The following is a 288,358-nucleotide window of genomic DNA, read 5'->3' on the forward strand; positions in this document are numbered from 1 at the left end:
GGAATAATACGCCTTAAAATACAAAATTCAGAAATGAATCATTAAAAACTACACACTCTACAACAAAGTAATGTTAAAGAAGTCACTGACCTGTTCTTTACGATCCAGTAATCCTGATCAGAATAGCCGTAACCCACCAGCAGGACGCCGTGGTTCAGCCGCTCAGAGCTGCAGTTCTCCTCATAGTAGACGCCTTAAACACGCAGAGAGTCAAATTACACAAACTAACAGCTAAAGGGTTCAGATTCAGAGGGAGCATCAGGCTCATGTAATGTCCATAAGAAATCATGCATTTGTTTTTCGTCTTCAGTCAGAGGCTTCTACGGATTCGCTGTAATACAGACTGCTACAAGAGATCTTCCCTGCCAACAGCCGTCAGGGTCTACAGTAACTCTATGAAAAACCTGAATTAATATGATTTACAACATTTAATTTCCCGTTGGATTCACTAAAGTATTTTTGAGTTTGAATTGTAGAAGTGATACATTGTAACTCTTACATTATTACACTAATTATTTTATGAAACAATGTAAAAGCACTATATTGTAAATTAATCAGCTAAATCAGAGTCGGTTCCCACCAACAGCCAACATTGTTGACGCCACTGGATCAGAGCTGTAGAGCCGAGTTACCTGACTGGTAGAACTGGAAGGAATCATGACTGGCATCTATCGCAACAGAAATGGGCCCCATGGTGGCCACGGCCTCCATCAGGTCTGCCTCACTGCCACTGGGAATGGAGGCGTAGCCGTCGACGATGATGGTGCTGTAGGACGCATTGTAGAAGCATTGCAGGTTGTCCTGAAGGTCAAAGAGGAGAATTTAGAGTCATAAAACTTTAATTAGGAGACAACAGGAAGTAGAACTTCCTCCATATGATTAAGTATTGATTGACGTACCTTTGCCTGGTATGGATACGATTCTTCAGAGTCCAGACCACCGTTTTCATGGACATACTGAAACGCCATCTTAGCCCAACCACCGTCACAGCCCCTGTTGCCCAGATATCTAGAACAATCCATCAGGTTCTGTTCGCTCAGCGAAACCAGTCTGCGAGTCGCTCTGAACAGCTGGCCCTCTAGACAGCCAGTGGCGCTGAAGGCCCAACAGGAAGCACAACGGGCCTGGAGACAGCATGAGAGACGAGCCTGTCAGGGTCCAAAGCAATACAAACCACCGGCTGCAGGATGAACCACCGGCTGCAGGATGAACCACCGGCTGCAGGATGAACCACCGGCTGCAGGATGAACCACCGGCTGCAGGATGAACCACCGGCTGCAGGATGAACCACCGGCTGCAGGATGAACCACCGGCTGCAGGATGAACCACCGGCTGCAGGATGAACCACCGGCTGCAGGATGAACCACCGGCTGCAGGATGAACCACCGGCTGCAGGATGAACCACCGGCTGCAGGATGAACCACCGGCTGCAGGATGAACCACCGGCTGCAGGATGAAGCCCTACCAACTGAGCCACGTTTACCTTTGGAGTATTGACTCATTTTGACAACAGCTGTGTTTCCATTGACCATAGAACTGAGCCAATTGAAACTACGAAAATAAATTTGCTCAATGGAGACACCAATTTAGAAAGAAAAATTTAAAAATCACCTTGTTTGGATAAAAACAATCAGTTCAAAGCATTTTAACTGCCTTGCTGCTGAAAAAGTGCCATAAGTAAAACTTCTTCTGAAAGGTTTTTGTTCTAAAATGAGTTGTTTTTCAGCCACATCGAATGCATTTCACTGAACTGCAATGGAAACACTTCTTCGTATCGCACAAGTTGTGATCAACTGCCGGAGGTTGCTTCTGGCAGAAACGACGAAGAAGATGACAGGAAGTAGAAGGAGATTGATGGTTTATTTTTATTTTTTATGGACAGTGTGCAGCTGGCTCCACTGTAGCTTATCATAGTTGTGTGTCATTCTAAAGTGTTGAATCTGTAGCACTTCTGTAAAATCATCAACTACAATTTCGCTGCATACATAGCCACTCACAAGTAGGCGGAGCCTGACCCTCCAGCGCCTGAATAAGACGCCAAGGTTTCCCTTCTGATGGCTGACAGATGAAGAGCGCCAGAACCACGTCAAGAAACTGTTGACATCCCTTGTTCCCATTATTTTTTACTGCGTGAGCAAACTTATTCACGCATGACTTTAATTTAATGTTGTATTATTACTGCCTCCATCTTGGGATTGCCATGACTGAAAAACTGGTAAAACTGGTAAAACTCTGACCTACAGTAAGCTGGTTGGTTTCAGCAAGTGTTGATATACATTGAGGAAGTGGAGTGGAAAACATGTACTCAGACAAGTCAGACGAAGTTAGACAAGTCACAGCTTGCCAAGAAAAATGTTTATTTTTGAGAAAGCAGATCGTGTTACCTGGTCCTTGACGGGCGTCACATATCCGTCTGTCCTCCAGTCCACAGCAGCCGGGACGTTCAGGAAGCTGGACTTCTTGAAAAGAGTCCCAACCTTCAGCTCTGCTTTCGGTTTGTAGCCGTGCATAATCTGCCCGAATTCCTCCTTAGTCTGTGGAAAATGTTTTAACCACTCAATTACTATTGGAGTTCCTCAGGGTTGAGTGCTTAGACCCATAGTTTTTACCAGCACCAGTACCAGTACCAGCACCAGTACCAGTACCAATACCAGTACCAGTACCAGTACCAATACCAGTACCAATACCAGTACCAGTACCAGTACCAATACCAGTGCCAGACCACATTGGGAGCAAACTGAAGGCTGAGTTATTGTTGTGTTTTTCAGGACGGTGTTGAGTGGCATCGAGCCACCGAGCGGTGAGGCTTTTTGTTCAGTTAGTGTGGTGTTCTCTGAAAATGAATCCTCACACAGGGATCCTATGGATGCAGATGAACCTGTTCTGCAGGAGCAACTTCCAAGTTGCTCATTTTGAGTCAAAGTTATGCAAGACCAACACAGAAGGATGAGGATTTCCACCTCACAACCAGTTTAACGTGTTAACTATAAACCTAAAGTCACTTACTCCCATTTAACTTCTATTGCTATTTTAATTATACAAAAATATTTAATTGTACTTGTCCTCACCAAGACCTTTTCATTATTTAGAAGTTTTGGTAATTTTGTGTCCACCGTTCATCTTTTCTTACCTTCAGATCATAATGTAATTTCACAAAATTGAACTGTAAATTGTATTAACGATTAGGTTAAATTGCACATAGATTACTAACTTTTCACTCAATCTTCTGTAGGAGGGTTGGAGTGAAGGAGGATAATATCCATTACATGTTCTGTTTGAGATGTAAATGAATGATTTGCTGCCTCACCATGTCTGCGAAGTGGTTCATGCCCAGGCGGTAGGAGTGTTTCCCCATGGAGTGCTCCAGGTTGTGCAGCTGGATCTTCTGCAGGTTCTTCTCCCACACCATCCGCCTCCAGCCCTCCTCCATCTGCATGAACACAAACATTCAATCAGCTGTTTCTGGTCAAAAATGGACTTAAATGGACTTAGAGCAATTCGTAGAATGGACTATTGTCAGAGGTTTTATAGAAATTAGATGCTGATGCTGTAAAATTAGATTTGTCTTTCTAGCAGGATGGTTCATGTTAACATCTGGATAAAATCTGATACTTCAGATCAAGCTTTAAGTGCATCTGTTGTATTTTACGTCTGTTTTGTTGTTCATCGGCTCTTTTTACCTGGTGGTAGGTTTTGTTGTACCGGTTCCTCCACAGCTCCCAGTGCTGATCCAGCTGTGGGTCTGGACTCGGGGCCGACAGCACTTCACTCATCCAGAACGTCATCAGAACTAACTGCAGCATTATTCCCACTTTCAGCTGGAAGAAACAAATAAAAACACATCAAAAGAGATGAATAAATATAGGATGTAGGAATTCTGGTGACATAAGTAAATTATTGAGCTGTAAAATTATGATTTCACTCATGAAGGTGAAATAAATGATCCAAACCTGCCTGGCTTGTTAAACAGTGAATTAACTGTTAATAAACACAAACTCCACCTGACAGACCTGTGGAATAAAGAACCTGTCTGGCATGAAGTTGGCAAAAATATCTATTTAAAACAGAGAAAATGTACAAATATTAACTTCTCTTTGTTTTTTATTTTTACCCAAACTTATAAAAATCCAATAAATTACTTTACAAGTAATACAAAAAATAATCAACAGATCAGTTGATCACTGTATTGATGTTAGGTAAATCAGAAAAGGATGAACTTTCCACACGTTGTTGATGTATTTATTTATCTGGAATCCAAATGATCAGCGCTCACTAAAGGAATAATATGTTGATGCATTTTAAGTATTAAAATGTTCAGAAATGTAATCATATTTTCTAACCTGAACACTTTGATGTTTTTAGTTAGTGGAAAGTTGGACAGGTTCCAGTTTGTGGATTTGTTCCCAGAGAGAAAAAAAGCCTCAAACTAAGTTATTTAATATAATATAGTATAATATCTATAATGATATAGAAGATCATTATTTCTTCAAGCTCTGACATGAAACTATATTCTTCTTTCAGTTCTAGATCACAGCAAACCACAATTTCATGTTAACAGCTCAAAAAGTAATGCATATAACAATTTACATTTAAAATGTAAAATAATTTTGCTTCTTTAGGAAAACTAAACCAGTTTTACTGGTTTTAACTTGTTATACCTGCAATCAAATCAAACATTTAAACCTGGCCTTTATCAGGTTTTAAAATTATTTACATTCAACACAAAATTACTCATTAAATAAAGACAAAGCCAAAAATGGGAACATTGATAAAAGATTATTTTTGTATAAATTTGATGGGAAGAAAAACCAAAAAGTTGTAACGTTATAAATCCACCAAATAGAAACGGCAACTTCCTCTTAATAAAGGCATTTTATTCAAAAAGAAATGAACAAAAACACAAGTAAAACGTCTTGTTGAACGTTGTTTTTGTGTTATAAAATATAATTAATGGTAGAAAGCATAGATAAAACTTTATGGAACAAGTTATGGAGTTATGGAGAAAAAAGGCAGTTGATCCTGCAGGAATGAAAAATGTCTCCATCCTTAGACCTGAAACATCTCTACAGTGAAAATGTTCAACAACACAATAAAAAAAGAAAAATAAAATTGATCATACAGGTTAAAGATGAAAGTTGAGGTAAAACCTTTGAAACTTACTGATTTTTTTCTGTTGATGGAGGAGAAGCAGAGGACCGATTCCTTTATGCACCGAGGAGCATAAAGTTTTATAGACCAGATTCGCTTCAGTGTGAACGCGTCGAGCTTTCTGATTGGTCCATTTGTCCAGGTGGTCAAGGTGTCTCCAGGTGATGTGACTCCTGCCTCTGAAGAGCTGCTGAAACAAGAAACACATGGCTGCAGTATGAAGATCAGCATCTGGGATATATAAATAAATGTAAAGAACAATAATAGAAATAATAATACTTAAATGAGTAGATAAATTAATAATTAAAAACAAAATTTTGGGAATAAAATTAAATTAATTAAATTGTCCAACATTTTAATTCAAAGAAAAAAGAAGAATATTAGAAAATTGTACTTGTTTTATTTGGCTGGAATAAACTTTGAAACGGACTAAGCTGCAACAGGAATATATACATTTATAACAAGATGTGACACATTTTCTGTATTATTTGTCACTTTTCCTGCGTGTAAGTGAGCATATCTAATTCTGCTATGGCTAATGTCAACGATCTGATCAAAAATAAAATGGTGGATTCCAAATAAAACAATGTATTAACAAACAAATGATAAGATTTTAACAAACTACTTCAAATTTTAATAAGCTAACAAGAAATTTGATTAGTGGTTTTAAAAATATGACTGACATTTCTTTAAAATAATGATCAATAGTGTCAAATGCCTTACAAAGATTATTACTACAAAATAAAATACGCTAGTTAGCACGTTACTGGCAGGCGTTTACAAAGCAACCAATCCCGGAGCAGCACTTACTTTCCTCTGCGCTGATTGGCTGAACTCCGGAAAGCGGAAATAAGGAAGACCTAGCTGCCTTCCACGGTAGCGCTAGCATGGTTTCCATTTTAAGGTATATTTGGTGTTTGAACTATTAAAATATTCAGTTTTCAACATTTAAGATTGAAGTATTTTAACTATTTTTACATATTTGTGAGTGACTATTTTCTAGTCTACGCTGATATCAGGATCTGCTACATTGTTTATAAAAAGCTAAAAATATTAACCCAACTCACCAGGTATGGGGCTGATTTGTTTTATTTTAATGTATGTCCTTTGCAAAATATGCATTCGTTAAAAAATAATTTAAAAAAGTTTACCTAAATTGAAACAAACCAATAATCCAAAAAGTATGCACTGTAATCTTATGGTTAAGATCCAAGATTTAAACATCACCTTTTCTGCTAAGGTTTGACCAAATAATGTTTAAAATTTTTATATGAAAAACATTGAGCCCTAAGTGAAAATGTTTGGCTACAGCAGTCATCAACACCCATCATAAGGACTGTAAACCACAGAAATGTCACCTCTAAAGAAGCTGGGCGTATCCAAACATATAGGAAAGTTAGGTGGAAGGAAAAAGTGTGGGAGAAAAGGTCAACAGAAATTTAATTTGGTAATCAAGACCCCAGAGTCTGAAGAGGCCCAGAGCCCACGCCGCTTGAAGTCTAAAGTGAAGTTTGTACAGTCAGTGATTATTTGGGAAGCCATGACATCTGCTGGCTCAGGAAAGCAAAACGAACCACAACCATGAGCTCATGTACTGCACGACTTCACATTTTCTGTACAAAAGAATTTGGGTTTCTACTAGCTGTAAGGTAGGGGTGTCCAAACTTTTAGCAACAAGGAAAAAAATAAATAAATTCTTGTGAACCAGAAAACATTTTGAAAAGACTAAAATTTTCAAAATTACATTTTAGAATAGAATAAGTTTAGTCTATTCCTACAAAAAAAAGTTAAAAAGTTGCTATTTGAAACAGTATTTAATGAAATTAGAAGATTTGGGTGAACAAAATGTCTGCTGAGGACATTTTATTAAAAAACAAAAACAATTTTAGTGTTTCAAATCTTTAATTGATCACAGTAAAAGTAGCAAAAAAAAAAGAAAAGAAAGAGAAAATCCATTTACAATGACCAAGACAAGTAATAACGAATCACTTCCAGAGTAGCATACACATATTTACAGAGAATAAAATTACAATTTAAGAGGAAATAAAATAAAGTGGCGTAGAACCAGGCCATAAAACGGCTCCTTTTCCCTAATAGAAGAGTTTCCTCCTCCTGAAACGCAGCAGAATCTCCTGCTGATGTTTCCGTCCGACCGAAGCTTCGTCGCTCGTCTTCAGCCAAACTGTTGCAATGAAAACATTAAGACCCTGATGCTGCAGCGTGCGGCCGTCACACCAGCGGGTAGCTGGCTGCCGTGGCGATGCCGCAGTGGTTCTTCTTGTCTTTGGCCATGTAGACGTAACCTTTGTCTCCCCAATTTGGGCTCCAGCTGAAAGAAAACAGAAATCAGTAAACGGGTCAAGTTTATCCAGTCGGGTTGAACGTTTAGCAAATGGAAAGCTATCAACGATTATTTTAGTTATTGATTAATTGGCACAGGCTACAGATTTTTCATAAAAAAATATATATATATAAAAAAAAAGACATTTAAATTTCTTCTAAAAGCTCAGCCATTTCTGCCCAACAGAGCTGATCAGTTGATTATTTGTTGAATAATTAAAAAGCAAAATGAACGACAGCATATTAAAGCCATTCAGATAGAAAAAAAAAAAAAGTACATTTCTGCCAAAACAATCAAATTTTTAGATTGATCTCAAATTTTCTACAAGAAAAACTGGAACATTTCTGCTACAGAAATGTTTAATATTTCCCAAGAAAAAAAAAAAAAAAACAAAAACTGTTTTTTTACTTTTGAAACTCCAAAATTCCAAGTTGTTTCTAAAAGGTTTCTGAGATTAAACTCAAGATTTGCAAATTTTTGAAGCTCAGAAACTTCCAAGTTTTTTTTCTACAAAACTACTGAGGTCAATATAAAAATGTGGGTTTTTTTCCTTCCAAACATTTTACTTATGGTGCACAGAAAGTTTTTTAGCACAAATTTATTCAATCTGAAGTGGCCTGATGTAAATAAATAAGATTTTTTTTATTTTCCAACATTATTTTTACAAAATACGACCCAGTTGAAGCTAAAACTGCCCTTTGAGTTCCAGGTAGAAAATATCTGATGGCCATTCTTTGAGTCAGTTTACTCCATTAGCGATTAAGCTGATCACTAAATTATCTGATTGCTTCAATAATCGACTAATCGAACCTGTTCTTGACGATCCAGTACTTCTTCCCATCCACGTCTTCTCCCTGGAAGCCGTATCCCACCACCAGGACGCCGTGGTCCAGATTCTCGCTGCTGCAATCCTTGTCATAGTAGATCCCTAAAACAAAATAAAAAACAAAATATCAACAGTCTGCGGTGAGATCCAGACCCGTTAGCGTAGCTTCTCATGCTGACCTGACTGGTAGAACTGGAAGGACGTCTGACTGGCGTCTATCGCCACGGAGACGGGTCCGACGGCTGCCACGGCCTTCATCAGAGCGTGCTCACTGCCGCTGAGGATGTCTACGAAGCCGGTGTCGTTGGCGGCGCTGAACTTGGGGTCGTAGTGGCACTTCTGGTCCTGAAACGCAGAGCAGCATGAGGACGTGGCGCAGGAAGGGACAAAAAACAGAGCTGTTGCAAGGCAACTAGTCTCAAAACAATAATATCGTTTATCGCGATAACTTCTGGGACAATACATCGTCCAGCAAAATGGGCTATTCTGAGAGTTAAAGTCCAACTTCACAAGATGCTCAAATTCTAATAATTAAAAATATATTTGGTTGTAGACTTTACCTGAATCATCATCAATTTTGCTGTTCGATAAATTATCCCAGGAATTATTGCAATAAATGATAATATTGGTCTTTTGAGAAGTTTTCATTTATTGCTGCAAGTTTGCAACACTTAACTCTGGAACTGGGAGACATTTTAAATATCCAAAACAAATGGACCAAAAACAATGCTCAGTTAAAACCATAAACAAAATATTAATAGAATAGAGATTATTGAGTCCAAATAAATAGAAGCTGTAAAACAAGATGGCTACCTGAGGAAACCACTGGCGGAAAAAAAAAAAAAAAAAAAAAAGACAACAACAACAAAAAACAGATTTCTCCATAAACCATCCAAACTTGACTAAATGCAGCCAGTTCTAGTGGTTTTAGGGGGAGCAGAGGCATACCGTTCCCACGTAGGGGTACGAGTCCTCCGAGTCCAGGCCTCCGTTGTCCTTGACGTACTGGAAGGCCTGGTCCATCAGGCCGCCGTTGCAGCCCTCGTTGCCCTCCGGTCCGGAGCAGTCCACCAGGTTCTGCTCGCTCAGCGACACCAGCTTACCCGTCTTCCTGAACTCCTGGCCCTCCAGGGCGCCGGTGGCGCTGAAGGCCCAGCAGGAGCCACACTGACCCTGAGGAGAGGAAGAGGAGCAGGACGAAGACGTCAGGACAGAAATCATCGAAAGAGAAACGATCCAGAGGCAACACGGCTTCAGTTATTACAGCTGAAACTAGAGATCAGGATGAACTCTGACCTGAACTTTCAGAGCCACATAAAGATGGTTAGAAAATCAGGCTTCCATCAGCTGAACAACATTTCCAGGATTAGAGGAATAATGTTGTCTCAGCAACATCTAGAGAAACTCATCCCTGTGTTTTTCTTTAGTCACATTGATTACAGCAGCAGCATCTTCACAGGTCAGAGGATTTACTACACATCTGGAATAAACCGTCCATCCATGTTCTGTACATCCTTGTCCTTTGAGGGGTCAGGAGGTTCCGTCACGTGCAACAGGCTGCGATAATCGGGCCAAGACAACGTTGAATATGGCCGATTCTAGATGAGAGCGGTTCGACGTTCCTCACAGACAGGATAATCATACGATTATCAAAAACAACCTTAGAACGTTCTAAGATTGTCTTTGGGGGCAAAAATGTTTCAATTGCGTCATGCGACCCCCTCCCCACCCGGGCCGCAGTAACATTGCCAAGCCTTGACGGGTCTGCGGTGATAAAAATGTTGGGGAGCACTGATGTAAACAGTGGGGGTTGGGAGAACCAGCTGTGCAGCATAAAGATAAACCAAACGCCACCCAAAAGGCCGCCTTATCTCCGCCTGAAGGCGAAACTTCAGAGGACGGAGACCCTTTACAGGCATGAAACAAAAATGGAGGCTGCAACGTTTACAGAAGAAAAAATTTTAAAAAAGCAGCCAACTGCAACTGGTTTATTGTTTCTACCAACTAAAAGTTTCCTACAGTACCCTGCAAACATTTTTATTTAAACAACACATTTTAGGGCATGCTGTGGTGGCGTAGTGGACAACACGACCCACATTTGGAGGCCTTGAATCCTCGATGCGGCTGTCGCGGGTTTGATTCCCGGACCTGGCGACATTTGCCGCACATCTTCCCCCCTCTCCCATCAGCCTACAGTCTTATAAGGGACACTAGAGCCCACAAAAAGACCCCCTGGAGGGGAGGAGAAAATAAATAAAAAAACATTTTAGAGAGTTTCAAACAACTTTAAATGACTCTGGTGAGTAGTAAAATATTTTCTTTTATTCTGTTTTTAAAAATCCAAACTTGTTTGTAGGATGAAATAAGCAGATTTTCTCAGAAGTGTTAGTCGGTACCTGGTCCTTTACGGGGGTGACGTAGCCGCTCTCCCTCCAGTCCAGCGAACGCGGCGCCGCCATGAAGCTGGGCTCCAGGAACAGCGACCCCGACACCTTCCTGTCCGCTTTGTGTTTGTAGCCGTTCATGATCTGCCTGAACTCCTCGTGAGTCTGAGAGGGGAAAGGTCAGAGTGCAACACGCAGCGTGAACCCGAAGCCTCCGATCACAAAAAGGCAAAGATTATACAAGTAAACAATAACTAAAATAATTACATAATAAATTAAAACAAACTATTTCGACAAGTGCTAAACATTTTTTAAAAATGCTGCTCTTTTGCCTGTTTTCCTTGTCCAACCTGAAGAATTTATAGTTTTTGAGATCTAAAATAATCGCTTTGATTATTTTAGATATTTAAAATGCATTTTTGCCAGACAATAAATTGTTCCAAGATATAATAAAATGTAAAAAGTTACATTTTATTTCCACAATCATAATAAGGTGGAAATAAAAAAAATTAAAAAAAACAAAACACATCCAAAACCATAAATAAAACAGATTGTGATGTCTCTAAACAAAATTGCCCTTAAAAAAAAAAAAATAAATAAAAAGAATATGGAGCTCATTTTATCATACAATTAATTGTTTGATTGCTTTTTTTGACACACTTTGTTCCAATGCTAAAATTATTATTAATTATTTCAGTTGAAAATGGTCTCAAAATATCATAATTTAATCACAACAGTTTAAATGCAGTAAAGTTTGATATGGCAGGTCATCATGGCTAATTTTTTAAGTCTGTGCTTTAGCAAAAATAATCAAAGACACTTTTTAGGCAGAGCACAAGTTCAGCATGTCGTAAAACCCCATATCTGTGCCTCACCATGTCTCCGAAGTGGTTCATGCCCAGGCGGTAGGAGTGTTTCCCCATGGAGTGCTCCAGGTTGTGCATCTCGATCTTCTTCAGGTTTTTCTCCCACACCATCCGCCTCCAGCCCTCCTCTCTCTTTGGAAAGCAAAAACACAAAAAGCCACATTTTTAGGATTCATTCTGGGGATAAACCACAAGAAACTCCCTGAAGACACCTTACCTCATGGTATTTTTTATTGTGCCAGCTCTTCCACAGGTTCCAGTGCTCGTCCAGCTGGCTGTCCACGGTGGGGGCCGACAGGACGGCGCTGAGGCTCAACGTCAACACGACCAGAGGCAGCATGGCTCCAGCTTCCTGCAGTAAACAACACAGCTGGGTCAGGTTTCAGAGCTGCAGAGGGGAGGTGGAGACCCCGGGCAGGCCACAAATAAAAAACAGCTACACATGCAGACAGTTAAATCTGGTTTGTCACGAACAGCTCAGAAATTCACAGGAAACTTCCCTCTGCAAAGTACTGGCATGCAGTCACACTGAAGCTGGTTTGCGATTTAGCCTAAAAGGATTATTTTCACGTTTGGTAAAAAAGTTTATAATCAGAGCAGCTTTCAGCCCAGATATCTCGACTTTTAGATGAAATGCTCTGTGAAACTACAAAAGACCTTTAACATCATTCTGTAGAACTGGAATACAGGAATTTAGTCATAGGAATCAGGTGTGTTGGACCGGAGTTTGTCACCCTGCATTAGGCAATCACCAGAACAGTTTGGCCAACTCTGTTAGCTTTAATTAAGATCTAAACAAAAACAAACAAACAAAAAAAAGGAAGAGAAAGTTTGTATATGGTGATTAAACTGGGGCTAAAGCGAGAGGGAAGAAAACCTTTAACAACATCGAATCGGAAGCGAACTTCAGCGCTATTCCCAACTACAGGAAAATACGCCAAGCTAGCAAGGCCAAAAATGCTAAATATTATAATCTCAAAATGCCTTCTTCACAAACTCAACGTGTATGAAATAATAGTAGTAAGAAAAACACCGGTAGTGACTCTTATTTGTCGGTTTTCCAGGTTTTTACGGATCAGGATTCCGGCTTTATCCCAACAACAAGCCGATCTTGCTGTTTTTTTGCACAGTCACGGGATGTGCTGCCCGGGAAGAGCGCTAGGAAACACCAAGCAGCTCCAAACCAGGAAAACGAAACAGAAAACCAAAACTGGAACCGGCGCATAGCGGCTCAGTTCAACCTGATCCCATTGATAATGTTCTGATGAATAAAACAAACTAAGACGAGAAGCAAACAATGGAGGATGTGGAAGAAAAGCAGCCGGGACGGCGACAAAACCAGCCGAACAATACAAAATACTGTAACAATACAACGACATTTAAAGATTTTTCCTCCATCTAAAGAACAAACGTCCCGACAAACATTTTAAAATAGACAATTTAAAAATGCAAACTGGTGCTCATAAAACCATCACATATATGCCCTATAACTATAAAACCCAGATTTTAACCGAAATGTTAAATTACAAATATTCAACATTCAAGACACATCAAATGTTTATACTTACTATATAATCTTTTCTGATGAAGTACCAGAAAACAATAGCTCTGTTAGCTGAGGAACACTTTATAAAGGCCAAACGGGAGAGCGATCACGTCCCACCGAGCTCTCCGATTGGCCCAAAACTTGTTTGTCCTCAACGCTGATTGGTTAGCTTATTGTCGTCCCAATGGAAGCCCCGCCTCCTTGTCTGATGCCACCGTGGAAGCACGTGATTCCCTCTCGTTGGAACACTGCTGAAAGGAAGCCAAACATGTTGCTGTTTTTATGTGATTATTTAATCAAAAACTTTATAAAGAGCCCATTCTAACCAGCTAATCATTAATTAGATTGATCCTCATTCAAAACATCACAATAATTTGATTGTTTAAACTATTAGATCTAAACTGCGTACGGCGAGAAAACTGAATAAGAAGTCATTTTAAAAAGACGCCAATAGAGAAAAATTGAGATAAAGATGAAACATAAAACCAGCGTCAAAAGCTTTTCTACTTTGTTTCATTTTTATCACTAGTAAAATGTCCAAGCTTGGTTTTTAAGGTAAAACAACAATAAAAGTGATGATAAAAAATATTTACAACTTGTTTTAACTCTTTTTTCTGCTGTTAAATACAAACAGTGCTCTTAAATAACATACCCATTTCGAAATAGGCTTTTAGGGACACCATTGACAGAAAACTGAGGTAGACATTTATATGCAGCTGTTATTAATGGCTAAATTAAATCAAGTGCAACACAGTGCCTTTAAAAGTTGCTTAAAAAGTAAAATAAAGTCCATCTGTGTGTAATTTCTTAGAATATAAAAACAATACAAAACAATAAAAACAAACCTCCCTGTGAGGCACGAAGTAACTCTGGAGGAGCTGTAGAAATTCACAGCTGAGGTAGAAAACAACATTTTTGGTCAGATGAGACAAAAAAAATGTAACATTTAGAGGAAAGTCTTAACCTGCACATTATTCTGAACTCTGAAACATGGTGGTGGTTGCATTATACTGTGGGGATGTGAGTTAAATAAAGGGGTATGAATACGTATGATACCATATTAAGAGTCTCCAGATTAGTATTTTGCATCGAGATCTCAGAAACAGATTTATTAACTCCATTTATTCTAAACTTTTGGGAAGGTTGCCATCAGAAAAAGTTGAAAATTAAATTTCAGTGAAAAGTTAAGACTCAAAATGTTGCAAAAGATGCTCAAAAATCAACTTTTTTGAGTCAATTTAGAACAATTTACACATGTCTGCCTGTTCAGGTCTTGTTTAGAGCGTCAGGCTTCAAAGTTTAAGATACGTTATCATATAGTTTACTATTCCAGAGGAGATAATGAAGAGTAAATTCCATGAGCAAGCAGTCATACAGTCCAGCACATGCATTGATAAATCAATCAAATCGTCACTATTGTTCATTTTCTCCCTCGTGTGTTTGACTTCAACAAATAGAAAACAACTTTTTAGGTCGTGTAAAACATTCCTCAGCCAGAGAACTGATGACAAATCAGATCCAGAGTTAATCAATGCTGATGCTCATGTGACTGATCTGGTTGAGAAACAGATGCTCAGGACTGAACATGTTTCTCATGTTTGGTTTGTTTCTCCTGACACGCAGACACGTGTTGAGCAAGAACGCTTACCCACGCTCAGCACATCTGGACTTCTGAAGTCTGACTGAACCAAATGATCAGTTTGATCAGGATCAAGTTTTTATCACAGAGAATTAGAAACATTACAGATGGAAAGAGAGTAAATTTCTGCCAACAAAGTAGACATTTTGATATTAATCTGAGAAATTTTATAGAAAAACATGTAAAATTTCTGAGTTTGGAAAGTTAAAAATATTCAGAAATTCTGAGATTAATTTCAGAAATTTTCTAGAAAAAAATTGGAAATTTCTGAGTTTGAAAATGTGGAAATTTGCAAGAAAATATTCATAAATTCTGAAGTTAATCTCAAAGACTGGAAAAAAGTTGGACCTTTCTAATTTTAAAAAGCCAAAAATTTTCAGAAAAAAACCCTCAGATTTTTTAAATTAATCTAAAAGATTTTCAGGAAAAAATTTGTACATTTTGACTAATAATAATTTAAGAGCAAAAGATTTTATAAACTTTTCAAACAGGAATAGTTTCAGAAGTTTGGTCTGGTTCTCCAGTTAAATGACTCAAACGGCTTGATGACCTCGTTGCATCACGCCTGCGTTGCCAGGCAACCAGGAGCAAACAGTCGGTTTATCGCTGCGACCCGAACTGTCAATAAAACCGTAACAGGTCAAAACTCAGCTGGTCAGCCCTGACCAGGCTGGAAAAGAAATTTATTTAATCCCAGTTCATGAAGAAGCTGCAGCCAAGACAGAAACATTAAAGTTATTAACAAACTTTAAAATACTGAAAAAATAAAATACTAAAACATTAACAAAGTTTTTAAAAAGCACCGATTTTTCTATCCAATGGTCCAAACAAGATCACTTCTGTTTTATTCTAATTACATCTGGGGAAGTTAAACGACATCCAGGTTTTACTCTGACTGTCACAAACAGATCAACTTTCTAATAAATACGTCTTTTTACGTCTTTTTAGATGAAAAATCTCAACGTTTCTCAGATTTTCTTATCAAATTTTCAACTGTTCAGATTCAGAAATTTTTTTCCCCAGAAAATTTCTGAATCTGCAGAATCTGAAAAAAAACTTCTTGATGAAGTCCAAAGATTTCATCATGAAGTGCCAAAAAAGAAAAAGCAAAAAAATCTGACATTTTTTAGCAAAAAAATTTAAAATTACTGAACTTGAAATGTCAAGAAATTACTTAAAAATACTCAGAAAATTTAAGATTAATCTCAGAAATCTTCTAGAAAAACCTGGATGTTTTTGAAAACTAAGAAATTTGACTTTTCAAGCTCAGAAATCTCCAGGTTTTTCCTAGAAATTTCTGAAATGAATCTCAAAATTTCTGAGTTTTTTTTTGTTAGCGAATTTTTCAAGTTTCAAACTCAGACATGTTCTAAAAAAAGATGCATTTCTGAAGGTATAGACTTTCAAACAGTGAAAATTTGTGCTTCAGGTGTTTAACAGAAAGTATATTGTAGGAGAACATAAATAGAGAACATTGTTGGTCTTGGAATAGAACCCTGTGGAACTCCAAAAGAAGAACAGACAGATTGAACCGACCGTTTGATACCAACAAACTGAACATTTAGTATTTTGTGGGATGCAGCTGATCTGAAGCCAGAATGACGCAGAATCTGAAAAAAGGTCGTCATTAAGAGCAGTAAGAAACTTGTTAAATGAAATCATCAGCAGGTCCAGATGTCTGTGTGAGTTTAACAAATTTCCTCTTTCATTTTCAGCCTTTACTCTCAGTCTGCTGAGGCTTCGAGTCCCAGCACAGATCTGAAACCACCGACCTTCTTATTTCTATGTTTCCATAAATTTGGTCTAAAAATAAAAACAAACCACACAGAAACTGATTAGTGTGAGCCTGAGGGTTTATTAGGGACGTGTTAGTTTAGTCACATGCTGCAGGATGTGTGATGTTCCTGAACCTCCTGTGACAGGATGCGCTGCTGAAAAACACGCTTTTCCTGCATTTCTCTGCTGACTGCAGCAGATGACTGGACGCCGTTGCTCAAGAACTGATGACTCAGCATTTTCTCAGCTTACCAGCTGCATCTTCACCCGAGTCTGAAAACCAGAGAACTTTAGTTTAAAAAGTTTAAAAGATTAAATCTTCATTATGTTCTTTTTCCAAACTGCTAAAGGGACAGTATTATAGAAAAGAAATTAGCAAACACCTGGAAATGCTGGCGTTGTGATGACTTCCTGAAGGTGGAGCTTCTTAAAGAGACAAAGACCAAATTTCAAGGTGTTAAATTACCAAGTCAAATTTTGTTTTGGCCATATTTTATACATATATTGTTGTTATAGAAACTGAAGGTCCATAGATGGTTGATTGTTCTATAAAATGTCTCTATTTGGCTGAGAAAACATAAAGTTTGCATCGTGGGTGCACAGAGGAGTGTTATCACAGATCCTTCCTTCCAACAGTTTTAAAAGTGTTGATATTCCTGATCATATTTGTGCATTTTTGTTATTTGCACAGTTTTATTGTCACTTAAACAATCTGGTTAAAAACAGAAACACATTTTAAAAATTTTCTACATTCGTTTGGTTTGCTATTTTTAATAACTGCACAGTATTTTATGATTCTTAATGCTGTTCTTCAGATCTATTTTAATTTTTTATTTCTGTGTAAATCTGCTTGCTTTGATAATTTGTCACTTTGCACCAGAATTTCCCCATTTTGCAGTAATAAAGAGGTTTTCTATTCCAGTCTATTAAAGTAAAAGCTAAATAAAAATCAGTTTTAATTTCAATGTTTGAAGAAACGACAATAAACATAAATTTAACTCTAATCTGGGACATTAAGATAAAAACATTTAGTTTAAGTCATTAAAGAGTGGAAACATGTGACTTCATGTGAGTCAGACGTTTATTTCTACCAGAATCAGGCAGAAAATGACATAATGATGATTATTGTGCCGTGTTTCCATCCTGTCTGCACATTTACAGCTGGTTTCATCTGAAAACTGTGAACTCAACCACAGAACAGCTCATTAAACTAAACATACATTTTTAGTTTGATAATTTATTACTGTAAATGTTTTCTTAAAACCAGAATTGCACAATATTTAGCAACAGATATGTAAATAAAAATATATTTTTATAAAAGTTACATCCTGCAGCTTTGAGGGTCTGGATGCTGAAATGCATCCCAGGTTCATTCCTGCCTGTAGACGCTATGCTGACGTTTTCTTTGGAAGAGAAAAATAATCAGCTGGGACAGAAAACGATTGTTTAGCAGAGAACCAGGAACAGAAAGCTGAGTGTTTGTTGTTCCTCTAAAGGTGTTTTTACTCACAACAAGCTTCCCTTCAGGCGAACGGCTGAGAATGAGACCCGACCCGTTTGTCTATAGAATGAGATCGTTCAGTACCGGCTGGTGATTCAGCTTTACATCAAACAGTCACAAGGACATTTGTGAAGCTATAGACTTTCAATCAAACAGTGAACATTTGTGCTTCAGGATGCTTAACAGAAAGTATATTGTAGGAGAACATGAACAGATAGCATGATTTCATGTGGACCTAAAAATAAAAGCATTAACTTCTCACTACTCCTCAAATATTGAGATAACGTTCATAAAACGCTGCCATGTGGAACCAAGTCTAAAGAACAGCAGAAACCTTTTCAGATCAGATCAATCCTGTTGCTCTGCCACAAACAGCTGCAGAGCGACGCTGATCTGAAAGCAGCAGTGGGGAGAGTCCAGACAGAACCGGGCCGGTGGCTCTCATGTGACTGAGTGGGTTGGGTCGTCTGCAGATGAAGCTGCACAAAGAGCCCAGAGGAGTAAAAATAATGACAACAACAACCTGGGAGGAGCAGCTGCTGTGGAGATTCAGTCACCAAAACCTGCAGTGAATATTTCACTGGACCAACAACCTGCTGCTGGGAGTTTAACACTAAAAACTGGACTTTTCTTTATCTCATTAATGATTCTTGTTCCTGCAGCGTCACTGGGAAAGTTCTGAGTTTCAAACCTTGAAAATTAACTTGGAAAAACTCAGATTCTTTTAAGACCTCAGAAAAATAAAACATGGACATTTATGGCTTTCAAAAGTAAAAAAAAAAAAAAACTGCAGAAAAAACTCAGATTTTTTTTTAGATTAGTCTAAGAAATATTTGAGAAAAAAAACTTGGAAAGTTTCAAAAGCTGGAAAGTTTTTTGTAAGAAATTTTCTTTATCTCAATTTCTGATTTTTTTGTAGCAAATTTCGTCTTTCTATACTCAAATTTTACAGAGATGCTACAGGAACAAAACCATTAATTAGTTAAACATTTCTTGCAATAAAGTTAGCATTTTATTAATTTAAGGACATATGTAATAAACTGTCCTAAACTATTTAAACATTTCATTAAACATTGATAAAACGTTCCAGTTCCACTGGCAGATTATTTTTTATTGAAATAAGCAGTGGAACTGGAACCTTTTCATCAATATTAATAAACTATTTCATCAAAGCAAGCGTCTATATTTTGCTGAAAAGTCAGTTGTCAGTCAGTTTTGTCGTATTTCAATGTTCCAAGATATTTGCACTAGAAATTAAACCAAAACTACTTGGTAACATTTTGTGTTTTGGAAGTTGAGATTTATCTAAAAGTGTGAAAAACAAGAGTTGGATGTGATCATCCAGGTAAGGGCGGCCATCTTGGGTTTGACCGAGTCGCCATAGCAACCAATGAGGTGAGTTTGGCTAGAAAAAAGAAATAGACAAAAAGTTGGAAAAGCATCATTAACCTAACAGCACAGTGGTGATCTGTGATGCTGTGGGCCTGTCTGAAGGCTCGGTAACCGTCGCTAGGACAATAAGAATCATCCGAGACGACCCAAAAGGTAATAAAGAATTTATTATAAAATGTATTACACTGTAAAGTGTCAGAAGTAATAAGAACATGGCATTCTCAGACATGCTAAAAGAACAAAACATAAATAGCGACAAAACGATTTGTGCAATGTGGCGATTGGACCAAAATCTCCCCGTCAAACAGAAACCGTCCATCGTTCCGGTCGAGTCTCAGTTCTCACAACAGAAACAAACATTTTCCTCTTTCCTTCCCCCAAAACTTCTCCTCCCGATCTGCACAAGGCAACGAGACGACGAGGCAGCAGCGCTGGCAACAACACAGAACCGGTCTGGGCCGCTTCGCCGAGCCGCCTTTTCTGCAAAGTCTTTCTTTTCTTTAAGTGAATCCTTTCTCTACATTCATGTTGCCTCTCTGCGTTTGGGTGAGGAATCAGAGCCGTTTGCAGAGTCGATTGGCAAGTTGGAGCTGAGAGAAAAGCGGCTTTAAGATGCTTATTTTGACTCTGAACACTGGAGGAAGTGAAACACAGGAAATACTGCAGCTCTTCTCATCAGAACGTTTCCAGAAACAAAAACCTCTCGGGAATAAAATACTCAACCTGAAAAATGTCACAATTCCTATTTTCTTCTGTAAAAACTTTACAAACATCTACTCACAAAAAAACAAAAAACATTTCCCCAACTTTACCCCATTTCTTCAGCCTCTCCACGCTGCAAAATCAAAACAATTCAAAGTATTTCTGGTCCAGTTTCTGCTGCAAACTTTCATAGACTTGAAATGTGACAGAACATTGGAACATTTTACTTTTAACTTTCAGCTTGTTTTAAGCAAGTAATTCCACAGATTTATGTGAGAAATTCTCCAGACATTTCTGGGCTTCAAAAGCAAAAAACAAATTGCAAGAAAAAAAACTCAGTAAATTTTAATCTCAGAATTATTTTGAAAAAAACAAAAAAAAAAAAAAAAACAAGAAAAAACTTGTAAAGTTTCAGAAACTTCAGGTTTTTTTCTAGAAGATTTCACCGTTTTGACTTTTCAAATTCAAAAATTTCTCAGAGATGCTGCAAGAACAAGATCTAATAATTAAATACAAATGCAATCATTTATTTGCAGCAATTATTTAACTTTTCAGTGATTGTTAGAAGTAAATAATTTCTTAATTTTGATGAAAAAGTATTAGATCTTCTGTCAGATAACTTCACTTATATTTTTCCTGCTATAAAGTAAAATAATCCAGAGGAAAAACAGATTTTAACTTATAACATGAGGAAATGTCTCAGATATTAGTGAAATAATCTGCCAGTGGAACTTGTACTTTTTCAATAATCAAAATGAATAAATTATTAACTCTGAACAAGCTCCTATATTTCACTGAAAAGTTTTATTTTTGTCTTATTTCAAGTGTACGAAGATACTGGCACTAGAAACTAGACAGAAAAACTTGGCAACATTTTGTGTTTTTGCAGTGCAGCTTCATGCTGTAAAAAGACAAAGTGAAAGAAGATGTGAGGCGACGCGTGGCCGACCAAAAACCCGCAGTGAAACCGACAGAAGCTCAAACGTAGCTTGGTGAAAGCTTGGTGGCGTCGACGCCACTGTGCAAAAGGGAAAACAGCCGACGACGCCGCGGACGGCAAGCTGCAGCGTCAGGACGGCCAACAGTTACTTTACAGCAAAAACAGAACAAAAAATCCATCTTATTAGGCTATTTTCTCTTTATTGTGTGGCACTTTCTGTTTAAAGTCAGTAGGATGTCGACCCTGAATCTCAGCTGTGATGATTTTTAATGTTTAGAAACTCAAAACTTTGTCCTTTTATTGGTAAAAATGACTAAAATTCCTTTTGTTGAAAAGGAAAAACATTTAACAGGTCCCAGAATTTCCTTACCAACTGACTTTACTATTTATGATCAACGATTGCAGTTCCAATCTGCTCTCTGTTCCTGCTGTAAACATTAAAGGTCCGATCTGTGGATTCTACCGCCATCTAGAGGCTGAAGTCGTAACAGCAAAAGCATGGAAAAAAAACACCAGAATCTTTGGTTTCTTCTTTCCCGGGATGATTTAGTGAAGAAATCAGAAAAATAATCTGCTGTTGGTTCAGATTTAAAATGTCTACAGAAGATAATTATATATTTTTTTACAAAATAATTTTTCCTCACAAAAGAGAGCGGACCTCCGGTTACTGTACTGAATCCAAACAGGTAACAATGAAAAGAATAAAAACCCAACCAGACTGTAACAGAACAACCAAATATTAAGCATTAAAGCAGCTTCAAAACAATCCGATCAAACAGTAACAGAAGAAAACGTCTCCAAAGCACAAAATTAAGAAAAATACATTTTTCAATTTCTCATTGTGGAAAATTATTAGAAGCCGTGCAAAAACATAATATAGAGCAATTAGACCATTATCTGAACTGTAACATTGATGTTGGCTCAGGTTAACACAACCAAAATGAAAAAACATTTTGTTCAGGGGAAAGTTTAATCAAAACCAAAGGAAGGAAATTATGGGACCTGTAAAACAGAATCACCCAGAATTATTAAAATATGGGATGTCCCGATCAGAGACGCAACTTTTCATTGGATAACTGATGTGCGACTTAATTTAATGTACCTTGTTTGAAAACCTCATCACAGTTTGCATTAAGAATTAAATTTATAGATAAAGAGAGAGATGGTATTGGCTGGTGCAACCAGAGAGCAGAAAGCAGCTGAAACAGTTGTCATTACATTTTATGACGTTCAACCAGAACTCAAATAAAATTGGGTATAAATCAAACAATCAATGAGTCATATCACAGCAGAAAGTCAACATTTTAGCATTAGCTTAGCGCTTTTGCTAACAGCCATTTTCAGCAGCAGAAATAAACAAGTTAAACTGCGCATTTCTGTTAGCATTCACCAAAACTCTGGGAAAGACTTTGGGGAGACGGTTGGTTAATTTAATACTAAGAAAAAGAAATACTACGATGGCCAACAGGTGCAAACATGCAGCAAACACATGAATGATGCGAACTCCAAAACACAAATGCAACAGAAGAACCGCTGCAACAAACCTTCCTCCACAAAACCAACAATTAGCAAAACAAATGCAAACGCAAAATGTTGCAAGTAGCAAAAACTGCAAATATGTAACACACCAAACTTTCTCCACAAAACAGAAGTCCTCCAGACCAGTAGGGGGAGTCTGGAGTAGGAAGTATTACCTACATAAATACCCAATTGTGCTCAGTGAAAAAACACCTAAAAGTCTAACAACTTTTCTTCCTTCTTTCTAGTGGAAAACCATAAATATCAACATCCCATCTTTACCTGGTGCCATAGGATTTGTTAGTCGACGCCCCCTAGTGGTCTGGAGGACGTCCATTTTGTGGAAAGAGTTTACTGCTTGCAATTGTTCCCATGTTTTTATTTATATTTGTTTAATGATTCTATTTGTTTATTTTTCTGTTTCTGTGTTTTGGAGTTTGCATCATTCATGAGGTTGCATCTGTGATCCACCATAAAATACTGATGCAAAATGTCTGATTTTACTGAATGTGCATGATATTGATTTCCATGAAGCATCCGCTGGAACTCAGGGTTTGTTTATCGAATCTGATGAGTATTGGAGACAAAAACCTGGATCGGGACATCCCTGCTAAAACTATCCTAAATCTGACTTAAAAACAGGTTTTTGTTTGACTTTTTTCCAAATAAGATTTTTCATAATTTGGGTTTTCTGCCTTAAATCTAAACAGGCGAGGTTTAAACTTTTGATTTCGCTGTTTTAGTGTGAACAAGGCACGGTTCTTCAGATGTTTGGAAAGAACAGCTGTCGCAACAACAAGACGGTTTGTGCTTTTAGGGAGGTAGAAGGCCCCGAAGGCACTCTGAAAAACACTCTTAATTTATTAATTATACACAAAGATTAACAAAAGGAAAAAAATAAACGACTGAGATAATAATAAATGTAAAAGAGATGGCGGCCTCCTACATAAACAGGGGCAGGCAGAGTTCTCTGGGTTAGTTTTTCCTATTTCAACTTGCAGCAGAACAGGAGGATTATTATTATTGTTAATATTATTATTATCTTTAAGCAGCACAATGAGATTAAAACCACAGGATTCCTCTTTGGAGCTTCAACGACATTCATACACTGCAAAAAACCAAAATCTCACCAAGTATTTTTGGTCTAGTTTCTGGTGTAAATATCTTAGAGACAAAACTAACAAGTCGCTTTTCAGCAGGAAAAGTGACTTATTATGAGCTGGTTCCAGATCAATAATCACTTAATGCTGATAGAAAAGTGATGCCTACAAGTTAAATGATCGGCCAGGATAACAAGATATTTTAGATCAGAAAAAAATCTCTTGTTCCACTGGCAGATTATTTTATTCACTAAATGGGAAAAATGTTTTGTTTCCAGTAAAATAATAAAATTAGTATTTATTCCTCAAAATTAATGAATTAAAATTAGATTTTATTTGCTGCTGAAAAGTTACTTTTGACTTATTTTGTCTTACTTTACTAAGATATTGGCACTAGAAATTAGAAAATATTTGATTTTGTGTTTTGCAGTGAAAATTTATCATGCTGCTGATTTCATGGATTTACAGCCTGAGTTATAAAATCATACAATTTAACAGACACTAATTTAATGCATTGTTGAGATAAAACTCTATTTTCTCTGTTTTCAACAACAACAAAAAGACTAATTGTGAAAATGTGTTGTTATATGTGAAATAATCTGCAAGTGGAACTGGAACAATTTCATCAACATCAAGGAGTTGTTGAGTGAAACCAGCTGCAGTATCTGGATGAAAAGTTTCTTTTCAGTTAGTTTTGTCTTATTTTAGTTTATAAAGATATCTGCAGTAGAAATTAGAAATATCTGGTCAGAGTTTGTGTTTCTTCAGGTTTTGTGTTTTTGCAGTGTAGAGGAGGGGAGGGGTCGGCTGTACAGGATGTTGGGAAACGGCGAGCAGCTCCTCATGATTGGCTCGTCAGCGCGAAATGACGGAGCTGATTGAGTTGTACGACGTGCCGCCGTTGCAGGTGGGCGGGTATCCGTTGGGCGCGCCGCTCAGCGCCTCCATGTTGACCCTGAACACCGGCGACGCTTTGAGCAGGAAGTCCGCCGCGTCCCGGCGCCCCAGCTCCCGCAGTTTGATCATCAGGACGCCGACCTTGCTGCCGGCCCTGCCGCTCCACTCCCGCAGCAGCGCCGCCGTGGGGCTGGGTGGCAGCGGCTGCGCGTCGGCGTCCGATGTGGCGCCGCCGCCGCTGTGCTTGGCCACCAGGTCGGTGAGGCCGAGGTTCATGGCCAGCAGACACCAGTCCTTGCCCAGCGCGTCGGGCGGGTCCAGCATGCGGCACAGCTTCCTGCGGGCCAGCAGCGGCACGTCGGCGATGTGCACGTCGGTCCCCAGAACGCCGCGCTGGTAGACCTCAGCGCAGCCGAACGCCAGGATGCTGCTGAAGCTCTCGCGATAGCCGCCCATGGTGTTGGTGAGAGAGGTTTCGCGCTGGATCTGGGCGCGGCAGAAGTCTTTGGGCTGGTACACCATGATGGGGGCGTGGTGCTCCCGCAGCTGCTGCGGGCTCAGGTAGTACCGGGCGGTGAGCAGGCCCGGCAGTGTGGAGGCCAGCAGGTTCTCCGTGATGCTGCACACGGTGTCCAGCAGGGCGTAGCACTTGGCCCGCTGAGACTCGTGGCCGCGCACCTGGATCTCCACGCCCTGGCCGTGGTTCACCAGCAGGATCATGGCCTCCGCCCCCACCTGGCTCACCTTGGCGCCGTTGGTCCACAGGTGAATGTCTCCGTCCGAGTCGTCGGCGCCGTCCTCCTCGGGTTTCTGCTGGTGGCTCCAGCGGCACAGGTTGACCTGCAGCTTGTGGAACAAGCCGCAGGGGAACGGCGTGAGGTGCTCGGCGGGGACGAGCCGCACGCCGCCGTAGATCAGCGCGTCCTCGTCCTCCTCCTCCGTCCACGAGCGGTGCAGGCCGTTGGTCTTGATGAGCGCCGGGACGTCCACCATGGACGGGTTGGTGATGTCTCGGGCGCAGACGTCCATGGCGTCCAGGATCTGCAGCAGCTCCTCCACGTCGCTCTCCGGCGCCAGCGCCTGCACCTCCTCCAGCCTGTAGCGCCCCCTGTAGTGGTGGATGGCCTTGGGTGTTTCCACGGACAGCAGCTTACCGAGGACGTTGGTGCAGAGCCAGCGAGGCTCGAGCACGACGACGTCCTGCACCGTCTCGCTCTGCATGATGTTGATCTGCAGGAAAAACAGAGGAACCTGTTGAGGCTTTTACTGATGAATTGAATCATTTAAGGAATAAACTGCTTGTTTTTTTTCTTTTTTCTTTCCCACTTCTACCCAAAACACCAAATTAAATAGCCGATTATTCCTCCTTGAACAGGTGAGAATTGCTCTATGGCCGATACAAAACATGTTCATTACATTTTTACACAAAATCAAAATTTTAGTCTGAGCTCCTTTCAGAATGAACTTACATTTTTGACTATTTTCTATGTTCCCATTAAAAGGAAAATGTAAACTATTCCAGTTTTCTCTCATTATTTTGACTTTCAGAAAATTTTTACTTCACTTGGAGAAAAAAAGAGAAATCTGAAAAAAGTAAAATTTCTAAGAAAAAAGTTAAAATTCTGATATTAAAGTCAGAAATCTTTTCTTTTTTTTCAGCAGTCCTAATCCTCTTCTGTACCAGAGGCCTGTTTGACTCAAAACCTTTCATGTTTTGAGTCAAACAGGCTGACTAAACGTTCCTGACTCAGCAGTGCGCCCTGGTGGCCAGTCGTGGTACTGACTGAACTGGTGACCAGAATGCTGAATAGGTTGGGTTCTGGTGCGGGACGCCTCACCTCCCCCATGCTGTGCAGCTGCATGGCCAGAGTCCGGAGGTGGTCCTGGCTGACCAGCGGGTTGATCTGCTCCTGGACGTCGCTGACAAACTGTTGCCATGACGTCAGCTGGTTCGGCCCGCTCAGCTTCCTCCAGGACGGCAGCGCGGCCAGCAGGCGCTCCGACAGCTGCGTCATCGGACCGCACCTCTGCAACGATGGAGAACGGGAAGGGAAGAGCCTTTCTGTTTCATCATGCTTCATGTCAACACAAATACGCCAATGGATTAGAAAATAATACTCTTTAAACCTTTAACACACCGGCATGAGTTTGTAGTACAGATGTTTACTACAAAATGCTTTTATTTTGAAGGCTGCTGTTGCTTTCTTAACCACGCTGTCGTGTCAAACAACTTTCAAGAAATTCAAGGGACTTGTGTTAACCTCAGTAATACTCTAACAAAGCCAAAGAAATACACTTTAAAACTGTACATATATTCTGTGAACTTAATTACTGCTAGATGTACAGATACTCTGTGCGTTCAGATAAAAAAAACAACTAAATATGTTTAGTTGTGATACATCCAGGAAATGCTGCAGTGGCCTTCAATCTCACTGCTTCTGTTGGCTCATTAAAACTCAAGGATGTTATATGCTTTTAAAGAAATGCTGAAAAATGTAGTTTTGAACTTATGCTTTAATTTACACTCAACTTTAATTTATCTCAACAGACTGATGCTGCTCTTTAATGAAAAACCTGTTTTGTCCATTTTTGTTCAATAAAAATAAAAAATACCCTAAAACCTTATGATGCTCTTTCATAAAGCACGTTTTGATAGTGCAGTAGCTTTGTGCTCTAAATGCTGAAGGCTCTGATGTTTGCAGACATCTTGAGGACGTTTGGACTCGTTTGGACTCACAGAGATGATGCTGGTGCGCAGCTCCTGCAGGTGACTCCTCAGCAGCTTCAGGTCTTTGGAGTTTGATGCTCCGGCGTCCATCACAAACAGTTTGTCGCTGATCTGCAGATCGTTCCCAAACCTGGAAACCAGAAGAACTTTTACCATTTCAGACCAATCCAAACGGGATTTTCTTCAGTTCCTCCCATTTGTTTCCATGTCTGCAGTTAAATCAGCCTGGCAGGCAACTAGGCTTTACTTCTCCCCGCCAGGCTGATTGTCTTTAATGTATTTTTATTTGTTTTTTTTTATTAATAAATCAGTAATGGAAGACTTTGGTTTCCTATTTCAGAGCAATCTGAATTAGATTTTCTTCAGTTTTATCACTAAAGCATGGTTGGCCGTATTAACGTTCTGAAGGTTTTCTGGGGGAAACCCAGAAACCTCTGTGCCGTTTTGTGCTGTAGTTTGATTCCTAACCTGTTCCTGACTTCCTTGAGCAGCGCTCGCTCTTTGTCGTAGCTGAACTCTCCAGAGAACGCCCTGGTGATGTCGGCCAGGTCGGCGTGCGTCGCCACCAGGACGACCGGCAGCGGCTGCTGGATCCGGCCTCCGAAAACTGGACAGACGGAAAATCAAAACATCACCAACATCAGTAACGTCACAGACAAACTTTGTGTTTACCTGCAGACCACATTTCAGCAACAAGGGAGTAAAAGTGCTTTACATCTTAAAAACATCAAAATTATGAAACAAGCAATAAATGTTACATTTTAATAAGGAAATGCAGATCAAATATGCTGATCAATGTTCATTACTATTAATCAATTTATTTTTAGCTTTGAGTCGAAGGAAATCTTTTGTAGTTTTCGGAAGTTTGTCTTCAGGTGATGAAAGGCTGAATTTGTAACCATTTTTATGTGACCTTGAATGCTCAGCCCAGATTTTTGGCCTGATCGCTACTATCTAGATGTATTAACTGGAGCTGCATGCTGCCTCTACATCAGGGGTGCCCAAAGTGTGGTTCGGGAGCCATCCGCGGCCCTTGGAACAACTCAGTGTGGCCCCTGACTGCAGTTCAAGAATGGTCGAAATTTGGTCTTCCTTTTTTTTAGAATGAGAAATTGATGAAAAAGCAGATTATTTCACATATAACATGAGAAATGTGTGTTTATAAGTGAGATAGTCTGGCAGTTAAACTGGTAATTTTCCAACAATATTTAGGAATAATTTACTTAAAACAAACTCCTGTGAGTGAATGCAGCGTGCGTTACCGATGTTGTCCTGCGGCGGGGTGAGGGCCTTCAGCAGGTTCAGCCAGTAGGTGATGTGGCCCAGCTGCGTCTCGTACGGCTCCTCCAGGCTGAACAGCACCAGGTGGATCGCCGTCACGTCGTTGGCTGCAAAGTAGTCGTAGGAGCAGTGGTAGACGGGGTTTCCTGAGAACTCCCAAACGCTGAAATCACCAACACCTTCAGAGGAAAGGAGGAGGTTACCTTACACCCTAACACATTGAAGAATAACTGTCCTATGGAAGCACATTCATGCCATAAAAGAAAAAAAAAACTTTAATACATTAAAGCAGTGTTTCCCAACCCTGGACCTCAAGCCTCACTGCCCTGCATGTTTTAGGTATTTCTTGCTTCAGTCCAGTTGATTTCAATTGATGACTGATTAACAGGCGTTTGTTGAACTGCAGTCAGTTGAATCAGGTACATTAAAGCAGAGAAACCTCTAAAACCTGTAGGACAATGTGCCTGGAGGACCCGGGATGGGAAACACTGCATTAAAGAATATCTGTCTATAGAAGTACATTCATGCCATGAAAGAAAAAAATTAAAGCCCAATAGGAAACCATAATTATGAGTTTTACAGTAATAATTTTGAGTTTTAAAAGTCAGAATTATGCAATAAGATCACATTGTTTCTATAAGGACGCTTACTCCAGTATCTGTTATAATTCTGAAAGTCATAATTCTGACTTTCATGGCAGAAATGGGCTTCCATACCATACAGATGTCTGTATTGAACGGTAAAGGTGAATTTCCGGGGTGTTTTTCGCAAGCCTCTCACCGTGGATGTTGGCGTGCTGGATGTCGATGGCCTTGGTGGCCTGGTCGTCCGCCGCCGACAGCGCGCTGTGGACGGGGGAGAAAACCTCCAGCACGCCTTTGGTCAGGCTGGGCTCAAACATCATGCTGCGACTGCGCACGCTCACATTCTCACAGCCGGGGTAAAGGTTGGAGATGCTCACAGAGACTGCAGAGGAAGAGAACCAAACCTGAATCTGCAGAATATTTACCAACCGGGTCCGGCTGGGTGAGACTCTGGCCAGAGGATTTCTCTGCAGTTTGTTTCACAAACATCGACTCCTGTTTACATACTTCACCGCATTTCTTCAGAGTAGCCAAAACATTTACTCAAGTAAGAGTCGATTTACCTCATAATGAAATTACAAAAGCAAAAAGGACAGTGCAGAAAAAATACTCCTAAAAGTAATTTTTTACCCCAAAAAGTTACTCAAATAAATGCAACTAGTTTCTACTAAACTCTGTCTCTCTTGTCTAGACTTTCTAAGTGAGAAATGTAGCAACTCGTCAACTCTACTTCATTCTAAAAATACCAAATTAAATAATAATTAATTTTTTTCCTCTTCTTGATTAAAAAAATGAGATTTAAATTTTAGGGGTAAATATTACAAACCATCAAGATGTAGCTCTCAAAACAAAATGAACAGGTGTGATAATGTAGATTGTTTGTTTAGCAGATCGTTAAACTTTTGGTATTCATCTGAAACATCATACTTTCACCACCTGGGGGCGCTGTTTTACCACAAATAAATCCACTTTTTACAGACGTGACATTTGAATTTCCTTTACGCTGCAGAGCCACACCTACACGCTGTTTTCCTGGTTGAAAACCTTTTATTCTGTTTGTTTACTTACATCCAGTCACACTTTACTAAAACTGGATAAATTTTATTAAAAGTTAAACACTCAGATGATGGGACAGAAGTTTAAATTAACTATTTAAAACCTTAAAAGTTGCCTACAGAGAGTTTAATTAGATTTTTTATTATCATAATAAAATCATTTGTCTCCTGCAGACAGAATCAATAATTTCCCTCATATCCTGTTCAGTTGTTTAAGGCCAATGTTTCTTTTTAATCATCTGAATTAGTGCTCGTCATTTTTGTAAAAGTATAAACCTTTTTTTCCCCCCAATATCGGTCTCTTTCATTCGAGAGAGAAAATGAGATGTTATTTTTTTCAGTTTTTCAATATTTCTTTTTAAATATTTGCTACCTGCAGGCTTGGAGTTGACGGGGGAGTTGGGGAGTCGCGCTGAGTTGGTCAAGCGCGTCGTCCTGCGCCTCCTGAAGAAGCTGCGCAGGATGCCGCATTTCAGCGACTCCAGCAGCGTGCTCTTCCCGGACCCGGAGTGTCCGAACAGCTTGAGTTTGATCCTGGGCTGGATGGTCTGGGTGGGGCGCAGCTGCTGGATGTAGCTCAGTTTGTGGTTGTCCTGGTAACGAGGAGGAAGAGGAGGAAGAAGAGGAGGAAGAGGAGGAAAAAATTAATGTTTGTCTGCTGCTTAAAATCTACGGAATATGACTGTATTAATGCAATAAAAAAAAAAAGAGAATAAATAACATGAGGACAAAAGCATATAATTATGAGAATAAAGTCGTAAAATTACAAGAATAAAGTCAAAGAATAATAAGAATAAAGACAAAATAATATGAGAATAAAGTTGTATTATTAGTCATAATATTATGATTTTATTCTGGTCATAAATTGTACAAGTGTATAAAATATACATTTTGTACAGTTTTGGCTTAATTACTGTTCCCTGATTTTAGTCCATATATCTAGTTAATGATTAATAGATTACTAATATCAGTTGATTATTTCAGTAATTTGATTAATCATAATTAATTTGATCAATCATTTTATCAATATTTAAATTTAATTTTCTAACTGACCTCAAGAAATATTTTATTGTCAGAAAAGTTGAAATTTGCATGAGCTGCCATAATAAACAGAAATGGATAAATGAATCATATAAAATCAAATAAATCAAACTGTGCCTGTAAAACTCAACCTGAAATCTGTTTTTGGACGGATCAGAAACCAAAGCGAACGCTGCGCCCAACATGGCTGCCAGTGAAACGCTGGTGAAGCAGTGAGGTCGTCCTGCAAGCATCGGCGATGAGTCAGGATCATCATGGCCTCCAACTCTGAGTGGGACGTGAAACGCTCCACCTGGCTGAGTGGGACGTGAAACGCTCCACCTGGCTGAGTGGGACGTGAAACGCTCCACCTGGCTGCGCTGCTGCATTCACCAAACGGACGTCCTGATTCCACTGACTGTGGCTCACAGAGTGCAGCATCTGCGCTCCGTTTAGTTAAAGCAACATGTTGTTTTTTTTCATATCCTGACCTTGAGAAGAAGTCAGTCTTTATCAAATCTGGTTTCCGTGTGTTAGAGTCTTATTTTAGCTCAGCATATGCAGAGGATGACTGTTTTCACAGTTGCTGCTTTCATGTTTTCACGCTCTGCTCTGAATCTCAGCAGGTTCTCAGCAGGATCGCACTTTTATAGGAACCTTTCTGATTTTAAACCTTTTTCTAAACAAAGTTAGAAGGTTTAAGGTAAATAAAAATCACCTCCGATGATTCACTTCACTTCATGTAGTGTGGATCTCCACTGCATAAATGATGAGACGGCTTTAAAAATCAGTATTTTTCATCAACACATAATTTTATTAGATGAATTTATGCTTTGAATCAACCAGATGACTCAAAGCGAAATTTTGTTAAAGGAAGTCGAGTTTGTAGCTGGCATGGACACCATCTTAGAAAAATGGAGTCAGAGTTTTTCTGTGCTTTAACTCTTTTAAGTCAAAGACAACCTCAAGAAATATTTAAAGAGGGGCATAAAAATAAACATCGATAGAAACACGTTTAATGAGAGGCTTGTGAATCTGTGCACAAACACAAACCGTTTTGACCGTCTTTCTGCGCGTTGGGAGCCATAAACCTGCATAAGGAACCAAACGCCTGACTTCTCCAGCTCTGTGAAAACCTCCATCCTTCCTTTGGCAGACTGTGAACGTCTAACGAGTTTCTATCTTCGTCTCGACACCTTCACACCAAAATAGTCGAGTGTTGAGACTGTGAAACCTGACTCTGCATCATCATCCTACATTTAGGCTCATATTGAAACTCGAACAGACATTTAAAGCAATATTTAAATAGTTTCTCTTTTTTATAAAGTGTTGAAGTTTTTTTTACCTTCTTAAGTTTTCCCAATAAATCCACGATGTGTTCATGATGATCAGCAGAAGCCAAATCCTCGGCTGTTTTTCCATCCTGGAGAGAATAAAGACGACGTGAGAAATCAGATTATTTCAACACAACAAGTGTTGCAAGAATAAAATCAGACATTATTAGCATGTGGCCAATAATGTTTCACGCTTCATAAACCAGACGATTAGATGATTTATTGGCTTCATGTTATTCATAAAAAGAAAATGACAATTCATAAAAAGTTTCATAAAAAGAAAAGTTCATTTTACATTTAAAACATTGTTGCATTTTTATTAATTTAATGTAGACCCAACTATTAATGTTGTGCAATATGCAGGCGTAAAAGATTTTCAATTTATTTATTTTTTTTGCTATGGGAGACCAAAGCTAACTTCAGCCCAGGGCCCTTATTTTTCTAGATCCAGCCCTGCTGGGGCTGGATTTCTCATCTGGTCCACATTTGGTGATAATTACTTATTCAGAACCTAAAATACTAGAAAATGTACTAGGAAATTATTATCAGAGTTTCTATAAGATGCATATTTAGACTTGGTGTTGGTCCAAGTATTAAAAAAACTGAAGTTTATGGATTCTGGCAGCAGGATTCAGTCAGAATAACATTTAATTATGAAAACAAAACAAACACAAAGGCGACATTCAATAATATTAAAGTCTCATCTCGTCTTGCTCTCGGAAACCCAATATTGTCTTTCAGTTTCCACATATTTAAATAGGGAAGCTCTTATTCTTTCTGCTTTATACGTGTTTCACTGTTTTTCAACGTTGTTGTTATCGGAGTCGAGCCGTCCGCCGCCGTCCGCCGCCGTCCGCCGCCGTCCGGCTGCTGCAAACGGAGGAACAACAAAATCCCATCCCTTCTATTTTTCTAGTGTAAATGGAGAACAGCACCACTGAGCTGTAAGTTAAAATGTAAATGAAGTGAAACCAAACTCTGACCGCTTTAACGTGTCAGAGATTTCCTCAGACGGCTGCAGATGGAAGGTGTCACAATTACTACGACTGATGCTTGGCAACCAGCACCGAACATTTGGCTTGTTAATCACACAAACCGGAGGCAGAATCAGGTCCACATGTTATTACATAACTGTTGCTAAAGTCTAAAAGGACGATGAACAATTATACTCAGATTCAGTCATAAAAAGTTTCTGAATTTAAGACATTTATTGGTTTGAAGGAGAAAATCCCAGAAATAAACGGAGACCCTTCAGCTCTTCGTTCCTCTGCAGCATCACGACACAAAACAGCCGGCTGGAAAATGAATTAAACATTCCTGGATTAAACATGCATTTCACATCAGCTGTCATACAATTTTAACCACAAGATAAAAGAAAGAAAACCAAACGAGGAAGAGCTATCAATGGAGACCGTCTTTTTTTAGATTAGTCAGAAATTTTATAGGAAAAAATCTCAGACATTTTCTACAAAGAAACGTCTGGATGGTGGAAACAAGTTCAGATTAATCTCAGAAAGTTTCTAGACAAAACTTGGACATTTCTGAGACTCAGAGAATTTACACAAAGAAACTCTGAAACTTTGAGATTAACTTCAGAAATTTCCAAGAAAAACTCAAAAATTTCTGAGCTCCAAAAGTTTGTGAGAAAAAACCCTCAAATGTTTTAGATTAATCTAAAAAATATTCACAAAAGAGCGTGGAAATTTTCTGAACTCAAAGTTGAAAATGAAACATGCATTTAACATAATTTATTGTATAATATTAACCACAAGAGAGTGGAAGGAGAGGAAGAAAGAAAACTAGACGAGGAAGACCTGTGAGTGGAGTTTGTCTTCTACATCCTGGTGAAAGTTTCAGATTCATCTCAGAAATTTTCTAGAAAAACTAGAAAATTTCTGAGTTTTGGTCAATAAATGCTGAATTTTCTTCAGCATTTACTGAAACTGGTGAACACCTGATCTGGTTCTGGAAAAATCCAACCTCAATATTCAAACTAACAAACTGCAGCTCAGTCAGAAAATTACTAATTAAACAATCAAACAATTAAACCATTTTAAATAGGGAGATATTTTACTAAATAAAAAGACCGTAGTTATTTGCTGACTTACGTTTGTGACGGCGTCGATGTTTGCTCCGGCCAGACAAAGATGGCGGACGACCTCCAGGCTCCCGTTTCCGGCAGCCAGGTGGAGAGGAGTCCGTCCATGCTGGACGACAAAAGACAGACTCAGTTAGTTTTTACAGTGTGTTTAATAGTTTTTATTAGTAATTATCAGTTAAATTTGCTATTATTAGTTATAGTAGCAGTTTCAGTTTTTCATAGCTGCAGAATCTAAAAAAGGTTGAACTATTTTGATTATGTACACATTGATTAAGTAATTAATACTCAACAGAAGATAGTTTTCAAAACGTATTTATTATTATTATTGTTATTTTTAAACAACCAACTGACTGGCATTTTCTTCTAACTTTCGTCGACTAGCATAAGCGCCACAATCTGCTGAAATAAACTACTTGTGATGTAAAAAAAATGAATTTCATATCAGATCGAAAGGCTAATAAATAAATTTATAAACATGAATGTTTTAAGTGCAATAAGACATTTGTACTGGAAATTAGACCAACGATTCTTGGTAAGATTTTGTGTTTTTTCAGTGTATTTGCCATTTATAGAAAAATTAACCGCCAACCCAAAATGAAGCCTAATTTTATCTCCAGCTAGCTTCCATGTTTCTGGCTGTGTAAACGGAGGACGGCATCATTTCCACTCCCTCCTGCTCACCGAGCCGCTCACATCGTTTCCAGCTGACAGAGAAAACGAACGCAGAGCGTGACGCAGTCTGCCAAACGCAGCTTTACAGCAGCAGCGTTAATAAGGGACAGTAAAGCATAAACCCCTCCATGTCTGGATGATACGCATCACCACCCTGTCAGAAACGTTCCTGACTGACAGCAGAATCCGTTAAAATGAGAGAAGTGAAATCAGCAACGTGTGTGGGAAGCCGAGTCCAATCGGATTTAAATCGTTTTTATTCCAACAGGACGGATGAGAAGTAAAGTTTTAATGACACAATGGTGAAAACAAAATGTAACAAGCCTGACGTTCAATTCAACAAAAATGCATCTAATTAAAAAACTGATTATTTTAGTTATTGATTAAAAAGTTAGCACATTCTGCAGCCTTTTTAAATATTACAAATACATTTAAAAGTCATTTTATGTTTTTAAACAAAAAAATATAGGGGAGTGCCGTGGTGGCGTAGGGGATAGCACGACCCACATTTGGAGGCCTTGAGTCCTTGATGCGGCCGTCGCGGGTTCGATTCTCTTTTCCCCTGTCCTGTCAGCCTACTGTCATATAAAGGACATTAGAGCCCATAAAAGACCCCCAGGTGGGGAAAAAAAAGAGGAAATATTAGCTTTCCACTTTTACTTTTTGTTTTGTCACTTGAAGGTTTGTGGTTATTATTATAATTATTTTCATATAATTACATACATTTCTCAGTAAGTCAAGGTGTTCATTGAGTGAAAAATAAATCATACTTAAAAGAAGATTAACAGTGACTCCAGGAAAAATGGATGGATGGATGAAAAATGGATGGATGGATGAAAAATGGATGGATGGATGAAAAATGGATGGATGGACTTTAGATGGACAGAATGAAATGAAGAACAGAAAGTACAGTAACACCTGGAAACAGATTTATATTTCCTGTTTTGCGTTTTTCCTGCCTGTCCCTTTAAAACTTCCCAGCATGCATCATTCCAGTAGTAGAAGCATTCCTGTTGATCGGAGCTCACCTTGTTGGGCAGGTCCAGGCTCGCCTTGGCGCTGCACATCGCCGTGACGACCGCCAGATTTCCGTCCTTGCAGGCGATGTGGAGCGGCGTGTTGCCATGGCGATCCTGCTGGTCCAGGGGGCAGCGCTGCCTGAGGAGGCAGCGGACGACTTCGACCTGACAGCGCCGAACCGCCAGGTGGAGCGCCGTGTGGCCGTCCTGCCGACAGAACCGGGTCAGTAACGGGTCAAAACCGGGCCAGAAATTTAAATAACAAAAATATAGATAAACATACAGAAATAAAAACTGATAAATCTAAAACTGAATTCAAAGTCCAAATAAGTAGAAGCTGTAAAACATGCTTGTCAAACAAGATGGACTCCCTGGTGTGATGACATCACCAGCGCATTGGTGAAAAAAAAAAGGTAAAACTGATTCCTAGTGGAACCAGGAAGTGTGTTCACCTTGTCCGTGGCCTCCAGGTCCGCCTTGTGCTCCACCAAGCACTCCACGATGTCCACGAAGCCGCGGGCCGACGCCGTCAGCAGCGGACTCTCCCCCTCACGGTTCTTGGCGTCCACATGGCAGCCGGCCTGGCAGAGCGCTCTGGCTACAGCGGAGTAGCCGTGCCACGCGGCGCAGTGCAGCGGCGTCTCCTGCTCCTGCAGACCATAAAATAAATAAAAAGCATGAAGATCTGGTTCCCTCGTGACCTTTCTATCCATCATGTTTGACCCGGGGGTGGACCCTCACCCGGTCCGTCAGGTCTGGATTGGCCCGGATGCTACACAGGTAGCTCACCACATCCACGTTGCCGTAGCGAGCCGCCACATGAAGAGCCGTTTCTCCAGACTGCAGGAGAAAAACAGCAAATATTCCCATGATTTAGAGAATAACAACCTTAAAGATGAAAGCTGTTCACCTCTGGAACATGTTTACTGCTGAAAATCCAACACGGATCCAAAGTGTTTACATACAGCAGCTAGCAAGAGACCAGTTAGCTTACAACACAGAACGGCTGACAGAGCAACAAAAACGAGAGTGAAGTCAGATTTTAGCGGCTGTAGGATTCCTCTTTATTCGTTGGTTATGACCATGAACCATTTCTCCCGCTAGCGCTAGGCTAGCATGTCTGCGTTGGTTATATTTACCCAGAATGCCCTGAGCTGTAGTCCACTTCCTGGTTTTGTATCTGATCGTGTGCTTTAGCAACATTCTTACAAAAGTACACTATATTTTGTTGCAACATTTTTAACAACTTTTTTGACTCGAATTTAAGCTTTTTTTCATCCTAATATTGTTAAATTCTCATGGGAATACTTAGACACTCATTATATCCACAGGATCTCATATGGACCAATTTTTATTTACTTAAGGTAAAAATGTTTGCTGAATTTTATGCATCAAATTTAGGAGTTTTTTTTAGAAATGCTTTTAAAGGCCTTGTCTGCCGGTAACAGGGGAGATCCTGTGTGAAGATACACTCTGCATGATGAGTTTGCTCGTTTGTGGGAGACGAAGCCACTTAGAATAAAATCTAATGGAAGCAAAATACTTTGTAAAAGTCTGGAGTCATCCCTCCTTTCTTTATATTTAGCAGTCAGACCTGCATGTCATCTTTAAAGTGGACTCGATCAATAGTTTCCCAGACTTTCTTTAAAAGTTGACTTTGAACCTTTGGAGCGTTTTCCACCAGGCTGTGACTTCACAAATAAAATTAGAGATGAATCCTTGTCTTAAGATTTTCACAATTTATTGTAATTCTTCCATTATAAAAACATAAAAGATTGGCTTCAATAACATGATTCCCAAATTTAAGGAAATCTTATTTTAAGCTTTCTGGCGTTTAGCAAATAGAAATAATCTTGGTGAATCTAACTGATCTAAAACAAGAAAGTTTAGTGTGATTTAACTTCAGACAGAGAAAATTTTTTTTTGTGTATGTAATTATTTGTAAATAATGTTTCCCAAACCTTCAAGGACTTTATACAGAAATCAAGCACTTTCCACACCTTGAAAGCACCGAGATGAAACTCAAGCATTTTAAAGGAAACTGCTTCTGGGATTCAGTGAGTCAGACTGAGCTCTGTATAATCAAACCCACACCAGCAGCATCAAAAACAAACACACACACTCACACACACAGTCCATCTTTCTCCGTCTCCATAGCAACAACAAATAAGCTGATAAAATGCCAGAGTAACCGCTTTTCCCTCGGCGTGAGTGTGTTTGTGTTGTTTTCAAAGCGGTCGGCCGGGTGGGAGGCGGAGAGCAGCTGAGCAGTAGTAGCGAGGCCGTGTGTGTTTTTAACGTGTGTGCGTGTGTGTGTGAGTGTGAGTGTGTGTGTGACTGGCCTTATCCTGGACGTCCAGAGGGCATTTCTTCTCGTGGAGGAACCTCAGGGTGTCGACGTGTCCGTGTCGGGCTGCGTAATACACGGCGTTGGCTCCGCTCTGACGGGACAACATCACAAATATTTAAAAAACAAACACCTCGTGTTTTCACCCGGGACTATTTCAGGGACATGCTAACATCCTGCACTCTGAGTCGCATTAGTCCAGCTGCTGCCATGGCAACGCTTAACAAGGGAGCTGGCAGCAAATGTCGTGTCATTGTGTGTTTAATTTGCACATCCATTATCGTGACGGCTCAGAATTGATCCTCGCTAAACGAGATGAAGTCGCCGTTTCTGGAAGTGAAACATGTTGTATTTCCTCCAACAGGTTACAATCGGTTCACTGGTGACACAAAACATCTTCATCACATTTCTTTGCACAAAATTTTAGTTTTTGCCTAATTTGAGCTCCTTTCAGGTTTGGGGTTCCTGTCTCTTTAAATTCAAATGAACTGCTGGAACTCAGCTTTGGTTGCTAGGCAACAGGCTGGGCTTGGCTGGGGTTGCTAGGTAACGGGTTGGGGTCACTATTTGAGGGGCAGTGCCTGCTGATTTGTGATGTTACGTTCTGGAGGTTTTTGAAATGGCTCATTTTCCAGACACCAAAAAACATTAATTTATTACCAAAAACCAGCTGGTTTGTTTTTAGAAACAGGAGAAACCCAAAACATGCACAAGTAGAAAAATGTGCAAAAAGTGATTTTCGTTTAATGCGCCCCCTTCAGGAAAGGATGCCATCTGACTCGGTACTTTATTACCAACAATCATTGACTCACTCTATTGTGACGTTGATCCATATAATGCCACTCGCGTCTTGGTTCATCTCTTTGGCTTTTAATTGTTTTATATTTCAACCCACTTATAAAAAACTTTTCACTGAATCTTTTTCCATTTTAAATAATTTAAAGACAAAACATGACACATCCATCAGGCAAAACATAAGAATGCCACACCTCTAAATATCTAATGAATACTAAAGTAAAAAACAAAAATCTCAAATAAATCCTTTGTTCTTTTAGAATTTGACTGATATATTCTAAATTAGGTTGAAACGATTAATCAGATTATTCATGATTAATCGATTATTGAAATAATCGTCAATTTAGTAACTGATTCATTTTAAACAGGAGAATAGAGACTCAAAAAAGTTAAAATGCTGAAAGACACACTCAGAAGAAACTAAGACAAAACTGTCTAAAAATATATACATTTTGTATTTAAGAAATTCTATAAAATAAATCTATTAAACACTTTATGCTATCCATATATTCATCAGTTAATCCTCAAAATAATACATAGAATACATAAATAATGGTTAGTTGGAGCTTTAATTGGATATATGACACAAATATGCAATAATTAATTATGTAACTAAATCTTGCCAACATAAACAAGTTTAATTTAATGCATTTGCAGTTGAGAGTCTCTCCTCTGTGATGAATCTAATTGAGTCTAATAAACTCCTCAGCTGGATCAGAATCACGCTGGCGACAACAAACAGGTCTCACCTTGTCGTTAGCCTGGATTTCTGCACCTTTTCTCATCAACACCTCGATGATCTGAATGTTGCCGCAGCCGGCGGCAATCAGCAGCGGAGGAGTCCCATGCTGCGAAAAAACCGAAATAAAGAAAAACCACATAATCACGCTTTTAGTTTATCTGGATGAAACGAGCTTATAATGAGAAACCAGGTAAGAAAAACTAAAATTTCTGACTGAAAGAAAGAAGGAAAGAAAGAAAGACAAAAAAAGAGAGGAAGAAAGAAAGGAAGGTATGAAGTAAAGGAAGGAAGGTATGAAGGAAAGGAGGAAGGAAAGAAAAAAGAAAGCAAATAATTAAGGAGGGAAGGAAGACAAAATGAAGGAAAAAATGAAGGAAGGACTGAAAGAAGAAAAAAGGGAAGGAATAGAGAACGGAAGGAAAGCAAGATGACAGAAATCAAAAAACGGTAGGAAGAAGTGAGAGAAGAAAGGATGGCAGAAGGAAGGAAGGGAATAAGAAGGAAACAAAGATGGCAGGACAACATTCCTACAATGTTTTATAAATCTGCAAAACATCAAAAAAATTACTTTGAGATTAATCTCCAAAATTTGAAAAAAACAAGAAAATTTCTGAGTTTGAAAAGTTTTGGAATTAATCTCAAACATTTGAGTTTAAAATAGAAAATTTCTGAGTTTGAAAAGTAAAAAATCAGCTTAAAAAAATCTTAAATTTTGAAGATATTCTCAGAAAATTAAGAAAACAATAAAAAAGAAAATTTCTGGGTTTCAAAAGTTGAAATTTTTACTTTTGAAAATTTCTTGAGGTTTTTTGGCAGAAAAATGTTTTTTCTTCCCATCTACAATGCCCCTAATATGCTGTTGTAGAAAAGTCAGCTGTAGTTTTGTATCATCTGATAAGATAAAAGAAGAAAACAAACAACTTGACATGTTTGTGAATAAACTGCTGGGAACACGAAGCCTCTGCTGCGTTTCAACATTTCGTTGCCGCCACACTGACGTGACTCACGTCTGCAGCTCAGCAGGACGGTTGGATTATTGACCCTAATAAAATCCTACCTGAGAGCAGCTTCGGCATTTCTCTTTGAATAACCAAATCTTACACCTGATTGGCCCATTTAACCCTTTGATCACCTTCCTGTCCAGTTCACACATTTCCTTTTACGACCCGCAGATTAAATAAACTTTTGATTAGCTAAACGATTTCCAAATGTCTGAGTTTCTACACATCCATCTGTAAAATCCCTAATTTTTCACTGAACATTCATTTATAAAACAATAAACTTGCAACATATTTATGTTGGGTTCTGAACACTGAATTTACAGTAAATAAGTTTAATATTTTACATTCCCCAACAGAGGAAGAGATAAATTATTTGTGTACCAACTGTTAGAAAAAATAATTCTTCTATGATTAATAGCATTTAGTTTGTATTATTCAATGTTATTTTAAATCAATATATATATATTTATTATGCTAGCTTGGTGCTCTTGAGGGCCCCCTGGTGGTGTGGAGGGTTATCAACCTCTGATGCATGTTGGACGTTCTTCGACAATCAGCTGCTTCAGAGTGAAAACTCTCCCTGGGATGAAAATTTGCTAATATTTTCAGAAACTCTGCGTCTCTAAATCTAGCAGGACAGAATCAGAGCTGATGGAGAATCACCTTGTTGGGCTGGTTGACGTCGTAGCTGTTCAAAGAGCCGAGCAGATGCTGCAGCCCGGGAACGTTGTCGTCGTTTATGGCGTGGATGATGGCCTTCATCACAAAGGAGTCTTCCTCGTCCTGTTCAGAAGGAAAAAAAGACACTTTTATCACTCTGTGAATTTTAAATTCAGTACGTTTCTGTCTTTCTGCTTATCTGCAGTTTGACAGAGCAGCGGTTTTCCAAAGTACAAAAACAATGCAATTCTACTGAATGTTTTCCAAACATTTTTTAAAATGAAATATAAGCTAGTGTAATTTATTTAAATGTTATTTCTGATGCTCATTTTCTGATTGGCTGCCAGGAAAATTCATCAAACTGCTTTTCTCCTCGAGCAAGAAACGGATAAAAACCAAAGAAAAACCATAAAAACTGTGGGAATAAAATAAAATTTGATGTGATTTATGTAAAATGTTACATATTTTCTTATAATCAACAGAGGGGATTGTGTTGAAAACTCATAATATATTATCTAAGAGTATTTTCCGCTGCAGAACTCATGGCAATCTAAACTCAGAAGGTTTGAGTCAGCGTTTAAATGAACGCATTAATTATGCAATAGTGAATAAAAAACATTTGTCTAGATAATATTCTGTAGCATTTTCTGTGCATTTTTACAGCATGGAGAAGTTTGGGACCCCTGAGACCCAACAAATCGTTGTGTAGCTCATGTTTGGACTGCGATGCTCTGCTGCACAGAGAGACGAAGAGCGGCGGGTCGGGAGGTGAAGAGGACGGAGGACAGGAGGCTAACGTGGCGTTTGTTCAGCCGACCTCAACGCCGCAGAAACATTCCTCCACATAACTTTGCTGCTGCGCCAGAGAAACTGAAACGCCTCGCAGAGCTCGGAAACAAAACACGTAAAAAAGAAGCACAGAGCTCTCTGGGAAATGACTCTCTACTGTCTCTCTTAGAAAACGTCATTAACTAAATGATCGCCTTTCTATAGATATAAAACTGCAGCACACATTAAAACATTTGAACTCCAGGCTGCTAATTATACCTAAACAATTGATTCTCAATAAATAAATAAAAATCTCAGATTTATTTCAGTTAACTTTAGTGAACAAGTGAAATAATGCTAAATTACCATAAACAAATTAATATATTTTTTAACACGTTCCTCGATTAAATGTATCAGTTCATTTCAAAACCTACATAATTATTTTATGACTTAATTATTTTACGTTCCTGTGCTGAAGCACATCCTGAATTAATTCAAACTGTCAACTTCATCCATCAAACTCAGTGGGCGGGACTAGGACATCTTCAGCCAATCAGACGTGAGGGTCTCCCTTAGTCCCGCCCACTGAGTTTGATGGATGAATTAAACAGTTTAAATTAATTCATGATTTGCACAAAAATATAATATAATTCTATCTTTTTAAAAATGAAATCTACCCAGTTTTAAATTAATTGGGGTTTATTTAATTAATTCTTTATTAAAAAATAATTTCTCTATCATATCCTGTTTTAAAAAATTATAATGTTATTAATTTATTGTAATTTGGCGTTCTTCACTATATTTTCTAGAAAAATTTCAAAATTATTCCATAGTGTGGGAGCTACAAACTAAGGTATTCAGAGGGTGCAGGAGGTTAGACAGATACCCAAGAAAGTTCAGTGGAAGGAAAAAGTGGGTTAGACAAAAATGCACCAAAAAGAAGGAAAACTGCAGGACAAGAGAACTGACACCAAAGTTAAACTTAAGAGTTTCGTGAGAGATTTACAAGAATCGTAGCGGATTTACGGTATTTTAATGTTTAACAAAGAATGTTGAGGATTTCTCAAGTCGAGTCTTACTGCTTTGAATAAAAACAAACAATGAATCACAACCAAACTTTACTGCACCAGCTGGCCCAACGCCTCTACACCACTTCAGCCAATAAAGCCAATGATCCAGAGCAGAGCTTCCACTGCGGCTGCAGTTCAGACTGTAAACTACAGGCGGCGCTGCAGCCACAACAACCAAATTCACCTGAGACATAAGGAAGTTTCAGTGAAGTGGCTTTGCTCCACTTAACGCTCTGTCAATGATTAAACCTCAAACAGCAACAGCATGAAAGGGTCAGTGTGTCGCCGTCCGTTTAGAAACCGACTCATCCACTTTCCTACTGGCTGAACCTGGTTCTACAAAACTGGAAACAATAAGATAAACCAGTTTTAGATTTCTGAGAAAGATAATGCAACCAGTAGAAAAAGAGCTAGCCAAGATGAAAATGTGGTTTGATTTTAACAAGTCATTATTAAATAAAGGAAAAGAAACTGCATAATCTGATCTATAAAACTGTAAAGTTGCACATAAATGGAGTTGAAATGGACAGAATTTGAGAATCGTTTTTAGGAATTATTCTAGACAAACAAAAATTAGCAAACATCTAATGGAATATTGTTAAATTATGATTCTCCGCTAGCTCATATTCTGTCCTGCTATTATTAAAATAAACAATTTAATAAAAGGATTGCATATTGGTTATGAACTATTTGTCTTATTGCTCAGAAATCTGGGGAAATGGAAGTAAAACTACATTTGATACTTCAGTTTAGTTAAGAAAAAATCCATTAGGCTTTTCAATGAAAAGGGACTAATAAACTTTTTTATCAAAGCAATACTTCAAAATTTAAAGACGTCTTGCATATAAAAATACTGGAAGTAATGTAAAAAGCCTTGGGGAAAATGTTTTCCTTCTGGAGTTCAGAAATTATTTAAGTAAAGAATAAATAATTTGTGAGGTTTGTTAATATTTGAACATGCTAAACAGAAAAGCCAGGTGAAGTCTAGATGTGTTTCAGTTATTAGCAAAAAACTGTGGAATTAATTAAATACCTCAAATTATGTCCTTTCTTTGTGAATTTTAAGAGCCTTAAAACGTAAAATCGTTCAAATTTACACTGTTATTTGAATATTCATATTCCTTTTTTGGTAAATTATGGGTTTGTAAAGTAGTATTTTGTTTTCTGTTTGTAATGTTGATAATTTACCAAAATAAAGTGAAAGTGAATGAGAAAGATTGTCAAGCTGCAGCAGGAGCAAATCCACATCAATGAACGTGACCTAAAACTTGTAAAATAGTCCAATTATCTCTGGGTTTCCCCCGTTAGCCAGCAGGCAGATCGGTGAGGATAAAGAAACAAACTTTACTGCTGCAGACAGACAGAGAGACTGCAGGGTGGATAAAGATCTGGGATGTAATGTGGCTGAACAGCCCAGCCCATCCTGAACCGGTTTGTGTTTTTCGTGGCGCTGAGGCCGGGACTCACCAGCGTGTCGTCGCTGCGCGCCACGCTGATGTTGCTCCTGGACAGGAAGGAGCGCGACAGGCGGTTACATAAGGAGATGAGTCGGACGGATTGCTGCAGGAAGAAGGAAAAAAACGAGCACAAGTTTAGCAAGTTCATGTCGAGTCACATTAAGGAGACTCGACGATCAGACAAGCAGACATGGAGAGGGATTTTCTGCTCTACTTCTGTCAGTATCCCACTGACCCACTGGTGACTGGGCTGCATGAAACTCAATGCAGAAACGCTCCAGTGTTGCAGGACAGTGCAGCCCAAGATCTTAGTCAGAAAATTTAAAAATAAATTTAAAAAGGGCAGTATTAAGTTTTACAGGCACATCGAGCCATTTAATAACACGATCCTCAGTTGTCTAAAAAATGCTAAGACTTAAAAGAAATTTAACGTCTAGAAATTGGGTCTCTGTCTCTTTAAGAAGCTCCTGCTCTTTCTGAAGCTCCGCCTTCAGGAAGTCTTCACAACATGGCTCCTCTGTTAACCCTACAATGTTTTCACAAGTAGCTCCTATGATGATCTCAGTGCTGCTGCTCCATAAGGTTTTAATCATTTAATAAAATAGTTTGAAGATTACCAAATCAATTTTACAAAACCGTGGAAGCATTTTTAATAATTACAGTCTGCAGTCATTAGGAAGTTTGTCAGACTTGCCACGTTATTTATTCTCCATAATGAAGATTTAATTAAGCTGGATTATCAAGTTTAAGGATTTTGTAAATATTGCTTTACAGTCATGTTAATAAAATGCCAACAGTGGATAAATAACTCAGGCGGGAGACAAAAACAACAGGAATGGCATTTCGCTACTGATAATCAATGCATTTTATACAGTCTGGTGCTTTGTTGAGTCAGTTAATGGGAGTCGAAGCCGGCGACCAAACAGAGGCTTCATCAAGTTATACAACAGCAGCAGGAAGTGAATTAATGACAGAGTCACTTACTTTCCATTTCCTTCGAGCTGCAAACTTCTTAAACTTCTCCATGTTGACGGCCGACTCCTTCCTGCTCAGTGCTTGCTGAGTGTCTTTTGGCTGATTTCACAAACAAGACCAAAGAAAAGAAGAAAAACTAGCTTTCAAATCTAAAATCAAACACAAACACTGGCAGACAAGGCAGTGGATGTTTTAAATGAGGTAAAGATTATCCTAACCTTGATCCAGGGGTGCTGGAGGGTGTCCTGAATCGTCATTCTCTTTCTGAAAACAGAAATAAATAAGACAACATGAACAGAAAAATAACATTTTTAACAAAGTTATGCTCTTTTGTATTTCACAAGAGAATAATTTATCCTGCAGATTGATAAAAAACACTAAAACAAAGATGAGCTGGTAGCTGCTGAGGATCGACTGTCTTTAATTCAAAACAACTACTGGAATCCAGTTCTTTAAAAATATATAAAGGAATCATCCTTTAAATGTTTACAGGACTTTTTATTTAACCAGAATTAAAGTTTCTCTGTGGGATGTTGACCACTCTTCAAAACAGGAAAAACAAGAGAACATATCACTCAAATAAAGCAGATGAGGCGTCAAATGGTTTGATGAAAATACATTAGGGCTGAAACGATTAATCGGATTAGTCACGATTAATCGATTATTGGAATGATCGTTAACTAACTCAGGAATCAATTGACTGACTCACAAAAAGGCCTTTTGCTAAAAGAACAACACAACGAGAGCTTTAATTCAACCAAAATGTACAAAAAAATATACATTTTGCATTTAAGATAATAAAATAAAAACTTTTTAAATTGTTTTCACTGCAAAACCTCCAAACTTTACCAAGTATTTTTACCAAGTGAAATAATCTGCCAATGGAACCAGTACTTTCAGTACAAGATGATTCATGTCCGATCATGATGCGGATCCATTCAAAAACACGTCCACTGAGTTGAATCCAGTCTGTGAATCTAAAATGTCCCGCATTAGATTGTTCCTCCAGTCAGTTAAACAGCTTGTCGTCTTTCCCAAATGTTTATTTTCCTTCTTAAATGAAATTACCTCCACACCTCCTGCCCTGACTCACCCTCCTTCCCCTCGCCTCATTAAGCCGAAGGAGAAAGCAGTGATTTAAGGAAAGAAAAGGGGGTTTGATGGCATTTACTGTCTCTAGGTGCAGCTACAGCCATTGAGCTGTTGCTGGAGCAACTCTAATGAGGACCAAACACAGTCGGAACAATTTCAGGAACCAGCGCCAGAGGACATTTTGCCCAGAAACAAGGAGGTTGTTTTCAGAATATCTGTGAAAATCTGGCCAGAAACACAACATGTACAAGCTGAGCATGAGGAAGTAATTCACAGTTACTGCGGACCCAGTCCAGGGATAATAAGCAGAAACAGGATGCTTGGAGAACACGCATTTCATTTTCAGTGGCGGTCAGAGGTTTTTGGTCCAGACTGGTTTCATTGAAAATGTCCTGGTATTTACTCTATTCAGGTTCTGGATGGGAAACGGGTCCAAAGCATCATACTCATTAACATCTGGCATGAAGTCCTCTACCAACATCTACAGCGCACAAACTCAGTTTACATTTAGAACGGGCCATTTCACGATCCGCCCGCGTCCCGTCAGGTCAAGTAGAATCAGACCTGAACATTCGGAACCACATAAAGACAGTCACAAAGTCGGCCTTCCATCACCTGAAGAACATCTCCAGGATTAATGGACTAATGTCCCAGCAAGAGACAGAGGAACTCATCCATGAGTTTACCTTCAGTCGCATGAACGATGACTTTATTTTACGCCTTTGTGTTCATGCTAACCTGAGATGCTAACATATTTGTACTGGAAATGATGAGAGAGGAAGGTTGTGCATACTTTGGATCTTTGATAAGAAGCCTCTTAATGAAGTCTTTGGCCAGAGCGCTGGTGTTGCTGAAGAACTCTTCGTCGAACGTGTAATCGACGGCCGACACGTTGGCCAGAGTCTCCTGCTTGTTTTCGCCCAGGAAGGGAGAAGCACCACTCAGCCTGCATGGAGGAAATAAACCACGTCAGACTCAAAAGGTTCCCAAAAATGCATTTCTTTATAACGTACAGCCTTGTCTGCTTTAACAGGAACATGTTTCTTTTTCCATCTAAATCCGAATGGGTTTAATAATCAAAGAGCAGCGGATCAGAGGAACTTCATCCAAACACTTATTCATCTAATCACTATTCATCTGCTGATAAGATTTGCTCCGTCAAGCTGAGATTAAGGCCTTTGATGGGGGAATGGTATTAACGAGCTGAGTAGCAGCTAATGGTGACTCATAAATCCCGCTTTGCTATGAGACTCAAACCATTTAGTGTGTTCTAGCTGCAGGACAGCCAGCTGGAGAGCTCCCAGTTTGGGTGCAGCGCAGGAATGTTAATGCACCTTCACACCAATCTGCTGATTTCACACATAAAATGGAAGCAGATGCAGCAAATGAGCGATGTGCACACAGCCATGAGAGAGAAGCATGTCTGGGCAGATAGGAGAACAACGAAAAAAGCCTCCAGGGCTCCTCAGTGAGAGGCCAGCCGCTAATTAACATGTAAGCTGGGAGGAAACATGGAGGTGGTGCGAGGTCAAGATCAACCTGAGTGGGAACGTTATAAAATCATGATCCAAGCTCGGCTGCAACTAATGATTATTTTAGCAACAGATTATTCTGACGATTAGTCGATTAATTGGATAAAAGAAATGCAAACATTCTGCATATTTTCTATTTAACCACATAAGTTTATTTTGTACATTATTTGAAACGATTAATCGTGATGAATCAATTATTCAAATAATCTGCAACTAATTTAGTAATCGTTAAATGGAGGAAATGGGCAGTAATTGAGACAAAACTGTACAAAAATACATTCATTTTGCATTTAAAGCTGCAGTAAGTCCCTTTTATAGAAAACACATTTTCTTACATATTTTGCTGTCACCATGTCGTGACGATACGGTATGGGACAGAAAATCGAGCTCCTCTGCCTTTTCCCAACGCAACTAGAAACAACCAATCAGAGCTAAAATAATCATCAGTTAATACCTGCAGCCCCATTTCACAATGTTAGCGATCAAATGAAAAATACAACTGTTCAGTTCCTTTGTACATAAAGGAAACACTTTATTGCCAAAATGCAACGTAGCATTTTTTTAGTGCACGTTTGATGATTTGTAGCTACATAATAGTAGCATCAAAATGTGAAAATCTCATCTCCTTCTGTGCAGTGCAGGGCTGATCTGTTGACTATTTTATGGATGAACCAATAATAATTAGCTGAATCAGGACAGAATTTGAACAAAGTGAAGCTAAAACTGTCACTTGAATTTGGGGTTGAAAATTTTTTCAGACAAACAAGAATTCATTTTAAATGCACATATATATATATATATATATATATATATATATATATATATATATATATATATATATATATATATATATATATATATATATATATATATATATATATATATATTTGTAGATCTTTAGCTTAATTCTTGCTCTGAATGTTTTGTTCTTTCAGAAAATGCCCTTTTTTGAGTGTATATACTCAATGATTAATTGATTACTAAATTAGTTAACTGAATAATCAATTAATCAGATTAATTGGATTAATCGCTTTGGCCCTACATTCAAGATCTTTACAAATTCATAATTTTTGGTCCCATTTAAAAACATAACTCAGTTTTAACACCACAGAAACTGAAAACCTGATCCCCTAAAAGAACTGAATTTATTCCTGGTAGCTTTAGCTCAAACCTACTCAGCCTCTGAAATCCAGTGAATCTGTGTTTCTGCTATCAGAACAGACACTGAGCAATCTATTTTCTGCTCTGGCTCACAGAGCTGTGACAGTTGTGTGGGCTGACAGCATGAATGCAGATCATGCATGCAAGCAGCAAGTACATGAGTATGCAATTATTAGTATGTTGTTATGTGAGGAAATCACTTCCCACAGCGATATTGAAGAGCAGCTATCGGATATAACATTTAGCTTCAACAGGCTGCTTTTATAGAGCTGAAGTGTATTTAAAATTCATGTGTGGGCGCATTCGCCTTTGTGTTTCGACTTGGCAACATGTTTTTGTGTGTACATTATTTGCATATGTCACTCTGAATTACAATGTGGCCATAAAATGAGCAAGATGGCGTCATGATGCGGCCACAGCAGGTGATCTGTTGGACGCTGCGGACAGGACTTTTTCCTCTGCTGCTGAATTAAACAGTGCTGACAGCTCTCTGCAGCTGAAAACCGCCCTGCAGCCATGAAAGCTGCTGGTTGTACAGGTCAGGCTTGGTTGTCTCTAAGCTTAACATCAGCAAACATTTCTGATAAAGTGGCTACGAATTTTAGTTGGCTTGAGTCGCTGCCTGTCAAACCACGGTTGGGTCACAGAAGTTCAGGTTCAGACGGAAACCCGGGCACCCAACTCCAAAAGTGAATTCTGGGTTTGATTTGAGATTTTGTCCCTCTGGGATGAGTCTGGAAATCTTCTAAAGTGAAAAAGTTTTCCTAACAAATATCAAGTGGAGGCTACTGCTAACTCAAACGTTAAAACTACGCTAACACCAAACCTTAATCACAAACATGAGTTCAGATAAAGCCAAAGGGCTAATATTAAAGCACCAACTTCAATTCAAAGACTACAATTCTCAAGCACAATTAAATTTTTACATTATAATTTACAAGGTCTGTAATCTTAGATACTGCATTTATGTTTATGTCTTACTGGCTTCAAGAAACATTACATTAGGGAGAGCTAACTGTGCTAAATGTTGTCAAAGTTAGCTGAAGTGCTAAATAAAAACAAATTAGCTCCCCTATTAGTGGAAGTGTGCTGCAGTTATCCAAAGCTCAAACTAAAACAATAAAAACATTAAAAAATGTGTTTTCTTTCTGAAAAATAAAATTGATAAAATAGTTTTTGTTGGAGTCGTTTATAAACGAACAAATAAAACAATAAAAAATATTCCTGGTGATCCCAAGACGTTACTCACAGGATGTAGGTTATAACCCCGATGCTCCTGAAAAGACAGAAATAATAACTTTAGCATGAAACATTTTGAACATGTGAGCATCGTGTACAGTAGTAAATTGCCTTTGCATGAGATTTTCACCTGAAGCTCAAACATCACATCACATCCTGCTCATTCCCAGACCAGCTGCTGGTTTACTCACCACATGTCCGCCTCCAGGCCCAAAGGTTCATAGTTCACTACTTCTGGAGCTGTGAAGCCAAACAGAAGGTTTTTAATATTCAGGCCAACCTGAAAATCACACGTTCACTTTCCACTCATTATCCAGACTCAGGCCTTTTGCTGCACATTTTCAGCTGGTTTTCAATCAATAATTTCTTTGGACGTGTAAGAAAACTCAGCAAACCTGTGAGGTGTGAAAATGAGGCTTTTTCTTTTCTCTTCACACTTTCTCAGATGTGTGAAAAATTACAGATTTACTACGCTTCTCTTCAGACACAAAGGAGTTACTGAGGAAGAAATTAGGTTTGAAGGATAACATCCAGTACATACTGCTCATCATTTTAGGATTTCTTTTACATTAGGCAGGTAAATGCAAACAAAATCACTTTATTTTTGCCCAAATGTGACTCAGTTTCAATCTTTTCAAGACTTGCTGTGTGAATGTAAACTTGGATAAAATAATATCTTTGAATGTGTTTTTCCTCCTCCATATTTAATAAACTGACACAACAAACAAAACAATTATTCTATAAAGTCATCATTCATATTTGTAAAATAACCAAACTGATAGAATACTGATGTAAACTGTAATCATGACTTAAGGAAGTTTGTTATATCCTGATATGATTTTGATGCAAATTGCAGCAAGTATGCAAATGATCCTCACTCCTTCTTGAGTGTTGCAGCCCCTCCATCCTGCAGTAATTAAGTTTATGTTGATTTTACACAACCAGCATGCAGATGTGGCTTCAGCACATCTGTGCTGATAAAAACTCACAGGTTGCCTGGTGCTGGAAGAGGCCAGTCAGGGGCTGGAGCCGTTGGCAGGCGGCCTATTTAAAGGCCAGATGGCGCTGCGTGTGTCTGTGGTTTACATGTGAGACATTCCTGGTGATCTCCCGTCTATTATCAAATGTTTGGTGCAGTTAGCACCTGCTCCTGCAGCGTGTTAAACCCCAGGGATGAAACCAGGAACACTGGGTGTGCAGTGATGCGCGCGGATACAAACATGTTTACAGAAATCAGACTCACCTACAAACTCTGGAGTCCCAAAAATGTTCTTGAAATCATTTCCAAAGTCGATCTTGTGCGCTAGTCCGAAGTCGATGAGCTTGATGCGCGGGTGAGGCACTGAGCGGTTCAGCAGCATGATGTTCTCCGGCTGCAGCGAAACAACAACGAGTTAGAGCAGAACACCCAACTGGGACCGGTTAGAACTGGGACCGGTCAGAACTGGGACCAGTCAGAAATGGGACCGGTCAGAACTGGGACCGGTCAGAACTGGGACCAGTCAGAAATGGGACCGGTCAGAACTGGGACCGGTCAGAACTGGGACCGGTTAGAACTGGGACCAGTTAGAACTGGGACCAGTCAGAACTGGGACCGGTCAGAACTGGGACCGGTCAGAACTGGGACCGGTCAGGAAAGAGTCCCATCAGGATGGAAATGTTATGCAAAACCTGAGAGGGATCCTGTCAGAGGTGGATTTTATACAAACCAAAACAACAAACTGTCAGTAATTATTCAAACATGTGAGGTTAGTTAACGGGCAGAAACAGGAAGTTTAGTTTGACTTTATTGATTCGTTTCTGCTCAGCAAACAAAGATTAGATTATAACGACATCCAGAATATTAGCTGGTCCAGGATTAAACGTGTTCAGTCTTGGAGTTATGACACATTATTCAACTGATAGGAGGATGTTTAAGGACCGGAGTCGGTCTGTAGGACAGCAGCCCAGTACTGGACTCTGTCCGGGCTCAACCAGTGAGTTCCCAGCGTCACCAGTTACTGGTTCTGCCAAACTGCAGATGCTGCAGGCGTCAATAAAATCTCTGGATCGATCAAAGAGTTTCATCCGCCTGCAGGACGAATTAACGGGAACCGAACTTTCCTCCAAACATGACGAAGAGGAAAACTGATCAATAATCAGCTCCAACATTTTACCAATCAATCGATCACAACAAGAGTTCACAGGGAACAGAGCTGGGGTGAACTTTGACCTTTCACAGTTTCTCTCCCACTCGATAGAAAACAATAAATGAGTCACGATGCTAACAACATTAGCAACAAAGCAGAAAAATAAAATAAAAAGTGAGGACTCGTTTAAAGGAGGCGAGTTTATGCAAAAGGATCAGTAGATTGTTCAGATTTTATTTCTGAGAATAAAGTTGTTTTTTATCTAGATGAAGCTGAAAACATTAAAGGAGCTCAGCCTGCTGTACCTTCAGGTCGAAGTGAGCGATCTGCTTGGAGTGCAGGTAGAGAACTCCGTCCAGGATCTGCTTCAGGAACTGAGTGGCCTCCTCTTCGCTCAGAGACTCCTTCTCTGCCAGGAAGTCAAAGAGCTCACCGCCAGCAACACTAAAAACAAAAAGAAAAGGAGGAGAGCGATGAGGGGACACGATCTGATCAGAGGAAGCTGCAAATCCCTGAGATCCAATCAACCTGAACCGGTTTAACGGCGCCGCAGTGGGAAAGAACCGAGTTCAGCTCACTTTGAACTTTACAGCAGATTTAAAAAGATCCTTGATTAAAACGGCTTTTTAAAGAATATGTGACCTGGAACATGTCTTCTAAAAATGACAACTGGAAAATAACTTAGCATTAGCTTAGATTTAAAATCTGGTTTTCTAACAAATCTCAAATGTTTTCATCTGATTATTAAAGAAAAATACTAATATATAATAAACTTATGAACTTATAAAAGATATTTAAAGGAAGGAAGGAAACATTTATGGCTGGATGAACAAACAAACGGGCAGATGAACAAACGGATGGAGGAAGGACGGATGTCTTGGACCACAGAGTGGAAAATAAAAGATTCTTTATTTGAATCCAAATCTGAATAATTAAAACCCAGATCTCTCCAGGCTGCATTTGAAGGCCAATTAACATCTAAATAGTTTTCATCATCATGAACTTTTAATATTTAATCCTGAAAACCTAATTTTATTACAAAAGCAGATCCAAATGAAACTTCAAACCTCCAGATGAAATCCTTTAAAATCTTAATAAATACCTGCACAGCTTCACTAATAGCTGACCGATCAGTTTCTGCACACCTACAATCAGATAATCAATTCTCCTTCACAGCGGAGGCTCAGCTAATAAACCCACAAAATTACTGATGTTCATGATAGCGGCAGCGATGGGAGGATGAGGAACAGGAAGTGATGAAGGCACCAGGACAAACCTGCAGCGTGACGAAGGAAGCAGAAGTGAGAGCAGATAGCTGTCAGGAAATACGCCCAAAAGCCGCAGTCAAATTTAAAATTCATAGTAATTCTGATGATATAAAAATAATCCTAAGATTTTTTAAGATGTTTCATCACAAAGAATCACCAATTAATCCAGCAACAAACACAAACGTGTCCCTCAAACCCGAACAGATGAGGCCTGATGCCTGAATCCTCTCTCTACATTCACCCATTTCAAGTTTTAGAAAACCTCAAACACATTTTTAAATATGTAGAGAAAAAATATCCATCGTTGCTCAGTTTTAGGATGTCTGGGAGATAAATCCTGTTGAACATTAAAGGGGCAGTATCATGTAAAATCAAATATTTTTAGCTGTAATGCTATTCTCTCATCAAAAACAGACCTGAGTGTCGCCTTGATTTTTTCATGCATGTTTGAGAAATCCTTTAATTTCCATTAACCGCTCAGCTGTGCAAAACATCTTGGTGGACTTAGTTCTGCCTTGTCAAGAAAATCCGAGATCATCCCACTTCCCCATGCTGGAGATTTTAGTTTAACAGTAACAATAAATAAAGTTATCTTTAAAATTAATTATTCAAGTAAAATCTAGACCCAACATTAGACTTAAATGTCAATAAAATCAATTTGGTTGTGTGTGTTGTTTCTGTCTCCTGCAAACTTTGCTTTAATTCTACTTTTTTCTATCTAATCATAAGAAATCATAGTCAAGACAGAGAGTCATGAAACAGGAAAAGCAGTTTCCTGGAAAAAGAGGAAGTAAGTTTCCAGCCTGCAGATTTATAAAAATAGTTCAGACTATTACTTAGCATGAGAGTTTTAAAGAAAGAAATCTAAATATTGTGAGTAATTGGATAAGATTCAAAGTAAAATACTTATATTAATATTGGTTTACTTGTAATAATACTTACACTTACATTAGTGGGAACTCTTACAAGTAAAACAAGTAACTGTAACTAATATCAAATAATAAGAATCATGGATTATTCTTGGTTTCTTTACAGAAAACATTTGTAATAACTCACATTAAGATTATAATAAGAGTAACTGATAAATTATGGTTATCATAACATTATAAAAGAATGATAAATCAGAGAAGTAAAAGAAGTTATAAATGTGATTTTTACTCTGAACTTGAAATGTTATAAATGTGATTTTTACTCTGAACTTGAAATGGTGTCAAAGGTGTAACTGCAAATTAAAGATCACTGATGTGTTGGAGGTAGATTGTAGGTGAAAGGTTAAGGGAGAAAGAGGAACTAACAGGAGAGCAGAGATGGTCAACACCTTATTTGGAAACAGGTTGTTGAGCAAAAGTGGGGTGTGGGTGCGACTTTAGCAACTCTCGGTGCGAAGATGTGAGTTTGGAGGATGCAGTTGCTCCTTTTCTCGGAAAAGGAGTCGTGTCCTACGTGCCTGGGTCAAAGTGACCCAGGTCACAAGTGTCACAGGTGCATTATTTCGCAACCTTCAACAGTAACCAGGGCGAAGGCCTGAGCTAAGAGTTGGGGCCTGGTTGCGCAGTCATGAGGATGTGCTTACAGATGTTCTTTTTCTATAAAAATGCCTAGGAGACTGCTACAGCTTTGTGTGTTGATTAATAGTGATTGCTTAATGTGTAATCTCTGTATTTTAGTATGTTTTCTGTAACGATGAACCAAAATCAAATAATCTAATGTAATGAATTGATGTTTTATATAAAACAAACTTTATTGATTAAAGTTAATTATATGGATAAGAGTATAGAATCAAAGAAAGAGAAGGAAGGCTGAGGTGGGTGCAAACTGCAAATGTCAGAACATGAGAGTGGGTTTAGTTGTGCAACTGCCAGGTCACAAGTATGCCTGCCACTTGAAAGTTTCCAATAGTCGCAGGTGTCAAAAGCACGTTATCTCGCAACAGGGTCAATATGACCCAAGTCACGAATGTCACCAGAGTGGTGTGCAATCTCCCACAACGGTTGGGGCCTGAGTGTAGAGGCGGGCAAACGCAGCAGCACCCCTGCTCTCTCTCTCTCTATCTGGGGTACATGCCCACAAGTGCAGAAACGTATAAAAATGTGAGACCGAGGTGATACGATGTTCTTCGTCGCCGGCGCTGAGACTCTACACAAGTGTGGTAAGAAGACCAGCAGAGGACTACGCCCTGGAACCAAGAAAAGCGCCTCACAAGGAGGACAACGGAGCTCCTCACGCCGGACCAAAGGGCGAGATCCACCGACCCACTGCCTTGGTTCCTAATTAGATTTCCAAACTCTGCACTCTACCCAGCGATTTCAAAAATTACATCTCAACGGACTTGGGGAACTGAACACAAGTCACAGGATCGACTAAGGGCTGTTTGGCTGGATGAAGCAGACAGTTCATTTTGTTTCGGTTCCAAAGAGGATTTATGATTCAAAGTCAAAGACTCTGACCAAGGACTACAAGGACTCCTGTTGCCAAGATCCGATACCATCGATGGGTATGAGTTGTGCCACACCCCAAAGCCTTATTTGATAGATAGATGACAGTGTAGGGAGGTTGTTAGGTAAAGGTTGAATTGATCTAAACTATATTGATTTTCTTTGTATGGTAGTCTCAAGTAAATTCTGTATGCCTGTCATTTTCCCTGCTAAAGCTTGCTTAATAAATTCATATATTTTAAAAATTCTGATTAGGTTGTGGACATTGAAATTAATTGAGTCATTTGAATTAAAGTGCTTCTATTTATAGTAAAATCAGTATTCATGATTCTAGTAATGTGGTGGCTTCAGACTTTCCTTTGGTGAGAGAAAAATAATGACCCTGTGATTATCTTAGTCTTAGTCACTAAAAATTATCTAGCCGTTACCAAGTGCACGTTACAATTTTAGAAAGGGAACTACCGTTAACAGAAGTGGTTATTGGAACTATGCGGCTGTGAGGGCTACTCGGTTGATTGTTCCTTAACTGGGAAGGGTCATAACTTCTGGATAAGGAGGTAGTCAGAGCTAGACGAATCCCTTTCGCCACCAGTTTAAATAGATTATCTCTTATAGATCTTGTTCAGGGTAAGACCCAGGTCTTAGAGATTCTCCGGACCTGTTAGACAGAGAACTGGTTCAGTAGTCAGCCCGAGGAGTTGTGAGGAGAGGGCGGGGCTGGCTATTGCGCAGTAACAAACAGCCTTGAAGACGCAGCTCCTCCCCCTATCTGCTCCTTCAGACTAGCCAGAAGGAATTAGCGAACACCTGGTGGATCTGGTGATCCACCAGGTGTTCTTCTCAGTGCAACTCTGGTAAAAATGTTGTAAGAAGATTAACAGAGGCACAGTTGAACTGCACCTTCAACTGTGAAGGTGCAGTTTTTAGAAAGAGCAGGAGCTTCTTAAAGAGACAGAGGCCTAATTCCCAGGCGTTAAAAATAACATTGTGATACAAAATGGCGCTATGTGGCTGGAAAACACAATACTGCTGATTTAATAATATTAATCCATCCTGAGGATTTTCCTCCAGCTTCATTGAGTTTTAGCATCTTAGAAACTAAACCTGCATCAGCTGTGGACATAAATGAAAGCTCCTCTTAACGATGGGCAGATTCTGAAATCGCCTGAAATAACAAAGTCATGTGACTAGTTAGTCAAAACTATTCACATGACTGAGATACCATGTGCAGCGTGAATCTTCGGTTATTAAAAATGACATATGAATAAGTTTGTTTACACATTAAAAAACATGCTGCACCATCATCCTCCTCCTACCACTTCCTGTTGTCTTCTTTGTCGTTTCTGCCAGTAGTATAATCTGATTGTCGATCACGTGACTCGTGATGTGGAAAAAGTGTTTTTATTGTAGTTTTGTGAAACATTAATTTCAACCCAGCCAAAAACCCTACAGCAAAAACTTCTTGATAAATGTATTTTTATTATTTTTTTCAAGCAAATTAATTTTTGTAATTCCGATTTGTGCAATTATTCATGCGGTTGATGGAAATGTGTGTAGTGACACAGACTTCATTTGTATAGTTTTCAGCCATTGTTTATGTCTGGGTTCTTCTGAATTACGACATGTTTTATAGGAAGTCAACAACACGCAACGTCACAGTTCAGACTGCAGACGCTTTGAAAACTATCAGATATTTATCCAATTTAGTTCCACTTATGAAGTGGCAGATATTGGATGTTATTGGTGGGTGAAAAGAACAAAACACTATGAATAAGTTTTATTTGGGTCAAATTTACCTTAGAAGTAGCTGAGGTTTTATGAACTATATGTCTTTTAATGATGCAGTTAAAGTCTACTGTGAAACCATAATCACTCAGTCCAGTTCTGAGTCCATTAGAAAACCTTTGGAGAAACAGGAGAATCAATCATGGCTCTCAGCTAACAGATCTGCAGCAACGTGTGACGTTTTCAAGGTCTTATGGACCAGAATATCTGAGGAATGTTTCTGGAGCCACAAACACTTCAGTTGTGAAGGTTAAAGCTGCTGGGTGGGAGAGTTTAGTCTTGATAACTGAATATGGGAGAACATCTATTGTGTTGGATGTCAAAAGACATAAACAAATCAACTGCTGTCCGTATTTCCATCTCCAATCTGCACGCTCTCATATTCCAGTTCTTCAGAGTCCAGTTCTCGTCACATGCAAGATTCTTTTACCAGCATCCCATAAAAACATACCAACACAAAAACAACCGATGCTGCTATGAGAAACATCTCTGAAATGCGAACAGCTCACAGAACGCCATCCCTGGAATGCTTGGAAATCAGAGCGCTCGGTTATCAGACTGACTCGTCGAGAACATTTACCTCTGAGTCGCCGCCATCAGAGAACCAAGAACAGTTCAGTGAAATCTAAAAATTTAGATAAACCGCTAAACACCCGTCAAAAGAGAGTGCACTTTGACAACGGAGAGCAAATGATGCAGAAAAAAGACAAAAAAATCCTAAATAAAGTAAAAAGGAATAAATAGGTTTACTTAAAAACAAACATTTTAAAATGGCCCACTTGTACCGGATGATTGCCTCAACAATGGAACGGGCAGAAAGTAATCACATCACATGTTTTACAGCTGCACTGTTGGTTCAGGCGGCTGCTGCTTGCAGGTGACTCAGCGACTCAAGTGTGCTGCGCTCTGCTTGTCGGAACGACCTTTTCCAAAGAAGTGTGTCAGCTGAATACCTGCGGAGCAAACATAACTGATCCTACAGTCTTTGAAGTGGCATGTGGGCTGGTTGGACTGGTCTAACTGGTGTTTGGAACAGAGAAGCCTCGTGCCGCACAGCACTTCTAAGAGATCCCAGCTAAAGTCAATATTTTACTCATAAATCCCTCCAACACTGGCCGTTATAGTTTCTGATCAGACATTATGTGTTTAGATACAGGAAAAGCCTTCATGAAATGTGATGTTTTCCTGTTTAACTGTCAGTCTGCTGTTTTACACGTTAAGCCAAGTAAATAAGTGACAGGACGTTTCTACTCAGACAGTGAAAACTGATCTTACTGGAGATAAATACACCTTCTGTCTCCAGGACCGACAAACAGGTAGAGGAGTCTGCAGTTTCACAGAGACAGATCATCATCAGCCAATTAAAAAGGACACACGTGTTGTTATGTCCTCTTATTAAAATTAAAAATCTCCCATTGCTTAGAGCAGAACAAAAGCCTTTCTGGACTTTAACCGACCAAACGTTTCTGCTATGATGAGCAAAAACAAAACTTTATTCAAACGATTTCGTTAACCTGATGAGTCTTAGAAAGTAAATTTGTACGAGTCAAAATTAAAATAGTCAGGAAAAACGTGTCAATGTTGCTTTAGCAATAGCGCTAATAGAGCTAGCTGCACCAACAAAACTAACAATTACTGTAATTATTGATCAATCACTGTGGTAACTGATCAATCAGTTATTCTTACGATTAATCGGATAAAAAGTTGGCACATTAAAAGATGCAAATAAACAAATAATTCAAATCCTTGTTTAAATGACATCATGAACATTTTATTAATAAATTCCTGTGGTGAACTCTTTTCCATCTGCAGTAAAGTATGGAGCAAAAACAAGAATACTTCCAACATCAACATGTGAAACATCCTAAAAAAATTATTTTTGTAGTTTTGTGTTAATTACTGCTCTGTTTCCGTTGGTTACGAATCTAAAATGATTCTTAATTTTCTTTGCATGTGTGGAAATGTCACATCATTGGCATCTTTACAGATAAATGTGTTGAAACTGATTATTGGTGTTCATCAGGAGGAGCTACTCACAGTTCCAGGATGAGGATGACCTCGGCTTTGCTCTCAAACACTTCATGCAGGGTGATGACGTTCGGGTGCTGGATCTCCTTCAGGATGGTCACCTCTCGCTCGATGTCTTCCTTCGCCACGCCGCGCCGACCCGACTTGTTGCGCCGCTTCTTGATGAATTTGGCGGCGTACTCCGTGCCGGTTCTCCTGTGCCGACATCGTCTGACCACGGCGAACTGACCGCTGTCGACGAGAAACGAGGATGTTAAACCTCTTTATTACACTTAGCAGGATAAAAATAAAAATAAAACACCAAACAAAGAAGAGAAAGCAACACGCTGATAGTTTTTAATCAGAATAGGTCGAATCATACAGTGGAAATGCAAGTTATTCCAATAATAAAGGAAACTAATCAGTTAATTAGACACATCCAGGGTGATTAAGATGCTCTACAATAAAAACCATTGTTGTAAATATGAGAGTTTCTGGGTGCTTCCCACAGATCTATGAGCCAAAGGGAGTGGGAGGAAAAATGAGGCACTGAAAGTGTTGATCAGAAACAGATTTAATTAATAACTGGATGATGAATCATGGCAGCGCCGCCTGGAACCAGAGAACGCACTAAATGCCGAACCAAACATTCATATGGATTCAGATGAACGTCAGAAAACTTCTGGTTTTTCCGCTTCCACCCACCAAATGATTCTCAGGCTGAATGTGAAAAATATTTGGGTTAAATTTCATATGTTAGCTGCAATAATGAGCATAAGAAAACAAGTTAGAGGTGATAAATAAACATGCAGATTATAATCTACACAGACTTCACTGATGGAGCCAATGATTATTTTATTGATTATTCTGAAGATGAATCGATAAATCAAATAAAAATAACTTAGAAAGTTCTGTGGATTTGTCATTTAACCACTTAGACTTATTAATGCAATATTATAAATAAACATAAAAAACATTTTATTTCCTGAAATCCTTTCCTTTCAGGTGTGCTAACCAGCTGAAGCTAAAACTTTCCCTCTGCAGGAGATCTGAGTGGAACAGCTTTACAAACTAAAACATTTTTTTATCTTAAATGAAAATTTATATATTTTCTGTACATTTTGGGCTTTATTACTACTTTGAGTTGTTTTTTCAGCAAATGGAGTTTTTTTGTCTGTTTGCTCCAGTCAACGATTATTTGAATTACTAAATTAATTGAAGATTATTTCAACAATCAATTAATCACAATTAATCATTTCAGCCAATAAACAGCATGTCTTAATCTGTCCTCACATATCAAACCCAAAATAACATCTCTGGAGAGCAGCTTCGTTCAGAATTAATACTTTTGCTAACAAACAATTAATAAGCCATCAAATAAATACATGCAGCCATAAAATAAAATAAAACTTTTTCCAACAGTTTTAGTTTATTTCAAGTTTTATTTATGCCCTTACTTGATTATTTCATAAAGGTGTTTCGTACATATTTCAGGGACTTTTATTTTTTAATGATAAAGTAAAACTGACAGGTTAGTGGCAGGTGTTTGAGAACAATCCACCAATCCAGAGGCAGCTTTCATTTTCCTTTGTGCTGATTGGCTGAAGCCCTAAGAGCAGAAAGAAGGACGCTAATGGATGTTAGCGCCAAGACAGCGTCCGTCCGTCCGTCCGTCCTCTGTCGGGTCGCGGGGTCAGCAGCGTCAGAAGGGAGGTCCAGTCTTCCCTCTCCAGTCTCTTCCAGCTCCTCCAGGAATCCCGAGGCGTTCCCAGGAATCCCCAGGCGTTCCCAGGAATCCCCAGGCGTTCCCAGGAATCCCCAGGCGTTCCCAGGAATCCCCAGGCGTTCCCAGGAATCCCCAGGCGTTCCCAGGAATCCCCAGGCGTTCCCAGGAATCCCCAGGCGTTCCCAGGAATCCCGAGGCGTTCCCAGGAATCCCAAGGCGTTCCCAGGAATCCCCAGGTGTTCCCAGGCCAGCAGAGAGACATCGTCCCTCCAGCGTGTCCTGGGTTTCCCCTCCTCCTGGTGGACGTAGCCAGAACGCCTCACAGTGCACAGTTTCCACTGAGTGCATTAATGCATATTAACATATATTTGTTGTGTTTGAACCAGTAGAATAGGCAGTTATGAATGTTTTTAGACTAAAGTACAGCAGAAATCTGAACCAGATCTAAAATTTGAGGCGATTAATGAAATAAGAAAACAGAAAAAGTTACAACAGTTTGTGTTGTCGTTTTGAACTTTGACAAAATTTATTGGTTATAAATATCCAAACTTTCTCTTTTTATGCAGCATGAAATATTTCTGTGTATTTGTGGAGTGGATGTTACTTTTACTCGGTGGGATTTCATAAGTTCATGGCATCTCAGACAATAAGAAGCAGTTTCTGGACTTTCCCGTTTCACTTCCTCATGAGTTGTTTTTGCATGAGATAATTTGCTGCAGTTAAAGGGAGCCGAAGAAAAGGATCTGAGTCAGGATTAACAAATGGGCAGTAAGCAATAAATCAATCAATTACATGATAAATTACAACAAACTCAAATTTCTCTCTTTTCTCTCCTTCTACCAAAAACTTTGGTCTCAACTAGTTCAATGTTGTTTACAGAGACTTCATAATTCATTTTATTAGTTGTTTCTGTTATTTTGTTTATTTATTTTGGATATTTAAAACGTCCCAGTGTTAAATGTTCATGAGAATTTAAAGTTGAGAACATGTTGTTGCCTTATTATTATTATTATGCTGCTATAACCACTAAATCACTTAAAAATGGTCTTAACAATATTATCGTTTATCACAATAACTTTTGGGACGATTTATCGTCCAGCGATATTTGTTATTGTGACAGGCCTATTAAACAACGTCTCCATCAGTTTGTGACCTTTAGCAACATATTGGGCAACATGCAGCTAGCTAAATATTACATTAGCATGAAAATTCAAGTTTTGACTCTTGGACTATATTAGCCAACAATTACTGCTCTCCACACAGTCCTCTGCAATATATCACACACTCTTTACATGCAGGCTGAGCCAACCAAGGTCCCTCTGACATTTCAGTCACTGATAATCCTGCATATGAACAACAAAGGGGTTGTTATGAAAATTCTGTCAGCATTGTCGTCGAATCCCTCGTCTCATCTGGATAACGCTGACTGTGCCGTCGCTCAACCACAGCGCTGGCAGGAAAACCACTTGGGGAAGCGAGGACACTTGGCTGAGGGCTGTTGACGCCTCCGCCGACTGCGCCTCCTCACAGCCCGAGCAATCATGAAGCACTTAGTGTACCAAACACCCACGGAGGGACGGAGGGAGGCGGAGAGAGAATCAGACACTGCCACATTCTGGATCATTTTTCTCTGGTTCTCCATAACCGCAAAAAACACAACGGAGAAGTTTATCTGGCTCAAACCTCTACACAACAAAATCACTGTCACCGGAGGCCCGGTTTATTAGGAAGCAATTTGGCGATACATGTGTCTCCCTCAGCAGAGTGAGTGAGTGTCTGATGAGCTGCTATTATCCTCTGGCTGTGAAACTGTCAACTGCAGAGGATCTTTGATGGAAAACAGAATCAAGACAGCAACGTATTTCACTAGGAAGGGAAGGTTTCGTCTGCAGCGGTTATCCAAATCCTGACTGTTTCCATCCAATCATAGAGAAAATGGTTCCTGACGAAAGAACTTATTCACATGCACATGAAAAAAAACAATGATGGAAAGTATGGGGCTACATTGTAGCCATAAAGTTTGTTCAAAATACAAAAAATCTGAAACTCAAAAATAAAAATTTTAACTTATAAAAAAGATGAAACTGAAAAAAAGTTTTGAAACTCAGAAGATGTGAAACTGAAAAAAAAAAAATGTCAAAACTACTAAAATTTAAAATTAAAAATCAATAAATCAGTTCAATATTTTTTCCAGTTTTAAATTTTGTACAAACAGCTTTGTTTTGTTTTGTTGTTTGTTTTTAAGAAGCTTTAACGCAGCACTGGAAGTACTTCACACCGAACCTCCCTGATGAAAATCTACCATGAAGCTGGAAAGAACGACGCCGCTTTAAGGAAGTGACTTGGAAGGAAGCAGATGATGTGAGGAGGAAGAGGGAGCTGAGGATGAAGGCTTTCTCATGCTAATAACACGTCCACCCCCATTCAGTCTGGCCTGGGCCCATTGTTGCTGCAGACTGTCACTCAGGCCTCGCTGCAGACATGGACAGACGTCCTGATCTGCTCCTTTCAGAGACAACAGCGTACAAGCCTTTTGTTCACACGGCTTCTTTGTAATTTAATACGTTTACTTACAAATGCAGCTCTACTACTCTCATATCAAATTACTGAGACCTACTGAACTCATCCTCTGACTCCAAACGCTATAAAGAGCTGCAATAGGAAGAAATCCTGGAGCAAAGCTACAATTACGACAAAATCTGTGGTTAAAACTGCTGCTTGGCTGCAGCACCAAGAATGATTTATCTTTGGCAAATCACTCTCAACACCTAGCAGGTGGACAAAAAGACAACTGAATGGTGGGATCTGTGCTCAGCAGCAGGCTTAGACTCCAGGGTCGGCCACCGGGAACGATGTCAAACAGGAAATGCAACGCAAGCAAACAAAGCTTCCCACACTCACGCAGAAGAAATGCGTTGACTGGGAAGTTGTGGAAAGTTTCTAATGGATGAAGAAGAGTCTATAAACTCAGGTTCGTTTATTTATTTGGCACATTAACACCAACCTCAGCTGACTGAAGTGCTTCACAACAATAACAGACGGATAAATGATAAAACAGAAAAATAAAAACAACCTGGCAAAAAATAGACAATCATAAAAATCAGCACAAAACACCAAAAATAAGCAACCAAAACGTAGTTAATTACAGCTGCAGTAATATCACAAAAACAAAAATTTCCAACCTTTTTCTTAACTGGTGTTAAAGGCCAAGAACGTTTATGTCTGTTATTAAAACAGGATGTCTCCATAAAACCTGCTGAGCCTGGAGAGTTAGTGTTTGACCGAGTTATTAAGTGTTCATTTAGTCTTAAACCAGGCAAACACAATGAAATATGATCAAAATAATTAATTTATGGAACTTCAGTTAAATCCTGATGAAGTTATCAACCAGTGGATCTTAAACAACCAACGTAATGCTGGTCACATTTAAAAGTAAATAAATCAAAAGAAATATTACCTGAAATGGACAATGATGAGTCAGCATATTGGTATGCTTTACTAAATATTCCTGGGGTCAAAAGTTCAAAAGTTCAAATGTTTGTCTCAATCTTCTCATTCTGATTAGTAATATCTCCAAGCATTTTCATTTACTGCTTCAATTCATCAACCACAAACCAAGTTTAACCAAAAAGTCCTTCTTATATCAGTTACTGGTTTATATGTATTAAAATAAAATAAATAAATAAACAACGCTCAGCCTGGCGGGGGGTAGAAAGCCTGGTGGCCCGCCAGGCTTGTGGTACACAGTCCAACTAATGTCATGATTTTAACGATGAAATTCAGTGAAGTCGCAGCAGAATCAGCTGATTTTTCTTTAAACTGTCGTCTAGCAGTGCTGTCATAGCCTGTTGTGTATTTCTGGACTGCAGGAGGAAATACCCCGAGAGAAAACATGCATGTGTTTATGGTTTCCTTACAGCCCACGGTGCAGCCTGTTGTGTGCAACATTTGACACAAAGCCAACAAGTTTCTGAAATCGGAGGATCTGGTAGGAACAAAAAAAGGTCTCAGAGAAAAATAAAAGGAATCAGAGCTGACATTTAGCAGCACTCTGTGACATTTCAAAAGTGCTCTTAGACCTTAATTAAGCCAATTCAACCAACCAGCACCTCGACAAAAGCACTTAAAACACAAACCGTGTCTCTGGCCTCCATCGCCTGAATGTTACTCAGAGTTACGTAAGGTTCATGAATTTATTAAACTCTTCTCCGACTCGGCACCTGGATTAGATGTCAGGAGTCCCAAAGGCTTTGCTTCATGATGGGAGGAAACCTCCTGCTGACCGCGTCTTCCCTCCTGTTGGGCAACATGTTGGGGATGATTCACACCCACCACTGGGTTTACAAGTTTTGAAACAGATCTGTCTGACAAAATTTAAAAAACAGGACTGGCTGCAGCACAAAGCTGTTCAGGGACATTCAGGGGTTTTCCCACCCAGTCAGTTTGATAGATTTTTAGGGACCAAAACTGCAACATTTATTCCATCTGCAGCTGCTGTGGTTGTTTTTAGTTTGAATCAAACCAACCAAACCCTTTGAGCAACCTGTTCCCCTCCTCGCCTCAGGGGGCGCAACACCAAGAATCACAAATAAGCCAAAAACCTAACAGGAAAGGGCCTCTAAAGAAGACACTGAGCACAACTTCCTTCTTCATGAAACAGAAACAAAATAGCGTAGCTCCAGGTTTTTGAGTTTGTAGGATTTCTCTTTTGTCTTTGTCTAATTATCACAAGCCATTTCTGCCGCTAGTGCTAGGCTAACGTGTTCGGTTATATTTCCCCAGAATGCCCTGCGCTCGTCCACTTCCTGCTTTTGGAGCAGTTTCTGGTCAGATTTGTGTTCACATATGAATTTGAACTACACCAGAGTTCACTTTAGCTAATCCTGAGGTTTGTTGATTTTGAATGAGTTTCTATGATTGCGGATCCACAAAAATCTGGATCGACTGGCTTGTGCGATGTAACTAGACACGATTCCAAATAAAGCAAAGTAGCTCAGTTAAATACTGGTTTAAAGCAGAAGGGTAAAACTTATAAAAATCAAACAGGAATTAATTAATTAGTTTAACGCCTTGAAATTGGGCCTCTGTCTCTTTAAGAAGCTCCGCCTTCAGGAAGTCATCCCAATATGGCTCCTCTACTAACCCTTTAGCAACATTCTTACCAGCGTTTCTCTGAGAAGTAGCCCCTCAGCAGTTTCACCGGGTGTTTGCTAATTGCTGCTGGCTAGTCTGAAGGAGCTGAACGGGGACGAGCTGTGACTCAAAGGCGGAGCTAGGTAGACTCAGGTGTTTCCCACAACTGAATGGTTGCCATTAACAAACATGCATGAAAGAATTGAAGCAATCTATCTAACCAGGTCTGTTTCAGATGAGGGAAAACATTATAACACAATGTAATAAATGATTATAACGTGATGATGATAAATGATACTTCCCCTCTAAAATTAAATATGTAATAGTGAATAAAAGATTTCCCGAACAGCCTGTGATGTTTTTTCTCTCCTTTCAGCACATAAAGGAAGGAGGAATCAAACCCACCCTTCAGCAGCTGCACACATAAAAATAACAGAAATGGCCACAGTTCAAATTCTCTCCCTCTCTCTGAAGGAACGGATGGAAAACAAAACCAAAAGCTGCAATGAAGAAGCACAATAAGCATGTTTCCTTCCATGCCTTCCATATGAGATAATGTGTCGTTCGCCTGCTTCTTTATTCAGCCGAGGCTGTGAAGGAAATCCCTGTCATCCTCCTGGGAGACACCGACTTGCACAGCGGCTGCTGAACAAGCAGAGCGGAGGAAACAACGAAGAGCAAACCCCTTCCTGGGAATCACGACCAGCAGAAGCAGGCAGGCTGTTTTTCAGCCTCAGATACTCTGAAGGATCAAATTGCTCGGCCGCCTTTGTTGAAGCTTCTCACTGCTGGCCTGCTTGTTTCTGCGAAGCAGCTGGAAGAGGGAGGACAGGAACGCAGCTTTGGAGAGTCTCTGTGGAAACATTTACTACCAAACGTCTGGAGCAGAATTACAAAAGTTTTAGGTTTTTATTTTAGGCTAGTTTTACTTCGTTGCAACTTTAATTCAGTTAGTTTTAGTTTTAAGAGTGCATTTACCAAGGTTACAATTAACTAAAACTAACAAAATAAATACTGAAATCAAGACAATATTCTCCTTAACTAGAATAAATAAAAATGGTAAATAAAACTAACTAACTGGAACTATGTCATGCATTTATAAAACTAACTAAAACATACTGAATTTACAGTTATTATATTCTTTATTTTTGTGTTTATGAATTTATTTATTAGCCTTTTGAACTGAGTGAAATAGATTTTTTTTGTAAAACAGTTCACGTCAGCTATCGGTAAATTACGGCGCTCCATACTCCTCCTGGCGGCTACGCTAGTCCTCAAAATGGCGACGGCAATAGTTTTGAGAAACACATTCAACCATTGAAGACATTTTTGGAAAATGTTATTTTCTGTTGAGTGTTAATTTACCTAATCAATGTTGAATTTTTAATCCTGTATCTAAAAATTTACCAAAGCATGAAAAACCAACTAACTATATTTATCTAATAACTAAAACAAACTAGCAAACACACTAATTAAAATTCACTTAATGAAAATCTGTGTCAGTTTCTGTTGTTTTGTTAGGTTTAGTTAATGATAATAACTCTGCTCAGTATTTATGCTTCCCGTTAGAGACAGTCATGTTTTCAGAGCTGGTATTACAGCTTTACTGTGTTCATAATGTGACTCCACAGAAAGTCGGCTGAAAACGATCTGCAGCTCAAACTAACACTCTGCTCCATCAGGTTACAGGCAGACGGCGTCAGCTCGCCAGGACTAAGGAAATTTCATGTTGCGTTTATTGAGTTACCTCTTCAAAGCCCGAGCTCTGCAGACGGCTTCGTTCTTACAGTGGAAATAACTGGGGATTATTCCAGCTGCAGAGAAATAAACTACTTATTTACTAGCTAAACTACGACAGCGTATCAGAGCCACAATGGAAAGAAAAAATAAAAACAGGAGTAAATTTCTTGAAAAAAAAATATAAAGTTTTCTAGAATAACAGTCCAAAATTTTCCAACATTTGAAACTCAGAAATGTTCACTTTTTTTACTTTCCAAGTTTAATTTCAAAATTTCAGTTTTCTTCTAGAAACTTTGAGTTTTCAAACTTATAAATTCCCAGGTTTTTTTTTCAAAAATGTCTGAAATTTTTTTTCTAGCAATTTTTACACTTTTGAAGCTCAGTAAACTCCAACATTTTTTCTATAAAATTTCTGAGAATAATCTCAAACTAAGATTATTTTTGGCAGAAACTTCCTCTCTGCTAGCATAGCTTTGCTAGCAGAGAGTAGCCGTTAGTTGGATGAGTGGGTTGGATGAGTGAGTTGGATGAGTTGGTTGGATGAGTGGGTTGGATGAGTGGGTTGGATGAGTGGGTTGGATGAGTGGGTTGGATGAGTGGGTTGGATGAGTGGGTTGGACGAGTTGGTTGGACGAGTGGGTTGGACGAGTGGGTTGGACGAGTGGGTTGGACGAGTGGGTTGGACGAGTGGGTTGGACGAGTGAGTTGGACGAGTGGGTTGGACGAGTGAGTTGGACGAGTGGGTTGGACGAGTGAGTTGGACGAGTGCGTTGGATGAGTGGGTTGGATGAGTGGGTTGGATGAGTGGGTTGGATGAGTGAGTTGGATGAGTGGGTTGGATGAGTGGGTTGGATGAGTGGGTTGGATGAGTGGGTTGGATGAGTGCGTTGGATGAGTGGGTTGGATGAGTGGGTTGGATGAGTGGGTTGGATGAGTGGGTTGGATGAGTGGGTTGGATGAGTGCGTTGGATGAGTGGGTTGGATGAGTGGGTTGGATGAGTGAGTTGGATGAGTGGGTTGGATGAGTGAGTTGGATGAGTGGGTTGGATGAGTGGGTTGGATGAGTGGGTTGGATGAGTGAGTTGGATGAGTGGGTTGGATGAGTTGGTTGGATGAGTTGGTTGGATGAGTGGGTTGGATGAGTTGGTTGGATGAGTGGGTTGGATGAGTGGGTTGGATGAGTGGGTTGGATGAGTGGGTTGGATGAGTGAGTTGGATGAGTGAGTTGGATGAGTTGGTTGGATGAGTTGGTTGGATGAGTTGGTTGGATGAGTTGGTTGGATGAGTGGGTTGGATGAGTGGGTTGGATGAGTTGGTTGGATGAGTGGGTTGGATGAGTGGGTTGGATGAGTGAGTTGGATGAGTGGGTTGGATGAGTTGGTTGGATGAGTTGGTTGGATGAGTGGGTTGGATGAGTTGGTTGGATGAGTGGGTTGGATGAGTGGGTTGGATGAGTGGGTTGGATGAGTGGGTTGGATGAGTGAGTTGGATGAGTGAGTTGGATGAGTTGGTTGGATGAGTTGGTTGGATGAGTTGGTTGGATGAGTGAGTTGGATGAGTGGGTTGGATGAGTTGGTTGGATGAGTTGGTTGGATGAGTGAGCCGTCAGAGCGCTGCAGCTTCGCCTGGATGACCTTCGGCTCTGACCTTCGACCTTGTCAAGACGAGGCAGCAGCAGAACAAAAAGCGGAGACATAACGAGCAGCAGAAAGGCTTGTAAACAACAATCGATGAAGTCAGCAGGGAAACCGTCTGACGATAACGAGACGAGCGCTACACAGTCCAACGCAACACAAAGGTGCAAAGGAAGATCAGCCTGCTCCATTTACTGTACATTATTTTAGTCAAAATAAAACATTTATGGGAAAAAAACTAATCCAGAATGAAAAACAGCTGCAAGATTTTACAGTTGGTAAATATTCCCGTCACTTTAACCGATGGGAACCTTCAGATTGTGCTCTGATTAACAACCATCAATAAGAACATGCAGACTGCTTGCAGTCGTTGTTTAGACTAGATTTGATTGATTATTCCCAAACTTTATCTCCTCTGTTGCAGCAGGAGAAAAATGTCACAACGTGAACAGTTTCTTCAGAAAGTCCAGTTTTCTGAGAAAAAGCAGCACTGAAGAGGAAAATGTCCATATATCAGAACTTTTACCAAAATTTTAAACCAAAAAAAACCTGCACAAAATGATCACAGAGCAACAGCAAGTTAGAACTAGAAAATTCCTGAAGAAATTTAACTGGGGCCTGCCAAAGTGTGCCCGTCGGTTTGGACCCAGCGTTCTGATGCTAAGAATTAGCATCGATGCTAAAGAAAGCTGCAATGTAATCAATAGCATGTGGAGAATCACAAGAATGTTAAGTAAGCTGGACATGCAACATTCAGTATGATAAAGCAAGTGTATTAGCTAAAATGAACAAATATGCTAATGTAAGCATAAATACTTTCAGTACCATGTGGGGTATCATTAGAATGTTTACTGTCATTTACTTACTCCATTAAGTATACTAAACATGGCTAATAAGTCTGAAAAATAGAAAATAGCTTATTTAAGCTAAAGGCTAATGTAATGAACTGCCTTGCTGCGCGCAGTTCCCTAACCTCGGATAAACAGATAATGCAGAATGATATCACTGCACCGCCTCTGGCGTGCACTATCAGAGGGGCATTTTGAGGCTTTTATTTTGAAATTTGCAGTAAGCTTCATATTAAATGCCCACACTAATCCAATGTGTAAGAGTGCTTTGGATAAACCAGTCACATAAAGCCAAAAAGAGCAATTACATGATGTAAAAATTGCCAAAGCTTTTATTTTGAAATTTTTATTTAGCTTCATTTGAAAGGGTCAAAGTCATCCCATGTGTAACAGTCATTGGATTAAATCAGTCATATAACGCTCAAAAAAGCAATGACCTGATGTAAAAATTTTCAAGGGCTTTTATTTTGAAATTTTCAGTAAGCTTCATATTAAATGCCCACACTAATCCAATGTGTAAGAGTGCTTTGGATAAACCAATCACATAAAGCCAAAAAGAGCAATTACATGATGTAAAAATTCCCAAGGCTTTTATTTTGAAATTTTTGTTAAGCTTCATTTGAAAGGGTCAAAGTCATCCCATGTGTAACAGTCATTGGATTAAATCAGTCATATAACGCTCAAAAAAGCAATTACCTGATGTAAAAATTTTCAAGGGCTTTTATTTTGAAATTTTCAGTAAGCTTCATTTCAAAGGGCCAAACTCATCCCATGTGTAACAGTGACAGGGTTAAATTAGTTATATACAGCCCATAGCAGCAAGTTGTTCTAAAGGCCAGCTCAGTCCTCCTCTGTTTTAACTGAACTACTAGTTAGAACTACAGTGATGCGTATTTGTAGTCCTTAGCAGCTCTCCCTGCTCTGGGTTCCGTTGCCATGGTAAATAATCCTCTCTGCCAGCTGTGAGTGAGACATCCAGGGGGAGACAATTCTCTGTTTGAGCCAGCCAGTTTGACTAAAAAAAGCATTGCAAAAAACTGTTTCCCGTTCGGGAACCGTAATACATATTCGAAAACCGTTTGAAGCATATGAGAGGGCTATTTGTCGTCTCACATAGTCCCGCCATTCATATCTCTACCTCACTCACAGTATTAACAGCGATGAGATAAAAAAAGTGTGTGCCAAGGTCTGTAATTTATCAGAAATACATGGAAGTGAATCAGTGAGATCTGTCTGCTACCCTGGCGCATGACTTTGCTCTGAAGCACCTGGAGAGAAAACTGTAAGCGCTAGATAATTTTTGAAAACATTTGACCGGAGCAGGCACGCGTATCAATGTCATGACCAAGTTTGATACCAATCATGCAATATTTGTGAGCGTGAGGGCGAGTTAAAAATGATTTGGGGTCAAAATGTCACTCTGACTCTCACTCTAGCGGAGCTGACCTTCACACTCTGATTTTTCCAAAAATCAAAAACTTTGGGTCGCTTAGAAAGAAGTTGTGGACAAACCATAATACATATTGACGTGCTGTCTTCACTTTAAAAGAGATCACGGACGTATCTACAAAATGAAGTTTGAATGGCGTTTCTACATAAAGTTATGACGACACAGAAAATCCTCAAAAATAGGGTATTTTCAGGATTTACTGGTTGCCTCATCCCCTTGACGACGAGAGATGCACCTGGTGAGCTCGTTAGTGATTTTGGGGTCGTTTTTTGCTTTTTACGTCGCCATGGTAACTCCAAATCCCACCAAAAGTAATAGCACACCTCACGGGATCGAGCCGCACGTTTTGATACCACATTTGTGGGTGGGCTCAAGAGCGGCAAAGAGCCGCATTCACGGTGACGGAAGAATAAGTTAAGAACTAGAAAATTCCTGAAGAAATTTAACTGGGGCCTGCCAAAGTGTGCCCGTCGGTTTGGACCCAGCGTTCTGATGCTAAGAATTTGCATCAATGCTAAAGAAAGCTGCAATGTAATCAATAGAATCACAAGAATGTTAAGTAAGCTGGACATGCAACATTCAGTATGATAAAGTAAGTGTATTAGCTAAAATGAGCAAATATGCTAATGTAAGCATAAATACTTTCAGTAGCATGTGGGGTATCATTAGAATGTTTACTGTCATTTACTTACTCCATAAAGTATACTAAACATGGCTAATAAGTCTGAAAAATAGAAAATGGCTTATTTAAACTAAAAGGCTAATGCTAATGAACTGCCTTGCTGCGCAAGGCAGTTCCCTAACCTCGGATAAACAGATAATGCAGAATGATATCATTGCACCGGCGGTGCACTGTCCAGAGGGGCATTTTGAGCCTTTTATTTTGAAATTTGCAGTAAGCTTCATATTAAATGCCCACACTAATCCAATGTGTAAGAGTGCTTTGGATAAACCAGTCACATAAAGCCAAAAAGAGCAATTACATGATGTAAAAATTGCCAAGGCTTTTATTTTGAAATTTTTGTTAAGCTTCATTTGAAATGGTCAAAGTCATCCCATGTGTAACAGTCATTGGATTAAATCAGTCATATAACGCTCAAAAAAGCAATTACCTGATGTAAAAATTTTCAAGGGCTTTTATTTTGAAATTTTCAGTAAGCTTAATTTCAAAGGGCCAAACTCATCCCATGTGTAACAGTGACAGGGTTAAATGAGTTATTTACAGCCCATAGCAGCAAGTTGTTCTAAAGGCCAGCTCAGTCCTCCTCTGTTTTAACTGAACTAGTAGTTAGAACTACAGTGATGCGTATTTGTAGTCCTCAGCAGCTCTCCCTGCTCTGGGTTCCGTTGCCATGGTAAATAATCCTCTCTGCCAGCTGTGAGTGAGACATCCAGGGGGAGACAATTCTCTGTTTGAGCCAGCCAGTTTGACTAAAAAAAGCATTGCAAAAAACTGTTTCCCGTTCGGGAACCGTAATACATATTGGAAAACCGTTTGAAGCATATGAGAGGGCTATTTGTCGTCTCACATAGTCCCGCCATTCATATCTCTACCTCACTCACAGTATTAACAGCAATGAGATAAAAAAAGTGTGTGCCAAGGTCTGAAATTTTTCAGAAATACATGGAAGTGAATCAGTGAGATCTGTCTGCTACCCTGGCGCATGACTTTGCTCTGAAGCACCTGGAGAGAAAACTGTAAGCGCTAGATAATTTTTGAAAACATTTGACCGGAGCAGGCACGCGTATCAATGTCATGACCAAGTTTCATACCAATCATGCAATATTTGTGAGCGTGAGGGCGAGTTAAAAAATGATTTGGGGTCAAAATGTCGCTCTGACTCTCACTCTAGCGGAGCGGCCTTCACACTCTGATTTTTCCAAAAATCAAAAACTTTGGGTTGCTTAGAAAGAAGTTGTGCACAAACCATAATTCATATTGACGTGCTGTCTTCACTTTAAAAGAGATCACGGACGTATCTACAAAATGAAGTTTGAATGGCGTTTCTACATGAAGTTATGACGACACAGAAAATCCTCAAAAATAGGGTATTTTCAGGATTTACTGGTTGCCTCGTCCCCTTGACGACGAGACTTGCACCTGGTGAGCTCGTTAGTGATTTTGGGGTCGTTTTTTTGTTTTTAAGTCGCCATGGTAACTCCAAATCCCACCAAAAATAATAGCACACCTCCCGGGATCGAGCCGCACGTTTTGATACCACTTTTGTGGGTGGGCTCGCAGCGGTACGAGCCGCATTCCGGTTGACGGAAGAAGAAGTTAAGAATAATAATAAAGAGACATTCTATTGGGTGTAGAACAATAGGTGCCTGCCATGCAATGCATGGAGGCAGTGACTGACTTGCTTCGCAAGTCAGTCACTGCTCTCCTTATGCATTGCTATGGGCAGGCCCCAATAATAAAGAGACATTCTATTGGGTGTAGAACAATAGGTGCCTGCCATGCAATGCATGGAGGCAGTGGCTGACTTAGCAAGTCAGCCACTGCTCTCCTTATGCATTGCTATGGGCAGGCCCCAATAAAAACCATTTCATAACAAAAAAAGGAAGGAAGTGCGATGGATGAATGTGTCACTTATCTAAAAAAAATGTTTCAGACAACGCAGGACGGTAACTGGCTAGTTTATTGACTTTAGTTGTGCAGTTTTTTTTAATGCGTTAATAATTTTATCTTGTTTTCTGGGAAAAAAGATAAATTCTTGTCTTAATCAGAGTTTTATTTAAAATCAGTTCCACTGTTACCATTTCAAATGTGTGCAAATCTTCATCCATATCCTGCTAATGTAAAAAAAAAAAAAATGTTGTGATTGCTGTGTTTCCATTAAATAAGACATTAAGTAAAAATCACACGTGGAGAAGTTTGTTCATTAAAGATTATGTAAACAGTTACACGAGATATTCATAATCATTATGGCGCTAGAGCTAATCTTCAGCCGTCAGAAAAAATAAATATAATAAATTAAAAATTTAAAACTTTGCACTAAAAAAAACAAAGTAAACTCTCCTGGTAAAAACTGAAACATAAAACGTCCTGATTTATGCTGACTAAGTTCTAATACTTTTAGTTTTGACTTCACAGGATCAAAACTCCTGAACTGCAGTACATTTTATTCCATAAATGTTTCATTTACTTTGAACATAAAGTGATAATAAACCCAGTTTAAGTTCATGTCAACAACAGGCTGTGCTGAAATAACAGAAGATTTTATTCCCAAACAGAAAAAGTATTTTTTCCTCCCAGGAGAAATAATTCAATAAATTATTGAGCTCCTTCAAAGCCTTTCTGTATATGCATAAAAATCTTTTAATCTTTGGCCTTAATCCAACATAATCCAAATATACATCACAGCCTTCACTAGTGCATCGATGTGGCTGCATTAAAAGACCCGCTCTTAAAACTGGACAAAAATGTAGAAAGAATAACTTTTTTATTGAGAGGATGTTGGTAAAAACAAACTTGCTGAACAGGACTGATCTTCACCAGTTAAGAAGAAATAACCCTGCAGTCATTTACATCCCATAATATTCACTATAATATACAAGCAGTGCAGGCTGCTGATAAAGCATCATTTCATCAGCATCAGATTTTTGCATCAATAAACAGAAATCAATATCTGACCGCTGATCTCTGCACCAACCATCACATCGAGAGCAATTTATGTTCATATCATCAACCTGGCTGATTAATCAGCAGGCAAGAGAAAAACAGCAACAATAATAATCCTGCTAGCTAAACGATTATCATGCGTCAGTGTTGATTACTGTCAGTAATCAACACTGACACATGATAATCGTTTAGCTAGTTAGTTAATCATTTAGCTGGCTAGCTAAATGATTAACTAGCACTAACTAAGTTATTAGATAGCTAATAACTTAGTTAGCTAAATTATTAGCTGATCATTTTACTGTCACTTTCATGAAAATTTGTTGCATTTAACTCACGACAAGACTCATAATAATTAGCTAATAATTTAGCAAGCTAGTTTAATACATTTTTTAACTAGCTGGCTAGTTTGGCTAGCTAGCTACATCATTACCCTTAGCTATTTAGCTAGCCAGCTCATAATTTAGCTAGTTTAATTTTACTGTCTTTTTTGTGAAATTTTACTGCATTTAACCCATGAGAAAACTAAAACAGGTAAAACTTGTATTTTTATTGTATAATGAAGCAACCAGTATTTCTGGGAATTAATGTTTAAAATAATCCAGAAAAACTTTATAAACACCTCCAAGACATTTAAAACTATTTATTTTAACGTTCAATCAACAATCATACCTCAACACACATCAATGATAAACGATCTTAGTATAGATAAACAAAGAATCGATAAAAACAAATATTTTTTCATTAACTATTTTTTCCCCTGATCTGTAATTAGATCTGGAAAATGCAGAGGTTAAATTAAAGATTTTCTTCTGAATTTTCTGCCCTTAAGAAACCTAACAATACGTCTAAATGTAATAAATACAGCAAACATGTTTACATAGTATTGATATTTTGAATCCACATCTTAGGGAACAGTTCTTGAACTACGATGACCAACAGGCCGCGGTGCGTCAGCTCCTTTACTCCACTCTGAGTCAGCTATTGATTGGCTCGCTGCTCTACTACAGTGAAATAGGAGAGCGTGCTGAAAAGCTGAAAAGTGTGGAGAACAATAGCAGAGCGACAGCGTACACAAAGCTCCTCTGTCAGAGCTGCTCTGCACGCACAGACTGACGGAGGACGGCAAACAAGTGGGAAGATCTCACCTTCCTTATGCAACAGAGAAAATTGGCTTGGCAGCATTTTTTTTAGTTGCTTATAGCAACCCAGTCATTTCAAAGCAAACCACTAGATGAAATATAAACCTGCACCACATTGTTTGGACATGACATTTGTTTTTTCCAAGCCCTCTGGGAGTACAGAAAGCTGCGAGTTCAACACCGACAGACGAGACGGTAAAGCTGTTATTTACAACTCCTGCAGCCGTCAAGGAACACCGACGCTCAACTGTTGCTTTTCTAGCCAGCTGGGAAACTGACATTCAGCCAGTTTAGCTCTAAATTTTGGCTCCTGCAGCAGAAGTGAAATATCCGTCTCATAAGCTGGTCTGTTGCTGGGCAGAAAGTCTGCATGGGATTAATTCATGTGAAGCAGGAGGGAACATTAAGCATTTATCCTCTGACTATTATTGTCATAATTAAAACAGATAAACAAATAAAGGCAGTTTGAGTTTTGAAGGGATCCGTGGACAGCAGCTCCAGCTGGGCCGTCGTTTCAATAATTAACTCTAAAGATTTAATGTTGTTCCTCACATGAAACTTGTTCTACATTTTAGATAAAAGCAACTGAAGCCAATACTGTTAACACTCAACCATTAGCTGCAGCTATCCCTGTCACAATAAGCAATAAATCAATTAATCGGTTGATAAATTAAAACAAACTCAATTGTTGTTTTTCTATTTTTCTTCTTTCTACCAAAAACTGGATGATAAAAGTTTTCAGTCTGGTGATTTGGTTTCAATGAGTCCAACTTTACAATTCATTGTTTTGTTTTGTTTATTTTGTTTATTGAAAATGTTTTCCAGATCCAGAGTAAAATGGTCATTATTATTTAATGTTTATTGACCTTTCAGAATGTGTTCTTGCATTATTGTGCCATTAGCATTGTGGTTTCAAAACAACAACAATATCGTTTATTGAAATATCTTCTGGGACGATTTATCGTCCAGTAAAACGTTTTATTGTGACGGTTTAACGGCGCTCCTCAGGGACGTGTCCTCGCTCCTCTTCACAAACAGAATAATTTACAAAATGTAAATATAAACTCTGCCAGGCATTTCTGATCCAATTCAACCTTGTTTTTCTCTTTTGCAAAAAAACCTTATTTTTTTTATTTTCTCTTTTGTCTATATTCATATTTTGAATGTCTTTTGAGAATAAGGTGGAAACAATGTCAGATTTCTTATATAGGTGCTCAAAACTGTAAAAATAACTTTTATTCCGATTCAGTTTTTTCCAACTCTAAAACCTAAATATCTACAGAGAGATTTTAATTCACTATTCTACAGCAGGTTTGGTCCAGCGGTCGCTCTTCTCCCTGCTAACATTACATAACCGTTTAGTGTCACACTGAGTGTAACTGATGGCATCTGATCTTATTAAACCCAGGTTTACATTTCAGGCTGGAGGATGAAGCCGACGGATAAAAGCGAGGCGCTGTAATCTGGTGGGCGTCGCGTTCCCGGCGGCTCCGTGACAAAACGGCTTTTGTTCTGACCGGTGATTGGCTGAGAGGATCGTTCATCACCGCAACGCGCCGAGTGGAGCCAGATACCAAATTATCACACAGCAAATTAAAAACATAAATAAATACACAATGACAAACTGAGATGTAGTACGAAAGAAAAATAAAAGCCAAAAATTTAACCTGGAAGTTTCTAAAAATGGAAAAAGATCAGAAAATGTTTAACTGAGACGCATTTAAACCAACTGGAGGTTTAACCATGAAGTTCAGCTGAGCTTTCATATGAATTTTATTGCTATAAATAAGAAATTATTGGTGTTTTTTACTTTTTATTCACATTTTCGACGCACTTTAAGTTTAAATCAACTATCATAGTAATGTTTTCATTGAGCTTCTGTTTGAAAACAAAAATTAAGACTGTAACAGAAGAAGAAAAGTCAAATATTAAGAAGTGTGCCTCATTGCAGCAGCAAACTTAATATTTATCAACGCTTCATTTTTTCAAGACACAAACAGTGAAAACAGAAACAAATCACTTCCAATAAAATCTTAACTGATGTTAGGCTTCCTGCAGTAAATATTCAACATCTTTTCCACCCAAATCGGTGATGAAGAGCCGTGAGAATAAACAGCACATTCAGTTACATAAATCAATATATATTTACACAGTACGTCCATTAGCAGTTTATTAGTTTGTTGCCTTTTTATCAGGCAGAGCATAACAGGAACTTAAGCATCTTAATACTTCTTGTAAAGATTCAACAACAAACAAAGCAGAGGTTCGTTTTGCTTCCACATTCAGAGATTAATATTTCATGGGTATTAAGTTGAAAGCATCTCTGCAAAATCATTTGGCACTTGAGTCAAAATAAGAGATACAGAAGAAAAAGAAACGTTAAAGGTGGGAAAAGCTGATCTTAAATCAATGCTACAGTCCAGGTATTCGCTCCCATTAAAGCTCCTTCAGATTGCAAGAAGCAATTACACAACGACCAAACCGTTTCCCCCAACAATGTGTGAATTTGGGTCGTGCTTCGCCTCTGAGACCAAGAGCAGTCCGTCTGTTATTGCCTGTGAAACGTCGCTTTAAATGAGCTCGCTCACTTCAGTTACAGTCCTGCTTCTCTACTTAATTAAATTGTCTTTGGCTCACGGGGTTGAATAAAGTCCCAGTGAACTGTGCACCGTGTTCTGTCGCCGTCCAAATTCCCCACAGCCGTGTTTTGCTGCTGCAGCAGCTCGCTGCGTGTTTGTGTGCGAAAGGAAACGATGCAGATGGCAGAGCGGATAAAGACAGAACAGAAACTGGCTGCTGCTGCTGACAAAGGTTGTTCTTTGAAAACAGGTTTGTCACATTTAACACTCAATCTTTTTACGTATCTGCAAAACAGAAAAACATGATTTTCATTTTTCTTTTTTGGTAAATAAAAACCCAGCAAGTTAAAGGTATCTTAATCTACCAATGTTGGTCACAATAGATTAATTGTCCCAGAAGTTGTTGCAATTAATAATAACATTGTTGTTTTGAGACCATGTTCAAGTGATACGATGTTAATATTGGCATAATGACGCAAGAACACATGATCAAAGATTAATAAACTTTAAATTCTAATGAACTTTTAACATTGGACACATTTTAAATATCCAAAATAAACAAAACAGAAACGTAATTGGACTAGTTGAGACTAAAGCACCAGACTGAAGATTTTCTCCATCCAAGAGAGAAAAGAGAAAAACAATAAATCATGCAAATGGAAACTGATCGTGTTAATTGATCACGTGATTAATTGATTTATTACGGCATTCCTAACTGATGTTTCAAATCATTTCAGCTTTGATTTCAGCAACACAGCAATCAAACTCCCAGCTTCCTGGTCTGTGTGGTTTAAACGGGGACAGAGAGGTCAAAAGGTCGACATTACTGCGGCGGGATGTCGGGCCAGAGACCTCGAGGTCCGGAGCTGTCCGACCCGATTCTTCCTGAAAGCTTTCCACCGAGTGTGGGAGGGCGGCTCGGAGTCGTCCCGGCCCACTCAGCGGTGCTGTGGGCCACGAGCTGCAGCGGCAGAAAAACATTACGCAACCGCCGTGCCATTGTGTACAGCGGAAGGGTTTCCACGGCAACAGGATTCAGAGGCTGAGCGGAGGAACCGACGACGAGTGTTTGGAGGAAGGAAGATTGTGGTAGATAATCCTGGGTGTGAATGGGGTGTGTGTGTGTGCGTGTGTGTGTGCGTGTGTGTGTGTGTGCGTGTGTGTGTGTGTGTGTGCGTGTGTGTGTGTACATATGGATTATATCAGGCGGTTCTTTACATGCCAGGTTATGACAAAATGTTCAACGCAAAGAAACAAAGTTCCTCCCTGACAACCAGGATCAGGATTAATGCAACATCTGGAAATGTAATAAAAAATAAGTGTACTAATTCAAATATTAAAAAATAAATAAATCTTTATTAAAGTCAAAGCAGATACAGATTTTAAAATGGATTTGATTCTGAAAGGCCAATAAAAACAGTGAAATATCCCTTTAATCCACCAGAGACTCTGGAGCTAAAATCAGCAACCTGCCGAGAATAAAAAGGTCGGAAAGTTAAATTTGTGAATGTATGGATATTTAAAAAGTAAAATATGTAGAAACTTTACAGTTTAAATTAGTGTTTGAACTTGAAGAGAAAAAAAAAACATCTGTTTCAGTAATGAGGAAAGATTTGGAGGATCTCCATCCATTTTGTTTACCTGTAATTTCTTTATTTTAGCTTCCATTAAAAATGACGTTTCTATAATTTATGAGCAGCACGAGTCCTGCTGACTTTCAAAAGGTCATTGTTAATATTTAATGCTGAGATTTCCCCGCTAATTTGTAATTACAGCCTTGAACTTCACCTTTTCCGATAAACACTCTGATGATGGGGAAGCTGGTTCAAAACAAACAAAATGGAGGCTGCTGACGCCTGCAGGCGCATCCAGACAGAGGACGAGAAATGAAACGTGTTTCAGCCGCCAGCATTCACCCTTTATTTATTTTATTAGTTTCAAACTATGATAGATGTAGATACTTTATTAAATCTCGTTGGGATTTTCAAACACTTAAAAACATTAAATTTAAAACATTAACATTACAAACATGTAAGAAAGGGAGGGACTGATATGAACATTTGGGCCGATGGTTCATGTTAACTCTGCTGTTAAGGCCGATTACCAATCACTGCCAATATCCTAGAGATCATGTACTTTTCTTTACACTTTATCACCTTCATGTTAGACAGAATAAACTTGTGCTGCATCACATTTTCACGCTTCTCAGATTAGATCGTAAAATAAATTCAGTGTCTGAACTTGCCAGTGGAAATTTAAATGATGGTTGGAAAAAGGGAGATGGGGGCCGTGGATGTTTTCCACCCAGGGCACCAAACAGGCTGGGACCGCCCCTGAAAACAACTACACCAATTCTAAAGACATTTACTGTAAAACTTCAGATCCAAACACTAGAAAAGATGGAGACAACACCGTCAGTAAGAAGATACTATAGACTGCGATGTAGAAGAGCTTGAATTATTCAAAGCTTGTCACTAAATATCAGTCGACTCCTCAGGTGTAAAGACTTTTTCCACTCTCAGGTTTTATGCATCCTCCCAGGCAGGTAAAGACTCAGGAAGGAGGAGACATTTTCAGAAAAGGGAAGAGCAGAAAGCAGGCAGAGAACGGAGAAAACGATGGAGACGCTGAAAGGTAAAAACCTCCGGACGCCATTTTCACAGTCCCTACAATCTGACCGACGTTTTCAACGGCTGAAGCCAAAAACAAAACGTCACAACGCTGAGTTTTATTTTACTACAACACTCAACAGAAAGGAGAGGCAGAAGATCAATATAAGGACATAAATATTCTCCCTCTGCTGTCCATTAGGAAGATAAGTGCTTGTTTTAGGCCGACTGGTTTTCTGGAAAACAAGACAACCAGTAAAATTAAAGAAAAATACAAGATGGAAGGAAAAAGTCACAAATTATGACCAGAACATTGAATACTGTGTAAAGCTGTTTATTCTGTGGTGGTATGGGCCAAGAGGAAAATGATAATAAACTAGTTACATACTGCAGCTTTAGGTTTTCCTGTATGAAGACGAACCGTTCACTCCTCAGCCTCTCCGGTTTTACGTCTACAAACGGGACCATTTCAACAAACGCCTCCAGAAACAAACGACACAAATCAGCAACACCACCAAGGAAAAGCACTTTTCCTCTAATTCAACAGGTTCTTCTAACTTGTCTGCGTTGCTGTGAGTTTGATGACATTTTGCTGATTTTAACCGTTTAGCTGTTTGTTCACCAGCCCCAATCATCACTACGCACCAGAGTGTCTTCTTCATTACACTCTGATTGATTTGTGCTACAAGTGACTTTTAGGGAAGGTTAAGTAACAAACTTCTGCAGAAGTTTAAAGGTGTTATTTCCATTTGGTAATTCAGTCATTTGAATCAGGTATTTTATTTATTTCACCACAGTCTGAACAGACAAACTTCGATCTTTTCACCTGAAATGAATCAGATTTTATGTTGCTGCCGTAAAAATCAGATTCTGTAGCAGAAGAAGTCAGATGCTGTAAATCTAGAAATAGATTTAAACAGATACTAAATAATCAAAACTGCATTTAAATTAAATGTTTTTATGGGTGTGACTTGCGTTTTATAATAGCTAATTTTCATTTGCTATAAATGTATTTATTATGAAAAATCTCTTATAAGCATTTTCACTTATTGTTGCCACAGTAAAATCTTATTAATGACGTTTAAAACTGTTAGTTTTACTGTTTGTTTGATGAGAGTGTTAATAAAAGTAAATAAATCTCAAACTATCATTAAATGCTGTTAATGTGAGCAGATTAGTGACACAAAACACGTTTTTATTCGACTGCTGGCCTAAAGATTACAAATGAGCAGCATTTATTTTTGTGGGGGATACAGTTACCTAAAAAAATATTGTGATAAAACTTTAAGTCCCAATCGGCTAAATGAGCATCACCGTCTGAGTGAACATATCCTTACGTCTGATCTGCTCTAAACACCAACTTCTAGTTTTAACTCTGCAGTTGAATCCTTGTGTGAAGTGAAACAATAAAAGCTGTGCAGGCAGAGAAGAACCATCCTGTCTTATTTAGAGCTTTATCCGCTGAAACTGACATTCAGCAAGTTTGGAGGTGGAAAACTGTCAGGACTCAGGAAACGTCAGCGGCTGCAGCAGATCAGAAAGGTTCTGCAGAGACGTCTGCTGATCCGACAGCCGGCTTCATCTTCATAACAAGGAGACGACATTCAGACGTTTAAGGAAAATGTTCTCTTAAAAACTCAAAGCAAACAGAGTTTAAGTTTTTAGCTTCAAAGTACAACCTGAAGCAAAGCAGCAGAATCAGGAGCAAAGAGGCTGAATAAAAGCAACTAGTGGCACAGAAAAATCTGTGGTAATGTTCCTGGAACTGATTAGAACTGTGAAAATAAGACGATAATATAATAAAAAACACACTGATGACAGTTGGATGTCTTCCCAATCCTGACCTCAATGTTTCTAAAGTTGAGACAAGAAATCCAGCAAAAACTAAAAACTTTTAAGAAATCAGTATCATAACGTTTTACAGCAGAATTTTATAGAAAATAAAGTTTGTTTTTTAGGAAATTATGCAACATTTATTAAGGTTTAGATGGAAAGTCGGTCACTTTATTGTCTGGATTTCTGACAGAACCAAACTAAAACTGCAACTATTGATAATTATTCTGACATTTTATCCACTAAATTCTGCGGATTTTTTCTATTGAACCACTTAATTCTTCCTTATAGTGTTAGAAATATATTAAAAGACCCAAATAAACATGATTCAATTCCTTTTTAACATGTTTCCTAAACTCAAAAACAGTTTTCCTTTACAACACAGGATGCATCTGCAGCTGAAAACAACACAGAAAAAGATCATCTGAATTTCTTTACACTGACCAGTTGATGGTAAAAAGTGTTTATTTTTTCTTTCTTAAATTTGAACCAGGTGAAGCTAAACTTGCTACTTGAGGAGTTTTGGGTAAAAGATATTTACAAAGTTTCTTCTTCTTACAGTTTTGTCTTAATTACTGCTCTAAATATGTTTATTCAGCAAATTGCCTGTTTTACAGCCTGTATACTCCATTTAACAATCTATTAATACATTTGTTGGTAGTTATTTCAATAATCAATTCATCTCAATTAATCCTTTCAGCCATAAAAACAACAACAGAAAGAATCAGTAGCTGTTGGTTTGCTAATCGCAGCTCTGTGATGTTTGTTGTGATTCTTGTCGTTTCCGTCTGCAGCAGCAGTTTGACAGAGAAAAGACTCAAATTTAAAATGCTTATTTTTTTATTAACTGTTAGTTTTGTAACAGAATGCAAAGTTGTAAAAACAAATGACTGACAATCACTGCCCACAGATTTCTTCTAATTGACCATAGAGGACTGCAGCTCGTTCCCAACCAACAACATGACCCTCAGCACACACACACACACACACACACACACACACACACACACACACACACACACACAGCGTAAACACACACACAGCGTAAACACACACACACATTCCCTCACATTGTCAAATCCCTGCCATTTATCTGCTCACATGGCAGGAATCTAATTATCCTCAATCTGCAGCACAGATTAAGTGAAAGTGCCTCATTCTGGTGGTTTTGGACTTTTCTGGTGTTCAGTTAGAAAACACCAACAGAACCAACAGAAAAGATCAAGATAACAAACAACTGGCAACTCAAAACCACCAACAGGCTTTATTCACTTTCAGAGTTCAAGTTTGCAGAGCTAAAATTAAAATTTAAAGCCAAAACTGCAAAAGTCCACTACAAATGCTACTGAAGATGACAGATATTTAAATCTGGAATATGCAGAAATTATTACAGATGCAAATCTATCAAGGTCAAGTTCTAGTTTTTAGACCATTTTCAACTCAGAAACTAATTTTCCTATTGAAAACAATCTGGAGATTCTGACAGCGTAAACAAACAGAATATCTATTTAAAACGTTTTTATAAGGTTTAATATTGTATCAAATTATATTTAAACAAAAATAGATTTGAGAATAACATTCTGTAACTCGGGTTACCATTTAGCGTAGCTAAAAAAAACAAAAACAAGAAGTTTTCAAAATACAAGCGATGAACGATAAGAATACGATACGATAAGAAAAGATACGATAAGAAAGGATACGATAAGAAAAAAGGAACAGCAAAGACGTAAAACTTCAGCGCATTTAAGATCAATTTGAGCATTTTGAACCGATTCAGAATTCTCTGCACTCAGTTTGGTGATTTTCTATAAATTAATTTTTATTTTGCACCTCTAGAAATCACAGATGGACAGAAAACCAGTGGGACAAATGGAAAGAAAAATGTATGGGATGATAAAAACATGAATAAATGACCAGACAGATTGACAGATGGACGGATGGGTGGAGTAAATCAATGAAGGCAACAGGCAGAAAACCCTTAAAAACAACACAAACATTTCCTCTAGTTGGAAAACACCAAAAATCCAACTCCGTCCTTCTCCCAGGAAGTAAACCTCACCTCAAAACGATGTTTGTCTCATAATCTCCTGACCCATAATGAAAATAAACCTGCAGAAAATGATGCTGCTGCTGCTCAGCAGGTTTTGCTCCTGGCCTTTTAAAAACTGCAGACAGGAAATCGTCTCATCATCACCGACACCGTCAGAGTAAACGTTGGTTTAACTCCATGATCCCAAACTAGTCCGGCTGTTTCAAAACGATTAGCGAGTTTGAACACTCCCATGTTGTTTCAACAGGACATATTCCTGTTTTTGTCTCCTCCTAATAACTGCTTGCAAAACACAAACAAACACGTAGAAACCTTTACTCTGAGCCAACAGAATCGATCCGATCCAAATGAAAACGTTTCAAACATCAAAGTATCTTAAACATGTTCGATTCATTCATTGTTTTAAACCATTTTACTATTAACAGGTTTAAACTAGAGGTGTCCAAAGTGCGGCCCGGGGGCCAGTTGTGGCACTTGAACTGGTTCTTTTGTGGCCCTGAGCTTCAGGTCCAGAATGATACAAATTAGTTTCAATGCAAAACATTAAATATGACACAAAGTGTTCGTCTATTTATAACCAAAACGATGTCATAATTAGAACCGAGTCAAGAAAAACAGACTCTGCTGAACCCAAACCAGCTTTTATTTCATTTATTAACCTTTGATAAAAACAAAAAGCATTTCGAGATAAAGTGACACAAAACCTGTTCTTATAACCGAGTCCAAATTAATCTGAAAACTTTTATGAAACCTGTAAATACAGCAAAGGAGCAAAATCCTCTGTATGTTTTCTCTCTATAACAACAATTAAAAATAAAAATAAATTAAATGTGGCCTGTGATTACTTTTGACAGGACGATTTTGGGCAAAGTGACAGAATGTTAGTCCTCCCCTGGTTTAAACCACTGGTTAATTCAGTGTTAAACTGAATAAACCCGATCAGGCTTTAAGCTGCAGCTGCAGCAGCAGAACTGAGGGTGGGTGAGGTGAGCGGCATCCCGGCCGGACCCGGACCCCCCCCACCCATCACTGTGGAGGGTGGGGGGCCAATGTAGGTCAGTAGTCGGGGCAGCGTCTGCTGCTCAGAGTGTTTGTGTATCTCTGTTAAAAAACATACTGTACACATCCTAAACTCTGCTGATTTCTTAAAAACAAGACAAAAAATACAGAAGAAAACCTTTAAATCAGTGACGGGAATTTAATAGTTAAATTTGATGAATTAATTACAACGATTTTAATGCAATTCATTGCATTTTTCTTAACACAGAAAATTCTGACCAGAACCTTTGTCTTTGTGCGTTTCCAGTACACCCATAAATCTGACGCACAAGCTGCATCCGCTAACAGCAACGGATGATAAAACCGCTTCTCTTGGGGTTGTTTTCTGCTTTTAAAACGATCTGAAATAAACCACTGATGTGTTCACGTTATGCTAACCAGAGTTAGCCTACTGAAGCTAAAGTAGCATCTCACTGCTAAACATTTAGCAGTGGCACAGATGCTAATGCTAACATCAACAGTTCACATCTCCATGAATGATCAGGATTTCCTGACACATTTTGGACCAATATGATGTTTGACCAACAAATAAAAAACAATAAATATTCTTGTTGAAACGAGACTCATAAATTTATTTACTCAAATATATTTAGCACCAAAACTGTTTTTTTATTGAAATCCTTTCCTTGTCTATAGTTTTTGATTAAAATGTTAATAATTAACTCCACCCTACATTTTAATCGAGCTCCACCACTAGTTTCAAAACCCAAACTGAAAAGAGGTTGTGTACATAATCCTGTTTAGTATTCATAGAAGTTGCTATTCGGGTTGATTCTTGCAGAGGAATAACCCAAATGCTGTCTCAGCTTAATGTTATGTTAATTTTGCAGCGTTATTCTCCGCATTTTGATCCGTTTGGCTGAAAACCAAACAGACGCATCAAGTATGCAAGAGGAGGGAGGCTGGTAGAGCGGCTGGATTAATGCAGACTAACGATCGAAGCAGAGCAGCAAGAAGATGTATGTGAGGAGTAAAACTGAGCACTGGAACGGCAAATCACACAGATTCAATATTCGGCAGAAAGTAGCTGAGTAAGTAGAGCTTCACACAGCGAGGAGAAGGAGCCGAACTCCCAGCACCAGACATTAAATGTATCGGATCAGGTAATGTGAGTCAGGAATGATGGACCAGAGCAGGAGACGAGAAATGATGAGGCTTTTTCTGTTATTAGAGGCTAGGAAATGATACCCAAAGGCGAAGAGCATCTTATGGCAAAAATAAGACTTTAACTGCAACTCTTTGCCGCAAAATCAGTAATTTTAGGCTGTTTTCACGCCTGAACGTCTGGTAGTCTCTGTTAGATTAGAGACAAAAAACTGCAACGTTTTGTTCCATTACCAGCAGCTGCGGATCTTTTTCTCTGCACCGAGTCAGACGGTCCAAAACCTTTGAGCAGCCTGTTCCCCTCCTCGCCTGTGGGGGCGCTGCGCCAAAAACCCCCTGAAGAAAATGACAAAAACCTCTAAAGAAGACACAGAGCGCAACTTCCTTCTTCACAAAATGTAAACAAAAATGGAGTGATGTCAGATTTTAGCTGTTGGAAGGTTTCTCCTTTGTCTCGAGTCATTTCTCCCACTAGAGCTACGCTAACACGTTTGATTTGGTTGTATTTACCCAGAATGCCCTGCTTTTGGAGCAGTCTCCGGTCTGCTTGGTGTTCACATATGGATTCAAACCAAACCAGAGTTCACTTCAACCAAACTGAGACCGAAGTTTGTAGGAGAACGAGAATCTGAATCAGAGTTCAATTCACATTCACACCTCCAGCAACAAACTGGACTTTCCAGACAAATTAACTACAGATCGATTAAAGCAAACTAATCTGGGCTGGTGTGAAAGAGCTCATAACAACCACAAAAAAACAAGGCAACATCCTGGAGGGACTGGTTCATACATGAGGTCTGGCAGAGAGCAGAGTGTTTCTATCTGCTCTATTAAGCCTCTAAACAGTCCAGTAATGTTTCACCTGACCGCCGGTCTGAGGACGAGTCCCTTCACCTGACCGCCGGTCTGAGGACGAGACCCTTCACCTGACCGCCGGTCTGAGGACGAGTCCCTTCACCTGACCGCCGGTCTGAGGACGAGTCCCTTCACCTGACCGCCGGTCTGAGGACGAGTCCCTTCACCTGACCGCCGGTCTGAGGACGAGACCCTTCACCTGACCGCCGGTCTGAGGACGAGTCCCTTCACCTGACCGCCGGTCTGAGGAGCATCAGACTGGAGACCCTCACTGGTTCCCTGCTGTTCTCAGCCCAGAAGTGAGAATTTCCTGCCAATCTGCGACACCTTTAGAGAGATCAGTCGGTCGGGTCCAGAGAGACGATTTCAGTCAGGAGTCCTTCACAAACTCAGAGGACGGTGAAAAAAGCAATTTCATTTTTTCATCCTGCAATTTCTGCAGTTCTGCTGACAGACGATTCATTTTGCACATTTAATAGTTTCAATACACTGCGAGTATTTTTCTCTAGTTTCTAGTGCAAATACCTCAGGATAACTGAATTAAGAAAACTTACAAGTATTGTTTTAGCAAGACATAGGAGCTTATTTTCAGCCAGCATTTCATTGATGTTGGTGAAAAACTATTAGTTCCACTGGCAGATGATTTTATAATATTTCCCTGGTTATAAGGGAAAAATAAAAAACTCATATCTTACTGAAAAGTTACTTGTAAGTTAGTTTTATCTTAATTCAAATTATTTTAACTAGAAACTAGTGCAAATATCTAAAAAAACACTAAGAAGAGTTATATTTTATTATCTTAATAATGGTGAGATTTAGTGTTTTAGCTTTTCTGCTAGACTGAATAAATACTGGAGGATCTTTGCACCTTGCAGAACGAAACCTGCAGAAAACTTAAAAAGACTGTAAAAAAAAAAAAAATGATTTTGAAGGACACCAGAAGCTGAAAAAGCCATTTTAAAAAACGCTGAGCAGATCAGACTGCAAAGGTTACCAAGAAAACCAAAGATCTGCAGCTGCATGGCTGCCTCTCCGCCTGGTGCTTCGCTGGTCGGCGTCTCCGCCATGCAGCTCGTAAGCAGCCAGGATCAGTGTCAGGATAAAGTCGCCGCTTGGCTGATTTCCTAAATTCCCCTCATTTTGCCAAAGCAAATAGGCAATAATTCGAGGCCTGCCAGAGTCAGAACGGCGTCAGCAGCAGATCAAAACGCTCTCTGTGTGAGTGTGTGTGTGTGTGTGTGTGTGTGTGTGTGTGTGTGTGCGTGTGTGTGTGTGTGTGTGCGTGTGTGTGTGTGTGTGTGTGCGTGCGTGTGTGTGCGTGTCGGCACGCCAGCCTTTACGCAGCGCATCACGCAGCTGGTGGACACAAGACCGGCTTTCATTATTAACTCCTGACTCGTCAGAAATGTCAGAAAGTTCAAAAACTCTGGAGAAGTTTTTGTAAACACAGCAAGACGGTTTGTTTCTTCCTTCTTTCTCTATAGAAACATTTGCTTGTTTTTCCTTTTCCTGTTTGACTCCAAACTTGGAAAGTACCACTGATCTGAGACAGATCCGGAAAACAAACTAAAATAAAACAACTTCTGTGTTCTTCAACTCATCTGAGTGGTTCTGCAGAGAGTAAAAAACATAATAAAATAATAATAATAATCTTCAGATGGTTAATCAGGAGACATTTTAATTCTCTAGAAATCTGTGGTTATGTTAGTGAGCTAAACAGAAACCTCCCACTACAATTAACCAAAATTAGCTCCAACAACTTTTCTGATATTTGCAGCATTTTTAAAGAGATAAAAGTTTTTGTGCCGCTCAGCTGCTCAAACCCAAGAAGAAATTTCTGTCCCTTAAAAGATAATCTGTAGTAAATAGTCGCAATAAGTAATAAATCAAATAACTGCATGATAAATATTACTCGAAAATGGTCTCAAAACAAGAATATTACTGGTTGTTGTAATATCTTATCGCCCAGCAACATTTGTTGGTAGTAAAAGTTTGTAAAAACATCTTGAGATGGATAAAGCAGGAGAAAGTGTTGGTTATGCAGCAGCAATGGGATCCAGGTGCTGGAGCGGAGCCAGAACCGGGTCTCATTACGCAACGCTCCCAGATCATCTCGGCTGCAGGAGCAGGGCGGTGAGAAACGGCAGAAAACGGCCTGAATATTCCCAAAACGCTGCGGGATAAACAACCGGACCGGAACCGTCAGGAGAGCCGCTTCCAGGTTCAATCTGTTCTGCAGAGCAAGGCAGCGTCGAGCCGGGAATCAAACGCCGCATTTAATTCAACCACAAAAACCTTTTTGAAAACTAAAAGATTTAATTTTATTAATCTACTTTGGTCTGGACATGGAAACTGATTACATCAGATTTCCTGTTGATGTTTAAGGTTCCAATAGTTTTTCCAAATTTCTTTGACAATTTTGAGTTTCTGACGCAAAGTTTTAATGAAGGAAGGAAGCTGGACGGACAGACTGATCAATGTTTGGACAAACGGATCGATCAATAAATGAGTGGATGGACAAACAACAAAATCACAAAATGGACGGAGGAATGGACAGACGGATGGAAGAGAATCTTTTACATAATAAAAAATTAAAAATAGGAAGGTTGGAGCCACTTATAAACCAAAACTTTACCAGATACAGACACACACCGGCAGCTTTTCCTAAAGTTTTGTACGTTTTTTTTTTTTACTGAAATAAAATATTGATTTTGCCTGATTTATATGAATTATAATGTTTACGTTCTTAAAATACCAAAATTTCCTCTTAACTTTACTTTTTGGTCTGTCTGATGATGTCATTTTTGAATATTATATAATTGATCATTTGATCAGTTACTCAGTAGAAGAGTAACTATTTTACCAAATACCTTTTTACTCTTACTTGAATACTTTCTTGCATGGCTACGTTTTACTTTTACTTGAGGGAAAATATGTTGAAGTAGTGCTACTTTTACTTTGATAACTGGTCATTTTATACGGTCAGTTTCAACATGTATGCATGAAAAACATATATAAATGTATTTTTAATAGAAGATACACCCACAGCTGTAGAACATGCACAAGATCACTTTGCAAACCCATAGAGAAAAACCCGGGGTGTTTTCAACAACTGCACACGCCTCAGCCTTAGAAAGGGGAAGTTCATACACACCAATAACACGCTTCAAAATAAATACATTTTAAAAAATCAGCAGCACTCACCTGCCCAGCTCATCTCCAATTTCGTAAAATTCCTCCACATTGTCCGGGTTGAAAACAGTCATGTTGTCCAGGCACTCCCGGTCCTCTTGGCGTCTCTGAACGGCTTCTCACAGCGGCACCATCCCTACCAGGCTCCGGTCGGGCCGGGGACCCGGACACCGGTCTTCCTCATTGCTGTGGCTCTCTGGTGCATGTGAAAGACACCAGAAGGAGGAATAGAAAAGTAAGTGACCCGGCCAGAGATGTTTGGAAACGGAAACAATGGGATCCCCCCAAACGGGCTGAGAGATGAACCTGCGATCCGTCCACCCAGACCCGCTATTGTTCCCCCTCGTTTATCTTTCCTCAAGTATTGCATAATAGAGCCCATTTTAACAGAAATTAATAACGTATCGTCACCGGTTCTGAGTGGAAAACAAACCACCCATGGGGAGCTTGGTGTAGCCATGGGAAACCAGCTAAGCTACGAGTCCAGGGAGGAAAATGACTGTTTGAGTCATTTCTTATAAATTATGACCCGGACAGGTGTATAACCCCAAACTGTAAGCGGATAAAAACTCTAAAACGTGTCATAAAAACAGTACAAACCTGAAACACTGTAGCTGTTCTCAATATAAAACCACCAACAGCAGCTGCCTTGTAACGTTTTATTCAACCCCACTGCAGTCCGAAAAGAATCAACATAAACGCTAGCTTCTGACCATCACCGCCCCTTTTTCAACCCCCGAAACTGAGACAAATTTAATGGGAACTGGATAAAGTATCTTACGTTGTGCCGGTGTGTGTCCCGCTGCCAAATGAAGCCGAGATTTCAGGCGTTTTGCGGGAGGCGGTGACCCAGGTTTGGCTCACGGAAGACAAATGCTGGCTGGAACGGGAGAAATCAACGTTAACAATGTGAAGCAGGCTACTCCAGGTGATGCCTTCGTGTTCTGTGGGAAATGTGGGTTTGGAGGGAACGACAAGTTGATTGTAACCTGCGGACACTTCACGATGCTTCTTATTAGTCAACAGATAGGATTTTATGTTAAGCAGAAATAACCGTTGTGCTCTGGGTGAATTATATGCTTTCCAAAATTAGTGTACGAATTAGGAAGTGTAAATGTCAGTTTTTTATCTTTACAAAAATGCACCAGCCATGTGCAGGTTGTAGGAGTAGGGATAGCCGCTAGAGGGCAACAGAGGTTTCACTTTTACTGCATTTTAGTCACAATTGAGGACAGAATTACAGCATTTTAGTTCTGATTTTGGTTTTTTCGGGGCCTTATTTATTATTATTATTTTTATTATTATTATTATTATTATTATTATTATTATTATTATTATTATTATTATTATTATTATTATTATTATTATTATTATTATTATTATTATTACTATTATTATTATTATTATTATTATTATTATTATTATTATTATTATTATTATTATTATTATTATTATTGGAATTTATGATTAGAAGCCAGTTATAAAAATATATTTTTGCATCTAAATCTAAAAAAATACAATTTAGATAGCATTAGGTTTTTCCTTTTTATCGTTAGAAACTGATGAGCAGAAATTTAAACATAAATTTGTAGGCAAATCTTTTTTCTATCCCTATTACAGTATTGTTCCAGTACAACAATCTTGTTATCCTATCTGGTTTCGGCAACATGGACTACTTTTTTTCTGATAATTATAGATATTTTTTTATAACAATATGTTGAGTAATTATTTTTGCTGGAATATAAAACATAATTTATAGCCACAGTTTTCAGATTGTTGTATGCTGGGCTGCCTTTAGTAACACCAGGATTTTCCTCTGTCAATTAGGCTACTTGAAAAGTAAACACAAAAATATTACATAACATATTTTACACAACTTAAAAAGTCCATGGTTATATATAGGGTTTAATGTTCCCAATTTATAAGGCACTTTAAAAAGCTTTCCAGTAGCTTTCAAGTTAACTTACTTTCTGGTTTCCTTGCAGAAAGAAAGTTATTTCCCAGGTTGTTGCTGGAGGCAACTGGTAGCAACTATTTGTAAATGTGTGCATTATGAATTTATTAAAAATACATTCCAACAAACATTTGATGCAACAGCTATCTGTAAACGTTAAAACTTCACAATTTCTTTTACTTTGTACATATATGAGTTGATGCACAAATACTGCTGCACTTAATTAATACATGGACCAGTTGTTGTTTTTTTTGTTTTTTTTTTAAAGTAGTAAAAACAAAAAATGAAGAGTTGCTTTGGAATGAAATGAGCTCAGAAGAATATATTTGTAGGGCTGCAGACGGAACAGACCACATGTGAGCAATGAACACAAAGGAGACCGACGACATCTAGTGGACGGAAGGAGTACTGCAACAACACGTCTGATCCAGATCCATAGAGATATGCATAACGGACTCATTTATTCACCAGGAGTGACAGAATCAAAAGGATTTTCACAGTTTTCTGCACCAGGATTAATGGTTCATTTTGAAAATTTTTTTAATCAAAATGCCCAAATTTAAGGATGCAAAAATGTTTTGCAGCGTTGACAGCAAAATTTCATTATGCAAACAACAACATGCAGCTGGTCTACATTTGTAAATATGATTATGATTAAATCAGTGCATGTTACTGTTATATATATCTATATCTAGATATGGATATATCTATATATACATATAGATATATCTCTATGTATACATAAATATATAGATATGTCTAGATATATATCTATATATAGATATATGTATATAGAGATATATATCTAGATACACATATAGATATATCTAGATCTAGATCTAGATACACATATAGATAGATCTAGATCTATCTATATCTATATATATACATTTAGATATAGATAGATCAATATCTATCTATCTATATCTATATATCTATATGTATGTATATATATATATAGATAGATATTGTAGATAGATATTGATCTATCTGTCTATCTATATAGATCTATCTATATATAGATTTATATATTTATAGAGCGAGAAAGATAGATACCTATCTATACAGATATATAGATATAGATATATAGATGATATATCTAAATCTATCTATCTATACAGATAGATAGATTTAGATATATATATAGATGATATATCTCTATATCTATATCTTGACCAGAAAGATAAATATTTTTCAAATTTTGTCCTAATTTGTATAAGTTTAGACTTCTAAAAGTCTGTTTTTGTTCCAAGTTGTTTACATTTTCTTTTTCCAAATCTCCCTTTAATTAATAAATGAGGTTTTCTAATTTTCTGTTTAGAATTAGAAATAAAACTCTTACGTTGGATGATCATGAGTGCTGATGTTGTTGGATGTGGGGGAAGCCGGAGCACCCGGAGTGAACCCACAGCTACACAGGGAGACGTTTCCCACTGTGCAGTCCTGGCTTTTAATATTGAAATATCCAATTAACAACAACAGCAGCTCTTTCTAAATTACCACTGATCACCCAAACCACACCTGGCCCCATCGCTCTTTTAAATCTGACATACTGGAGACATGAAGTCTACGCTGGATGGACTTTACATCTGTTTTTGAACTTGCGCAGAGACGTTGGAGACAAAGCCTTTTTCAAACGCTTCCACAGTGAAATCTTATTCATGGGGATCTCTTCTTCATCAGAGACAATGATCTGCTCCACTGGATCTTCAGCTGTTTGAGCCTCTGATTCCTGAGCTGTTTGGATTAATTCTTCCTTTAATGTACCGTTTACCTGTGGAGGGGATGTTCTCGGTGTTTCCATCAGACCACTCTCTGATTCTGTGGAAACTACAGGAACTTTATCCATTACATCTTCTGAATCTTTGCAAGATTCTGTTTCTATTTCCTCCAAAGCTGTCTGGGGGATCTCCGGTATAATTTCTAAATCTGTTTTTGATCTCTTGGTGTTTTGAACCAAGTTTTGTTCTGTCTCTATCGGGTTTCCAGTTTCCAGTTCAGCTTTCTCTGCCATCTTTCTCGTTTTCTTACGTCTAGATTTCTTTGATGGCTTTTTCTGATCTTCCTGGTCTCCATTATGTTCGGTTTCAGAAACAGTTTCTCCTTCAATGATCTGTTGTTCTTTAGAGATCACCGTTTCTTTTGTCTGAATCCTGTTTATAATGGAAGCTGTTGGATCCCCAACTGTTTCTAGAGTAGAAACTACTCGATGTTCACAGTCTTTTCCAGAAGCGTTTTCATTATTGAAAGTCTCCAATTCAGAGGAAGCTTTTAATGCTGCCTTCCTCTTGATCTTACGTCTGGATGTCTTCGATTTCTTCGATGTCTTTTTCTGATCTTCCTGGTCTCCATTATGTTGAGGTTCAGAAACAGTTTCTTCAGTGATCTGCTGTGGTTCACTGATTACTGATTCTTTTGTCTCAATCTTGGTTTCTAAGGAAGCTGTTGGATCTCCAACTGTTTCCGGTACTGAAACTTTCTGTTCACTGTTTTCTCCAGAAACAATTTCATTGTTGAGCTTCACAAATTCAGAAGAAGCTTTTAATGGTGCCTTTCCCTTGATCTTACGTCTGGATGTTTTCGATGTCTTGGATGTCTTTTTCTGATCTTCCTGGTCTCCATTATGTTGAGTTGTAGAGACCATTTCTTCAGTGATCTGCTGTGGTTCACTGATTACTGCTTCTTTTGTCTCAATCTTGGTTTCTATGGAAGCTGTTGGATCCCCAACAGTTGCTAGTATAGAAACTACCTGTTCACTGTTTTCTCCAGAAACAATTTCATTGTTGACCTTCTCAAACTCAGAGGAAGCTTTTGATGCTGCCTTCCTCTTGATCTTACGTCTGGAGGTCTTTGATGTCTTTGATGTCTTTTTCTGATCTTCCTGGTCTCCATTATGTTCGGTTTCAGAAACAGTTTCTCCTTCAATGATCTGTTGTTCTTTAGAGATCACCGTTTCTTTTGTCTGAATCTCGTTTATAATGGAAGCTGTTGGATCCCCAACTGTTTCTAGAGTAGAAACTACTCGATGTTCACTGTCTTTTCCAGAAGCGTTTTCATTATTGAAAGTCTCCAATTCAGAGGAAGCTTTTAATGCTGCCTTCCTCTTGATTTTACGTCTGGATGTTTTCGATGTCTTGGATGTCTTTTTCTGATCTTCCTGGTCTCCATTATGTTCGGTTTCAGAAACAGTTTCTTCAGTGATCTGCTGTGGTTCACTGATCACTGTTTCTTTTGTCTCAATCTTGGTTTCTATGGAAGCTGTTGGATCTCCAACTGTTTCCGGTACTGAAACTTTCTGTTCACTGTTTTCTCCAGAAACAATTTCATTGTTGAGCTTTTCAAACTCAGAAGAAGCTCTTAATGTTGCCTTTCTCTTGATCTTACGTCTGGAGGTCTTTGATTTCTTGGATGTCTTTTTCTGATCTTCCTGGTCTCCATTATGTTGAGGTTCAGAAACAGTTTCTTCAGTGATCTGCTGTGGTTCACTGATCACTGTTTCTTTTGTTTCAATCTCATCCCCAACTATCTCTGGTACTGAAATGTTTTGCTGGTCACAGTTTGCTCCAGAAACCTTTTCATTGCTAAGAGTCTCCAGTACAGAGGCAGCTTTCTTTCCTGACTTTCTCCTGTTCTTACCTGCTGATCTCTTGAATAGCTTCTCCTGATCCTGACGCCCATTCAGCTCCGTTTCAGAGGGCTGTTTTCTTACCAACAAAATCAGCTCAGTTTGGGTTGGAATCGATTCATAAACTGGTTTGACTGGACATCTGGTTTCCAGTGTATCCATCTCCGTCTGTGTTGAACTGGTTTGATGGACTGGTTTTACCTGGTAACTGGTTTCCAGTGTATCCATCTCCGTTTGTGTTGAACTGGTTTGATGGACTGGTTTTACCTGGTAACTGGTTTCCAGTGTATCCATCTCTGTTTGAGTTGAAGCAGATGAGTACTGGACTGTTTTTTGCTTTGGGGTTTCTTGAAAATCAGTCTGAGTTTCAACAGAAACCATTGAAATCTTTTGTTGTCGTCTCTCTGAGAGTCCTTTCCTGATCAGATCCTTTTGTTGTTCAAGTTTTGCATTCAGTTTGTGATTCACATTGAACATCTCATCAAGCTGCTTGAATAAGTACTTCTGTACTTCCATATATTCCAGTTCAGTTTCTTTGAATTTAGCAACACACGTACACTGATTTGTTGTCTTTCCAGGAGACGGACTTCTCTGCTCTTTTTGCTCTTTTTGCTCTTTTTGCTCTTTTTGCTCTTTTTGCTCTTTTTGCTCTTTTTGCTCCAGCGTTTTGAAGACGGTGTTCTTGGAAAAGTTTTCCTTTTTCAAGGAAGATACCACATCAAGATCTTGCGTTGGCATTGAAACACTTTGGGCTTCAATATTCTCTGTAAAAAATTGTATATCTACGCGAGGTTCTGACTTGGGCAGCATTTTCCAAAACATCTTCTTTCCGGTGCTGGAAAAACCTGCCTGAAGACTTTGGTTTTCTGGGAGAGGTCCGTTATGAATGTCACTGTTCTCAGAAAAAAATGACAGATCTACGCAGGCATCAGGCTCGGGAAAAGATTTCCACAACAGTGGGGTCTTCTTGATGCGTTTAGTCTTGGATTGTTTTTTTCCTTTCTGATCCAGTTCCCTCTCCGGTTTGGAGATGTCGTCCTTTTCAGTGACCGGTTGCGTTACAGAAATCTCAGGTTCCTCTGTGCAGATCTCCTTCTTTAAGGAATCTTTCTGGTCATGATCCTCTTCAGGTGGAGAAGTGTGCAGCTTTTCAACAGTTTCAGTGCCGGACTGAAGGGGCTGCTCCTTTTCTGTTGTCTCCTGCAGTACAGATGTTGGTTCCTGTTTGGCAATCAGTGAAACGTCTTCAGTGCTTTCAGATGAAATCCTAAGCTCAACAGGAGCGTGTTTCTCCAACCAGATGTGGAATGGTATCATTTTCTTCTTGATACGTCTCATAGTTGGTAGCTGTTCCTTTGACTTGGAGGGCTGTTCTTTCTCTGCTACCTCGACTCTCTCCTGCCCTCCAGCGGTGGACTCTTCTCCACTGACCAGGGATTCGTTCTGCTTCTCAGTGTTTTCTGCAGAAACCTCTTGGTCAGCGGGGACGTGTTCCTCCGACCAGGTTTTAGATGGTACCAGGTTCTTCTCCTTGGACTCACTGTCCCCTTTCTGATCGATTGCCTCCAGAGCTTTGGTTATCGATCCATTGTCAGTCAGAGGTGAAGCGTCCTGCTGTTGGATGTTTTCAGCAGACGTCTTCAGCTCTTGCTGCTCCAACCAAACTGAAAACGACACCTTCTTCTTCCTCCGCCTGGGTGTCATTGGTGGCTGCAATTCCCTTTTGACAAAGTTGTCGGATGCAACCTCCTGGATTCTATGTTGGTTGGTCTCCATTGTAAGCTTTGTTTGTTTCAGTTTCTAAGTTAAAGAAATTCTCAAGAGAAGCGTATTAACAAGGCTGCTAAACGGCTGTGATGGAAGTTGATGATGTGAGGAATTTATATAATGGCTGGTGATGTCAGAATTCTGCCTTTGGAGTTAAACTGTGATGTCACACTGTGACGTCACACTGTGATGTCACACTGTGACGTCACAGTTTTGTTTGGTATTCAGAGCGGACTTGTCTGATGGATTTTTTCTCAACAGGACGGATGTGAAGAACCAACCAGACTACAGAAAGAACTGCCACTGGTTGCCATAGTTACCAGTGAGGCGCGGTCACTGGACGCAAGTGATGCAGAGCCTCACCTGTCATAATGGAGAAATATAATGGAAAAAATTATTTAGATAGATATTTTTACCCTGTGGTTTGTACTGTAAATTATTTATTTTTTATTTATTTTAACCAATTTTGATTATTTTTTCTTCAAAATCGCTGAATTTTTGCATTTTCCCATTCAAATGCTCAGAAATGCAGCAGGTGAGGCAGCAGCAGCTGAGCCCCACCTGGGGTTGATCAACTTCTCACTGGCTGCCATTTACTGTAAACAAGTTATTATTTGGTGGTTAATCAGGACAAAATATGGTGTTTTGTGGGTTTTTTCCGTCCATATCCTTTAAAATATTTTATTTTAACACTTTTATTACTAAACCTTGCTAAATAAATGTTGGTAGCGATAATATGTGAGACTGAAGCTGTGTGATAGCGGTGTAATATTAGTGTACATGAATCATATCCTATCATTTCAGTGAAAAACCTGTTTCCTCTGTCTGATACTGTTTTATTCTTACAAACGCCCTGTACTTAAAATATTTTTGAACAGGTAGGATATTCAGATGAAGGAAGTGATCTTCTTATGGTATATAAATTGTTCCAATGCTAATCTAATCACAACTGCTAAGCTTCCACTTCAGTCCCGTCACTCAAATAATGTTATCCAATATATTTAACATTAACACGACCCGCTATAGTTTTCTGTTTGTAAACATTATTATTATTATTTGAATTTATGATTAGAAGCCAGTTATAAAAATATATTTTTGCATCTAAATCTAAAACAATACAATTTAGATAGCATTAGGTTTTTCCTTTTTATCGTTAGAAACTGATGAGCAGAAATTTAAACATAATTTTGTAGGCAAATCTTTTTTCTATCCCTATTACAGTATTGTTCCACTACAACAATCTTGTTATCCTATCTGGTTTCGGCAACATGGACTACTTTTTTCTGATAATTATAGATATTTTTTTATAACAATATGTTGAGTAATTATTTTGCTGGAATATAAAACATAATTTATATCCACAGTTTTCAGATTGTTGTATGCTGGGCTGCCTTTAGTAACACCAGGATTTTCCTCTGTCAATTAGGCTACTTGAAAAGTAAACACAAAAATATTAAATAAAATGTTTTAGACAACTTAAAAAGTCCATGGTTATATATAGGGTTTAATTTTCTAAATTTATAAGGTATTTTAAGAAACTTTCAATCAATCAATCAATCAAATTTTATTTGTATAGCACATTTCAGCAGCAAGGCATTTCAAAGTGCTTTACATCAAATCAAACACAAAAACACAATGCAACATAGAATCAACAATAAAAACAACATCAAGTCAGATTCCGTCAATAAATTTATCATTGATTACGTTTCAAATAAAACTCTAAACAAGTGGGTTTTTAGTTGAGATTTAAAGGAAGTCAGTGTTTCAGCTGTTTTACAGTTTTCTGGAAGTTTGTTCCAGATTTTTGGTGCACAGATGCTAAATGCCGCTTCTCCTCGTTTGGTTCTGGTTCTGGGGATGCAGAGCAGAACCAGAACCAGAAGACCTGAGAGGTCTGGAAGGTTGATACAACAGCAGCAGATCTTTAATGTATTGTGGTGCTAAACCATTCAGTGATTTATAAACTAACAACAGTATTTTAAAGTCTATTCTTTGAGCTACAGGGAGCCAGTGGAGAGACTTTAAAACTCGTGTTATGTGCTCTATCTTCCTGGTTTTAGTGAGAACACGAGCAGCAGCATTCTGGATCAGCTGTAGCTGTTTGATTGATTTGTTGGACAGACCTGTGAAGACGCCGTTACAATAATCAATACGACTGAAGATAAACGCATGGATGAGTTTCTCTAGATCTGGCTGAGACATTAGTCCTTTAATCCTGGAAATGTTCTTCAGGTGATAGAAGGCCGTCTTTGTGACTGTCTTTACGTGGCTCTGAAGGTTCAGGTCAGAGTCCATCACTACTCCCAGGTTCCTGGCCTGATCACTGGTTTTTAGTTGTAATAACTGAAGCTGTGCACTGACTCTAGATCGTTCCTCTTTAGGTCCAAAAATAATAACTTCAGTTTTGTTTTTGTTCAGCTGGAGGAAGTTTTGGCACATCCACACATTTATCTGTTCTAAGCATCTGTTCAGTGATTGGATGGGTTCTGAGTCTCCTGGTGACATCATAATGTAGAGCTGTGTGTCATCTGCATAGTTATGGTAGCTAATATTATTTCCTGTTATAACCTGAGTTAGTGGGAGCATATAGATATTGAATAAGAGGGGTCCTAGGATTGAACCTTGGGGTACCCCACATGTGACCTTTGACCTCTTTGATGTGAAGTTTCCAATTGAAACAAAGAAATCCCTGTTCTTTATGTACGATTCAAACCAGTTAAGCACTGGACCGGAGAGTCCGACCCAACTCTCCAGTCGATTCAGTAATATTTCATGGTCAACAGTGTCAAAAGCTGCACTGAGGTCCAACAGAACCAGCACTGTGGTTCTCCCACAGTCCGTATTTATATGGATGTCATTGAACACTTTTACGAGGGCAGTTTCTGTGCTGTGGTGAGACCGGAAACCAGATTGGAAGGAGTCAAAGCAGTTGGTTATCGTTAGGAAGCTATTTAACTGTTTACACACAACTTTTTCAATAACTTTGCTGATGAATGGGAGGTCAGAGGTCAGAGGTCGGCCTGTAATTCTGCAGTAGTGATTTGTCTAGATTGTTCTTTTTTATCAGTGGTTTGATTACTGCCGTTTTCAAAGCCTGGGGGAAAACACCTGATGAGAGCGATGAGTTTACTATTTGGATCAGATCAGTAGCAACAACAGGCAGAACTTTCTTAAAGAAATGTGTGGGTAGAACATCCAGACAGCAAGAACTGGAGCTTAATTGACTTATAATTTCCTCTAGGGTTTTATAATTAAGTAGTTGAAATTGGGTCATTTTTCCTGTATTTGTTTTGTTTGGGTTCAGTGTTGGTACTGACTTTCCAGCAGCTTTCAAGTTAACTTACTTTCTGGTTTCCTTCCAGAAAGAAAGTTATTTCCCAGGTTGTTGCTGGAGGTAACTGGTAGCAACTGCTATCTGTAAATGTGTGCATTATGAATTTATTAAAAATACATTCCAACAAATATTTGATGCAACAGCTATCTGTAAATGTTAAAACTTCACAATTTCTTTTACTTTGTACATATATGAGTTGACGCACAAATACTGCTGCACTTAATTAATACATGGGCCAGTTGTTGTTTTGTTGTTGTTGTTGTTGTTTTTTAAAAAAAGTAGTAAAAACAAAAAATGAAGAGTTGCTTTGGAATGAAATGAGCTCAGAAGAATATATTTGTAGGGCTGCAGACGGAACAGACCACAGGTGAGCAATGAACACAAAGGAGACTGAGGACATCTAGTGGACGGAAGGAGCAGTGCAACAACACGTCTGATCCAGATCCATAGAGATATGCATAACGGACTCATTTATTCACCAGGGGTGACAGAATCAAAAGGATTTTCACAGTTTTCTGCATCAGGATTAATTGTTCATTTTGAAACATTTTTTAATCAAAATGCCCAAATTTAAGGATGCAAAAATGTTTTAAAACATTGACAATATGCAGATCTAAAATACAGAAATGTTTTTCTACGTGACTTATTATGATCCTAAATAAAACTAAACAGTTTAAAGTGCTTTAAGAAGGTTTTTCATTGAGTCATGGAGAAAATGTTCGTCTTTTAGGTATCTTTATTTCAGATAATACATCTGAAGTGTATAAAAAGATACAAAACATTAATCAGAAGTGCAGTGTGATAAATCAAAGGAAGTGATCATATATCCCGTCACCATAGCAACGATGCAGATAAGCAGCACAGCAGAAAACATAAAGTTCCCGCTGCAGAAAGGCACTCGGTGACGTGATGCCACAGTTTAAGGTGATGTGACATTATTCATATATATATTCAATCTTTAAAATGAAAAGCATACAGGAATTATTGCATCTGTTAGCTGCCGTGCAAAATGTTGAATTATCAGCATCCAGAAAAAGTTCTGATCCAAAAATGACAAAAGAATAATAATGTCATCTTTTCTGAGAACAACTAGAAGATGCAACAAAACTTTTTCCTTTTGACTTGTTTGAATTTAAAAAAACAAATCCAAGTTCAACTTTGATTTCCAGCATCAAATAAACATAAACAGTCATCTACAACATGTAAGCTTTAAATTTCTTTGGTTCATCTCCACGGATAAAATTTGCATATTCAACTGGATTTGGGGCAAAAACAAAACTTAAAAAAAAGCAAAAAGCACTTTCTCTTAACCAATTAAAAAAATGCATATACAATTTTCTGTTAAATATTTGTGTAAATACTGAAATATTAAAAATATAGTATAAAATATTTACTTAAGAATTGTTCATTGACAGAAATCATCCCTGTTTTGACCAAACTAACACATTATTATCATCTCCATGTTTTTTAATTTCAAAGTTTGCATTCAAAGGTGAGCAGATCAAGTGAAACAGCATTTTAAGTGACTGCTTAAAGAATCCAGCTGCAAAATAAAGACAAAAAACTGACGACTTTACATGATTTCTGATCAGAAGATGAAACGTTTTCTGACAATATAAAGTTCATAATAATAATTTCAGCATCCTTTTTTTTTGGTATGGTCACCTCTAACTGTGAAAGCACCAACAACAAGTGGGCAGACGAGGAACTGACCAGGAAGCGTCACTGAGCAGGTAAAACCGGCCGTGTTTGTAGTGTGTCTACAGTTTGACAGAAACGACCAAAACGGATGAACTCAAAACCACAGAAATGTTTCCTTAGAGCTGCAGTACAAAATATTACTGATCAATATGTAAAACACTTTAAAACTGAAGAATATCAAATCCACAAATAGAGAAATGAAATAAAGAATTAAAACCAGAAAATAAAATCCTTCTGGAGTATTGAGATTTAATGAACATCTGCAGGGAAAAAGTTTAATTTCTGTAAAGACAAAACCAATATTGGGGGATTTTGATTAATTTATTTGTTAATTAAAAACCTTTACAGTTTTGAATAATAAATAAATCACACGTAGAATTATGGGGAATAAAAAGATAAAACATTTCTGCTTGGTATTCAAAGCTAAAAAATAGAAATTTAAAGAGGAGCAGCAAAAACCAATGAGGTGGATAATAAGAGGGTCCCAGGCTGGAAACCACTGCTACAGGGTGTACTTAGTTATTTTATAAAAAACTATTTTATCTTTTCCACTTTTGCTTCATCTTTGTTGTAGAAATGACAGATAGGAATCTGTTGAACGTTTTTGCACACTTCGAGTAAAATCACATTATTTTTAACGCGTCCTGATATTCATAACTCTGAAAATACGATGTTTGTTTAGAATGGCTGCATGTTCTTTATGTATATAATTATAATTCACACAGAGACTTTTCAGGATTAACGGCTGATATGCTTCTCTAGCCAAGTGGCTACAGCTTATAAACACCTGATTAAGTCCCTTAAAATTATTTGAATAATGAAAACAATAAAAAAAATCATTCTATTCAAATCCAAACGTGTTTAACAAATCCCCCAAAACAACCAAAATACCACAGAAAAAGAGGAGCAGGAGTAAAACTTTTATATGTTTTAAACATGCTGTTTTCTCTCAGGACGGCTGGACTGGATGGTGGGATGTTTTTACACACCAGAAGAAAAAGGAGGAGATAGTTAAAGGGATCTATGATGCAAAATTCACATTTTTCCATGTCTTTGTTCTTAAATTTAGTCAATACTGCTTCTAAAAACAGCCGAAAGGCTTAAAAAGACAATTTTTGGCAATATGTTCATGTTTTTTTGTGTCTGAGAAACGACTCGTTTCAAAAACTTTCATATTGTTGAGTCACGCTGTGCCGTTACTTAGCAACCAAAGTGGAGCTCCATACAGCTGGTTTTATTGCTGTACAATGGCTGCTGGAAAAGACAAGTGTTTACTTGTTGATTAAGTATCCAGAAACCAATTCCTGTATTCAGGTTGGTTGTGCAGAAGACTCCACTTCTGCTTTTCAAATATGTACGGTTGTATAATCGTGGATGTGTCTGCAGCCATTTTCACGTGTGAGTGGAATCGTTGAATTGGGGGGCGTGGCCAGCATATTTGGATTTAAAGTGACAAGAGGTCCTAAAGCAGCTCATTTTGACAGGAAATCTCATTATTTAAAATAATTTTAGGTTACAAACTTAATGAACATGTTTTGTACAGGCCATCGATGTATCCTAACCTGCTAAAGGAAGCACAAATGAAGAGAAAAATAAGAGTAAAGTAGTGACAGCAGCGTGTCTTTGCTGGTTGTTCCCTCTTTACGAAGCTCTGCGTTGCCTCTGGACTCCCAGGATTATGAAGGTCTGGGCAGTCTGTAAACATGATGACACTCTGTGTTTCCCAACACGTTAAATCACTTCCATCCTCTGCTTGTTGCTGCCTGGAAGCTCACTGATCTGTTTCTGTGTCTGTCGTCAAGTAGATCCGTCCGTTAGCGTCCCATCTGCTGGTTCCTTCAGGTTCAAACTTAGACATCTGACGCCAGTAAACCGTTTACCTCTCTGAAGTGAGGACTAACGTTCCTTTAAATGAAACTGTCAGCGAAAAAATTCCCACTAAAACCTCAGCGTTTCTGTTTCCCTCCAGAGGTTTAATTAGCTTCCTTCTCTCATGGGGCGGCGTCGCTGAACGTCCTGTACATCTGCAGCGAGGTCACCTCCACGTCCGGCACCTTCAGGTTCTGGGGACGGCCCGTCGGGCTGTAGCCTGCCGACCGGCCCATGGGGCTGAACCCCGTGGCGGCGCGGCCCACCTGGGGGAAACCCGACGCCCGCGACACGGCGGGACGCCTCAGGAAACGGCCCGACGTCACCAGGTCGCCGTAGCCCTGCGCGTGGGAGAAGGCGTAGCCCGAGCGGCGGGAGCTGGTGCGGCGGATCCGGGCGCGGCGAGGCGGAGGAGGAGGTGTAGCTCTGGCCTGTCTCACCTTGAACATTACCTGAAGGTCAAAGGAGGAAAAGAAAAGATTGAAAAACTGTCTGGAGTGGAAGTTGGAAGGAATGTTTGGATCATCAGAAACGTAAAAGCTGAAATACTACAGAGTCAGGTGTTCAATCTTCACCTACTATTATTACCGCTGGGTTGTTGATAAAGTCAGAAAATAATCCTTTTGACTCTTTTGGTACACTTAACGCGCCTGGATCCAACGACGGCTCGTTAGAAGGCCTGAGGAACACTGACATGCTGGAGAGGTTGATGCTACCACCAGGGAGAACTAAAACATGCAGGATGGGAACTCCTGCAGTAACGTCAACGTACCACAGCGATCACTTATAAATAATCACAAAATAAACATTAAGCCTAAAACCGCACCGCTGCAGCACACTGAATGTCCTGCTCTGTGTGGGGAATATTTCAGAGGTTTATTTAGGGGTGTTGTTGACAGTTGCTATGGCAACGAGTCTGAGTGTACGCTGGCCAATGAAGAGAGCGAGAAAGACGTGGTTTTGAGTTGAACTAATAATACCTACATTTCCGAGTTTCATACGGCGGCAGCGCGGTTATGGATGGCATGTAGAAAAATAATCCTGTTGCCTTCCAGCGTTGACTGCAAAATTTCCTTATATAAACAACAACATGCAGGTGGTCTACATTTGTAAATATTATTATGATTAAATCAGTGCATGTTACTTTTATATATATCTATATCTATATATACATATAGATATATCAATATAGATATATATATATCTATATAGATATAGATATATATATATATATACATATATATATATACATATAGATATAGATATATCTATATATATCTATATCTATATTGATATATCTATATATACATATAGATATATCAATATATATATATCTATATCTATATAGATATATATATATATATATATATATATATATATATATATACATATAGATATAGATATATCTATATCTATATATACATATAGATATATATATATAGATATATCTATATGTGTATAGATATATATCTAGATATATATATATCTATATATAGATTTATATATTTATAGAGCGAGAAAGATAGATATCTATCTATACAGATAGATAGATATAGATGATATATAAATATATCATCTATATCTGGTCAAGATATAGATGATATAGATAGATAGATATCCTATATATATATATCATCTATATATATATCTAAATCTATCTATACAGATAGATAGATATAGATATATAGATGATATATCTATATCTATCTATCTATACAGATATATAGATATAGATAAACATGATATATCTCTATATCTATATCTTGACCAGAAAGATAAATATTTTTCAAATTTTGTCCTAATTTGTATAAGTTTAGACTTCTAAAAGTCTGTTTTTGTTCCAAGTTGTTTACATTTTCTTTTTCCAAATCTCCCTTTAATTAATAAATGAGGTTTTTAATTTTCTGTTTAGAATTAGAAATAAAACTCTTTCGTTGGATGATCATGAGTGCTGATGTTGTTGGATGTGGGGGAAGCCGGAGCACCCGGAGTGAACCCACAGCTACACAGGGAGACGTTCCCCACTGTGCAGTCCTGGCTTTTAATATTGAAATGTCCAATTAACAACAACAGCAGCTCTTTCTAAATTACCACTGATCACCCAAACCACACCTGGCCCCATCGCTCTTTTGAATCTGACATACTGGAGACATGAAGTCTACGCTGGATGGACTTTACATCTGTTTTTGAACTTGCGCAGAGACGTTGGAGACAAAACCTTTTTCAAACGCTTCCACAGTGAAATCTTATTCATGGGGATCTCTTCTTCATCAGAGACATTGATCTGCTCCACTGGATCTTCAGCTGTTTGAGCCTCTGATTCCTGAGCTGTTTGGATTAATTCTTCCTTTAATGTACCGTTTACCTGTGGAGGGGATGTTCTCGGTGTTTCCATCAGACCACTCTCTGATTCTGTGGAAACTACAGGAACTTTATCCATTACATCTTCTGAATCTTTGCAAGATTCTGTTTCTATTTCCTCCAAAGCTGTCTGGGGGATCTCCGGTATAATTTCTAAATCTGTTTTTGATCTCTTGGTGTTTTGGACCAAGTTTTGTTCTGTCTCTATCGGGTTTCCTGTTTCCAGTTCAGCTTTCTCTGCCATCTTTCTCGTTTTCTTACGTCTAGATTTCTTTGATGGCTTTTTCTGATCTTCCTGGTCTCCATTATGTTGGGTTTCAGAAACAGTTTCTTCAGTGATCTGCTGTGGTTCACTGATCACTGATTCTTTTGTCTCAATCTTGGTTTCTATGGAAGCTGTTGGATCTCCAACTGTTTCTAGAGTAGAAACTACTCGATGTTCACAGTCTTTTCCAGAAGCGTTTTCATTATTGAAAGTCTCCAATTCAGAAGAAGCTTTTAATGGTGCCTTCCTCTTGATCTTACGTCTGGATGTCTTCGATTTCGTCGATGTCTTTTTCTGATCTTCCTGGTCTCCATTATGTTGAGTTTCAGAAACAGTTTCTTCAGTGATCTGCTGTGGTTCACTGATCACTGTTTCTTTTGTCTCAATCTTGGTTTCTATGGAAGCTGTTGGATCCCCAACAGTTGCTAGTATAGAAACTTTCTGTTCACTGTTTTCTCCAGAAACAATTTCATTGTTGAGCTTCTCAAACTCAGAGGAAGCTTTTGATGCTGCCTTCCTCTTGATCTTACGTCTAGAGGTTTTTGATGTCTTTTTCTGATCTTCCTGGTCTCCATTATGTTGAGTTTCAGAAATAGTTTCTCCTTCAATGATCTGTTGTTCTTTAGAGATCACCGTTTCTTTTGTCTGAATCTCGTTTATAATGGAAGCTGTTGGATCCCCAACTGTTTCTAGAGAAGAAACTACTTGATGTTCACAGTCTTTTCCAGAAGCGTTTTCATTATTGAAAGTCTCCAATTCAGAAGAAGCTTTTGATGCTGCCTTCCTCTTGATCTTACGTCTGGATGTTTTCGATGTCTTGGATGTCTTTTTCTGATCTTCCTGGTCTCCATTATGTTGGGGTTCAGAAACAGTTTCTTCAGTGATCTGCAGTGGTTCACTGATCACTGTTTCTTTTGTCTCAATCTTGGTTTCTATGGAAGCTGTTGGATCTCCAACTGTTTCCGGTACTGAAACTTTCTGTTCACTGTTTTCTCCAGAAACAATTTCATTGTTGAGCTTTTCAAACTCAGAAGAAGCTTTTAATGCTGCCTTTCTCTTGATCTTACGTCTGGACGTCTTCGATTTCTTTATTGTCTTTTTCTGATCTTCCTGGTCTCCAGTTTGTTGGGTTTCAGAAACAGTTTCTTCAGTGATCTGCTGTAGTTCACTGATCACTGTTTCTTTTGTCTCAATCTCATCCCCAACTATCTCTGGTGCTGAAATGTTTTGCTGGTCACAGTTTGCTCCAGAAACCTTTTCATTGCTAAGAGTCTCCAGTACAGAGGCAGCTTTCTTTCCTGACTTTCTCCTGTTCTTACCTGCTGATCTCTTGAACAGCTTCTCCTGATCCTGACGCCCATTCAGCTCCGTTTCAGAGGGCTGTTTTCTTACCAACAAAATCAGCTCAGTTTGGGTTGGAATCGATTCATAAACTGGTTTGACTGGACATCTGGTTTCCAGTGTATCCATCTCCGTTTGTGTTGAACTGGTTTGATGGACTGGTTTTGCCTGGTAACTGGTTTCCAGTGTATCCATCTGCGTTTGTGTTGAACTCGTTTGATGGACTGGTTTTACCTGGTAACTGGTTTCCAGTGTATCCATCTCTGTTTGAGTTGAAGCAGATGAGTACTGGACTGTTTTTTGCTTTGGGGTTTCTTGAAAATCAGTCTGAGTTTCAACAGAAACCATTGAAATCTTTTGTTGTCGTCTCTCTGAGAGTCCTTTCCTGATCAGATCCTTTTGTTGTTCAAGTTTTGCATTCAGTTTGTGATTCACATTGAACATCTCATCAAGCTGCTTGAATAAGTACTTCTGTACTTCCATATATTCCAGTTCAGTTTCTTTGAATTTAGCAACACACGTACACTGATTTGTTGTCTTTCCAGGAGACGGACTTCTCTGCTCTTTTTGCTCTTTTTGCTCCAGCGTTTTGAAGACGGTGTTCTTGGAAAAGTTTTCCTTTTTCAAGGAAGATACCACATCAAGATCTTGCGTTGGCATTGAAACACTTTGGGCTTCAATATTCTCTGTAAAAAATTGTATATCTACTCGAGGTTCTGACTTGGGCAGCATTTTCCAAAACATCTTCTTTCCGCTGTTGGGAAAACCTGCCTGAAGACTTTGGTTTTCTGGGAGAGGTCCGTTATGAATGTCACTGTTTTCAGAAAAAATTGACAGATCTATGCAGGCATCAGGCTCGGGAAAAGATTTCCACAACAGTGGCGTTTTCTTGATGCGTTTAGTCTTGGATTGTTTTTTTCCTTTCTGATCCAGTTCCCTCTGCGGTTTGGAGACGTCGTTCTTTTCAGTGACCGGTTGCGTTACAGAAATCTCAGGTTCCTCTGTGCAGATCTCCTTCTTTAAGGAATCTTTCTGGTCATGATCTTCTTCAGGCAGAGAAGTGTGCAGCTTTTCAACAGTTTCAGTGCCGGACTGAAGGGGCTGCTCCTTCTCTGTTGTCTCCTGAAGTACAGAGGTCAGTTCCTGTTTGGCAACCAGTGAAACGTCTTCAGTGCTTTCAGATGAAATCCTAAGCTCAACAGGGGCGTGTTTCTCCAACCAGATGTGGAATGGTATCATTTTCTTCTTGATACGTCTCATAGTTGGTTGCTGTTCCTTTGACTTGGAGGGCTGTTCTTTCTCTGCTACCTCGACTCTCTCCTGCCCTCCAGCGGTGGACTCTTCTCCACTGACCAGGGATTCGTTCTGCTTCTCAGTGTTTTCTGCAGAAACCTCTTGGTCAGCGGGGACGTGTTCCTCCGACCAGGTTTTAGATGGTACCAGGTTCTTCTCCTTGGACTCACTGTCCCCTTTCTGATCGATTGCCTCCAGAGCTTTGGTTATCGATCCATTGTCAGTCAGAGGTGAAGCGTCCTGCTGTTGGATGTTTTCAGCAGACGTCTTCAGCTCTTGCTGCTCCAACCAAACTGAAAACGACACCTTCTTCTTCCTCCGCCTGGGTGTCATTGGTGGCTGCAATTCCTTTTTGACAAAGTTGTCGGATGCAACCTCCTGGATTCTATGTTGGTTGGTCTCCATTGTAAGCTTTGTTTGTTTCAGTTTCTAAGTTAAAGAAATTCTCAAGAGAAGCGTATTAACAAGGCTGCTAAACGGCTGTGATGAAAGTTGATGATGTGAGGAGCTTATATAATGGCTGGTGATGTCACACTGTGACGTCACAGTTTTGTTTAGTATTCAGAGCGGACTTGTCTGATGGATTTTTTATCAACAGGACGGATGTGAAGAACCAACCAGACTACAGAAAGAACTGCCACTGGTTGCCATAGTTACCAGTGAGGTGTGGTCACTGGACGCAAGTGATGCAGAGCCTCACCTGTCATAATGGAGAAATATAATGGAAAAAATTATTTAGATAGATATTTTTACCCTGTGGTTTGTACTGTAAATTATTTATTTTTTATTTATTTTAACCAATTTTGATTATTTTTTTCTTCAAAATCGCTGAATTTTTGCATTTTCCCATTCAAATGCTCAGAAACGCAGCAGGTGAGGCAGCAGCAGGTGAGGCAGCGGCAGGTGAGGCAGCGGCAGGTGAGGCAGCAGCAGGTGAGGCAGCAACAGGTGAGGCAGCGGCAGGTGAGGCAGCGGCAGGTGAGGCAGCGGCAGGTGAGGCAGCGGCAGGTGAGGCAGCGGCAGGTGAGGCAGCGGCAGGTGAGCCCCACCTGGGGTTGATCAACTTCTCACTGGCTGCCATTCTATGCCGCCAATAAAGTGGTTAAAAAACATTTCATATATGAACTGATTTTCCATAATTTAGCTCATGTCCATAATGCACAGTGTTTGTTGTCACCAGCTGTGTGTGTGACGTGTTTCGTGGCTGAGGAGCGATCAGAAACCAGAGAACTGATTGGAGGTGAGGCAGGCAGCTTCCCCTTGTTACTGTAAACAAAGTATTATTTGGCGGTTAATCAGGATAAAATATGGTGTTTTGTGGGGTTTTTCCATCCATATCCTTTAAAATATTTTAGTTTAATAACACTTTTTATTGCTAAACCTTGCTAAATAAATGTTGGTAGCGATAATATGTGAGACTGAAGCTGTGTGATAGCGGTGTAATATTAGTGTACATGAATCATATCCTATCATTTCAGTGGAAAACCTGTTTCCTCTGTCTGATACTGTTTTATTCTTACAAACGCCTCGACTACTTAAAATATTTTTGAACAGGTAGGATATTCAGATGAAGGAAGTGATCTTTTTGTGGTATATAAATTGTTCCAATGCTAATCTAATCACAACTGCTAAGCTTCCACTTCAGTCCCGTCACTCAAATAATGTTATCCAATATATTTAACATTAACACGACCCGCTATAGTTTTCTGTTTGTAAACATGACGGATAGACTTGGCTACCTGTCTGTGCTACGGTAGGAATATGTGACCAGGAAGCACTGATATTCAGAACACCGGCATCGTGCATGTTTTAGTTCTCTCCCTGGTTAGCTTATCAACGAAGCTATTCAGGCCTAAAATAGCATCTCAATGCTAAACATGTAGCAGCAGAACAGACGCTAATGTCGCCGTCCAAAGTTCACATTTCTAAAGAAGTTCCTGAAACTCTGGAAAGCTAAAATTAACACTTTCAGACCTAAATAACAGATAAAAAACAATAAATATATTTGTGATTGAGCTCATATTTACATATTCAGTAATTTAGCATTGAATAGCTTGTTGCTTTCTTTAAAAGAACAAGGAAAGCTTCAGGTAAATGACATTCCAGGAGCGCCGCTGTGCATCGGTGATCATGCAAAGCGGTTCCTGGAGTTTCCTGCACCTTGTCATTGATGGTGGGGCAGAGCTGAATCAACAGGAAGCGGCAGGTAACCACAGGAAGTACGCACAGGATGGAGGTCAGGAGGATCGTCAGCCAGACGTTGGGCTGGTTCAGAGAGTTTCGAGCCGTTCCTAAAGAAACAAACAAAATAAAATAAAATTAGCTTTTTAAAAAAGTCATCAGGTTCATGGAGGAAACTTTTGTTTGTTTTTTTTTTAAATAACATTTATTGACAACAAAAATTATATTTCTCAGACAAATATGGGAGAAATAAAGGAATAATAATAATAATAATGATAATAATAACAATAATAACAATAATAATAATAATAATAATAATAATAATAATAATAATAATAATAATAATAATAATAATAATAACTAAAAGGCAATGTTCTCAAGGCTCAATAATAAATAAAATATTCTAAAAATATTTTGTTTATCTTATACACAGAAAATATAAAAAGGTCTAAATATGAAAACTTTAATTTTTAATTAAATTTAGATTTAAGTTATTGTGATAAATGGTAAAATTGTTATTTTGAGACAATTTTCCAGTAATATAAAAATAATAATAGTGCAAGAACGCATTCTCTAAGATTAATAAACTTTAAATTTTAATGAACATTTAAAACTGGAATTAGGAAGACATTTAAATATACAAAATAAATCAACAGAAACAACAAATGAAATGGATTATAAAGTCTTTTAAAACTGTTCCTCTAAAAAAGACCAAAGACTGAAGACTTTTATCATCCAGTTTCTGGAGGAGAGAGACAGAATAGAGAAAAAGATAAATCATGCAAATGGAAGTTATTGGTCTTATTTTAATTTATTGTGTGATTAACTGAATTATTGCGACTGTCTATAGAGAGAGTGGATGTATTTTGTTTTTAATGCGATCCGGTCCAGTCCGCCTGAAGCTGACGGATCCTCACCTATGAAGGGGAAAGCTGATGGAATGATGAGGAACATCCCGTTGCTGTACATGGTGAAGGTGACGGCGAAGTACACGGCCAGACTTCCCAAAACGAAGAAGGTGTTCACCGCCGTCCAGTAGGACATCTCCAAGCCCAGCTACCGACAAGCAGACAGACCAAAATGTTCACTTCACTCTGTACATTCCTGGAAAACACCAGAACAGGCTGTTCCTCCGCACCTGGATGCTGACTGCAAACAGCAGGCAGGTCTGCGTGAGCAGGGCGAAGGACTGGTAGTCGGCCACGTCCTTCCCGTCGCTCCTAATCGTGTCCTGCAGCGCGGCGTACGGGATGAAGAACAGCACCAGGGAGCAGTACCAGCTGTGGACGGCACATTTGAAGAAGGCCGTCTTGCTGAAGTACAGGCTGAGTTGGCCGGGGATGTAGAGCTGTGGGTGCTGGAAACTCCACACGTCGTTCACATCCTGACCAGCAGAGGGAGACAAAGGTGAAGACGGTCAATCCACATTTTAGCTATAAACTCCTTCTTTGAAACAATGTAGTTTTGTTTTTAGGAACATGGATCAAAAAGCTATGAATCGGGGGCGTGCTCCAGTGGCGTAGAGGCTAGCGCGCCCCACGTTTGGAGGCCCTCAGTCCTTGACGCAGCCGTCGCGGGTTCGATTCCCGGACCCGACGACATTTGCCGCATGTCTTCCCCCTTCTACTTCCCCCTTTCCTGTCAGCCTACTATGAAAAAAGGGACACTAGAGCCCACAAAAAGGACCCCCTGGTGGGGAAAAAAAAAAAAAAAAAGCTATGAATCAGTTATTAAGCTATTAAGGTGAAACTTTGGCAGCTTGTTGAGTGTTTATATTTCAAATCAGAACTGCATGACGTGTTTTAGGGACTGTTTCTCTTTTCGCATTATAATATGGCCATTATAATCTTTGTTTATATATCAGCTGGCGCTGCTTAAAGATGGGCAGCGGCGCCCTCTACTAAATTACAACAATAAAAAAAGGCCTAAGCCGGTTTTATTAATAGTTTGTGGATTGGAACTAACTTTATTAGAAAACAAGACAATTAATGATAATTGGATTAATTGTTCACATTATTACCTGATCAAACAGGCTCATTCCCAGAACAGGCAGCGCTGTGTACATCAGGTTGTAGAGTGTGATGAACCACTCGTCATACACCGTCTGAAAGAGCAAAGCTCAAATTTATTATTTTTCTGACCGGTGAAAATCTGACATTTAAATGTCAGGACTCATCTTCGGCTGTCTCACCTGCGCCGAGAATCCGCAGAAGAAGGCAAACCAGAAGTGGACGAAGGTGAAGGTGAAGTTCTTGTAGAAGAAGTAGCGCAGGAATTTGCACATGCGCAGGTAGGACCAGCGTCCGTGCACCAGCAGGAGGCGCTGCAGGAAGCGGAACTGGGCGAAGGAGTAGTCGCTGGACAGGACGGCCTGCATGCCCTCCTGTCCTGAGATGCCAACACCAATATGAGCCGCTGGGAGGAGACAGAGAGAGAAATGATTTATTTAAAGATGAATTAAAAACATTTGCAGAAATGTGCTTAAAGTAAAACACTTTAATGACTGGCTGGGTGGATGAATGGGTGGAGTAATGGATGGATTGATGATCTTTATTCCAATAAAACGCCTCAGACTGTAAGCTGTCATCCTTTTATTGCCCAGTAGGAGGCAGAAAAACACTAAAATCGTGGAGCGTCACAGTTTAGTGTGTAAAATCAAATGTCTGTGTTCAGCAGCAGATTAATACTAGATGCTGTTTCTGTCAACATGAAGGACAGAAACTGAGGAAGTTATGAATTTACACACTGTTGTTTCATTAGGATCGCCTTTTAAATACAAAACTCACCGTAGAAAAAAACTAATTTCAGCATTTATTTCAGAAAATCTGAAGCGTGAAGTTATTCTGTTTTTACTAAAACCAACCCTTGGTACCTTTGATCATGCTGACGTCGTTGGCGCCATCGCCGATAGCCAGAGTTACCGCCTTCTTGTACTTCTTGACCAGCTCCACCACCTGGGCCTTCTGCAGCGGCGTCACCCTGCAGCAGATCACCGCTTTACACAAACACGCCGTCCTGAGGAACTCCAGCTCCATGCTGCTCTCCAAGGCGTACGCCTGTCCCACAAAACCAGGAGCATTACTCATAAACACCCAGGCTCATTGATTCATTGGCCAGTAGAGGGAGCTGTCGTAACGCACCAGACTGTGTCCGTTGATAACGAGTCCATACTCCCCATTGGCCTCCTCGTCTTTCATCAAATTGTGACTCTTCTCCTCTGGCAAAAGCAGGCAGTTCGGTGCTCCATCTGGTTTCATGGAGTTTTGTGCATTTCTGCTCCAAAAATTCAAACTACAGCTGGTTAAATTAGAGCTTAAAAATGACCTGGCTTCATAAAGATTTTAGAAATGCTCCTCTGACCTCAGTTCTTGTCTGACATCCTCAGGCGAGTGACCCGAGACGATGAAGATGTCTTTCATTTCCTCCCGCAGCAGGTTGCACGAGTAGCCGATGTTTTCTGCCGTTTCTGAAAGACAAACTAAAGCTGTAAGAAACAAAACTGGACAAAGTCTCAGTCCTGGTCAAAGTAAAGAATCCCTCCACACAGAGCATGAAATGTTACATTTAAGATCTTTTTCAGACCTTTTTATTGCCACCCGACAGAAAAAACTACAAACTTTAAGACCTGTGATAACTGTATTTATGACCAACTTACATTTCATTCATTTTAACATTTTAAGACATTTTGATTGGACAATATTGCGCATATCGGCTGCTTTTAGCAGAACCTGTTCATTTCAAACAAGGTTTTCCATTAAATACCTTGCTTGTCGCCGGTCAGAACCCAGATTTTGATGTCTGCTTTGGCCAGCTGCTCAATGGTCTGAGGCACTCCGTCCTGCAGCTTGTCTTCGATGGCTGTTGCTCCCAGCAGCTGCAGACCAACACAAACAGCAACATGCAGTTAGCTTCCTGCTTCCATCTGTTTTAAACAGATATTTATTTATCCTCCTACCAGCAGGTCCTTCTCTATCTCCTCGTACAGCTCATCCAGTTTGCTCTCCTTGTCTTCCAGTGAGGTGCTCGCCTCATGGTGGCGCTGTCTCCACTGGTTGAAATACTCCTCGTCCAAATCTTTGTAGGCTAGAGCGAGCGTCCGCAGTCCCTCCCCTGCAAATTCCTGCAGATCAGCATGAACATACTTATAAGGATGAGCCGTAAAAACACGAGTCTCTGCAGCGAACGCAGTATTGATACCATCTGAAGACATGAACAAAGTCAAACTTAAGCATCCGGCTGCGTAAAGCATAAAGATTCCCATCTAATAAAACTAGCAGTGAGAGAAAAAACACATAGTTAATTTTTTTCTGTGTTTTAAACAGGATCTAAGGTGGCAGACATCAAGTGAACAGAGAGAAAAGGGAAAGCATGTAAAGAATCCAAACTTCTTCAACTAACCGTGACTTTTGTAAAGAACGAACAAACTCTAGGTATGAATGAAAAGGTTCTGGTGACTGGCAGAAACAAACACGTAGGCTACATGTCCGTTTGAGCTAGCAGATACAAGCTAGGTTAGCTAAGCTAATTATGCTAGTTCGGCAGTAAGCAGTAAATATTTATGATATTAATCTTAGTACCACACAGAGGTGGGTGGAGTACTGAAAAACCATAATCAAAGAATAATCGTAAAGTACTTATGTTGTTTATAGGTTTTGTAGAAACGAGGCGAGAGCTACTTCCAAGCTTGCGGCTTGTTTGTTGTTGTCATAGCAACTCCATAGCAACTGCCTACCAAGATGGCTGCCAGTTACAAAGTTTCTGGAAGTGTGACGTCACATGAGAACTATGTATGTATTGAATATTCGATCAGATGTGTTAGGTATTGATATTGATCACATATCTGTTGTGATATATACTGTTACTGATTGATTGATTGATTGATTGATTGATTGATTGATTGATTGATTGATTGATTGATTGATTGATTGATTGATTGATTGATTGATTGATTGATTGATTGATTGATTGATTGATTGATTGATTGATTGATTGATTGATTGATTGATTGATTGATTGATTGATTGCCCAGCCTGATCAGCCTGATCAGGTGGAGGGACTGGAGTCCCAAAGCATGAGGAGGAAAAGTAGCTTCACTGACGTTGAGGTGCTCCGTGGTGACGTCCATCAGCTTGCTGCAGGACTGGTGCAGCCTCTCGTAGATGATCGTGTCGGCGCCTTTGCAGTAGAGGGAGAGCTTCCCCTCTGGACTGCGCACTGTTTACACCAAAACACACACACACGCACACACACACACACACACACCAAAGTCTGTGTTTCATTTAGCAGGAAACAGAAACTAAACGCCAAGCAGCTCAGAAAAACCCGGGCTTCTCACCGATGACGGACATCCTCTTGCGGACGTTGTTGAAGTCGAGGATGGCCAGCAGTTCGTAGCTGCGCTGATTTCCCATTTCCACGATGGAAATGCTGTCGGGCGTTCGCGAGCGGAAGACGAATCCGAAGTTTCTGGCCGCAGTCACGAGCGCGCCTTCGTCTGGAGACTGGGCCTGGTAGAGAAGCTCACCTGCAGGAGAAACAGGCTGACTTCCTGTTCCAAGCCAGAGAGAAACGCCGGCACCTTCTGCACCCACCTTCCTTCTTCTCCTCCGCCATGACGGTGTGGCAGAGCGCCAGCAGCCTGAAGAAGGCGTGGACCTCCGGGTTCTCCAGCTTCACCGCCTCCACCAGCGCGTGGTCGTAGAAAACGAACCGCGGGTCGGCCAGCGCGTTGAAGGAGAAGTCCACCGGGTCTTTATGCTGCGGATCAGGAAGTAAACGGATCTGTGATCTGACGTCAGGATGAACGAGAACCAACAGCTGCTGACTTAAAGTGAAGCTCAAAACTCCTGCAGAACATCACAGCTGCTGCTGTGAGATTTCAAAATCATCTCAGACTAAAAATTACATTTTTAAATTTAGTTATTGTCTTAGCTGAATAAAAACGCAACAGTACTAGAAAAAATAAATAAAATTAAGTCTCTTTAATGAGAAAAATACTTGAGAAGAGTTATGAAGCTCTGATGTGACCAGCCTGGTAAGTCTATGATGTTTTTTATTTGAAACAGACGTTTGTCCAGCAACTGATAATAATTTGATACTGATGTGTTAAAAGTATTTCCTTTTTTATTAGTTTATTTACTTTCTATAAAGTTACAACTTTATTTTTTTATTAGTACTTTATTCTTGAATATTTACAACTATTTTTGTAATTTATGACTTTATTAACATATTATCTGACTTTATGACTTTAGTCTGGTAATAAAACTATTATTACGATTAAAATTTCGTAAAATAATGACTTTATTCTCCTGTTATTACATTTCAATTCTATTTAGAAGTTTTTATTTTCATGCTAAGACTTTCAAACAAAATACTTTTTTCTTAGTTTTGCCCTAAAATTACTCAGATAAACAGAAGTAAATTTACTTTTATGAACTTACCTCAGAAATATCAAGTCTCTGACCTGTGTAATCATAAACATCTCCTGCAAAAGCAAATAAATATACACACTTAAAAAATTCAACCAATGAATAAAACGCAGAATAATAATAAACAGAACGAAGGAGTGAACTGAAGCCCTATGTGTTGCAGACGTTTTGCTGCTGTTGTCGGTTTAAAAGCAGCAGGTTTTGGCGTTTTAACTCACCGTAGGACTTCCCGTTGATGGAGCATTTGTTGAAGATCATGATGTTCTGGGTGAGCGTCCCCGTCTTGTCGCTGAAGACGTACTTGATCTGACCGAGCTCCTCGTTCAGCGTGGTGGTGCGCGCCTCGGCCGGCGTGTCGCTGCGGGAATAATACATCTTCCTGTCCCAGTCGATGTAGAAGCTGTTCCCCAGCCGAATGATTTCCACACTGCAAAAAGACGCAGACGATATAAAATTTGGTATATTATAGTGACATAAAAGTGATATAAAAGTGTTTGGACAGGTCACCTAACGTAGAGCGAGATGGGCACCACGGTGTTGAGGATGATGATGTAGGACCAGAAGGTGAGGAAGGCCGAGAAGCCAGCGTTGTCTTTTCTCGGCAGGAAGACGGTGAAGTTGGAGCCGTTGTTTATCTCCCAGATGTAATTCCCGATCGCCAGGATCGTGCACATGAACACCAGAAAACCAAAGATCTACAGGATCAGAGCAGGAAGCTTCTTTACTGTCACATTTCAGCAACAAGGCAGTTCAAGGTGCTTTAAAAGTCACCAATAAGTGAAAAGTTGCATTTTGCTAAGATTACACATCAATTCGTCGGTCAGTGTTTCTTTTAACCAGCTGGGTTTTAGTCTGGATCTAAAGGAACTCGGTGTTTCAGCTGGTTTGCAGTTTTCTGGAAGTTTGTTCAGATTTGTGGTGCTTAGAAGCTGAATGCTGCTTCTATATGTTTGGTTCTGGTTCTGGATGCAGAGCAGAACCAGAACCAGAACCAGAGGAGCTGAGAAAACCCGTCTCCACTTTTGATTTTTAACATTTTAGTGCCATATAGTTCAGTTTAATTTAATGCCAGACAATCAGAAAATAAGTCATTATGTAATTTAATGTCTTGATAAATAAACCAAACAGATTATTTTATTTTTTATTTAGGTCGTTCTAATTATTCCCCATTAAATTCACATTTAAGCACCAAATTTATTGGCAGATTAAATCAAATCTTGCAGCAATAATCCCCTTAATTTAATTAAAATGTAGTTATTATTACAATACATTTTATAATAATAATAATAATAATTAGTTTTGGTTATTTAAAATGTCTTCCAGTTCCAGCGTTAAAACTTCTTTACAAAATTAAAGTTTATTGGTTTAAAAGAGGGGAAGTTTGTATTGTTTATCATTGTTCGTATCATTATATTACTTATGCAATTAATGGGACAATTTATCATCCAGCAAAATTTGTTGTTCTAACAGATTTTCTATTTCTTGTGCGTCCTGCCCCTTCCTAATGCCGCCCTGGGCAAACACTCATATTAAATAAATGTTGCATAACTATGTGAGGATACCATGTAAAAAACATTTGGTGTTTTAAAAAGTTTAAAACTCACACACAGAACCAGAACGTTCATCAGACGGTCGATGCTGGTTCTCTTGAAGACGCTCTTCCCGCTGTTCTGCATCAGCTTCGTCTCCTGGCCTGCAGAACAAACAAAGAACGAATCAGACTTTCCTTTCTTTTGGTGTTTTCATTAAAAACCTGAGCGCAGCGCCTCGCTGACCCCCGAACAGCACCAGGCCGAAGCACCAGTCGGTGTTCCTCAGGGTGCAGCCGCGCAGCAGGATCTTCTCGTTGTCCAGCGGGTATTTCTGACCGCCGAACGCCAGCGTCCCGTTGAAACGGTCCAGACGATTGTTGGGGGGTTCGCAGCGAACCTCGCCTTCAAACGGGACACAACCGCAGCAAATAGTGAAGAACTGAAATAGTAACGACTTCCAGCACTTTTAGACCCGTTCTGTCGCTCTTTCTGGCTTTTTCAAGCAGATTTTAACAAAAATTGTCCAAACGTAAGAATAGCACTTCTTCTACAAAACTTTCCTCAAGTATTTGGTAAAAATCACTGAGTAACTGATCAAATTGTCAACCATTCAATGCTTAAAAATTACATCATCAGGTGGACCAAAATATAAAGTTAAGGGGAAAATTTTGTATTTTGAGGACAAAAATGACAATAATTCATATAAGTGACAAAAAATAACAAAATGAACTTTAACAAAAACTGCAGATGTGTGACTGAGTCTGGTGAATTTTTGATTAAAACATGTTTGTTTTCATTCAGTGGGTAGAAAATCCAGAAGTTTTACTCTAGTAAGAGTAGAAATACTTTATAATAAAATTCTTCAAGTAGTAAAAATACTTCTTAAAATTACATGTTTTCCCCTAAAAAGTTACTAATGTAAATGCGATGGAGTAAATGTAACTAGTTGCTACCCAGCTCTGATTTTTACCATTAAAATCTGCCAGTTTTTCGATGTCGTCTCCCAGGTCTCCGGTGACAGGAAGGGCCTGCTTGACCTTCAGGTTCGTCTCTCTGAGGAAGAGGAAGAGGAAGAGGAAGAGGAAGAGGAGAAAACAGACGGAGGGAAAAGTGAATGAAGCAATAAGTGAATCATTTTCAGTTGGCACAGTTAGGTTTTAAATGTTAACTAACCCGTCCAGCTCTGCCGTCTCTATGTAGACGAGGTTCAGCGGTTCGCTGCTGGAGAGCAGCAGCAGGTCGGCCTGAAGTAAAAACAGTTTCCAGTTTTCATTAAATGTTGGTTTTTATCACAGGAGAGGAAATTATTGTCTTCAGTTTTAAAACTGCTCGTTTTATTTCTGAATATTGATTTATAAAAATTCAGGCAAAGCAGCAGGACTGAGATCAACAAGTTCACACAAAATCAAAAAGTTTTAAAAATAGATTTTAAAAATATACAAAAACCAAGTCTAAGAAAAATGTTCTGTAGAGAAAAGACACGATGAACTAGGATCACATTAAATAACGTAAATAAAGTTAGTGTGTATTTGTGTATTAAAAAGACAACAGACTGTTTACAATCTATGAAAAATATAAATTAGAGCTGCACCAGTTTTCCAGCCGCTAACTTTTGAAAAGTCTGATTCTGATTAAGGTTTTATTTTTTTTGTCTGAAAATTACTAACTTGGCAACAGTGAGGTGATCATTTTAAAACAGGACAAGTTTTGTTTTATTTAATGTCTGACAAAAGAGGAAAAAAAATCTTTTGTGTCATTTTTTACTCAGTGTATGACTAAAAGATTTAAAAACAGTTAGTCACTAGAAAACAAGGTAAAATGCAGAGGACCAAGTACACAACCTAGAGGAACACCAGCTTCTGTGGAGGAACGACACACAGCAACGAACTGAAACTATAACGATGGGAAAAACACAGAAAAGTGTAATCCAAACTTATAATGCTACATATGAAATAAAAAGTTTACTTACGGTTACAAACTGGTTGTTTTCCAGTTTGATGATGTCTCCCACCTGGACGTCCATCCATTTCTCGCTCCGCAGTCTGAGAACAAATCACAAAGTTAAATTTAGTTTCGGAAGGTCACAATGGGAGGCCCGCTGTCGGCTGGAAACAAGAGTTTTTCTATTTTTATGCCAGGAAGAAACCGTCTGAGGGCTCATAAACAAACCCAGTCTGACCCTAAAGGTCACACCGATACAAGCCACTTTCCCCCTGCTGGTCCCTGCTGCTTTCCTGAATGATTCTGTTTGTCCGTCTGCCAGAAACCTGGAACGTTTTCCGATCTTGGAAGGAGGAAGTAGGAGAGTTGATGAAAGCAGCAGGGATTAAAATGGATTCTGTACATGATTCTGTAGCTGCAGTTCAACTCGTCTGTTTGGAAACAAATGTTTGTCTTTTTCTCTGTAGGTAGAGAGAAAAATCCTGGCAGGATAAAACTGGAAAATATTTAGTTTGTTTGCTCCATTTTTGTTTTGTGAGTCATCTTCACTAATGTTTCCTCTACTAATTTCTGCTTTGTTTCTTATTTCTCAGATATTAGAAATAAATATTTCTAATATTTATTTAGAAATACATCGATTTTTCTAACTCCCCCTGGCAAGAGTTTAAACACAGGAAGAAAATTATTTATGACACAAGCCGGCCTAAAAGATAAGCACAGTGACGAAACAGAGGCTGGGTTTCCCTAAAACAGAACGAACATCAGCAAAGATGGATGGAAAAGCAGCAGACCTGGATGGGTTCAAGAAGAGCCAAATCAAAGTAAATCTCTGTTTTTATGAACAGAAGACAACGTGCAAACGTTTCCTCCTCAGTCCTAAAGCTGCTTCCTACAGAGAGCAGAACGAGGCAACAGCAGCTGTGGAGGAACAAAACTCACCAAAATATTTCGGCTTTTTCATCCCTCAGTTCAGCATTTCAACGTTTTTCACTAAATAAATTAGTTAAATATTCATGGATATTTGGGTTTCTCTTGTGTTTTGATCATTTTATGTTCGTTAGGTCTTGCCATACTTTGTAAATTTCTCTGTGTCCATTATTGTTCCTAAGGTGTTGCCATAGAAACAGTTCCTTTGTGTTTAGTTTCTCAGGTTATTCTTGTGTTTTGTTTTTTGGCTGCGTTCACACAGCAGGTCTGATTGTTTTTCTGAGTTCTGATTTTGTTTGCGAGGTCGTTCATATTACGGATTAAATGCCTTCAGACTTCTGAGTGAACGGATTACGACCCCAAAGTGACCCAAATTCACAGAAGAAGAAGAACGTAGACGTCACAAAGCTGCTCTCTGCTAACTGAAGTAACAACGGATGGAAGGATTTTATTATTTATTCACTCATTGTTTTCATCAATGATGTCAATGTTGGACGAAACGTGACATAACTGTTCACTTTATTCATTAAGCAATAAATAAATCGCATGATAATGTAAAACAAACTCAATTATTTCCATTTGCAAAATTTATCGTTTTTCTCTTTCTACCCAAAAACTGGATGGTAAAAATCTTCAGTCTGGTGTTTTGGTCTCTACCAGCTCCTTTTGTAGCCATTTAGTTTTGTTTACAGAGAATTTATAATCCATTTTATTTGTTGTTTCTGTTGTTTTGTTTAATTATTTTGATTATTTAAAATCTCTTCCAGTTCCAGGGTTTAATGTTCATTAGAATGTAAAGTTCAATAATCTTTAAGAATTTGTTCTAGTATTATTACGCCATTAATACCATTTTATTACTTAAACATGGTGTCAAAACAACAATATTATTATTTATAACACCATCTGCCATCATGTCAGGCCTGATAACTGATCCTATTTGGCTCCAGATGTTCAAATGGGACTCGAGTCACATTTTCCTGCTGTGTGAGCAGATCCTTATGTTTTCTTTATTATTATTATTATTATTATTATTATTATTATTATTATTATTATTATTATTTTATGACCAGCATTTCTCTGTTTCCTGTCTGAAATCCCAAATGTGTGAAGTTAGTTGATTTTCACATGTAAGGAAGTTCAGGAACTGAAACCTTTAAATTATTCCTCATGAATAATTTCAAGGTTTATCTGATGCGTATTTCACCTGTGAATAAACAACAAACACGGTGCCACAGATGGGAAAAAATTTACATTTTAATAAAAGAAACTTACTTTCTGTCAATTAGTACTTCAACTTTTCTGTTGTTCACTCGATTGTCGCTCCTGTGGCGATTCTAGAAGACAGAAAGGAGCAGAAAGTGACAGCAGTCAGGTTACAGGAAATTACATTTGATTATTGAATCAGCTTTCTGATCAGACAGACGCATCATCACCGACTAACAGGCTGCATGAGGGGCTTTTATCGCATCTGGGAGCAGATATGTTTCTGTAAATAACCTGGGAGGAAAGCCGCTGACGGACGTCGTCTTCCTTTTTTTAAAACCTCGGATGATTCAGCAACGATGAGGCCTGTATTGATCGTCTGGTTTCAGATCCGTCTGAAGACACAGAGGCGCCAACGAAGCCGGTTTCCTTCCTTCACGTTTAAAATTTAGTCTTCTAAATATACATATGCGTCAGTTTATTTACTGTAACCCAGATCTCTAATTTAAATAAAGTAATAGAATAAAATTATTCTATTCTTAGGTATTTTTGTTAATATCTGGTGACATTGAGGAGAAATTGGTATTGAACTTTTCTGACCTTTCTTAAACTTTTAAAATGTTTTTAGTAGGATAAATTAATTGTTGAAGGATTTCTAAGAAGCCCAGTGTGAGGAAAGGTCTGGTTTTACTGGAAACCAGTTGAATTAGTTTCCACTTAAGAAGTTAATAACTTCCAAAACGTCTCTGACAGCAGTTAGATATTTATTCAAGAAAAAGATGAATGTCCTGGCTGGCAGAAAGGGAGAGAAAACAATGTAATTATTTTACTGTTGTAGACAAAACATTATCATCAAAACAAGATGAATGTCCTGGCTGGCAGAAAGGGAGAGAAAACAATGTAATTATTTTACTGTTGTAGACAAAACATTATCATCAAAACACCATTTTACATGCAATTATTCACTACTAAAGCAACACCAAACTGTTTGGGACAAACATGAAGAATTATAAAAACAAAAACAACAAAGTCATGAGAAATGACTCCATGTTTAATCTGTTTCTTCTGTCCGCCTTAAAAAAGGAGTTACTTTGGATAAAAGTGATAAAAGTGATACAGTCTGTTAATCTAAGACAAAATGTAACTTAATCTGAGGACGTTCTGCACACTTTGAGGATTTTCAGCTTTAGTTAAATCCTCCTAATGAATCTTTCTCACAAAAACAAAATGATATGAATCCGTTTCCTCTGAAAAGTCAAATCATTTAACTGTTTCTAAATGAAACATGGAAATAGAACAAAAAAACTCTTATTCTCAATTGGTGAAGATTTGAAAAACTCTAAATAATCTCATTGCTTGGAAAGAAAATACAGAAAGTTGATCGTCTGATTTCTCTTTGATTGGTTCTGAACGATTTTAGTTTTTTTCTGTTATGAAATGCACCAAAACTGAAAACCAATCAGAAGAAACTAAATATTTTTGATGCACTTTGTTGTGTGAAAGGAAACAGGACTCTAGTTTAGTGCATGTAAAGTCCGAACGGGCCGATCGGGGCGTCAGAAGAAATGTTTAGAGGAAGTTTGATACGATCAGTTTCATTGCACAAGCTGAAGTTCCTGTGAAATAAAGAGAATCAAACACCATCGACAGACAAAGTTTTGACAAAGTTTGACCCAGAATAACTGGCCAGTGTTTAATGGGTTTAATGTGTTGGTACATAATATCTTCCAGATCTTATCTCAATCACCATGACGACCAAAAAGATCAAAGTCCTTCATTGTCCTAAAAGTTTATAAAAATATTTTTTTATAATCCGTTCATCCAATGTGAACATTTGTTAAATTTAAGTCAAATGAAGCTTATAAAACTTTTCAAAAACATCAAATATTCCTTCAGTGTTTGTTTAGGTCTGTGGTGTCCAAAGTGAGGCGCAGGGGCCACTTTGTGGTCCATGGACTGGTTATGTGCGGCCCCTGACTTCAGTTCAAAATGACACTAATTTGGCTCCCACCACAGATGTTTCTATTTTTAAAGAGGACAAAGTAAAATCTTCTTACAACAGAAAATATTTGTCTTTAAATTACCAGGCGTTTTATATTCTCTAGTAACTTTCATTTTTGCTGAATTGTTTGTTTTTGTTCCTGTTGATACCTAGAAACTTTGCAAAATTACGTTCAATAAGGTAAACCTGCAGAGCCTTTTTTAAAATCTGCTATCTTCATTTGTTTACCTGACATTTAACCTGCTCAGTTTATGGTTGAGTTGGTAAAATAATATTATTTTTGGTCCTCAAGTCCTTTTTGTTTCTGTCTGCTGAGCTAACGTTCAACCCATTGCATGAGCTACTTCCTCCTGAGTGCTACCTCATCTCTCCATTACTCCCTCCCACACACCCGATCTCAAACACATTAAAGGAAAACCAATCAACCGGCGCTTCAGAGGTCCGTTCTGTTCTGTTTTGCCTTTCTAATAACCATTTTTAGAGGTTATAAACCTGAAAGAAGAGGAAATGCTACTATTTCCTAATAAGCTTCAACTCCCAAATGACATAATTGAAGTAGCAAAGGAGAAGTGAAACTCGAAAAAGACGAGTTTGATGAAACATTTGGACAAAATCTCATGACAAACAATTTAAATTTGAAGCACTGGAAGAAAGTTTCATACTTTTTAGGGAGAAAATGAAAACAAAATCTGGTTGCCAACTGTCAGAGTAAACAGCATTAAATGGTATTTACCGCCAACACCTGTTTGTGTCTACAGGTTATTATGCAACTATCAATATTACTCAAGTCACATCTAAAGTAAATGCCTCTAATTTCCCATCTTACTTTGTGGTCACATGACTAACCGAACGGATGGAGAAACTCTGTAAGAGGAGCTGCGGGAAAATCAGGACGAAGTTCAGATGCAGGCAACTCTTACGCCAGACAGTCGGTGACGTTTGTTTCACCACCATTGATGGTCATTTTACTGCATGATTCACTGGGCGTGTCAACGACAAGCAACAGATTCCAGTTCTGTCCGTTTGTCCGTCGTTTATCCAAGACAGAGTTTCAGGAAGTCAACCGACGTCCAGAGACACTCCAGTCCTGAGACCTTTCAATATGAGAAGAGACGCCGCTTCCTGTTTGAGCTACAATGTTTTTCCAAAAAGAAAGAGGTTCAGGATACAACATCTTGTCAAGTTGTAGAAACTAAAAGTAATCCAAAGATCGCAACGTTTTGTTGAGATGTGAAAAGGTGTTCATGATAGAAGCGTAAAAAGGCAGACGTCATGCTGGAGGCAGTTTATGTTGTTATGTTATGTGTTAATTAGGGACCAAAACTTCAACATTTGTTACATTTTTTGGTGTTGTGTTTGTTTTCTCACTGCTCTGAGTCAAACCAACCAAACCCTTTGAAAAACCTGTTCCCCTCCTGGCCTGTGGGGGCGCTGCAACAAGAACCACTGAAGGAAACGACACAAAGACCTCTGAAAGACACTGAGGGCAACTTCCCTCTTCATAATCTGCTTGGTGTTCACATATCGAACCGCACCAGAGTTCACTTCAACCGAACTGAGGTCGAGGCTTTTCGGCGAACCTCAGTTCACGTTTTTGGTCCACATCAGGCTTTGATTACACATTCACACCTCCCCAACCGAACCGGACTTTCTAGACAAACGGACTGGAGTTGGAGTGAAGTGGACTAATCAGGGCTGGTGTGAACGCAGCCTGAGGATGAGAATTTATCAGTTTTCTTTCTCTGAACATTTTCTGTTTCTTCATTTTAGAATCCGCTAAGCTAAATTTTACTATAAAATCTTTCTTTTACTTTATTTAACAATAAAAAAGAGGAATGGAAACTAAATGTTTTATTTTCTTTACTACTAAATATGGTGCCTTAGTTCAAGTTGCAAAGGCCTTTGAGCCTAATAGTTAAGGCCTATCAACTATCAGGTTACTGGAAACGCAGCTAAAAATATCGACTACTGGATCTAAGAAAGGTAGCAATTATGTCACTGCAGAGAGGGTGGACCCTAATACTTCTTCAAACGGAAAAGAAAGAGGAAATATTTGAAAATCTGCTTACGATGTCGTCAGTTGCGTCCTTAGCAGCGGTGACGGTCAGCACCAGGGCGAGAGGAACGACGGTGGTGAACCAGGACAGGGAGGAGATCTCAGGAATCAACTGGACACAGCAGACAACAGTTCACAGTTCCTTCCTGTTCGTTTGTGCAAAACTCAACAGAAATCCCAGTTCAGGAAGAATGAAAAGGTTTCCTGCAGATCAACATTTTTTATTTTTCACCGATAGATATCTTCTTGAAATAGAAAATTGTAGAAATAGCATTTCTCTGATTAGCCAGACTTTTTGCTTTCTCTTTAAGTTAATAGTAAATCAAATCATAAATAATGAGACATTTAGCCTTAAACTTTCAAGCAAAAGAGTGACAGGAATTGTTGCTCAGATTCAATACTTTTTTGATAAATGCAGCAATCATCCAAAAAACTTACAAAACTACCTGCCTTCCCCTTAATTCACCATTTCTGCATATTTATTATAGAAAATACTAAAAATATTCACAAATAATTTAATTCTGAAACTCTGATTTCCTTTGAAAGAGCTTTCAAAATAAAGTGAAAACTTCAATGTTGTAATTAATCCAGTAAGAATAAAGTTTACAAGCTGCCTGATGAACAGAGCGGTTTATCGTAGCTGGAGCACGATTTGCTCACGATGAGGTAACTTCCTGTGCTGGATATCACACTTCCTTCATTTTCTGTGGTTTGTCTGCAGCTTCAGCCTGAGAAACGTCTCTCAGTGAGTCTGAGAGCCGATAAGTAAAAACCTGCGACTGGTTCGGGTTTCTGTTTGAGTTCATTTCTGTTGCTTGGAGAAAAACATTTTCCTGACAAACAGCAACGTAACGTCACGATCGTTGAGACTTTTTCTGTTTGTCTTTCTTTATTTTAACTCCTCCCACTAAACAGCCATTTTCAGTAACAACTTTTAAGATCATAGTAAACGTATGTTTCACTAAGGCTAGGTTTCAGTATTAAAATGTGTATTTTTTATTAGTCTGATATAATATGCAAACTTAAATGTATCTGGAGGCAGGAAATCATAATAACTTACTTAATCTAAGGCTGTGTATAATTAGTCTATAGAATGTGTTTCAACTTTTCAATAAAAATCTTAATTAATCTAAATTTATTGAACACAAATGGAGCTCAAACTATTTTAGTATCCTTTTCCCTGTTGCTGGTGGGCATTTTTTCCTTCCATTCAACTTTCTGTGAATGAACTTTCTATCCTGTTGTAATAAGTCAGGATGAGGAATCAAAGTGCAGATCTCCAACAACAGAAGCAGGACTCTTGTTCCTTTGCTGCGACACGTAACGCTGTGGTAAGCTAGCATGTCAGGAAGCCACAACCACATCTTTAATATTTAGAAAAAGCCTCTGCATTACTGCAAACTGTGATGAAAAATTTGCCTTTAAACTTCTACTGACACAAAGAGATCAATTCAGTTCATTTTACTTCAGCTAAGAGCAGTTTGGTTCATTTATATGGATATCATATTATATCCAGTACGTTTAGTAGTAAAAACAGTCACAATTATTACATTTTAACTATTAATATTTTGTACTATCAGAAATTAAATACTTTTTAATAGTAAAATTATTACATTTTTAATAATTAGCTAACTTGTAACCCAGACGTTAGCTTCTAGGCTACAAGTGCCAAGACAAAAAAAAACAATATTCACTTGAATAAGTTAAGTTTTAAAGCTGCATGTATTGGAAATTAAATTTACAACTATCCATTTTATTACCAATTGATCAGTTTAGTTTTTTTCTTCATCTATTAGTGATTTAATAAAGAACAAAACAGTTTACAAATGTTGAAAAGATTTCCCTAAACAAACTGAACTGAACTGAAACACATTTTTTCTAAAATTAAATTGAACTGACTGAAGTTTGTTCCTCTTTACTGAAAAAAATTAAATAAATGATAAATTATGTTTAGATATGTGATGATCTTTTAATATATGTTTAATTACACCAGTGATGTCTGAGCTTCTTGTTGCCTGTCAACATCTGCTGGTCGTGTTATATGAAATGTTTATGAACTCTCACCAGAAGAACTATTTGGGTTTCATGTTGTTTTCTACAGCTGCATCAGAACCAGACTGTCTCTCCCTTGTTTTAATTCTTTATCTTTGGTATAAAACTCTTGTGTTTCTCTGCCTGGCAGAGTTTTTCATCCAGACCTGCTTCATCACTGATTGTCCTACATTATTGTGCTCAATAAATGAATAAACCTGGTTGAGTGGTTTCACCTGGACAGTGCTTGGAAACAGTGTTTTCTCCACCACATTGCCTCTCACCTGCAGCACCAGCAGAACCAGAAAGTAAGCGTTAGCGATCCTCTGGAACTGTTCGAACAGGTTGAGAGGAAGGAAGGTGAAGAAATTATACTTGGAGGTCTTGATGGCGTTTGTCTGCAAAAAATTAAAGTTCAAGAAAATTAAAATTAGAAAGACGACAGATATGTTTGGAGAGCCAAAACTATCATTTTTTGTTCAAAATTAGAAACCAAATTAACACTGAAGGAGCTATGAAATTGATATTAAAGTTATTATATTTAAATGTGATGGAATGTTTGTAAAGAAATTCAGAAAGTCTACATTCATTGTTTTTTCATAAGTATTCTGGATTCCTGATAATTTAATAATAAATCTGTTTTACCAAATAACATTCTAACTTTTGATTACTTCTTGATTTAATGTTTTTTTTCATTGAGAGGCTTTGTCTATTTTCCTCACACCAGCCAAAGGATTTCCTTAAATCAGAGACTTAAGAAGTAATTTAGGGTGTGAATGTGTTGCTTTACAGCAGGCGGCTCACGTCAGGCAGCTGAAAGGTTTAGTAGCCATCGCTAACAACACACACACACACACACACACACAGCTCTGTCCGTAAATGAGGGGAAATGAGTGTTTATTCCACTGAGAAGCCGTGTGGAGGATGGGTTTAATAAAGTTTGTTTCATGGAAAACTAGAGGTTTGTTTGATCGTATCCTCGGCTGCTCCTCTAGAAAAGTGCAGGATTTCACTACAGTAGAAGTTTCTACCTTCAGCTCTTTGGCTGACATCCAGTCTCCTGATAACAACCAGAACCAGACACAAACAAATCAAGACATGCCCTGAATGGCTTTTTTCTCTGCATACAAACAAAATAATCACTTTTGTCTTGACGGTACACAAGATAAAAGTCACAAAAGTAGAAAACAATAGAACAAACTCTGAAAATGTTGCCACTTACTGCGTATTTAAAGGAGCGGTTGAACTCTCGGTCGTTGGCTCTGAGTTTCCTCTCCAGCTCCGCTTTAAAAAAGACAAAGAACCTATTATTGTAGGAGCATCATTTACAGAACGATGTTTAATGCAGAACAGACGCATGAAAGGAAGGAAACTTTTCAAAACAAACAGCAGCATAATGTTTAAGTCCAACCCTCCTGGGCCTTTACAGATAATAGAGTATTCATGTTGGTCAAGCAGTTCAACTTTGGAAAAAACCCAGTCAAACCCAAATGTTTCAAATGTTTTTTATTCTTCCCAAATGAATTGGCTTTTTGGAGGCCTGAAAATATAACAGAACTCACCATATTTTACAAACTTGTGTGAAATCTACAGATTTTAAGGATTTATACAAATCACAACAGACAAAGGCCAACAGCAGCTTTTTTACTCTACTTTATCGTAGAGGGATGGAAATTGGTACGCTGGGAGAAAAACCTGCACAAAACTCTCTTGGACTCTAAAACAAACAGGAAGTCGGCCATCTTGGATTGAAGTGCGATTCTGATGGATTTTGGTGTTTTTAGTCTCTCCTCAGAGATTCTGATTGGTCTGCTTGAAATTTGGAGAATTTGCTCAAAAGTTACAGGAAATGCAAGGTTATTAAAATTCTGACTTTTTGTGGATGGTGAAGAGGTGTGGCCTCAAACTTTGACTGATCCCTGGCAAAACAAACTGATCCAATGCTGACATCACCAAGCCCCGCCCCCTGACAACAGGAAGTGTGATGTTTTACTTTGAAAGGTCTGTTTGACTCCACATCGTATTGTGCCAAGTGAGAGAAAACCAGTAGGAGTAACTTTATGTAATACCTGCTTCATCTGAATTTCACTAGGAAGGAATAATAACAGGATTCATTTAGCCCAAGAGTCATAATTTGTCATAATTTGCTAATTTGTTTTACACTTTGGATCATTGTCTGTTTTAAATAGCCATGTATTAGATTTACCAGCAGGTTTGTTGAGATGAAGCTTTAACATTTCCACCTGATTTTTCTCCCTTTGGCAGCAGAAACACCCACGCAGCATGATGCTGCCACACCCAAACTTCACTGTGGAGATCGGAGCTTTCAGGATTGGGATTTTATTTTTATTTCACCTTATTTAAGGATTGTTATGGCCAAATGCTTTAATTTTAGTTTCATAATAACAGGCAACATTTCAAAGGTTTTTGTTGGATTCTTCTTGATGTTGGTAATTATTTAATGTTTAGAAATGTTTTATGAATCCATTCTGTAGTTATCTTGTTTGTTTCAAGAACTGAACATTTTACAGAAACTAGATTTTAAAGGTTTTAAAAGATTTATAAACTTAAAGTTGTTTTATTTTGTTAGATTAACAGTGTCAGTGCATAATGTGAAGATTAAATATGGCAAAAACCCCAAAACTTGTAAATTAAATGTCTGTGATACGTTTAGGAACGTGTTTAACTGATCCTAGATATTTACTTATATTTATCTGTACACTGTAAAATGTAAAAGTAAAGTGTACTCAAAAAGAAAAGTGACCTGAACTCATTCCAGCTTACTCTGTTGACTATACTAACTTAAACTTAGCAAAGACAACTTTCTACTGAGGCAAGTAATCAAACTCATCAGCAGCAAGTAACCCGAACTTGGAGTTATGAGTGAGCAAAACGCATCTGCATAACCAGCAAAAAACTCGGCATCATTCGGCAGCTCTCGTTGAACGCACATGCGCATTGGACACTGACGAGTGACGACGTGTTTGAAAGAAGCGCCAAACTGTCAACAATACGGCGGTTGCTGCAGCTAAATTTTGTCACGGTAAGTCCCACTGTTTTTTAGCAAACTTATATTCGTTATCTCGGCCGTATAATTCATCCGTAAGTCCAGGTTTTGAGGTTAACTTTATGTGTAATGATTTAGCGATGCCTGGGACTAACGTTAGTCGAAAATATCATGTTTATTTAGTGGCAACAAGATGGAGCGGCAGAGCAAAAAAGCTGTCCGGGGCGCAAAACAAAAAAGGAAAAGGGATAAGGATAAAGATGTTGGCGGGTTAAAAAAGCCGCTGTACTGTTATAGAAGGCTTATGATGAGTAGACTGCCGTAGGTGGGACAGCTGTAAACTGTAGGAGAAGCAGCCGTGATGAAGAAGTGTAGGGTCACCAGATTTGGGTTTCTGAAAAGGAGGACACTTTTTTTGTTGGCGGGAGGGTAGAATCGGCGGACACACATGCGCCAACGGGGGGTGGAAATGGGGGAAACGGGGTGTGTGGGGGGTAGAACTAGTGAAGAATCGGTAGCACATGTGTGTACATGTGCTACCGATTTCTTTTTCCATACAAAGAAACCTGGAATGGAGTAGTGGAGCAGTGGCAATGTAATCACAATGCACTGTAAGCTATGTAATGTGTTTTGAGGCAGTTGACCAAAATCCTGGGCGATTTTAAATTCCCCGGACATTTTTTAGGTCTGAAAAGTAGGACATGTCCGGGAAAAAGAGGACGTCTGGTCACCCTAAAGAAGTGTTATGTTGATATGTAATTGTGGTGTTGCTTCTATTGTTGTTAGGACTGCGAACCCAGACGTGTCTCACACCCCATTGGGATCCTGACCATCATTCCTGAGGACAGGCAGGCCTCCACTGACTCACTGCACCTCCAGTCTTCAAGTACTGCCATCATTTTGGAAGGAAGTCTTGTCATGAATGATCTTGGGAATCTTCCACATGCCATGTGCTTGCTCTTTGGACTTATTTATTCTCTGAATTTGGAGTACCCTCAACAACTGAAGTACACCTTTGACTTCATCCAAAGGGTGCTTCTGTCACTTGGACATAAATCCCTAAAACCAAAAATACAATCACTCAAAAATCTTCTGATGCAATGAGTGAATGTGATGTGACATTATGGATCAACGTTGATACCTTTACCCTTATTGGAAAAGTGATTTTTATTTCTTGTTTGATTCTTTTTTGTTGGAGAGAGCATCATTGCACTTGCAGACTACTAAATGGTTTTATGTTAATGAGGAGAAACATTACTTCACTTCACTACTTCATTATTTACTTTATCAATGTTATGATAAATGTTGGGCTCTAGTATTGAGAATTGAGTTTTTGTTTCACACCAGTCAACAAAGACATTTAAGCAGGGATTCTCAAAGTTTTAAAGACTGAGGGCCATTTGAAGGATTCAATATTAGATTGAAGGCTACCCTAGAAAAAAAGTCGTGTCATTTTTTTTCCCTAAAAAAAGTCTATGGAAAACTTTGTTTCCAGGTTAGTGTGTATGTAACCACACTTGAGAACCTTGTATTTAAGGTAAACTTGTTTAATTATTAAACATTTTTTTCCATTCAAACTGTTGTCTGTTGGCTCTTCGTTCCAATAACTTAACACTTTTGGTTCATCTTACTTGAACATATCAAGGCAATCGGTTTCCTGATATTTTGCAAGTAATGTGAACTCTTAAACGTGTAAGCATAACTTATTTTTATGAGTACTGCTTAATTGACATAACTGACATTTTATAGTCAACTTTACTAATGATTTTGAGTTAACGGCACTCAAGTTTACTGCCATTGCATGAGTTGTCTGAATGAATATTTTACAGTTAACCCAATTAATGATTTTGAGTTAACGGCACTCAGGTTTACTGCCTTTATCTGAGTGGTCTAAACATAGTTATTTTTAGCAATAACACCTTAAAATGAATTAGCTACTTTACTTGAAGATTTTGAGGCAATCGGTTTCCTAACTTTTTTTAAGTAAAGTGAACTTATTACTTTTTACAGTGTAGAATAATAATGAGACGACAGTGCACAGCAAATGAACTCCATGTCAAAGACAAAAAGCTAAATGATATAAATATCTGTAGAAAGTGTTGCATTTACCTCCCTCAGTCTTTGGGAAACAATCCAACCCAAAGAACGACATCGTCTCTTCCTCTTCCTCTGTTATCTCTCCATCATAACAATCTGAGGAGGAAACAGACATCCAATTAAATTTCATTACTTACATTCATTTAAATGACAGGAATTAGTCTTAATTCTGTTTAAATGCGTGTAACCTTTATTATAAATATGTTTCTGCAGCTTTAAATCGACGTTTGCTGTGATGTTGACGCTCCTGTTTGCCAGCTGCTCCGTCTTTACAACCTTTTCCATAATCTGCTTCATGAGGAAATCGTTTCCAACAGGGAACCTTTAAATTTTCCAATCTGCAGCTTCATTTCTGACCTAAACAACCGTTAAAGGTCCAGACGATGAAATGTCAAAGGGAGTAAATGCAGCACAATCCCAGTTTATGCTGGTTCAATCAAGAAGCAATAAATCAATAAATCAATAGATGACATGATAAATTAAAAAGAGTTCAATAATTTCCATTTGCATGATTTAAAGTTTTTTATTTATTGTTTTTCTCTTTTGATAAATGTCTTCAGTCGGGTGTTTTGGTCTCAATTAGACTCTTTTTGAAGAAGAATTTATATTACAGAGACTTTCTAATTCAGTTTATTTGCTGTTTCTGTTTTGTTTATTTAATTTGGATATTAAATATTCATTATAATTTAAAGTTTAAGAAATATATCTGTGTCTTGTGCAGTTTTGATAAAAACATGTTTGTTGATGTAAACACCCACTTTTCTATTTTCTTTTAATTTCACTTATTTTGTATTTATACTAGTATATACAGAATATTTATTTTTTATTATTTATTTTGGCTTTATTATTTTTGTTTTATTTGATTTTTTATTTTAGTTTATTTTTTTAGTCTCTTATTTTTTTTTTTAGGCATTTTTCATTCATTTTGAAGTTGACATTATTGCATCCAACATTTGCAAACACCTTTATTCTGTATGAAAAAAATAAAATAAAAAAGTTAATCCAAAACACATTTATTGTTTCGGAGTAAGAAGAGGCTTCAAAATATTCTTACACATGTAGAAGTAAAACTTCAAGAAGAAATGTTCTTTCACAAAGTTACTGAAGTAAATAAAATGTAACCCACTGCCAGCTCTGCCACTGCGATAATGACTTGTTAATAAACTCATAATGTTGTTAAAAGTGAACAACTTTAACTTGTTTCCTCAGATAAACTGTTTCTAACCAAATAAACCAGAGAAACGAGGAAAAACAGAAACTATAAAACTCTGAATAAAAGAGACAAACGAGTCCAGAAGTGAGGAAACAAACTTTCAGGTCTTTAGTAAATTCACGTTTCCTTTCCAGGATGATGTCAGAAAGTGAGTTATAAATATCGGCCGTGTTAGTTTGCAGAAGAATGCGGGTTTTTAAAGCAGGCTGGAAACGAGACGCTGGGCAGCAGTCAGTTTGGGAAAGGCGGCTTTTTAAAAATGTCACAGAGCAGCTGGGGAAAAAATTACTGGAAAAGTCCAGAAACGTCAGCAAGGATTTCTGCTGGCATGAAAACATGAATTGATTAAAACGTTTTAGAATCACAACCTGATTTAAAAGAATGAAGACGATGCTGGACTGCAGGAAACCAGATTATTGAGTCAGGAACTCAAACTAGAGCATAATTTAGTTTGTCATAATATGACATTAATCTCAAACAAAAAAATAAACATTCAAAGTGTTGCAATGGCCTAGTCAAAGCCCGGAACAAAACTTTCCATTGATGTTTGTGTTTCAGAAGCTGGTTTTCACTTGGAAACAGTTTTTCTGATGAATAATGATGATGTCACAAAGTTTCTTACAACTTCATTAAATTACATCATCTACAATCTGACTGAGAGGAAAATATAAAAATACACATCTGGACCGCGTGTGGTCCAGATCTTTCTTTTACAGGAACGCCCAAATTAAAGCCGACAGAACAGCAAAGAAAATGGTGATTAATACGCATCAAGATGCAGTTTTTCTGTGATTCAAGCCCAGAAATGAGTGTTTCTGTGAGCATCATCATCTCATATGTCTAATCTAAGATGTAGTCGTAATTATTCTGCATTACGCCTCTTAATCTGGAAAATTAACTAACCTTTAATTTCAAAAATAACCTATTTTATTTTATGAGCACTTTCTGAGTCAATAACTCCTTTTTTGTTATTTTCGGCACACATAGGTGCGTAACAGTATCGCCGATTCAGAATCACCTGTGACTGGCTTCACAGGTCAGAGGTCACGCTCATGAATGGCGGCGTTGTCCCATCGCTGGTCTCGTTTCTACACGGCACACAGGGCTCCTTTATCGAAACCGACTGGAAAACAGTTTTCTTCGAAGCGTGTGAGCACTGAAGAGTCATTAGCTGCCAAGATGTTGAAGGAAAGGGCTTCTTCCTGATGAACTGAGCAAAAACAACAGACACCACAGGTTTCTGTCGTTCTATGTGGCACTTTTCTTCCTGGAGGTTATCAGATTTCCTTTGACTTGCTTCTGAGAAGCTAAAATCAATGAGGCCTATTGTTCTGATTTGCAGACTGATGCTCTTCCTCCTGAGTCAGTCTGAAAGTGATGGTGGTTCAGTTTGAGGTAAACACAGCAGATTCTGAAATGTCTTTCAGTTTCAAACAAACTCGTCTGGGACTAACGATGCATTCACACCGGCTCGGTTTAGTCCGCTTTAATCCGGTCCGGTTTGGGGGGCGTGGATGGGTAACCGAACTCTGACACAAACACCAGCCTCTGTTCGGTTGAAGTGAACTCTGGTTCAGTTTTAATGCATATATGAACGTCAAGTGGACCAGGGACTGCTCCAAAAGCAGGAAGTAGACTACAGCGCACGGCATTTTGGGTAAATACAGCCAAGCAAACGACTGAGTCTATTGCTAGAAGGAAAAATGACTCACGGCCTTTTACCAAAGATAAAAGATAAATCCTACAGTAGCTAAAATCTGATGCTACTCCAATTTTGTTTACATTTTATAAAACTTAGAGTTTTTTTGTCCTGAGCAAAAAAACTCACAAATTATCCTGCAGCTCCGTTTATCCTGCTTTAATCCAACTCCAGCCCGTTTGTTTTGTTTTCAGAGTCCAGTTTACTTGGAGCGGTGTGAATGTGTAATCAAATTCTGATGTGGACCAAAGAAGTGAACTGTGATCTGTCAATAATTTTAGGTCTTAGTTTGGTTCAGATGAGCTCAAATGAAATGATTTGAAACCTTACACCAACCGGACAACCAGGAAATGGACTTCAGCAAAAGGCATTCTGGGTAAACACAGCCAAAACAAACATGTGAGGCTAGCGCTAGCAGGAGAGATGGCTCGTGTTTTTCGTTGTTGTTTTTTTTTTTTACCAAAAGCAGGAGAAAATTCCTATAACTGCTAAAATCTGGACATCTTGGACATCCTGATTTCAATTTTTGGCAGGACTTTCCTGAACAAAAACTTCAGGGCACCAAAAATAAAAATAACCTCCAAATAAAAATATTTCTGCTCTGATTTGAATATTAATCAAAATGCACCAACAAATTTGAAAAGTTTTATTTGTTTGTTCTGATTGTCTATAATTTCATTGTTTTTTGGTTTTGCACTCTGCACTGAAGTTTGTTTGAGTAATTTAAGAAATTCTGCTTCCTTCTCTTCATCCAAACCTGGTCATAAATGCATTTAACCTCCTGATCAAAGTGAAGTTAAACAGAAGTTGTTATTTTCCAACAGATAAGAGCCTGAGGACAGCTGCAGCGTTTCCAGCATGTTCCCTCTGTGGTTCTTCCTCACAGCAAACACAAATCTGTTTTTTAGAAACGTGCAACAAGCCGAGAAGCAAGAAGTGAGTAACTGGTGTTGATGGGTTGGAAATGGTTCCAGTAAACAGAGGACCACTGGGTTTCCATCTTCTACTGGAAAACCAGTTTATTTTTATTTATTTTACTTTTACTGTGGTTCTGATTTAACTTCAAATGTTGATTTCAAACATTTGGCTTTATATAAGAAATTAGAGTTTGTGCAGTTTTTCTACATTTAATTATTTGCTTCTCCAGGATGTAAGAACTGCAACAAATAAAGTTGTTTTGTTTCAGGGGAACAACTAAACGTGAAATTACCTGTAAAATAAATAAAACGTTCAACAGGTTCTCTGATCCACGTCAAACTGAAAAGCAAAGGATTACAAAAGCACACTTAACTTTAACTTAACTTTAATGTTATTTTTAATAAAAGACAATCTGAACATGCATTGAAGATCCTGCTGTTTGGTGATGCATTTAGAGTCCAAAATAAAAGTAGGAGTTTTTAAATTTATGCTGTATTTTGCTCTTTTTAATTTTTGACTGATCATTTTACTTATTGTTTGTCTTTCTGTGGTCAATTTGAATCTTTTTACAGATTTTCCTGTCACATTAGAAATATTTCTTCTGTTTATGTTTGCCATGTTTAGAGTTGAACTCCTGCCAGAACATTTAACAATAACTTTAAACGTGAACCTTCCCGTTTGAGTGAAGATTCACTCGGTAGGAGATTTAAATATTTCAAACGTGGATGATTTCATTCATATCTGGAACAAATCTTGCTTTGGAAATGTGAAACGTGTTCAGCCTCTTGCTTGGATTTTCTGCTGCGTCTCTGTCAACAAGCACTTCATTTATCAGAGTTTTTTCCAAAAATAGCAGCAGCCACGCTGAAACTCTCTGAGCCGTTTGGTTTGTAGGAAGGATCAGAAACGACACGATTATTTAAATAGTTGATCAGCAGGACGATGAACTCCAACAGCAACCTTTAGACTTCTGGTATTTGGTTTTTATACTGCTGCTTTGGACCGCCTTTAATGAAGCTGTTTGGGAGGACTACTCCAGTTTTTCAGGATATTATTTCCATTTCATTCTCAATGTTTTGAAATCTAATTTTAACTGTATCCTCCATGTTTCAGCTTTATCTTTGAGGCTAATGCTGCTGTCTGGACTCAAACTCTAAATGACTAAAAATTCAGCAGAATAACAGAAAAAGTGAAACTTGAATTACCAAACTCTTTCTTCCTTCATTTTTTCTGTTTTGTTTGAACGGTTGAATTGATATCCTAACACAGTAGCATAAAAGCATGATTCAACCTGGAGGTTCGGCTTTCGCATGCTTCTCCACATAAACCTGTTACAGTAAGAGGACAATAGCAGGAAGAAGTGATGAAAGGGAGAACTTCCTTTGAACGATAGTTTGGCAAGAAAAGGGGGAAGTTGTTTTAAAAAAAGGAGCCAATTCTGATGAATTCCCAACTAAATAAATCATCCAACCACTTTCAAGCTTCCAAGTAAAACATTTCCTTCTCCAGCTTTAATCGCAGCATTTCTCATAACTTTAGTTAAACTTTGAGCAAAGAAAGGTGAAGTTTTAATCATAAACCGTAAAAATAAAGGTAAACATCTGATCAGATATGAACTAATTACAAATTTGTCAAATTTTTCTCTTCCAGTCTAAATCGTCCTTCATCTTACACAGTTGTTTTTATGTTTCTGTTTTTTATCAGTGAATTTATCCATAATAATAATAATAATAATAAATCATGTTGGTTCAGTACTAAAGACTGAAGGTGATGTTTTAGAAAACCAGAAAAGAATCTGTGGAACTTGTTTCTGTAATTTTTTGGGTTCTGTTTCAGGTTCAGATTCAGCAGAAAAGTGTTTGAATTGACTGGTCCTGATTGAGCCAATGTGCTGTTAAAGTTCCTGCTTTGTTTCAACCATCAGACAAAATGTTTTTATTATCTTCTGTTTGTTATCACAGCAGCTGTTCAGAGGGAACATCAGGTACACAGAAACACACAGGAGAAGTTCCTCCTCTGAACCTGATAGTTTCACACTTTTCCGACCAGTCGACTGAAATCTCAACTACTGTTAAGTTTATACACATTCCTGCATTTGTTTAACGTACTTTTACATGTTTTAGTATTTTAATTATTAGTGTTTTATTGTTTTTCACCATAATCATTGGTGATCCAACAGAAACACTGTCTGTTGTTTTCTACTAGTTGTGCTGATAGTGTGGCTAATTTTTAGCTAACTATGAAGATGCTAAGCGCACTTAGCTTCCCCTAAATTAATTCGACCAGATAAATTCTAATTTATTTGGCTGTTTTGTAAACTTTCAGTTGGAATGTTTCTCATATTCATGCTCTTATTTTGAAGTAGGTGAAGGCTGTTTGAGCAGCACTTCTGTCTAATCAACCAAGATAAGAACAAAAGAAAATACAGTTAGTACAGAACAAGATATAAACATGAAACAAGACTTAAGGGCATGATTAAATATGTAACTTACAATGTCAAAATTAAATTGGTGCTCAAGGCTCTCAGTCTTTTAGGGGCAGATAATGCTTTAGCATCAGCTACCACTAAATAGCATGTCAGCATAGCGCTTTAGCGTTAGCTGCTCCTAAATACCATGTTGATGTAGCGCTTTAGTGTTACATCATACAAATATGTAACATAATAAAAAGCACTGAATGTATACCATATAAGTGAGTCGTAGTTTTTTTAGCTGAGCTGAAACGAGATGATTTCTGGGAAGTTTTATTCCTACATAAAAGCCAGAAGACAAAGCGTTAGCTTCCTTCACATCTGTGTGACTTTCTGTTTTGCATAAAACTTGCAGCAGCAGAGAAAGTGCAGAAATGAGTGAAAAGTTCAAAGTGCAGAACATTTTGGATTTCACCTACAGCTGCGGTTCAACCACAGAAAGTTTTACAACTCAACCAGAAACTCTGATGTTTAGTTGGAAAGAAAACCACCACAGATGGTGAATCAGAGAAAATTCAGTTTTCAATGCATGTTTTCTTACACCTCACCCACACAGTCACAGAAGACATTTTGCATCTGCATCGAATGAAAAGGTCAGGACACATTAAATCCTAAATGTGATAATAGGAAGGATGCTGGGAATTTTGTTTCTGACAGAAACAAGTTCAGTTATGATGGAGAATCTCATGAATCCGTCACTAATGAGACTCAGCAGACTTATTGTTCCTTCTACTCTATTAATTATGTTCTGTCTTTGTGAAGTGGTTTGTTCTACAATGGAAAGCTATTTTCCCTGATTAATTGGAACTTATTTTAAATTTGCAGACCATGCTACAGAGTCCATAACCTCCTGTTAACGGCCAGCTAAGACCCCCAACGTTTTGCCTGTTTTGTTTTGCAGTTTTTATTCTGCGTGGAACAGGTAAAAACTAAACACACAAACAAGTGAAACTAGTGGATAGTTGATAACGATCCAGGTAGGATCTTTGTTTGCTTAAATTTAATTATTCAGTTGATGAAAATCCAGGTATGACTTTTGTTTTCAGGGTTAGACTTATTGATCCAGATATAGGTCATTCACTTTTACCAATATTTACTCCGTCCATCATCTGTACCTGGCTTGAGTTCTAAACCTGAAGCGTTTTATAACTTCACTTACTTTAGAAATGCTGTATATGTAAAATATGACTTAACAGAAATTTGATTTTGTAATTTAACATCTTGAAATTGGGCCTCTGTCTCTTTAAGAAGCTCCTGCTCTTTTTGAAACTTCAGGAAGTCATCACAACATGGCTCCTCTATTAACCCTTTCACAACATTATAACCAGCTTTGTGTGTGAAGTTTTTTTTATATTTTTCTCCTTGTCTATAAAATGGTTAAAATGACCAAATAAATAAATAAAATCATCCATGGTCTTCCATAGCTTATTACTATTTTGTCTACTTAATTTTTATTGCACATGTTATTTCTTATGCAATTCTTTCACAAATTGCAAAAGTTTGTACTTTATTTATGCAGACTTCCATTTTTTCATCTGGATCTTATTTTGTTCTATTTTTTTATTATTTTATCCTTTTTCATAGTTTGTGCATTTAGTTTCTGATGATGATTTTGTTGTTGATGATAATCTGAATCTGAATTGGTTCTCGTTATCTCCGTGTTTGAGGCTTCAGCCAATCAGCACTAAGGAAAATAAATGCTGCTCATTGATTGGTTGCTTTCCAAACACCAATTACTAGCATGTCAAGTATCATTATTTGTTCCCAGGATGTATATTCTTTCAAATATTTTAGAAAAAAATCCACAAATACACAATCTTTCCCGATACAGTAGAATCATTTTTTCATGTTTTGTCTTTGCTTTCATTTAATAAATAATGAAAGTGGGAATAAGTTCTGTTTTTGTGCACCTGAAGTTCAATTTAACCAGAGTAGGAGAATAGAAATAAGTTTTCCTTATATCCTCATACATCAAACTGTATTTCTTTTTCACCAAGACTTGGAATAAATGTCGTTCTTGTAATATTTTGATATTTAAAGGTAAAGAGGTGAACGACATAAGGAAGGAAACAGAACTGAACTGAGGCATGACGATTGTTTATGAGGTTCTCAGATTTCTGTTTCTTGAACCTGTCAATCGTTACGGGAAGATTTGAGCCCAAACTGATTCAAACTCTCCGGACCGAGGCTGAACAAACTCTGTGAATCACATCGGGCTGTTTGTGAAGGTTTTTCAAGGTCTCTGCGTGTTACTGATTAATGTCAGTCCTCCTTCGACTGGGAGTAAATAAGTAAACACAGAATTAAAATGTCCTGGAAATTGACTCCAACCAGCAACTTGTTATTTTTTTAGAAAACTCTCCATAAAACGGGGCTGATTTGTGACTCTGATGCCCAGAAATGCTCACACAGATTTAGGTTTTAATTTGTTAGTAAAACTAAAGAGTAAAGCAGTGACCTGAACAGGAGCCTGACAGAAATTAGCAGAGCAGGCGTTGGAAAACGAGGTGCTGTTATGACAGAATGAAGGCTTTGAGACCGAGCGCTGAACAAAAAGACCCAAAACAATCAACCTCTGAATTATTCACCTGACCTCTCAGGTCACAAAAGCCACTCCTCTTCTCATCTTACCCCATAAAAAGCTAACAGTTTGATTGACCTCCTAGAACTTATAATACCACTTTCTTTGTTCATGTCAAACAATCAGATCCTTAAAAGTAGATTTGGGTGAAAATATGGAAATTTAGATTTTCAAACATTTCTTTTCTCCTCAGGTAAGCTGGAATCTTTTTAAGAGGCTGGCATGGCAGGAAAGCTGGACTTACTCACTTATTATTCAGGTACTATTAATTTGACCACTTGGGGGCGCTCATACAGAGTGTGTTGTGTTTTCACACCTATTCCTTTAAATTTGGTTTGCCTGGGAACCAAAATTGCAAATTTATGAGATTTTCGCTTTTTTTCTTTGCATTTTTCATTGCACTGTGTCAAACCAACCAAACCTTTTGAAAAGGCTGTTCCCCTCCTCACCTGAGGGGGCGCTGCACCAAGAACCACTAAAGGAAATGACATGAAAACCTCTGAAGAAGACACTGAGGGCAACTTCCTTCTTCACAAAATGTAAACTGGAGTGGCGTCAGATTCTGGCGGTTGTTTGTCTTCTGTAAAAGGCTGCGAGACTTTTCTCCCGCTAGCGCTAGACGCTCGCGTTTATTTTGGTTGTATTTACCCAGAATGCCCTGAGGTGTAGTCTGCTTCCTAGTATTTCACTTGGTGTTCACATAGGCATTCAAACCACATGAGAGTTCACTTCAGCTGAACCGAGACCTTTGCTTTTAGAAAAACCAGAGTTCAGTTTGAGTTCCTTTCACCGCCCAGATGAACCGGTTTAATGCACAAACTAGAGTTGGAATAAAGCAGATTAAACAGGACGGGTCTGAATGGTTGTCAGTTTCATTCCTTCATTTTACCCAATAGAAGAGATTCGGCTAAGCTAAGCTTTATTTTAAAATGTCTAATTTTATCATGTTTAGTTGCTTTTTATTTGACTTTATTATTTCGATAACCAAGCATTAATTCTTCACATTTGGATCCACCTAACATTTGATTGGAGATAACAGAAATTGGGAACTTCTTGCCAACTGACGGCTACCACAACGCTAAAAAAAGACTCACAGCAAACAACAATGAACTGACTCTGAAACGGGACGGGTTTAGTCTGTGGCAGGAAACTGGAGGAGTTTTTTACTGTGAAGAAAATATTTCACCACCAACCACAAAATCTGATTATCTATTTGGCTTTTTAGGATGTTCTCTTTGAATCACAGGAAATAACATCAGTTGGTTGCCAGTAAAACAACAAATGAAAAGAAACCTCAAATTATTTCCAGAAATTATATTATAATCTTTTCATTGTCTTTTTTAACAGTTTGAAGATAATTTCTAATTTCTTTGTGTATCAAATGAAGCTGAAATGTTGCAACTGAACTGGTTTATCTGTTGTACTAAAGAACATTTTTTAAATGTTGTAAGAAGATAAAGAGAAACATGGAGTGCCTCAAGGTTATGTATTTGAACCTTTTTTGTTAAATGATAAACATTAACATTGATAATTGTGTCTAATTGAAACCATGTTGCTGTTTTGTTTGATTGTTTGAAATATCTCCTTCCTTAAAATAAGACTGTACCTCAATCAAGCACAGCTTAGCGTCAAAAAGGTTTTAAAATATTCAGTCACTCTGCTGTTACAGTGTTCAATGGGTTCCCAAACTTTCCAGGCTGTAAAATAACAGTTAGTAACCCCCTAAAATTACATTAAATTATTTCCCTGCATTTATTTAAAATAAATTTAGAGTCAAATAAATATACATATTTTAAAAGTATTTATTTTATAAAACTTAATAAAAATGTATACTACTGCATGCTATTTAATGATACATTTAATTCTACATTTACTCATTTCAAGACGTATTTATTTTATTTTATTTTATTTTATTTTGTCCATTTTGGCTACAAACATTACATTATATTATATTACATTACATATGGTCCTGGACGATTTTGTGACGTCTCATGATCCTCCTGAGGCCCCGACCCACATTTTGGGAACCCCTGGCCTGTTTAATGAAAGCTACTTTGCTGTGCACTTCCACTCAGCTGGCAGAAAGAACTAGAAATATGTAAAATATATATAAGTAAATAGTTAAAGTAGCAAAAAAATACAGTCATGATGTGGAAACTAATGATCACTCGTCATTCTTCTGAGAGTAAATACATCGTTAGAAAGTAGCTAACTGCAGCTAACTGCAGGGTTCTTTACTGAACAGAAAGGATAAACAGCTAATATGCAGCCGACCCATTAGCATCAACTGCATGATGCCAACATGTCAACTGGACCAAAAAGACACTCAGAAATGTTTTGAATCTCTGCTGAGGAAGTTCTGAAGGCAAAAAGGGAGTTCCTAATAAAGTGGCCGGTGCATTGTGGTATTTCCATTTAAAGTTGTAAGAATCTCATTCCAGCTAAAGATATGAGCTTCTTCTGTAATTATACTAATGCATAGTTATAGTAAAAGACAGGAGAGCACTGATTGCAGTTTTCTGGCTAAAAGTTTATAAACATAATAGGGCTGCAACTAATATGATTAATCGATTAATCTGAGAAAAAAAGAGCATTTTCTGCAGATTTTTCTCTTAAGCCTTTCTTTATACCAGTGGTTCCCAAAGTGTGGGGCCATTGCCATTGCAGGGGGGAGGATGGGGGGCGTATAGATGAATGAAAAGAAACAACAAAAAACACAAAAGTTACACAAAAGTGTTTCACTGTAAATATGGTTTATAGTTTGTTTGTTGCAACCTGAAGTGTGAAATAAACTTCAGTAGAGTTTGAACACAAAATATGTGTGTAGGTTTATGTCTGGTTTAAAGATGTGTGTGTCCAGTTGATTTTTTTTTTTTTTTGGGGGGGGGAGGGTATAGTAAGGGAACCACTGTGTTATACAATATTATACATTAAAATATACAAACAAACAAACAATAAATACATTTCTTTATGAATTTGTTGATGATTTTGGATTATTGATCAGGGGCCATTTTTAATATTAAAATAAGTTCTGATCGCCTCCTGATAACAGAAGCAGATACAGTATCTGCTCCAGGGTTACCGGATGTGAATGAACTTTTGAAAGCCTCTTGATGATGTAAAGATGACACATCAGTGACATCACAGTCAGCTTAAAAACCATCACACCGAGGTAGAAAAATCTGCTTTTCTACATCATTTAGCAATATTCCCAAAACTTTACGACAGCAACCACACAACAGTCTCAGGAGGAATGTTTCCCGTCTCAAAATTCAGCTCAGTAAGAAGTGAGCAGATGTTCTACAGTCGAGTGTAGTTTCGAATTACTAGAAGTTAAAGAAAACAGAGCGAAGCAAAGTTTCTGAACCCAAAAGACCCAAACTTCTCCTTTCCATTCCACCGGTAACTTTCTCGGTCTACTTTAGAAGACAGCTACTTTCTTTCTACATATTTTTACTCTAAAAAAAATCCATCTCACAGCACCGAACCTCACCTCAACCTCTGAACGGTTCAACACAGGAGAAAACAAAAGGTGAGCGGCTGGTTCTTACCGTAAAGCTGCGCGTCTCCCCGCGGGTTTGTGTGAATAAACAGAAATTAAAGAAAGAACAAAAACCCCAGACGTGGTCTAAAATGTTCCCACTCGCCCCGGCTTCATTCTCCTCCCTCTGTTCCTCCTCCCTCCCGGAGCCTCCACTCCCTACGATGTTTGGCTTTAGATTTACGCAGAGCTTCAGGAGGAAACCTAACTGCGAGGTCACGTGACGCAGAGATTTGATGAAGATGTTTGGAGTTGTACGGACCTCTAGTAGGCGAACATGAAACATGACAACCTAACTGGGTATTAATTGTACTTTTGAGCCATGATAAGTGAATCATTGACCAACTTATTAGGTCTGTATCGATGAATTTGGTGATGGCACTTATAAAAATGTCCTGTTTGTTACTGGTTGACTTTTACGACTTTGTATTTATGTGTTTTTAAGGACACCGAACTGCATTCGGTACGATGCAAATGAATCTGAACATAAACGTATTAGGGTCATTGTAGCTAGAAAAAAAAGGAGTAAATTCAGAAATTTTGAAATTAATCTCAGGCATTTTCTAGAAAAAAGAAACTTGGCGATTTCTGAGTTTAAAAAGTCAAACTCAGAAGTTTGTTACTCTGTCACTTTGGTGTTTTTCTCGAATCATTTGTAAGATAGTTAGAGCGTTTCTCAAAACTATTGGATTACCTGAAAAACCCAGTTTCTTTTTCAAAATCCATCTCATGTTAATGCCGTTTTTATGAAAATGTTTTACTCTTGTTTTATCGAGTCACTTTTAACATTTTCTTCAATTTATAAAATAAGCAGACTCAACAGGGTTCTTAGGATGTGTAGCAAAAACAGGGATGAGTCTGGTATTGCTCCCCCTGCTGGACAGAACCAGAACTGTACGGAAGTCTAGCGCTGTCCTTGCTGACCCAAAGTATGGAGCTGAATTAGTCTCAAAAAGATCTACAAAGCACACAACAAGATTTGTAAGTATACAACATAATTCACAAATGTGTACAATAATATAATAAAGTCCATAAAAACGTGTAAACAGTTTCTCGAATCGACACATTTCAAACTGCACAAGTAATAAAATAACAGTAGTAAAACACTTCCAATCACCAGCTGCTTTACTTTAGAGACTTTCATACCACAAGCGATTCACAAATGAGATGATGTGTTCAAGGCTGGTAAAAAACTGGGATACCTGAAAAATAGAATAGTAACGCTGCATTCAAGGCAAAATAAATAAATAAGCTTAAGTGTCTTAGAATTAACAGATTTACTGGAATTACAATAATTTTGACTTGGTCCAGTTGCCCAAAGCCTCTGTATTGAAGACCAGAGCTCAGATGTCCCAGCAAGGAAATTATACTGAAATGTTATGGAGGCTGAGAGAATTTAACTTGTGTAATGCAGGTTTATCTACATAACAAAATCAATTGAAAATACAGGAAACAGGAGAATTATACATCATCTCTAGGATGAGGTACAAAGGCATTTTCAACTTGAACAAATGACAACATAATTAGAGGTTTCAACAAATGGTTTTGAGAAGTTCTGTTCTGTTCTGAGAGATGAACCAAAGTGAAGGAGAGAAACTAACATGTTCTCTCAAGTCTCCTCGTGATTTTTGTGATTCTAAACGACCCAAAACAAGAAAAGTTTGATCTGATTTAACTTCACAGTGAGAAAAATTGCACTTGTGCTTTTATTAGGTGTTTGTAAATATATAGTTTCAATGTGCTACTTTGTTTTGTTGGAAAGGTTCAAGAGGCCTAAATACTTTTGTAAAGTGTATCATCTGCTGCTTTACTTGTGAATGTCTCAGCAGGAATGTATTGGCGTCCTGATAGATTTATCTTTTAGCTTTAATATTCCACAGAAATCTGCAGTTTAGTGGGAAGTTTTGGTTTCTCCAGGATTTCTGCTCATTGGGCAACACAAGCAGAACAGAGTGAACGTTTACGTTTATCTACCAGGTTTTCAGATGCAACTCGCTGTGAGCCAAACACATTCCTCCTGCAGCTGGGACTCTTCAGATGTTTATGCAGACAAAAAGTGAAATATTTTTGGTTTTAGTGCGTTTTATAGGTGAGAACTGGACTTTTCCATGTCTTTGCACAACAAATAAATGTTTGACACTTAATTTCCCGCTTAAACATCCAAACAAAGAGCAAAGGGGAACACCAGACCTCTAGTACATGGTTTGACCACAAGGTGGTGCTATAATTGCACCAAAGACAATTATTGGAACTGATTGACCTGATTATAGCTTTATTGTTATATAATGTTGTTGTTAATGAGTCGGTAATCAGAAACAAAAACTAAAAATAGAACTGTCTTTAAAACTTACCGATTAACCACCCTTACTATTTTTTAAAGATATTATCCAAATACATCAACCTACTGTTAAACATTCATTTATGAACGCTTTAATCAGTTCATAAATGAAAACTAAAACAACATGGTTTAAGAACAGAGGTTCAAAATTATTAAGTATTTAACAGAGCTGTGACATTAATGGTCTGAAACTTGTCTGCTGACACAAGTAAACTTTTTTTGTTTGTTTGTTTCATTTTGAATGAATTTACTTGAATCTAAGTGAAACCAAAATAAATCAGCTGACGTCTTCTTCAAATTATACAGAGAAGCTTAAAACATTTGCCCAGCAGTGCAGAGTGTTATGCATGTATGTTTCAGTGAAGTTTCCATTTTGTGCCCTGACCAAATGACCAAAACAACTGAAGAAACAAATGATGAAGAGGCAAAATGACTAGCATCCATCAAAGCTGAATTTTGTACCCAGAAAAGTTGAATACATAACAATCAAAGATACTGAAATACAAAATGATGAAATCTTGTAACGATCATCTTCACTGCCATTTCAACTTTTTTCACATGGACAATGGAGTGGTGGCACTTTTTGTACCAATTTGTAGCTAGCCTGAGTCATTTTCTACATAACTAATGATTTATAGATGCTTCTATTTTTTATTCATAGTCTAAATAAATTTGTTTTTGTGACTCTAATAAATAATAATTATCAACAGGAGGTCATTAAAAGTGATTTTTATTTGATATTTGTTTGATTGAATTGGATTTTGTTGGAGTCAGTTGAGTCAGTTGACCTCAAACAAAGGGAAAATCCAAAATATAATCATTTACATTACAGATTCACAATATTGGTGGCAAAAGTGCTTGATAAAATCAACATATTAAACCATAAAAAGTGGCTTAAAAACAAGATAAATAAAACAAAATGGAGTAGATAGGGAGATAAGACCAGAAGTGCCACAGTATTTCTAGGCATTGAAGGTTTGCCTGAATAAAATAGTCTGATGGAAGTTAAGATTTCAGTATGTCCAGTCAGAGGCTCCTTCAGATTCGCTGTAATACAGACTGCTACAGGAGATCCTTCCTGGCCACACACATCAGCATCGGCAACAACTGTTTTAAGAACCTTGGATAATAGCTCTAACAGCATTTAATTTTTCTTTGGGTTTAATGAAAAAAAAATTGTAATTAAAGTGAAAACATCTGAAATGCTTTGGTTTAAGTAGCTTAGTGCAAAATTGAAGAAGCAAGCAGCCAAATGTTTGCATAAATTGATGAAGAGGTGAATTAATAAAACAGCTCAGGCGAAACTACCTTAAGAACAAAAACAATCAGAGTTTGAAAAAGTCCAACATGAGTTTACGGCAGGCCGTTTTAACATAAAATCGGGTTTGCCTGAATATCTATGATTTCATTCCAGATGTCTTTATATGAGTGTTGACACAATTTGACTACATTTACATTTGAGATGTCCTATTAAGACATCTCAAATGATGTCAGTCATGGTTTGAAGAGTCACATTAAAATTAGATTAGAATTCATTAGAATTAAAATGTAATGTATCTCAATCTTAACTGTGGCTAGTCAAAATTACATTAGTCAGAATATTAATTCAAGACATCTGAAACAGAAAAGCTGTTTATATTAAAACATTTTCATGATGTCTAATCTTTTCAGATATTATCTTAGGAAGACTTTTAACAAGACAAAATTCTTTGTTTTTCCAACTCCTTATTGAATTTCAAGATGGCTGAAATTTTACTTGTCAAATTTCCTGTCTGAAAATACATTTAAGATATGTGGAATTCTTGTGTAATTTAAGCTCTCTTTAGTTGGAATTTTGACAAGTCAGAACAAAAAGTGAGATATCTTAAATTATTTTTTCACCACTCATAATTTAATTGTTGATATCTGAAATACGGTCGCTTGCAAAAGTAATCATACCATTTGAATTTTTTTTCATATCTTGTCACATTTCAATCACAAATATAAATATATTTGATTGGAATTTAACGTGAAAGACCAACACAAAGTGGTGTACAATTGTGAAGTAGAAAGAAAATTATACGATTCAAAACATATTTTATACACTTCACAATTGTGCACCGCTTTGTGTTGGTCTTTCACATTAAATTACAATTAAATATATTTATGTTTGTAGCTGTAATGTGACAAAATATGAAAAAGTTCAAGGGATAACTGCAAGCCACTGTACATGTTGCTAAAAACATCAGTAGTTCATTGTAGATCTTGATATGAAGCCTCCATTGAACTTATTGGTAAATCTGACGTCATTTATAATAAATGTCGTCAGATTCTAATTAGAAATATCTCAATGAACTAATATGTCTAAATAAACCCATTTCTTATAACTGGGGTGTCAGTAAGCCGATTTTATGGTAAAATAGCTTACCATAGAGAGCTCGAGGAAAGTTTTCGAGTGACGTATCGTTCGTTGATTGGCCGTGAGTGATTATGCTAACTAGTAGGCTGGCCCCAGGAAAGGAGTAGTTGACGTCAGGTCGGACGTTGGCATAGAGTGAAACAAACATGGCGACAGACTCGAGTGGACTGGGCTTTCCTCTGACTTTATTCGTGTTTTTGTTCGTGTTGGCGGGAAGGGAGGCCGAAGCAGCGACTCGGGAGTCCAAGGGCGGCACTCAGATACTTGGGATGCGGCTGGAGAAGTGCGACTTGCCGGCCGGGATCACCAATGAGGGGATGATTCAGGTGACCGAGGGCAGCCTGAACGTCTTCAGGTTCTACGGTACCCACTTGTTACCCAACAGCTCGGAGCTCATCAGGTTCGCCGAACTTGATGAAGACGAGTACCGGTCTCCTAACAGGACTTGTCCCGAACACTCGAATGGTATGTTAGTGAAAGGGCGCATGGAGGTAAACTACCGTAACAACGCCGGGGTTGTCAACATCACTGTAAATAAGCTTCGAAAAAACGAAGATAAGAAAGTGTTCGGATTGTGCATCCTCGACCCCCAGGAGAACAAATGGTTACTTCAGGAGGAGAAGGAGTTAAGAGTACTGGTGGTGGAGGAGGAGAGCACGTCCCTGCTGCCCCTTTGGCTGGAGGTGATCCTCATCTGCTGCCTGTTGGTGCTGTCTGGGATGTTCAGCGGACTCAACCTGGGGCTGATGGCGCTGGACCCCATGGAGCTCCGCATCGTGCAAAGCTGCGGCACGGACAAGGAGAAGAAGTGGGCCCGGAAGATCGAGCCCATCCGCAGGAAGGGCAACTACCTGCTGTGCTCGCTGCTGCTCGGGAACGTCCTGGTGAACACTACCCTCACTATCCTCCTGGACGACCTCACCAAGTCCGGACTTGGAGCTGTGGTCGCATCCACCGTCGGCATCGTGATCTTTGGAGAGATCGTGCCCCAGGCGCTGTGCTCCAGACACGGCCTGGCAGTGGGGGCCAACACCATCCTGCTCACCAAGCTCTTCATGCTGCTCACCTTCCCCTTGTCTTGGCCCATCAGCAAGATCCTGGACTGCGTTTTGGGCCAGGAGATCGGAACTGTATATAACCGGGAGAAGCTGGTGGGAATGCTGAAAGTAACCGAACCCTACAACGACCTGGTGAAAGAGGAGCTCAACATGATCCAAGGCGCGCTGGAGCTCCGGACCAAAACGGTGGAGGACATCATGACGCCTCTGGGCCACTGCTTCATGATCAGCAGCGACGCGGTGCTGGACTTCAACACCATGTCGGAGATCATGGAGAGCGGATACACGCGAATACCCGTCTACGAGCACGAGCAGTCCAACATCGTGGACATCCTCTTCGTCAAAGACCTGGCCTTCGTGGACCCGGACGACTGCACCACCCTGAAGACCATCACCAAGTTCTACAACCACTCGGTCCACTTCGTCTTCCATGACACCAAGCTGGACGCCATGTTGGAGGAGTTTAAGAAAGGTTTGTGGGAATCTTATGTTGTTGTTTCGAAGAGTTTCCCCACATTAAGATGGAGAACAAGAAACTAACTGATGCAATTAACAACAATTATATCTAGTGCTCAGTATTGTAGTTATCGATTATTCTGGCGATTAATCAGATTGATCTGCAGTTTTTTCACTCATCCGCTCTTTATACAATATTAGAAATGCATAAAAAACCATTTTCAATAATAACATTAAATTTTATGGAGTTAAATGCAATAACAGCTTTTCTTTTGTGGACGCTTGATAATTTGTAGCAAAGGATGCATCTGCAGCTAAAAAATACTCATAGCTCATCTTTTGTTATGCAGTTATTAATTATTTAATCCAAAACATAATCACCAGCTCAGCCCTACACTGAACTGATGTTCAGTCAAGCAGAAATGCTGAGCTTTTCCCATGTGAGAAATATTTTTTAGCTGCTACAAATAATCCGATGTTCACTAAAGGAATACTATGTTTTTACATTTTGGACAATAACATTTTTTAGATTTTTCAAAAAAGGAATTGAATTATTTGTTTATTTGCATCTTTTATTATATTTCTAATATTAAAAGGAGAAATCTGCAGAATGTGGTCATTTTTAAAATCTGATTAATTGATTTAAAATTAATCGAATTGAAAGAATCATCAAGAGATTAATTGATAACTAAAATAATCACTATGTAGCAATTTTTTCTCCTTAAATTGTTTGTTATTGTCATTAGGAAAAATAATCTTTATTAGTCAAAATCTAAATCACAAAGTCAGAAGGCAAAGCTGGTTTTGACAGAAACATGTCAAATCAAATAAAACAGTAAAGATCTGTCAGGAAAACCTGCTGGTCATAATGTTGTGCCTGAACGGGGCTTATTGTTTAGGATTCAGATAATATCTGTTTAAAGTTTAGAACTATTCTGTTTTTATATTACAGCCAGACTTTGTTGTGAGGTTTTAAAGGTGATCTTGATCTCCAGTTCAGCAGAAAGTTTTTTAAAAATGTTCTAAATTGTGAAAATGTAGCCTTTGTGACTAAGGCTAAATTTGTCTAAAGTGATTGTTGGACTAGATTAAAAAATTTCAAGTTAACTTTAGGGTCAGTAATTAATTAATGGAAAACCATACATTGATAAAATAAGCAACATTTTCAATTCAAACACCCTTTTTGAGTAGACATGAGCCCAATAACAACAATATTTATAGATTTTAATCTGTAATTCGGTTTATTCACCCATCAGATTGGTGCAAAGTGTTAGCGTTAGCCGCACTGCTGCTACCTGTTAGCATTGAGATGCTATTTTAGGCTTGAATAGCTTTGCTGATAAACTAACTGCTTTTAGCACAACTTCAATACAACAACAATCTTCTTCAGCGTCCCGTCAGATTGTGTTTAGATGCAGAAATGAGCTTGGATGTAGTTTGTGTGACAGATTTACTGTCAAACTAGAAAATATAAAGGATCAGGGGGAAAATTTAAAAAAGAAAAAATGCCATTAATTGAATTAAAAAAATTTAATGCATCAAAATCTATGTAATTAATTAATTGAAAATAATGCATCAGAATTTCAACCCTGCATTTAGGTGCTCCATTCTTTAAGATCTGGAGCCTTTTTTGCCTGGAGGAGGAATAATAATGTAGCAAAAAACTAATAAAAATATTCCTCAAACATGGTAAAACACTGAACCAAGAAAAACGTAGCAAGACCCTGAAAACCCAAAAAATATTGAAATATAACCCCAAAACTATAACTGGTTTATTGTTTGTGAAAGATAAGTTAGAAGTGCTGACTCAAGACTTTTGAACAGTACTGTTCTTGTCCTCTCTGCATGTAGATCAGACAGAAACTTAATTGGTAATACATTGTGTTCACTGTGGCGGATTTTAGGAATAAGTGATGAACCGAGTCTGTAATGAGTCAACCTCAGGAGACGTTAACCGGTTGGTACGAACACGAAGCCCTGAGTTTGGAGACCGCCTCTGAAACATGGAGGAAATGCTAGTTTGCTGTATTGAGGTGTTTAGTAATTGAACTTGGAGGATTACTAAACAGAAGGTCTGTTTGAAGTATAAATAGTCATTATCCACAAAAAAAAAAAAAAGTTGCTGTTTTCACCAAAAGCTGTGTGAAGACAGATTATCCTGGCAGCAGCTTGACGGGTTTCACAAGTTACACAAATTAACTTTTTGTTTTTTATGCATCTGCAGCAGGATCCTAATTTGGCCTCAGTGTGACATAAAATCCCCCCAGGACACTTTGGTGTCATGTCTGTGTGTTGACACAAAAGCTTGATTTAATTCAAGACGTGGTCATAAAGGAAGCGACTGCATGCATTTACCAAAGCACCTGTGTCTGCTTCTCATGCGCTGTTGTTTCTGTTGGTCTCAGGTCCCTAATTAACAGACATAAATCAGGTTTAGAGCTGTTGTAGCGACGCATGGTGCTGCGTGACATTTGGCAAAAGAAAAGGCTCTGCAGCTCATCTACGAGGGCTCGGCCAGGAAGGTGGGAGGCTTTGGTAACAAGCTGCAGTCTCTCTATATAAACATCAATAAATCTGCCTGCAGAGGATAAGTTGCTGTAATATTAATACACAGTTGCTTTTTGTCAATTCCCAGTGCCTCACTTCTTTCACAAGAAGAATCATGTCTTTATGAAATGATCTTCAATGCGTTTAGCAATATTCTACACGACCATTCGATGTTGGTAAATTTAATTGAAACTTAATTTTGACGTTGATATGTCATAAAATGAGACTTTAATGCAAAATCAGTCAAGAAAAACTTGGATGAGAGCTGACCTTTCAAAAGAGCTCCAACTTCTGAATAGATGTTAAATAAATCCATTGATAAAGTAGTTAAAGTTAGTATGTTTATTGGATTAGTGGGATTAGAGAATACCTTGTTATTAAACTAAAAATGCATGGAGTTGTTAAATATGGTCAACAGGAGAGCAGGTCCTCAGTCAGAACCTGGTGCTGCACAGCAGCATGTTGAGGAGTGGCAACACGGTCATTTATGCTCCATACAACTATTTAAATCTTTGGTTTAACTTCATTTCGATAACCACCCCTAGAATGACCTGTATTTATGATAAATGATCCATATTTATGGAATTTGGATCTTGCTTCAGAATCCTACTTTTAGATCTCCAGATTTGATAAAGGGTTAAATGCAGAAGGTTCATGTTCGTTTTAACTGGGAGGCTGGAGGCTTCATGACGGACTGTTAAAGTGATGCTTCACTGCAGTTCATGTAAGAACAGATCTTATCTGTTTCCTGCAAGTCACCATGCAGCAAACATTTTCTTATCTGCTAACAGATCTCCTGTTAACTGATCAGTTTTAGTTTAGAGCAACAGGAGCTCTTTTATTTTGAAATAATCCCAGCAGAACATCAACCACTAAAAATGAAAATCTCCACCTTGATTTGAACGTCACTGTGAACTTAAAGCCAGAGATGGTGCTGAATGCTGGATGTTATTGTTACCTGTAGCGCTGCGGTCAGTGGATACACAGAGGAACTCACCTCCTGCTCTGACCCGACTCCCCGCTTGCATCCCGAGTTCCTCTCACCTGCCGTTGGCATCGGTTACCACAGTGAAGGCATCCAGCGGCGTCAGTGTGTGCACACACAGCTCTCCTTATGGTCCAGTGCTCCAGTTATGTCACATTTATGGTTTTACCTCGTTAAATGTACAATGCGCAGCTGTGATTTTTCTGTGTTTTGTTTCCCGTTTATCGTTTCGAAAGATGGAGGAGTGAACTCAAGCTAACTTATAAGTTATAAGTATTATTTGTTTAAGCTGATTGACAGCTTAAACGGTAAATGTTTACCGTTATAACATTTGAGGGTTTATGGATATGAGACATGAGGCGTAAATTCAAAAGGTACACAACGACAAGTGAAGCATGAAGGTCCTGGAGGCGCGAGGAACTCTGTCAACAGTCACACGACGAAGCTCCGGTTCTGAGTTATACTGCTGCTACATCAAAACCTCTATTTGATAAAGCAACATTATCTTTCTGTGGGTAAATGAAACGTTATTTGGGTTAAATGAGTACGAGTGGTTTACTATAACGTTTACATCTGTAAGCAGGTTCCCCCAGTGTAATACAAGCCTGGCGAGCCACCAGGCTAAGTGTTTGTTTATTTATTATAGGGTTTTTATGTACATCATTCACAGTGTTACATGTTAAAGAGTCTCTTTGGATAAACGGTTGATAGTTTTAATTAGTTTTTGCTAGTTTTTTTCTATTAGTTATTAGTTTAGTGTTTTATTTGTTATAGTAGTAGTTCCTGTTTTGTCATACTTAAGTTTTTTTAGGTGCAGAATTCAAACATGTTATTGTGATTATGTGCACATCGATTGGGTAACGAATACTTAACTGAAGATCCAATTCTCTAAAAATGTTTTGAATTATTGTTGAACTAATTCTGGCGTTTTTTCTCAACTTTTGTGGAATAGCATAACTGGATGCAGACAGCTGTTGGAAACTGCTTCTGTTTTTTGTTTTTTAAAATTATTTCACAGCAGTTAAATAGATTTATAAACACAAAAATGAAAGATATTATATCTATAATTTCAGTATATTTTAGTTAGCTTTATAAACACACAACTACTGGAATAATATAGTTTTACATGCCAACAACTTCAGCAAATAAAGTGATATGGATAAAAGATAAAAAAGAAACTTTAGGATGAACAACTCAGGTGCAACAAGTTAATATTTATTTTTATAGTTCAGTTTTTAGGTCTGCCATTTTTAAGACTTTGTTGTCGGTGTTTAGGTTTTGTAAATAATTTCTTCCTTTAATATGTAAGCAATATTTTCAATTTCCAGTCGACTTTAAACATTTTCTTTGGTAAGGCGCTGGATGTCCGCCTTGCCAACCCAGCACTGGACTTGGACGTTTTCAGGGGGAAACCCTGTGAAGTAGCTCAGTTTCAGTTTTATTTGTGCTCTATTGATTGGACAGATTGACTTTTGAGTGGATAAGCAGAGTTCGTATGAGACGAAGCACTTTTTACTCAAAGGCTTTGAAGCCGTTGAGGAAATGACTCGGCCTCCGTTTTGTTTGTGGTTGTCAAGGCATTTTATCTGGGTTCAGGAACCCCAGCCAGCAGACTCCTGTTCTGTTCACCCGCCGTGTGTGAGTCATGTGGTTTGATACAAACATATTTCTGGAGTGATCATTTTATTAAAATTAAGAGAACACTGGTGTTAGTTCTCATTGGCACATTCAGCCTGCTGTAGATGTTTAAAGCATCCTGACACCCAGGAGGCTTTGATAGATGCTCAGCTGTCTGAAAGTAAACAAAAAAAAAAAAAAAAAAACAAGGACCAGAGGGAATAACTGTTCAAACATACGACGCAACCAAAGAAAATTATGAACAAAAGTCCAGAAAAGTAACAAAACTTCTCCAGTCTGTCAGAAACAGGTGCAGCTAAATTTATTTAGATAGGACTTGTTAGTGGAGCTTGTAGCCAGTAATTTTTGTTTTTGTATGATTCATTGTATGGGTTTTTTTTTTCTGAATAAATGTATTAAATTACAGGATAGCCTTTTCTAACCAGTTTAAAACCATGTAAACAGCCTTTCAAAGGGCTTCCAGCACCAGGTCCGTTCTCCTCTTTCCCTGGGTTTCGCTCTGGGTCTCCGCCGTCCCTCACAGAATAAAGACACAACATCACCAGGGTTATAATAGTTTTAGGGTCCTCATTACATTTTAGTTTAATTTCATTGTGACTTTTTGTTAAATACGGTTTAGTTTCAGTTTAGTGGTTGTAGTTTTAATTATTTTATACTTTGGTTAATGTTTGTGTTTGGATCATGTTCACATCGATTGGGTAATTAACTCTCAACAGAAGACGCAATTTTTCAAAAGTTTATTCAGCATTCAGAAATCGTTAAAAAACAACCAAATGACCGTAATTTGCTGACAGTTCATGTAAACTACTGTGTGGAACTATAATAGCCTTGAATAAAACCAGAAAAAAGTTGTTAGAATGAGAGAAAGTCTTTGATACAGTTCTGGAGATGTGGCATGAACAGCTTGTCCTTCTTTAAAATAAACTCAGTCGTTTGGACAATCATTCCAAAGTTCTTCTATTCACAATAATTTGATGCAGAGGTGTTAGAAGATTAAATATATTCTATTTCTAAAACCAATGGCAACATTTTTCATTTTAATTTAAGATTTTTTTGTGCTGGGCTTATAAAATTACTACTTCATTCCTGTAATGTTATGACTTTTTTCTTGTTTTATTACTTTTTTCTATACGACTTTATTCCCGTAACACTGTGACTTTGACTCTAGAGAATCTCATAGCGTGCTGAGGGAGCATGCTATGATCCCTCAGCACGCTATGGTCCCTCAGCACACTATGGTCCCTCAGCACGCTATGATCCCTCAGCACGCTATGATCCCTCAGCACGCTATGGTCCCTCAGCACGCTATGATCCCTCAGCACGCTATGGTCCCTCAGCACGCTATGGTCCCTCAGCATGCTATGGTCCCTCAGCACGCTATGGTCCCTCAGCACGCTATGGTCCCTCAGCATGCTATGATCCCTCAGCACGCTATGGTCCCTCAGCACGCTATGATCCCTCAGCACGCTATTGTCCATCAGCACGCTATAGTCCCTCAGCTAGCTATAGTCCATCAGCTCGCTATGGTCCTCAGCATGCTATGGTCCTCAGCACGCTATGGTCCCTCAGCACGCTATGGTCCCTCAGCACGCTATGATCCCTCAGCACGCTATGGTCCCTCAGCACGCTATGGTCCCTCAGCACGCTATGGTCCCTCAGCACGCTATGGTCCCTCAGCACGCTATGGTCCCTCAGCACGCTATGGTCCCTCAGCACGCTATGGTCCCTCAGCACGCTATGGTCCCTCAGCATGCTATGATCCCTCAGCACGCTATAGTCCCTCAGCATGCTATAGTCCAGCTCATCAGCCATGGTCCAGCCTGATGATCTGGACTATGGCTGCATGTAGGAGTTGCAGAGCACCAGTCATGCTGCTGCAGGCAGGTATATTTCTACGGGTCTGACGACATTCAGGGATTCTGAAGAGACAATAAACAGACACACCCTCATTAATTTACTCTTACTTTTGTTAGATGGCGTTTCTCTCTTCAGTGTCTGAACTTTAAGGCGCAGAAAATAAAACCTTTGTTGTTGCCGTTGCTGTGACAACCTAACTAGTACAGAGAGCTGCTTGGCCTGTCATGATGGCAAATTTTGCTGGACAATAAAGTTATTGCGATAAACAATAATATTGTTGTTTTGAGACTAATTGTAATGTTAACGCCTAATTAATATAAAAACACATTCTCAAAGATCAAATAACACTGGGACTGGAAGATATTTTAAATATTTAATGTAAATAAAAACATCAGAAATAACAAATAAAATGAATTATGAAGACTCTGTAAACAAAATTATTCTTAAAAAAAGTTAGTTGAGACCAAAACACCAGACTAAAGGTTTATCATCCAGTTTCTGGTAGAAAAAGAGAAAAGATAAATCATGCAAATGGAAATTATTAAGATTGTTTTAATTTATCCTCCAATTAATTGCTCTGTTGCTTATTGCAACAGACATAATGGCTTCATTTAGTTACTTAAGCTTAAAGATGATGAGATTTCACTGCATTTGATCATCAGAGCACAATTATTAGAGCCTCAAATAATTATTATTAATGTTTATTAAATATTTTTGCTGTTATGTTTCTACTTTCAGGCTGTTAAACATTTTATTGTCATCACATTTTTCAGAATGTGCATTTGCAGGTTGTTGTTTTTTTGTTTTTTTTTTACGGTAGTTATATAAAAGGTTTACAACCCTAAAGAATTAAAAGAGTAACTAAACCACAAAATCAACTTTTGGTACATAAGCGGTGGAAGTTAGTTAAGGTTTTCCTTTTTCTGGTCAAATTGTGACGTTTCTGAAAAAAATTTGAAAATAGTCGAGAGATCTGTTGCTTATTTGAAAAAAGAATTTGAGTCTGTTGACTCCGCCCACTTTGGGATTTAAAACCGTTCTGGGGGCGGGGCCAATCTTCCACAGGGGGGTTAGTTATTTAAATAAAAACAATCATTCATATTCGTATTACAGTATTTGTATTTTAATGAATATTTTTAAATGATATTCTTACCCTAACTGTAAATAATTTTAGGCCTTTACTGGACCAGTTGGCGTCTTGCTGTTGAGGCATTAAGCTTCTCACTCAGTTTTCTTATAGGACGTCTTGTGCTTTTATTCCCTCACATTCAACACACTCAACACTTTAACATGCTGAGTCTTTTTGCACCCATCTTCATTTAGGTTACCAAATCTAAAGCGCGTGAAGCAATAATGTTTGTGAGCACGAGGAAAGAGCAACTCAGCAGAAATTTGTCACAAAAACTCTCTGCTGCTTATTTTACTTACTCATTAGACTTACACTTTATGTGGATGGTAGTGAAATCTAAAATGAGTAATTCTGCCTGAACGGATGAGGGCTAAACACAAACAGCAGCAAGTTGGAAACAAACGTCGGTTGTTAACGTCGTCCCATTTTATCATATACTATCATATACTTTATCATTTACTACTGATAGTATATGATAAAAATAGACAAACATCACCTGACATCAATCTCGATATTTCAACAAATATGTTAAAACAAAATCTCTAAAAATGTTGGATACTTTTAAACCAGCCAAGACCTCTAAGTGGAACATGTAGCTGCTCTTTGGACTTTACAGATGCTTTCTGGAGATGTTGTATCTTAAATAAATGCAGGTGGAAATTACCGGCTAATGGCTTCCTAGCGGCTAATGGTGAGCTAGCCAGCATTTAGCTGGATGGTTAGATTTTTCTGTCTAACTGATTTATTTGACTGCCAGCGTCATTTTAACAGTCTGAAGACACTCAGCAGAGCCACCAAAATAATACGATGATGAATGCCTCTATTTATAGCTGCAGTACAGCAAACCTTCACAATAAGAGCCTTATCAGGGCATAAAGTGTTCTGACCTTTGAATATCATAAAGCTAATTAAAGCTGCGTACAGTCAGTGTCCTTTCAAGTCAGATTGTTCAGGCTGTAATTTATCCCTGACAGATTATTTGATCAAGACGACGCTTCACTATTATTTATACAAATACTACCAATAACAATGTTAACATTTATTTCACTGTTAATTTATTTAGCAGAGCACAAGGATGTATTTTGTATTGATTTTTGTTCCAATCTGTTCTTAAAGTTGTGCAGAAAGTTTGCATAAAACTCTTTCATTCTGGGCAGCAGCTGACCTTTTGACCCCCACACTTGAACAGATATTTTTCCTTGTTTTCCACCTCAAACAAATTTTCCAGCACCAACACATTTGCTTTGATTCAGAGTTTTGTCCTGCGCTGCGGAGAAGCAGAGCTCAGCCCGAACCTTTAGCCTTTAGCCGCCTCTGCAGCAGGAGCTGCTGAGGATGTTGTTGTGAAATACAGTGAGGCGGTTTGTGATCTAATTCATCTGCGGCGCTGCGCCTCAGGATCACAGCAGACCTGGGTGCACAGCGCTCCAGTTTTAACTGGAAAAACAGGTTCAAAGAGCTTGACCTGTCCCCCACTGCAGGCCCTCATATCTCAGCTCGGTTATTACACAACTGTTTGTGTGTGTGAACGCAACAGGAGCATTTTTGCAGCTGCATGGTTTTGTTTCTTTCCCTCACAGCAGGCTTGTTTTGAAACCGCCGGTCGTTGCTGCTGATACGCAACCGACCGGTTGTGTTTTTTTGCTCCGTGGGCAGCAGGAGAGGCATTCCTCTCCTGTAAAGACTCATCGCTCTCCCCCTCGCAGCTTTGTTGTGGATGTTTTGTGTCAACAAACAGGCCGGCTTACTGGCTGATGGAAAAGCCAGAGGGTAGAGAAACCTAACTGCAAGGTCAAATCACCTGCTGAGAATGTGTCTGTGTGTGCAGATGAGTGGCTGACAGTTCCTGGAGGAAACATGATGCTGCCTCACACAAAAAACTGTCAGTGAATGGTTTTATTGTTAATTTGGTTGTAATATAATGGAAGTGCTGCAGAAAGAAAAGGAGAAGCTGAGTTTAACGTTTCTGATAAAGGTCAGTTTGGTTCTCACTTCCTGTTTTTAGTTTGAGTCGCTGCAATCTTTGTTTTTCATTTCTTTCTTTTTTGAGAGAGAAAATAAATCTCTAACTCTAGAAGGTACAGATTAAATTCACTCCCTTTTCCTTTATATTTTCCTTACAAGAAGAGTTTAAAGTTCAGTCCATGTGATGCTTTCTGAAGGGCTTTTCTAACCTGCAAGTACAAGATATGTAACAGGACTAAAATCATTCACAATAATTAGATCAAAGATTAGACAGCAGAGCTGCACAACATTGAAATGGTTGCAATATTGCAACAATAAGATGAAAAGATTACAAAATGCAGGCTAAAGTTTCACAATTACGTCAGTTCTAAGTATGGCGCCGCCCTACTGGACAAATTTATGCTTATAGAGATGCACAGATGTAGAGTTTTGTGTAAAGTTTTTGTAAAGCTTTGGCCCATTTGAGCAGATTCAAGCTTCATTTAGAAACTAAGAATCATATTTAAGATATTCATTCATTATTTATGGTAGGAGAAGAGGCGACGTCACACTGTGTGAGAGAGAAAATGATTGCTCTACAAGGTTAGACTTATTTTAAAACAAAACAATTTTGACAAAATAATTTATAGCTTGATTATTGATCGTTCCCGAACCCTTTACGGGACAAGGGTGAACAGAAAATGGATGGATGGATGGATGGATGGATGGATGGATGGATGGATGGATGGATGGATGGATGGATGGATGGATGGATGGATGGATGGATGGATGAATGGATGGATGAATGGATGGATGGATGAATGGATGGATTATTGATCATGGACAATAGCTTGATATCAAGTAAGGTGGAGGAAGCAGTGGAGTGGGACTAAGATATTCTGCCCCCTGCTGGTGGGAGTTGGTGTCACTTAAACTCAAATGTTTTTTGACCATTTTTGCAGAAAATTTGCATTAGTGATGGCGGAAACAAAAAACTGTAGGAGCCTCTGAAACATTTCACTGGCAGTACTGACAATTGATTTTTGTGGCTATTAAAATCTTCCACACCAGAGACTGTTGCTGTTGGAGCAACTTGTTGGGACTCTGGTGCATTCACTGATTGGGAAAATTATCCGATTTTTCAGTTTCAGACTGGGAGGTCACAGGTCACACAGATAAAACTAAAAATCTTCCTACTTTGGTCACCAGATGATTTCTTGCCACATCTTAACAGCAAACAAAACTTCCATGTTTCTTATGTTAGTGGTTCAGTTTGTTGTTTTTCTCTTTCTACCAAACGTTGGATGATAAAAGTCTTCCAGGTGCTTTGGTCTCAACTAGATTCTTTTTTGCAGGACAGTTTTGTTTTTAGACTTTATAAGTCTTTATAATTCATTTTATTTGTTGTTTTGTTTTTTACTTTGTTTTTATGTTGTTTGGATATTTAAATTGTCTTTAAGACTGAATGTCTTTGTGAATTATTATGCCATTACCATTATGTTACTTGAGCTGGTTGTTTAAGGTGAACCCTCTGCTGGTGTGTGACAGTTCAGATTCAGCTGTGTGTGTTTCTGTTCAGGTGTCGGTTGTGTACGGATCTGTTCATTTTAATCATGTTTTGTGGTAAATGAATATTGCGTCAGAAGATCAGCGCAGACAGAATCTTGTCACGCAGGTCAGAGGTGACTGAGTGATCAGTCTGTGTTTAGATAAAGTCTGTTAATTCGTGTGCTGTGAAGGAGTTGATAGACACTGATTTAATGGAAATGACGTAATAATGCATGCGATTTCCTGCCAAAGATAGATACACTTTAATTTTAAAAGAACACCCAACATTGGAACTGATAAACAAAATAAACAAAACAACCAAAAATAAAAATAATATCGATTCTCAGTCTCCATTAACAAAAATGTACTTGAATAAAAACGAAATAACATAAAGCCAAAGTGTAAATAAATACTGCATTCAACCAAAAGAGTGCAGATTATGAAGTCTGTTTACCATATTGCCCTTCAGTAATCATTAGATTTAAATAGAGAAGATGGAACATCGACTACCTGATGCAATAGTTCACACTACACGTTAGTTCACACCTACATTTTCCCCTTAAGACAATCTTAGAACTTTGATCGTTCTAAGATTGTCTCTTGTGATCATCCTGTAGTGTGTGGTGTGTTAGGCTAGATCGTTGTGGCCCCTCCGATCTAAATCAGGGTTTTCCCCACTGGGATCGTTACCGCAGCCTGTTGAATGTGACAGGTAGCCAATCAGAAAGCACAGATTCTCCTCCTGCTTTCTGAGGGGAAATTACAGAGGGGAATCCCAAACAGCTGACACGGTGCAACCCGAAGTCCAGCGGACATTGGAGATGATATGTGAAAACAACATTAATGTTTATAAAACATTTCGTGCAAAGAATATAGAAACAACGAGGGGAGGAGTTGGAGCGAAATCGCTACGTTGATGAACCCGGTAACTTTTCAGCTGTTCTTCGTTAACGTGACATAAATCGGTTCTAATGATTTTCATTCAGTCAGGACGTTACGCTGACACTAGAGCTGCATGCACTGCAGGGAGATTGTAGTAAAGCATTGATCAATGCCTGGTTTTAAAATTAGTTAGCTGGACTTGTAGCCATTATGTTGTGCCCACTGTCGGCACATCGAACCCGATGGAACCGTTATACCCAGGATTTCTGTCGGCTAATGTGTGATCTCAGATTTTGAAAATGGGCCGACAATCGACTGACAGCACTAAGATGGTGTCGTGTGCGCTGGACATTACACTAAGGAAATGAGGAAGGGAGGGTCAGTGGAGAGCACCGGAGTTGAACCTTTTTTCATTTAGCGTCATCAACAGAAAGAGAAAAAGGCTGGAAGAGACGATAACGGCGATAATTAAAATGACGCAGATAGTTTTAATTTATCATATGATTAATCGATTTCTCGTTTATCGCGACAGGCCTAGTGGAGCGTCTCCTGGGGTCCAACTTCCTCTGAAATATTGACTCAGCACTACAGGAAGAGGTCACACACAAACACTGACACAAGGCCTTTTCCATTACATGATGTCTCTGGTTCTGCTGCTACTGTGATTATTTTTCTGTGGGATGAACAACGATGGGCTAATGAATGCTCCCTGGGGGATTCGTCTTCTTTGGACTCTGTTGACAGATTCTTTCCATCGTTCCCTGATGTGATGTCAGGCAGGGATTCGGTGTCCAGAAGCCCACCCATTATTATTATTTATTATACTATTAGAAATTAGTAAATCTTTTGATGCATCAAAACCTTGAGAAGTTGGGGATTTAAAACCGTCTGACAGAAAATAGAGGAATAGCGACATCTTAAAAACGTAATATCGCTCAGTATTGATACTGATATATCGTCCATCCATTAAAAGAATAATAGATTTATATTCCTTTTGATAAAACAATACACTTTAAGTTATTAATGACAGTAAGGAAAATCCTTTATTCTGCCAAAATGTTGACAAGAAAATGTGAAAAATCTCTACATAATTTGAAGAATGAACCACTCAGTGATTGTTCTGTATGTCAGAGTCAACAAGGCTTTACTCACAGCCTCAGGCTGCTCTCCAGCTTCCTCTACACATTTCCAGACTAAACTTTCAACACATGATCCTCAGCATGTCATGCCATCGTAGAACAGAGCCAGACTGTGAATCCGTCCTGGAGGGAAACCGATTCCTCAAAGTCCCTAAAGTCTATTTCTGTGTGAAACCCGGCGGGGTCAAGGCTGAGCATGTGTGGAGTCCGTTTGTGTGACGACGCGGCGGTGGCGGCGGCGCTGGTGGCGCTCGCTTTGACATCAAGGGCACAACAAAACCACTTTGAGCCTTTGGCCTTTGGTCTAATTGCCGGTCATACGAGCTCTCTGTAAATCCCACTGATGTGCTGCTTTTATTTTGGAAACACAGACAGGTGTTTTGCATCTGTGATCTGACTCTACAGATTCATCCTTTACTATCTGAACTAATTAGTCACAATAACAAATGCTGCTTGATAATAAACTGCCCCATAAGTTATTATGATAAACGATAATATTGTTATTTTGAGACCATTTTCAAGTAATATAACGGTAATAATGGCATAATTATTAATTTATCCTGCGATTAATTGATTTATTGTGACAGGCGTAGGAATGAGTTTTATTCTTTCTAATTTAATCTCAAATGTTCTGTAGATCCAGGAAACTCTCGGCCCAGAGAACGGTCCACTGTGTCATAAATTATTCAGGACTCCACCGGGTCGGCTGCCATCTGCTCTCTGGAAAGCGTCTTGGCGTGGCGTTGAACACGGGGTCAAAGTTCAGCCCAGCACCGAGCTCATATGAACAGTCTATTTGTGGCGCAGGGAGTGAGTTGATGCTGGAACAGGGAGGTTATCGCATATCAGCCTGATATCATAACCGGCTCTGATAGTTTGGTAGCAACAAACCCGATCACTGCAGGAAGCTGCATGACGTTCACAAGAAGGCTCAGAGTTCTGATGATCAAGTTATTAAAGGAGGGGAAATTATATTTTATGTGATTAAACCCAAAGATCTAATTGTATTTTATGTTGTTATATAATTTATCACATTTTTTCACTGTAGTTGAAACAAAAATGTGTGGGATGATAAACAGAGTGAGTCACTGTTTGATCTATCTGCAGTCAGTGTGTGGTTTCTATTGTACATAGACCTAGATCTGTTAGACATAGATCTGTTAGACCTAGATCTGTTAGACCTAGATCTGTTAGACATAGATCTGTTAGACCTAGATCTGTTAGACATAGATCTGTTAGACCTAGATCTGTTAGACCTAGATCTGTTAGACATAGATCTGTTAGACATAGATCTGTTAGACATAGATCTGTTAGACCTTAATCTGTTAGACCTAGATCTGATAGACCTAGACCTGATAGACCTAGATCTGATAGACCTAGACCTGATAGACCTAGATCTGATAGACGTAGATCTGTTAGACCTAGATCTGATAGACCTAGACCTGATAGACCTAGATCTGATAGACCTAGACCTGATAGACCTAGATCTGATAGACCTAGATCTGATAGACCTAGATCTGTTAGACCTCGATCTGTTAGACCTAGATCTGTTAGACTTAGATCTGTTAGACATAGACCTGTTAGACTTAGATCTGTTAGACTTAGATCTGTTAGACATAGATCTGTTAGACTTAGATCTGTTAGACCTAGATCTGTTAGACCTAGATCTGTTAGACCTAGATCTGTTAGACCTAGATCTGTTAGACCTAGATCTGTTAGACCTAGATCTGAAAGACCTAGATCTGTTAGACCTAGATCTGTTAGACTTAGATCTGTTAGACTTAGATCTGTTAGACATAGATCTGTTAGACCTAGATCTGTTAGACCTAGATCTGTTAGACATAGCTCTAGGCAAGGCAACAGTAAGAAATGCTTTTGCTCCTGTTGTTACAAAATATTTCACAAGCTAAGAAAATTGAAATATAATTTATATGTTGAGATCTTCATTACATTTTCAGTAGATAAATTGTTCGGTTGTAGCTCATAATTTGTTCGTAATCAATTATTCTGACAATCAATTAATAAAAGATGAAAAAGTCCCATTCTGCTTTCTCATTTAAACCTTTTTACACAATATTAGAAATGCATTAAATTAATTCAATTTCCTTTTTTAAATAAGAAAATACATTTTTATTTCCTGCAATACAACAAAATATCTTTGCTTTAGTGAACATTTGATCATTAGTAGCAAAGGATGCAGTTAAAAAATACTTCTAACATTTTAAAGTCCTTTCTGCTTGATCTTATATTAATACAGTGTAGGACTAATCTGGTGATTGTTTTTCTTTAATAAGTGATTGATTATTGGACATCATAAGGTGATTAATAGAAGAATTTCTTATTCAGAATTTGAACCAGATGAAACTAAAACCTTGACAGTTAAGAAAGAAGGTTTTCCTTATCTTAATGCAAAATGTATGGCGTTTTTTTTTTTTTCTTCATAAATATAGATTTCACGACACTCATTTAGCGAAATATATATTTTTCTCTCAGTTACTATTCTGAGTATGTTATCGTTTCATTTAATTGACTTTTTTCGTCCTTATAGTTCAATTATTAATCAATAAATCAGTAAATTAGTTTGGTCGTTTCAGGCCTGATCGGTGAATTTCTTGCAATTTTGGGTGAAAATAAGATTTTGACCAGTTATAAAGAAACCAGCACCAGGCTTTTTAATAACCGGTGATCAGCCAGAAAATGAGTTCACTCCTAAATTTAATGATTTGTGTGAGAAGAATCTGCATTCAGATATTTTCCGTCCTCATTTGTTTGAGCGTCTCTGTCCTTCAGGAAAGTCCCACCTTGCCATCGTCCAGAAGGTGAACAACGAGGGCGAGGGAGATCCGTTCTACGAAGTGCTGGGGTTGGTCACTCTGGAGGACGTGATCGAGGAGATAATTAAATCAGAGATTCTGGATGAATCAGACCTCTACAGTAGGTTTTTGTTGTCAACACTACTGATTTTTTAAATTTAAATGTCAAATTACTATAAATTGTTGGATTTGTGGGATATTTCAGAAGATATTTTATAGATCTGTAAACTGTTTGTTTGCATCACTTCTCAGCTGACAATCGCAACAGGAGGAAAGTTGCACCTGATAAGAACAAGAGAGACTTTTCTGCCTTCAAACAGGAGAGCGAATCGAAGGTGAAGATCTCTCCTCAGCTGCTGCTGGCCGCGCATCGCTTCCTGGCCACAGGTGGGGATTTACTGAGGAAACTGACACCCGGCTGCTTTCACCCCCACATTACATCACAAAACAACTCCACAAAACAAGCTCCTCTTTTACTGCCGTCTCATATTCTCACAGGAAGATTTGGAAAAATTCAACCTCTAATTTGAGTTCATTTATGAAGTGTGCACCAATATCTGAGGTTTAGTATCGGCCAACACCCGATCCGATACAGAAAACTTCTGCTGAATTTTATTAAAAGGTTTTGTTTTTTAAATACAGACATAAATGTGCTGGATCAGAAATATATTTGATAACTCTGTAACATTACAGCACAGACACGTAAAAACAACTTTAATTTATTCAGTCAGTGCAATTAGGAGTATAGCAGCCAATGTAAAATAAATAATAATAATAATAATAATAATAATAATAATAATAATAATAAATTGAAACTGACAGAAAAAAAACTGATTACCTTGGTCAAACATGTAAAATTAAACTGCAGCAAATCTTCTAATGGTTCTAAATATAATGTAAAATAAATAATAAAGCATAGAATTAGACTGAATAGATCTGCCCTTATGTAACGGGAACTTTGTCACTGATGTCCAGATTATTTTAAAATATACAGATAATATCAGATCAGTGAGTCTCTGGTTGGAGCCAATGGCTCTTATTAACTCTTTATGATATCAGTATGTTTAACAAAAACAACAAAAAAACAAAAACTAAACCAAGTAGCCTCTAAAACAAAACTGAAAACGGTGAATTATTACAGCAGAAAACCACAAAGTGTCCCAGTTTAAGATAAATGGCAACAATTTCTTCCCATTAGTTTTTTCCTCACTGGATAAGTATAATTTGATTACAGGTTGGATCTTTCTAAATGTTTCCAATATCAGTTATTAATCCACATTAAAACATCTGTTTATTGATTGACTTTCTCTAACTGTTGCCTCTGTGTGCTGATTGCTGTTCACGTATCAGTAAATTGTGTTTTTAAACAGCAGATCTTGTTTAATTAGGTCGTCATTAACTGATTGGCTGTAATCAGAGAGCAGTGAAGATATTTACACCTACAGAAGATGTTTGTTTTTATCAACCAGCTCACCACAAACTCAGCTCTGCTCCTGCCGTCTCAAACTTGATCGTGTTGCAGTCTGTGGGGTTAGCATGTGTGTTAGCTGATATGAAACTGCTGCACACACACGGCATGTGTTAGCACTTCCTCCCTGTACTTCCTGTACAGGTTGCAAAACATGAGCTTCTGGTGACTTCACCACAGATTTTTCTCTCATGATGATTTCTTTGTTGTGAGGAAACTGAATCTCTTCACAGTTTCTCTTTAAAACAAAATGCTAGCTTTATTTTTTTGTCTTTTACTTTAATTTAACAGTAATAATCTTCGGTCTCAAATCTCCTTGTAATAATGTGATGTGAATGTATAGAGACAACAATAAATGCAGATTTTAGAAATGTTACATTTTGTATAAGATGATAAAAATGTAATTTTTCCCAGTGAATTTGTAGAAACTGGGTGGGCTGACCTGACATGTGAAACCAGTAAGAGGAGTATTTGTTTGAAAAGGCCTTTGTACTCCGTCTTTGCTCCAAGCTTGGGCGGAGACGCGGCCCTTACGGCTGTCAGCTGGAAACGTTTCTGATCTGCAAGTAACATAAAGCACAAACAAGGTGAATAGGAGAGCAGAAAATTATTGTAAACAATTACAATAACTGACAGAAGGGAAACGAGATAAATAAACGTAACATAATAAACCAACTAAATAACTTAGTTTTAAAAGAAAAGTAACTTTGAAATTTCTGCTAGACCTGGAGATTTATGACAAAAACATATAAAAACTCTTCAGTTGTTATCCTAAAATATGCTTTTACTCTATAAATACAGCCGGCGGCTGAAAGGTGAAATCTGAGAGCTTTTGCTGCAAGCCTGACTGTCAGGTCTGTTGCTCTCAGCCCTGTCAGTTTTTTAAATTATAAAGGACTTTAACACCTGACACCGTTGCGACAGCGATCACTAATTAATAATCACAAAACAAACATGAAGCCTGAAAACATGAAACTGTCTCAGACTGCAGGTTCTGGATGGGAAACGGTTGAATTCTGATGCATTTGGTGCCGTTGTTGTCGGTTGCTATGACAACCAGGCTGTGTGCGTGCGTGTGTGTGTGTGTGTGTAATAGCCTGGTTGTCGTAGCAACCAGGCTACTGTCTTCAACAGTTTTTCTGTTATTTTCCCTTTTGTTGTGGCACAGTGCACTGAATTAATAATCCATACATCTCCAGGTTTTAGCAGAATTATTCTAATGCAACGAATAAAAGAACCGTCTTTTTGCCCTCCAGAGACGTGCGCATGCACAAAGTTTCTTAATGCAAACAATAACATTTAACATGTCTGCACAGCTGTCACCTGAAAGCAAAGCAAAGAAAGAAACTAGTAAAACTATCCTGCTGTTTAGAGTTGGTGTGTTCACTGTTTATTCCCTTCACTTCTAAAAAATGAATTTTGTTCTCATCTATTCTTCCACTGCAGCATCTTTTTTTTCCCCAAAGTTTATTTATGCTTTAACATGAGGTACAATGTAAAGGCAATGCAATAGTTATGCACTGCAACATCTTCATTAAATAGTTTCAGTATCTTTTCATTCTGGAAAAAAAGAGACTTAAACTTGATATTTTTGTTTTTTTGCAGAAGTGAGCTTGTTCAGTCCGGCTCAGATCTCTGAAAAGGTGCTGCTGCGGATCCTCCGCCATCCTGATGTCATCCAGGAGATCAAGTTCAACGAAAATGACAAGCGATCGCATTGTCACTACATCTATCAGAGAGGCAAGGCGATCGACTACTTCATCCTCATCCTGCAGGTAGGGAGCTGAAAATGGAGGTCATTCACTTTGGTCTGTCTACTTTAGATGCTGATTCATGATTCTCTGTTGTTTCTTTTCTGTGCCTGATTTTGTTTTGAGACACAGCAGTCAGACTCGTCCTCCTGTTTCCTCTGAAGTCTGACCTGGCAATATGAGTTTTCTCTGTTTTGTAGGGTGTTGCATGTTTCTTAGCATGAGTATTAATTGTTGTAAAATGTTTTACAAATGAGAAAATGACAAGGTGATTTCTCTTTATGTGTGATAGAATATGACTCACTAACCTTTGCAACGTTTTCCTGATTCCTCAAAGCAGCTGTTTGTTGTTGGGTTCCTGACATGTGGAGTGAGATGCTGTTATTTTCCAGTTATTTTGCAGATAAAATAGCATCTTAAAGTAAACTTATTCCACTCAGAGTGTTAAAATAATCTGAAATGAGCAGGAATCCTGTTTGTGTTTAAGTTTCACATTTCAGAAACAGGTTAAAACTTCACCAAAGTGCTGCACAAAGACAAGAACACAGTAGAATAAATTGACAAGTTTATAGCAGTTATTAATCAACTCCAGACAGATTTAAAGAAACTCAGTGTTTCGGCAGTTCTGCAGTTTTCTGGAAGTTTGTTCCAAATTTGTGGTGCATAGAAGCTGAAAGCTGCTTTTTATTGTGTAAAAAAAGGACTCAGTGGTCTGATGCTGTAGATCCAGAATTACTTTGAGAACATTTTTTATCAACTTTGACAAGTAAAACTGGATAAAATCAGCGAGTCGAAGCAGCTGGAACCTGAATATCACGTCACAATGTTGTCGGATTGCTGAAACGGTTGAGGTAACCTCGGAGGATTGTGTTCCCGTTTGAAGTAATGACCAGTTATTATCTCTGAATGTAATTTTAGGCGTAGCTGCTGTCCACTAATTGACCTCTTATCACTTTAAATACTTGCTATCATTCATCTTTTGGGAGAATCTTCCTACAATATGAAAAATGTCCTGCTTGTTTCCACCCTGTGGACGGAGCAGAAAACTCTCCGGTTCTGCTGGATCCAGCCAGCGCCTGTGAGCGCTTTAATCCCAGCGCTCCAAGCAGAGTCGCTTCCCACACTTTGTCTTGGTTTTCTGCTCCCAAACAGTCATTATGGACCGCACACGTAGTGTAATCCTCCAACACCTTTCTGGGAGTTTCTGAATTCTGGCTTCAGTTTGAATACTTTCTTCACGTTACTCTGCTAACGAGGTCGATTTAACAGGCGTGAAGCTTCAAACCTGTTTCCTCCAGTTTGCTTCAATACACAGAAAACGATCAGCTGTCTCTGTAAATATATGCTGTGCCTTGCAAAAGTATTCCCACCCTCTAACATGTTGAGTTCTAGTTCCACAGGGAGGTTTCTTCACTTACAATTTGAGAAAATGTCTTGCTAGAAGTATCAGTATTCAATAATTATTGACTTAAAACAAGCTCCTATATCTTGCTGAAAAGTCACTTGTGAGTTAATTATTTTTTATTTCAAGTGTGCAAAGATATTTATACCAGAAACTAGACCAAAAATAGTTGGTAAGATTTTGTGTTTTTGCAGCCAGATGTGAACCAACTTGTTCTTGAGTGATTGGATTTCTGTTTTAAGGTCTGATTCCTGTTTAATTTGTCAAAATGGAGTAAATTCTGCAATATCTACTGGACTGTCAGGTGAAAACACTTTTAAGCTTAAATATCAACATTAGTCGATATATATTTTTCTTAGGGCTTCACTGATTGCTGTTTTCTGGTCGATCACCGATCTTTAAAGAGCTTCAGATTTTGACCAATGCAGATTTTTAATTTTTTTTTTCTTTGGTCTGAAAAAGTCATTTTCACATTAAAGTATCGGCCGATCACTGATTAATCGTTTCAGATTGAACTTTTCTCAAATGAATGGAAGACAATGTGATGATTAATAAGGGCAGATAATCACGTACGTGTGTGTGTGGGTGTGTGTGTGGGTGTGGGTGTGTGTGTGTGCGTGTGTGTGTGCGTGTGTGTGTGTGTGTGTGTGTGTGCGCGTGTGTGTGCGTGTGTGTGTGTGGGCAGGGATGATCACCGTCAGCCGGCTGGATGTTTGTTTATGACCACACTGATTCATGTCTCCATAAAGACGCTCTGAGGTTCTCACAAAGCAGCTGCTCTGTTCAGAGTCACATTTCTGCTGCATTCAAGGAATTTTCTCCTCTTCCACGGGAAAATCCCTGGATTACAAGCAGGCTCCTTTTTCCACTCCAAACACGACAAACCTCTATCTATTGTTACATCTGTCAACGTTTTGCTTCACATGTTTTCTTTGAGTATTCCTAAAAAAGGCAAATGTGGACGAGTGTTTTTAAATAAAGTGCATCTGCTAGTTCTTCCTGTTGTGAACCAGAGACGGAAAATTGATTCCTTGGAGGATAAGAAATATTCCTTGACTAAAAAGGAGATATTTCCACTCTGTGATTCAGTTTGCTGAGTCATGGCGTTACGTCCCGATGTTAGAGTGAATCCTGGATTTTTAAAACTGGTTTGTTACAAACCATTAAACTCTGAGGTTTCGTCACATGTTAAGGCAGATTTAACGCCGGCTGAGTGTTTCATCGTGATTCAAGGAAGAAACCTCTCACTGGCTTTGTTATGTTAACAGCCTGCAGCAGAGAGTCCTCCGGCCACTGCAGGGGTTCATCTCTGAGCTTCACACACACACACACACACACGCGCACACACGCACACACGCACACACACACACACACACACACACACACACACACACACAGCGTCTTCAGACAGCTTGGTTCCACATTACCTCATCCTGCTCTGTGCTGTTTTTATCTGCATTAGTTCACACACTGAATAACTGCCCCCGCAGGACGGCTGCTTTTCAGTGCTGTCGTTGGTTATTGTAAAGATGAAAACCTTCTCATCCAGAGTACTCAGCTCCTCCAGTTTCACCTCAATCCAGCCAAAACAAGTTGGAAGTGTTGGTACCTGGATAAACAACTAAATAAACCTTCATCCTCCGACCACTTCCTGTCGTCTTCTTTGTCGTTTCCGTCAGTAGTAAGATCTGACTGTTGATCACGTGACTCATGATGCAAAAAAAGTTTTTCCATTGCAGTTTTGTGAAATACATCTATTTCAGTATGGCTGAAAAAAAAAACACCTCAAGTTTCTTAATTTCACATTTTGTTGTTTCCACTAAACATTTTGAATGCAATGTTTCAAAAGATTCAGTTATTATTTAACTTCATTTCTAAACATGATGGTTATTCCTGGTTTCTTGAGCTCTCAGTTGTAGATTTCAGGATTCAGATGTTAAAATGAACCACAGAATCGCTGAGTAATCTGTAGACAGATAAAGTTGTAATCTAATGGAATTAGGCTTATTTTAATCTCTGTTTGAGGACTTTCTGAACCTCCTCACCTCTTTTCTTTTACTCCATATTGAGCTTCCCTCCTGCTGCTCACACGTTATTAAACTTTCCCAAACTCTACTTTCTCACAGTCAATTCTTTTTTTAAAACCTTTCTTGCCGTCACAGATTTTCTCTCTTTTCTGTTAATCATGATCGATCACCCGGGGCCACAAAGAGGCCAGTGGTGTAAACCTGCAAGGACACCAGCTATTCTGTTTGCTCCTGTGGTGGATAAGGACCTGAGCAGGAACAAACAGTTCTCCATCGGGTCGTTTATGACTCGTAATGCTGCATGTTGAACTTTAGGTCCTGCAGGTTCAGGGCTCTTAAACGGCTCCTTTGGACCTGAAGCTGCATTACTGCACAGGAGAGATGGGAATATTATTTCTTACAGTTTAGTTCATAATATATGTGCATAAATTATAACCAATTTAAAGTTTTCTGTCTGTAAGTTTTAGACATTTGGTTCAGAATCTTCTGACACTTTTCCCAGGTTGGAAATAAAAATCTAAAACCTGACAATATAAAGTTATTAATGGTAAATTAAAAATGAAAACATTGGTTGTCAGGTCTTAAAAAGCTTTTTGTTATAATAGCTTAAACTTAAAGCTATTTAAGTTATAATGGCTCGGCCTCAGTGACCCTCTAGCAGTAACAGCAATAATTGGTGCATAAAGACACGTTATCGTCATGTTGAGGTGCTGTGAATGAAAGGCTGGCCTGGGAGTGTCTGCTCACTTGACTGGTCCTCAGATTTGCCACACCTGTTGTTAGTCATTTGTTTTGCATGAGGCTTGGAGAGTGTAGAGTTCAAAAGGTCATGATGAAGTGGAAGTAAAGAGCGTTTGTTGGTAGAAATGAACCTGCACTGGGTTGGTGTTAGTTCTTGTGCTGGATTTGTTGCTGCCTGTTGGCCTGGACTTTTTAGAAAAGGGGTTTTTAATCTCGGTGGGTTTTTATTCTGGTAAAATAAAGATTCAATATTTACAAAGCTGCTGTTTTAGCTCTAAAATCATCTTGTTGAAGTGAGATGAAAGCAGCTCAAGGTTGTTGTTTTTTTTATTGTATTTTTTATTTACTCTCCATTTTATTCCTCAGATTGAGTCATTTTGACCAAGTTTTCATCATAAGATCATTTATCAGCTTTTATTTTGCAGATGGACAAATAATTCAACATGTTTTGTGCTGGTTCTGGTGGTTTTGTCTGTTTTGTTCTGAACTCGAGTAAATTTGGAAAACGATGTCCCACATTAATAACCAAACAGTCAGAGGTCTGTCATCACATCAGATTATCAAAACATAACACAAACAAGTCCTGAATAAGATTTGATCATCTTATTGATTTATTAAATTTATACAAATCCTGACACAAATAATGCAAATGGAAATTATTGAGCTTGTTTTAATTTATGATGTGATTTTGATGTGAAGGTTGTCAGGTGATTCCTGCAACATAAAGGCAGGAATTATTGACCTTTTGCTTTAAAATATAATGTAAATATATTGAACATTTGGCCACTGAGTGCTGAAGAGTCACTCCTGATGTGTGTGAATAATTAATAAAGGTTAGACTATTTTAAAAAGTGCCTGCAGGCTTTCTGTGTTCAAACCTCACAGACTGATGAGACTTTATTCTGGATTAAAACACCTGCAGACGGGATTACCCCTGGAGGAACTGGTTTTACTGGAGCGCCTCTGTTTCTGCTCCCAGTAACCAGCGGAGAGCGAGTCGTTTTGTGGCTGGTCAGTCCTCCTGTACACGTGCTGCAGTGAAAACACGACCTGAGCTCTCACCGTTAGCCGCACGTCGAACATTAAGTGGTGTTTCAGTTGCTCTGATGAGCTGGAAGCAGCAGAGAAATGTGGATGTTTTTATTTTCTGTGCTTCTGGTTGATTTAATAATAAATCATTACAGCCAGTGAACATCTGCTCATGTTTTCCTCCTGATGACTCAGTGGCTGTCAGATGACAAATCTCTGCAGGAGGTGTAACTGCAATCAGTTTAGACATATAACAGATTATTCACATTTTTTTGCACTTTAAGTTTCAGTTGATGAGGATTGAAAGCATTTAGATTAGGAGCCAACAGTGTAGTCTGTCTGGTTTTAGGTTAGCTTAGAAAAACCCTTTGCATGTCACATTTGTGACATTTTTACCAGGACAAACATGATCTGACGACGTAAATAAAAGCCACCAAAGCATCCGAAGAATGTCAGAGTTCAGCTCTGTTCAGGAGGTCAGAGTGGAAACAAAAGTCTTTCTCTGCACCAGATTACCAGGATGGCAGTTTGTCGGTTTGAGCTTCAAATGACTAAAATGTTTCTGGTTTATAAATGCATTAGTGCTGAATCAATCAATCAAATTTTATTTGTACAGCACATTTCAGCAGCAAGGCATTTCAAAGTGCTTTACATCAAATCAAACACAAAAACACAATGCAACATAGAATCAACAATCAAAACAGAACATTAAGTCAGATTCCGTCAATAAATAATAAGTATTTACTGAACCATTTATTTGGATTAATTGTGATTAATGATTGATTTATTGGTCACCATTTGTCCAATTATTAATCTGTTAATCCAATAAATAATCACCAGATCAGCCCTTTGCTGATCTGACGTCCAGCAGAAAGCAACTGGATTTTACTTGATGATGGTAGAAATACTTTTCAGCTGCAGATTCCTCCTTCGCCACAAGTGATCAAGCATTCATCAAAGGAATGATGTTATTAAAATGTTTATTTTCTGCAAAAAATAAATTGAGTTATGGGTTTATTTGCATATTTTAATATATTTCTGATATTGTCTAAAAAAGGCTAAAGTGGTTAAATGAGAAATCTGCAGAATGTGCAAACATTTTATTAGATTAATTGATTAACCAGAATAATTACTAATATAATGTTAGTTGCAGTTTTAAAATGCAGATATGTAGGAATGTCAAAGTTCATAATTCCCCACAATAAGAGCAACTCCAGAACATGTTTCCATTTTTCTCATTTGTAGTTTAGAAAGAACCGATCTGATAGTTGGAGGAGCAGGACCTGTAGCTCTAGCTTTAGCTGTAGCTGTAGCTTTAGCTTTAGCCTTAGCTGTAGCTTTAGCCTTAGCTGTAGCTTTAGCTGTAGCTTTAGCCTTAGCTCTAGCTTTAGCTGTAGCTGTAGCTTTAGCTGTAGCTTTAGCTTTAGCCTTAGCTGTAGCTTTAGCTGTAGCCTTAGCTTGCTGTTAGCTGGACTCTGCAGTGTTTACAGCATGAACAGCTTCCCTCCTGTTACTTTGTAACAGAAACTTCCTAAACTTTGTTAACTTCCTAAAGTAGCTGAAGGTTATTTTCAGCCTTTTATGTTTTAAGTTGACAGAAAAATTTACACTCAAGCAAAAATGTTTTTATGTATTGTGGCTACTTTATGATCACTTTGATGAATTATTAACTTTTTTCTCCAGTGTGTGGAGTCTTTATATCTGCCTTTAAATTGCTGTAGCATAGTGGGGTTTTCTCACTTACAGCCGTCTGAAGCTTTATAGAGTTTAAATATTAGCAGATGAACTGTGATTAGTTCAAAACTTTAGTCAATACAGTCCAAAGAATTAGGATTATAATCTAAATATCAAGAGAAATAATGTGTAGAAAGATGATGTTTGAATAAATTAGTGTTTTTGTTCCGATTTTTTTATTTTCCCACCTGTCCTGCTTTCATAGGGGATGAAAGGAAAGAGGGGACGGTTGGATGGATTAACTGTGCTGCGTTGTTGCTGCAGTCACACATTCCAGCTGGTTCAACTGGGCCAACGCTCTGTACCAGTACATCAGCTTCCTTAACGCCCAGTCTGTCCTCTGTCACCCACTAAGTTCATTATTTTCTCATATTTTTACCCAACATCCCTCTGAACGGTTTCCTCTGCTTCTCTCCGGAGTGATAAACGTTGGGATTTACTTGGAAATGTGGCGCCATCTAGAGGTCAGACGGTGTATTTTCATCAAAACTCACCCGCTTGCAAAAAAAAATACAATTTCCCTCATATTTTCCTGTTTTGAGAGGAATTGTTTGCTGTTTTTGGTGTTTCTGTTTTGAAAACAGCATGTTTGTGTTAAATCCACAGGGCCGAGTGGAGGTGGAGGCCGGAAACGAGAACATGAAGTTTGAAGCCGGAGCTTTTTCGTATTATGGCGTCATGGCGCTCAGTGCTTCCACTCTGGGTGAGTCCACAAACCTCCTGTTCTTTAACCTGACAACCGCTTACTGAGCCGCTTCACTACATCTGAGAGAGTTATTTAAAAAATGTCTCTCTACTGCCACCCTGTGGCAACATGAAAGAGATGTTCAATTCTTGAAATTTCTTCAACTCTCTTTTATTTGGTTCAGCAGAACCAAATAAAAAAGATGCTAAGAAGAGTTTTAAAAGCAAAACCTAGAACATAAATATAAAGGCATTAATGTTCTGATTTCCTCACTTCCATATTTTTCCTATAATGTGTAGTTATTCTCTGTTTCAGGAGCTTTACAAGGAAAAACAGCCAAAAATGAATAATTATTTTTGTTTTTATTTTGTAATCTTTCTCTCCTCTTCAGCATCTCCATCAGGAGCGTCCAAACGTTTTCTCATGTTGGGTCAAAAGTTCTTCCATGCCAAGAAAAATTAAAAGTAAAATAAAATCAAGCAAATAATTTAGCTTAGTTTGTTTTTGGGGTGTTTTCATTGTAAATCCAAACATTTCAAATGATTTTGCACATTTGCTTTATTTAAAGAAAGGCATCTAGTTTTCAATTTCTTTTGGGCTCAATTGAACAAATGTTTTAAAAACCAGATTTGGGTCACTATCCTTCAAAAATGTTTTCTAATTTAACCCAGTTTAATGAATTTAATAAAAGCTGATTGGGATGCAGCAAAGTCAGATTTGATTTATTCTTGAACTGCAGCTGTGGGCCACAAATGGCCCCCGCGCCGCCCTTTGGACACCCCTGATCTACACCCAAGCCTTTATTCCAGCTCTGCAGCAGCAGCATCATGCTGCGGGCTCTCTGGGTTCTGTGGGATCAGCAGAACGTCTCCAGGGTTCTGCATGTCCCCTGTGCTCTGTGCAGACCTGTCTCCCTGACCTTTGACCTTCCCTTTCACCCCCTCTCTGCTATGCTCTCAGTGGCCGCGCCGCGCCCTCGCCTCCTCTCCTTTAAGAGGTTTTCTCTGTTCTCTCGGTTGCCAGGTAAAAGCCGGCATGTCTGGGTGGCCTAACACCGAGCTCAGGTTGGGTGGGGGGTCAAAGGGCACAACGTCGGTAGAAAGACCTGATTATTGTCTTTTCTTTAGGTTTTAATCCATAGAGTCTGTAGAAAAAGCTGACTATTGTCACTTCTTTTAGGTTTTAACCCACAGTTCCTGCTCTGTCACTCATGCGACCGACTGTAGGTTTGATCTTTAAGGATTGCATAAAAGCTGCATTTTGGCAAACAATTATTTGTCCTGGAACAGTAATTATACTTTCTAACAACTCTCCTTTATTAAAGGTTTTATGGTTTTAGGATTCAAAATAAAATAAAACAATATATTTTACAAAATTTAATTCTGAAGCTGTGTTGGGAAAACGAACGTCTCTCTTCAGTAGATCAGTGTCAATGTTTGGAGATTTCTCTCAAAAACACAAAATCTAGGATGAAAATCTACGCTAAGAAGAGTTTTATCTCATTAATGCAACAAGAAAGAGAAGTAAACTAAACCCAGAAATCTAAACTAACATCAGTTAAATTATTATTTTATAATAAGGCTGTTAAACCCATCAAATCAGCTTCAGGATTCAGTTGCACTGCAAAAACACAAAATCTTATTTCTAGTTTTTAGTGCAGATATCTTGGTACACTTGAAGTAAGACTTAACTAACTTACAAGTGGCTTTTCAGGAAAATAAAGGAGTTTAAGTTAATAATTTCTTAATATTGATGGGAAAAATATTAGTACGTAGTTCCTCTGGCAGAATATTAAACTTAAAACAAAACAGTTTTCCGTTGTTATAAGTGAAATAACCTGTCAGTGGAACAAGAGCTTTTTCACCAATATTAAGAAATGAATAACTTAATAATACCGCCACTTTTAAGGCGGTACACCTGAAATGAGACAAAACCAAGATATTTGCAGGAGAAATTAGACAGAAATCACTTTGTAGGATTTAGTGTTTTACAGTGTAGTAGGTGGTTGTGTTGACCTTTTTTTAAGCAAAAATTAACGGCTAGTTGCTCAATAGAAGCAACTTTGTGTCCATCATATTTTTTGCTTGTAGATGTTGGTTGTGCATCGGATTTATGGGCGTACCAGAAACGTGCCAATACAAAGGTTCCCACTGTTAAAAACAAACCAAAAAATTTAATTGTACTAAAAGTTTTGGCAGGTTAAAATCTGTGTAATTAATTAATAAAAATTGTCACGGTGAAGTGCCGACAATTGTCTGAACTCAATGCCACAGTGGAAAAACATCAGCAGTGATCGATTATTGCTGCCCATCAATATGAACTCCGTCATTCTGCAGTGAGAAAGATGATTTAACATTAATAAAACAATCATCTTTCCTGGAGCCGACGTCCCAAACATTTACCAAAACACAAACCCAACAGCACCATCTCACTTAAAAACCAGCTGCAGTGAGTCTGACAATAATTCAGCCTCTGATGTGAAATCTGTTTGAAACTGAAATATTCAGCAGATTACCGCCTCACATGAAGAGTTCCTCTGTTTTCAGGACTGTTGGCCAAATTGTTTGCCAAAATATCAGCTTTCTTTTAGAGGGACGACATGATGACTGATTTCCCTCCAGGAATAAAACCGTTGAGCCGCTTCTAGATGGATCTTCTTCTAGTTGACTGATTATTTCTCTATGAATGAAGCATCATCATGTTTGTTTTGTTTATTCATTTAATGATAGTTTAGATACTTTCACTGCTGCTGTAGGATTTAGTTTTTGTCTCTGAAGATCCACCCAGTTCCAAATGTATTCCCACATAAATGTTGTAGTTATGAAAGAAGACGGTTTGTTGAAAGGTTTTTATTTGGAATTGGGTCAATTCTGCGATCGCTGCATTTTAGAAACACTAACTCAAACAGAAACTGGTTTCCTGATGTTATTGACTGTAATTCTTAGAGATCCAGTCAGAGACTTTTCAGCAACTTTTAACACCAGATGGGCTGAAAACGAGAGCAAAAATGACAAAATAATGTTTTTCTTTACTTCTAATCCATGATTCTGTTTGCTAAATGTCACTGTTCAACATTATACCAAAGTTAAATAAAATATACATTTTTAAAAGTGTTTATAAAAATAGTTAATTTGTCAAAAATAATTAGGAAAATATGCAGTTTTTTCCACCGATAAATCGAAGGTTTTGTTTAATTTAATGTTTCCTGAGATGAAATACATTAAATTGGTTTTTCAGAACTTAGAGAAGTCTTAACCTATATTGTAGTTCTTTTTTTATTATTTATCTTTCATTTTTACAAAATAAATTTGAAAAAGTAAAAAAAAAAAAAAGCTAAATCAACCAATGCAGTTAGACTTTTGAAACAAATCTGAATTTGTACCTTTAATAACTTTCATAATAATCAATAACAGCAATTATTATTAATAATGTAACATTTTTTGACTCTAAGCAGTAGGTTTTTTTATTTATATTTTATTTGGTGTTTAAAGATCAAATTAAAATGCAATAATTTTTCTTCTGCTAATTAAAATAAATATTTTAAAATCACAAGTGGCCTTTTAAATTTGAATTGCTGGTTAAATTGATTTTGAAAGAAATTTACATTTTTATTATACTTGTTTTGATAAAAAAAAAATTCAAGATAAGTTGTTAGTATTTTTAAGCATTTTCAAAAAAATTAGGAAGAAAACCTTCCAGCCTTCCATTATTAAAATAAAAATCCATGATGATTTTTGTCACTTTCACTCTCTAAAAGGGAGGCTAATTTAAAACTGCTAAAGAGAATGTTTATGATTTTTCTGTCATTAATTTGAGTTATAAAGCAGTTTTCTTATTTAACCAGAAAGAAAAATCTCCTGCTGGATTACCAAAATCTCCTCCCAATAAGCTGAGTTGGCTAATCCAGTCTAATCTAACCACTAACTGTGAAACTAGCTGTGGAAAACCGGGATGAACGTCCCGGTTCATTCCTGGGAAACTAACGCGGTTGACGTGTCCAGGTAAAACAGTTTCCTATGACTCACTGAGGCCCCCTGCTGGACGACTCACGTCAACTGGTAATCATAATAATAATGCACTGGGTGGACATGTGTGTGTTGTGTGTGAAGTGTGTGTAGTGTGTGTGTGTGTGTGGGGGGGGTAAGACGCATTTAGGAGAATGGGTTTCAAGCGTCATTCACTGTCGGATAGAAACTGATTTCTGATTATTATAAAAGCAAACTGAACATTTTCTGTGTGACATTTTGTACTTGAATCAATTCATAAATTAAACTGTTTGTTACCCAATATTCCAATAAAATGCTGTTAGCGATTCATTTGAGTCACTTTCTATAGAAACATACTGACTGCCTGAAAGATATTGGTTATGATTTATCTTAGTTTTGATTTATTTGAACTAATCTGTTTAGACTCTAATATTTGATTGAATGAATAAGTTGTTTTAATTTAGTCATCTCAGTTTACAAATCTACATGCATGTTGCCACTTCTGGTAAAGATGTATAAAAAGCAATAAAATAAGATTATGTTTTGTTGCAGCGGCTGGAAAAAATGGAAAACTTTGTTTAATTTAGGTGCTTCAAAATGTTTCATGCTAATCAGTGATAATCTTATAATCCATTTAAAATAAGTCAAACTATAGAAAATGTTCCAAAGTAATCAGCATTTCTTTGAATTTTTAATGACTTGAAATGCTCAGTCAAGTTGTCTCCAAAGCTCACAATATGGCTGAAATACTGCAGCTAACAGTAGCACTGTGAGTGGCAAACTGGATTTAAACAGGAGTTTTGGCTAGCAGCAACTACCTGTTGACTGTCCTGAACGGTCATTTAAAATGTCTGCACTTACAAGTTACGATATCTTCAAAAGGACAGTTTTATTTATCTGAATTAAGAATTGAACGTAAATCTCCCTGGTGATGCTGCTGGGCTGACAGGCACTGGCTGTTCTGGACAAAATGGTCAGAAAATGCCACAACACAAAAGATATCTGAACTAGAAAAGTCCTCCAGATTAAAACATTTTCAAGAAATCTCCATCATTCATCTTACAATAAATTTTAACTCGTCAAAAGACACTTCCAGAAATTGTCTTGTTAGATTTGAATTAAGAGAAGTTGAGTTTAAGTTAGTTTTATCTGTGAGATGTAAGAGATTGTTTTAAGTAAATCATTTCTCTCTTGAAGGCATATGTAAAACTAGCTTAGCGTGTCTAGAGTTAGCTTAGCGTGTGTAAAACTAGCTTAGCGTGTCTAGAGTTAGCTTAGCGTGTGTAAAACTAGCTTAGCGTGTCTAGAGTTAGCTTAGCATGTGTAAAACTAGCTTAGCGTGTCTAGAGTTAGGTTAGCGTGTGTAAAACCTGCTTAGCGTGTCTAGAGTTAGCTTAGCGTGTGTAAAACTAGCTTAGCGTGTCTAGAGTTAGCTTAGCGTGTGTAAAACTAGCTTAGCGTGTCTAGAGTTAGCTTAGCGTGTGTAAAACTAGCTCAGCATGTGTAAAACCAGTTTAGCGTGTGTAAAACTAGCTTAGCATGTCTAGAGTTAGCTTAGCGTGTGTAAAACTAGCTTAGCGTGTCTAGAGTTAGGTTAGCGTGTGTAAAACCTGCTTAGCGTGTCTAGAGTTAGCTTAGCGTGTGTAAAACTAGCTTAGCGTGTCTAGAGTTAGCTTAGCGTGTGTAAAACTAGCTTAGCGTGTCTAGAGTTAGCTTAGCGTGTGTAAAACTAGCTTAGCCTGTGTAGAACTAGTTTAGCGTGTGTAAAACTAGCTTAGCGTGTCTAGAGTTAGGTTAGCGTGTGTAAAACCTGCTTAGCGTGTCTAGAGTTAGCTTAGCGTGTGTAAAACCTGCTTAGCGTGTCTAGAGTTAGCTTAGCGTGTGTAAAACTAGCTTAGCGTGTCTAGAGTTAGCTTAGCGTGTGTAAAACTTGTTCAAACTGAAACTGTGAAATCCAGCCGGTAAAAGTCCAGTGTTTTTGGGATTTCTTCACACCAGATTTTTCTGCCTACCTTTTTTTCTAATTAATGACTAAACTGCAATATAAAATGAATGTTTTAAGGTTTTTTTTATCCATCTTTACCTGGAGCAGAGTGGGGATTATGTCCCATTTTAAGGGTTAAAGGTTTATTTAATCATTAATGTGTTATGGAATATTAATCAAATTTCTGCTGCCTGATGCATTTATTTCACATTTTTATTAGGTTTGAAGTTTGGAAACTAAAACTCTGTGTAACTTGTCTTTGTTTCATCGCAGATAAATCCTAACATGATGAATTAAAAACAGCTTTAATCTGCTTTGCTTTGAAGAAATTGTAACGTGTGGCTGATGTGAGATCCTGACTTTAGAGTCACTTTAGATGGAAAGTTTTCTGTGTCACTGACTGGCCGCATAAAGTTTGAGTAAATAAACGTTTGTTTCCACTGCACCCCTCATCCTGATGCGTTTATGGTTGGTTTGATGCTTTCTGTTGCCGTTTCCTGCATTCTTCACAGCTTGTTTCCTCATCAGTCCTAACCTTCATCGCATCTTTGAACCACACTGCAAAAACTCAAAATCTCATTTTGGTCCAGTTTCTAATAAACATATCTTAGTACACTGTGGAAATAAGACAAAACTAACTGACAAGCAACTTTTCAGCAAATAATGGGAGCTTGTTTTAAAAAGTTTTCGTTCTATCGCCCGATTATTTCACTTCTAACATGGGAAAAATGTCTTGTAATAAGTGAAATAACTGGATCTTTTTCATCAAGGTTAAGGAATTATTCACTCAAAACAAACTCCTGCATGTTGCCAAAAAGTTAATTTTGTGTTATTTGCACTAAAGATACTTGGTAAGATTTAGTGTTTTTGCAGTGCAGTAGTTATGAACCCAGTCAGCACCGGTTTTAAAGTGTCTGCAGGCCAAATAAAACGTTTCTGTGTTGGAATGTTGATCCGGAGCTGATTTAACTGAGTTTCTGTTGTGTTGTCAGTAGAGTTTCGCTCGCCGTCCCACCTCAGCGGGTTGAACCGGACGACGTCTCTGAGCGGAACGGACCGGACCGACTCCCTGGCCGTCAGCGGGAGCAACAGCCAGCTCAACGGCAGCACTGCTTTGCAGCACTACACCCCCGACTTCAACGTCCGGGCGCTGACCGACCTGCAGTTCGTCAAGGTGGGTCCAGAACGGCCAGCAAATCACCCAGAACCAAACATGGAGAAGCAGCAATCAGCTTCTATTCACCACTAATCTGAAACAAACTTCCAGAAAACTGCAAAACAGCCGAAACACTGAGGGCTAAAAACCCACCTGGTTAGAGTTGCTTTAGATTAATAATAAATGGTTAAAAAACATTTATTTTGGCTTTTTAACCATAAAAACGCAATAAATGAAACATTAATGATGGCACGACAAACTATGAAATGTTTTCTGGGTTTCATAACTGTTGACTGATAGTAATGTGTTTTTATGACTTTGTTGCTGAAATGTGCTATACTAATAAACCTGATTGGTTGATTGATTGATTGATTGATTGATTGATTGATTGATTGATTGATTGATTGATTGATTGATTGATTGATTGATTGATTGATTGGAGAAAAAGTGGATCGGTGCATCCCCAGTTTTTATTAAATTTATTGACAAAGTTAAACTTTAAAGCGGATGAAAAATATCCTTTCGGCTCATTTACAAAAACATCATTAAGATATTTTTCTAAATCTCCCTCAGATCACACGCTCGCAGTACCAGAACGGCCTGATTGCGTCTCGTCTGGACAGCACGCCTCAGTCCCCAGAGAGCTCTCACTACTCCGCTGAGGAGACCACGCCCCCGGCAGCCATCACCATCACGGACCTGGGAGCAGACTCCGCCCTCATGGAGAACGGCACCGACGAGAAGACGCTGCTGCTGCTGCTGAACGACCAGACGCCGCCGCCGCCGCCGACGGCGAACCACAACCACCTGGACAACAACGTCTGACCCCGAGCTTCCCCTCCCCTCCAGGGGGGGGCGCTGTCAGCACCAAACACACCTTAAAGTCCCAACGAGATAAGCCATGCGTGCATATGATGTAAATATGTGGGAATTCAAAATACCAAACAAACACTGATGAGCCAAAACATTACAACCACTTAAAACTGCTGACCTGGATTGTTTTAGTTCTTTCAGATTGAAAATAGAAAAGGTTTATATCCATAATTCAGCAAGAAAGAGAAGAAAGACACACCCAGAAACCTAAAATCATACCTGTTAGATTTTATATTTAATGCTGTAAATCAGCATCAGGTTTTATTTTCCCTCAAAAACTCAAAAAACTTACTTATCTTATGTAGATTTGAATATAAAGGAGTCGATTATTAGTCAATAACTCCTTAATATTCATGAAAAATAGTAGTTCTACAGGCAGATTGTTTTGACTTAAAACAAGACGTTTCCCCCATAAATAAAATAATCTGCTGAGTGCTGCTTTTTAAAATCAGGATTAAGAGATTATTCACTAAAAATAAGATCCTGTTTCTTGCTGAAAAGTTACTTGTAAGTTATTTTTGTCTCTTTTCATGTGAACTTAGATAAAATATCTGGATCTCTTGAGTTATTTTATGCTGAACTAATAAAAGTAAAATTGTGTGATTTCATATCTAAAGCTGTAATATCCATCAAATCAGCATCAGGATTTATTTGCACTACAAAAACAAACTTATACCAAGTATTTTTTTTGTCTATTTTCTAGTGAAAATATGTTGAAATAAAATAAATTAACTTGCAAGTAACTTTTCAGCACAATACAGGAGCTTGTTTTAACTTCATAATTCCTTAATATTTATCTTTAAAAAGTGCTTGTTCCATTGGCAGATTATTTCACTTCCAGTAAAACATTTTCCCCAAAGTTTAAGTGAAATATTCTACCAGTGGAACTTGTGAATTTTTATCAATATTAAGTATTTTGAAACAAAAAGCACGCTCCTATTTCTTGCTGAAGAGTTATTTGTAAGTTAATTTATTGTATTTCAAGAATGCTAAAATATTTCCACTAAAAAATGCTTGATAATATGCAGTTTATTTTTCAGTGTGGATGCAGCTGAAGTCTGTAATTTCCTCAAAAAGTCATTTTTCTATGAAGCACCTTGAATAAAACCTAAATTTCCCTGTTTATTGCGGTTTTAGCCGATCGGTTTGGAATAAATTTGTTTTGTGGATTTCTGCTGTAAAGTTTTGGCTCATCGTGAAGAAAACCCACCAAAAGTTTATTTTACCACGACCATGCAAGCAGGCTGACCACCCAGCTGACCACCCAGCTGACCACCCAGCTGACCACCCAGCTGACCACCCAGCTGACCGTCTGTGGAAACCAGGAAGTTAACCTTTTCATCCCGTCATGGCCGCCGGCACCTTCATGGCCGCCGTCATGGCCGCCCCGGTTTCCGTGTTGCTTCCAGTTCAGAGACTCAGGGAGACTCCGCCCTCCTGCCTCCACCAATCCCGTATCGGAGAGCCGTGAACCAATGGCGTCGCAGCATTTGTAGCAGTCTGGTCCTCCTCCTCCAATCAGCAACCAGAAGTCAGAGAGGATCCGTCGGAGTTCAGACAAAGTAATATATGTTCCATAAAGATTTCTAATTGCATATTTATTGATGAACTTTTTGCTTCCTCTGCAACGCCGGAGGAGCTGCGATGGCGGTTTCATCTTCGTTTAGTTTTTTTGTTTCCGGTGACTAACCAAGAGCCTTTATATCCTGAAGCCGTGAAGAAATTCACACTGATTGACAGCCAGTCTGTATTTTGATTAAGACAATCAACATAAATGAAATGAATGTTTTATGAAATGTGTAGGGTACGTTAACCGTGGCTGCTCTTGTCTCTGAGAAATCTGTAATTTTGTTTTAAAGCTGAATTCAGGCCAAATCCACAGAAATCAGGTGGCGGTTTTCACAGAGAGGAGTCGGCCTGAGAGCTCAGAGACTCATCGAACCCTCTCCTTCCTTTGGAAGGAGGCGGGACTTTTCTTTTCACCTTTGTGTACGTGTGTGTGTGTGTGTGTGTGAGTGAGTGAGAAGACGTGTGTGTGTGTGACCAAAAACGGGGATCGCTCGGTGGGATCAGAAACCAAAAGAGGGATGCTGCATCACCTCCTAGGAAAGTACTTTAAAGAAATCAGAGACTTTATTTATTTACTTTAATACTTGTACATATTTTTGTTGTTGAGGCGCAAAAAATGTAATTTTTTTTGCAATTATTTGCATTTATTGTTTGGTAATTTTTGTTTTTAAATTGGGGGCTGTGGGATGACTTTATGGAACCATGACATTGAAACACTCAGCTGCATTGTGTCACTTTCTTGTTCAACTGTTCTGTACATTTATTATCATCAGTGCTTTATTTCTTTTTCAATTTGAGCTGCGTACACTCCAGTTATATTTTACTGTAACTTCCAAAGAGATTTTGAGAGGAGAATCGATCATAAAACTGATATAATTACCTTTCTTGTGATGGATTTTTTTCTGTGATGTCTTATAAAACCAAAAAGTTTTCTTAAACGTTCTTTATGTTGAGGAACATAAAGACAGTTTCACATTTTCTGCTGTTAAAGACGTTTTTTCCTTTTTTCCCTGATCTTTGTTCCTTTTTGCTCCGTTTTGTTTTCTCACTGTCAAGTGAAAATTTTCCTCTTAATCCTCATAAACTAAAGTCAAACAAAACTTTCCTCTTTCTGCCCCAAAAGAGGAACTGAAGATCACTTTTCCTTGCACTTTCAGTTCGTATCTGAAACCAAGGTATAAGAAAATGATGGAGTCATTTCTCTTTTTTGAGTTCAGTGGGAAATGTTTTGTGTTTTTAAAACTTCCTGTGTCTAATTTTGTTTACATTTGAATTTTTGTGTCACAATGGAGGAACAGAAAAAATTCCTTTCTGTACTTTGTAACTGAGAAGACGTCAGGCTCCACTGCTGCACATGAAAACACACAACACAGTGCTGAGGAGCCGGCTGGAGTTTACGTGAAGAAATCATTTGAGTCCCTTTTATCTCACCGGTTTCATTCTGAAACTGATTTCTGTGAAAGTTCAAAGTGATTTTCATTGACATAATCTGGACCTGAGCTTCCTGCTGAAGGGCATTTTTGTAACTTTTCGTTTTTAACTGTGTTCAGATCAGACAGTTCAGTAAATGTTTATGTCCAAAGTTGAAGAAATATGTAAAAAAAAAAAAAAGGAAAAATGCAGATTGTGTTTAGATCAATACATATCACACTTTCTACCCAAGACAAAAGAAGCGTTAAAGTCTCCAGTTTGAATCTTTACACATAAACTGAAGAGTTGTTAGTTTATTGAAGATGAGAAAACCAGGCAAAATGAGAGCATTTTGGAGACCTAACCAACTGACACCCTGCCTAGGAATTTAAAAGCTTTCTCATCTGAAATACTAAAATGTAATTTCTTATCCGGTTTTCGCTATCTTTGCAGCCCTGATGTGTTTGTCAGTTTTATCTTTTCCACAATCTGCAGTCACCAGAATTTCCCACTTTATGTTCTGTAAACAAATGCAATGGTGAATGGAAGCAGCTAAAAGTCACACTCTTCTAGACGTAGTCATTAGTCATTATTGTAGAATTGAAACTAATGTTGTGGTGTTTACCTTAGCTTGAAAACCCAGCAAACCTTCCCCACATAGAGAGAGGAAAGGTGCCATTTTGATCCCTTTTAACAAAAACTAAATCAAGGCACTGAAATTAGCTCCTGTCGTGCAGATTCTCCAGTCTGGCCTGTGTTGTTGCCTGTGGGTATCGGCGGTCAATGTTCTTTTACGACTTTATGCGTGTGTGATTCTGCAAAACTCCAATTTGCCCTCAAACCTCGGTCTCAGTTTGGTGGAAGTGAACTCTGGTGCGGTTCGAATGCATAAGTGAACGCCAATCGGACCGGATACCGATCCAAAAGCAGGAAGCAGACTACAGAGCAGGGCATTCTGGGTAAATACAACCAAAACAAACACGGAGTCTAGCGCTAGCAGGAGAAATAACTCATGGTTTTTTACCAAAGACAAAAAAAATCCTCCAACCGCTAAAATCTGACGCCACTCCTTTTTTGTTTATATTTTGTGAAAAAGGAAGTAGTGCTCAGTGTCTTCAGTGGTTTATATGTTGTTTCTTTCAGTGATTCGTGGTGCAGCGCCCCCACAGGCTAGGAGGGGAACAGGTTGCTCAAAGGGTTTAGTTGGTTTGACTCAGGTCAGTGAGAGAAAACCACAACAGCTGAAAATGGAGCAAATGTTGCAACTTTGGTCCCCAACCGACTATCAGGTGTCAAAACATTCTTAGAAGTAACAGCCATCCTCACCTCCAAGCTATCAGTCTTAGCCATGACATGAACCATGTTGTGTTGTTTTCACTGTTTTTATTGTTCTTTTTCTTAAGTCACAGATTCAAATCATTTTATTATCTTGGGATAAAAGTTGTTTTTCTATAGAGGTGAAGAGAAATCTGGCTTTTCTGTGTTTATCTTCATGAAGTTCAGGGTCTTAGAGCTTTCTCTAGCCTTTTTCCTTTGTGGCTGATTAGGCACCACACCCACACCATCAGAATTTCCTTTGCTTATTTTGTCAAGAAAACAAATCATTCTGTGATTTCCCTGAGAGATTTTCAGATTCTATGTCATCATCCTTATATGGTCGTGCCTTCCTGTTTTAGCTAGTGTGACTCAAAATGTTTGTTTCAGAAAACGGTTTCTAAAATCAGCTGCAAATGATTTTCCCACAGCTGCTGCTGGCTATCGCCTTCATATAGATACTATGCTAAGAAAAACAATATGTATTTGTTCCAATTTCCCAAAACAAACCTGACAAAAAACTGAACTAAAAATTAAACAACAGAAACAACCAACACAACAATCTTATACTTGCTCCCACTTTTTTACTTTATCTCATTAAACCAGAAACACAGAATGCTATGAAACATTAGTACGGTCCTTTTGTGTTTGAATACATAAGAGGGACAGAAATATTAGCTAATCTTTCTAAATTCAGTTAGCACCACGACAATTAGCAAATCCAGCTTGTTTTCTGATTTACAACTAGAATGTTCTGTTCCGACATGTTTTCATTCCCACATCTGAGCTTCAGACGCAACATTATGTTGGTTTAGAGACTCAGACTGCAGTTTTTAAGCTAACTGCTTAACTAACAAGCTGTACTAACAGACTCTGTGTTAAAGATCATTTTAATCACCTAAAACATCTCTCACACACAATCTTTATAGCAATTCAATTGCATGAGAGTTCTCAACTCTTCGCTAAACACACGTTGAGCTAATCATATATACTGCCTGCTAATGTTAGCTTAGCTCTTTACTTGCTGTTTTGTCTTTGTAACCAACAGTTCTTTCTCCATCAGACATGTTTTCACTATTTTTGCTGTGTGAGAACTAGAACTAGAATAGGGACATGAATGAATGAGAAGATCAGCAGAAGGAATCATTAAGCTAACGTTGCTCAGCATGGCAGACGATCACATTTTTTAATCAGCTGCTTTTTCCTCCTGATGTTTACAGTTAGCTTCTGAAGTTCAAGTCATTGTGGTGGCTGATAAATGTAAATATTATTCCAATATATAAACCGTATTAACATTAAAAAATATCTTTAAAATAATTGCTTGTACAGTTGATAAATTGCAGCAACTTGGTCTTCCCTTCAGATAAAAATGCTGCTTTTCACAGCATTAAAACATGACTCAACACATTATAAATTCCTGCTCTGTAAAGCTTTTCTGGCAGCTGCATTTTGCTTGTTGTTAACTTTACTGTTCAGGAGCTTTAGATTCCTGTGCCTTAAGAAACTTTAGTTTGTTTTCTAGCTCCAGTCCGAGAATAGTTATTTGCATCTTTTGTGATATATATTTCTGAATTTCTTTCTAAACTGAAGGCTTTATAATTTTGTAAATGAGTTTGTGTTCTTCAAGTAATTTTGCAATGTTCTATTCAAGTTGATTCCAGTAACTAAGTTGTATATTTTTGCTATTTCTGCTGTATATTGATACAGCAGTGATGAAATTTGGTAACTGTGCATTTATTTTTGAGCTTGTGAAACTTGTTAAAAATCTGTACAATTGGATTGTTGAATGTGTTTTATTGCTGTCCAGAAGCATAGTTTTAAAAAATTGATGAAACTATTTGACTCCATGTCAACAAAGTCATAACTTTCTCCTCTTCTGGGTTGAAGTGGATAAAGCTTTAAAATAATGTGCATTTGTAGAAACAAGCTCCAGTTACTGTATGAATATATATATCAGTGATGTGCGGTGAGGTTCATGGTTAGTGAGGCAAAATCATAAGACTCCCTGGATGTTATTAACATACGGAAATTTCACACATGCGGACAACATTGAAGAGCAAAAATAACTTGTATAGCACGTCTATGCCATCCATGGCCGTGCTGCCATGGTAGAATAATTCCGTTAACTCAATGAAATTTGGAAATATAGATATTATTAATTTAGTGCTGTGCTGCACAGCAAAGGGAAAACCCGTTGAAGTACAACTCAAAACCACCTTTATCTCGATCTCTGTATCGGCCCAGCTACAGAGAACGCCCAAGCGTGTAGCTTCACTTATTTACTGTAAGGCTAGCTCGCTGTTACTGTCTCTTACTCTGCAGTTGTGGAGCCCCAATGTCTGGGATCATGAGCGCCCCCTGCCATGAGGCCAGAGAACTGCCTGCCTCACCTCCAATCTGTTCTCTGGTTTCTGATCGCTCCTCAGCACAAGAAACACGTTACACACACAGCTGGTGACAGAAAACACTGTACATTATATAGACAAGCTAAATTATGGAAAATCAGGCCATTTATGAAATGTTTTTTAACCATTTTATTGGCGACATACTGAAGGGAGGAGCAGGCTCTCATGAAATAGCAGTTAGCCAGCTACCTCATCATCTGTGTTTCTGAGCATTTGAATGGGAAAATGGAAAAATTCAGCGATTTTGAAAAAAAAAATCATCAAAATTGGTAAAGCTAAACAAAAATAAATATTTTATACTACAAAACACAGGGTGAAAATAGCTATATAAGTTATCTTATCATTATATTATTCTTCATGATGACAGGTGAAGCTCTGCCACCCCTGACCGCACGTCACTGATTATCTATCTATCTATCTATCTATCTATCTATCTATCTATCTATCTATCTATCTATCTATCTATCTATCTATCTATCTATCTATCTATCTATCTATCTATCTATCTATCTATCTATCTATCTATCTATCTATCTATCTATCTATCTATCTATCTATCTATCTATCTATCTATCTATCTATCTATCTATCTATCTATCTATCTATCTATCTATCTATCTATCTATCTATCTATCTATCTATCTATCTATCTATCTATCTATCTATCTATCTATCTATCTATCTATCTATCTATCTGTCTATCTATCTATCTATCTATCTGTATATATGTGTACATATAACTGGATGAAGCATTACAAAACGGCCTCATCCAGTCACATTTCAGTTTGCGCTTCTTAGAAAATCTGAGCAAGAAAAGCGAAAAACAATCCTTTTCCTGTTGTTAAAAATAAAAGCACTTTAGCAATCGATGCAGTATTTTCAAAAATTTGAGGAATTTACCAAAATGTCTTGCACAGCTGCAGTTGAGACACGCTTACAAAACAGTTACTGGCTGGGATTTCATCAGCGTGGCTCTGAGGCCGCACCATGACTCTGTTTTGTCCTCCGCGCTGGAAGCTGCTGGAGGGTTTTCACGGTGAATTCATCAAACTCAACCCAACAAACTGCTGGGACCTGATTTCCCTTTGTTTCTGCCCACCACACCTGCTTCTGATTCTGGTTTTATTTTAATCTGTCAATGTATTCATAAGTGGTTGTTTTTTTCAGAATGTCTGTAATTATGTTGAATTTATTTTTCATGTAAATGAAACGGCTGATATTTGAGGAATGCTTTAATACTTTCTGTTATAAAAGAGAGAGAAGTGTCCGTTGTTTTATAATTTATGTCTTATTGAGTTTGAGGATGAAGAGCATTACTATTAAACCTGAGATATTTTTATCTATTTGTTTGTGATTTTGCTTCAGTCAGTTAATGAATCAATCAAGTTTATCTTTATAACATTTCAGCAAAAAGAGTTTTTACATCATAAAAATATTAATCACCAATTTGAGACGGAAACATATTTTATTGTTTGATGTTCAGTTTTACTTTAATCTCACTTGGAAAATCACGAAAACTTAACCGCAAAATACCAGTTTGGATGATTATATCAGAAAACACACACACACACACACACACACACACACACACACACACACACACACACACACACACACACACACACACACACACACACACACACACACACACACACACACACACACACACACAGTCGTGTTTTCATCACTTGTGGGGACTTCACATTGATTTCCATTAATTTCTACAGCCTAACCTTTAACCTTAACCTTTACCCTACTCCTAACCCTAAACCCAACCAATCAGACCTAACCAGTAACCCAAAAACAACAGTTTATAAATCACTAAAAAACCTTAAAGCACTTTGAACTGACTTGTTACCTTCTTATTTCAGTCCTCGCAACAAATGTCTGAAAGTTTTTACTCTTGTTTTCTTTTACGTTTTTCAACCTTTTTCACTCTAAGAGTTCTTGCTAAGACACCAGGAAGTATAAAATGAGAATAATATTTCCTGTTTCTGCATCACACTGATGGTAACTGTAGCATCACGTAATAAGGCAGCCTCCAGACACACCTCACCTGTAGAGGAAATGCAGCTGCTGAAGGAAGTCGGTGAAATGAGAACCCAGAAAACTCCCAGAGGTGAGGTGAAACGTGTGTCATCACTGGGAATTTTTTCTGCAAAAGCAACTCCACCAGTTCGACTCCAGACGCACAACAAAGGGAGCAGCAAAGGAATGTGTGTAAACAGGATGTGATGAAAGCACCTTTATGATGCCACGACTGGAACCAACCGTTATCATGACCGCTGTTAGTTTGGACATGCGTCGTTACATGACTGCTGTCGTAAGAAACGTCCCTCACAAGAACCTCCGCCCTCCAAATCCGGCTCAGATTACAAACTCAGACTTACAAGTAACTTTTCAGCAAGAAATCAATAATCCCTTAATATTGATGAAAAATTGCCAGGCAGATTATTTCTCTTATGAGAGGCGGAAAATGTCTTGTTAGAAGTGTAATAATCTGCCAAAGGAATCAGTCATTTTTAATCCATAATGAGGAATTATTGACTGAAAACAAACTGGTGTATCTTAGTAAAAAGTTACTTGTGTCAGTTTTGTCTTATTTCAAGTGTACTAAGATATTTCCACTAGAAACTCGACCAAAATACTTAAATACATAATACATCAAATTTAATATTTTTGTAGTGTAAAGCCAGGACAATAAGTCACATTGTAAAAATAACAATCAGCAGAAATCTCTCAATCGATCAATCAAGTTTATTTGTAGCACATTTCAGCAACAAGCTGGTTCAAAGTGCTTCACCAATTATAAAACTAGTAACAAACAAATTACATTTTGTCAAGAGCCAAAATCAAAGTCATCATTGCATCAAACATGTTGGTTAGTGTTTTATGTTTTATGTTTTATGTTTTATGTTTTATGTTTTATGTTTTATGTTTCAAACGCAGCTTCTAACCAGGAGGGTTTTGCCTGCATCTAAAGAAAGTCAGTGTTTCGGTTGTTTTGCAATTTTCTGGAAGTTTGTTCCAGATTTGTGGAACAAACTTCCAGAATGCTGCTTCTCCTGGTTCTGGGTGCAGAACCAGACTCAGAACCAGAACCAGAACCAGAACCAGAGGAGCTGAGTGATCCATTTCAGTTCAGTTTTAATCATCTGGCAGTTCAGGGAACGTTTCATTAAAAATCATTTTATAAATTCTAATAACGTTCAGTCAGTGGGTAATCCTGCCTCTGGGCCTGTGCCGTCTTTATTCTGAACATCAGACGGTGAGGTAGCATCATAAAAATATTTAAATGATGCAACGGCCCACTATTGAATTTGCTGTTCCAGTTTTCATCATCCTCATTTGACGTGTAGCTATTCGTAGATGTCATTAAGGACGCTAACGGTGAAACGTATCTTAGTTTTAAAAGCAGCACAAATGAATCTGGATTACCTGTCCGTCATGGTTGTTGTTTTTCTTCCTGTTTCCACGTATCAGGACGCAGAATAGTGACGTTTGTCGAGTGTCAATGACGTTCATGTCGTTTGGATGCGGCCTGGCCGTACAGATTATGTTTAAAAAGATCAGATATGGATCGGATTTAGAACCACATCCAAGAAAATTGGGTCAGATTTGTAAAGATCTGATCTGTGTTGCTCAGACTGTCTTGGGGAGATCAGAGCGGTGGCATAACAGGGTGCAGCTGTGAGGGGAGAGCCGAAGGCAGGCTGAGGGAGAGGTCTCAAAATGCACCTAAAAAAATACACAAATATTAAGGAAGGCTGGTCAAACGTAAAAGCAGAAACCAAGGCTAATTATGAAAAAAGAAGGAAGTAAGAAAGCGAACATAAAAACCAGAACAACCCGGGATCTTGGCCCATATTGTTCTTGTGGTATAAAGTTCAGATTCTTTCATCATCCATCTGTTTACTCATCGTTTATCTTAGATGTTTTTGACCAAATTGTTTATTTATTCCTTTTTCTTACTCAACTTCTGTTTTTGGTGAGCATTACTCATGTAGTGACGCAGCAGTACGCCACGTTGAAGTGACTAGATGAGTAACAACAGGAGGTCCAAGCATAATCTAAGAATTTCTCACTTTTTGTGTGTTATAGTATTTGTAACTGTGGTATATTCCACTGTACGCAGACTCATTAGTCAAAGCTGTTTCCTTATTTAGTGTCAGGAGTTTGAAGATGTGTGAAAAGCTGAAAAAATCCCTGTTTGTTGCTCACACGCTCTGCCATGTGTGACTTCACAGATTTTAAATCTTCACCTCTGTGAATTCTTGCTTCCTTATTTGTCCTGAACTCTCAGGGAAATGTGAAAGTGCGAAACTGCTGCGTAGAAACAAATTTCCCAGGGCCAGCCGGATCTGTTACATAACAGCAGCAATTAAATGTGAGTGATTCATGCAGGATCGACAGCAGCAGGTGGTGGCGCCACGCCCAGACTCTTAAACCTGCCGCAGACACATCATCAAATTATGTTGGCTTGAGACAAATCAGAAATTTCCACTGCTTTTGTTTGATGTGATGTTGACCGTCCAGATTTTCCAGGTTTTCCTCTCTAATGAGACGTATAAGATTAAAGTCTTAGTTTATGTTCTATGGCAGGCGTGTCAAACTCAGTTTGGGCCAAATAAAAAATCTGACGGTCCTCAAAGGGCCGGTTGTGCCAGGATGCATTGGTATGATTGATGCATTAAACTGTTAAAATATTAATAAATAGTTGTTCCTCCAGGATTTCATTGTTGTTTTTGTGTTTTTTTTGCCGTCAAAATCATAGATTTGTGGTGCTAATTTACTAATATTTGTAGGAATTTTTTTCAATATTTCCACTAAATGATGTTAAATGTGACTTTTATTCATCACCATATCAGGCTGAGGCAGCAGTTATTTACACCCAACGTATTAACCAATGTTGAAATGTTTAAAGTGGGGATCTGTTGATTTAGTTTTTCTGTTGATTTGTTAAAAACTGGAGGGACTTATTGACGTGGTCTAGAGGGTCGTATAAAAAGCTACGGCGGAACAGATTTGGCCCTCGATCCTTCAGTTTGACACAAGACGGCAGATAAACTGTATAAAATGAAGAGATAATTACTCAGTGTGTTTTATTGGTGGTGACACTCATTTCATCTCAGTAATTCAGGTCAAAAAGAGAATGTCAAATATATTGACTAATCACACACACACTGATCTATTTAGAGCATTTATGTCTGTTATTTTTTTATTATGACTCATATATAGATTTGTAACAATAACACATTTTACTGGATGATAAATTGGCCCAGAAGTTATTATGATAGATGATAATATTTTTTGTTTTGAGAAAATTTACAAGTAATATAATGACCTAATAAAAAAGAACCCAAACATTCGCAAAGATCAATAAACTTTAAATTCTAATGAACGTTTAAGACTGGAACTGGAAAACATTTTAAATATTCAAAATAAATAAATGAAACAACACAAACAACAAAGAAGATGAATTAATTATGAAGTCTCTGTAAACAAAACTGCCCTTAAAAATGGCCAGTTGAGACCGAAGCATCAAACTGAAGACGTTATCATCAAAAATAAATTATTCATGCAATTAACTGATTTACTGCGACAGGCCTCATCAAATGGAAACATCAAATTCAGAAATAGTGAGTATTACAGAAAAATGTCCGACTGACGTTGATCCTGTTTGTGTCCTCGGTGTTTCGTGTATCTGACTCACCTACAGCAACGTTTGTTTTCCAGGAAACCTCTCTGATGACAATGTTGATATCCTGAAACTCTGTTTGGATACAACTTCTTTATCAGATATGAAGCATGGAGAACTTTTTATGGAACCAACTAAAAGTTGCAATAATGTAACTAATTTATAGAAAAACAGAAAGTAACAAAAAGAAGAGAAGAGGAATACGGGAAAAATGAAGGAAAGATAAGAAAAAAGGAAAAGAGCAAAAAAAATAAAGAAATTTGAATAACGCAACATGAATATCCAAAATATAAAGTCAATATTGAGAAAACATACAAATAAATTAAATGTATAATTTATTTCAAACACACAACCAGAACCACAGAAACAACCACACAGTTTTAAGCTTTAGGTTTTTCTACCAATGACAAATTTATTCATTTATGACAAAAACAATCCAGGTTTCTCTGGTGGTGTTAATGGATGTTTTTAAATCAGGAGCCAGTTTTATTAAGATCTGCTGATCTTAGTAATTATTTACATATGTTTTTCATTTTTATATGAAAAACAGTTTTTAGATCATCTTTATCAGTATGTTTAGCAGTTTAACACATTTTTACCAAACCAGACAAAAAGACCACAGGAATGAAAAAGTGGATTCAGATCATGTGTGAAGTCCTGTTGTCACAGAGCTGAAGGCCCAGAGGGGGGATCAGGTCCGAGTCCAAACAGCGGAAATATTTCACCAATTACAGGAAATACTGAAGCAACCGTCATAAAGTCATTAAACTAAATTGTCTTTGGTCCAAACTGAGGTCAGACATTCTTCTCATGTGTAAAAGTTTAATGATTGATAATAATGCAATATCTTGTATTTTATGAGTAGATAGCATTTATCTGTGGCTATAATTAGAAGGTGTAGTTGTTGTTGTTTTCTCTGCCATTATTTATGACCATCAGAGTTGTTGTTCATTTTTATAACCTCACTCCACGAAAGAAAATAAATTATTTTGTTTGTGGTTTTCTTCTCTCATATGTGAATTCTGGAATATAAAAATGTAAATTACTAGATTAGCTATTGTGTTGTTGTTTATTTAAACGTTTAATTTGTTCTCTACATGAAAACTGAACCCCTCAGGGTGACGGTTCATGCAGCTCTGCGGTGGGAGTCCTGCAGAACCGGAGCCAGCTGGTTGTCAACCTGTCAAGTGACGCAGTTCGTCTGACAGCAGATGAGGAAATAGAGAGGCAGCCGATGTTGAGCAACTATAACAATGAGCAGGGTCAGGAAAACCGCTGGAAATTCTGTTTTTCAAATTAACACAACCACAAAGTTACACAGAGACGCTCACAGACGTAGGAGGGTTAGAAAATGAAACAGGAGAAAATTTGGAATTGCACTTGATGAACTTTTCCTGAGACAAAAGTTTAATAGCAGAAAGTTTCCACTTTGTTTTCTTTCTCCTTCAGAAGTCATCTCACGACATTTCAACCAAACTCTCATTGTTTTAGTCACATTATAAATAAACTTGAAGGGAACATATCATCATTTTTATAAGTTCTCTTACGGTCCCAAATCTGGAGTATATAGGAAGTAAACAAACCTGAGCTCTGCTGAAACCCAGGAAGGTTTTCATAAAACACCAAACTGGAAACTGACAGACCAAATGTCTAAGTAAATCAGAACATTTCTGCAGAAATGTTTAAGAGCAGAAGTTTGGAGATGTAGCAGAAAAACGCAAAAATTTAATAATAATAATAATAATAATAATAATAATAATAATAATAATAATAATAATAATAATAATAATAATAATAATAATAATAATACATTTAGTCTGCTAGGACCAGAGTTAATTTCCCTCATTGGTCCAGATTTTTGGTGCAGGTGTGAAAACACTCAAACCAGCTGTGATGCGGACCAAACAACCGGACCGAGACACACGTTTTGATTTGGTCTCGGTCCGTTTTGATTTGGTCTCGGTCCGTTTTGATTTGGTCTCGGTCCGTTTTGATTTGGTCTCGGTCCGTTTTGATTTGGTCTCGGTCCGTTTCAAAATGAATTCTGGTGTTGTTCGCCTTGAATACAGACCAGAATCGATCCCATCCAAGTCTTTTTGGACTTCATGAGCCACCGTTGCCGGGCAGCATGGTAAAAATACATCCTAAAACCTTTTTCCAACAGTGTTGGAATAAGACAAAAATCCCGTTGTGAAACTAGTGTTGTATAAAGTGACATTCATGAAGATTTTACAGTTTTAGCAGCAGCACAAACGCACAACTTCCAAAGTTTGTTTTCTTTGGTTCTGTGCTCCGTCCAAAAGGAGTAAAGATCGTCACCTTTAATATTATTTACAAATTATAGTCTGCTTCCAAACAGCACAATGTGAAAGCAAACTGCACCAAACCAATAGAATAAAGTCCGTTTGGTTCGGCCCAAACGAGCGGACCAAAGGATTTTTCTGGTGTGAACACATCCTAAACCTTGGCAGGTCAAGTTGTAATTTACCACAGTGAAAAACTAAATCTTAACTTGACAAAGGTTTTCCAAAAACTTACAAACTGAGATCATGTTTTCAGTTTGAACAGAAGGAAAAGCACAATGTTACTGTGATGAAATGAGAGAAAATGAACTAAATAAACCCCAAACTCAGTGACAGTCATTGGTATGTTGACAGATACCTGACTGAGTCAGACTAGAAAACAGGAAGTGGTCTGGTGGGATAAAACATCACTAATGGTTCTCAGTGGAGCAATAACAAACAGCGTTCAACCAAATGACTGCAGCAGAATCTCTAAACATGATTCTTCTAAAGGACTCCTCCTCGAAACTCTGGTACCGGAAACTCAGTCCTTCAGATTGACGAGACGGTTCAGAGCACATAAAACCTCAGGATTGGCTCAGAGGTAAATTCCTGGAGTCACTCATCAGCTCCTGGAAACGGAGAAAAAGACAAAAAACAAAAAACTGGCATGAGGAAAATTTCCCCAAACGCTTGAAGCTGCAGCTGAATCCTGTAATAACATGCTGGCCAGACAGTGTTGCTGCATAATTAGTACTTTTATTACATGAATGTGTGCATAAAATTAAGATTTCAATAATTTGCAGGTCCGCTTCATGAATATTTTATGATATATGATAGGTTAAATAACGGAGATCAGATGCAGTCTCAAATGGAAATTTTATCTACAAAGGGAGGAAAAAAGATCTAAACCAACTTGGTACATGTCAATTATCCAAGTCTAAGTCAAGTTCCCAAGTCTGTCATCCAAATTCAGGTCAAATGATTTAATTAGAGGAAACATTTTTTCATGAACTCCATGACCTCTGTGCCAACTCCAGCTGCTGGTTATAAATCCAGGGCTGTGCCGTTTGTTAAATACATTTAGGAATTATGTTACAATGTTATAATATTTAAGAACAGTTATCTGTTTTATCATTTAAAAAATATACTAAAAGATGATTTTATTATATTGGAAAGAAATCAAATGTAATATTTGCCAAACTAGAAATACAAGTAGGACTTTATGAAAAATATCAGCGATAAATCCTGAAGAAAGAGGTTTTCCTTTTTCTTTGTAATGACTTTGTTAATTCCTGTCTTCATGTTGTTTACCTCTTCATTTTATATCACACAACGCTTTCTTCTAACTGAGATGGATTTTGCTAAGAGTTTTGGGAAATATTTTACCTTCAATCTCAATTCTTAATAGCAAAGTTGTTCAAATTTAGCGAGTAGATTATAACATATTGAAACACGTTTTAGTAAGTAAACAAATGCTAAACATCTGCATGAACAGAACAGTTAGTGCTTTTATTTTAATATGTTCAGCCCGAAGTGTCCTTAAAATCTGTGTAATATTCATATTCATGTCTATGGTATTACATTTAGCATCCCGTTCCATTCCAGTAGATGGCGCTAAGGCACATCTAAAAGCTGCTTGCCAACCGCCATAATAAAGAAGAAGTAAGTTTCCTTGTGAAGTCGCAGTTAGCTTAGCAGCAAGAGGATATCACAGGTACTTACGTTTATTTTGTTAAAAAAATTAACCAGTCATTTAACATCGTGTTTTACATGGGTCCTAATTCTACACCGGAAGAAGCCAGACATTGTGAATCTGGATGTAAACAGCGGCTGAAAATTATAAATATGATCTTATGAAAGCCGTTTGTGTCAGTTGCTGCGTTTCCATTACAAATGTGCACAAAACTGTCAGGACTCCGTTAATGTCGAGAAAAACAATTTAACAATTGCGGTGTTTCTATTAAATAAGAAAAATAATTAAAATGACATGTAAATTAAGTTTATTCATGAGATAAATTAATTTAAATCCACTGGAAGTATCCTCCAAATACTTCCGGTTGATTTCTTCTTCGTGGTTTTCGCAAAAGGCAGCATCTGGTTGTCAATCATATCACTTGTATGACGCCTAAACAATTGTTTCGAAATGATCGTGTTTCCATTAAGCGAATTTATTCCTGAAATGTCAAATTGTGCCATGATACGGTTAATGGTAACGCTAGCAAAGCGCTGCACATCCCAATCCCACCAGTCCTGGTCCAATTCCACATCCAGTCTGACCCCAAAGCGACCGGCATGCGCAGAAGAAGATGGTTGACGTCACACAGCAGCGCTCTGTTTACCAAATTAATATCAGATGGATTTTAAAGTTATTCAGCCGTTGGAGTGAGATCACAGGATCATAATTCCAAGATGATTTATGAGTTGTTATCTTTATATCGTATAAATATAATGTACATATAATATAATGTATATGTATTTTAAATTATGTATAAATTTTTACACAAATTATAAAATGAACAGTGATGTGGTCCATCTATCTAACTGCTATATATCATATACACAAATTTAAATTTTTATTTATCTGGTCTTACATTTATGTAAAATTTCTTTTGGAGGGAAGCTGCTGCTAAAATTTGTTCTAAAAATGGGAAATTATTTCTTTTTTTAGATTCCCTTCTAGTACTTATTGGTTAATCTTTGACAAGATTAAACAATAGTACCAACTCCTGCTGCTTTGCCAGCTAGTTATAAAATAGTGGAAGCCCATAAAGTCGAAGAAGAGATATTATTTACTCTGAGCTTTTAAACAAAAACCAGCCCTGAAGGTTTTTGTGTCCTACGTGTCAGAACAAGTCTTATTGTGGCTCTTAACTCTTTGGCATTTATTTTGCAATCTGCCTCAGTAAGTACAAGGTTGCATCACCAGTGAGTGCAGCAGTGAGCCGTCCCACATCCGGTCTGAGAAAACTTTCCGCTCTCAGTGTCTTTAAAAGGCCAGCTGGTCAGCTCAGGCAGGCAGAACATCAGCACCACTGATAACAAAGCAAACCCAGCAGCACAGCTTCTCTTCACTTGCCTTCTTCAGGTAAATTGGCCTCTACTTGTTGGAGCTTCAGCTGCAAATATTCCTAGAAAGCTAAATTAGGGTATTGATTTAGATTCTGCTGGTTTCTACAAGATTGAATTTAACCAACATTTAAGTTTTGGTCTTTTTTTCTCCCCACAGAACTTTTGTTTTTAAATCACAATCCAGATGGAGTCCAAGAAGAACTGCAGCATCAGCCAGAAGTGGACCAAGAAGATGCCCAAAGGAGTAGAATTGGAGATTTCCCATCAGCCCCCATCCATGAGGTGCGTCGCCAACCTGATCATCGCCATGGAGAGGCTGAAGGCCGGCATGTCAGAGTCGATCCTGAGCCCCGACTTCAGCGACGAAAGCCTCCTCAGCATTATGCTGGAGAGCGTGGTGGAAGGTAAGCTCAGATTGACTGACGAGAGAAAAGATAGAATAGAAGATTCATTTGAAGCCAATTGTTTGAAATAAACATTTGTTTGCTGATTTGATACATTACAATTTCACACTTTAAACAAAAATAAGTTTGTGCATAAAATTCTGTAACTTAAATTAGCAGTGTTATGTTAGCTTAGCTACCTACTTTTATCTTAAATAAAAATTACATTTCTAAATGTTATTCAAAATTAAGCAGACAATCTTGGTCAAACATGTAAATACGATTTTAATTTGTTCAGTCAGAACAGCCAATGTAACATAAATAATAAAGAAAATGACATTGACTAAAACAATAAGGTGATTACGTTGGTCAAACATGCAAAAAAAAACCACAGCAAACCTTTCAAATGATTCAGAAAGTGCAATTAGAAATTTGTCCATCTTTAATAAATAAAATAGCAAATAACCAGGCGTGTACTTCTTTATTTAGAGAGATTCATCTTTGAGAGAACTTCATCTGGACCAGGTCAGTTCAGCAGGAGGGAAGAGCATCCCTGCTCTGTGACGGACGGACAGAAAAGAAGCCTGGTTCTGGTCCGGAACAACATGGAGCTTCTGGCAGTGATGCTGCAGGGAGGCAGCGACAGCCGCAAAGGTAAAACCGGATTTAAATTCTGCAAACTTCCTTCTTCCTGTCAGATCAGATATTTAGACTTTGCATAAGCTCAGTTTTTAATTTCAAGTGTAAATTGAAGAAAAAAGGAGTTAAGATGCAACTAAATTGACAGTTTGTGTTGCTTAGACATTTATAATTTCAAGGAAACTTTTAGAAAATATAGAGAGCACTGCAAAACCCAAAATCTTAACAAGTATTTTGATGTAGTTTCTAGTGCAGTTATCCCAGTATACTTGTAGTATCAGCTTTATTGGCAGATTATTTTGATGAGTATTTCTTCAAATGAAGTAATAGAAAACACATTTTTAATATTTTGTATTTTTGCAGGGAGGACGACTTTTCTTCATTTATTAACATATCTTATTGATTTTTTCCTCAGTTTACCTGAACATGGCGACTTACGTTCACCTGAGTCCCGACACTGGGCTGGGCCAGCCTGTGGTTCTGGGCATCAAAAACTCTGACCTCTACCTGTCCTGCTACAAGGTCGGCGACAAACCAACGCTGCATCTGGAGGTAAGCTCCTCCCACTAATCCCACCGCCAGCGATCTGCAGACATTAAATCATCTGAAAGTTCCAGTGAAAAACTTTCTGACTGATGTTTTTTGTTGTTTATTTCCAGGAAGTGGAGGACAAAGCGAGCCTCTCTGAGATCAGCGCAGAAAGCGACCTGAGGCGCTTCCTGTTCTACAAACGCGACACGGGGCTGAACATCAGCACTCTGATGTCCGCTAACTGCCCCAACTGGTACATCAGCACCGCCACCGACAACAACCGGCCCGTGGACATGTGCCAGGAGTCCGCCTCCCGCTACAGAACCTTCTGCATCCAGCGGCAGAGCTGAACCCGGCCTGCAGGAGGCGCTCATCAGCCGGATCGCTGCAGCACAGCCACACTCTGCTGGATGGACGTGTGCGTGTTCAATGTAGTATTTTACTGTATGTACCAAGTACAGAAAGGATACTGCCCAATGTATTGACTTTGTCAGATTTCTACACAAGGTGGTGCCATTGTTTCATCCAAGAAGCATTACCTTGTAAATATGGTTGGCCTAATATTTGTGACTTGATTTTTAATATTTATTTATGTATTTATGCAAAATTGCTAATTTTATATTCATGATCTGGAAATCCGCTTGCTAATCATTGTTTAGAGAACATGCAAATGTATTAAATAAAGATCAAACTACATATATTTTATGTATTATGTGTATTATTTACAGTGCAACATGTAGTTGCTCCACAGAGTGAATACACCCTGTCATTTAAAACATACGTATAGTGTGTTTATTCTCCTTAACTTAAATGAGAAACAATATATAGATATATTTTAACCAACCTTCAACAGCTTTAAACTGTTGAACCTGACATACATTTTAGTGGAACTGATTTTCCGTAAAGAAAGGTCAGCTAATCCAGGAGGATTTACATGACATTTGTTTCTACGTTGCAGAAAGGGTGGAGAGTATCAATGGTAGAGCAGAATCAATAATTAACCGTGATGAATTGATTACTCAGACAATCAACTCAGTATACCTGCTCAACAAAAATGACCATTTACTGAACAAACATAATCAGAGCAGTAATTAAGCCAAAAATTATTCCTATTTGCATTTAAGAAGAAAAATCTTCTTTGGTTGTGATGTCATAATGTACCCAGAAATTCTCAAGTGTCAGTTTTAGCTTCACCTGGTTAAATTATGTAAAAGTAAAAAATAGATAAAAATCTCCCATTAAGAACTATTTGCATGCAATTAATAATCAGTTAATCCAAGAAAAATAATCAACAGATAAGCTCTACACAGTATTTATGTTATGCTACAGCGCCACCTGTTGGTGGCCCCAATGTTTACCCACGGACACAACAGACAGGCGAAGTGGGGATTCGAACCGGCGACCCACCGATTACGGGACGATGAGGTCATCATCCTAAAATGTTAGAAGTATTTTTTAGCTACAGATTCACCTTTTGCCACAGCTAATCAAGCGTTCGCTAAAGGAATGTTATGTTGTTGTATTTTAGGCAATAAAATGTTTATATTCTTCTTTAAAAAGGAATTGAAGTATTTGCTCAAGAATCTTTTAAATATTGATATAAATGAGTTAAAAGCAGGATATTAATCTGCGTGACAGACGGTGATCGCTTATTGTGCATGTCAGAAAGCTGCCGCTAGGTGGCAGCAGATTTCAATCATGTAGTCTGGCTTGACTGGTCTGGTGAAGCAGATTCCCAAACTTTCCAGGCGGGCCTGATTTTAGAAACGGATCAACAAAGACATGATCCTAAATTTTTTTGACAGTAGGAGAATATTAAAACTACAATAATATTTGAGCCACAATTAGTTGTCTTCCAACTTCTACTCTTTGTAAGTTTTACATTTCAAACTTAAACATGGGAGTTTCTGAAAGATAAACTTACACTAGTAAATTAATTTTGTTATACTGTATCTCCAAGAGTTGAATAAATGGATTTTTTTGAAGAAAACAGAGGGAAGGAAAATTATTTCCCTACTTGCTTTGTGGCAGGTTTTTGAATCTTGCGTTTCACTTTGAGTGAGATGGAAGTGTTACTTTGATTTGACCTTTGACCTGCCTCTTGAGGTTAATATTTTCACACATTGCTAAACTTTGTTGAAAATAAATGTTCCTAAACAGAATTCGGCATAATATTTAACAGAATGCTCTATTAGATATTTAATACTTACTAACTGAATCAGTTGTTATAGTTCTTGTAATTTGAAATAAGTAGATAATGTAACTTGAAAATATAAGGAAAATAATGCTGATATGGACTTTTTCAGCTATGAAAGGAGTTTTCTAGCATAATATTAAATAATTCTTTTAAAGTAGCAGTATTGCATAATAGCAACAAGACTGATCTAATTGTTAATTTAAAAAACATCTTGTCTCTTACTATTAGATCAACTTGAACTTTAATTTCTGTATCTTAGAGAGTAGACTTTAAAATACCTCTGTTAGATTAAAAACTTTTTGTTTCCTTTATCCTAGATCCAAAGAATTAATTTAGTTTGTTGTTTTGTATCATCCACCAGCTGTGATGTTTACATTGTACCCTGTGTTTCTTCCTATTATCTCCCTTCTTAAACCTCCCTCAGTCACAACCACGCTGCCAGATTATTGAACGCTTTCAGCAAGTAGTTTTCCAGCACTCCTACCTCGCCCTTATAATCACGACCACGCCTTGTTCCTCGGACCTGTCCCTTTTGCCTCGCCCTTGTCGGACTATTACTGATTGCCTTTCTGGATCTCGACCCACGCCTGTTGTTGTAACTCCGCTCTCGCCCACTCCCACGGATTCTGCTCTCTGCCCCGATCGTGTATGACCTCCGCCCGTCTGACTAGGATTCAGGATCTGGATTTGGTTCTTCTGCTGCCCCCACAAGTTGGCACGCTGTCCTGCATCAGCGCTTCCCTCCCCATGCACTTCGTCCCGAGCTCTGCGTCAGCGCAGCATCTGCTCCACTCCTTGTTCCTCAGCCAATCCCCACATTTACTGAACGCCAGGTTAGTGTTTCCCTTTACACACATGCTAACAGACCCCTTTGTTGCTATTTCTCCGGTCATCAACCTTTCCTTTTCTCCCCCCTTCGCAGTGCTGCAGCTGACGATCCTGTGCCTGGTTTACGCTGCCTTTAAATAAATATCAGAGTTACTGCTCACTCCTGTGTCGTGGCTGAATTTCTGGGTCCCTCTAGTGCACCATTACACCAGCTCCTTACTTACTTCTCTTCATAAATTCAGAACAGAATTTAAAATTCTCTTTCTCACATTTGAAGCCCTTAATAATCAAACTCCATCATAAATCAGAGATCAGACTGGTCCAGATGTTCCTATCAGAACCCTACAGGTTTATGGGTGGTTCTGCCTGGTTCTGCCTCTCATGCCTCATTCTCAGGGTTTTCCTGACTTTTTTCTGTATTTATGATGCAATGCCTTGTGCTGCCGGATGCACTTGGGGTTCCATATATAAAAGAATAAAATGTAAACTGGACATTGTGTTTTGCTTCAGAAATGTGAACACACACACATGCACAAACACGCAATCTAACTTCTACACAACGCCGGTGACGGAGGCACCGAAACGCAAACTGGTTGCCAAAGAAAACATCCAACTGCGAGCCAACAATCTAAATGAGAAGACCTGAAACATACCTGTGGTTTATCTGCCGTTTGTTTGGTTAACGTTCAAAGTATCCTCTCATGAGTTGCATCTGATTCAAAAGGTCATTTTTAACGTCACAAAGGTGTTCGTCAGTAAGTGCTGTTAGTAAAGCAATTAATAAGAAAGGCTATTTATAACTAAAATGCTATAAATAAATTCACAGAAGGAAGTCTCAATGAAGAGTGACACTCTCGACAGTTGAACTAACCATTACTGTTGACGATGGTTTTGACAGGGTAATAGTTTATTAATGTGTCATCAACTACATAAAGATGCCTCAGAGATAAATGCAATAGAGTACGTGCTGAAAAATAAAAACATGAGAAACTATTTTCCACTGCCGATTGTAACGTGGAAAGAAAAAGCTCCTCCTCACAAATTAAGATGACAGGTTTCAAAGGTCAACGTTTGATCAGTTTAGTCAGGACTAAATTTGTGGATTGCTTCAGCTGTTACCAATAGTTATTATGAATTATATTGCAAAGTTCACATTAGAAATATTTTAACTAATGATGGTTTTAAAACTTATTTTACCCACAGCATTTCTAACAATTAAAGTCTAAAGAGTTTGCTTCAGAAAAATGTCACAATTGTCGAATAAATAATTTAAATAAATCTCTTGGAAGTCTGAAATCTTTGAGGAATGTGCCAAATTTTGAGAGAATGTTTCCAAGCAGGAGCATTCATTCCCTCAAATGTCCCAGAGATTTGTGGAAGTAATGCTCCATGGAGAGACCCGACTCTTTAACACAGAGTTTATAGTTATTCAGGTAGGAGGAGCTGAGACAATCACAAGCTTGTTAAATGATGAAATCTTAAGCCCAAATTATTTTAAGGCTATCAGTAAACATCCATTTTCAAAGTATAGTTTGGAACTGCATTGTTTTAGAATAACCAGACTTCTGACTTTGTGTCACAGAGTTGCGGAAACAGAAGCTGATGGAATACTTGGCAGCAAAAGGAAAGCTGAAACCTCCAAACGTCCCGTAAGAATAAAAGTAGGAATGCCAAAACTGTTGCTGTGAGTTGTAATGCCAGAGGTCCTTTAATTGTTGTTTTTCTCTTCAGGCAATCCCTCCACGGGGGTTCTCACAATCAAACTGCTGTAAAAACCTCTCTGAAGGTAGGGCGTGTTCGTCCGCAAGCGCTATAATTAACTCAAGGCTATTAGCAATCAGGAAAACTAACTTTACTTTTACTCAGAATGGAGTGTCAATAAACTCAAACATTCTGAAGTTATGAACTTATAATCATCACATTATCAGTGAGCAATATTCATATTGCAAAAGAGTTGGGAATGCAATAATTGTTGGCTGGTATGTTCCAAGTGTTATAAACTTATTTTTTCATGTTTATGTAATATTTATCCAGCTGGACAGTCTCATAGCAGGAGATTCTCACACCATATGCAGATGACTTTGTTCTCTGCATATGGAAGAAGCAAATAGGCAGATTTTGAAACTGATATAACAATTGCAATATTTTCTATAATGCAGCCCCAATAACAATAATAACTATCAAATATAGATAATAAACATACTTGTAACAGTCACAAAAACTGGTAAAAGTAGTGAATGTTAATTATTGTATTGCCTTTTTTTCTCTGTTTAAATGTTTTTGTTAATTATAGTGTCTAGTTAATTAATTACATTAATATTGAAAACAAAATAAACTACATTTTCAATTCAAAAACCATTTTTGCTGCTAAATTGTTGAATAAATAAGACACATAAGCTCAAGAACAAAGACATTTATTACTCTTAATGTGTTGTTGAGGTTAGTAAACGTGAATAAAGTGCTGTTTCCAGTGTTTCAGGATTCCCTGATCATTCATGGAACTTCTTTAGAAATGTGGAATGTGTAGCTCTCTGTTTACTGCTACTTGTTTTTTATGATTAATTAATGTGGCGTCACCAACAAAGCCACTGCAGAGATAAACTGGATGGTGTACGTGCTGAAAAATAAGTAATTGAGTTATTTATTTTTCACAGGTTGCTATGGGAAAAGAAAACAAAGCTCCACCTGACAGGATCAGGTGGCACGATTCTAAAGATAAAACGTTGGTGCCTCAGCGCAGTCAGGATCCTCCCAGGAGAAGAGCACTGGGTGTCTCTGACAAAGTCAATGTGACAAATGGAAAACAAACTGCCGTTTGCTCATCATCCAGCAGCGTGTCAGCACCGACAAAAGTTAATCAAAGTCCCCTGCTCAGAAAAACATTCACTGTAGTGTCTTCCAAATCCAGTTTCACACAGTTTGGACGAGCTGGGGTCTGCAGCTTTTGACATTCTGAAGAAGACGAAATCCAAAGTAATGAAGTCTCCATGGATACAACAGCCAACCTGGTTGCATATATAAAAATAATAATGTCTGCTGAAAAGACTTCACATTCTGACATTTGGCAGCAGCACATCTCTGCAGCGATCCGGCCACTTGTGCTCCAACACCCGGTCATTCGTTCCTATGGTGACCAGTTGGATGAATCTCTGCGGCAACCAGTCCACCAGTCCACCAGTCCACCAGTCCACCAGTCCACCAGTCCACCAGTCCACCAGTCCACCAGTCCAGCAGTCCACCAGTCCACCAGTCCACCAGTCCACCAGTCCACCAGTCCACCAGTCCCGCCGCCCTGCTGCTCCTACACCTGTGATCTGTCCGGCTCCGTCTCTCGCTTCAACTGCACAGATACCTCTTTATTACCGGCACGCTGCTTAACTAATGGGGAACACCTGTGCTGCTGCAGTGGGTATGAGTGGTACTGTCACCTCAAAAGCAAAACAAAATCAGAAAAACATGCAACACAACAAGAACTTAACCCAAACTACATCTGCTAAGAAAAGTAAATTACTTCAAAACATAACAAGCAATCCGAACAGCAATGTAAGAAACATAAAGTTAACTCATGACAAAAATAGAAATCGAGGCCGCATTACCACACAAACGAGAAAATAACCAAGAATATCTTCTATAACACTCCATGGGTAACTAGGCTAAGGCCACGATAAGAAATTAAGCTTTAAATTATGAGAAAAAGTAATAAAAATATAAGATTAAAGTATGAGGATAAAGTTGAACTTCTAATATGAGCTTAAAGTGATGATATTACGACAATAAATTCTTGAAATAATAAATTTACTTTATTTTTTATTACTTTATTCTTGTATTATTTCAACTTTATTTTAAGTAATATTACAATACAAGATTTTTGGTGCAGGTGTGAAAAAATTCAAACCAGCTGTGATGCGGACCAAACAACCGGACCGAGACACACGTTTTGATTTGGTCTCGGTCCGTTTTGATTTGGTCTCGGTCCGTTTTGATTTGGTCTCGGTCCGTTTTGATTTGGTCTCGGTCCGTTTTGATTTGGTCTCGGTCCGTTTTGATTTGGTCTCGGTCCGTTTTGATTTGGTCTCGGTCCGTTTTGATTTGGTCTCGGTCCGTTTTGATTTGGTCTCGGTCCGTTTTGATTTGGTCTCGGTCCGTTTCAAAATGAATTCTGGTGTTGTTCGCCTTGAATACAGACCAGAATCGATCCCATCCAAGTCTTTTTGGACTTCATGAGCCACCGTTGCCGGGCAGCATGGTAAAAATACATCCTAAAACATTTTTCCAACAGTGTTGGAATAAGACAAAAATCCCGTTGTGAAACCAGTGTTGTATAAAGTGACATTCATGAAGATTTTACAGTTTTAGCAGCAGCACAAACGCACAACTTCCAAAGTTTGTTTTCTTTGGGTCTGTGCTCCGTCCAAAAGGAGTAAAGATCGTCACCTTTAATATTATTTACAAATTATAGTCTGCTTCCAAACAGCACAATGTGAAAGCAAACTGCACCAAACCAATAGAATAAAGTCCGTTTGGTTCGGCCCAAACGAGCGGACCAAAGGATTTTTCTGGTGTGAACACATCCTAAACCTTGGCAGGTCAAGTTGTAATTTACCACAGTGAAAAACTAAATCTTAACTTGACAAAGGTTTTCCAAAAACTTACAAACTGAGATCATGTTTTCAGTTTGAACAGAAGGAAAAGCACAATGTTACTGTGATGAAATGAGAGAAAATGAACTAAATAAACCCCAAACTCAGTGACAGTCATTGGTATGTTGACAGATACCTGACTGAGTCAGACTAGAAAACAGGAAGTGGTCTGGTGGGATAAAACATCACTAATGGTTCTCAGTGGAGCAATAACAAACAGCGTTCAACCAAATGACTGCAGCAGAATCTCTAAACATGATTCTTCTAAAGGACTCCTCCTCGAAACTCTGGTACCGGAAACTCAGTCCTTCAGATTGACGAGACGGTTCAGAGCACATAAAAACTCAGGATTGGCTCAGAGGTAAATTCCTGGAGTCACTCATCAGCTCCTGGAAACGGAGAAAAAGACAAAAAACAAAAAACTGGCATGAGGAAAATTTCCCCAAACGCTTGAAGCTGCAGCTGAATCCTGTAATAACATGCTGGCCAGACAGTGTTGCTGCATAATTAGTACTTTTATTACATGAATATGTTCATTAAATTAAGTTTTCAATAATTTGCAGGTCCGCTTCATGAATATTTTGTGATATGGAGGTTAAATAACGGAGATCAGATGCAGTCTCAAATGGAAATTTTATCTACAAAGGGAGGAAAAAAGATCTAAACCAACTTGGTACATGTCAATTATCCAAGTCTAAGTCAAGTCCCCAAGTCTGTCATCCAAATTCAGGTCAAATGATTTAATTAGAGGAAACATTTTTTCATGAACTCCATGACCTCTGTGCCAACTCCAGCTGCTGGTTATAAATCCAGGGCTGTGCCGTTTGTTAAATACATTTAGGAATTATGTTACAATGTTATAATATTTAAGAACAGTTATCTGTTTTATCATTTAAAAAATATACTAAAAGGTGATTTTATTATATTGGAAAGAAATCAAATGTAATATTTGCCAAACTAGAAATACAAGTAGGACTTTATGAAAAATATCAGCGATAAATCCTGAAGAAAGAGGTTTTCCTTTTTCTTTGTAATGACTTTGTTAATTCCTGTCTTCATGTTGTTTACCTCTTCATTTTATATCACACAACGCTTTCTTCTAACAGTGTGAGAAGAGGGTTTTCTTCTCACACTGAGATGATTTTGCTAAGAGTTTTGGGAAATATTTTACCTTCAATCTTAATTCTTAATAGCAAAGTTGTTCAAATTTAGCGAGTAGATTATAACATATTGAAACACGTTTTAGTAAGTAAACAAATGCTAATCTTCTGCATGAACAGAACAGTTAGTGCTTTTATTTTGATATGTTCAGCCCGAAGTGTCCTTAAAATCTGTGTAATATTCATGTTCATGTCTATGGTATTACATTTAGCATCCCGTTCCATTCCAGTAGATGGCGCTAAGGCACATCTAAAGGCTGCTTGCCAACCGCCATAATAAAGAAGAAGTAAGTTTCCTTGTGAAGTCGCAGTTAGCTTAGCAGCAAGAGGATATCACAGGTACTTACGTTTATTTTGTTAAAAAAATTAACCAGTCATCTAACATCGTGTTTTACATGGATCCTAATTCTACACCGGAAGAAGCCAGACATTGTGAATCTGGATGTAAACAGCGGCTGAAAATTATAAATATGATCTTATGAAAGCCGTCTGTGTCAGTTGCTGCGTTTCCATTACAAATGTGCACAAAACTATCAGGACTCCGTTAATGTCGAGAAACACAATTTAACAATTGCGGTGTTTCTATTAAATAAGAAAAATAATTAAAATGACATGTAAATAAGTTTATTCATGAGATAAATTAATTTAAATCTACTGGAAGTATCCCCCAAATACTTCCGGTTGATTTCTTCTTCGTGGTTTTCGCAAAAGGCAGCATCCGGTTGTCAATCATATCACTTGTATGACGCCTAAACAATTGTTCGAAATGGTCGTGTTTCCATTAAGCCAATTTATTCCTGAAATGTCAAATTGTGCCATGATACGGTTAATGGTAACGCTAGCAAAGCGCTTCACATCCCAATCCCACCAGTCCTGGTCCAATTCCACATCCAGTCTGACCCCAAAGCGACCGGCATGCGCAGAAGAAGATGGTTGACGTCACACAGCAGCGCTCTGTTTACCAAATTAATATCAGATGGATTTTAAAGTTATTCAGCCGTCGGATTGAGATCACAGGATCATAATTCCAAGATGGTTTTGGAGTTGTTACCTTTATGTCGTATAAATATAATGTATATATAATATAATGTATATGTATTTTAAATTATGTATAAATTTTTTACACAAATTATAAAATGAACAGTGATGTGCTCCATCTATCTAGCTGCCTAGCTATATATCATATACACAAATTAAAATTTTTATTTATCTGGTCTTACATTTATGTAAAATTTCTTTTGGAGGGAAGCTGCTGCTAAAATTTGTTCTAAAAATGGGAAATTATTTCTTTTTTTAGATTCCCTTCTAGTACTTATTGGTTAATCTTTGACAAGATTAAACAATAGTACCAACTCCTGTTGCTTTGCCAGCTAGTTATAAAATAGTGGAAGCCCATGAAGTCAAAGAAGAGATATTATTTACTCTGAGCTTTTAGACAAAAACCGGCCCTGAAGGTTCGCATATTGTGGCGCGACGAGTCCTACGTGTGAGAGCAAGTGTTATTGTTGATCTTAACTATTTTGTACTTTATTTTGCAATCTGCCTCAGTAAACACAAGGTTGCTTCACCTGTGAGGGCCGTTTTGAGCAGTGCAACATCTGGTCTGAGAAAACTTTCCGCTCTCGGTGTCTTTAAAAGGCCAGCTGGTCAGCTCAGGCAGGCAGAACATCAGCACCACTGATAACAAAGCAAACCCAGCAGCACAGCTTCTCTTCACTTGCCTTCTTCAGGTAAATTGGCCTCTACTTGTTGGAGCTTCAGCTGCAAATATTCCTAGAAAGCTAAATTAGGGTATTGATTTAGATTCTGCTGGTTTCTACAAGATTGAATTTTACCAACATTTAAGTTTTGGTCTTTTTTTCTCCCCACAGAACTTTTGTTTTTAAATCACAATCCAGATGGAGTCCAAGAAGAACTGCAGCATCAGCCAGAAGTGGACCAAGAAGATGCCCAAAGGAGTAGAATTGGAGATTTCCCATCAGCCCCCATCCATGAGGTGCGTCGCCAACCTGATCATCGCCATCAATAGGCTGAAGGCCGGCATGTCAGAGTCGGTCCTGGGCCCCAACTTCAGCGACGAAGGTAAGGTAATTTTAATTATATAGCACTTTTTCAGTAACAAGGCAATTCACAGTGCTTTTGACTAAAACCTGCTCAGCATCACGCTGGAGAGTGTGGTGGAAGGTATCCTCAGATTCCACTTTCATTCCCTCTATAAAGTTCAACAAAGCTACAGTTTTCAAATGATTACAGTGTTCAAGCTTTGTTAGATAGTAAAGATGCACCGACCCAATACCAATACCTGAGATTTAGTATCGGCTGATACCAAAAATCAGACCTGGATTGATTTAAAACTAGAGATGTGAATATTTCAGCAGTTTGATTCTGATTTTGAAATCACAATTTGATTCAGAACTGATTTTTCTTTTGAAACGGTCCAGAGATTGTGTTTAAATTATTTGACTGACGAGAGAAAAGATAGAATAGAATATTCATTTGAAGCCAATTATTTGAAATAAACATTTGTTTGCTGATTTGATACATTACAATTTCACACTTTAAACAAAAATAAGTTTGTGCATAAAATTCTGTAACTTAAATTAGCAGTGTTATGTTAGCTTAGCTACCTACTTTTATCTTAAATAAAAATTACATTTCTAAATGTTATTCAAAATTAAGCAGACAATCTTGGTCAAACATGTAAATACGACTTTAATTTGTTCAGTCAGAACAGCCAATGTAACATAAATAATAAAGAAAATGACACTGACTAAAACAATAAGGTGATTACATTGGTCAAACATGCAAAAAATAAACCGCAGCAAACCTTTCAAATGATTCAGAAAGTGCAATTAGAAATTTGTCCATCTTTAATAAATAAAATAGCAACTAACCAGGTGTGTACTTCTTTATTTAGAGAGATTCATCTTTGAGAGAACTTCAGCTGTACCAGGCAAGTTTATCAGGAGTAAAGTGTTTCCCTGCTCTGTGACGGACGGACAGAAAAGAAGCCTGGTTCTGGCCCGGAACAACAGGGAGCTTCTGGCAGTGATGCTGCAGGGAGGGAACGAATGCCGCAAAGGTAAAACCGGATTTAAATTCTGCAAACTTCCCTCTTCCTGTCAGATCAGATATTTAGACTTTGCATAAGCTCAGTTTTTAATTTCAAGTGTAAATTGAAGAAAAAAGGAGTTAAGATGCAACTAAATTGACAGTTTGTGTTGCTTAGACATTTATAATTTCAAGGAAACTTTTAGAAAATATAGAGAGCACTGCAAAACCCAAAATCTTACCAAGTATTTTGATGTAGTTTCTAGTGAAGTTATCCCAGTATACTTGAGATGATTAAAAACTAAAATAAAAGTAACTTTTAAGCAACATATAGGAGCTTGTTTTGAGTTAATAATTTCTTAATATTGATGAAAAAGTATCAGCTTCATTGGCAGTGATGTGGAAAAATTACAATAAGGTCACACCTGCTAGTTGTATTGCTATATGTTTCTTCTAAGTTCCTGTATAGTCACAGGACTAAACATTTGGGTTACATGTACAAGGTTGGACGTTGTTTTTCACAGCTGCATGAGAACCAGTCTGTTTCCCATGCTTAGGATCTCTTATCCCTTTGTATAAAACTCATGTGTTTCTCTGCCAGGCAGATCTTTTCATCCAGATCTGCTTCATTGTTGATTGTCCTACAAGCTCTCTGAGTTGTGCCCAATTCATGAATAAACCTGATTGAGTGATTTTACCTGAACAGTGCTTGGAAATAGTGTTTTTTTCCACAACATCAGATTATTTTGATGAGTATTTCTTCAAATGAAGTAATATTGGAAATCTTTTTACAGGGTGATACTAGTACTTCTTCATCAAATTAATCTGCCACTTTTTAAACAATATTATGGAATTACTTACTTAAAACAATCTTCTAATTCTTACTGAAACATTTCTTGTAAGTTAGTTTTGTTTTATTTCAAGTCCTCAAATATACTTGCACCAGAAGCTAGACCAGAAAACACATTTTTAATATTTTGTATTTTTGCAGGGAGGACGACTTTTCTTCATTTATTAACATATTTTATTGATTTTTTCCTCAGTTTACCTGAACATGGCGACTTACGTTCACCTGACTTTCAGCACTTGGCTGGGCCAGCCTGTGGTTCTGGGCATCAAAAACTCTGACCTCTACCTGTCCTGCTACAAGGACGGCGACAAACCAACGCTGCATCTGGAGGTAAGCTCCTCCCACTAACCCCACCGCCAGCGATCTGCAGACATTAAATCATCTGAAAGTTCCAGTGAAAAACTTTCTGACTGATGTTTTTTGTTGTTTATGTCCAGATAGTGAAGGACAAAGCGAGCCTCTCTGAGATCAGCGCAAAGAGCAACATGATGCGCTTCCTGTTCTACAAACGCGACACGGGGCTGAACATCAGCACTCTGATGTCCGCTAACTGCCCCAACTGGTACATCAGCACCGACCTCGACAACAACTGGCCCGTGACCATGTGCCAGAAGTCCGCTTCCCGCTACACAACCTTCATCATCCAGCGGCAGAGCTGAACCCGGCCTGCAGGAGGCGCTCATCAGCCGGATCGCTGACAGCACAGCCACACTCTGCTGGATGGATGAGTGTGGAGTGAAAATAGTCTCAAAATATCTGTGCGTGTAAAAGTATCTGAGCGCGTGTAATACATGATTTGTAAACCTTAAAAATAAAATAAACCTCCTCCTATGCCTACAAATGTTGAAAAAGTACACAAGTCACCTGGTAGACACATAGGCGTAAATCCCATGGGGGCCTGGACCCTCCCAACCTTGGAAAAGTCTAGAATTTCCCCCCCAAAAAAAGTTATTGAAGAAAAGTTTGCATTTAAATAATATCAATATGAACAAGGCAAAAGGACAAAAATAAATCTGCCATTTATCTGAAAAAAATAAGAAATTTTTTGGTCCCCCCCTTACCATTGTCAGAACAATTGTTCAGTCCAGCTTGTTTGAACTACACAAAATAATAGCAGACACAGAGGGCTGCTTTATAATTGTGTTTTACAAATTGCAAAACTCTTTGGCAATACTAGCTTGGGTCTGTGGTCCAAACTGAGATGATGATTCCTTTGTGTCTAGTCTCTTTTCATCTATGCCTGATATTGAAAACTATTATTTAATTTTAGTGGGAGACTTTAACATGATCCAGGTTGCCCTTTTGGACAGTTCCTCAAAAAACAAAACAAAAAAACAATCTCATTATCTAATGCTGCTAAAAGTCTTAATGTTTTTAAAACTGAGTTGGGACTGGTGGAGACATGGGAACCCGCCACTTAAGCAGTTTTCCTTCTTTTCCTTTTCCTTCCTTCTTTTTCCATGCCCACCGTTCCAATACACGCATAGATTTTTTCTCATTAATTCAGACTGCTTTCTAAAGTAAAAGCCTGTGATTATCACACTATAACTATATCCGACCACGCTCCAGTCTCCTTAGATTTAGAATTACTCTGTCAATCCCGTTGTTTTAAATTTTGGAGATTTAATTCTATACTGCTTACAGAGGATAATTATAGACAGTTTTTAAAAGAAATCAGCTTTCACTTTGCTTTGATCTTAATGATTCACCCAATATATTGAGAAGCACCTTCTAGGAAGCCTCAAAAGCGTATAAGAGGTCAGCTCATTAGCTTTACTTCTAATATGACAAGGAAGAGGTTACGTTACACCAATGACTTGATTAATGAACTGGATTCTAGATATGCAGCCAACCTGGATCCTGACCTTTATAATGAGCGTGTAAAACTCCAAACCGATTTCAGTTTGACTACATCTACGACTGCTCTACTTCAGCTAACCAAGACAAGGCAGCGCTTTTTTGAATCTGGCTTTTAGCTTTCCAAGAGTGAGCTCAGGCATCCTCCAAATTAACCCATTCATCAGATCGGGGTTAATTTGGAGGCTTAACCTCCAAAGGGGAGATTCTTTCTGATCCCAGAACGATAAATGATAGATTTGCGTCATTCTACTCAGAATTGTATACTTCCCTCTGAAGTAAGTAGAAGTAAATGCAGTTTTGTGTGTGTCTAGGTACTTTTTCAACATTTGTAGGCGAAGGAGGAGGTTTATTTTATTTTTAAGGTTTACAAATCATCTTTCATAGACACATATCCCAAGTTACACACAAAGATGCTTACACGGGTTACAAATCCAGTATTACACACGCATCATATTATTTTGATGAGTATTTCTTCAAATGAAGTAATATTGGAAATCTAATTTTGCACACCTCTCATGAGTTGCATCTGAATCAAAAGGTAATTTGAACATCACAAAGGTAGGGTGATTGTCAGTAAGTGCTGTCAGTAAAGCAATTAATAAGAAAGGCTATTAATAACTAAAATGCTATAAATAAATTCACAGAAGGAAGTCTCAATGAAGAGTGACATTCTAGACAATTGAACTAACCATTACTGTTGGCAATGGTTTTGACAGGGTAATAGTTTATTAATGTGTCATCAACGCCATAAAGATGCCTCAGGGATAAATGCAATAGAGTACGTGCTGAAAAATAAAAGCAAAAGAAACTTTTTTTTACTGTCGATTGTAACGTGGAAAGAAAAAGCTCCTCCTCACAAATTAAGATGACAGATTTCTGAGGTCAATGTTTGATCAGCTTAGTCAGGACTCTCCAGAAGACGAGAATTAGTTAGTGTCTGTGAAAAGGTAATATGACAAAAAGCAAAAAGATGAATAATTAGCCTTTAATTACAGAAAGTTGTTACTGCAGCATCACTGGCACTACAGGTGACTTAAACATAGTGGCAGAGATATAATGAACTCACACAACATCTCCATGTACTATTATGAAACAATTAATCCACTAATTGTACAAATGCACACTTTTAGATGATCAGTTTAATACAAATTTTAAAATATTTACTGATTTGCTATAGTCTATCTGTTAGGTTGACTATAGCAACCTAACGGATTGCTGGAGTCCATTAAGTTGCAAAAGTATGCAAATAATTTTACATAAATACATTTGCATGTATATACACCAGCATCAGCTCATACACAACCAAAAATGGTTAAATAATCCATATCCATTTTACATGATCAGTACTCTACATTACTTTATATTTTGTACTTGTATATATTTTTATATGTTGAATCTCATTTGTTTAAGTATTCAGCTTACTTATATCCATAAAATGCAATTTAATTGAACTCGGTAGATCTTGCTTTGTATTTGTTTCATTTTAATCAGATTTTTATTTCATGAACCTTGACAAATATTATGGAGGCTCGAAGCATATAGCGTTTGTTCTAACGAAGACTCCCGAATTTTGTACAAAATGTTTTTCATCGTAATTGCCTTTTTTAGCATGTTAACTAAACATAAAGTACGTATTTGTTAATTCCGGAGGAAAATGCAAAATCCCAGAAACGTCTGTCTTCATTTCGTGGTTTGTTTACATCTTTCCCCCAATCAGCACAATATTTGTGCGCAAGCGTATTGTCCTTGGAACTATCCTTTCATTCAAACGTTCAAACTGCCCAATCAGTGAAGAGGAGGAGAAGACTCGCGGTAGTTTCAAATGCGGATGCGCGAGCTCAGTTGTTATGGACACAGTTTAACGTCTATTATTCAGCACTTCTAAAACTAAACTCTTTAAAGTTTTAGTAAAGTGGAAATAAGGAAGTTAACTTTAGTAAATATGGAAGCGAGTGAGTTGGCACCGTTGCTTTCCAGAAAAGGTTGGCAGATTTAATTTGTACAAACGGCTAATTTATGTATCTGTTTCGGCTTGTTTTGGCTAGTAGATAGCTAGTGAACGTTAGCTGAAATAACTGACACGTTACTTTATTGTTTTCTTCTTTGTGTTTGTTTGGATTCACTCGACGTCTAAAGTGACGTTTCTTTTTAGATGTGAGTTTGTTCCATACTAATACTGAAATAAACAAGTTAGGACAATGCTAAACGCAGGAATTCACTGTTAGCTTCTATGCGAGCATTTGAGTAAAGGACTATTTCACTGTTTTTGATTATGTCCATTTTAAAAACAATTGAAGTTGGTCTTGTTTTGAAAACGACAACATTATGAATCATCAAACGTGACTTGGATTATTTTATGCATCATGAACATTCATCATATATATTTATATATTTTTGTGACCTTAATCTGTTTGTGGAAACGCATAACACAGAGAACTATATTGTTGGGTTTGCATTTATTCCACATCAGAACCCACCTGCTATTTTTTATGGATATGTAATTTTTTCCATCATGTTTATCAGTCTATGCAATATTATCACGTTTGTTCAATATCATCTTATAATGTCATAGAAAACGTATTTTCCCATCTTGTAGTTTCAAGCTGTTTTTCCAGTGACTTTTTGATTATGTTTTTCTTCACACATTCGGTTCTTGTTCTAATTTTCTGACCCATAACTTCATCAACTTTGTCATTTATGGACCAACTTTCTTTAATTTCTTTGTATTTGTGGATTATTTCAGCTGTTACCAATAGTTGTTATGAATTAAATTGCAAAGTTCACATTAGAAATATTTTAACTAATGATGGTTTTAAAACTTATTTTACCCACAGCATTTCTAACAATTAAAGTCTAAAAAGTTTGCTTCAGAAAAATGTCATAATTGTCGAATAAATAAGTTAAATAAATCTCTTGGAAGTCTGAAATCTTTGAGGAATGTGCCAAATTTTGAGAGAATGTTTCCAAGCAGGAGCATTCATTCCCTCAAATGTCCCAGAGATTTGTGGAAGTAATGCTCCATGGAGAGACCCGACTCTTTAACACAGAGTTTATAGTTATTCAGGTAGGAGGAGCTGAGACAATCACAAGCTTGTTAAATGATGAAATCTTAAGCCCAAATTATTTTAAGGCTATCAGTAAACATCCATTTTCAAAGTATAGTTTGGAACTGCATTGTTTTAGAATAACCAGACTTCTGACTTTGTGTCACAGAGTTGCGGAAACAGAAGCTGATGGAATACTTGGCAGCAAAAGGAAAGCTGAAACCTCCAAACGTCCCGTAAGAATAAAAGTAGGAATGCCAAAACTGTTGCTGTGAGTTGTAATGCCAGAGGTCCTTTAATTGTTGTTTTTCTCTTCAGGCAATCCATCCACGGGGGTTCTCACAATCAAACTGCTGTAAAAACCTCTCTGAAGGTAGGGCGTGTTCGTCCGCAAGCGCTATAATTAACTCAAGGCTATTAGCAATCAGGAAAACTAACTTTACTTTTACTCAGAATGGAGTGTCAATAAACTCAAACATTCTGAAGTTATAAACTTATAATCATCACATTATCAGCAAAAGAGTTGGGAATGCAATAATTGGTGGCTGGTATGTTCCAAGTGTTATAAAGTTATTTTTTCATGTTTATGTAATATTTATCCAGCTGGACAGTCTCATAGCAGGAGATTCTCACAATCTGCCTATTTGCTTCTTCCATATGCAGAGAACAAAGTCATCTGCATATGGAAGAAGCAAATAGGCAGATTTTGAAACTGATATAACAATTGCAATATTTTCTATAATGCAGCCCCAATAACAATAATAACTATCAAATATAGATAATAAACATACTTGTAACAGTCACAAAAACTGGTAAAAGTAGTGAATGTTAATTATTGTATTGCCTTTTTTTCTCTGTTTAAATGTTTTTGTTAATTATAGTGTCTAGTTAATTAATTACATTAATATTGAAAACAAAATAAACTACATTTTCAATTCAAAAACCATTTTTGCTGCTAAATTGTTGAATAAATAAGACACATAAGCTCAAGAACAAAGACATTTATTACTCTTAATGTGTTGTTGAGGTTAGTAAACGTGAATAAAGTGCTGTTTCCAGTGTTTCAGGATTCCCTGATCATTCATGGAACTTCTTTAGAAATGTGGAATGTGTAGATCTCTGTTTACTGCTACTTGTTTTTTATGATTGATTAATGTGGCGTCACCAACAAAGCCACTGCAGAGATAAACTGGATGGTGTACATGCTGAAAAATAAGTAATTGAGTTATTTATTTTTCACAGGTTGCTATGGGAAAAGAAAACAAAGCTCCACCTGACAGGATCAGGTGGCACGATTCTAAAGATAAAACGTTGGTGCCTCAGCGCAGTCAGGATCCTCCCAGAAGAAGAGCACTGGGTGTCTCTGACAAAGTCAATGTGACAAATGGAAAACAAACTGCCATTTGCTCATCATCCAGCAGCGTGTCAGCACCGACAAAAGTTAATCAAAATCCTCTGCTCAGAAAAACATTCACTGTAGTGTCTTCCAAATCCAGTTTCACTCCAGCTGCAACTCAGAAAAATCAACCCAACAGAGGGAGTCGAAATCTGAGCAAGGTGCAGTTAAATGGACGTTGTACACATGCAGCAAAGTCAGATCCCAAACCAAGCATAAGCTCAAGTCGGGCTACGTTATGCCCACTGGAAATGGCGAGCAGTCGAATAAGTACTGGCCCACTCGTTAAGACCAAAACAGGGCTTGTACCTGCAGCGATCCAGCCGAGGAATCCAAAATCAGACGCATCACGTCCACCTGGCCCAAAGCGTCAGCCGTTCACTTCCCAGCCGTTGAAAGGGCAGTTAGGCAGAATGTCATCTATCTCTGCTTCCCAGAGGTCTGCTTTGGTGATTCCTATAAATTCCAGAGGTAGTAGTAAAACCGAAGCTCAGAACAGGTCTAAACCTAAACCGCTTCCCGTTAAACCAGCACCAACAACTGCAAGGAACCAGTTATGGACTGGACTTCGTTCAGCTGGGCCTTCCAAATGCAAAACTGTCAAACCAGAGCAGAGCGTGTTAACCAGTAAAACAGGAGGGCAGCCTGCTCACACATCTAAAACTCAAGTAAACAAAAACACTCAATTTGTAAAAGCTGGCTCAGCAACCTCAAGGCCATCAATCAAACGCAGCTCGACAGCCGTCAAGACGGATGAGAGCGTTTGGTCTAAAGATGGGAGGGAAACAAAGACAAACAGAAAGACGCAAATAATACAGAAAACATCTAGAAATATTCCTTCAGGGCATCCGCTTACAAAATGTGCAGCTGCTGCAGTGGGGTACCGAACCGCACCGCAGCCTTCCAGGTCCATCAGCCTGCTGGGCCGGACTGCAGCCACCGAGACTCCAAAGGTCATGATTAAAACTGCTCCCCAGACTGAAGTAAAGAAACTGACTGCTGCACAGCAGGAGAGGATGTAAGCCGAATGTAGCACTCTTTCTATTTGTTTGAAAAAAGGTTAAAATATGGAGTTAAATATCTAGCCAGCAATTGTTTTACATTTGGTTGTCAGGAGGAAACTCCAAGAATGGCGAGAATCGAAGGGGATTTCCTACAAACGTCCTCCGATGACCGTGAAAGCGCCAGCCACGCGCACCGTGTCCGTTCCTCAGCCCTTCTGGGCTTCCATGGAGCGAGAGGACGAAGCCCGCTCTCTCATCTGTGCCGTGGACCGGTCCCTGGACGACTGCATCAAGTTGCTCGCCGAGGTAAACAGAGAGAACTGGTGGGCATCTTTTTGTTCATTTTTTAATTCTAGGTAGATCCTAAGGCTGAAGTGATTTATCGTGAGTCATTTATTGAAATAATTAATTTTTTCTGAAATTTATTAATTGTTAACTGGAGGATTTAGACTCAAAGGCCATTTGCTGAACGAGCAAAATATTCAGAAGGCAAAACTGTACAAAAAATATTTACATATTGCATTTCAGATTAAAAAACCCTGTGAATATATTCTACCCACAGGGCCTCAATTGGCAGTTTTTAACTTCATCTGGTTCAAATTCTGTCAATTTGCTATTAAGCAGCTTTTGTTATCCAGTTATTAATAAAACAATAATCAATAGATCAGCCATATTGATAAGTCCAGTAGAAAGGCCTGAGCTTTTCACATGTTGATGTTTAAATATATATTTTTTAACTGCAATTGGTACAAATGATGAAATGTTCTCTAAAGGAATACACATTTAGGTGACAAAATTGAATTATGTATTTGCATTTGCTAATATATTTTTAATATTGCATAATAATGACTCAAGTGGCTAAATAAAGAATCTGCAGGAAGTTCCAATTTTCAATCCGATGAATCAATTAACCGCCAGAATAGTTGATAACTAACAAACCTTCACTGTAACTCTGGTTGCTTTTCCCATGAGCTACTTTAATTTCACCATAAGTCATGTGATAAACACCAATAATAAGAATAATCTAGCGAGGAAAAACTAATTGATACGTTTTAAAAGAAGCAAAGTAAGGAATATCACTTTTTAACACGTGTAGAGGCCTGGAATTGGTTTGTTCAAATTAATGTAACAAATGAAAAACCATATCCACAGTTTAGCTTCACTGTCTGGTCCATCTGGTCAGGGCTGCCCTGCGGACCGGGTGAAGGACGTCCTCTCACGGCTGCCGGCCGTGTCTCAGAAGTTCGCCAAGTACTGGATCTGTCGAGCCCGTCTGATGGAGCAGGAGGGAAACTTGGACGTGCTGCCCATGTTTGAAGAAGCTGTTGGAGTTGTGTTGGAGGTGGGGAGGGTATTTTACTCTCACTGGAAGAAAGCAGTAATGTTTGAATAGATCATTGCGATTGCAGCACATTATCATCTGATCGACTACAGATGTTTTCCATCATCGGTGGCATCAATTTATTTTGAGCTTAGATGCTTTAGCTACAGTTATATTCAATTACTGCAATGTTCCCCTACCATTATCCTTTGTTTTCTGGATAAACCATCCATTTTCTGGTCAATCACTGATATGTAAATGACTGACTAATTTGGTTTATATATACCGTACTTTCAGATTTCTTTTTAACTCTTCAGACTTTAGGACAGTGCTTCAACTGTGCATGGTCTGCACTGCAACATTTACAATTTTCTAGTTTCTATCGACAGCATCTAATATGAAGCACATGAATATGTTCAAGTTCACAATTGTTACAAAGCAGTTTTTAATGAATGAAGGCTCACCATCCATCTGGGGGGGAACACTAATTGCTTGTTTGTGTTTTGCCTTTTTGTGTCTCTGTTTGTTCAGCCAGTGGATGAGCTGCGGACTGCAGTTTTTGACATTCTGAAGAAGAAAGACGAAATCCAAGGTAACAAAGTCTCCATGGATACGACAGCTGGGCTGGTTGCATGTATAAAAAGAATAATGTCTGCTGAAAAGACTTCACATCCTGACGGTTCACAGCAGCACACAAGAGAAAATAACCAAGAAACTTTTCTAAAACACTCCATGGGTAACGAGGCTAAGGCCACGATAAGACATTAAGCTTTGAAATTATGAGAAAAAGTCATAACATTAAAACATCAAAGTATGAGGATAAAGTCATGAGATCAAACTTCTAATATAATGAGAATAAAGTCATGATATTACTACAATAAAATCATAATCTGACTAGTTGTAATATTGCGACTTTATTCTTGAAATAATGAATATATTCTGATATTAAGATTTTATTCTAATCATATTGTGACTTCTTGTAATATTACGACTTTATTTTCAAAATATAATGTCTTCATTCTTGTATTATTTCAACTTTATTTTATATAACGATTTTATCCTTGTGCCAGTTTGTCCTCATGACAGTATGACGTCATTCTATTAATTTTATTTTTGACATTTCGTCATAGCGTGGCTCTAACATTCCGTAGGGAATGGTTGATGAATCACTATCAAAATGAAGTAACTGGTCCAGGTAAATTCCAGTAAACACGGCAGTGAACCGGTTCGCTCCGACAGCTGTCTGAACACACGGCCACTCCTGGGTGTGCTGACTTTGCCTCATGGAAATTTGTTTTGGTTGTTTGTTGTTGGCTTTTCAGTTCTGCAATGTTTTGTAAGCAAGTTCACATATTTTTGCAGGTTGTCACACAAATAATTAGACTTGTGTTCGTCAGTAAGTGATAGCAAAACGGAGGAAAAACATGCTAACATTTGCCTAGCATTTCAACAAACAGCTCATCTATGCACCACAAATCTGGAAAAAACTTCCAGAAAACTGTAAAACAGCTGAAACACTGATTTCCTTTAAATCCAGACTGAAAACCCACCTGTTCAGAGTTGTATTTGAAACATAGTCAGTTACAATTTTAACGATGGCACTTGTCTTGATGTAATGTTTTGATTGTAGATTGTTTGTTATGATGTAAAGCACTTTGAAATGCCTTATTGCTGAAATGTGCTATACACATAAAATTTGATTGATTGACTTAAAACATTGAGTAGAAGGAAAACATGAGTTCATGAGATAGCGCTGATTTTATGTGCCAAGTAAAATTAATCTTTTAAAAACAAATAGAAAGCATTACTCTTTTCTTCTTCTTGCTGCAAAGCAGCTTCTAACTGGACTGCTGTGAAACGCAGCTCTGTCAGGGTAACATTTCAAGGTGACTTGAGGAAAAACTCTTCAGACAAATTGTGTTGCTGTCACAAAGAGAAGATAAGAAGCTGTAGCTGCAACCCAGCACTAAAGCAGCCAAAGCTGTACTGTCATTTCACTGCATTTAAAAGTTGCTGAGCTGGTTGTGATTTTATACATTTTAATTCAGCATCAGACCAGGACTCCACATCACCGATCACTATCTGACAAAAACATCTCGACTGAAGAGTCTCTGGTTGTTTTTTGCCTTCACCTTAATGTTTTCTCCTTTTTTCTTTCTCAAGAAAATGAAAAACGGGACGATGGCTCTGCAACCACGGAAACGTCTCCAGACTGTAGCGACGACCCGCTGATGACCCCTAAACCTGTCAGAGTTCTCATCAAAGGAGAGAGAGGAGGTTCATCCATGGTCAAGTACAAGATCACTGCGACTCCCGGGTGTGTTACTTATGACATTTAATCATGCTAATCAGTCGTACATAAAGTAAAAATATTCAACACAATAAGCAAATCTTTTCAATTCAAAGTATTTTGGTTATTCATTAAACACAAAAATTTATATTCAGATGATGCTTGGAAATTTCTATCTACATAATCGTTTAGACTTACACTTATTTTACAACAGCCCTCGTCCGCCTCCTCCTTTTAGAGCGATCTGGTTTGCTTGGCGTTCACATATGATTTCAAACTGGTTCACTTTCTTCATGTGATCAGAGTTTGATAACGCATTGACACTTTTTATGCAAACAGACTGGAGTTGGGTTAAAGACAGGGCTGGCAGGAATGCAGCCTTACATTTGGTTTGACATTCAAGCTGTTCATCTGTCTATAGATCCAGATACAGTCGAGTCAAGTAACCAGCAGATTTACTAAATTTACTCTTATTTATTTGCAACTAAATTGAGTAAATTTACTTTTTTAGTTAAATTTACTTTTAGTCATGGGGAAAAAAATCAGCATGGAAATGCCTTTTTTTCCCAGACTTTTGATAAATGCAGTAGTCTTTGATTGGTTTATATTAAACTGACGTGTTTCACTTCTTTTTTTTTTTACTTCAGACATTTTAACCCAAAAGTTTAAATTCATATTCATTAAACAGTCTAATTTACAGTGAAACGACTAATTTAAAAAAATTCAGCCAGGACTCACTGAACTGGAACAGTCCTGACTGAAACAAATCGAACCAAAGTGAGGAAACCAAAGAGATGTGTAGAAAGTTGGGCAAGCAGAGAAAGGAAGGCAGACTGTTTTTGTTGTAATAAATATGTATTTGATCAGTAAAATGGCATAAATCATTTCAGTTATTGATTGTTTTTCCTGCCTTAGGGGCCCAGCAAGTCAGCAGAAGGAGCCAGTCAGGGTCAAAGGGCAGGAGGTCCGGTTCTTCACCCCGGTTCGACGGTCTGTGCGAATCGAGAGGTCGTGTTCCCGATATCCGCCGTCGCTCCAGGACCACGACGTCTGCGTGAATTCGTACAGCGATCTGATCTCGGAGGAGGACAAAGAAACCAGTGAAGGACAATCGAGCTGCTCTGGTAGCAACACACCCATGTACATTTACAGACAGAACGAGGCGCTTGAAGACAAAGTCAACGTCAAACTCATCCTTAACGATTCATCGTTTTAAATTCATCAACTTACTTCATCCCACCTTCATGATTTTTAAAATAACAGACAGATAAAGGTTGTCTGTAGTCTGTTACCTCCCAAATGTTCATATTCGCAGATACAAATGAATTTTGTGATTTTTAAACTTTTCACTTGAACCAGTAATCATTTTTTAAATCCATCTGTACAGAAGGGAAACTTTGATATTAGGTCATGAATCCTTCTTTTGTTCTGCAAAAAAAGAAGAAAGATATAAAAGTGAAAAATAAAATCCTTATTTCTTTTTTTTAACTGTCTTTTTACCAGAATTTATTTATTTTACATACAAAAAAGCCTGTGGTTATAGAGGAATCAAACTCTCAGACAAGGATGAATAATCATTCAATAACAGTAATTATCATGACAAAACACATCATTATTATCAATAAAATGCTCAATAATGTCACTGAACTCCCGCCCAGAACCTCACGGCTCAGCAAGGTTGGTGTCATGACCTCCCTCACTCTCTGGTTACCTAGCAACAGGCTGAGTAACTTGAGCAGGAGCAGTTTCATGTTTTGCCATAATGACTCATAACTGCTTAAAAATTAACAGAAGGTTGTGGAGTGAAATGAGAAAATTAGTTTATCTGCTGGAGAGGAGGCTGTTGATGGAGCAGGAACGGCTACGTCACCCTTTGGTAATATTTCAGATATTTACAAGAAAACTAATCAATAATTATTTATGGACTGATATTTATTTTATTTTATTGTTATTTCTGAGTAAAACATCTTGCCGCTTGTTAGCTGTTTGTTCACTAGAGCAGTTTTAGCCGGTTCTGACCCAGTCCAAACCATCCAGGTTCCTCTCCAGCTGGGCTGGTTCCAGCTGCGCCAACCCAGGTATTGTGCAGAAGCGATTTTTGATCGACGGCTTCCATTGATTGACTTACGCCTCTGCAGGCTCCAAACAGCAGCATGGAGCGGCGGACATGTTTGTCTGCGCTCAGAGCTGCTCAGTGTGGAGCAGCAGAACCACGAGCGGCGCCAGAAGTGGGTCAACCTTTGCAGCAGAATGATCGTTATTTGTCAGCTGTGAGAGCAGAACGGCTCCGAAGAACGGAACGCAATGAAGAAGGGAGAAACTAACCTTCTGGTTAGTTAAATTTTACAGGATTACGTTGCTTTTAGTTTGACGTTGCGAACATATTCTTTGGAATTTTAAACAAAATGAAGTTCATGGTTGGATATTTGTACATTTTTACTGTATTAACTAAATGCAAATGTTGTTTAAAGAAGTAAAGATAAAATGCTACAATGTATATGAATTGTTTTCATTATGACTTTCTACAGGATAAATGAAATATCTGTGTTTATTTGAGTCAGCCATGATGACACCAACATGGAGGATCAGTTTTGGCTGTATATGAACTATCTGACATAATTAGGTGTAATAATGTTTTATGTATTGTGTTGCAATACATAAAACAAGATGAGAGACGGTGTTGAGTTCATGGGACGAGATTAATCTGAAAGTGAACTACAAAGCAGGGCATTCTGGGTAAATATAACTGACACAAACACATATTGCTAGTGGCAGAAATGTCTTGCGTTCTTTTAGACAAAAGAGAAATCCTTCAACCACTAAAATCTGATGCCACTCGATTTTTATTTATGTTTCAGTGTCTTTAGAGGTTTTTGTGTCGTTTCCTTCAGTGGTTCTTGGTGCAGCGCCCCCACAGGCGAGAAGGGGAACAGGTCTGGTTGGTTTGATACAGTGCAGCAGCTAAAATAATTTTTAGTGTATCAGACTGTCATATCTTTGTAAAAAGTAATAGACTAAGCTCAGTGCTGACTCTTTAAGTTGTGCTTTCTAAGCAGTATTCTTTAATGGGACAACAGAACCGATGGTTTCGGCGTCTGTTGGATTCCCGCCTGGATCCAGCGTCTGCCGATGAGTGTGAAGTGAAACCAGATCATTACAAAATCGTTTGAACACACCTGAGCTGAGGTATGAACCGTAAACAGTGATTCATCAGCCGGTTTTGACTGTTGCCGATTAATAACCTGATGTCATGATCACATTTGCTTGAAATGTAGGTTGATTTCTGGATTGCTGCATCGGAGGATGAAGTCCCACAGTCTAAATCTGATTTATCTGGCATTTCTCAGGTTTATTAAAAAAAACTAAATAACTGACAGGAAAAAAACGTATTTGTTGAATCTAACATCAGGCTCGGTTTAATGTGAGTTAGGCTCAGGAGCTCTTTAAACTTGATGAACCAGTTTCCCTGCTCCTAATCAACGTTTCCGATCAAATGGCGGCAGATCAGGAGTTTATTCCAAAGCAAGATCATCACCCATTTACAATCTTAAAGAGTAATTATCCCATGTTAAGTATGCATCACCTTTTTTGGTTTATAATAATCTTTGTTGTGATAAGAATTTTCAAAATGTTTAATTTTCTGAGAAGAGAAACTACAAAACAATTTACAGTAGAGGGGATTTTAGGTCTATTTTTTGTTACTTCTCTTCAGATTTGGCCGAGGGGTAAAAATGTTGGTGGATGAAAACTTCTTTCATCATTTTAGAAAATATCTGCGCACTTTAAATTTTGAAACGTTTTTTTTTTTTTTGAATGTATGCGATGCTGTGGGCGTACCTCTGTACGTACAGCTCTGGAAAAAATGAAGAGACCTCTGCACTGAAAACCTGGTTATGCCACAAAATATTGATTTCTGAACTTTTCCTGAGTTAAAACCTCTGTATTTTTGTATCTAAACGAATATTAATTTTTTTATTTACGTAATTTGAGGTCTGAAAATTCTGCATCTTTTTCATTATTTTGACCGTTTCTCATTTTCTGCAAATAAATACAAAATGTTTGCTTGGAATTTCAGAGACATATTGTCAGTAGTTCATAGAATAAAAGAACAATGTTCATTTTACGCAAACATAAACCTATAAAGAATAAAATAAACTAAGAGGTCTCTTAATTTTTTTCAGAGTTGTCTGAATAAATAAATGAACATCCTGTTGTTCACTTTATAATCACAATCGAAAGTTTTCAACTTAAGGAAAGAAATCTACTTTTTACCTTAGAAAACTGGATTTTTACATGCTTATGAAAACTTTAATTTGTTAATTGTTTGGAGATTCATAAATGAAAATCCGCTTCACTTATTTTTTTAAAATTTATTTAGAAAAACTTTTAAAGTTGTTGTAATTTGTGCGAGAAATGCCCTAAAGTAATATCCAGCCCGACAGCGTGCCGTACATTTTGACGTCATTGTTACGTCATTGTTACGTCCCTGTGCTGGAACCGAACCAAGAGCCAAAACACTTAAATAGCTCCAGTGTGAGACACAACCTTCACTTCTTCATTGCAACTCGCACAGATCACCTTCTCCAAAAGGCAGCGACTTCTCTGCTCCACATAATGTCTCAAGAGATGGTGAGTATGACAGCATTTCATATTTTAAAACATTCAACAATTTTGCAGGAGAAAAGGATCAGAAAACTAGTTTTCTACAGCTTGTGCATGCAAAATGTTTTATAGTATCTGCTACTGCCAGTTTCCCAACAAGTTCCTTTAATTTGTCTTCTCAATCCTAAACTGCTAGAGATTGCTTTGAGAAAAAACACAGATACTCTATAATTGTAAAAAAAACTAAAATATTAACAACTAAAATTAGGTCATAATGTTACACACTAATCAGACTCCAAATTATTTAGTCAAAAGAAAAGGAAAAAAGGAACTCTAAAATAATGAGGACAAATCTAAAATGTAAAGAGAAAAGAGTTTTCCAATTACTTAGCTGATATTTAAAGAAGAATAATTACATTGTTTTATTTTCTCATTTAATGTATTCACTGCTTTAACTAATGACGTCTTATCTTAACAAACAAGCTCCTATTAAAAAACCCAAAGAACCACAGTCAATACATATTTATATATAATATTTTTATAATGTAAACCAGGAGTTTACAGACACTAACATACACATATTAAAGATCTAGTGATCCTAACTGTGCCAAAACGAAAGACATTCGGTGTATGTAAACCTTTGGTTTCAATCTGAGAAATCTGACTCCCTGTAAGATAAATAGAAATAACCTGATTAAATACACTTGCATTTTACAGTGTACTGTTTTGTTTTTTCTCTCTTCTGCCATGTATTGTTTAATAATGTTCTGTCGTTTGTGAAGTCGACTCACAAATAGGTTTTAAAATCAAATTCGAACTGTTGGTAATTCTGGTACAAACTGATCTATCTGTGCTTAGTGAACGTCACTAATTGTATTTATTGCTCACATTTTAGCCCGTCTGTAAAAATGTACACATGTCTACGACGGTTCATCTTATGGTGGATGGGAAGTATGTTACAGCCCGAACTTCAAAAAAAAAGGAAGTTGAGCTGATTTTGGCTGACGAGCAAGGAGAGCAAGGTAGGAAAATCCCTCAAAATAATGAGTTATGTTTTAGTGAAGCTGAACAGTTAGAGCTGCATGTTTGAGGTATAGATACACCTGGAACATCTTTAGTAAAATATTTCATTAATGTAATTTATTAATGACATTATTAGCTGTGACATCAAATGCAAAACAAATTATCGAACAGGACGTTACTCCTACAAAAATCAGGGAAAACTGTTAAAAATGAGTCCACTTGTTGGGAAATGCACTGGCTGGAAGAATCAACACTGATTTCTGACTTTTCTTCTTTTTGTTTTTAGACAGTGTGCAATCTTTCACATTTTTCACATGTGCACGAGAGACTAAAAAATATGTGACTTTCTTCGTCACACGTGGCTCAGAACCTTATCTTATTAAGACAGAAGGAGAAACCCTGAAGGTAAGCATCCACTAATGTAAAATCACAATAATTCCAAAATAATATGTTGAATTTTCAGTCTTTTTATATTAAAAATGAAAATATTATGGCGTCATTTAGCAGAGCCGGTGTGACCCAAATATGAACTGTTTTGAAAACCATTTCCAACAGCAGAACTGATGATAAATATTATTTAAAGTCCCTTCAGACAACATTAATATTGAACTGAACTTTTAATTTAAATTTTTTGTTACGTTTTACTAATAAGTTAAAACTACCAAAAGCACAGTTGGCTAAGCTGTTTACTCACTTGTACATAAATGACTTCCTGTAAGAGTTGCTCTTCCCTCTGATGACTTAACGTTGAATTTGCAGCAGCTCCCTGAAACAATGAACCTACGTGTCCATGAGCTCACTGTAACATCGACAAATAATCTGACGTCCCGTTACGTTTTGGTTTATTTAGACTGATTTGACTCATCTGATCCAATCCCTGGTGAACCTCAGTTCACCTCATTCACAGCCGTTGGAACAGAAAACGGATTGTTCCTGGAGAGAATGGATTTAAAAATGTTTGAAGCTCTGTTTTTAAATGTGTTTTTCTGGTTTCACAGATGGTATCCGGTCAACAAGCGTGTCCATCTGTGCTCAGCTGGTTGGAGATGGAGAACATCCAAGCCGGTGAAAGCCATTACTTGACCACAACTGCAGGACAAATTGGTGTTAAACGTGTCTCCAACACAGAGGACCAGCTCTGTATAGGAGGCAGCAACCCGGTGAGATTCATACAGGTATGGAAATGTCTAAAATGAGAATTGTTGTTGTGGTTCAGGAATATTTAGTTTTTTTCCCCATTAATAAACGTTTTAGTGTTTAAAGTGGAGAACATATGAGCAGTCAGTTTCTTGGCTCTTAACCTTTTGTTGTGTGTTTTGCTCTGCAGAAACCGATCAGCTAAGCTTCCACCATCTTCCTGAATCGTTCTCTGCTTCATGTAGATTCCTGAAACCAACCGGACCTCATCCACACTGGGGGATGACGTTCTGTCAGTCTTTAGTCTGTCAGGTTCTGTTCTGTAATATAAAAAGGTTTTGGTCTTGGGGCAGCTTTGTAGACTTGTGATTCAGATTTGTGGTTTTATTTATTTGAAGTGTAAACTGCTTTACAGGGAGCTGTAGATTCTGAGATTTAAATAAATATGTAAACAGACTAAAGTTCATAAATTTCTAACATTTACAGATGTATGAAAAAATATGTTTCTCATGTCTTGGGTGCAGAAAATCAAAGCTTTTTGCAATGAAAGGGATTAATTCAATATGTAAATGTAAAAATGATACAATAAAACACTAATTTATATGCAGAATAATAACTTCTGTCTGTACATGCCTGATTAAAGATGTAAATGTAAACATATAATAAAACAATGATTTATGCAAAACTGTGCCTGCCAATGTTAAACTTCTTTTCTTTTTATTAAAAGAGTTGGAACATTTTGAAGGTTATTTAAAATATATGTTAATTATAGTTTACAGTTCATGGCAAATCACATATGAAGTAGAGTATCAAAAACTTTGATTTCAGCCATCTTAAGATTTTTATTTTTACTTTTTTCTGTCATTAGCAAAGGTCATGAATTTATATTATACATATGATGCATTCATGATCCCAAGATCCTTATAAGGGCTCTTTATAGTTAACAGTATAAATAAGTTCACACTTCTAGCCGTTTTTTGAACCAGAAAAAAAGGGACGTAGCAGAACAAATTTAAAAAAAAATCATATTTAGAAAAACAAAATTACTTCTCTAAAAATGTTTTTGGGACAGTTCAGAGAGGAATTCAGTTATTTAGCATCATAAAAAGATGCTTGGAGAAGTCAAAGGATGCACAGGAGAGCATTGACTTGCATCATCTGAAAATTCAGCTTCTGGCGGGAAATAAACTCTGACGGCCACTAGAGGGAGCTGTTCAAGACAACAAATGATTGAGACGCGATGGAATTAAAAACAAACAACTGAAATGCATCTCTGTAATCAGTTAAAATAATAATAGTTTCCACATGCTTGACCTGGGATGGTGTGGGTTACTTTGTCTTGCTCGGTTTGTTTTCAGTATCAGAAATCTGAATTCCACATAAACTATGATGAAAGGCCACCATTAGTCACTTAGAGTTTCCTTTCTGCACGCTTATGCAAACATGACATCGGATTTATTCACTTTCTGGGCGGTATGACGTGTTTCTCTTTTGTTACACATTTCTGTCTGATTAATCATTAATATGTAGTAGTAAAATTCGGTCTGGCAGAAAGAACCGATGCTTGTGTTTCTGCTGCAGAAAGACTGTGGCGTGGATCGCAGGCGTGTCTCCATGAAATTCCCCCGAGGGAAACAGCAAACTTAAATCCCCACCACGCAAATTTGACGCAGCATTTTCAACTAAAGCTCCGATTCTGCGCTTTCTGAAGGTGAGAGGCATTTTTCACTTGTGTGTGCATGAATATAGGTTTTACTTCTTGATGCATTTATTACAAGATGAATACCGACGTGTAGAGAAATGTTGGGAAGGTTCACTATTAACAATATTAGGCGATTATAAACTAGACATAGACTAATTCTACAACACTCACAAGCATAGCCTTTGTGTTTCTTAAGATTTGAGAAATCTCAGGATACACATGTAGTTACCTTTATACTGAATTTATATATAGACATATATTCTTGTGCTAAATATTGTGAAAGATTTAGCATTTGTTTACTTGCTTCTATCACATGTTGGCTCCAAAAAGTGTTCACACTTAAAACAGCAACTAAAGACCATCATTGTGTTTTCAGACATTTGTTACAATCACAGTCTTCCCAACCATCAGGTTATTTCTGTTGCTTTAAAATATGGTTTTGCATCAGAATTGTGAAAGCTACAGCAATTAAATTAACTGAAGAATTTAAAGTAATTGAAATGATTTTGAACAGAATTAAGAATGTATTTTGAATGTAAAATTTAATTCCTGGACATATTTGATGGTGATATTTTGAAATGACTTTTGTTTCCCTCATTCCAGAACAGACACAAGATGAAGAAGGCCATTCTGAAGACTGGAGGGGGGAAATACATTCAAGTCCGTCGGAACAAGCGGAAGGAAGTAAAACTGTGTGCTGCTGATAGTCAGGACTACAGTAAGAATTACACTCATCAAATACTCGTTTCACAGCGCACACACACACACCCACACACACACAGGGAAAACTCTGTGAAAGCATTGTTTACAAATTAAATAAGTGTTTCAGTAAGAAATAAGTAATCAGCAGTAACAATCATTCCAAGGCGCGCCACATTAACAGGAGGTTTCTTAAAGCTTTGTTAACTCACTCAGTGACCTCTGCCTGCAGATTTGAGATGTCTCTAAAACACAGGATTTAAGTGACTGCAGGACCTCCAACGTATGCCAGCAAGTGCTGCAGAAGCCTGTTTCAGCAATCAGTTATTCAGGTCAGGTGTGTGGCAGAAGGGAAACACCTGAAGCAGGCAGGCAGTGGTACCTGAAGGCAGTAATGAGAAACTCTGATCTATGTTGATATGAGGAATCACCAAACACAGAAAGAGAACAGAGCCCTGAAGTTACAGCAACTAGTAAAAGGCTGAAAACAGCCCAGCTGGAAGAGCTGACGGTCATTTCTTTTGCTTATATTTTCAGATACTTCTGTGTTTATTCAGACGCGTAAAAAGAGCGATACAATGCAAATGGCTTTTCAGTTTAAATATGGAGATGAATACTATTCCCTGAAGGTGGAAGGAGCAGACATAAAGGTAAACACACACCCCTGTTGAAATATCAATCATCTGTGAATCACTTTCTGCAGACAGCTAATTCATTTCCTGTGGTAGCTGATGGTGGAGGGAACTCCTCCACTTCCGCTGTTGCTTCCATGACCTTTGATGGCAATTCAGAATCAGATACCAGGATTGGACTCCTTGCTTTTATGTGGCTCAGGACTCAAACCTGCTCTCTGGTATTTGTTGAGAGATGCAGTGTTGTGCAGCAGACTGTTAGGTTTCTTACATTGTTTAAGTACCGAAGCTGTAAGGTTCTCCCACGTTTCACCTGGAGCTGAACAGTCAACGACAGGTCATCTGTTCCCCTCCTGCTTCAGGATGCATCGCAGCCGATACGCCACAGAGAGCGCCACACTGTTCTCTCCTCTGTGGACAAACACTTACCTATATGAACTCAGGAGTTCATAGATTTCTGACCATTTTTGTAGGTATTTCTTTGAAGAATTGTAGAAATATTTGTAATTGCTTCCCATGTCAGATAAATGGTCCTTAAAAGGATTCAAGGATTCAATTTAAAGAGACCAATTAACCTGACAGTCATGTTTTTGGACTGTGGGAGGAAGCCGGAGAACCCGGAGAGAACCCACCATGCACAGGGAGAACATGCAAACTCCATGCAGAAAGACCCCCGGCCGGGAATCGAACCCAGGACCTTCTTGCTGCAAGGCAACAGTGCTATCCACTGCACCACTGTGCAGCCGTCTGAACTAATGTCTGATCCCTCAACTAATTACTTTTAATAGCTGCCACAGGATTTATTTGTTTGGATCATCTGTCCTGTTTATAGCTAAATTTCTGCTACATCACCGTCCTGCGTCATGCATCGTGTGTTCACAGTTGGAGAAAGTTCCTGTTCCAGAAAAGCCACTGACACTGGAATGCCACTGGTTTGAAAGAGTCAACATGCAGTCAGGAGAAGTCTACAGTCTGAAGTCGGTGGTTGAAAGGCCGCAGTACGTCACCATTCAAACGGACGGAAGCCCTTTGAGCCTCACCACTGAGCCTCAGCACTGTTTGTACATCATAGATGAGAGGGTGAGTTTTCACTCTGTCAAAATCTGTCGCTTGTCAAAGAACCTGCAGGGTAAGCTCATCCTGCTGGCCCTGATTTGGGCTTAGGGCAATTTGTAATAAAACTAGTGATTTCTCGGTCGGGGCAGAACTTTAATATCAAGAAAATAGACAAATATGTTTGGTTTTTGGTTTATAAATACCTGCCTGATAAGGTTCAGGTTGTACACTAATAGATGAACACAAAAGTCCATCACTGGTCTTATTTAAACACAAGATTAATACAAATCTGTATTTCTGAATGAATACAGATTCTCTCCAATATGCAGACCAGAGATTTCCACAGTGATCAATAATTTGTGGAATTATTGATCAGCATAATACAGCAAACACCTGCATCTCACGTCTCTACGTGCCACTATATTCTTCTAAACAGATCCTTAAACAAAAACTCCTGCTAGCAATTAAAACCAAGAATTTTGGTTTTGTGTAGAGGTTCGACTGAAAGCTGGAATAAAAAAAAAAAAGAGGAAATAAGGTTGTTGTGTAATATTTACCTAGTTCCATTTTTGTAGATTCATTTATTCCAAATATTCACTTATTTGGAATAAGTGAATATGGTTTAAATGAATACAACAATTTTAATGTTCTGCTCTTGAAATAATCTCTCTGAATGCCAAAGAACTGTGAGCAACAATCTAATTATTCATGAGCTCAGCATTTCTCTACAGCTGACTGCACAGGCTCAGGTACTGTTAGCTTAAAGAAAACACAACATTTTATAATGTTTTTAGCTATTTTATGTAGCTTCGTGTCAAAAAATGGAATAAATAACTCATTAAAAAGACAAGCTGCGTCAGTATTAGAGGATTCATTGGGATGAAGTTTGAAAAGTCTGAACAAGTTTAAGTTTTGGGCCCACATGAGCTGTTCTCTAACATCAGGGAGATTTATGAATTTATTTATGATTTATGATGTTTTTGAGCTATTGTTTTAGGATTTGATTACATTCTTTGTTTCGTGCCATCCTTTAATATTTTCTTACATCTTGTTTTTTATTTATAGGCATAAATTACAGGAGTCACTAAGATCACATATCTTTATTTACATGCACAGTAAGTGAAATTCTTCTTCCGTACCTTTCCACTCTTTTAACTGACCACTTCTTAATTTTATCTGTCCGTTTTGTTGTTTGTCCAGCAGGTATCCATCACCAACAGCCGTTGCTTCTTCTCCTGCCAGACAGGCTTTGGTGCAGATCCACTCTTCCAAACTGGTTGGACTTCTCTGTGTTTTACTCTTGGCGTTCAGCGGCTAACTCACCGTTAGCTACTAAAAAACTTTGGAGACATGTCACAAAAACGCTACTTCAACTTATTACAATGCTTTAGTATTAATTTATCTGTATGTCTTTTGATGTTTTTTCAGAATACTGCCTGCATATTGGTGCATTTATTATCTCTCTCTGGTATCATACTGTCTACTGACAATGCTACTTGTGAATGTATAAGCTCATTTTGTCATAAAATTGGTTTTTAAATGATTTTGTTGTCTGTGGAATAATTTATGCTTGTTAGAAAGTTGCTGTTGTGTCACGAAGAATCAGAAACCACAAGCTGCATGTTTAGCTGCTGTGCAAAGCTGGTTTACCACAAATTTGTGACTCATGTTGTTTGCAAACCTTTGTTTGTTGATGTAATGCAGACTAGAGTTCCAGCCCTGTGGACACACACACTGTGCTGCAGGTTTTAAATGTCTGCCCACATTAAATCCTGTGTGAATAATCTCAGTAGCTTGGCATCATGTTCTGCAGAGACCTGGAGGAGTGTATTTTAAAGACTCACGCAGTAGCAATGGACTTTATGAATAAATTAGTGTCAGTGTTGTTATTCTTATTCTAGTATACCAGCTTTTAAATCCCAGTTAAGGCAGATCATATTCACACTACTGAGAATCCACAAGAAACATATAGAGCAAATATTTAAAAAAAAAGTCCTGCAAACAACGTCATAAATAAGCTAAAAGCTTGTGTGAGAACAAAAGTTATTGTCTGTTTTGGTTTTCTCTTCCCCAGCTGCTGTAACTGGGATCCAGGATCGGTCCAGTTCCACTTACATGTTCCAAATAAACTCCAAAGGATCAGATTCCCACACCGCCTCGGAGCAGCACAATGTTTTCACACATTTGTTAAAACGGTCACAGTTCGCTGAGACGAGATCTGTGAAAACTTGATCTCCTTCGCCTCCTCTGTGGGCTGCTGCCGTCAGAAGAAACTATTTTGTTTAGGCAGTTTTTATTCTGAACACTTCAGTTTCCAAACCATGAAACCATAGAAAAAGTTAAGACAGATTCAATAATAGACTCATAAAAGAGACTCATTATCCTCATGAGAATCCGAGTTTCTGCTGCCCCTTTTACGGTTTTCCTACTTCCACTCATGATCATGATCGGCCCGTGTCGGAGACTCATCGCCCGCACAGTTAATGAGTTGCTTTGATGAAATGAAATTTAACGATTTGTCCTGAAGACTTCTGGGGAAATATTCTGTAAACCGATGAGATGAAAGCAGTTAGGAGTTGGAGAGTTCATGTCCCGCTACAGCCGAGATAAAACTAGCTAAAGAACATCTGAACAATGAAACATGGTGGATTTGAACCATCACTTCTGCTCTCTACACATCACCAAGCCCACCTCTGAATATCCAAAAAGAAGGCCTAGTCAAAGTACAAACTTAAATTTGACTGATAGGCTGTGGTGTGGGTGTAAATGCCTCTGCAGCGCCGAAAGGACTCCTGGGCAGCAGCTGTTCCCAGCAGGGGGGGAAACAGCCAGCTATAAGGTGTTCAAGGTGTGGCCTGGGGGCCACTTGTGGCCCTTGGGACCATTTTGTGTGGCCCTCAATTACAGATGTAGAGAGGCAGAGAGATGGCTCCAGAGAAGGAAGGAGATTTACAGTTGAAGGCTGAAGTTTCACATCCTCTCAAAAAAGACCCTTATTTTAAAGAAATAATTTAAATTATTGCTCAGAAGCTTCCTTTAGAATTTACTCTTGTCTGATATTAATATTTAATTTAAAATTGGATTTACAAATATACATTTGCTCAATGGAAACACGACATAAAAAAAAATCCCTTTTTCTGCTAAAAGTTTTTTTGCAGCAGGATGAAAATAGATGCATCTATCAAAACCTCAATGGAGGAGAAAAGAGGCTTGATTGACATGAAGGTTTGATGGTTTTTCATCTCCAAGGATTCGGTGAACCTGAACTGAGATGTTGTCATTTTCCTTTGGGTAAGAAAAGTTTCTTGTGGGCAGATTTGATCTTTGATCTGTTAGTTTTAATCTGCTGTTTTACGACCCTGCAGAGGTCAAAGTGAAAGCAGTCGCATGATAAGACTGTTCAGATAATCTGAAGTGCTGCTTTTCCTCGCAGTAAGTTAACAGATACGCCCTGAGATATTTTGAAGACAGTGACAGAGAGAACAGATGTCAAAATAAAATTGCAAATACCTTTAAAGAGCCTAAGTGAAAATGAATTTATCCGTTCTTAACGCTTTGGTGCAAAAAGAAATGGCTCTATTAGTGCGTGTTTGTGTAAAGTTGAGGAGGAAAACGACCCTTTACTGCCAGACGGGACGTATTTTTACCTTCTTATGGAAAGTTTCTGTTTATTTCTAGGAACAGACAGATATAGAAAGCCGGTGTTTGTTATGCTTTGCATTTTGCAAGATATAAACCTTCAAGTGTTTTTTTGAAGGTTATATTGTGAGAGAAGACAAAACCTTTGGTGAGGTAATTCAAAAGAAAACAACCCCCCCACACCCCCCCATCCTGTCGGGGCAGAAAAGGTCAGATACGTTTCACTGAGGGCAGATAAGTCAGATTTGCGTGTGAACGCAGCCTGAGTCATGAGGAGACGTGAGAGCAGAAACCAGCAAGATGATGATGATGATGATGATGATGAGGATGATGATGATGATGATGATGATGATGATGATACAGGATCTTCTCAGTTGAGGAGAATTTACTTTGGTCTGGATTACAGGAAAACGCCGTGTTGTTTATATTTATTTAGTTCGGTTTCGTTTCTTTAATTTAGATTACTGGGTTTATTACCTGGTCATTTGCGTCCCATTTTGTGTGCTGGGTAATAATTTATGTACTGGTAGGAATGGTGTTTCATGCTAGCTGTTGTTATTTGGCTCTTAGCGATCTGGCTAATTATCCTGCAGATGTTTGAAGGTAATTGTGTCAAATCAACCAGAATTTGGCAGCTAAAACTTTAAATGTTGTTATTTAAAAAGTGATTAAAGAGCTGAAGTTTTACTGCGTGTTGATGTTTTAGCTGGTTACGCTCCTGCAGGCAGGTAAAACTAAAAGTTGAGCAACAATTTTTTTAAACCTGAAAACTCACCTGTAAGATTCAGTGTTACTCTGAACAACTTCAAGTTTATTGGGATAAAGTCTGACACCTTAACGGGAAAGAAAGCCGCAAATTTGACTTAATAAATTATAAAAACTGGGTAATCATGAAGGAAAACGTGTTGGAAGCCACTGAAATGTTGTAATAAACTACAGAGGGAGTTTTCTAACTAACATTTTATTGCAAAGTGTCTCACGTTCTTCTTGTTTACAGCTTAACGCGTCACCAGCTCTGCTCTCTAAACAACAGGAGAATCGTTAGCTCTTCTATCGACAGGAAATTCCAGACATTCACGCCTTAATGTCTGGAATCAGCAGAAATCAGATTACAGTAAAGTGACACATGAAGACAATCCCTTAAAAAATGGATGTCATCAAATCTGCATGATGACATCCAGTCATTAAACTCTCCCAGGTCTGAGTAATGAGTAAGAGTGCAGTTTGTCATTTTTTACGATTCTATTCTCATGAAATTAAGCAAGATCTGTGAGAAAATGTCTCACCTGTGACTGTTCTTCACCAAAACCAACAATCTCCTGTTAATATCCACCCAAAACTCCTTATGCATGAATACACAGCTTTTTATTTAAACAGAAACTTAATAACTTATTCAGAGTTCTGCCAGTAGCTGCTGCTCTGTTAATAGTTGAAGGTTTTTAGAGTTAATATTATTCCTGCTGCAGAAATTCAGACGATTGTTCATCTCAGCAAAAATTCCTGACTGTGTTGTCCTGAAGGTGGGAAACATCGTCTTAATGAGAAACATTTGTCTCAGACGTAACCATGGATACGAAATACTTTATAGGTAATAAAGACTAAAAGTGCAGCAGGTTCACATCACATCTTTACAGGTTGAAAAACATTTTGTCCAGTTTTTATCCCCTTGGTTCTGCAGGAGGCGACGGCTTGAAGACTTTAATGAACAAACTTTTGTGCTGTGATTTTTTTTGCAGCAGCAATAATAATCATAAAAATCTAAACATTTAGATTTAGGCCCTTTGTTGTTACACTATTTCCAGTCAGCAGATGAAAGTGATCACCTTTAACTAGTGGTGGGATTTACATTTTTAATTGCCGTCTTTAATTAATCACAATTAAAGTTGCAGTATGTAACTTTAATAAAAATAATTTTTTACTTATTTTCTGAAACTTTCACCTGTGGTGACAGTTTGTAGAGATGAAATGTGTAAAACATCGAACTCCTGCTGTCTTCCAGTTCTATAGAAATAACCAGTCAGAACCAGGAGGCGGCTCTTAGCGCTGTCAATCACCCTCCAGGTGGCGCTGCTCATACCCCTTTCTCTCTGCTATGGTGACGTAGTTTTAAATGATTTAATTTAATTTAATGATTTAATTTTTTAATTCCACACAAACACAAACCTGGAACAACATTTATCTTGTTCTCTGAATTGATTCTGTTGAATCTCCACAGGTTGTGAATTCAAAATATGTGTTACTTTGGGTAAAAGACACTAAACACTGTCAGTTATAACGTGTTTAATTAAAAAGATGAGTGGATATAACTTTGGTCAAGGTTTTGCTGACACTCAATACATTTAAGTCCAATGAATCTGTAAATTACAATCTTAACTTTAATTGAATAAATTAAGTGCATTTGACTTATTTTTTGTGCTAAGCAGTTGGTTTAAATAATTTGGGTTCCTTTGGGGTAAAATGGTTGTTTGTTTTACAGAAAAGTGGCAACATGTCCCTGCTTTCCAAAAACCCACCGGCGCCGTTCTTTCTCACTGTGGACCCGACACCCGTCACTCGTCAAACTCACTTCCTAAATTTAACTGCAGACATGACAGAGTGTTTCTGACTCATGCGTCCCGAAAAGTTCCCGTTTCTCAACTTGGTTTCAGGAAGCCGAGCGGCGACCTGGAGCTGACAGCATGCAGCCTGCAGCCTGGCTTCCCTTCATGTGTCGGCTCCACATATCTGCCTTTCTCACATCTTCTGTTGTCTTTCTGACTTTGAACAGTGGCCTATAGAAATGGGCCTTTGTGTCATGTTAAATGAAATCCTAGGGAAACAGGAAGTTGTGGATTAATAGTTAAATGTTCCTACATGCAATGAGCAACTTAAACTCAGGCTTTTTTCTTTCAACACCAAAACTCACGAGTCCTGCTGCAGCAACGTCACGTTGTTTTCCGGTTGCTGCAGCGATCATGGAGGAGAGGAACGACCATTACGAGTTCACAAGTTTGGAGGAGGAGAAAATGATTTACATCCATCTTATGAAAAGGAAGAAAAAGAAGAAAGAAGAGAATGTGTTGGTGTTTTCCCACACCGGACCAGAACCAAGCAGGGGAAGCTCAGTGTTTTGGTCCAGCAGCACATTCTTCCTCACCAGTGGTGGAGAAAGTACTCATACAATGTACTTAAGTAAAAGTACAAATACACAGACAAAAATTTACTCAAGTAAAAGTCAAAGTACCACATTATTATTTTACTTAAGTAAAAGTAAGAAAGTACAAGCTTTTAAAACTACTTAATTTAATTTTATTCCATTTTCATGCATAGATAAAGCATGTTTTTATAATGACAGTTTAGATTTAGATATTTTATTCTATGCATCAGAATATAGGGATGACCTTTTACATGTAATTAGGCAAAATGAGAAACTATTATATTTGAAATGTTTTATTAATTCAAAATAAACACGTTCAAAAGAAAATTGTTTCCCTGAAAAAAGGGACTTTAAACTGACCTAACAAACATCAAGCGATTTGGAAACATCTAGTCTTTCGTCCTAACAAAACATGAACTTAACTTTTTTGCCAGCTATTTTGAGAGAACTCTCAACAGAAAGGGGCTGAGGACATTCAATCAAGGAAGAGGAGTCCAACTTGGAACAGCCACATAAAGTTCTGTAGCCTCTGTTTATGGGTGCACCTGATCTGAATGAAATTGGTCCCCCACATTCTTCAAATCAGACAATTGGTGTCAAACATTTGTGCTGTTTATGCAGAATTTTTTTTGTTTGTTTTGCTTACCTTTGAAGATATTAATGAGCGTCTAAAGGTCCAAAGGTCAACCAGTCCCCCACCCCATTTACGAAGTCAAAATTACCTTTAAACGTCCATTGATATTTTCAAAGATAAAACAGGAGAAACTCAAATTTTGCTGCACAAAACATTTGACAATGATTTGAAGAAAGTGTGGGGGTCAGCTTCAGTCAGCCTACTCTGATCATAGCACCACATTAACTTCTCATTTTAACATCACGGCAAGAATTTCTTGTTCAGCTTAAGCAGAAGTTGGTTCTCAAAGTTTTTAGAGTCCAGCCTGGCTCTTTTGGGTGAGAAAATTTGTCCTGCTATACTGAAGAGTCTTTCGCAGGCTGCTGAGGCGGGCAAAGGTGTGTTTACTTTTAAAGACAAATTAAACACTGCCGGAACTGATTCTATCACAGTAGAATTAGGCTGAAGCTGCTGCACCAGGCTTCGAAATCCTGCCTGTTCTACTATTCCAAAAGGGTGCAAACCCTGGACAATGAAGTTTATCACTGCATGGTCAACACTCTTCTGAGAAACTTTACTGCTTTCCTCAAGTTTTCTCTGCTTGCTGGTTGAAGCACCTTCATTGGAGTCAGATCCTTTCCTTTTGACGACCACTGCAGTCATTGCAAGGTATTGCTGGAGATGACTGCCATGCTTTCTCTGAAAATAAACATATGCTCTTTATAAATCTTAATCCTAATTTATACAAATTAGATAAGAATAATAAAAAACATCAACTGTTAACACACAACACTATCAAACAAAAAATCCTGAAAGGATGGGCTCTTTAAAGCAGTGATCTTAAACTGATCCCTCTGAATGTGCTAAGTTTGCTAAGTTCTTTGCGTTTTGCTGCCATTTAGAGGCGGCTTGGAAAAGAGGCGGCATTGAACAAAGTAACATGTTTCCATGGGAAATATGACGACTGAAAAGACGTTTTTTCTGACATCACTGCTAAATCTTCATCACAGTGAAAATAGTCTCTCTGTGTGTTTTTGTGCATTTTTACTCATTTGAATAGTAGAAATTCTGTCCGAATTGTTTCTGCCGCGTTCAGAGGAAGACAGAAGTCGAGCCTCGGCTCTTCTGGTCTCTCCGTTATCAAGACGTGTCGAAGCTCAGCTGGTTGGTTTTCTTTAGAAGAAAAGGAAGAACAAAAGCAAGAACAGTTGTGAATGAAAGGAGTCGTCTTTCTGCCATCAGGGTTTGATAAACCTGTCAGAGGTCATTTGTTATGTGATGCAAACACAGCAATTGTTTTTTCTACCTTAGTGGAAATATGAGTGAAATTAAATGAAATCCTATAATAATATGACAATAATAATAAATTGATATATCTATAAAAATCTATGCAGCCTCTGCCACCTTTACAATAATTAATGTTTGAATTTTAATGTTTTATGAGCGCTTTATGACTGACCTCTGATGAATTTTTATCTGTCTTTCTACTTCCAGTTGATTTAATGTGACTAACTGTAGATTTGTGCAGGTTCAGGCAAGTTGCTCTGATTGTGTAAATATTTCTTCAGACAGTCAATCCAGCGATATATCTATACATAATATAAAAGGAATGCACAAAAATAAAACACATTTTACAGAAATGTATAAAATAAAATCATGAAAAGTTAAACTTTGGTAGTGGAACATCTTTAACTGGAACATGAACTTCCTGCTTCTCTTTTTACAACAAGCAAATGGCAGAAAGATTGAAATGTTTAAAGTCAGAAACATTCAAAAAGTTTTTTGCTTTGTCAGCACATCTCTTCTTGAGGAGTGATTTAATCTCCTCTGGATCCCCAGAGTTGTTGGCCTTGCCAAAATAAATTCCTTTGAGGTGCAAAATGTGTTTCCACAAAAAACTGTAACTGCACTCATTTTCTGATTTTTCTGTTTAAAAGCGTCTTTTGTAAATAATCTGGACCTGAATCAGACGAGGCTGACGCAGTGAGGATGGAGACAGGCTGGAAACTTTATCACAAACTTCTTCAGGTTATTCATATTTCACCTCACAAACATTTAGTGTCAGTTTGTTTAGTCAGAGCCCTGAAACTGTGACAGCAGTGACAAATGTTCTGGTTCTGGAAAAACATTCTTGGGGATAATTTGCAGGAGGCAGACTGACTGACATCATGTTTGTGTTTATCAGCTGGTGTTGGATGGAAGCTGATGAATGTGTAGGTCAGGCCACAGACGGGTGTTTACGTCGAGACGTTGCCTAACGCTCACCGGTTGGTTTCTACACTTAATGCTTCCCAAACAGGGAGTGGATGGCAAAATGCAAATGTTGTGAACAACAGTCTCACAACTTTAGGCCCGAGGCCAGAGGTCGTCCTTGCATCATTTGCAGCCGACTCTTCAAAAACAACATCTTGGAAATCATCCAAATTAGATACAAATCCATTGTTCTAAAGCAGAGGACTTAAAATTCTGGTTTTGGACTTTACATTTCTGTGAGTGTTTGTTAAAAGGAAACATTTTTGTATTTATATTTACAGCCTTTGTTTCAAGGTAGGTAAATCTGCAAAAACCTCCCCAGTCCAAACCGTTACCTAGCAACCCCAGCTGAGCTCCAGCATGTTTGGTCAGCTGGGTTTACTGCTGTATGCTGTGCACAATGGCTGCTGGAAAACACAACTGTTTTGTTGTTGACTTATTATCCAGAAACCACTTGCTGCATTCTTATTGGTTGTGCAGGAGGCTCCACTTCTGCTTTTCAAAGCTGTTCGGTTGTATAGCTGCGTATTTGCTTGCAGGCGTCTTCATGTGTGACTGTAAACGTTGAGTTGTGGCTAAAACAGATAAAACAGGTAAAATGCAGAACTGAGGAGACTAAAATCTCATTATCTAATAATGATTTTGTGCAAGAAATGTAGTGAAGATGTTTTGATTAGACCTTAGACCTGTCCTAACATGTTCATGGAAGAATAATAGAGTCACAGATTGAACGCTCTGATCTGATTGTCAGACCAACATCATGTTTGGAGGAAACTCCTCCATCCCTACAGCGATGCATGGTGGTGGCACCATCATGCTGTGGGCACGTTGTGCAGCAGCAGGAACTGACAGACTGGTCAAGATAGAGGGAAAGGTGAATGCAGCGGCGTCCGTCCTGGATGAAAACCTGCTCCAGAACGCTCTTCACCTCAGACTGGGGCGACGCTTCAACGACCCAAAGCGAACGAGAAAAACCTTGAAGGTTTCAGAACCGCTGCAGAATGTCCTGCAGAATGTCCTGCAGAATGTCCAGAATCTGACAGAACATCTGACAAATGCAGCACAGACATCTCCATCAAAGCCGGTGGAGCTGGAGAAGAACCTCAGGGAAGAACGGACCAAACTGCCTGGACAAGGAGCAGCGAAGGCTGACGATATTTAAATAATCAGTTCCTGGTTTTCTACTTTTAATACATTTACAGAACACTCAAAAAGTTTTTCTTATAGCCTTGTTTCCATTGACCATAGAATTACACAACTTGACAATTCAAGGATAAATTTCCTTAATAGAAACGTCAACCGGTTTTCAATGAAACGTTCTGGTGCCGGGATCAGTTGGTTTATTGGACTTATTGAAATTTGTTTATTTTGCAAAACTGCAATGAAAAACCTTTTTATGCATCACATGAGACATGAGATCAACAACCAGTTTTACTACAGGAAGTGGTAGGAGGCATGATTTCTAATGACTGATGGCCTGAACAAGCTCATTCATGTGTGGTTTTAAGTGCCTCTCCTATTTAAAGGAAACATCGCGATTGCATAACTGTGTTTTTAACCTGAGGGGAATATTAGCAAAGTTTTGTGGGGTAAAATGAGGGTAAAATGAATCATTTTTCACCTCCAAGCTTAAAAAATCGTTTTCTTCATGCTGACTGTGACTCTCCTGTGAACTCTGAGTCAAACTGTAGAGATAAGATAAGAAGTTTATTAAACCAGCAGCTGCATGAGCAGAAAATGAACTGGAGGAGCATCATAAGAAGATTACTTTGTCTATTTTACTCTAACTCCATGTTATTTGTGTCATGTAGATTTTATCTATATAACATCATCTATATGACATAAAGATGATTTTTGCTCCGTTTGGTGTGATGAAAACAGAAGTGATTCACTGTTTGCTGAATCATTTACATTGATGTCTGCTGCTGACATGATGATTCATTGTTTTAATTAGAATAAATAAATGCTACTATTGAAAACACAAATATAATGTTTTGATAATACAGAGCTGTCAGGTTCAAACACCTATCAAAGACAAAATTAATTAAACACAAGAAAGACAAGAGAGTTAGATTCTTGTACTCGCGAGGAGAACAGACAGAGATGTGCTTTCAGTTACAATCTCCTACTGCTCTGACATCACATCTGCCTGCTCCTCTCTTTTTATTGCATTTAGGATCCCTATCACATTGGGCGCTGCAACTCTCAAAGGTCGGGGAAAACAAATCATCACATAGTTGCAGCGCTAATGACAATCACTACCTAGACACATGTTATCTACACACTAGATTCTTCTGTTCCAGACACGGCGTCGAGCAGAACAATTTGTATGTCTTCACAGTGATGGGTTTGTTTCTATCTAACAGGTCAAGGAGAGCAGAGTTCTGGCGCAGCAGAGTTCGGGCCGTAAACTCTGCTGGAAGCGGTTGTCACTGCTTTCTCTCAGGAAGGAATCAAAGTTATTCAACACAACGCTCTTTATACTAAGATTAAAATGAAGTAAAATGAAGTAAAGGCATATAAGTAAGACATTATAAAGATATAACTATAAGACTACATGAACAACAAATAATTGATAATACCAATAATACAATTTATCCAACATTTCCCCCCTGTTTATCACATATTTGTTCCACTTCAAACAATTTTCAGCTGAGAGTTTTTTTTTTTTTTTTGAACGCAAATATTCTCACACTCAAGGGTCGTATTCAGTCCAAAGGTCAGGATCTGGATACCTGTCAGGAGAACCCTCATCAGAGTATCCTTTGTCAGTTTCAGAATCTTTGGCTAATAAAGGATACATCTGTGCCATCTGGTCCTCCATGGGCCAAATCGCTGTGGTAATGAGACAGTTAAACAGAGAACGCAGGCAAGGAATAAAACAACATCCACACAAGGTTAAAATTGCAGCAAAGACTGCAACTGATACCAAGGCAGAGGACACAAGGTTTCGGTACTTCCCAAAAGCATCCATCCATGCGTCCCACATGGAAGTATCCACTCCAGAGAGTTCCTTCATTTTGCCATTCAGGGTACGAAGCCCTGCAATGGCTTTCGTCAAGCTCCCATCAGCCGCTGTGTTGTTGGGCAGAAATGTGCAGCACCTTTCGCCAAAGATCATGCACACCTCACCTTTCTCAGCCAACAGCATGTCAAGAGCGATGCGGTTCTGAAAAGACATCAGTGAGGTAGCAGCCAGCTGTTCATGGACCGCCTCGAAACCATCCTGTGTCCTGTTGCCCAGCCTTTGTACGTTGTAATGGATGTAATTAATTCTGTCTACGTTCTTGTTTACCGTGCACCACCAACAAATTGTAGATTCAAAACCAGCCGCAACCTGGTCGACTAGTCGATATTCATCAGGTACTTCATGAGGGACACCGATGGCATCGATGTATGTAGGATCATTATCTGTATTTTTCCATGTCACTTTACGTTTCTGTATGTGATGCCACTGTTGAGGTAAAACACTAGACAAAGTGTTAATTAGGTCTTTAGCAGATATAGGATAGACAGATACAGGTAATAACAGAGAAACTAATGCACAAAATCCTGTTACCTTTCGAGGTAATCTATCAAAAAGTCTGTCATCACCACAACACCACCAAACATCTGTTAATATATTAAACAGGGTTAAAGTCATTGTTTACAGTGATTACAGCAGTACACATAGTTTCAGACAGATTTCCCAATCTTTTCCCGTCCCTGTTATATTTACACATGTGACGTTAGCTGGAGCTGTTTTCTTAATAAAAGTTTCTTGTCATCTGTTGCAGTAAGGGGAAATATTAAATCATAAGTCACACAGGTGCTATTAGGATTAGTTTTAGTCATTACCTCTAATAAACATTGTGATGTTTGCTGGAGTCGCACAAAGTAGAGGCCTTGGTTCCATACAGACTACACAATCTTTTTTAGTCATTTTGCAGCTTGTTCTACCATTAACAACCAGTTATTATAACAACCCAGGAGACTGAAACAATAGTAGTAGAACGAGGTGGAATACACACTTGAATCCCTACTCTCATTCCATGAGTAGGGCTACAAGAGTTCTTCCTTGCATAAAGTTTCTCCACATGAAAACACAGCAAAAAACCAAAAACAATAAAAACAAAACAATACATTTATTTATCATTTTGCTAAATTTGCAAACTTGTTCAGCTCCTAAAGACACTACAGGGTTGTGGACAATCTTCACCAGTTTCAGACGGCTAAACCTCTATTTATTTTAGTCCCCTGTTTACCTGGGCTTTGCCCTGCAGGTCGGTGAGCGTCCCAAGCTTGTCTTCTATTTTTTTCTTTTAGCTACTTTTGAAATGAAATGACCTTTTTGCACTGTATTAAATGTACCCTTTTTTAAATTTTTATCAATTAGGGTTGTGTTTAGTGCAAATTAAACAGGCTCTACAAAAAATTTTTTTTGAATAAGAAGTAAATCTATAAGTAGTGTAACGTTGATGTATCTGTCCTACCATCCCCCCTGTTGAGACATGCGAAACGCCATGGCTCAATATTGCAGCCCACCTATATATGTTTTTTGGTAGGATAGGTTTGTTTGCAGGTCACTTATAGATTTCATCTTCTATTCTTGCTCCATTTTTTATCCAAAAATCTTTTTCATTTTTAGGACTTAATTGTTGCATGTCTTTTAGGATCTTTTTTCATAAGTTTGATTTTTTCCATATGTAAGACGTTTATTTGTCCCTCCTCTGCCTTCCTTTTTTTTTTTCCATCTTGTCAGCGAAGGCATTCCCTAGAGACACTTTATCTTTCCCTGTGGTGTGTTCGGCACATTTACATTAGTCATTTTGGTAGCTGCACAGCTTGTAGTAAATCTTTTAATAGTTCTGCATGAGTTACTGGTTTTCCTGTAGAAATTATCATACCTCTATTTTTCCAGTACTGTGTAAACGTGTGGACTGTTGCAAACGCATTTTGACTATCGGTGTAAATCGTCACTTCTTTATCTTTCATTAGTTTGCAAGCAGTGGTTAGTGCTATCAATTCTGCAGCCTGAGCTGAGTAGTGTGAGGGAAGTTTTTCAGCTTTTAGCACTATTTTGTCAGTCACTACTGCATACCCGGTTTGAGTTTTTCCTTGTTCATTTTTTTTTTTGATGAACCATCAACAAAAAGTATTTCACCTTGATCTAATGGTAGATCTTTTAAATCATTTCTACTCTTTGCTGTTTGTTCTGCCATTTCCTGACAATCAGGCTTTGTACCATCATCTGGAAGAGGTAACAAAGTTGCAGGATTTAAAACTGTGCATCTTTCAATAGTCAGATGAGGTTGAGTTAAAAGTGTGGACATACATGAAAGATGGTTAGCAGGTGATAAGAAAGTCATATTTGTCTGCAATAATAGTGCTGAAACTGCATGTGGTACTTTTAATGTTAATGGATGAAACACGATAGGTCTTACACTGTCCATAGATAATAAATCCTGAAGATTTAATTGGACCTCTTCTTCTCTTTTTAATGCTAATTCTAACCAAAATTTAACATCATCATACCCTTCTTTGCGCATTTTCTTTGGGTTTGACTTTGGTTTTTTTGTTGTTTTTTTATTTTTTAAATAAAATTTGGTCCAGTTTTTCCGACTCCTAGGGAATCCTATAAACTGGAGATCTTTTCAGTAGGCCAGCAATTAAAAATACCTGTAGTGGTAACCTCCACTTCTACTCTTTCAAGTGGGAGGTTCTTTGCCTCTGCATCCAAGACAGGTTTGCTGGTTACAATCCTACTGTTTTATATGAGATAAAACACCAAGTGGTATTTATACCTCCAATCACACTCACAGTTATTCAACACAACGCTCTTTATACTAAGATTAAAATGAAGTAAAATGAAGTAAAGGCATATAAGTAAGACATTATAAAGATATAACTATAAGACTACATGAACAACAAATAATTGATAATACCAATAATACAATTTATCCAACAAGAGCCTTGCTCAATGCTGGGCAGGTCGCCACTTCATCACAGATTCATTTAATAGTTTATCAAATTGAAATCACTTTCATCAATATCCATATAGACATGAAGAAAAGAGGGAAAATAACTTTTAGTTTTCTTTGTGGTTGCTCACTTTGAGTTGTTTTATTAACAGAACTGTTCAACTGCATCCAGAACAATTTTCATTATTTCCCTTCATAAGTTGCTTAAACAACATCAGAGGATAAATAGTGAATATTTGGTCATTTAATTTCAGTTACATCCATTTGTTTTTTATATATTAATCTGTACTTTTTAGTAGCTTTAACAAACTTTGACAAAGTTTTGTGATTCATGAATATTTCCGATTTCTTTAGAGTTGAACAAAGAAAGTGATAAAAACAGTCAGTTAGTCTCTGCTGCCACCTTGTGGCATTTTGTGGTACTACTGCTATCTTTACGCCAAGTTAAATGTTTTCTGGAGAATTTAGCATTTAGAGACAAAGATTGAGCAGTTTGGCCAAAAAAGACAAGAATTATGATAGAAGGAGTTGAGGTCCGGCTTCAGATCTAAGATCCTCGAGTCAACTGGCAAACATGATGGTTGTAGCCAGAGGATGTGAACTTTCTCAGGTCTACGCCGGACATGATCAGACCTCTCCACTCACAAAAGGGTTTCAGAGTTCAGGTGAATAAATCTGAAGACTGTGACAGTGTTCTAGTGTTTAGATAAAAAAATGAAATTACAGGGGAAAGTTGAAATAATACAAGAATTAAACAAAAGTAATATTAAACAAAACTTATGATATTACAGGAATAAATCTGTACTCCAATAAAGGTGAAATAATTTAAGAATAAATTCTTAATATTAAAATAAAGTCATAATATTTGGAGAATAAAGTTAATATTATAAGAAAAAAGTAATATTATGACTTTTTTCTCATAATTTGTTTATTTTATTTTCTTAGTGTGTCCCAAACACTCGATTGTAAAATACAGAAAATGGAGAGAAGAAATCATTTTTCCCATCGTTTTGGCGCCCTCTGTAGGACGGCGCCCCTCCATGCTGCGCTGCTGTCCTGTTCGGTTTTCAGATGGACTCAAACTGGTGCAGAAAATTCTGCTGATACATTGACTATTGGCTGGATTAACCAGTTATTTATTGGAAGAGAAAAGGTGATTATTAAGAGTTGCTTTATTGAATCAGGTGAAGCTACAATAAATCTGAAGATTTATTTTCAGTTTTAAATAAATCTGAAGATGAGGAGTTTTAGATAAAGAGTTTTTATTGACTTAAATGCAGAAAGTATATCAGCAGTTTGGATGCAAATTGTTGTTCTGAGTAAGTTGTTCTTTACTCAAATGGTCATTCTTGATTTTGTACTCCAGTTAATCACGAATCGTTTACAAAATTATTTGACAATTATTTCAATAATTGATTCATTGCAATTAATCCGATTAATCGTTTCACTACCAAGCTCAAACCAATCAATGTAGTTCTGAAGGAAAAACTGGATTCAATGGGGCAGATGCATTTTCAGGTCTGTGTTGTTAATATTAACTGAACAATGATAAATGAGTAATAATATTTTAGTTTTTAATCGCTGTAGTTTCAGTGGAACTGAGCGGATCGTTTCTCCTCGGTTAGCCGAAGCTGCGTCAACACTCTATAGAAAATGTGTTTTTTCCTGAGAGCGCAGCTTCATCACTCATGGCAACAGGCTATAAATAGCTTTTCGTTACTACAGGATATTTTCTCCGCTCGGGTCCAAATCAGACGTAAGCAGCGGTCGGTTCCGCCAGGCATCCTCAGCTCTGCCCCGGTGACCCATTTCCCCGATGACAGGTTGTTCCTGCTGCTGGATTATTACTGCTCTACTCTTACTCTATTGGTGGGGCGTTAAGGAGCCGGGAGCAAGTTTTATTATTATTTTGTCAAATGTTGAAAGAGACTAAAAGGTTGGGAAATGTAAATTCTCGTGTCACAGTAATTGTTTGTTTTTATTTTGTTAACATTTTCACAGAATAGTAACAGAATAATTAAGACAATTAAGACATTCTTTGTGTCAGGTTCCATGTTTTTCTGTGTATTTATTTCGAGTTTCCTGTGTGTCTGAGTCTCTGTGTTGTCCTGTCTCCCCTTGATTAGTCCCCAGGTGTGTCTCGTTCCCTGATTACCCTCCGTGTATTTAGTGTCACCTGTTTCTCTGTGTCTTTGTCGGGTCCTACGTCTTTGTCACGTCTTGTTACGTCATGTCGCTGTTGTTCTGTGTGTCCAGTCCGTCTTTGGGTCTCTCGTGTAACCGGTTGCTACCGGCGTCGAGCCCTGGTTTTCGCTCGGTCGTGCTGCCCGGTGTCTAGGACTTTGTTTGGACTGAGTTTCTTTGCTGGACATTTTGGTCATTAAATATATAATTTTTCCTCACATCCTGGGTCTCCCGCCTGCTGCCTCACCACCTCTACACCAATTCATGACACTTTGTTAAACAGTTTTCATTGTAACATGAGAGACACTATTAGCTACAAATATTGTACTTATTTTAAGAATGATTAAAAACTAAGGTTTAAATATTTATACAAAATTGATTTTAAAGTAATACCTGAAGTACAACTTCTGAAAAGTTTGTACATTTATACATTTGCATTTGAAATATAATTCTTTCAAACAACTTCAAAGCGTATATTTTAAAAAAAGAGTAACCAAAGTATAATTTTATTACTATTTTAATTGTAAAATAATGAATATTTTATAAAATATAGATTCTTATATATAGATTAGTGTACCAAAAATATTTAAAGTTATATATTAAATTTTGTAATATATTCTTAAAAGCTGATGACATACTTGTAATATATTTCAGAAAAAGATTAAGGTAAGCAGATTATTTTTTCCTCCCTAAGAAAGCGTCATATTTAACATATTTATCATATTTATCATATTTAACATCGTATTGAAGATGTTAAACATGTTAAACAATAAAAACTTTATTTTCAAGAAGTAATTCCAACTTCAGGTTTGATTTCGAGCCATTTTTTCTGTTCAGGATCAGAAAATTCTGGATTTCTGGTTCATTTTTCCATTTTAAACTCTTGTTTTCTCCGTAAACCTCAGAAATAAATTCATTTCATCGCCACAGCTGCACTGCATTCATAACTCGCTCTGTCAGATTAAATGGGTCACATCTTTGAATCAGTTTTCTTCTCTATTTTTACTAAGTTTATTTTGTTTGTGCAGCTCTCTGTTTTTTCTTTAGTTTTTCCATTTTTATGCTTTACTCTCCACTGCAGCATCATTTTATCCTTTTTCTTTTTGACTCGACTCAAAGCCGCCAGTCATAAAACAAATGATCAAAAACATTTTGCCTTCTGTATCAGATTTAATAATTTCTGATTTGATTTATCATAACTATCAATGATGGCAGATAAACATTTTATTTTTGTACTGATCAGCTGTTTTTGCACATTCAGCAGCACTTACAAAAGGTTGATTGACAGCACTAAGCCCGTCCTCCTGGCTCTGATTGGTTGTTTTTGGTGTATTTCTTCTGAAGGTATTCACAGTTTAAGAAGGAGATCAATGTTTCATCTGTCTCATAATAAAACTGTCACAACAGTTTTAGCAAAAATGTAATAAAATAAAATAAAAAATGTAATTAAAGTTACAAACTGCAGCTTTAAAAAAGCCTTTCTTTTTTCTTTTTTCCCGTTTTTCTTTTCCAGTTGTGAACTTTGACCCCTCTTTCTCTAAAGCAAAGAATTCCCAGTAAAATTTGTGACTAAATGGAGAAGGAAACCTTTACAAACAGCACATGATCTCAGACGTGCACTTTGGACGGATTACAGTTTTATGACAGATGCTGTTTGTAAACACTCAGCTTTGAGCGACTTCACGTCATTTATCACGCCAACAAACGTCCCTCAGCGGCGCAGCGTGGATCTGCTGAGCCGAGCGGCTCCGGTTCTGGGAGATCAGCCGGTCTGTCCCTCCTCACCTGCTCTGGGTGACGACGGCAGCTTAGCGGGGCTTGTGTTTCTGTAGCAGGCCGTCAGGACGCCGGGGCCACTAATCCTCTCCTCCTCTGGCGCCCGGCTCAGCCTGCACCACGTGGCCTTGAGCTGGTCCAAACTGACTCAAACACATTAGAGCTCCATCCTCTTCATTTCGCCTCTGTGGGCGCGCTGCTCATCACCAGGGGTCACCGAGGGTCACTGAGGGTGTCTGCAACCGGAAATGTGTGTCTGTGTGAACATGAAGGAGCGGACTGAATCACAAGGTCAAAGGGAGGAAGAGGAAGAGGAGGAGGAGGGAGATACCATTTTCAAAAATTGTATTCAGTTTTTGTTGACCAACCAACCATTTCTGGTTGTTTCTGGTGTTTCTCTGAATGTTTGCCGTTGCCAGCAGGATGTGGAGAACCGTAAGTTGCCGGCGGCTGACATAAACTGGTTGTGCAGAAAAAAAATAAAATAAAATCAATTTTACATAAATTCATAACCATAAAAACATAGGATATTATATCTACAGTTATCACTGTTATTTATTTCAGGTGGGCTGCACAGTGGTGCAGTTGGTAGAGCTGTTGCCTTGCAGCAAGAAGGTCCTGGGTTCGATTCCCGGCCCAGGGTCTTTCTGCATGGAGTTTGCATGTTCTCGCTGTGCATGGTGGGTTCTCCCCGGGTTCTCCGGCTTCCTCCCACAGTCCAAAAACATGACTGTCAGGTTAATTGGTCTCTCTAAATTCTCCCTAGGTGTGAGTGTGTGTGTGAATGGTTGTGTGTCTCTGTGTTGCCCTGCGACAGACTGGCGACCTGTCCAGGGTGACCCCGCCTCTCGCCCGGAACGCAGCTGGAGAGGAACCAGCAACCCTCCGGACCCCATTAGGGACGAAGGGTGAACAGAAAATGGATGGATGGATGGATTTATTTCAGTTAATGGTTCATGTTTTCTCAATTTCAGTTCCTGTTATCTTGTTAGCTTTAGCTAACTGTAATAACCTTGATTAGAGCGCATGTGTCAAACTCAAGGTCCGGGGGCCAAATCCGGCCCCCTGCAGCATTTTATGTGGCCCTCGAGACTCCAGAGGATAAATAGATTCTTTAACATATAATTTTGAATTAAATCATGAAAACCTTAGATCGTTTTTTTATGATTTAGCAATCGCCAAAATTAATGCTTCAACAAATCCCTTCACTTTTGCATGCCGATAATAATATATATTTTTAATAAAGCATTTTCAAAGTGCTGAATAATGACAAGGTGAAAAAACAAAATAGAACAATACTGTTTATAAAGCAGAATTGCTGAGAAACATTGAGGTGATGCTAACTCCCACCTGAAGGTGGCAGTATAACTCACTACTTCATCCTTGTCAAGTTATCATCGATGTGGAGAGTAAAAAAAGTTATATTTACTGTCATAAATGAAAAAGTATTGATACAATATCAGTGATTTTTTTCTTTTAAATCACAGAAACAATCATAAATGATCAATGTGAAAATATGTTCTGAGTTATTTAATTTTAAGAAGTGCTTAAAGTTATTTAGCAGTGTATTGACAGTTTGTTAATTATCAATAGTTTTATCAATTCATTCTGGCACAATACATACGTGTCTTATTATGTATTATCTATTAAATATTTCACAATGCAGCATCATTGTGAAAGCTGCAACGCTCCACTGATGAAAGTAAATCTGTTTGGCTTCAGCTTGACAGTCAGAATGATTCCGGATGGGACACGTTAAAAAAAAAAACTAAAAAAGACTTTTATACACAAGAAAATATAAATGTATTTATCTTCATAATGTGTGAAAGAATAATTTAGGTCACATTTAGCTTCAGAAATGCTGAATCTTGCATATTTCAAAACAGCATGTTGCAATGCCAGCAGTTGGGTCAGAGTGCAGGAGAGACAGAGTCACTGAGGTTATGATCACATTAAGTGGAAACTGTATTTTGAAAACAGGATAAAACCGAATGCATTACTGAAATGTTCAAAAGTTCAGAAAATATCTAGATTAAAAATGTCTGGAAGTTTTCTGCTCATGGTTGCTGCAGAGATGATTTTCAATCCAAGGCAATCCAGGGAAAATAATCAGATAAAAATGAAAACAAAACAAAAGAAAACAGGAATCTTGAAGTGGTTAAATATTAAAAAGTCGAAACATTAAATAACAAAACCACTGAAGCACCAAGTTAACTAAAACACAATAATAGAAAACAAAAAGTTGAAATGTTGAAACCTTTCACAGTTTCTGTTCCTGCAGCTGCTGCACCAGTTTTCATTTAAAGTTATTGTTCTGAGATTTCAGATGGAGGAACGGAGAGTCATCCTGTTTGGTTCATGAATCATAAATCAGGATTCAAACTTTTAAAGTGGATCACAGAAACGATCTTTCATAAAAACATCTGGTTCAGAAACGAACAAATAAAAACTTTTCCAAACAGCAGAAACAGAAGATGCTTCATGAAGCAGCATCAAAAATAATAAACTGTCATTTATTACATATGAAAAGTTCTTGGCTTTAATATTTTATGCAGCTTTGCTGAAATAAGCAGCTTCAAATAACTACAGATGTAGTTTCATCAAAATGTACCGGCTACAATTAGATTACAGCTACAATCTATATATAATCTGTATATTGGATTAAATATTCTCAATAAATATATATTTAAATCAAATATTTTCTACATGCATTTGAAAATAAGTGAATAAAAACTGTTTCTATGTTGATGCATTTAGGTTTATATGTTTTTATTTTTCCTGAACATCCCAGTTGTTTCCATTTTTATATTTATTTTGATATTTTATTGAATTTGTCTTTGAAAGCTGTTGTTTAGTTTTCGTTGTTTTTTTGTGCACAATGTCAATAAAAAGAATTCAGATTCTGACATAAACTTATTTACATCCAAACTGAATTTATTTGAATAATTTTTCTTATTTTTTAAAATGATTGTAGAAAATATTTTATTTCCTTCTCAATAATGGAAGAATATTTATTACTGACTATATTGTTACACATTTCTGCTGGTATGTTTTATGTTTTATTATTTTTGAGGATCTTCAGGTCATTGAGCTCTTTGCCATTTAGCTGCCTTTGTGGATTTAAGTCAGGACTTTGACTAGGCCACTCCAAAATATTTCCATTCAAAATTAGCATTAAACATTCATTTTACACCTAAAATAATCAGGAGTTAATAATTCTGGGTTTTAATTGTTCATGCATTTTTTGTAAATTAGTTTATTAAAAATGTTTTCACTGTTTTTACAACATAAAGGTTTGATATTATGATTCTAACTGAATAAATTAAAGTTATTTATAAATGAAACAAGTATTAAATTAATACTTTAGCCAGAAAAAGAAGAATCTTAACCATTTGTGTCTGATGCAGATATAAAAATGATAAATTACTTGTGAAAACAGGATAAAGAAAAACACAACAACTCTCCTGAGCAAAAACCTTTTTTTATTATTTCTCGTTGAAAGGATGTTGGTAGAATATTACAGCAGAACACACGACTGAAACAGCTGCCATTTCACGTAACACAGTACAAGAAGAAGGATGTAGTTCAAATCGCATGTGTAACTTTATATATAGCATATTATATCAATAGAAAAGGAAAAAATCTATTGCTCCCATGTATTTTTTATATTTATATATGTATATATATATATATATGGCATTTCTCTGCTGTGTTGGAGAAGGAAAAGTAAAATTCAACGAGAAGTTTTCACACCAAAAGGAAGAGAGACGATGAAAGTGAGGTTTCCCCAAAAAACACGGGAACGCTGTGGCCGTTTAAAAACCATCGTCAGGCTGGAAAGTAAACTTTCTGTCTATTGCAGCACAGAAAAAAAACTTGCAACCGCTCTAAAAACAAAAAAGAAGGATAAATACCATTATACAGCAAATCTGAAAATGCAGAAAGAAAAGAACACAAGGCGGCTCTGCGTCAGAGAGCATTCATGCAAAACAGAGAAAACATCAGTAAAAGGAGCACTAAGGACCAAACGCTGACGGCTGCCGGTGTTTACGTTTGTCGCATGGCAACTGATGGGAAAACGCTGTGGAGTGAAAAACGGCGGTGGACTGAAAGGAGGGAACGAAACGAAGCGGTAAAGTGACCTGGAGTGCTGAGAGTTCACAGACTTCAGAGAAGCTGCTTCTACAAATTGCTTTAACATACGGCGGAACCAATCTGTTGTTCTCTTAAGTTTCCTCTAAGGAATAAAAGATATATTAGGAAAAAAAAGAAAAGCAGGTATGAAATATAACCCTGGACCGTTGCATCCAAGTTTAGTGTTTTAAATAGGCCACTTTAGGCAGCATTATCTAATAAATCTCATATTTCTAAGACATATTTGAATATATCTCTTTAAAAATAATTCTATCAATTTTTTTAGTTAGTAAATCTCTTTCAGTACATATATATATATTTATATATATATATCTTTTAGATACAACTCCCCCCGCAGGAGGTTCTTTTTCAAAAGCACCTAATTTATTCTGTTACAATCAGACTGAATGTTGCTCCAGTCATAAAAGGTCAGAGTTCAAGATTCGAGGATCCAAATGATGCACCCTAAGCAAGTCAACACGGACGACCCTGGAGGTGATTCTAGATCAAACCTGGCAACGCTAAGCTGCAGCTGGGGAACGGTGACACCAGCGTGAACGAGAAGGCCACCGGGTCAAAGGTCAAAGGTGGCCCGCACCGGACGACTCGGCTGCAGCGACAGGCACAGGGAATGCTGGGAAACCCTCCCAAAAAAATGTGGGCTTGGATTTTAGTTTTATGCTTTAGCCCTGAGACACAACAAGCCACGTTTGAGCAGGCCTCACCGCCGCGCCGCAGCAAGGGTCAAGGGTCAGCACCAGGTCTGCACCAGGGCCGGACTGGGCTGGAGAGGCCGAGATGACGTGTGCTTACAGCTGGTAACCCTACTGCCTCCAGGCCGGACGTTCTGCCCCCAGGCCTGCTGGACGCGGCGGTTCTGTCTGGACGAGCCGTTTGGTTCTGATCGCTTTAGAAAAAACACAAACAGCCATGGTGAGCGATGCCAGCACTCCCTCACAGCCACTGCTGGATTGAGTATGTCACATTTTACTCTTCCTCATCATCATCATCATCCTCATCATCACAGACTACAGGTCAGCACTGAGTGAGCTCTCACCATTGGATATCAAGCAGGAGTCCAGGTAACCAACTGTTGTGTTTCTGCCAAACTGAACTTGCTGGGCTACATGTGAGGTTATCAATGGGACAATCAATATATAGATAGATATATATTAAATAGAATATACTTTATCAACGGGGAATCTCATACAGAGGCTGACTACTGCAGTCTGCACTCATTTTTAGCTATAACATCCACCTAAACTTTAGAACATGTTTCTCTTACATAAACAAATTTTTCAGTCAAATATACTTTTTTTTAAGCATTTTTTTTTTTATAGTTCGATTCGTCATGCACAAAATAGTCGCTCCTCTCTCCAGGCTTTGCATCATGTTGTCAACTTTAGCCCACAGAAAGCCGCTTCTCCCTCTGCGTCAATCGTCGTCCACGTCGTCTCCCTCCGACTCCTCTCCGGTTCTCCGCTCGTACATCTTGTCCCGGTGCCGCTCCTGGATCTCCTTCATCTCCTCGGCGTAGCGGCTGAACGCTCCCCCGAACTTGCCCCACGCTTTGAAGGGGATCGTTATAGAGTTCCTGTAGCTGGGCTTCACCTCGCTCACCCGCAAGAAGACCCCGTACTTGTTGGACCCGACGTCGAAGAAGAAGCGCTTGGAGTCCACCATGATCGAAGTGCCCTCCGGAAGTTCGGTGTAGCCCCCGGCCCCTCCGCCGCCGGCCAGCTCCTCCTCGTCTCCCCCGTAGTCGTCTATCAGCTTGGCCAAAGCATCGCGGAACTCTATTAACCCCTGGGCCGGGAGAGCGATGGTTTGGCCGGATTGCATGCCGGCACCGGGTATGCCCCCCACTCCGACGCCGAAACCGGGGCCTCGGTTGACGGTCTGTCGGATCCGGAGAAACCGACCCCGCTGGTTCTCCTTCAGGTCGAGGTAGTATTTTCGGTTCTCACGCACCAAAAACTCGCTCTTCAAGGCCCGTCTAGGCCCGCTGTCATCCCCACCGGACGACTGAGCGATCTGCTCCGCGGTGCTAGGCCCGAGTTGGGCGTAGTGCTCTATAAAATCCCCCAGATAGTCGCGGAACTCGGCAGCAACTGACATGGAGAGGGTCAAACGACTTTTAGAGCCCCCGGCGCCGACCTCTGCGATTTTGATAAACCGGCCTTTGGCGTTCTGCTTCACGTCAAGGTAGAAGCGTTTGTTCTGAATGTCCAGCCTCTTCGAAGCCAGCTCCTGTGTCTCTGGCTCCCGCTGGTAATGTTGAAATCCACCGCTTCCTCCTCCTCCGCCACCGCTGCTGCCACCGCGCTCACTGCCGCTATCCCCATCCGCCATCTTCGCCACCAGCAGCCCGTCTCTCTGAGTATCTCTGACCCCTAAACCCTCCCCCTTCTCTCTTCTCTGATGGCAAAGCTAGCGGAGAATACCGGGCGCTGCTTTCTGGGCTCTGATTGGCTAATTCTGCTGCCAATGAAAGCATTATAAAAAGATTCGGTGTTTTCATTCGCCCTTTTCTCTGCCAATCATATCAAGTTCTTCCTTCCATATGATATTTTATTTATCGTAACATCTTTCATAGACATAGAAGATTAGACCACACGTTGCCCCACAAAAACGGTACGTCAGTGCGTCCACCATATTAGGACTGGCACTTTCCCCTCCAAAACCACTCAGGGACGTGGGGTTTCAAAATTAAATAAAAAACACAAAGATTTTCTTTCGTTAATTTTATTACATATTTTTCCCACACACAACATATGCTTTGGGTATGAATACGAATAACTGTGATCAGCACCAAACAATTAAAATAAATTTAACTTAAAATAACTACACTTAGTTTAGCAAATTGTTTATCAAAAATGTGCTATATTTTTTACCTGGATGTCAAAAATTTCACATGGATGTGAAACACAGATTTTTTTCTTATAATTTCTTTCATTACATTAAGCTTACGAGCGTAGTTTATTTTGATGTTTTTCCCTCCACTCAATAACATGTTTGATAGAAGTCCTTGTGGTTTTGGATGACGTTATTTAAAATAAAGGTGAAATAATTATCTTACAGGGTCATAAAAGATCGTAGTCACACTTTGTACCTAAAACCCTTCAAAATGATTTTTCTTGATAGTTCGTTTTATGAGTTTCAACAAAATGCCACTCTGAATATGGCGGCGAGGTTGCCTTACGCTCCGGAGGCCCATGAAAACATCTATTCTTATACATCTATGACAGCTATCCTCAAGTATTAAATGAATATCAAATTTATTTCTACAGCCTATAACTTATGCATGGGTTAATTTTACTGATGGGATATCAATTTCCTCAATGCATCCTGACCAGAATGTTATAGTATAATGACGTTATAAATACCGTCCTACTGTAATTGAACAGTTAATTTCTACTTTATGACTGTATCGTACATTTTTGGGATGAATGTGACTGGAAGGACACTCCACACACACGTAGTCCCGCCTACTTGTTGGTTCCGTGCGCAAAAACAGAGCAACGGAGATCTTCGGGTGGGGGATGGGTTGGTTTTTCTGCACGTCTTTCGATGATTGGCTGAACGGCAGATTCGAAGTAATAACGCGCGATCTGATTGGCTGGCCTGGCTCCCACGAGGGGTCGCAAGCAAAAGATTTGCAAAAGGGTTTATTGTTTCTTTGCTTTCGGGAGCTGAAATTGTTTGCTACCCCTCAGTTCTTCAATCAAATTTCCAGACGAAAACAATGGTACGTAAACTCCGATTAATGCCGAATGCATTCCCGAGGCGATAGAGTATTTTTGGTGTAATAATCACGCAGTGGGCAGAAAGTGCTGTTTTGAATTAGAGCTGAGAAATTTCGACTAGAATGTGAGTGACTAGAAAGCTTCGCTGAACGGGCTGTCAGCTAACGAGTTAGCATGCGCTGTTTAAGCCGTTGGTTCAGGGTTACATGATAATTTCATGCTTCATTTTTATTTTGGGTGCAATGCTTCATTCATAATGCAGGCTTTAACTAACTAAAGTGTCAGTTTTACGACTTATAGCTTATGTTAAATCGTATTAAAGCTTATTAGCAGGCTTAGTCAACATGTTTTTGTGTGCTACACTTGTTAGTGGGTGGTTAGTAGTCTTGTGGAAGTTGTAATATTAGTGACTAGATTGACGGAAATCGCCTGGAGTTGTCGCTGAGCAGCCAGAGGAGTGTGTAAAGGAACTTTTCCTTTTGTAATGGCTGTGAATGAAAACTTGACCGCTCGCAGTCTGCAGTCGGCGCGTCTGCGTTTGACGGTGTGGGGGGGATTCTGACATCAGCCCCCTGACAGCTTCTGTTTTTGTTTTGTTTTTATTGTTTTATAACGTGTTTGATGAATATGTTCAGTTTCATAGCCAGTCCGTGTTGAGGTCGCTTGGAGGCTCGCAGTTTAGCCTGACTTGTGTGACTGTCGTTTTGGGTTTGTTTTGTTTAAGATTGGCGGGAAAGCTAAGCTGCTCAACCGACCGTCTGTAACGTTCGGCGCTGAAGTTCGCATCCGAATCAGCACTTGAATAAAGGGCTATTTCTTACTTTTTAAGTAATCAGGACTACATTTGGTTCATAATGTAATAAACTGATATACTGCAGTGGATTATTTTGATCAAAATATATTATGTAAACACACGTGCTTATGCTTTTTCTAATTTGAAAACAATTATTTAAATCTTCTTTTTCATTAGGCACATGTATGACCTTTGACTAGGACAAAATCAGCAAAGTATAACTAATACCAGATTGGATTATTCTTATAAATTTTAAGATGGATTTCATCTGAAGTTATTTAAATAATGTAAAATTCAAATAGCGAAGTGGAGGGTTTATGAACCAAACTGTTTTTAACCGCTGCAGAATAAGCAGGCTGGTTTTGATTATTGCAGGTATTTTTGATTCTCCAGATGGATGCCTGTTGAAGGTCTCTAACATTATTCTAAAATCCAAAAACTTTTTAAGATTTTGTAAAAGTAGAATTGAGGTTTATTAAATCTTAAACTTGTATTTTAAATGAATATTTTTGGAATATTTCAGATCAAATGTAAGTTGGTCCAGATTCATTCAATCTGAGTTTATTATTGAGATGTAAAATAATGTTGCATTATCTGAGTGTTGTTTAATCAGTTCTATTTTTCATGATAAGATTCATCTTTATTTATATAAACTCAACCTTATCTTCAGTCTGAGTCTGTAAGTTTCCTTCTGCTTATTGTTTCAGTTTGTTGTGTAGTTCTTAATGAGGCAGCGTCTTTCTGCAGGCAGGAGGAAAGGCAGGAAAAGACAGCGGGAAAGCCAAGGCCAAGGCGGTGTCGCGCTCCCAGAGGGCTGGGCTGCAGGTAAATGTCTCTTCATTTGGCAGTTTGTGGTTTTTGCGCTGCAGGTGTTAATTCGAACTGAAAGATTTAGTTGCTTTGTTGTTGTTTTTTTTTTCACTGCTTCCTGCCAGTTCCCAGTGGGTCGTATCCACAGACACTTGAAGACTCGCACAACCAGCCACGGCCGCGTCGGAGCCACAGCGGCCGTTTACAGCGCCGCCATCCTGGAGTACCTCACCGCTGAAGTACGTCCTCCTGCTCTGGCTGTGCTTGCTGCTCTGCTGTGTCTGAACGTTTGATAAATGCGTGTTATCTGATCAGGTACTAGAGTTGGCAGGAAACGCCTCCAAAGACTTGAAGGTGAAGCGTATCACTCCCCGCCACTTGCAGCTGGCGATCCGCGGCGATGAGGAGTTGGATTCTCTTATCAAAGCAACGATTGCTGGTGGAGGTGAGGAGCTTTTATTTTCCTCATGCCTGGTTACGGTTGGTTTGTGTTTGCCGTCGTGTCAGGTGGTTTCAGTCTGACTGAATGTGGTGTGTTTCTGTCAGGTGTCATCCCTCACATCCACAAATCCCTCATCGGGAAGAAGGGCCAGCAGAAGACTGCGTAGACGCCACGTTGACCGGAAATTTGGGGGCTTGGGCTTTGTTCGGACCAGGAGTTCACATTTGTTCTTTTCTGTTATTAATATTATAGCAAACGAAGAGTGATTGTTAGACTTTGTGTTGGTATATTTCTCCCGTAAATAGTTAAAAGTACAGAAAACCCCCTTAACTGCAGTAAATCCTTTTTTATGTCATTGTAGTCCGTTTGACTGGGGAGTTCATGATTATTGAAATGACGTGAATTTGTTTGATTGGCCTGGGAATATGTGATGTTTTATACTGAAATTGTTTAAAAAAAACGTTTTTTATATTAAAAAAAATCTTGTTTTGTGGTTATTTTTCCTAAAGTTACAATATTTCCTATAACCTGTTTTTTTTTTTTTTAAATGATGGTTGATTTGGTAACAGCAGCTAAATGTGACATTTTTGCTTCTATTACTGTAACATTTTTGAACTGCACAGAGATGCCGTCTTTCTTTTTGCATCATAATATCAATGAACACGTACTGTACCAGTCTGCTACAGTGTTTTATTTTTTGTGAATGTTTACAGTGTTTAAAACTTGTTAAACTTGAAACTCCGTATTGACAGATGTGATCTGGGAACACTGAGCGAACAGCGTTTGGTTTTTCTCCGGTTCGCCGCGTCGTTCCGACGTTCTGAACGTCAGGAAACCAGAGAGAAGATCAAAACTTCTACCTGCAGATTTATATGTATTGGCAGACCGAACTGTCCTCGCATGTCCATTTCATTTTATTTTTAAACGACTCGAAGCGTTTTCTAATAGTTGCGTGTTCAGGACAATGACTGCATATTTTATCTTTTAAATAAATACCCTTGACATGTCTTGGCGTTGTTTGAAACTTTTCCCTCTCTGGTTCCCAATGTGATAAAACAATAAATAAAACAGCAGCAACTTTAACTAACACCATAATAACATTCAATAATTATTGCAAAAAATATTTCTGTTTGCAGTAATTTTTAAGTTTAGAGGATATTTACTCCTGTCAAACAGAAAACTACTTTTTTTTTTCTGTTTTTTTGATCCGGTTCAAAGCAAAGTAAGAAGCACCGTCAGTAGATCTGTAACACACCAGCAGGGGGCGCCACCAGCACAAACATGGCAATGTCAAGCGATTTGATAAACTGACTGCATCTGTTAATGTGCAAAATTTAATTGTCAAATCAGACCTGGAAACTGGCATGTGAAGATAATTAACAAATCTTCACAGGCTTATCAGATTCTTTAGTTGCAGCATTAAAGGCCGTCAGACAGGACAAGTTATTTGTGTTGCAGCGTTCAGGCAGTTCAGAGGTCGTTACATGATGATGTCAAACAAATGTTACCTGCAGACTAATATTATTGGTCCGGTTCAATAAAATTTACACATTTATCTCAACTCACTTTACAAATGGTTTGTCAATTATAAAAATTCTAATTATCAAAAAATTGCATCAATAATCAGTTTATTATTTGAATAAACTTGAAAGCTTTCCAGCAGATTAAAGTATTCACTCCTGGACAAAGCATGTAGTGACAGTGGAGAGGAAAAACTGTTGCAGTGATCAATGTGGATGAGTTTCTCTGAGTTTCTCTGGGATTTTCTGGGACGTCTGTCCTTTAACCTTGGAAATGTTCTTCAGGTGATGAAAGGCTGACTTTGTAACCGTCTTTATGTGGCTCTGAAGCTTCAGGTCAGAGTTCATCCTGATCTCTGGTTTCCAGCTGTCATAACTGAAGCTGTGCATTGACTCTGTCGTTCCTCTTTAGGTCCAAAGATAACTTCAGTAATCTGTAATCAGATTATTCACAAGTGGATTTCCCATCAAATTCACCACAAAGTTCTGAAAACCCAGAACAGACCAACCGACTGTCAGTTAGGATGTTAAATGTTAGTTGAAGGCAGTAACGTTGTTGTGTGGGCAGCAGCTCTGATGGAGCTTTTCTGTTTCAGTTTTAGCTTCACCAACGTGAACCAGGGCAGTTCAGACACTTGTTCAAAGTAAGTCATGAATTACCCCTGATGTCTGGAATCCAAGGCTGAGCGATTCCTCATGCTTTAGTTCTTTCCTTTGCTTTATTTAAGCCACCTGCTGGTCCTTGAAGGGCAGCGCTGCTGTTTGTGTTGCCCTCTGCTGTCTGCTGCTCATTTTCAAGGACTTCTGGAGAGAAAGTTATGAGCATTTTTAAAGATTTAAAACTGGTTGCAACAATAGGGAGCAAAAATCTTTGCTTTTAGTTTTTAAGTTTGATTTTCTTTTTTTAAGACAGCCAAAATCAAAATTCTGATTTTATCCACATAAATCATTAACTCAGTGTCTTACTGGTTTTACCACTCAGAATTGCAGCTCAGATTACTAAATCTGGATGTAATCTGATTGATATGCGAACCTGGCCTGAGCATACACAGGGGCACAACGCAAAGAGTTTTATTGAAGTTACATATTACAGAAGGTCATCATCTCAGTCAAAACAGAGAAAAAATGAATAATCATATATACACTGATAACATTTACGCTAACAGTTGTTAATACAGAAATGCCGATTTGAAATAACTTTCCCCATCGCTTTGGCGCCCCCTCCAGGGCGGCGCCCGTACGCGCAGCACATCCTGCGAACACTGAGATGATCCATCCATCCATCCATCCATTTTCTTACACCCTTCTTCCCTAATGGGGTCGGGAGGGTTGCTGGTGCCTATCTCCAGCTGCGTACCGGGCGAGAGGTGGGGACCGGGGTCACCTGGACAGGTCGCCAGTCTGTCGCAGGGCAACACAAAGACAAACACACTCACATCTAGGTCACACCAGTCATGTTTTTGGACTGTGGGAGGAAGCCGGAGAACCCACCATGCACAGGGAGAACATGCAAACTCCATGCAGAAAGACCCCGGGCCGGTAATCGAACCCAGGACCTTCTCGCTGCAACAGCTCTACCAACTGCGCCACTGTGCAGCCCACACTGAGATGATTCAGGTTGTAAAGAGCTGGCATGCCAACAGTTGCCACCAGAGGGCGTAATGTAAGCGTTGGTTTTATGACGGTAAATAAATAAGTTTATTGTAAGAACTTTTACAAAACTGAAGTTACAAACTGTTTTACAGCTTCCTCTGGTCACATCAGGGGGAGCTGGAAAAACGCTCTGTAAGTTTAATTTATTAAAACGCTCTGTAAGTTTAATTTATTAAAACGCTCTGTAAGTTTAATTTATTAAAACGCTCTGTAAGTTTAATTTATTAAAACGCTCCGTAAGTTTAATTTATTAAAACGCTCCGTAAGTTTAATTTATTAAAACGCTCTGTAAGTTGTCTCTGTTTCTTCTGAGGAAAAAAAAAATCCTGAATTTCTCTTAGATTAGAGAAACTAAAATTTTCCCCAGGAAAGGCTTACAGGACATTTTTTATTTTATTAAACTTTTATGTATGTAGTCATGAACTTTTTTTTATATGTACAGTATTTTTTTTAAAAAACATTTTGCTTTAAGAAAAAATAAATAAAAATCTGCGTTTTTTTGTGAAACATTCTTTCAATAATTCAAGATTTTTTCCCCCACATACTTGATGATTCACCTGGAAGACTCATGTTTAATGCATGCTGGACCAAATCCTGAACATCTTTTCATATTGTTTTTATTTCCAGCCTGAAATACAGGGATTGACGTCGACCAAATGCAAAGCTGATGAGGAAAACTGTCCAAACTTTGGGTGCAACTTGCATCCGTTTTTGAAATGCTCCCTGATCGATTCTCTGGTTCCTGATTATTTCTGTATTCTGTTACCTGTTGTGTGCTGAACCTCCCAGGTAAAATCCTGTTTTACATTTTTAAAAATAAACATCCGAAGCGCCCGTGTTTTGCGGTTGAAGTCTTCGCCAGGGCCCTCTGTCCTGCTGTGCAGCCAGAACTGAAAAACGCAGCATGAGAAAGAAAACAGGGGAAGTTATGGGAACATGTTAGAGGAAGGAAACATTTCAGGAAAAAAAAAATCATTTTAAGGATTTCAAATATAACAAAATACACTGCAAACCAACAAAACTTTACCTTCTGTCAGAAATGTCCCATTTTTATTGTCTTGTATTTTCCAATATTTTCCTCCATCTTATGTTTGAGTAGGTAAATACCTGCGGTTTATATTTATTTTACACATTATTTTCAGGTTTCAGTCTTCTGGTTTTAGTTGTTTGGTTTCAGCCTCCCAGTTGCTCTTTCTGATGAAAATTGTTCAGTTTAGTTTTTGCATGTAAAAATTGCCTTCAGTAACTGTTAGGGCCAACAAACACAGTAGGAATCACATGTGTATCACAAGGTTCCACATGTTTTCCCATGTGATTCCCAACACGATACCATGAAACGTTCCAGATCCACACACACGGCTCCTCAATCAATCATCACTGATATGGAAAGGGAACATTTCTGTCTGGTCATCCTGACTGTTTAAAGTGAAACTGAGAGTGAGATTCTCAGCACAAAGTTGGCAAAGAAGTTGAACTGTTGATGTAAAGCTACCTGATGATTGAAAGTGACGTCAGCCGCGTTGTCCTGAGCAGAGGAGACATGAAAGACTGTTCACGTCTTCAAAGAATAATCTGTTTACGTCTCCATCCTTCGCCCTGCCTGTCTCCGTGGTTCTGGTTTCTCCTGGGAGCGGTGGATGGGAGGCAGGCGGAGGTCAGCCTTCAGCTCTGATTCTGCTCCGTTTTCCTCATGGTGTCGTTACAACCTGCTTTCCTCAAAGCCTCAAAGCATGGAGCTTTTTACAGTTAAGATTTTTAACCAAAGAAAAACATAAAAAATAACAAAGCAGCTGACTTTAGGATCATGAAAATCTTACAAAAAGGCACCTTGTCCTTTATTAGTGGACAGCTAAACCATCTTTATAACTGTTATCTGACGTAAACATGGCAGGAGGTTGAATAATCTGCTGACCTGCAGCTGTTGCTGACAGTCGGTGGTGATTTAACTTCCTATCAGGAAAAAGTTTGTGATGAAACGAAGCTTTGATGCTGGATGTAAAGACCGACTCTGACAGGGAACGTCTTCTTTAGGTTTTCCCGGAGCGGCCGGCCGTTCGCTCATTTATGTTTGATGTGTTCAAACCCTTTAAACCTGATCTCTGCTCTCAGGCAGGAGACAGAAGGAAAGTCTGAGTGCATTTATTAGGACACTAGGAAAAAAACTACAGATATTAACAATAACACCATGTTGGGCTTCACTTGTAAAGTAAATGAAAATGTGTTGTTAAAAAAGGGCTAGAAATACAATATTTATACACAATGCAGTGCTAAAGTATCTGTACCTTTTATCACATTTTGTCATGTGACGACAAACTTCAGTGCGTTTTACCGGGATGTCAGGAGAAAGACCAACTTCTGGAGTGGAGTAAAAGAATTCATAGTTTTCACATTTTTATTTGAATTAATCTGAAATACGTGGTTATGTATTTCTGCGATATTCAACTCTTTGCATGACAACGCTTTATGAACAATGAGGGGCTGAGATTTTTTCTGTGGCCGTCAGAAATAAGAAACAAGCCGCGTCGATATCTGCTCTTTTCTCCAGCTCCCTGTTTTATTCAAAGTTTTTATAAGTGGTTTCTTTGGCTCTTTAACAAACTTCACATATCATAATCTACCCAAACGTCTGTTGGTGTTTTGATCCAACTTTCACAATTATGACAACTTGATAATTTTATTTAAATTTCTCCATAACTTTCCCCTGACCTGTTTGGTTTATTTGTTAGTTGACATAAAGTTGTTCTCTAAATTCTCACATGTTTTTATTCTGATGCTAAATGACTCACAAATGGATTAGAGGCGACTCCTGAATGGGATTGTTTGCACTGGGTTTTATTTATTTATGTGTACTGATATAAAAGACAATGGATACAAATTCATGCTGCACTTTGTAAAATTTGCAGTAATATTTTTTACAAATAATTTTATTCCACTTCAAAATGATGCCTTTACTTCTGTAGCACATAAAATGGATTCAAGTTTTTGGTTGTAAAATGACAAAATGTGAGAAAGTTGAAAAGGTAAGAACATGTTTACAAGACACTATTTGTCTTTACTAAGATTTTCTAACAGAATGAAAACAAAAGCAGCTGATGAGAAACGAAGAGTTTCACAAAGCAAACATTTTTGTACAGTTGTTTAGAAACGAGAGCGAGATCTTCTGAACTGACAATATTTACGCTGATTGACTTTTAAAGCAATTTGGTCATTAGTGCAACAATCAAACATGGCAGCCGTCTGCTCAGCTCCTGTCCGTGAACCGAGCTAACAGGTTGCTCCGAGCTTCTTAATGGCACAGTTGTTGTAGCTTTGTTGGTTCTGAAGAGGCACCGGCTTGGTTCGGGTTTTATCGACCAGATTTTCAGTCAGTTCCATGAGAGTGCAGCACATTTATACCTGAGAAGGTATTTAGAAAAAGATCATCTGCCATCAGAAACAGTTTTCCTCTCTGTCTGTCCCTGACAGTTGCATCAGCACCAGGAGAACGACCTTCCCACCATCTCAAAGAAGAGTTTGTTGGGCTTCCTGAAGTACCGGCAGAGCTTCTTCAAGGCCTGCGTGCTCAGCGGAGCGTGCGGTCGGCCTTTAGACTCGTCCAGGCACTTGTCGTGTCCGGCGGACAGGAGGCAGTAGAAGCCTTTGGTGGTGTTGAAGTAAAAGTTGCTGGGGTTTATCCTGGGTGGAAGGTCCAGGAACCGTTCCGCCTTCCTCAGCTCCGGGAACGGGTCCCGAATGAGCGCATCGCCGTCCACCACGTGGATCTGCTCCCGGGGGAAAACCTCCAGCCAGCGGGCCAGGTGCAGATGGTACAGGCTCCTCTGCAGCGCCTTGTAGCCGTGGTTGATGTGGCCCTCGTGGAGCAGCAGCTCCTCCAGCGGCTGGTAGGGCTTGTCCTGCGTCAGGCGGTTGTGGAGGACCTGGGTGTAGTCGGAGACCAGCCTCTCCGCCGGGTCCCTGACGATGAGCAGCAGCCGGACGGCCGGGTTCATGTCCCACACCCGAACTGGAACCTGGGGGGCTGCGAAGTAGCCGGGGGTTTTCTCCACCGTCAGCTGGCCCGGCAGGGTGAAGGGCATCTGGGCTCGGTACCAGGCCAGACCCCGGCGGAAGTGTTCCTCCACGTTGAAGTAGTGGACCTGGGAAAGGTTTAAAAATGAAGATTCAACAAACTATGGCTGGAAGATCAATCAAGATCAATCATGACTGATCATGATTGATCATGATCAATCATGATTGATCATGACTGATCATGATCGATCATGACTGATCATGATTGATCATGATTGATCATGATTGATCCAAACAGAAACTAAAGATAAAAAATACAAACCCAGGAGAAAACCAAACAACAAATCAACCCTCCATCCTGATCAGTTTGTCTTCAAAATAAGAAGTCATTTGTCTATAATTTTCTTCAAAGGACTCACCCAAATTTGCACTCTGACATTTTATCTAAAGTTTAAAGTTTTTTAAACTGTTATAGAGAGCCGTTCCAGAACTGGGCCCTAGGTCACATTTTGAATCATCGGCATGGTGCCAAACAACATTTCACTCCAAATGGTCTGATGCTATAAATAAGTCGAAGGATTCACACCAACTCTGTTCATTCTGCTTTAATAGAACGGCGGTTTGTTTGTCTAGAAAGTCTGGTTTGCTTGTGAACGTGTGAATGAATAATCAAACTGATGTGAACCAAATAATTAAAACCTCGGTTTCAGTTCCATTGAAGTGAATCCTCATTCAATTCGGATGCATATGTGAACGCCAAGCAGAGCAGAGACCACTCCAAAAGCAGGAAGTGGACTACAGCGCCCAGCATTCTGGGTAAATAAAACTGCTAGCCTAGCGCTAGCAGGAGAACTGACTCATGGTGTTTTACCAAAGACAAAAGAGAAATGCTACAGCTGACGCCTCCATTTTTGTTTACATTCATGAAGCAGGAAGTTGCTCTCAGTGTCTTCAGAGGCTTTTGTGTCGTTTCCTTCAGTGGTTCGTGGTGCAGCGCCTCCACAGGTGAGGAGGGGAACAGGGAGTTCAAAGGGTTTGACTCAGAGCAGTGAGAGAGAAAACCACAGCAGCTGGAAATGTTACGAATGTTACAGTCTTTGGTCCCTGATCAAACCCAGTCCACCAGGTGTGAAAACAACCTCAGATTTTTCTGCTGTATGTTTCATCTAAAATGTGCCTGTCAAAGTTACACGGCCTTAAACGACCTGAACCCACACAAAGAATGCAAACGTTTCAGTCAAACAGACGAACTATCCAGTAAAACTTCTGGAGATTATACAACTTTACTTCATGATGACTAAAAGTTGACGATATGCTTCACAAACCCTGATTGATTCGGTCAGTTTTACCTCGGCCTTCGCCACCTCCACGTCTGGGTGCAGGTTGAGCATCTCCAGCAGGGCTCTGGTGCCGCCTTTCCGCACGCCAATGATAATAGCTCCGGGCAGCCGCTGCTGGGTAGCGTTGTAAGAGGAGGATGATGATGATGCTGAGGAGGGGGAGGAAGAGGATGGAGGAGGAGACTGAAGAGGCGAAACGGACGCCCCGCTGCGCAGATCCCTTAAGCAAACAGAGAGCTGAGTCTGCAGCAGGAGAAGCACCAGCAGCGCCAGCAGCACCGTCCACAGCATGGTGCCACACACACACACACACACACACACACACACACACACACACACACAGGAGGAGCTCCGGTTAGCAGCACACACTCATTGAGCTCCCACGCAGTGCTTGTTATCAGTCAGCAGGGGGCCTCAGGGGGACGCTCCTCAATTTCACAACCTGAGAAGAGAAACAGAAAGATGAACGTCTGCTTTTACTTCCTGCTGAAGATGGGATACGTTCCTAAAGTTTTCTGCTGGTTTTGCTGCAGATGAAGTGAAATTTGTTCATTTGAAATGCAAATAACTCAAAAATTATTTCTAATAAAAAGCAGTTTTTTGGGAGTCAGAAGATTCTGAACCTCATCCATCCATCCATCCATCCATCCATCCATCCATCCATCCATCCATCCATCCATCCATCCATCCATCCATCCATCCATCCATCCATCCGTCCATCCATCCATCCATCCATCCATCCATCCATCCATCCATCCATCCATCCATCCATCCATCCATCCATCCATCCATCCATCCTCTCCAGCTACGTTCTGGGTGGGAGGCGGGGTGACGGGGTCACGGGGTCACCCTGGACAGGTCGCCAGTCTGTCAGGATTCTGAACCTCTCAGGTCAAAACGTTGCAACTATTAAAGAAAAACATTTGATCATTGCCTGTCAATCCTGGATCATACAAAACATTCGGACTGCAAGCATTGATTGTTCTGGTAATCGATTAATCGATCGGGTTATTCTGATAATTAATCAGAAAAGAAAATTGGAACATTTTTCACATTTTTTATCGAACCGCTGAAGTCTTTTTTTTTAAATATTAGAAAAACATTGAAATAATTAAATTCCAACTTTGAATAAGAAAATATAAATTTTATTTCAGGTTCAGTCTCGTTGTATCTGATGTGCAGAGCAGCATCTGCCCTTCCTGCCCAGCAGGAGGCCGAACTCCATGCAAGGAGAAGAAATCTGCAGCTCTTCCTTCCAGCAGTGGAAGATCTCAGCCGTTAGGATTGTAAGCGTTTAGCTTGGCTGTAATTTCTTTTCCTCTCACATTCTGCGGCGCTGCACATGTTCATTCAACTCTTTTATGAGCTCATAAGTTTTCATTAATGGGCCGTTTTATGAAAAGTCTGGATCCGGGCTCAGACTGTGGAGCTGCGATGTGATTATGGCCTGAAGGTGATAAAATATGAATCCAGGTTGAGAGGAGATGGATGGATGTTGAGAGGATGCAGATGAGAGTAAAACTCCTCAGCGTCCAATCAGGAGTTTGACTGCGGGTGTTGTCAGCTGTAACAAAGAATAATTTTGCAAATGCATAAATAGGTGACAACTTTTCTTTCACACAATACTTTTTTTAACAGCTTTGAACCTAAAATAGCCTCATGTGATGCAAAAAGAAACAAACTTGTGATCAGCTTCGCATGCTGAGCGTCATGACGACGTTCCTGAACCGATCAGCTGCTCAGCCGTCTGTGGTAACAGCTGCTGGTTTACGATCTTCTGTTAGAGGAAAACTGATCACTATCTGCAGTACTGGAGGCCATCAGATGTGGACGATCAAAACTCAGGAGGAAAGGATTTCCATACGCTCCACTTCTAACTTGAAAAAACATTTAATATTCTCTATGTTTGGGTTTCTGTCCAGTTATGAACATTTATCTGCTTGTTGTTTTATTCTGGAAGGAAGAAAAACTGGATGGTTTACTTGTTAGAGAATTTTCGGAATTATCATTTTGTTATTACTTTAGTTGAAATTCAGTCTAATTAAAGTGTTCTCTTCCTTATGTGTGTATTTTCTGACGTGGAGGTCAGGATGTCTGTTTATCTTCATGTGAGCAGTTGAGTAGTTTTCTAGTTGATTAGGTTACATGTTGATTAGGTTACACGTTTACAACCTCTGTTCTTTTTACGACCTCTGCCCCTTTGACTGTTTTGACTGTTTTTCTTTGACAATAAAACAGGAGCTCGCGTGAAAGGAAATCAGAACTCTCTGGAAACGGCTTGGAGAAGCTGCTTCGGAGACTTCTCCTTTTGCAAAAGCTTTGTCATAAAATTCATTTACGTTGTCTGTGGTTCTTTATGTAGGTTCAAGGAAAAATACCTATCATTACTGGCAGGCGAGAAACTGACCAACAGGAGCCACTAGGAACCAGCAGATCCAGAACGAAGGATTTATTTTAGGGTTAAAGTGATGACATCACAGGTTGGTTTGATGATCTGCTTGGCGTCCCGTCTGACACCAAGCAGAACCGAACCAAACCAGAACCGGGTCGGACCAGGAGCAGGAACCTGGAGCAACCGGACCGTGAGAGGAGCAGAACTGAGTCCTGACACGATACAAAACTAACACAATAAAAAGGATGAGCGAGAAAACTGAAGTGAATTCAATACTGATCAGGAAATGTTTGATTAATAAATAATGTAAAAATGTCCAAGATCAAGACTGGAGTCAGATTAACAAGTTTTAGTTTCTGAAACGAATATAGAAAGTTTAAGCCTCTAATTATAGACAAGTTATAACAAGTTAAAATATTTTAGATTTTCTACGTTTTATGATTTGTGATAAATAATAACTGATGGAAGTATTGATCTCATTATAGGAGCTGCTGCTCAGAGCAACGCTGGTTAAAATGTTGTTTAAGGTTTAAACAGAAAGAGCAGGAGCTTCTTAAAGAGACAGAGGCCCAATTTCAAGGAGTTGGAAATTGATGTCATTTGATATTTTGTGTATAGAGCATTTTTATAACAACTGAAGGTAACAAAGTTATTTAATTATACTGTAAAATGAAACTTTGTGCCTGAAAAATACATAAATCTGCCCCTTTAAAGCTGTTTCATGAGTTCTGACTTTATGTATTAGTATATAAAATGAAACTATGTTTTATTTAAAAAAGGCTAAAAAGTTTCAGTTGAAGGGGAATTTATACAAAATCAATGTTAATTTGAGTTTTCACCATGTTGTTATTCAGTCATCAGAAACAAATCTGAACTGTTGCTTTGGTTCCTTCAGGGATGTTGGAGAAACACAGACATGAGAGGAAACAATCAAATACCTGGTTGAAGGTTTTGTTTTCTGTGACGTCAGTAAAGACGTTTGGGTCTCAGGTCTCAGGTCCAGTCTGGTTCTGACATGTTTTCTCTCTGCATCATGCTAAAGCTAACGCTAGCTATCCAGGTTTCTGACTTACTCTGCCTTTAAGCTTTAAACTTTAGCTCACTGAAATGCAGTTTGCTACAGGTGTCAAATGACACATTTCTTATATTTTAAAAGGTTGTGGATTTTCTTCAGTGAAATCCTTCCTCCTGTTATTCATGTTCCTGCTGCTTCTGTGCCAAAGCTACCCTGACGCGCCAACTTATTAATTAGTGTAACAATGTTCTGGTTGAGAGGAGAGACCGTGTTTCACGTTTTTCCTGTAGCGGAGCTCTAATTGCGCCACCCGGGAGCGGCAGGCGGGCAGCGACCCTCTGGTTGTCCCTGACCTGGAGACGCTGCGTCACCGTCCGGCCTCCGGCTCCCCGCCCAGCTGGGAGTCCCGAGGGCAAAACCAAAACCAAAACCAAAACTAAAACCAAAAACGAAAACAAAACCGAAATTCAATCATGTTTGGTCAGGGGGGTTTTCTTTTTCTCATCATAGAAAATGTATTTAAATTTTCCCTTCAAAATGAGAAAAAATCCAACATGTTCATTGATGTTCTAATTCTAATTATTGATCACAGAATTAAACAGTTTAAACTCATGCATTTTTTTAAACATTTTGTTCTTTCATAATTCTGTCTTTAATAAAGCAGAATAAGGGACATGTTCAGACTTTCACTTGTGTACAAAATAATTACAATCCTAAGCAAAACAATAATTTGTGGAGACAAAAAACAGGAGCAAAAACAACTGAGGTGAAATTATAATAATTTAGTTGTTTTTAAAATGTGACACATGAACTGAGTGGAGCTCCTGGTTCTGCA

The 288,358-nt window shown here is 38.3% G+C and overlaps 11 protein-coding genes across 21 annotated transcripts in view; 5 read left to right on the forward strand and 6 right to left on the reverse strand.

Moving 5' to 3' along the window:
* Window positions 1–3,812, reverse strand: part of LOC122828495 (procathepsin L-like) — a 4,259-nt gene extending 447 nt beyond the window's left edge. The window contains exons 1-6 of the mRNA XM_044112107.1: window positions 3,681–3,812; window positions 3,308–3,430; window positions 2,385–2,534; window positions 900–1,124; window positions 633–801; window positions 91–193 (exon numbers count right to left, since the gene is read on the reverse strand). Of these exons, the coding sequence (XP_043968042.1) occupies window positions 91–193; window positions 633–801; window positions 900–1,124; window positions 2,385–2,534; window positions 3,308–3,430; window positions 3,681–3,803 (893 nt within the window). The 5' untranslated portion in view covers window positions 3,804–3,812. The remainder of the gene's footprint in view (window positions 1–90; window positions 194–632; window positions 802–899; window positions 1,125–2,384; window positions 2,535–3,307; window positions 3,431–3,680) is intronic.
* A 3,219-nt stretch (window positions 3,813–7,031) lies between these two features.
* LOC122828493 (procathepsin L-like) lies at window positions 7,032–13,237 on the reverse strand. The gene is made up of 8 exons (XM_044112105.1): window positions 13,134–13,237; window positions 11,783–11,917; window positions 11,575–11,697; window positions 10,712–10,864; window positions 9,264–9,488; window positions 8,495–8,660; window positions 8,300–8,417; window positions 7,032–7,477 (listed from the first exon to the last, which is right to left on the reverse strand). The coding sequence occupies exons 2-8, from the start codon at window positions 11,903–11,905 to the stop codon at window positions 7,378–7,380; spliced, it is 1,008 nt and encodes a 335-aa protein (XP_043968040.1). The 5' UTR covers window positions 11,906–11,917; window positions 13,134–13,237; the 3' UTR covers window positions 7,032–7,377.
* An 8,349-nt stretch (window positions 13,238–21,586) lies between these two features.
* On the reverse strand, window positions 21,587–94,340 carry dapk1 (death-associated protein kinase 1). Of its 3 annotated transcripts, XM_044112087.1 has the most exons (26): window positions 94,191–94,340; window positions 93,422–93,605; window positions 60,864–61,085; window positions 53,644–53,782; window positions 52,453–52,582; window positions 51,401–51,449; window positions 51,220–51,246; window positions 48,071–48,223; window positions 46,404–46,449; window positions 46,195–46,284; window positions 45,221–45,313; window positions 41,919–42,038; window positions 40,262–40,360; window positions 38,713–38,811; window positions 37,112–37,210; window positions 36,823–37,020; window positions 36,380–36,577; window positions 34,687–34,785; window positions 32,590–32,667; window positions 30,598–30,817; window positions 29,366–29,551; window positions 28,567–28,764; window positions 27,773–27,911; window positions 27,314–27,434; window positions 26,415–26,603; window positions 21,587–25,806 (listed from the first exon to the last, which is right to left on the reverse strand). In XM_044112087.1, exons 2-26 carry the CDS (start codon window positions 93,481–93,483, stop codon window positions 24,535–24,537), a joined length of 4,326 nt encoding a protein of 1,441 aa, XP_043968022.1. In that variant the 5' UTR covers window positions 93,484–93,605; window positions 94,191–94,340; the 3' UTR covers window positions 21,587–24,534. The 3 variants fall into 3 exon arrangements, with proteins under 3 accessions (XP_043968022.1, XP_043968024.1, XP_043968023.1); XM_044112089.1 differs by lacking the exons at window positions 21,587–25,806; window positions 26,415–26,603; window positions 27,314–27,434; ... (2 more) ...; window positions 29,366–29,551; window positions 30,598–30,817 and adding an exon at window positions 32,294–32,440; XM_044112088.1 differs by lacking the exons at window positions 21,587–25,806; window positions 26,415–26,603; window positions 27,314–27,434; ... (3 more) ...; window positions 30,598–30,817; window positions 32,590–32,667 and adding an exon at window positions 33,739–33,873.
* Window positions 94,341–104,807: 10,467 nt separating this feature from the next.
* Window positions 104,808–150,910, reverse strand: LOC122828486 (phospholipid-transporting ATPase ID-like). Of its 3 annotated transcripts, XM_044112092.1 has the most exons (29): window positions 150,757–150,898; window positions 140,556–140,747; window positions 138,337–138,420; window positions 134,443–134,504; window positions 133,505–133,618; window positions 131,203–131,301; window positions 127,201–127,262; window positions 125,030–125,102; window positions 124,234–124,304; window positions 124,031–124,113; window positions 123,304–123,462; window positions 123,133–123,221; window positions 122,036–122,223; window positions 121,747–121,955; window positions 121,541–121,584; window positions 120,692–120,857; window positions 120,436–120,624; window positions 120,199–120,314; window positions 119,056–119,220; window positions 118,863–118,974; window positions 118,461–118,566; window positions 118,241–118,373; window positions 117,973–118,156; window positions 117,292–117,515; window positions 117,121–117,204; window positions 116,239–116,484; window positions 116,018–116,156; window positions 115,080–115,210; window positions 104,808–108,111 (listed from the first exon to the last, which is right to left on the reverse strand). In XM_044112092.1, exons 3-29 carry the CDS (start codon window positions 138,377–138,379, stop codon window positions 107,782–107,784), a joined length of 3,621 nt encoding a protein of 1,206 aa, XP_043968027.1. In that variant the 5' UTR covers window positions 138,380–138,420; window positions 140,556–140,747; window positions 150,757–150,898; the 3' UTR covers window positions 104,808–107,781. The 3 variants fall into 3 exon arrangements, with proteins under 3 accessions (XP_043968027.1, XP_043968026.1, XP_043968025.1); XM_044112091.1 differs by lacking the exon at window positions 140,556–140,747 and having other exon boundaries at window positions 150,757–150,910; XM_044112090.1 differs by lacking the exons at window positions 140,556–140,747; window positions 150,757–150,898 and adding an exon at window positions 138,513–139,736.
* Window positions 150,911–155,583: 4,673 nt separating this feature from the next.
* Window positions 155,584–193,483, forward strand: LOC122828487 (metal transporter CNNM4). 5 transcript variants are annotated; one of them, XM_044112093.1, is made up of 9 exons: window positions 155,584–157,012; window positions 173,456–173,599; window positions 173,731–173,865; window positions 176,552–176,721; window positions 184,237–184,333; window positions 185,276–185,338; window positions 188,317–188,373; window positions 191,278–191,459; window positions 192,015–193,092. In XM_044112093.1, exons 1-9 carry the CDS (start codon window positions 155,629–155,631, stop codon window positions 192,264–192,266), a joined length of 2,484 nt encoding a protein of 827 aa, XP_043968028.1. In that variant the 5' UTR covers window positions 155,584–155,628; the 3' UTR covers window positions 192,267–193,092. The 5 variants fall into 5 exon arrangements, with proteins under 5 accessions (XP_043968028.1, XP_043968029.1, XP_043968030.1 ...); XM_044112094.1 differs by having other exon boundaries at window positions 191,281–191,459; XM_044112095.1 differs by lacking the exon at window positions 188,317–188,373 and having other exon boundaries at window positions 191,281–191,459.
* A 16,487-nt stretch (window positions 193,484–209,970) lies between these two features.
* LOC122828498 (interleukin-1 beta-like) lies at window positions 209,971–212,317 on the forward strand. The gene is made up of 5 exons (XM_044112111.1): window positions 209,971–210,080; window positions 210,222–210,468; window positions 210,937–211,101; window positions 211,502–211,638; window positions 211,746–212,317. The coding sequence occupies exons 2-5, from the start codon at window positions 210,249–210,251 to the stop codon at window positions 211,965–211,967; spliced, it is 744 nt and encodes a 247-aa protein (XP_043968046.1). The 5' UTR covers window positions 209,971–210,080; window positions 210,222–210,248; the 3' UTR covers window positions 211,968–212,317.
* Window positions 212,318–216,258: 3,941 nt separating this feature from the next.
* On the forward strand, window positions 216,259–236,751 carry ckap2l (cytoskeleton associated protein 2-like). Of its 2 annotated transcripts, none has more exons than XM_044112100.1 (9): window positions 216,259–216,303; window positions 216,374–216,428; window positions 217,297–217,523; window positions 230,717–231,661; window positions 231,758–231,953; window positions 232,831–232,989; window positions 233,500–233,560; window positions 235,132–235,285; window positions 236,174–236,751. In XM_044112100.1, exons 3-9 carry the CDS (start codon window positions 217,303–217,305, stop codon window positions 236,472–236,474), a joined length of 2,037 nt encoding a protein of 678 aa, XP_043968035.1. In that variant the 5' UTR covers window positions 216,259–216,303; window positions 216,374–216,428; window positions 217,297–217,302; the 3' UTR covers window positions 236,475–236,751. The 2 variants fall into 2 exon arrangements, with proteins under 2 accessions (XP_043968035.1, XP_043968034.1); XM_044112099.1 differs by lacking the exons at window positions 216,259–216,303; window positions 216,374–216,428; window positions 217,297–217,523 and adding exons at window positions 227,955–228,185; window positions 229,417–229,483; window positions 229,566–229,620 and having other exon boundaries at window positions 230,490–231,661.
* On the forward strand, window positions 220,730–225,159 carry LOC122828499 (interleukin-1 beta-like). Its single transcript, XM_044112112.1, has 6 exons — window positions 220,730–220,781; window positions 221,991–222,172; window positions 222,314–222,524; window positions 223,360–223,524; window positions 224,537–224,673; window positions 224,781–225,159. The coding sequence occupies exons 3-6, from the start codon at window positions 222,341–222,343 to the stop codon at window positions 225,000–225,002; spliced, it is 708 nt and encodes a 235-aa protein (XP_043968047.1). The 5' UTR covers window positions 220,730–220,781; window positions 221,991–222,172; window positions 222,314–222,340; the 3' UTR covers window positions 225,003–225,159.
* A 32,383-nt stretch (window positions 236,752–269,134) lies between the features above and the next one.
* LOC122828497 (transcriptional activator protein Pur-beta) lies at window positions 269,135–272,216 on the reverse strand. Its single transcript, XM_044112110.1, has one exon. The coding sequence runs from the start codon at window positions 272,154–272,156 to the stop codon at window positions 271,239–271,241; it is 918 nt and encodes a 305-aa protein (XP_043968045.1). The 5' UTR covers window positions 272,157–272,216; the 3' UTR covers window positions 269,135–271,238.
* A 1,183-nt stretch (window positions 272,217–273,399) lies between these two features.
* On the forward strand, window positions 273,400–276,602 carry LOC122828501 (histone H2A.V). Its single transcript, XM_044112113.1, has 5 exons — window positions 273,400–273,552; window positions 275,091–275,168; window positions 275,279–275,392; window positions 275,469–275,598; window positions 275,700–276,602. Exons 1-5 carry the CDS (start codon window positions 273,550–273,552, stop codon window positions 275,759–275,761), a joined length of 387 nt encoding a protein of 128 aa, XP_043968048.1. The 5' UTR covers window positions 273,400–273,549; the 3' UTR covers window positions 275,762–276,602.
* Window positions 276,603–279,821: 3,219 nt separating this feature from the next.
* hs3st1l2 (heparan sulfate (glucosamine) 3-O-sulfotransferase 1-like 2) overlaps window positions 279,822–288,358 on the reverse strand; it is a 28,668-nt gene continuing 20,131 nt past the window's right edge. The window contains exons 1-3 of one of the 2 annotated variants that reach the window (XM_044112109.1): window positions 287,447–287,883; window positions 284,126–284,558; window positions 279,822–282,904 (exon numbers count right to left, since the gene is read on the reverse strand). In XM_044112109.1, coding sequence (XP_043968044.1) covers window positions 282,239–282,904; window positions 284,126–284,407 — 948 coding nt within the window. In that variant the 5' untranslated portion in view covers window positions 284,408–284,558; window positions 287,447–287,883 and the 3' untranslated portion in view covers window positions 279,822–282,238. Of the gene's footprint in view, window positions 282,905–284,125; window positions 284,559–287,446; window positions 287,884–288,358 lie in introns of those variants that run through there. The other variant, XM_044112108.1, reaches the window with a different exon arrangement.

This window comes from Gambusia affinis, linkage group LG03 (assembly GCF_019740435.1).
Source record: "Gambusia affinis linkage group LG03, SWU_Gaff_1.0, whole genome shotgun sequence".
Classification (NCBI taxonomy): domain Eukaryota; kingdom Metazoa; phylum Chordata; class Actinopteri; order Cyprinodontiformes; family Poeciliidae; genus Gambusia; species Gambusia affinis.

Excerpts from the sequence above, each read along its gene's own strand:
- dapk1 (XM_044112087.1), bottom strand. The coding sequence starts at position 93,483 with ATGACTGTTTTCAACCCGGACAATGTGGAGGAATTTTACGAAATTGGA. Across the intron at positions 48,224-51,219 it reads GGGGTTATAACCTACATCCT|GCTGAGTGGTGCTTCTCCCT; the intron begins GTGAGTAACGTC and ends TCCTCCATGCAG. Across the intron at positions 30,818-32,589 it reads TATTGGGAAAACTTAAGAAG|GACAACCACAAACTGAGCTA; the intron begins GTAAAAAAAACT and ends CCTCGTTACCAG.
- LOC122828497 (XM_044112110.1), bottom strand. The coding sequence starts at position 272,156 with ATGGCGGATGGGGATAGCGGCAGTGAGCGCGGTGGCAGCAGCGGTGGC.
- LOC122828501 (XM_044112113.1), top strand. Across the intron at positions 275,393-275,468 it reads TGGAGTACCTCACCGCTGAA|GTACTAGAGTTGGCAGGAAA; the intron begins GTACGTCCTCCT and ends TTATCTGATCAG. Across the intron at positions 275,599-275,699 it reads AGCAACGATTGCTGGTGGAG|GTGTCATCCCTCACATCCAC; the intron begins GTGAGGAGCTTT and ends TGTTTCTGTCAG.
- LOC122828499 (XM_044112112.1), top strand. The coding sequence starts at position 222,341 with ATGGAGTCCAAGAAGAACTGCAGCATCAGCCAGAAGTGGACCAAGAAG. Across the intron at positions 222,525-223,359 it reads CCCCAACTTCAGCGACGAAG|AGAGATTCATCTTTGAGAGA; the intron begins GTAAGGTAATTT and ends TTCTTTATTTAG. Across the intron at positions 224,674-224,780 it reads AACCAACGCTGCATCTGGAG|ATAGTGAAGGACAAAGCGAG; the intron begins GTAAGCTCCTCC and ends GTTTATGTCCAG.
- LOC122828498 (XM_044112111.1), top strand. The coding sequence starts at position 210,249 with ATGGAGTCCAAGAAGAACTGCAGCATCAGCCAGAAGTGGACCAAGAAG. Across the intron at positions 210,469-210,936 it reads GCTGGAGAGCGTGGTGGAAG|AGAGATTCATCTTTGAGAGA; the intron begins GTAAGCTCAGAT and ends TTCTTTATTTAG. Across the intron at positions 211,639-211,745 it reads AACCAACGCTGCATCTGGAG|GAAGTGGAGGACAAAGCGAG; the intron begins GTAAGCTCCTCC and ends GTTTATTTCCAG.
- ckap2l (XM_044112099.1), top strand. The coding sequence starts at position 228,146 with ATGGAAGCGAGTGAGTTGGCACCGTTGCTTTCCAGAAAAG. Across the intron at positions 231,662-231,757 it reads GCTGCACAGCAGGAGAGGAT|GAGGAAACTCCAAGAATGGC; the intron begins GTAAGCCGAATG and ends TTTGGTTGTCAG. Across the intron at positions 232,990-233,499 it reads CTGTTGGAGTTGTGTTGGAG|CCAGTGGATGAGCTGCGGAC; the intron begins GTGGGGAGGGTA and ends CTGTTTGTTCAG.
- LOC122828486 (XM_044112090.1), bottom strand. The coding sequence starts at position 138,621 with ATGAAGCAGATTATGGAAAAGGTTGTAAAGACGGAGCAGCTGGCAAAC. Across the intron at positions 123,463-124,030 it reads AAAACTGGCAGATTTTAATG|GCGAGGTTCGCTGCGAACCC; the intron begins GTAAAAATCAGA and ends TCCCGTTTGAAG. Across the intron at positions 117,205-117,291 it reads TCTGCGGATTCTCGGCGCAG|ACGGTGTATGACGAGTGGTT; the intron begins GTGAGACAGCCG and ends TTGCTCTTTCAG.
- LOC122828487 (XM_044112093.1), top strand. The coding sequence starts at position 155,629 with ATGGCGACAGACTCGAGTGGACTGGGCTTTCCTCTGACTTTATTCGTG. Across the intron at positions 185,339-188,316 it reads TCTGTTCTCTCGGTTGCCAG|GTAAAACAGTTTCCTATGAC; the intron begins GTAAAAGCCGGC and ends TGACGTGTCCAG. Across the intron at positions 188,374-191,277 it reads TGGACGACTCACGTCAACTG|TAGAGTTTCGCTCGCCGTCC; the intron begins GTAATCATAATA and ends TTGTGTTGTCAG.
- LOC122828493 (XM_044112105.1), bottom strand. The coding sequence starts at position 11,905 with ATGCTGCCTCTGGTCGTGTTGACGTTGAGCCTCAGCGCCGTCCTGTCG. Across the intron at positions 8,418-8,494 it reads CTTCCAGTTCTACCAGTCAG|GGATCTACTATGACAAGGAT; the intron begins GTCAGCATGAGA and ends ATTTTGTTTTAG. Across the intron at positions 7,478-8,299 it reads TACTGGATCGTCAAGAACAG|CTGGAGCCCAAATTGGGGAG; the intron begins GTTCGATTAGTC and ends GTTTTCTTTCAG.